We start from the raw sequence: 243,793 nt of genomic DNA, 5'->3' as shown, positions 1-243,793 counted from the left end.
TTTAAAAATTTTTTATTCAATGCTCTACCGTGGTAACACATACATAAAATTTACCATTTTAACCAGTTTCAAGTGTACAGTTCAGGGGCATTAGGTACATCCACATTGTTCTGCGGCCATCACCACCATCCGTCCATCTCCAGAACTTTTTTATCACCCCAAAGTGAGACTCTCAGCTGTTAAACAGTAACCTGGAAGAGAATGGAATTCTCTCCTGCAGCCCATGGCACCTGTACGGTAACAGAATTACCATATGATCAAGCAATTCTACTTCCAGATGTATCCCCAAAATAACTGAAAGCAGAGACTCAGAGAGGTATTGGTCCACCGATGTTCATGGCAGTATTATTCACAATAGCCAAAAGGTAGAAATGTCCACCGTCCTATTTTCTGTCTCTCCAAATTTGACGGTTCTAGGTACCTCATACGAGCGAAATCATAACGATGGTGTCTTTTTTTGTCTGACTTATTTCACGTAGCAAAATATCCTCAAGGTTCATCCCTGTTGTAGCGTGTGTCAGAACTTCATTCTTTTCTAAGGGTGACTAACATTCCATTGTATGGATATGCCACATTTTGCTTATCCACTCACCTGTCGATGGACAGTTCTATCCACGCCTGCTGTGGGGTCTGGGTTTGCATCTTGCATAGAAAGCATTCCCTTTCTGGCCTGAGGGCTGAAAACAGGATTCTTGGATTCTGCCTCAGGCCCCTTCCCCCGCTCCGCTCCCGTGGAGAAGGACCCTCTCCTCCCCTCAAAGGACTAAGAAGTCTTCTTGGAAGCAGTGACCCAAAGGCTTTGAACTTGCAGACCCCAGGCAGTGGGGAGGGGGAGGCCAGGGGCTGAAATCAGGGTTTAATGTGAAAGTCTGCCAACCACAGGTGAGCAAGAAATTCTTAATGAAATACAAGCACATTCTTTCTACATTTTGGGAGTAGGAAAGTCTTGATTTTATAAACTAATTTTGTACTTAGTAATAGACTGTCTTCTCAGCAGCCTTCCAACCACCCTCACCCCTCCTCTTTTTCCAAGCAGAACTGCTAGTTTTCTCTGGAGAAAACCCACAGCCCCAGAGAGGAAACCTCCAGATACTTTGGTAAAGAAAGAGGGCTAGGCATTTTTGTGTGTGTTTATTATTATCTAAGAAGTAGAGCTCCAACGTGATTTCTCAGCACCATCTTTCCCTGTTGATGGAAATGCCTTTACCATATATTAAATCCCTGTATGGACTAATTCAACAAATATTGGGCACCTGTTGTATGCCTGGAACTGTTCCAGGCACTTGTATAGGGGACGGTCAAGTATATAAGTAGACTACGTGGGGTCTAGAAGGTGTTATGTGTTAGGGACGAAAGCTGAGGGGCGGAGAGTGGGGTGCCACTGGAGACGGGGGCGTCAGGCCATACGGAGGTGGCGACGTGAGCAGGTGAGGGATGGCTGTGCATGTCTGGGGAAGGTGTGTGTGCAGGACAGCGCATGCAAAGGCCCTGGGCCCCCGTGGCTGGAACAGGTGGGTGTGTGAAGGGGTCACAGAGAATATTAGGTGGTGAAGTCAGAGAGTAAAAGGGGGCCCATACCGTGTAGGGCCTTGAAAGCCATTTTGAGAGTGTTGAGTTTTACTGAATGAAGACGGGAGTTTTTGTCGTGCTCTGATCAGGGGTGTGGCATGATGGCGCCAGCAAGGGATCGCTGAGATGCTGCAGAGGGGCCAGGGCGGCAGCGGGGAGAGCAGGAAGATGCTGGTGTCTGCGAGGAGGGCAAGGAACGGTCCGATCCAGCGACGTCCTAGTGACTCAGACGTGGGGGTGAGAGAGTGAAAAATAACTACAGAGTTGGGCCTGAGTCCCTGGAGAGACGGGACGGCCCTCGACTGACTTCGGAAGACTGGTTTGGGGTCAGGGGGTGGGTGGCATCAGCTTTGGACCTGTTAGTTTGACATGGTCACCTGACCTCCCAGTGGAGACAGCCACTGGGCTGTAGGTATTCAGGTCTGTGGTCCGGGGAGGGTGCGGCCCCTCTGCACAGAGGTGGCTCGTGGAAAGCCCAGCAGAGTGAGGGTACACGTGGTGGGGGCCCGTGTGCACCCGCCAGGCCGAGGTCAGGGGTTGAGCAGGGCCCAGCCCCCTCAGGCTGAGGGGAAGCCCTGGAATATTCCACCAGCCAGAGGAAGCTGTCAGGGAGGATGGAGACCCAGTGGGTCAGGTACTGCCCAGGCTGGTGCAGGAGGCCTGAGAATGGTTGGCGGGAGCCCCAAGGCGGGCCCTCGTCACAGTGAGTCGAGCTTTAGAATTTGTGCGTGCTCTTCATTATACTCCATCACACTTCACTTTCAGGATTTTCCTGGCTGTTCTTGAACGTTTACTTTTCCACATGAATTTTGGAGTCAGATCATCTAGTTCTCCTATTAGGATTCTATTAAGTCTAATTTATATCTCTAAGACAGTTACTGTTTCTATTCAGGATATCTTTCCAGAAGGAAAGAACCACCAGGTAGAGAGCAGTGGTTCTCAACTTGGCAATGTCTGGACAAAGTTTCGATCGTCGCTCCTAGGCTGGCACCTAGCTCAGAGAGGGTGGGATCAAGCCGCCGCCACAGAGACTTACCCGGTCCCCAGGGTAGTAGCGCCACACTGGAGAAGCCTAGCCTCAAATGCCTGCACGCTGGCTTTCTGCTAAGGGCCCTCGTCTTCCTTTTCTTACTGAGTAGAGTATCGGGCTGCTGCATGGCACTCATCCTTCTGCAGTGCTCGAGAAGAGTAGACAATATGTAGTGTTGTGGACGTTTTTAATTCTCTTCCGCCGCCCAGGCTCTGGCCCCTTCCTGTCTGTGGGAGATGCAGTTGGCGGTGTCCAGTACCGTCACAGAAGCGAAACCAGCTCCACACTTGCTTTCCCAGCTCCCCTTACGGCCTAAGTGCGGGTGGGGGACCTGGGCATCTCTAGTCAGATGCAGCAGCCGGGACTGTGGCCAGCCCTTCAAAGAGCGGGGTGCAGGGGCCTGTCTCGCCACTGAAGGTTGCAGACCTTGCAGGACGAGCTACAAGGGTTGCAGAATTCAGTGACAGCAGCAGCAGAAATTTCCTCACTAGGCCACTCTGAAGCTGGGTTTTGGGCACTGCTGCTGGCTGGCTAGAGCTAAGCCTTGTCTGCCTGACAATTCTGTGGGCTTTTACATACCCTTTGGATTGCTTCCCTTTTGCTTTCAACATCGTGTCTGTTTCTGTTGCTTGCAACCAAGAATCCTGACTGATTCACATGGATTCATCATATTGTGAGAAACACCAGAAGTCGAGATTTTCAACGTTGATTTATGAGGCTTTCTACTTCTACAGAAAAGCTAAGAAGTGTGAAACTTTCAGTATCCAAGCATGCAAGTTTCCTACCCAAAACACCAAGTACAATAAGCTGTATCACAGTTATGTCAGTACTGGGGAAAAAGGGAAGGTCCTACATTATCAACTTCCTTTATTACTGTCAGTCTATATATGAGAGAGATGATTTGGACCCATGCTATAAACAAACTGTGGACTTGAATTTTACAAGAAGGCTTTAAGACACATTTATTTTGCCTTAATTTTGGTTCTTTAAGAGTGAGATGGTTTGGTGATGATTAATAACTTAGGATTGTTTGACGAAATCCACGTCACACCCGGTGTCAGGCAGAGGAAGGATGCCATCACCAGCAGTGCCGGCTGTGGGTGACGTGGTGACGGGCTGGCAGAGGAAGAGGAAGGCAAGGACAGCAACACAGTCAAGTTCATTCTCGTCCTCCTTGGAGAGCACAGTTTGGATTCCTTGTCGAATAAGGAAGAACATTCCTCACGTTTGTTCTCACTGTGCAAACACCAGGCCCCTTTGGGTAACACAGGGACAGGCTCAGTTTAGATTTTCCTCGCATTTCTGCCCACTGCCCAGGTCCGCATCCTCTCCAGGTATCCCTTTCCAGTCCCTGTCCTTGACTCCTCCACTTCGATGGAAAATGTAGCTTTCTGCTGGCCTCTGGAAGAGCTTCCATTTTTGTCTAGTACCCTTGTCCCAGCAAGAATGGGGCCGAGAACGGGGCCGAATGAAGAAGCCGGAGTCCAGGAACACCCGGACCGGGGCTTGTCCCCAGGTGCCCTCTGCTGTCTCAGATGCCTCCTAGACAAGATAAGAGGCCCTCAGCGCCCGGTGTCAGGAAGCAGAGTGATCGTCCAGAAAACCCATGCAGGCTGCTTGCAGTAAAACCGGGAGCGGCCAGGGTCCTGTGGGAGCCCCGGGACGCGTGCTTCAAGGATGAGTGGAGCCGCGAGCCGAGTCCCTCCTTCCTGACACCCAGGGGAGCCCGGGGAGGCCGGAGCGCCAGGGCCATGAGTCTGAAACAGCGGAACGAGCAGGAGGGTGGGCTGTGCTCTGTCAGACGCATCCCCCTTGAGAAATGGGGGGAGACGATGTGTGGGTCAGTCCAGCTTACACTCAGTGGTAGCAGTTAAGTCTGGCTTAAAGGGAAAAAAGGGTATTTATGTATGACGCACTTCATTTGGTTTTAGCAGCTCCTGCTGACTGCCGGCCCTACAGTCACTCTCCTTGGCAGTTTTCAGACATCTGGTGGCAAGATTCCCAGACCTAGAGATAAACCACAATTGGTCTTTTCCAGGGGCAGACCTATCTAGGTTTTGTGAGACCTGAAGCTTCCATAATTGGGGAGTAGACGGAAGCTTTCTCTGAGAAAGATAATACCTAACGAATACAAAATTAGGTGCCATGTGACTTTTTATTTAGAATGACAAACTATAAAACAAATTACAAATTTGAAAAAGCTAACAAATTCTGCAAACATCATGAAGTCCTGATGAATAACATAACCTCTGTATTAATGGGTGGTCATTAATGCCTTTTCTCCCTATAGTTTTGGGCTCTGTCCTCTTTGATCCAAGTCCAAGGCTTAGGAGAACGTTAGACGCTTTGTAAAGGAATTGGGAAATACTACAAACAGACTGAGGTAAGGTCAGGACAGGAAGGGATTTTCCAGAAATGCAGCTTAAACAATCTGAGATAACCGTCTTGTTTTTTTTGGTTTTTTTGTTTTGTTTTGTTTTGCGGTACGAGGGCCTCTCACTGTTGTGGCCTCTCCCGTTGCAGAGCACAGGCTCCGGACGCGCAGGCTCAGCGGCCATGGCTCACGGGCCCAGCCGCTCCGCGGCATGTGGGATCCTCCCGCAACGGGGCACGAACCCGCGTCCCCTGCATCGGCAGGCGGGCTCTCAACCACTGCGCCACCAGGGAAGCCCCCCGTCTTGTTTTTATCGTTTGCTGTGAAATACAGTGTGAATGGATGTCCACGTGGAAGCACACTCCCCACAGGGAGGTCTGGTTCCCAGTGGCCGCTCGGTTTAGGGGTTACTCACTGCCACCAAACTAAGCCCTTTTCTTCATGTCCACAGAGGTTGGTCACAGCTTCCCTGGCAAAAGCCAACGTAGGAGAGGCGTCCTCAACAAGGGAGGCATATGATGATGGCACTTGTGATAAAAGTATTTTAACAATATACCTTTCATACTGTAACATTTCTCTAAAGAAAGGCTCAGGTCAGAAGGTCTTGGAATTTTCCAGACCTTCAGGTGGATCCATATACCAAAACAAGTAACTGCCCTAAAAGCTCAACCTCTAATACATCAAAACTCTACTTATACCTCAAACAGGAACCAAGAATGAGGGAAATTCAGAGATGACTGATGCAGAAATCCAAGTGAGAGAAGTCTGGACTCACTCGACAAACAGATCATACACAAAAGAGCAAAAGAATAAACCTGAAAGGAAAAAAATATCTTCAACTAACGTGAAATAAATATTAATGTTGGCGTTGCCAATTCTTTTTTTCTTTTTTTTAATAAATTTACTTATTTATTTATTTTTGGCTGCGCTGGGTCTTCTTTGCTGCATGCAGGCTTTCTCTAGTTGCGGTGAGCGGGGGCTACCCTTCGTTGCAGTGCGTGGGCTTCTCTTGTTGCGGAGCATGGGCTCTAGGTGCGCGGGCTCAGTAGTTGTGGCTCGCGGGCTCTAGAGCGCAGGCTTAGTAGTTGTGGCGCACCCACTTAGCTGCTCTGCGGCACGTGGGAATCTTCCTGGACCAGGTCTCGAACCCGTGTCCCCTGCATTGGCAGGCAGATTCTTTTTTTTTGCGGTACGCGGGCCTCTCACTGCTGTGGCCTCTCCCGTTGCGGAGCACAGGCTCCGGACGCGCAGGCTCAGCGGCCATGGCTCACAGGCCCGGCCGCTCCGTGGCATGTGGGATCTTCCCGGACCGGGGCACGAACCCGTATCCCCTGCACCGGCAGGCGGACTCTCAACCACTCTGCCACCAGGGAAGCCCGGCAGGCGGATTCGTAACCACTGTGCCACCAGGGAAGCCCCCAATTCTTTATTAGAAGTTTCCAATTCCCATTTTAGTTAGTAGAGAACTGACATAATCTCTTCCAATGTTTCTAGAACACATCCTGTACCCTCCCGTCAGCCACCTTTGAGGTAATATGAGCTCTTTTGGTAACAGCCAGTGCTTAGCCAGTATAAAGCAAAAAGCCCCAAAGCTGGCTTTATTTCATTGCTAAGCAGTGTCGCTACCCCGTCACCACTGCTTGCTACTGGGCTTGGGTGGGCTGTGCTCAGGGGGCACGGGAGGGAAACTTGAGGGATCCTGACTATCCTGGATGAAGAACGTCTTAGGGGAGCAAGAGAGTGTCCCGGTGGATAAGACGAAACACCAGTAACAATTACAGGACTTCTTAAGAAAGAGATCTGTGGGAACAGCTGAGTTACTTTCTAAATTGATCCGTGGTTCATGACCAATTTCTTAGTCCAAAGAGTCTGCAACATCCAAATAATAGTTGTGCATCTTGGTTTGATACGGGGGGGCGGGGAAGGAAATAAAAATCTGTTCTCCCATCCAAGCCTTTTCTTGAGTGATTCTCTAGTCGACATCCGGGCTGAACAGGCACAGGGAATGCTGGACCATAATCCCGTCATTAGTGAGTAAATCTCACTGAATTCAGGCTAAAGCACCTGACTTCTCATTTTGTAAAATATGTACTACCAGATCTTGCCAAGATGTTTATGGCTCATTCTTGCAACTCAAAGAGGGAATGCATTCGACAAACAGAGGCCGTAAGAAGCGGCCCCACCATTTCATCGCGTAGCCCTCCCTGGTTAACTTGCCTGGGCTAGGCTTGCCCACGCAGCTCTGCAAGGAGCTCTCTGGCCAGTTTTCTCGACCTAGGGGCTTCCACACAAAGATGGTCCCACCTGTACAAGGTCTGGTCCAGAAAGCCAATAATCTCGTGCATTATTGCATCAGTCTGAGCCATCTGCAATGAGGACAGAAGAGAAGGCAAATTAAAACACTTTCCAGACAGATTCATCTCTTTGTCCAGCGGACCAGCTGTAACCATCCTGTCCCCCAAAAGCACCTGCACTCCTGTCAGCTCCAAAGGGCTCTTGTTTTGTCTTCAAGGTGATTAGCAAAGGGAATGTGTTCTCAGAGGTGGGCCATCTAGTGAGCAGAGCCATCTCCTAATGCTGGCCCTCTCAGACCCACAACGGCTGCAGACAGATGCCGTTTCTTGGAACACCCACCACAAGCTTTGGGGTTATTTGCCGTGGGGAGCAGAGGCCAATGAGTATGCTGTGACTTGACGTCCCGCAAAAGGCTCACACCACTATGAGAACTGGAAAATGCTGAGAAGGGAGTGCCACCTGCTTTATAAATGGCATTCTTGGGCTAGCGGCAGGCCCACTCGTTTGTTAATAGGCACCTAAGGTTTTAACACTTGATTCTTAAGGGAAGCAGGAAACACAGGAACTGTCAGTTCTGCTAAATACAGCCTTAGCTGTTGGTACCCATAAAGGGAGGATAAGAATCTAACGATTTATCTGCGTGGAGAATGTACTGTGAATTTTTTTAGACACAAGCATATTGAGAACCTCTGTTTTTGAGAGTAGTCCACATATTCATTTCTTTTTTCTTTTAAATATGGAACGCTTCACGAATTTGCATGTCATCCTTGCACAGGGGCCATGCAAATCGTCTCTGTGTCCTTCCAGTTTTAGTCTATGTGCTGCCAAAGTGAGCACCACATGTTCGTTTTTCATGTGTGAATCAAATATTTAAGTAGCCTGAGTAGCCCAAGGTCAGCTCCTCCTCTGTGTCCACACTGTGCCCTTCTGGTAGGGTGACCAGCCGCCCTGGTCCACCCGGGACCCTCCTAGGGCCCAGGACAGCCTTTAATCCCAGGCCACCCCTGGCCACGAGTCAAGGCAGACTCTCACTGCAGCACGGATACTGAGTGGCAGCGGGGGGAGCCCTGGGCCCCCTGGACAGCACTGGTGCTCCCCGGCCATCTACTGGCAGTGGCCCAAGCTGAGAGGGCTCTGCTGGGGTCGGGGGGCAGGCTGCCAGCCTGGGTGGGGTTCACCGTGGCTCTTGGTTTCTACAGAATCCTCTCTTGGTTTTACTCAGAAGTCACAGATGCTGTAGATGACTTTACGGATGAAACAACACGAGCTTCCCTGGGGCACCTTAGAAGAGTTAATTTAGTACCTCAGACCCGAGCTGGGGGAAGATTGCCTCCCGCTCCAGTGCCCAGGGACCATGGGGGCTCCTCGGAGCCGGACGCGGGGCAGCGGTGCCATCACTGACCCTCTTTACAAGCCACCTCAATGCCCATGTTCTACTTTGTCTCCGGTCACGTACAAACCCTGCCTCACTGCCACTGAGGGAGGGGAAGCCGCGTCCTGCAGGGCTCAGCTGAGGGCATCCTTGTGGAGGTCAAATTCATTTTGAGCTCAGCAATTATAGAACTGAACTCTATATTTCAGATTCTGGCTAACTTTTGGCTGTTACTGCTATGGTCCAGCAACAGAAGACAGAAGGAGAGGGAGAGAGAAACGTGAACTCAGGGCAGGACGAGGGGCAGCAGGAATCCGGGCACCAGCCAGGCTGCTAGCGCCTCACCCTCATCATCGAGGCTCAAGGAGGAGAGAGCGGAGCTGGTAAAGCAGGAACAGGGCAGAGAAGCAGAACAAGGGGTGGGAAGGGCGGGGGTTCCGATGACGGGATTCAGTGGAGACTCAGAAGCTGAGCCCTGGGGCCCGTGCGGGAGCCTGAGGAAGTGGGGGAGCGTGCTGTGGCCGAGGTTGGGGTGTGAGGCCAGGAGAGGAGGAAGGAGGAAGGAGGAAGGTGAGCCGATGGCACAAGGGGCAGCTCAGAGGAGGATCGAAGGCCGCAAAGAGACAGGGCTCAGACGCACAGCCTATAGCGAGCACGGCTCTCCAGAGCTGAGGGCAAGACAAGAGGGCCAAGACCAGGACCCGGGCCCAGAAGCTGGCCCTGCTCCCACCTCTCTGAGTTCACATCAAAGCCAGGCCAGGGCTAGGGTCCTGAGGGTGGTGATGCCAAAGCCCCTAAAAGAGAAAGGCCGTCCACCTGCTCCTGGCCAAGCAGACCCGGCCCAGGGCTCTTCCCAGGCTGCTCACAGAGGGAGGCACCGAGGAGCCCACGAGGGGCTGGCACTGGGTGGACCCCTTCCACCTGTCCTGTTGGTAGCTGTTCTTGCCGGGCTGCCTTCAACCGATTGTGTGGCCACTGCAGGAAAGCTTCGAGTTAGGAAGGCCGATATGTTTGTTAGTTGAAACAGTTACTGAACATCTGCAAGGACAGCGCCCAGGAGGCGCTCTCAGCTGTGACGGGCTCCAAGGTGCCCGGGAGGCCAGCACCCACCCCCTAAGGAGCCGGTGCGGGAAGAGAAAACACCGAGCCTCATCCTTTAGTTAATCTTTTTTTGAGATTTGAGCTGACTTGAGATTTGAGCTGAGATTTGAGCTGACTTGAGATTTGAGCTGACTTCTGAACGTGAATGAAGGCGCCGGGTTGCCCCAGGCTCAGGTGTAGACCAGCAGTGCTGATGCGTGGCTGCAGGTGAGCTGTTCTGCGGCGACGGGGCTCCAGCATCGGCGGCAACCCTGAGCTTGGTGACACGACCCAGCTCCTAAGCCCCAGCAGCCAGTCTGTGGGTGAGACCTGAGGGCGGTCCATTGTGAACCTGGACTGTCTCCCCAGAATGGAGGGAAATGTGATTGCAATACAGAAGCAGAGGCCTGCGTGTCTCTGAGGAGCTGTCTCTGGGTTACATTCTCTCACACCCTACGTGCTGGGCCGGCCGTGATCTCCTTGGCCTGCTCTCCACTCCCAGGGTGACAGGACACTAGAGGAGCAGGAGGGTGCAGGCTCAGGGAGGAGGGGCGGCCGGGTCTGAGCAGGCTCCACGGGCTGAGGCCCCTCCCACAGGTGTCCAGGGCCTGGGCAGGAAGTCAGAGGTCAGGCGACAAAAATGCCACCAGCACCTGCATGATTCAGAAGTGTCTGCCTTTGACTTTTAAAATAACTTTCAATTTTAGAACAGTTTTAGATTTATAGTTTGACCCAAAAGAAAATACGGAGAAATCCCATATCCCCTACATTCAGTTTTCCTGTTAACATCTTACATTAGTATAGTACATTTGTCAGAATTAATGAGCCGATATTAATATGTTTTATTAACCTTATCTTTAGGTCAGACTCTTCCTCAGTTTTTCCCTAATGTCCTTCTTCTGTTCCAGGATTCCATCCAAGACACCTCATTACATTTAGTCATCATCCCTCCTTAGGCTCTTCTTGGCTGTGACAGCTTCTCAGACTTTGCTGTTTTTGATGACCTTGACAGTCTTAAGGAGGATGGTCAGGTACTTTTGTCAAATGTCCTTCAACTGGGGTTTCTGTCAGCCTGGGGTAGGAAGGCCACAGAAGTAAAGCGCACGTTCATCGCGTCATATCAACATGACTTATCCGTGCTGCTGACCTTGATCACCTGGCTGAGGTAGTGGCCGAAAAGTGACTAGTATAATTTACACTTGGCCAGAGAAAAAGTTGGTTGATACCAAGTTCTACAGATATGAGGACATTATTTAACTCACCTATGTAGTTCCCCACCTCAAATGGATTTGGAGGTGAGATGTGCACTTTATAAAAGCACACGATAGATCTTTGTGCTGGGGCGGGCCCTGAGGAGATGGCACCCAGCAGGTGACAAGCAAGTCCTCCTCTGCTCTTGGCCACACCCAGGCTCTGGGAGGTCTTCTGTCTGAGCCCGAGAGGGTGGACTGACAGGCTGGCTGCGTGGTCTGCCCACCTCACACATGTTGTTCTCCTAGGAGCAAGGAGACGCTTGTGGGCACTGGTTACTGAGGCTCTTGGCAGTCCCACTGGTCACTGGGACTTTCTTCACGTTCACGTTCAAACAGAGCCTGCCCTGGAGGGGAGCGGGAGGGGGTCTCTGGGTACTGGGAACATTCCTTTCTTGATTTGGTTGCTGGCTGCATGGGTGTTTTTGACTTGCAAAAATTCATCAAGCTATACCTTTCTGTATATACCTTATTTGACAATAAAAAGTAGAAACAGAAACAGAAAAAAACCTAACTCCAAGAACCAGCACATTGTGGTTTTTTGTTTTTTTTTTGAGATGAGCTCGTAACATAAAATTTGCTATTTTAATCATTTTTGTATGTACAATTCAGTGGCATCAAGTACATTCACAATGCTGTACAACCACCACTGCTATCCATTTCCAAAACGTTTTCATTATCCCAAACAGGAACTCTGCACCACTCCCCAGCCCCTAATAACCGCTATTCTACTTTCTGTCTTGTTTTCCATTTTGTTTGGCTTGGTTTATAGTATATGTCCTAGTGGGTATGGAGCGGTACCTCATTGTGGTTTTGATTGCATTTCCCTAAGAGCTAATGATGTTGAACATTTTATTCATATGCTTATTGGCCATTTGTACATCTTCTTTGGAGAGATGTCTGAATTCACTGCCAGTTTTTGAACTGGGTTGTTTTACTGTTGTTGAGCTGTACAAATTCCTTTTATAGTCTAAACACTAAACATTAAACCCCTATCAGATACGTGATTTCCAAATATTTCCAAGTATAAATTCGAAATTTTTCTCCCATTTCAAGATTTGTCTTTTCACCTTCTAGATAGTGTCCTTTGATTTGCAAAGCTTTTTATTTTGATGAAATCCAGTGTATTTTTTCTTTTGTTGCCTGTGCTTTTAGTGTCATTATTCAAGTAATCATTGCTGAGTCCCATGCCATAAGCAGTGCCACGTTTGACTCAGACCATAAAGAACCCCTCAGGTCAGCTGGGCTTCCAGAAGGAGCTCTTTGTAATTAGCAAACTTTTAAAAACATTAACACATGAAATTCTTTGAGCCACTGCAGTGACCATATTCTCACTGAAGGCTTGTTTCTCTTCACGAGGAGGAAGAGTCATGAACTGTAACTGAAAGACGACAGCCTGGGGAGACAGGAGGTGAGCTTTCACGGTGGGCCCTGGCAGTGAGCTGTGTGACCTGGGAGAAGTCCGCTCCCTTGTCTGAGCCCCCCTTCCCTCTCCTGTGCCACGCAGGTGTCGCATAGGGCAGGCTCTGGGTCTGGCCCAGCTGTCCCCTCCCGGCCTGTCCAGCCACGTTTGGACAGCATCTTGGTACCCACACTCTTCAAAGGCTGGGTCCTTGGGTGATAACCCACCTTTTCCCTGGGATGAGAATGAGCACCAGGATGCCAGAAAAGGGGAGACTTACGAGCGTGATGACTTCCCGGGCGATCGCGTGGCCTCCGGGAGCCCAGAGCAGGAAGCTCAGCAGGAGGCGCCTGATCAGCTGCTGACAGGCAGGCGATCTGGGAGCTCCCTCCCCGCCCTCTCCAGCTGCTGCCTGCAGATCCCTGGCCGAGAGGGCTGGACTCCTGAGCAGCTTCGTGAGGCAGCGGAGCACGGCCTTCACCTCCACCTGGGAAGTATAATTTCAAAGGGAAGAGATGAGGGAAGAGTCGGGACACGCAGGTTGTAGGATGACTCAGTTCTTTGAAGCAACCCCCAGAAATGGGAGAGGACTGGCGCCCGAGGGAGGGCAGGTGGGGCGGACCATGTCAGAGTTTACACGCTGCTCCACACAAACCCAAATGCGCGTAATGGAAATTTCTTTGACTTTCTTTCGTCCTGCTCACTAAGCAGCCAGGGCATCATGCCAGGAATCGACCTTTTTTTGTATGAAAGGAAATGGAGAAAAGTCCTCAGCAGAGTGTAGTCAGATTTTTATATTGTGGGAAAAAGAACAAAAGGCTCCTTGAAGACTTGCTCACTATCACAGCCACAGGTCAATTCAAGCCCAGTGCTCGGACCTCCGCTGAGCCAACGTGCTGCTAAGAAGGAGGTTGGCCTTTTTGCCTCCTTCGGCGGGGAGGAAGCGCGTGCGTGCGCACACACGCACACACACACACACACACGTACCACACTGGTTTGGTTTAGACACTGGGACACTGTTCATACATGTTTAAAGCTCAAGCAGAGGTCACAAGTCTGTGGAATCCACATAGTAATAGTGGCTGTTATAGGTCTGTGGGTTGTTTTTGCATAAAAAATATTTATTTCATGCTGAGATTTCTGTTTGCTCTAAGAATGGTACGTCAAGTTGTGACTTGGAAAAGCGTAAAAACTGAAAGCTGTAGATCCAAAATGCCACATGGAACTCATGAAGAGCTATGTTCCCTCATTTTCAGAAGAATACTTGGGCCTACTCTGAAAATTCCCATGACCAATTTTATGGATTTTGTGTGAGTCGTTTTTTTCCCTGAAAGTTTAAGGCTTCATTCAATGAAATCTGTCATAAGCTCTAGTACACTAGCAGTGCTGTGTGAGCGACTCCAATCACAAGGCAAGACCGTGAGAAACTGCACCCCAGGGCCCTTCCATGCAGGAGGGCGGTGTCCCTCACCCCCTCTGCTCTTGCCCGGGACCAGCCTGCCCTCGTCTGACAGCGTCTACGGGGGCCCACGGCTGTCCTGCGTCTAGGTAGGTCTGCAAAAATGTCAGGGCTTAGGAAGCAATGCCTCCGTATCTATTTTCTTCCTGACTGGCATTTGATTTTTCTCCTCTCGTCCAATATTCCCTGAGGCTTGTCTTCTTCCTTTCTCTTTCACTCCAGGCCGTCTTTCCCTTCAAATACCTTCCTCACAGGCCCAAAACTTTAATGCTTTCTAAAAATCTTTTCAGGAGAAAAATATAAGCTTTCTTTTCTAAGAAGTATTAATTTTTATCCTGCATTATGAAAATTTATATATGCTCACTGTAAAGCATTTGAAAAAGTAAAAAGAAAAAGAATCAAAATGACTATAACTCCACTATCCAAAGAGACTCGTTGAAAGTGAGGTTTACATCTTTATCATCTTTTTTCTATGCATTGTGAACACAGCACTCACTGTACATAAGGTATTCTAGTTTTCACAGTTCACTATAAGCATTATCTATAGCACATTTTCTTCGATAACATGATTTCTCATGGTAGAATGCTATTCTGTGGTTGTAATACACCACAATTTATTTAGCCGATATCCTTACTATTGAAATGTAGGCCATTTTCAGTTATTGCAGTTACAAACAATGCTGCAATGATCTCGTACATAAATCTTTATATGGCTCTCTAACTACTTCCTTAGGATAATTCCTAGAAGTAGAATGACAGGGTTAAAGAGTATGAACCCTCACCTAATTCTTAAGAGTATACAAACATAGTTGTTTTTTATCATGATTTAATTCAAAGTCAGCAAAAGGAGATGAACACTGGCTGGCAGAGAACATGGTTTGCAGAGTGGAGCGGTCTCTGAGCCGGCCGTACGCGTCTCAGGCAGAAACGGCTGCTCTTTGCCCCACCCCCTCCCAATCCTGCACCTCAAGGCTGCCCAGCAGAGGTGACGGTTCCAGTCACAGAACGCTGCTGCGTGCAGTCTGGTACCGTGATTTAATTATGCCTTTCAAGGCAAAGGCACAGATGTTGTCGAGCTCAGTCAAATCTTACAATAATCATGCTTTCAAAGACAGTTCACAGTTTGTCAAGTCATCCAACAGACCATCAAAGGTCACGAGAGCGAGAAGTATGCACTACTAGTTGTTAAACTAGGAAACCTGGGCCCCGTTTGCTCCCCGGGATGCCGCACGAACTGGTGCCTCAGGTTGAGCACCGAGAAGGAAGAGGAAGGAAACAGACGTACTGGCACTAAACTACTGAGTGAGCTAATCTGTTTCTATCCAGGCTGCCAAAGCACCCGCTGAGGAAGAACTGGGCATACGTTTTATTAAAAAAAAAAAAAAGGACCAACTTAACTAGTAGAAAGATGATAGGCCAATGCAGAACTCTCTAGAAAATAAACCTTATTGGACAATTTATTTCTCTACACTTCAAAAGTAATCTGTCAGCTTCTATGATCGATTTGGAATTTAACATATAACCTACCAATTTAGCTTGTACAGAATCAAATATAAAGTATATAAAAAGGCTTCAGAAATCATTAGTGCTTCATACATTTTAATTATTATTAAAATTAAGATAATGAAAAATTAGGTTCTCTTCAATTAGTTTAATGTGATATTTTAAAAGGGAAAAAATAGGCTTTCTTTTTAATCAGATAGCAATTCTGAGATACATGTTAATTTCTAAAAAAAAAAAAAGTTCTATTTTTGATCCAAAATCATCACCAAATTTCAGCTTTTTAAAATCCCAACTCTTTTCTTTCTCCTGTCATATAACGTGCTTTTAAACAAGTGAAATATACAGCCATATCTGAACTAGTCTTTGTTTTGTTCAAACAGAAACCATCAAGCAAATAGGAGCACTGCTCTCTACGTAAAGAAACCTGCTCCCTTCAATGATTAAAATCAGCAAAAAGCGCTGGCAGTTGAACTTTTAAAAACCAGCAAATAAATGTTTGTAAGGAAGGCGCAAATGCTTTTAATCAAAACATTGCTCCTGTTAATATTATATTCCACACAAAATAACAACTGTCTTTGCCACAGACAGCTAGCCACTCCTGTACTTTGCTGCTCTGTTATTTAGGAAATGACCAAGTCCTTTTTCAGAAACTAAGTGGTTAATATCATGTGATTACTTTTCTAAGAGTTCTAAACAAAGCCGGTTCTGTGAGGATCTATTGACTGATCCAAGAAAGGAGTTAAGTCAAGACGGAAGCAGACAGTGCCAGGCCACTGATCAGAAGGAGGACGGTGCTCCTCAGAAGAGCCGTCAGACCCTGCATGGCACCCCCTGGAGGGAGCGGCCCCAGGGCCAGGCACGCCTGTGAAGCATGACAGAGTGGCAGTGACCAAGAAGAGATAAAATGACCCAGGGATGGAAGGGCTGCACCTCATCTCCTCGGTGCCTCCCAGGACAGCAGGCGGCGCCTGGCCTCCAGTCCACTCCTGAGGGCAGGAAAACACCTCGACCACAGGCCCAGCTCCCACTCACTCGTCCAGGCGGATGTCTGCATGTACCTGCTGAGGTGCCTGGGGGTCAGTGAAAGCCAAACCCACTGCAGGGCCCCTTCCAGCCCCTGAGAGACTGATCCTGAGGCCGCACACCATAGGCCTGGCCACCCACCATGGTCTGTGCTCTCTGCTGATGCCCAGCTCCTGGACCGCAGCTGAAAGCCAGGAGCCACAGCAGGGCCTCTGGAGCTTCAGCCTCAGCTTCCGACGTCAGTAACTGCTCAGCCGCCATATCAGCCCATCCTCCAAAGTGAACGAACAAAAACCAGCTCTCAAAGGGGCCTCCGTAGGACCTGGAACAGAACCAAAACACATGGCAGCCGGGCAACTTTATTTCTTTTTCCTTTAGGTTCTTAAAGCAACTTACGTTTGTGAATGGTTGGCTTCAATTGTTCTTATCCACTGAAGTACAACTTGCAAGGAATACGAGTTAGCCTCAGAAAAAGAGCTCACAATGCTGCCCTGAACCTGTCACAGGGCTTTCAATGGCGTGCCTCTCAAAACCTCATGTGCCCTGAGGACCTCAGACGCTTAAATCTTTAAATCAAGGTCATCCAGGGACACTGAGTGAAAACAGGCCTTCGAGAAAGGAAGGTTTTGGCCCATGATCATCAAGAACGATGCAAGATGAGAACCTGCAGGCCCACCGCTCTGCCTTCTGCGTGGCCTGCAGAGCTGGGCTGCTGTGGAGAGTGGGGCCCCTCAGCCACCAGGCAGCCACCCAGGTAGCCCCGAGCAAGAGACGAGGGGGCTCCCTGGGGTCCAGACGGAGACCAGAGAAGGGACACAGGCCGAAACGCGTGCCATTCCTTTTCTCACAAGACAAAAGATTCTGGTCAGTATTTTGGCGATTATGAATTTTTAAGGAGCTGTATACTGTACTCTTTCCTGTCATCAAGTATACATCAATGCTGAAAAGTTAAAGCTTTTGTGAAGCTATCCTTTTGTCACACAGGGACCCGGGAGCTGCGATAAAGGGTAGACTCTGCTTAGGGCAAGGACCCCACTAATTTTGCATAGTGACAGTCCTAGCAGTTTAACATCTCCCCTGGGAGAAATGGAGCAGGACTGGCCTGAGATTAACACAGAGCAGAACTTTCCTTCTGAACTGGGGAAGCTCCTAGAACAGGAAAGCTCTGAGCCCCTCTGCAGCGCTCCGTCTTTGCTGGATCTGGGGGCGTGGTCCCCTGCTTGGCCCGTGGAATCCCCAAGCCAGCGCCGTTCCCACCTCTCCTAGTCACTGCTCTCCTCCTGTTCAAGTCTTCCCCGAAAACAAGTGATTAAATGTTCTGAAATCTAACTTGCAAAACAGTGACAGAAAAGGAAGAAGGAGGAGCATTCGTCTTACTACCTTGTCTCCACAAGAGGGAGAGCTGATGCTCCAGGGGCCACACGAGCAGTGGGCTGGGTTATGTCTCAGAAGCAAGGAACCAGCTCCACGGGGTCTCCTTCCGGCAGGCCTCACGGACGAGTGAGCTGAGCAAGGGATTCCCCCATGCTCGCTGCCCCCACATGGCATCCCTCCTGGATCACGGCTCGAGGCCTGGTCGTTCTGCCTCTCTCCCTCTAGCAGCCGAGTGTGCGGTGCAGTCCCATGGGGCTGGCTGAGAAGGCGTCTAAAGCTGCTCACAGAGCCCTCCCCGCAGGTGGCCCTGAAGCCTAGTTGAGGCAGATCTGGGTTAGGCAGGAGCCCTAAGAGGTTTGGGGTCTAGGCCCTGCTCTTCAACAGAGACAACCAGAAGGGGTGTGTATGGGGCTGCCAGGGTATGGCAGGTCGTTAATATGGCCAGTCCTCTGATCCCCACTTGGCTGACAGTTCTGTCTGTCTCCTCTACTGGTAAGAGTTTGGGGGCAGGGTCGGGGAGGGAGGCTGTGTAAGTGAGTAACTGGCACCCAAACCTGCATCAGTGATGATGAACAGAAGAGCACCAGCCATAAGATGTGATGGCTCAGTAATGAGATTATAGAGAATTTCAAGAAGGAAAAGTGGCAACAAATGAAGACAGTATTAGTAGGCTAGTATAGACAATGAATAAAATATGTATACTCTAAAAGCAAAGAAGTTAAGAGGAAGTCGAAGGGTACTATGTTACAAAGAACTTAGCAAAGCCTAAATGTGAATGCTTCTAGGGAAATAACACATATAAGACGGTACCTGATATCATAATGTTAGAAATTACTTTATGTTAGAATGGATTTTCTAATTTTAGACAAATATTTATTACAAGAAGGAGGAGAAGAAACACTTCATCCTACTGTGCAGGAGAAGTTTGGAATTTCCTTCCCTAGAGAGGTAGAGAAGGGCCCAGAGGCGCCCTTCTCCTTCTGCAGGCCAGGGGTTGCAGCATGTGAGCACTGCTTTTTTCCTAAGGTCTATTATTTTTATTGTTATGCTGGTACATTTCAAAGCCTAACACTGGCCATTACTCAGAACAGTTGCTATGCCAGGTGTTGACACCTGCAGCCTATTTATTCTGAGCTGCTCAAAGTGCTTCCTCCACTTCTTACTCAGCAGTGGGCTTACCTGTTTGGGGATGGAAACAGACCGATACAGCTACACCTCATTTTACTTCACTTCACAGGTAATTGTTTTTTTTCCACAGACTGAAGGTCGTGGCAACCCTGCGTCGAGCAAGTCTATTGGCTTCATTTTTCCAACAGCATTTGCTCGCTTCCTGTCTGTGTACAACCTGGTGATTCTCACAATATTTCAAACTTTTCCATTATATTTGTCATGGTGATCTGTGATCAGTGATGTTCCTTGTTACTATTGTAATTGTTCTGGGGTGCCGTGAACTGTGCCAATATACGATGATGAACTTAATGGATAAATGTGTGTGTTCTGACTGCCCCACCAATTGTCCGTTTTCTCTCCTTCTCCTTGGGCCTCTGTAGGAGACACAACAATATTGAAATCAGGCCAGTTAATAACCCTACACTGGCCTCTAACTGTTCAAGTGAAAGGAAGAGTGGCACGTCTCTTACTTTAAATCAGAAGCTAGAAATTATAAAGCTTGGTGAGGAAGGCACGTCTAAAGCTGAGATGCGCTGAAAGCTAAGCTTCTTGCACCAAACAGTTAGCCAAGGTGTGAATGCAAAGGAAATGTTCTTGAAGGGAATTAAAAGTGCTACTACAGTGAACACATGAACGATAAGAAAGCAAAACAGTCACTGCTGATATGAAGAAAGTTGTAGTGGTCTGGATAGTAGATCAAACAAGCCACAACATTCTCTTAAGCCAAAGCCTAGTCCAGATCGAGGCCCTAACTCTCTTCAATTCTATAAGGGCTGAGAGAGGTAAGGAAGCTACAGAAGAAAAGTCTGAAGCGAGCACAGGTTGGCTCATGAGGTTTAAGGAAAGAAACCATCTCCATATGTAAAAGTGAAGGTGAAGCAGCAAGTGCTGGTGTAGAAGCTGCAGCAAGTTATCTGGAAGATCCAGCAAGATAATTAATGAAGGTGGCTACATTAAACAACAGATTTTCAGTGTAGACGAAATAGCTTTATATTGGAAGAAGATGCCATCTAGGACTTTCATAGCTGGAGAGGAGAAGTCAACGCCTGGCTTCAAAGCTTCAAAGGACAGACCAACTCTCTTGTTAGGGACAAATGTAGTTGGTGACTTTAGGTTGAAGTCAATTCTTATTTACCATTCTGAAAATCTTAGGGCCCTTTAAAACATCTACTGTGCCTGTGCTCTATTAATAGAACAACAAAGGCTGGATGACAGCACATCTGTTTACAATACGTTTTACTGAATATTTTATGCCCACCGCTGAGATGTACTGCTCAGAAAAAAAATTCCTTTCAAAATATTACTGCTCATTGACAATGCACCTGTTCACCCAAGAGCTCTGATGGAGATGTACAGTGAGATTAATGTTGTTTTCATGCCTGCTAACACAACAGCCATTCTGCAGCCCATGAATCAAAGAGTCATTGCGACTTTCAGCTCTTACTATTTAAGAAATACATTCCTCTGAGGGATCTGGGCAAAGTAAACTGAAAATCTTCTGGAAAGGATTCACCATTCTAGATGCCATTAAGCACATTTGTGACTCATGGGAAGAGGTCAAAATATCAACATTAACAGGAGTTTGGAAGAAGTTGATTCCAATCCTCATGGACGACTTTGAGGGGTTCAAGACTTCAGTGGAGGAAGTAAATGCAGATGTGGCAGAAACAGCAAGAGAACTAGAGTTAGAAGTGGAGCCTGAAGATGTGACTGAATTGCTGCAATCTCATGATAAAATTTTAATGGACGAGGAGTTGCTTCTTATGGATCAACAAAGAAAGTAGTTTCTTGAGACGAAACCTACTCCTGGTGAAGCTGCTGTGAGACTGTTGAAATGACAACACAGGGTTTAGAGTATTACATAAACTCAGTTGATAAAGCAGTGACAGGGTTTGAAAGGAATGACTCCAATTTTGAAAGTAGTTCTGCTGTGGGTAAAATGCTGTCAAACAGCACTGCATGCTACAGAGAAATCGTTTGTGAAAGGAAGAGTCAACTGATGTGATAAACTTCATATTGTCTTATTTGAAGAAACTTCCACAGCCACCCCAGCCTATAGCAACCACCACCATGATCAGTCAGCAGCATCAACGCTGAGGCAAGATCCTCTACCAGCAAGAAGATTATGACTCACGGAAGGCTCGGACAATGGTTAGCAATTTTTAGTAATAAAGTATTTTTAAATTAAGGTATGTGCATTGTTTTTTTTTAGACATAATGCTATTGAACACTAAATAGACTGCAGAACAGTGTAAACATAACTTCTATATGCACTGGGAAACCAAAAAAGTCGTGTGACTCACTTTATTGCTGTGGTCTGGAATGAAGCCTGCAATATCTCTGAGGTATGCTTGTAATGCCTTCCCCTGTCAGGCCTGCTCAAAGGGAAGATAAGGATCCAGAGCAAACGCGTGTGAAATAGACCTACGAGTCATCAGTGTTTGCTTACCCATGAGTTTGGTCTTCAACTACTTCTTTGAGCATTTCAGAGATATGTTTCAGTGCCTGGTGCCGAAGTCCCTGTGGGATATCTGTGGGTTGAGATAGCCATCAGAGAGGAGCTGAAGAAAAGTCAAACCTATTAGGAGTCATCTACAGCTAAGACCAGAAGAGGCCTTTTGGAGGAAAGGCCTTAATTTTCCTGGTCCACAGAATCGGTACCACTGCTCTCATGCTGATCCCAGCCAGAATCTATGTCTCTGGCCTGGGAAGAAAGATCTGTCAGTGTTACACAGAGCTAAACTCAAAGGCTCTTTAACTCGGGTACATGGGAGTGGACAGAGACTGCACAGGCAGCCCACCGTAGGGTTTACAAAGGCTATGTGGAAGATGCCCCAGGTTTTTTTCTTTTCTACTCACCTACCCCCTCCTCTATATCACTAGTAATCTGTGATTTCAACATACATGGAGTTTATAATAAAATAATCAACAAGGAATTAGGAATGGGCTGCCCAACTGTTTTTCTACGATTGTGATGAATTTAGAATAAGATTTCAGGTGTATAGTTTTTTTAAAAAAAAAAGGTCAGAAAAAAAAATATGGGTATCATACAGACAAATGTCTTTTCTTTAGTTAGTTTTTCTGGTTTCACAATTTTCCCATGGTCTTAAACACTTCTGAACATGTATCTGTAGTTCTAAACAACATCTGAAAAAGGCTACCACATTTCCATGTAGTGATAGGTTCTGTAATTAAATACACGAGAAAGATAATGTAAGTGATACAATAACCACTACTACCCCACAAATGTTAAAGAATCATAAATTATCTCTCTCCCTCTTCTGAACTCCCATAACTCTTGATTTGCAGGCTTTGAAGGCATTTTTGTTTTCTTCTTTTTATTAGTTGTTTAGATATGTATTTTATGTCTTCTTTACTTGTAGCTCCTGGATAGTCAGGGCTCATAAGTGACCCATCTTCTATGCCTACAAGACTTTACAGTGGGCACAAAATCAATTTCTGATGAATAGAAGATTCTACTGTTAAAAAACACTTCAATTTGTGAATGTAACATCATTTTTCCGAATGTAACATGCAGAAAACTGTTCTAGGAACTAGCAGAGGCAGTCTTTTGTTTATAGATTTCCAAATTTAAAAAATAACCCCAATACTTTTTCTGGAGCTCATTCAGTTGCTCACATAGGCTGACCTTAGGCTTTGCTCATCTGACTTAGGCTGTGAGACGTGGCCCTGGAAAGTGAATTACTGACTTTTCTGTCTTGTTATTAAAGTTTTCCCCTTGTGTCCCCACAGGTTAAGTTCCACAAAACAGTTGACTAGAGATCCCACCAGGCCTGTCACCGCCTCCACCTCTAGCATCTGAGAGGACAGCATCAAATGGGTCACTTTGGGTGAGAACCTAATCTTTTAGAACAAGGAAGAGGAACTTTGATTTTGTAAAATGCTCTGAAACCTCGAATCATACTTTTCTCAAGTGAATTTACTTACTCAAGTCTCAGGAAAAAGCCAGGGAAAAAAACGGCATAAAAAGGAAATATTATGGATTCTTTTACTCTTTTCTCTCCTCTTTCCTTCCATGGTCAGATGAATGCCTTTTTCTATGGCACAGAGTCTGTCTTGTGTCAGTGTTGCCTCTGCTTCAGATTTCAGGCTTTAGATGGGAAGGATGTCTATATTCTCTATTTCTGAAATGTTTCCTAAACAGGAGCTCACAGGCATGTTAACAGATCAACATCAGTGGAATCAGGGCAGAATCATCACTTCCCCAACTGGATATGGCCTCTGGAAGGCTGGCAAATGAAATCAGAGAGGGCTGTGGTCTAATACACTTACTGAATTCTTTCAAAAGGCTTCCCTTGGCTTGGTTAGGAGAAATTTCCACTAAACTTCCTTGGCTTCATTCATCATTTTATCTTTTCTTTTGCAACAGGGGGCACAGAGTAGAAAGAATGAGATACAAATAAACATACTGTTTTATTCCAAATCAGCCAAGTCTTAGCCTGTTCCTGGCATCCAGGTAGATCTGGCTGGCACGAGCAGAGGCCTTGTGTTATCCAGAACAGACTATCAGAACTCAACTAGAGGCCATTTTGTTCTTTTTTCTTTCTTTTGGTAAATGATTGTAACTGGGAAGTCAAGCAAATTCTCACATCAAAATCCACAGAATTTGAGACCCTGAGAGCTTAAAGGATGTAAGCAATGACCAATTCCCTTTACAGAGGAGGAACTGGGAGGAAACAGTTATAATTTAATCAGTGTGTCCCAGAAGTTATTTTAATATGGGCAGAATCAACCTTCACATACCTTTCGGGTGTTGGAGTAGCACCATGACAAGAGACGGAGAAGCATAAGGAAAGTAGGTCTTGAATGCAAACTTCAGCTACAATAGAATCAAAAATTCAAAACCATTTGAACATTAGCATTGGAAAGGGTATTAAGAAAATACAAAATCTTGCATCCTCTGCCCCAAAAAGACCCTCTACTTTCTGTGGTCAGAATGTTCCCTTGCATGCTTATCAAAAAAAAAAAAAAATTCTCCTAATAACCTTGTAAATATGTTCCAAAAAAATTAAACCTTTTTAAAGTCACCTTCTAGGACTTAAGAAAAATAAAGTTATACTCCTGATGTCTTCACCTCACATGAACTCAATTATATACATAAATCTTTTATTTAAGTGAGAGTTTCTAAGGCAGTTGTGAGATGGTTTTTTTATAATCAAAAAAGCATAAAACAACAATGGTGCTCACAATACTTGGAGGGCCAAAGTGCTATCCTATCTATGCCCTCAGAAGGCACAGAAGTTTTGAAGTACTTTTGTAAAAAGTTGAGGTAAAATCTATAAGCAGTGAAGTACAAGGGCTTTAAGTGCACAATTTAATGACTTTTGGTAAATGTGTAAATCCAATGTGACCATCACTCCAATCAAGACACAGAACATTTATTTTTTTTTATTCTTTTGCGGTACGTGGGCCTCTCACTGTTGTGGCCTCTCCCGTTGCAGAGCACAGGCTCTGGACGCGCAGGCTCAGCGGCCACGGCTCACGGGCCCAGCTGCTCCGCGGCATGTGGGATCTTCCTGGACCAGGGCACGAACCCGTGTCCCCTGCATTGGCAGGCGGACTCTCAACCACTGCGCCACCGGGGAAGCCCAAGACACAGAACATCTCGATCATCCCAGAAAGTTCCCTTGTGGCTGTTATAGTCAATCCCTCCACCCCATCCCGGCAACCGATATTTTATTTCAACAAGACAGAGTAGTTTTGTATTTTCTTGAATTTCACACAAATAGAATCATAAGAGGATGTATTTTTGTGTGTCTGGCTTCTTTGGCTCAACATGTTCTTTTGCAACTCATCCATGCTATTGTGTATGCGGAGTTCATTTTTGAAAAAATTGCTCTGAAGTAGTCATTGTATGAATACACTATGATCTGTTTATTTATTCTCCCATTGATGGGCACTTGGGTTGTTTCCAGTTTGGGGCTGTTATGAATAAAGCTGCAGTTAACATTCACATTTATGTCTTTTTGTGGATATGTGCTATCATTTCTCTTGGGTAAATACCATAGGAATGGAATTAGTAGGTCATAGAGTAGATGCTTGTTTAACTTTCTAAGAAACTGCCATGTCATTTTTCAAAGTGGTTGTACCACTTCACACTCCCATCACAATTTATGAGAATTTCAGTTGCTCCACATACTTGTCAACTTTTGGTATTGTCAATCTTATTAATTTTAGCAATATTAGTGGGTGTGAAATATTACCTTATTATGAATTTACTATTCATTTTCCTGATGTGTTTACTGCCAACTTATACATATTTTTTGAAGTGTGTATTCAAGTCTTTTGTCCATTTTTAAAACTGAGTTGTTTCTTATGTTCTTGAGTTGTAAGAGATCTTTATATATTCTGGATATAAGTCCCCTGTCAGATACATGTATTGAAAATATTTTTTACCTGCTGGTGGATTGCTTTTTCATTTTCTTAAGGATGTCTACAAACACCAGAAGTTTTAAATTCTGATAAAGTCTAATTTATCCATTTTTCTCATATTGCTAGTGCTTTTCTGCATTCCTTCTAAGAAATCTCAGATTATCCCAATGTCAAAAATGATATTCTTTTCATTTTCTTCTAGGAGCTTTATGGCTTTAGCATTTATTTTGAAGTCTATGATCCATCTCAAATTAATTTTTGTGTTTGTGAGGTAGAGGTTCATTTTTTCCTACCTGCATATCCACTTGTTTCAGTGCTGTTTGTTGAAAACTTTCCTTTCCCCATTGATTTTCCTGGCATCTCTGTCAAAAATCAGTTGACTACATATTAATATATGTATGGATCTATTTCTAGACACTATTCTGTTCCACTGATCTATCCTTTTGCCAATACCTAACTGTCTTGGTCTTGATTACTATAGCTTAAAGTCTTGAAATCAGGTAGTTTGAATCCTCTGATTTTTTTTTTTTTTTTTTTTTTGGCCTTTGAAATCTTTTATCGTCACTTTGGTTAAGGAATAAGTATTGTCTCACAGTGACCTATGATCTTATTTGACCAAGTGTTTTAAAACTTTTTGACAAACTTCCTAAAATATCAAATTTTAATTAAAGTTCTTTTGATTTCCAGCTAACTTTGGGATACCTTAGAGGGCCCCTGAGTTATCTCAAAGAGAAATATTTAATGAGGATTATTTCGTATGTTAAATTAAATATAATCAGATGTTTAACCATGCCTTTTAAGTCTTTTGCCATTTACAGATATTTTTGTACTCTGATGCTGTTACAAAAAGTGCTTCATCATCAAGGAGACTCGTGGAAAGGCTATGGAAACCGTTACAACAGTTCCACATCAAGATGATAGCTATGCGAGGATTCCAGCACATACCAACTTAAAACAAGGAGCTGTCCTACCCCTGGGGCCCCTAGATCAGGCATCCAGAGACTTTTACTTCCTGACAGGCCCCTACTCACCCTTGAAGCAGTTACAGATGATGGACCATTGCCCCTCTGCTTCCCATAAGAATATGGGAGTCTGAATTTTTTTTTCTTTTGTTTATTCAAAATTGTTCTAGCTACTGCAAGTCCTCTGCATTTTCATATAAGTTTTAGAATCAGCCTGTCAGTTTCTGTTTTGAAAACCACGTTGGGATTTTAACTAGGATTACATTGAACGAGGCATCTCAACAATTCATAAATATAGTTTCTTCATATGTTTGTTTTCTTTAGTTTGTCTCACCAATGTTTTATAGTTTTCCAAGTAGAGGTCTTATACACCTTTTTTTTTTTTTTAAATAAATTCATTTATTTATTATTTTTGGCTGCACTGGGTCTTCATTGCTGTGTGCAGGCTTTCTCTAGTTGCGGTGAGTGGGGGCTATTCTTTGTCTCGGTGCGCGGGCTTCTCACTGCGGTGGCTTCTCTTGTTGCAGAGCACGGGCTCTAGGTGTGCAGGCTTCAGTAGTTGTGGCACACGGGCTCAGTAGTTGTGGCTTGTGGGCTCTAGAGCACAGGCTCAGTAGTTGTGGCGCACGGGCTTAGGTGCTCCATGGCATGTGGGATCTTCCCGGACCAGGGATCGAACCCGTGTCCCCTGCATTGGCGGGCGGATTCTTAACCACTGTGCCACCAGGGAAGTTCCAGGAAAACTGATACTTCCAATTTACTTCCAAGTGTTTTATGTGTGACTGTGGATTTGTCTGTTTCTCTTTGTACTTCTGTCAGTTTTTGCTTTGTGTATCTCAGAACTCTGTTACTAGGCGTGTATCTATTTGTAATTGGCACTTCTCCTGATGAACTACTGCAGAATTATAAATGCACCTCTTTTTGTCTGGTCATACTCCTTATCCTGAAACCTAATGCATCGGCTGCTAGTAGAGTGGTACCAGCTTTCTTGTGCTTATTGTTTACATTACGTATCCCTCTCCTTCCTTTTAACCTATCTGTGTCTTTATAATTAGAACCGGTCTCTTGAAAACAACATACAGTGGGTCTTGGTTTTTCATCCAGTCTGACATATTTGCTTACTTGTTTGTTTATTTATTTATTTTTGGCTGCATTGGGTCTTTGTTGCTGTGCACAGGCTTTCACTAGTTGCAGTAAGTGGGGGCTACTCTTCTTTGTGGTGCGCGGGCTTCCCACTGCAGTGGCTTCTCTTGCTGCAGAACACGACTCTAGGCGCACGGGCTTTAGTAGTTGTGGCATGGAGGCTCAGTAGTCGTGGCTCACGGGCTCTAGAACGCAGCTCAGTAGTTGTGGTGCACGGACTTAGCTGCTCCATGGCATGTGGGATCTTCCTGGACCAGGGCTTGAACCCGTGTCTCCTGCATTGGCAGGTGGATTCTTAACAACTGTGCCACCAGCGAAGTCCCATATTTGCTTTTTTACTAGTATATTTAGTTGATTTTCACTTAGTTTTTGTAATTAATGTACTTGTAGATATATTTGGGTTTATCTTTTTATATTAGTTTCTTTTGCCCCATCTATTTTTGGTTCCTCTGGCAGCCCACAGCTCTGTCTTTTGACACCTCAAGTCAATCAGATTGTGCCTTGAGCTCTGGCCACCCCCTCACCCCTCCACCCACTCAACCCCCCCTTCCACCCCTTACATGAGAGCCCTCATGGAAAAGTTAGAAGATTACCCAATGTGGTTTCCTTTTTCAAGGGTTGAATCCCCGCCAGTTTTAATCTGCTTTCTGGGTTGCTCTCCAGTACCTTCAAATAATTTAAAAAAATATTTTCCCCAGAGTTTATAGTTTTTATCTGTGGGAGATTTAGTCTAGTACATTATTAAACTCTGTACTACTGGCACCAGAACCTGAACTGATTTGCTGTTTGTACTGGAGCCATTCGTTATGCAAGCTCAGAAAAGAGGCTTGTCATGATAGCCTGAAGTTTTTGCCTACTAGTCCGACTGGGCACACTGATGGGGCTTCACTGTGCCCTCCAACTAAAACAAGGGTGAGAGGAAAGGATAAAAAGAGAATGAGAAGCACTGAAGATAAACATTTCTGACAATGGGAAAGAATGTGGATTAATGGGATTTCTCATAAACTGCTCGGGGGAGGGACTTCCCTGGCGGTCCGGTGGTTAAGACTTCGCCTTCCAATGCAGGGGGTGCCGGTTTTGATCCCTGTTCGGGGAGCTAAGATGCCACATGCCTCGTGGCCAAAAAACCAAAACATAAAACAGAAGCAATATTGTAAAAATTCAATGAAAGACTTTAAAAATGGTCCGCATCAAAAAAAAAATGTAAGAAAAAAAAAGATATCATTCTAAAAAATAACCAAACTGCTGGGGGGAATGTAAATTGGCACAAGCATGTATGAAAACAATTTGGCAGTATCTGCCAAAGCACTCCTAATAACCAGCACTTCCAGTCCTAAGTATATGCCCCAGGATGTTCAGAGCAACACTGTTTATGAAAGAAAACAAAATCTGGAAATAATCCAAAAGCCCACCACCCGGAAGATAGCTACATTGTGGTACACTTTCCCAACAGAGCTCTATACAGCAATCCCCACCAGGACCACGACCACGCACAGCACACAGCAATCCTGGTAGCATGATGCTGGAAAGAACAAGGCTCAAAAGGCTACATACGGTGTGCTACTCTTATCTGTCGTTTGTTTTATAAAGTGCAAGCACAGTCACAGGTAAAGAAAACACGGTTTAGCAATCATATACACGTGATCAAACTATTTTCAGAAAAAGCAAAGGAATGATAAACGTAAAATCAAAACAGCAGCTACCTGAGGGGAGAAAGTCAAAGTGACAGGATAGAGGAGGAGCACGTGGATACCCGAAAGTTGCTATAGTGGGGCAGGTCTTGTTGGACGTCAGGCTGGTAGATACTCATTTATTAAGAATGAATACATGGATGGATGGGTAAAACACCGAAAGAAAAGAGGGCCATGCATGGACCAAGTAGGACAAAGGATGTCATGCATCAGGGATTATGATTAATCTACAAAGGGGCACTAAGGAAGGCAGGGGATTGATGATGAGAATGGCATCGACTAGAACGGCAGGCGATCAGGAACAGCCCCAGGAAAAGAAATGACATAACAAATGTGGATGAAGGCATTTGCCAAGTTAAGAGGTTATTGCTCTTGTATCCTGAACCCAAGGCGAGGGCACTGAATTCCTGTTTCTTTTTGGATCCCTGCCCTGCCTTCCACCAGAACCCAATCTGTGCCCCTCACACCAGCAGACACATGTAGCCTGGGCAGGGTACTATTTTAAATTAAAAGTGACTGTAAGAACAGTTCAACCAGTCCAAACCTAAAGTGCCAAGGCCAACCCTGCAACTCAGGGGAAAAGCTGGTAAGGAAAACAGACTCAGGCTAACGGTACAGAGCAATACTTCTTTCACCGATGCCCTCCGCCGTAACCTAGGTCTGTTCCAGGAGTCAAAAGCACAGGTTTTCTAGAGGTCAGTTCCTAATTGGAAATACTAAGAATATTCAGGGAAGATAAAAGATATTTATAGTTATGCCTCAAAATAAGTGTGAGGGCCAGCCAGTGCCTTTCAGCAGAGCTCTCCTCCCAAATTCCAGGCTGGATACCATTGATAATGCTGTTTGCTACAGTCTAGCTAACTTCCCTTGGGAAAGAAAAGATGGGAAAAAAGCATCATAAATATTTATCATTGCCTTAAAAAACAGAAACCTCTGCTAAAACCTGAGAGGTTTCTTGGCGTTGGAGTGTATGGGATTTTAGTACAACCAAGCATCACAGCAGTGCTCTCCTAAGTCAAACTGCAGAAAGCATACCAAGGGCCCATGACATATCTCACAGGAAACTGCAGTGGACTTGGGCGCTTGAACAGGCAAAGCACTACCCAGACATTAGGTCCGTGGCCATCAGAAGTACAGGCCAGTTAGAATGCCCAAAGACAAAAGCTCTCTGGTAGAAAAGGTTCCTGTTACAAAGGTCACTCTAATCGATCAGCTGCCTCTGCTGACGGCCCCCCAGTGCAAGTCCTCCTGCAGATCCCTAGATCCAGCTTCTTGCTTACTGAGTCCAACTGACACCTCTTGATCATGGCCATTCCTAGCTCCTCATCTACAATTATTCAAATATTCCTTGTCACTCTATCTCCTTTCTCCCCGGGAACCCAATTCACATTTAGGTCTCTGATATGAATGGAAACTAGTAATTAAGAATGTCCAGTATTGCTTTGTAATAAGTGGCATTTCCTTCTTAGCACATGCCATATAGACTCCAGAATACCTCTCTCTAGCCTGGGAGGGGCAGAGTCCTGCTTGACAAACAGCATACAACACAGGGCCCAGAAAGTTCACCCTCTGGGGTGGCACGTGCTGGCATGGCAGGGTTCTCTGCGCAGCAGTAGATAAATGCTTCTGGGTACCAGGACACAGGACAGACAGGAACCATCTTGATTTACTTTCAATTAAAATGGTTTTACCTTTGCTGGGGTTTTTATTTGGAAGCTTTCTTCTTGAACAAAACAGTCTATCAAAATCACTGAAAATAAAGTGCTCCCTTCTGGTGATTAATCAAATACTCTTAACAGCTTCTTTTTCTTTGGGGGAATGAATAATATCTGCAATATAACAAACCTGCTTGTTTTCTTTTTCCAGAGCTTCTACAAAGCATCGTGTAAACACTTGGATAGTGGCCAGTACTTCTAGGGCTCCATCAGTTTCCAGGAGTGCGTACCTGAGCAATGCAAAGCCAGATCACAACACATTCAGTGATTAACCTGGCAAACACGTGAACCTGGACATGTAAAAGGGAAAAATGGAAACATTTTTTTGTGCCATAAGCTTCAACAGTATCTCAACTCATCAGTTTTCAGTCCTTGCGTGAAATCCCTTTTCTAAAGATTTTCTTTAAAATGGCAAACATGCAGAGCTCCCTTTCTTGTTTTTTAAATTATTAAGCACTTCATATCCCTTCCACATGGGCCTGGAATGCTCTTTACAAATATTTGCACACTGTACGCCCAGAAATGCAACATCCACAGAACTTCTGCTTTTGCCAGTGGAGAAAGAGGTACCCCCGGGGTTAAAATGGCTCGGTCAAATCCACCTAGCAAAGTGGTGGAAGAATCTGCATATTCCTGGTTTGTTTTCTATGCATTTTCACACAACTAACCTTTCTTTATGTTTGTTTAAACAATAACAAAAACATCAACTGAAACTTTGCTAGCTTTAAACTAAAAACAGCATTCTGACTTATTTCTATACTCATTTAGCTTAAAGTTGGTATGTTTCAAGACCAACCCAGGTGCTGGATTACTTGCTATTGTAAAAATTCTTTTCCCCAGTGTCTGCTGTCTGCCATGGAGCCTCTGTTTGCTGAGTGTGAGGTGGATGGGATAAAGAGAGTAGATACCCTGGCTGTACCAGCACCCAGGAAAGAGGCTGGAAACCCTCCCTGGGTGGGCAAGTCCGGCCCCCCACTAACTGGCAACCATAACCCAACCTAATGTCCAGGGGTCTCCTCATCTTTCATCATTGTAAATCCAATGCCTTTAACCAAGAAGTTCTGGTGTTTGCAGAATAAAAATTAGTGTGCTGTAAGATAACATGCATAGTTGATTCTGCCTTTCAGAAGAGCTCTGTTAAGAATGGCATCATTTATTTATTCTTCTTGGTTTTCCTTAGCTTTCAAATCCTTGAAAAAGATTGGTCAGCCCTCATGTGGTGAAGGGAGAACACTACTACGCTTTATTCTGAGTTGAGAAAAATTCTACATGAATATTGAATGATGTAAATCTCATGTAATTTTGCTTTTCTACCATTATTATTAGAATTTTAAAAGGTTAAAAATGATAGTTATCTTAATTTTTAGGCATTGGCTTTTAAATATACGTTGACATTTGGGTTTTACCAAAAAGCTCAGCAGGAGGGGATGGAAGCAGAAACTAATTCCCCTGTGGTACAGCCAGAGACTACCACAGAGTTTTTTATTCACATTTGGAAGCTGAACATATTTAGACCAATTTACTAGCAGAAACAGCACACAATACTGACCTGAACATTTCATCAACAACTCTGAATATGGCAGGGTGGCAGGCAGCTGCAGGCTGTAAGGAAAGGACCATGAGAAAGTAAACTATCAGAAGCATTTCATCAATAATGACTTGCTCTTATCAGGCAAATGAGTTGTCTAGAACTGCTGGTGTCTAGAAAATGGGTACATTCCTGTGAGTTAGAAAAAAACAAGAACCAGTTCATAGCAAAAGCCCTACATACAAATGCAAACAGTAGTTCTCTTGGGGCAAGGGGATTATGTACAACCTTTATTTCTTCTTTATACTCTGTACGTTCCACATTTTCAACAATAAGCCCATATGATACAGAAAAAAGGGTCATTAAGTATCATGGAACATTGAAATATACCTTCTACCGGCATGCTGTAATGAAGACACAGAGCCTACCTGTGTTGCTAGTTTTACATAATGTGCCCTGTGTGTCTGACCTCCTCACATGACTTAAAAGTGCCTCAAGGTCGAATCTGGGCTGGCTATCTTTTCAATCCTGCTTATTAGGAAATGAGTGCATAATTTAGAATTATTATTGAGGAAAGTAGTGGCCACTACCATGCCAGACTAAATAATATTACATCTTAGTGCCCTATGAATTTAGCAGCTTAAATTACTTCAGACGAAAAAAGAATAAAGGTACCATCATCTTGAATGATGAAAGCAAGCTAATTTATTCCACGAGTATTTTTATGACAGGTTTGATTGTATAAATCTGCAGAAGCCGACCTACTGTGGCCTGAGTGGGGCTTCAGTGGGCCTGACCCAGATTCCATATCTTTTTGGCCAGAGCTCAAAGCATGACATTAAGCCAGAGGAAGATGCCATTTGGGTTCTAAGATATTTTACAGTAGCATCCAAAGGTTAGTGAATTGGCTCTATAGGGAATTTCTCTGAGTCACATTGAGTTTGATATGACTAGCTTTGGGAAACATTTTTTCATACCCCCTCAACTAGAAAAACATAAAAAAGGATATGCGTTTTCTCTTAAGTTTTCTAGACCAAGCTGAAGACAGAATGATGCCTATCTCCATAGACTCTCTTCCACCCTGTTCTGCGCTGGCATTTCGAGTTGTAACATTGAACGTGCGCCATCTAGTGTTCATACATGGCCATTACAGGCTGTTACAGAAGGCTCCAGGCAAGAGCATTGTCCCTTGTTAAAATGATGGGATAATTCCTTTTATTTGAAGAGAGATTTGCGATTTGTAAGTTACACATCTTTATTTTCTGAGTAATCCATACTCCCTAATCCTTCATTGATGTCCATTTTTATCTAAAAGAAACCAACTAAAAATTTTCATAGATAAATTCGTTATAAACTCTGATTTCGCAGAATTCAAACTGAAGAGAGGCAGAAGAAAGGCAGGTTCAACAGGAGAGGCAGAATATTTTTTGGCTTTGATTTCAGACAAGTCAGTTAATCTCTCTGCTTTTCAGCCTCACTGTAAATAATAACAGTTATTAAAAGATCACTGGATATACACCCAGAAAATATCATGGAAGTTTCTATGTATTCATAATGGAAAAATCAAACAAGAAGGGAAGAGCAGGGCTTCCCTGGTGGCGCAGTGGTTAAGAATCTGCCTGCCAATGCAGGGGACACGTGTTTGAGCCCTGGTCCGGGAAGATCCCACATGCCATGGAGCAACTAAGCCCATGGGCCACAACTACTGAGCCTGCGCGCTAGAGCTTGCGCACCGCAACTACTGAGCCTGTGCACCACAACTACTGAAGCCCGCGTGCCTAAAGCCCGTGCTCCGCAACAAGAGAAGCCACCACAATGAGAAGCCCGCGCACCGCAACGAAGAGTAGCGCCCGCTCACCGCCAACTAGAGAAAGCCCGTGCACAGCAACGAAGACCCAACGCAGTCAAAAAATAAAATAAATTAAAAAAAAAAAGAAGAAGGGAAAAGCAAACTGCACGTCCTGAAGAAATGTGAGTCATCAAATTTGCCAGAATGATTTTTCAAAGTCTTATATATAGACAATGTGTGTTTAAGACCAAACAACACTGTCATGTGACACACAGAGCCTAAAAAAAAAAATGCATTGATAGAAAATAAGACTAAAATTGAAAATGGTAAAATAGAACCTTTGTTCTAAATGGTTTAACTACTCCAGAACCACTCTATAAATTTGATGCTAGTAGAAAATCATTCAATACTGATTACAGGGATTTCCAAATGGCAAAGAAAAGGCTGATCCAACATGTAGAACAGGGCTACCTTGAAAAGCAAGGGGGAAAGCAAGAAAGCTCTAATTCAGTTTGTTGAAAGAGGACAAGAGCTTGGACATGCTCTTCTTTTATGCAGTGTTTTCTAGCAAAACAGCTCAATCAAATATTTTAAATATCTACAGACTGTGTGGAATCTGCCTGTTCTCTCCATGCCAATGGCCTCTCCTCTTAGATTTCTTTCTGTCCAAATATTTCAGACCTTTGGTTGCTCTCAACCTGCTTCTACAACCTGTTTTAGCTTTTAAAACAGATAAGATGTTAGGAGGCAGGGGAACCTCCTGGAGGTGACCAGGCTTGAAACAGCAATGGCAGAGATTTTGATTTAAAAAACCAGTCTCCCTCGCCACTCCAGAGTTGTGAACAGCTTTCTCATCTGCAGCCTTTACGGATGATTTTAAACATGACACTCTTCACACTTCCCGAGCACATAATTTCAAGGTCGCTGAGTCCCCTCATGAAGCCTGGAGTGCTCACAGGCCAGGCATGTGTCCCAGTGACATCAAATCACAAAAGCAAACGTAAGCCGCTTTTCTTATCAAGGGAATCCTCTAAATAGAATTAAAGTCTTAATTTATGCTCCTCTGGAAGCCATAAATTTCCCCCCTAAATCTTTACAGCATCCATGTGAGGGAAGAGGCAAATATTTAACCCCTCTGTATCCTGTTTTATTTTTAAAACAGGACCCTACATTAACACAACAGGTCACTCTGCAACCCAGAGCTCCACACCCTAGCTCCGAAGCCCCACAATCCAGGCAATTATCTTTCCTGTTAAAATGAAGACAGAAAAGAAAACCTTTCTTGAAAATGAGGACAGAAAAGAAAACCTTTCTTGGGTTCCATCTGTTTGTCTGTTTTTCTCCATCCTACCAAAATCTGTTCCTTCTCAAGCTCTTCTCTTCTCCATATGGTCTAACGATTTCCGTGTACAGATTATTTCAAGTCTAGGGAAACTATGTCACCAGGAGGCCATCAGTAACAGGAGTTATGCCCTTCTTCTCTCCCCTCACGCTGCCCCCAATTCTTTCACTCGACCTCAGAGGATGAATGGAAGATGATGACGGTGAGCTCCAGACTCTGGTTTCCTCTTCTTATGGACCAGATTGTTCTGGGGTGCTCATCCCTTTACCTCTGCCACAGCCACCCAGAACTGCATTGCTCATCTCCTCTCTGCCCAGAAGGACAGCCCATCTCCATCCCTCGAAAAAACAAGGGAAGAGTAAGCAACACGGAGATGTGCACGGTTGCTGCGTTCTCTGGGCCTGCATTGTAGGCAGAGGTGAGGGAGAGGCCAGCTTGTCATTCTGTGCCGTGAACTGTACAAATAACAGCAATCCTTGCTCTCTGCCCTTAGTGTCTAACCTGTTTTCATCCCGATTCATCAGTGATTATTACAAGCCACCTGCCACTTGACAGAGGCCCAAGAAAACGGAAGAACAGAATTCTCAGGAAGAAATCGTTCCTTTTTTCTATCAGTTTTTGATTCTTTGTGTGTGTGAGAAAGAAAGAGTATGGGTAGAGGGGAGCAGAAGAATACAAACCAGAAAGGGAAATTATACTATGATTTGAGGTAATTCACAGAGAAAAGTGAATGCCTCTCATAAAAAACAAAAAGGCAGTGAAGACACAGAAAAAAAAATTCTCAAGCCGTCTACATTTATCACCCTTCATAGATATTTTTCCTAAAAAAATAAAGAGAGAAATTTCAGGTGAGACATAAACTGAAGTTCAGTAAGCCTGGGGTAGCTTCTCTTTCATAATCTATTTTTATGTCGTTTTATATAGTTCACTCCGGAGTGGAGTTTCTTTTTTTTTAATTAATTGCTGATGAGACGCTGTTCCTCCAGTTTACCCGACAGCCGGCAATCACATCCCACTGTGTAGCTGACTCTTCCAGACCCTTGACAGGCAGGAGCCCTTGTCTTAATATATAAGTTAAAAGGTGACTATTCATCAAGAAATAACACTCTTCTTTAAAAAAAAGATTTTTCATAAGTTTCATTTCAAAAACCTCCTTTACTGAGTTCAAAAACAATTTGGTTAAAAAAAAAATCTACTTATATAAAAAATCTTCACCTCTGTCATGTAAAATAAGGGACCTTTATAAACATGTATTTTCTTTTATTATGCCATTTTCTTCATTTCTTTCAAATACCAAACTTAGGCCGGTAAATATCCCTTTTGCATTTTAAGATCTGTTTTGTTTCAAAACATTCACATTTCTTTCAACAAATTTGAGCTTGGAAAAATGATTCTTTCTTTTTAATCTTTACCAGATGTTGTTTATACTACAAGCAATTTTTTTTCAGTACTCCATAATGCAATTATTGTTTAATTAGTGATAAATCTGTCATTTCTGGGCTTAAAAAAAAAATTAACAAGTACCAAATGTACTTTTGTATTTTAAATTTACCCGTGCTCTCTGAGAGGGTTAAGACACAGGGATGCCAGCTCTGGAAGCAGAGCAAAATCCCCCAAATCTGAAGTTCCTCTTCTAGCCTCGCCCAGTGGCCTCTATCCTGTTGGTTTGTGTAGCCTGAGCGGGACAGATAGCTCTTCAGCCCCCTGCTGCTTCCTGGTGCAGCCTCTGAGTGGCAGTGACCTCCCAGGTCAACTACTGCCCTGTTTTGTTTTCTCTTTTTTTTTTGTTTCTCTCCCTTCATCCCTGACTGGCTGCCAAGTCCTGCATCCCCAGCAGTGAAAACAGAACATGAGATCTAGGCCTCTTTCTTTACAGACAATGCTGGGTGATCTGGTGCCCCCCTGAGGTCGATGCTGGAAAGTGCAATTACTGAGATTTTTTTTTTTTTTTACCTCTTAGCTACAAGCAGAAACCACCTCCACACTTTTCTATTCGATCACTGCTAAATTATCTACCTCAGCTTTTGTTAAATTACATGCATCACATTAAAGAGCTCAAAACCGAAATGCTTAAAAGACTGCTAATGAGAAAGCAGGAAAAGAAAACCCTAGAACATTAGTAAGAAGTTATTCAAACAGAGAAAACTGACATCATCCAGGATGTGGAGTTAATTCTTCAGTATAATTTTTTATTAAAGGGGAGCTGTGTTTGGAATTTTGTGTAAAAGAAGTTTCCTTTTCTTTTGGAAGTGGCTATGATTGCTATCTGGAGAATGAAAACAAGAATGCATCTTATCTCATATGAGGGAGGTCAAGCAGGACACTGAGGTATCTGCATGTTTATTATTCTTAAGCTCTTATTAGATCAAGAACTACTTTTTCACCCTATCTTTATTGAGGTATAGTTGACAAGATAAAGAACTAATTTTAAGGGCACTATGAAGAGAATACCAGGAGTGTTTCCTGATTTAAAATCTGAATAAACAAAACCAAACCCCCACCCGCCCCACCCCCGCACTCTTTCGTGGGCAAATCTCTAGATCCCGCTGGAGGGGCCAGCCAGAGAAGGATCAAATGGGAGGGCATGGGAACCAGGGTATATCCCGGCCCTGGCATGCAGCAGGGCAGCCAAGCACAGTGCCACCCAGCCAGCACTCTTCATTCAAATGTGGAATATAAACAATAGCTTTCTGGGCTCCACAAACAGAATTGTAACTGCGAAACATAACATCCTTCTGATTTGGGGCCAGCCTTGGGAAACCAAACAGTGCCAAGAAAGCTGAATAATTAGCAAGTGGCTTTCACTGCTTTTGGTGACATCAGTTTTTAAGGTCAGGTCTGAAGCTGCGGATTAGGTCTTCCATTGCCTGTTCTGTCAAGGGACACACAAGACCATCTGCTTTTGAAAAGTGTCAGTCTGCTCAGTAGATGACAAACTGAGTTTAATACCTTGTTTATTTAGGAGCACCAAATGTGGCAGGTGGGCATGTACTTGGGGGAGGTCCAGCCCACAAGAGCCAAAGGGTGAGTCTCAAAAGTAAACAGGTTTTGAAAACTTACTTTTATTTTATTTTAGAAGTCAAAAACATATACATGCACTTAGAATTCAGGTGATTATTAGGTTAGCGGCTTATTATTCATAGTCTTAATGGAAAATACCAAGCCTTGCATCCTTGAGAGGCCAAAGAACATTTGGGGAGATTATTTCACTTTGTACAACCTGTACTACAATTTTATCTTTTGTTTTTGCAACATCTTGGTAACTATAGAATTTCTAGGGCTAATTCTGGATAGTCCCAAGAGATGGAAACATAATTAACAGTGCTCCATATAAAATACAAGTTATGTAGACCATCACACTTTAATTACTCTCAGAATCCAGCTCTAATGTAATAGGCATCGAGTTTCTTCTGGAGGAAAGTACCGCAGTCCTGTGCTAGCTGAGTCTTCAAGATCTCTCTGATACTTATACACGGTCCTGTCACTGCACCAAGATATTGTGCTATGATAAATGAATCAGATGATGCAATTAGGAAGCAGGTTCTTCAGGTTACCCTTCCAATCACTAGTCATGTCACAGGCTTATTCCAGCCTGCCGGGTTTTTTGGCCCAGTATGCCTGAGGATAGCAGCCCACGCCAATCAAGGACTTGCAGCTCTGTATTATAATTACCTCCTTGAACCATAAGGCACAGAGGGGTTACATCCTGCCAATGCCACAATAAATTAAACCAACAAACACCCTCTGGAATCCCCCCTTTAACCATAATGGAAGCTCTGAATGTCTACACACATGATCCTGATAAATGCTTTTGGTAAATCAACTGACTTCAAAACTGTTTGGGGGAAATCATTTCACACTGTAAACTGGAGACGGAAGGTTATACACTGCGATGTTTAATGGGAGCACCTGCTCTCTCTCTCATACACAGTATCCTGTGTTTACTGAAGTGCTGCTCAGGCCCTAGGGCCACAGGGAAAAGGACGCAAAGAGGCGCAGAGAAGAATCACAAGGTTGCTGAATCAAACCAACTTAGAGAAGTTGATGAAACTGGAATTTCTCTATAGGGAGAAGGCTTAAAGGAAATTTAATGAGAACCCTGAAAGCAAGAAAATAGCTCAGTTACTATATTTTGCCACTGAAAAAGGACCAGAGAAAATTAAATTATAGCACATATATTTAAGTTAGAAATAGATTTACCTGATAATAAAGGTAATGTTTAGAATAGGTTGCCAGGGGTTTCTAAAAGCCTTTGTTTATACTGAATTTTATTATAATTATTTTTATATAAAGTGCCTTCTTATTTTTCACCATAATATGCAACTCTTGTGAATGATGAGGTCAAGGAGAATTTTCCTAAAAGTAACTCTCTTTGGGCTCTCTCAGTCTTTATACCTATCTTCTTTTCTTTTTTTCTATCAGACACTATAAACTTCTAAATCAGTTGGGTTCAATTTGTGCCAGCTAACTTGCAGATGAAAGCATCATGGCTGTTGGAGACTACAACACTATCCATGGTCACCTGGGAGGCCCCAGAATGGGAAGGCAAAGGGGAGCCCAGGAAATAGGGAGAAGGCAAGCACGGCCATGGTCACACACGTGAGCTGGTAGGGACTGATCAGGACCTAAAAAGAGAACTGGGATATTGTAAGAAGGCAGCAGATTCAATTATGAGTCTCTCACACAGCCTCCAATTTAAAAGAGAAAGAAAAAAACCAGGAAGTTCTAAGTGAATTAAACATATAGAAGGTGTCGGAGTGGGGGCTGTGCAAACTCAGCCAACCTCAGTGCACTCTAGGCAGAGACTCACCCCCGCCCAACACACGCCTCAGCTCAGCAGGGAGGCGCGCACTCTCCTCGGCCCAGTTTCCTGAACACCAACATAAGATCTGACGTTCACCATCTCCCTTGGGCTAAGTTTCCCCATCTGTACAAAAGGAAGCAAATCTCTGCCCCATATCTCCCCTGGGTTACAAAAGCTAATGAGAAAACATGTTAGAGCCTACTGAAGTTCCTGTAAGAGGCCCCAGAAGCATGACACCTCCTGTAGTTTTTTAATTGTTTTTTTCAGAGTGCACTGGTCTTTATTCCTGCTCTTACAAAAATGCACATAAATTCCAGAGCTGCCTCCCACAGAGGGAAAGCATCCCCATTGGTCAGTTCCCAGGGCTGCCGGAAGGCTTGGGCCCCTGACACCGGATTAGGCAATGGGGCCCATTTGGCCCACTGAGCCCCCACCTTCCCAGGCCTGAGAAGTGCTGAGTAGAGGGGAGACTGGGCAGCCCCTGAATGGAGGGAGGGGTCAAGGCTGGCAGGCTGACACCAAAAGAAAACTGACATAATTCTCAGTTGTTTTTGTTGTTTTAACCATTTTTCTGGGGTTTTGTTTTGTATCTTTTAAGTATTTTATTTTTCCTTTAGTGAAGGATTAAAAGTTTATTTTTTGAATGCTTTTCTTTGTTAATTGATTCCTCTTATTGTTCATAAGATCCTCACTTTTTAAAACTTAACTTTTCATGTGGAAATGAGAAATACTGTTTTAAAAAATTTGTTGTCCAAATGTCAGGTCAATTCTTGTGAATATGCAATATAAGGTGCAATGATCAAGTAAATCTCGAAGCTTGCCGTTTTTTTTGCCCGTGCCACTCAGCTTGTGGGCTGGTGGGATCTTAGTTCCCCGACCAGGGATTGAACCTGGGGCCACAGCTGTGAAAGCACCAAGTCCTAACCACTGGACCACCAAGGAATTCCCTCACCTTATTTTTAATACATGCTCTAAGTATGCAGAAAAGCCCCCTACATTAGGCATTTCAAAACTAAAATGTAGATAGATGATTATTTTAAAAGGTGCCAATCGCTCTTTAGTTTACATTTTTTTCCGCTTGTGCTGACTAAAAGAAATGATACCCAGCATCGTCTTTAAGGATTTTTCTCCTCATCAAAACCCGGCACATACCAGCAATGAGTCTTTCATAAAGCATTCGATCCTCCTCAGAAAATTTCTCTCACTGGAGATAAGCTTTTCAAAAAGATGCAGCATTGTATTTTCAAGGCTGGGAAGGTGCCGAAGCCAGAGGCAGAGTATAGCTGACGCGGGGAGAGAAATCTTCTTCCTTTCAGTAAGAAATAAACAAAACTTTAATATAAATGAGTCACTGAAAAAAGAAGCAACTGACAAAGGATTAATCTCCAAAATATACAAACAGCTCATGGAGCTCAACATCAAAAAACCAAACAACCCAATTAAAAAATGGGCTGAAGGTCTAACATACAGATGGCCAAGAGGCACATGAAAAGATGCTCAACATCACTAATCATTAGAGAGATGCAAATCAAAACTCCAATGAGGTATCACCTCACACCGGTCAGAATGGCCATCATCAAAAAATCTACAAACAATAAGTGCTGGAGAGGGTGTAGAGAAAAGGGAACCCTCTTGCACTGTTGGTGGGAATGTAGATTGATACAGCCACTATGGAGAACAGTATGGAGGTTCCTCAAAAACCTAAAAATAGAACTACCATTCAACCCAGCAATCCCACTACTGGGCATATACCCTGAGAAAACCATAATTCAAAAGGACACATGTACCCCAATGTTCATTGCAGCACTATTTACAGTAGTCAGGACATGGAAACAACCTAAATGTCCAACGACAGATGAATGGATTAAAGAAGATGTGGCACATATACAGAATGGAATATTACTCAGCCATAAAAAGGAAAGTGGGTTATTTGAAGAGATGTGGATGGACCTAGAGTCAGTCTGTCATACAGAGTGAAGTAAGCCATAAAGAGAAAAACAAATATCGTATATTAACGCATATATGTGGAATCTAGAAAAATGATACAGGTGAACCTATTTGTAGGGCAGGAATAGAGATACAGATGTAGAGAACGGATGGGTGGACACAGTGGGGGAAGGAGAGGGTGGGTCAAATTGGGAGATTGGGTTTGACGTAGATACACTGCCATGTGTAAAATGGATAGCTGGGGGAACCTGCTGTATAGCACAGGGAATTCAGCTCGGTGCTCTGTGACGACCTAGATGGGTGGGATGGTGGGGGTGGGAGGGAGGTCCAAGAGGGAAGGGATATAGCTATACATATAGCTGACTCACTTCACTGTACAGCAGAAACTAACACAACATTGTAAAGCAATTATACTCTTAAAAAAAAAAAAGAAAGTTCAAAATGCAATAACAAATCCAATCTGTGACTTTTTTTCATTATGGTCATGGTAGCAGTTAATATTTATAGTATCGATGAATATGTACCAAGTATCCCTTTGCAAATATGCTTCCACTTCAACTCAAGAAAAAAAAAATGCTTTCAAAAAAGACAAATAAATATATAGTGAAGGAAGAAAGAGAGTGATAAAAAATGTGATGGAAAAAGGCCTTGAGATATCCAGGTAAATGTAGTCCCTAATTTAAGAAACAAGTTATGTTTGAAAGTGCATCATAACGGTTTAAAATGTGGAGTCAGCCCTGGGTTTGAGTCCCGGGGCCACCACCTACTCACTATATGACCTTGGGAAAGTTACTTAACCTCTAAACCTCAGTTTACTCATCTGTAAAACAGGCCTACCTCCCTCCTAGTGTTGTCAGAAGGATCAAATGCAATAATAACACATGTACAGTGAGTGCTTAGGACAGTTCTTGGCACACAGTAAATATTTAATCACTGTATTTGTGAATCTGTTGAAAATCCTCTTTAGTAATAATTTCATAAAAGGTGGTTGGACTGGTTGATCCACAGTTGATCCACAGCATGATACACTGTAGACCCTTTTGTATAGTTACATTTCTATAGGATAATGTATTTGGAGATTCCTCCTATGTCAGGTCAGTGAATCAGGGATTCTACTTCTCCCGGGAGGGAGCTCTAGGGGGACATCTGTCTAACTCTGAGCCACGGGCAGGGGGCCCTCCCTGTGAATGCTGAGCCTCTTCTGGCCTGGTGGAAACTTGGCTTTCTTCTCTCGGCCCTGCTTTTCCAAGGCCTCCTGCCCTTTCACCTGCAGGACCACAGAGAGCAGAGTGCTTTTCCAGGTTCTGCTAAAGATGTTTACTTCTTTTAATAAGAAAAATGAAAGCTGGGGACACAAAGGTTTCCCATTACCCAACAATCCCTTCAGGGTCTTTCCCTTCACCATCACTTCTGGGCCATTTCTCTGCAGGAGCTGGCATGAAGCCCAGGGAATGGGTACAGGGGCAGGAAATGAATAGGCAAAGACACAGGGTAGCAATTTCTAGTAGTTTCTTTTTGTTCTTCTCCCATAGCCTAACTCCTGTAGACCTTGTCCTAGATTAACTCTGGGGCAAGACTGAAAGAGGCTGAAGAATTGTAGGGTCTGTCACAGGAGCAGGCAGAAGGGCAGGAGAAAGGAAGGGAGGCATGGCCCTCATCCGACCCTTTATAACTCCCATCTCACGATGAGCTTCAGCTCTTCTGGGAAGTCTTACAGGACCCCCTTCCCTCTCCATACCTGGCAATGAAGAACTGCCATGGTGCCGCAAACTCATATCACCTGGCACATTCTGGGGCCACACTATGGATGTCCTCTATTGTGGCACCGGTGCTTTGGGCTGCCATTCCCATGCCACCACCCCTGTTATACTCGATGGCAAGGAGCTGGTAGTCACGCATTCAAGGAAGATGACTAAGCACTTCCCATGTGGCACTCAATGTGCTTGGTGCAAGCCAAACAACTGGGAACAAACAGACCTAATCTGTATCCTTAGCGGTTTAGGGCCCAGTGGGAGGTATACATACATATATACATACACACACACACACACACACACACACACACACACACATACACACACACACATCAACTGTGATAAAGGCAATGAAGGAAAAGGACGGGCTGAGGAAAAAGAGAATATGAGGAGGGGCCCAATTTATATCAGGTGGTCAGGGACAGCCTCTCCAGCTGAGTTTAGCTAGAGACTAGCTTGGTGGATAGGCAAGGGAGTACTGGGAAAAGCACCTCAGCAGAGGGAACAGCAGCTGTGTCAGAAGAGAGCAAAGGTGAGGCGGCCTGTGATGAGGCTGTGCAGGACCACAGGCAAGGCAAGGGTCTGGTGTTTTATTCTGGCCCAGAAGGTTTTTGTTTTTGTTTTAAATTTATTAATTAATTTATTTTTGGCTGCGTTGGGTCTTCGTTGCTGCACGCGGGCTTTCTCTAGTTGTGGTGAGTGGGGGCTGCTCTTCATTGCGGTGCACGGGCTTCTCATTGCAGTGGTTTCTTTTGTTGCAGAGCATGGGCTCTAGGTGCGCATGCTTCAGTAGTTGTGGCACGTGGGCTCAGTAGTTGTGGCTCACGGGCTCTAGAGCACAGGCTCAGTAGTTGTGGCACATGGGCCTAGTTGCTTCACAGCATGTGGGATCTTCCCGGACCAGGGCTCGAACCCGTGTCCCCTGTATTGGCCACCGGATTCTTAACCACTGCGCCACCAGGGAAGCCCTGGCCCAGAAGGTTTTAAACAGAGGAGTGCCAGGATCCAATTTACATTTCAAAGATCACTCTGATTGCTGCATGGAGAACTCAGTTCAGAGAAAAGAGTGGGTGCAAATTTCCAGAGGGAGCTGGTGTTAGCTTGGACCTGGGTGGCACTGGAGAAGGAGAGATAGTGTATTCTAGCAGTGATATCAAGAGATACTGGCAATGAATTTGATGAGATTCAAGGCTGAATCAAGGCTGTCACAAGGTAGGAATCAAGGCTGTCACAAGTTTCTTGAGCTGCAAGATGGATGGACATACCATTTACTCAATGGAAAGAAGGGAAGAAAAGATTTGTGAAGGATTTACTGAGAGCTTAGTTTGGGGTGTGTGAATTTAGAATGGCTGAGGCACAATCCAACAGAGGTATGACGTAGGTCCTTGAATATCCAAGTTGGAAGTTCTGGGGAGAGATCTGGGCTGAAGATCTATATTAGGGAGCTGTCAGCTGGCATAGAGCAGCAAGAGAATGGAGGAGAACTCTGAGGGACAGAGGTCTGAGTGGGGAGAGGGCCCAGGTCTGTGCCCCAACTGTTGAAGGAGCTTCAACAGGTAAAGGAAGAGGTGGGGGAGCTGCAGACAGAAGGAGGAGTGCCAGACATTCAGGAGACAGAAGCAGAGAACCATGTCACCAAGGAAGAGAAGGCCAGTCCAGCTGTAACCAAGTCTGCGGAGAGGCTGAGGACGTGCGGAGGGAAGCACGGGCACTGCGTCGGGCAGGCCCTTTGTGACCTCCCCAAGGAAAGCGTTGGATGGGGACGGAGTGATGGAAGCTGAAGGCAGAGTCCATGAGGAGAAGAGTGGAAGTGCAGCCAGCATTGCAGGCTGGTCTTCAGAGGTACGGCTGTGCTAGGAGTGAGTGACAACAGGAAGCCACACAGGGTGGTGGCCTTGTGTGCTCCTGAAAGGTGGTGTTTTGGGCTGACTGCTGATGGGCCGGATGAAGAGGAGCTGGAGAGGCTGAAGGGCCAGTAGCTGCCATGTATTAAGGTCTCACCTGGAACAATGCTAAGCATTTTACTTGTATTTTAACCCGCATAACAACCCCACGAAACAAGTACCATTATTATCCTTATTTTCTGAGGTTGGAGTGGGACGGAGGACTCACAGCCACGATTTGAACCTAGGAGGTCTGCTGCTGGAGCCAGTCCTCAGCCTCAAGTCACACATAGGCCTCTCCACTCTGCAGGCAGGAGAGTGGAGGATGTTGCTCAGAAGCTGGGGCCTGGTACAGGGGTGAAAGCAGACAGTTTCCCCGGGTGAGCCAGATGCCTGGACCCTGTGTTCACTCCCTTCAGTGTCTAGGGAAGTCTTTTCAAAAGTCCAGGCTATCAGCCAATTTTAGCCACATTAACAGACGCCTGGGAAGGGATTTCTGTCCAGCTCTCTTGAGAGAGAAGAACACCCCTTGGGAGTAGGGAGAGGGTGTCTATAGCCTCTGTCTCAGAGCCAGAAAGCCGCTGGGAGGCAGGGAAGCTCTGAGGTGCAGCGGGAAGAACTTGGCCGCACAGTGGCTCTTCCCTTCCCAAATAACACCTGCTCTCATCACACCTTATCTTTTCTGAGGATCTATGTGAAATAAATATGTACCTCATTAGAAAAGTCTCTCACTTCAGTGAGAGTTCCTCAGAGGCAGTTCCTCAGAGGCAGTGTAATTCCTATCATGAGGTCATGGTGGCCGAGCGATGCCCAGTGCAGAGGCAGGAGCTGTTAAGAATGGTGAACAGTAGATAGATATGAACACATGTAAAAGGAAGCTAGTGTAAAATGGTAGTTCCAGCAAATATCTGAATTAAAAGATATTGCTCAGTTACAAACTTACATAAGAGTTGCGTAAGTTCTATACTCAAGTCAGTAAGAACATAATATTTTTGTTCTATTCTCAGACACAGTTTGAAAAATGTATATGTTAACAATCGTCTTTTTATTACCCTTGATTCATAGCACACGCTACTAATTGTTGTAAATGATTAAATCTATGGGCTCATGTTTAGTATTTGAGATATCTATTAACAAAAAAAAAATCTATTTTTCTCTAAAACATCAAAAACTTAACTACAATTAATCTTGGATGAAGAAATTACCAAAGCAACATGATCTTAATATACTGCATAACGGAATTTGGCTGGACTGTAAATGTAAATTATATGTAATTTATATTATATATAAATTATATTTCAATAAAACCAGGAAAAAAGAAGGCAAATTATAAAAGAAGTGCAAATGGCCAATAAAAATAGGCAGATTTTCAACCTTATTAATAGTATAGAAGGGTAAACTAACACATCCAGTATAGAAGGGTAAACTAACACATTCCTGAGTTATAACTTTCATCCGGGTTAACATGTTCACATTAGCAAATGTTTAGATGAATGATAACATCCAGTGCTAAAGCAGGTATAGGATATGGGTATTCTCAGAAGTGGGACAGGGAATGGCTTTGCCCTTTTGGTTAAGTCATGTGATACCACCTAATAAACTGTAAAATACACATATCCCTCGTCATCATAACCATACTTTTGTGAATCTGCCTGGCAGAAATAAAGGCATTAGTTATAAGGTATTTATTGCAGCAATATTTAAAGAAAAAATTAGAAACAACTTGAATGTATCCATTGGCAAATAGCTAAATAAATTAAGGTCCATTCATATCAGGAAATATGTTCATATTTTATAATGAATTGGATCTATATCCCTTGAGGGATACCCAAGCTATGTTGGTTAAAAAACAGGTTCCAGAGTCATGTGTATGATGCAATGCTGTTTTTCTTTTTGCTTTTTTAAAAAACCTTATTAAAAAAAGAGAGAAAATTGTTTCACATAGATTTCTAATGTTTACAAGAGTATAAGGTATGTTTACCAGAAGTACTACAGTGTGATAAGGAGGGGATAATTGACATTTTCTGTATATACTTCTGCACTGTTTGACCTGACCTGATAAAATGTATATATTTCTGTGGAAATGTTAAAGAGCCAATAAAGTAAAAAAAGAAAAACATTTTTGGGGACCCTGAAAAATTTAATTCTATTCAACATGTGTTAGTTACAGAAACTCTAAGGCTGTCCTTTTCCTACTCTGTCTATAGTTATTCCATCCATATAGCCTGGATACTGATCAAAATGACAAATTCAAGAAAAATAGATTAAGATTAAAAACTTGGCTCTCCAAAATTCCTATGTAATAATCACAGGAAGTTTTCTGCATTATAGCTGTTTTATAATTTCTGACACAGAGCAGGAGAGGCCTGGAAAGGACACTCTACCCTGTCCAACATCTCCTGCTATTAGACTCTTCCGGACAGATGCCTCCTGGACATTTAAAAAACTGTACTTTGTTTCCCCAAATACTCAATTTAGTGAGCTAGTTGTGTGCCCCATCCTCTTGAAAAAGATGTAATTAGGTAAAGAAATTGGTCCAGATGCTTATTAAATAATTTTGGCTCCAAATGTTTTTTTATAGCAAAACCAGAATATGGAATTCAATACTTTGCAAGAGAGGTTCCGGAGGGCGGTGATCATCGGTAGAGAATGTGTTCTAACACTGTCTGAGAGGTAGAGGAGAGAAAGGAGCTTCCTTACTCAAGAGGAACGCAGGCAGTGTTCCATCTTTCCAAACCAGAAAGAGATCAAGGGCTGCCTGGGCTGCCGGAAGTAGCCCACAGAAATCAGGACCAACTTTTTTGGAGAACTACTTAATTCCAAGGACCCGGAAAGAATATTCTCTATTACATTTCAAAGGTGTATTTCCATGAACACTTGATCGAAGGAGTATATCAAAGTTGAGGAAACTGTGCCATCATTATCACTTATATGTGCAGAGAGTCACTCCTTAAAGCAAAGAGCAGCAACGCGAATCAAAGGAAATGTACAAATGCAAACATACTGGACAGTCTATTACAAATCAGTATCAGCAGGTTTTCACTTGAAAAGTAAACTTTTTCAATAACTAATGTTGTGATCATATCTTAGTAAGATTAAAAAAAAAAAAGAAAAAAAAGAGGATGCCAGGATAGATAGAAATGGGAGTATTAGTTACTACTACTGCTTTGCTAACTTTCTGTCCTTGGTATTACACTAGCTTTTCTTCGTTTAGACATTCACTTATACTGACAATATTTAAAGCCTGATTTTTCTTTTTTTTTTTCTGGCCGTGCTGCACGTTTTTCGGGATCTTAGTTCCCTGACTAGGGATTGAACCTGGGCCCCAGCAGTGAAAGCGCCGAGTCCTAACCACTGGATTGCCAGATTTAAAGACTTAAAGCCTGATTTTTTTCTTATTGGAGCTGAAAAAACATAAAACTAGAAGCTTGGTTGAAGGCTAGCCTTTTCTTGTAATTTATTTTTTCCTTATTTAGCATCTTTGGAGGCTGTATTAGCTTTTTCAGCAATGGAAATTTAGCTACATCTGGACTTAGTTCAGTGATAATTTCATTAGGAGGAAAAGATATAAGCTTGAGAAAACCTAAATAAAACATTATCAAAAATAATATAATTATTATTAAAGTCAACAACAATAATAACAGCAACAAGCTAACAGTTATTGAGTATTTATTTTGGGTGCCAGGCACCCTGCTAAATATTTTATAGGCACTAGACCCATTTAAATATGTTCCAGTGTGCCTGGGACAGGCTTGTGTCTGTCATCCCACCATAATTATAACAGGTACCTCTTTTAACTCTCAAAAGTGTCACGGTCTACAATTTATAAGTGTATCGTCACCCTATTTGACACTCACAGTTACTGCATGAGGTCAGTTGCTTGGTCAGTCACACACCCACTCTTTCTTTCATTTGTTCATTGGCTCATTCATTCCAGTATGTAGAAAAAATTCTCCAACTAGTTATCAAACTTCTCAGTATTTTTGAAGCAATGGATTTATGTTTACCTTAGAGGCCACGTCATGCAGAATTACTTGTACTCCACAGACTTATGAAAGGATTGCATAAGCCCTCCCAGAAAGGTTTTACACAATGTGCAACCTGCAGGTGGCTATTACGGCAACCCCAGGGATAGACTTAAGGAGTTTGGTTTGACTTTTAAGCCAAGAAATTATACAGTTCCTCTAGGTTACCTAACTGCAGAGAGGAGCAAGCATCTGCTGTTTAAAAGAAGACAGGCTGCCCTTTTCTGAAAATACGTGACTATATTTGGAAGCCAAGGCCAAAGACACCCAGCCAATTGTAAACCAGATGAAATTCCACTGGTGATTGTGGTAAGCAAATCGTTGGAAGGCTAAACACAGGGCAGGGCACCTTGGTCAAAGAAAGTACGCGGTTTCTAAATGACCACGCGGCACACTTGGGGAACTCTTCAAGGGGCTGGGGGAAAGGGGGTACCAGTGAGGAGGTGGCAATGTGAATCAGCCTCCCCGTGTCAACATGTGGCTGGGATGCTCTGTCTACGGGAAAGTGTCCATGGAAAGGCTCCAGCCCTTACGCCACTGCTTGGGGAACTTGCTGAGCTGAAGCCGTAAGAATTGGACAAGTTGAAGACCACCCAGCATTTCTCGACAGTCTGTCCCCTGTGGATTAGCAGACATAATTTTCCAAACCAAATAAATTTTATTAGTTACTGAGGGAGAACATGCTATCACAAGTAAAATAAATAGCAAAGGAGTTCAGGCCTACTCATGGAGCCGCTACCCTCAGCTTTCCATCTGAGCACTACTGGTCGAGAAAGAGTGGCTATTCTCTAAGCAGGCCTCCTTCTCGCCAGTAATTTCTGAAGCAGCTTTGTGGGGTTTCACAGAGGATGCCGAGGGGCATTCTCCTTCTCCTTACCTTTAATTCAGCTCTTGCTGAAAAAGTAAGACTGGAAATACAAGTTGTTAAGACCATATTCTTCAATAAAATGTATTACTAAATAAATCAGAAATAGAGCTACCAAGGTGAAATGCAAAGAGCATTTTACTTAAAAGTAAATACTATGAATAATTGCTTTGGAGGGTAAAAAATGAAATTTGCTGGGGTGAGCCACTAGAACCTGCAGTGTGTACTCAGGTAAATGATGTGACGGACACATGCATGTGGAGCACACTTACCACATTATACAGACTTTCAGATTGATTATTATCCAATATCTTACATAAATAACAAAGATAACTGATCAGACTCCTCAGGAAGTTCAGACTCTTGGATGAATTTTGACATAAGTTTAAGTAGACAGAAAAAAAGACTTCACATTCTTAACCGTGAAAATTACGTTCTGACCTTTTTTTAAAGCATCAAATAATTTAACATTCTATCTCTCTTTCTAAATCTCACCTTAACAAATTCCTGAGTTATAACTTTCATAAAAAATGAAATTAAAATATACATTATAATTTTTAGGAATTACATATGAAAAACAACAAATACCCTATTGGTAACTACTTCTTCTGAAAGAATGATGGCAGCTTTGAGGTTGTTCACTTTCCAAATGTAATAAATCAATTTGAAAATGGGAAGAAGATCCATTTACTACAGCATAAATAAATAAATGAAACCATTAGGAATAAGAAATGTCTAAAACCTATATGTGAAAAATATGTAAAAGACTCCTTAAGATCATAAAAGTAAACCTGAACAAAATGGAAAGACATAAGTGTTCTTGAGTAGGTAGATAGAAACCCTTAACATCATAAAGTTGTCCATTCTTCCTCGGTTAATCTACATATTTAACATGAGCCTCCCTCCAAATAACATGAGCTGACTTTCCTGGAGCTAGACAAATTGGTTTCAAAGTTTACTTGAAAGATAAGACAATCAGGAATTGCCAGAAAAACCCAGAAAAAGAAGAGAAATGAGTGGGAAATAGCCTTACTTTATATTAGAAAGACTCTGTTATTAAAACAAAGTGGTACTGATGTGTAAATATATGATAGGCCAAAGAAACAGAACAGAGAATAATAAAACAGGCCTAAATGCATACAGAAATTAAGTACAACTCAATCCACGGGTAAGGAGGGCTAACTGTACTACCACCTGTACTAGCCATTTTACATAAGGGACTTGAGCATCTGTGGATTTTGGTATCCACGGGCGTGCTGAAACCAATCCCCCATGGATACTGAGAGATGACTGCATATGACTAAGGGAGCATCTTAAGTCAGTGGAGGGCTGACGGGGCGAATGCACCCTTTATCACACTCAAGGTGGTAGGATGCTCTGTAACCTGAAAGTGGGGAAAAGCAACAAAATTACTTCAAGAAATAATTTGCAAAACAAAAGGAACCTATAGATTGAAAGAGATTTGTGAACCCATCAACCAAATGCAATATGTGGACTTTGGACTCTTAATTCCAAAAAACCAAACAGGAGAATTTGTTCTCTGCCTAAATACGTGGTGATGATCGTGAATCAGTGTCAATTTTAAGATATAATAATGGTACCGTAGTTAATGTTTTTAAAAAATGTACCATATAGAGACTTCTGGTTTCCCATTCTGCATGCCAGGAGCTTGTAAGTCACCACTTTGTCCTAACAAAAGTAAAAAGCAGAACAGACTGAAAAATCAACAATTCTTCTTGCATCCTTAAGAGAAGGGAGGACACAGGACAAACCTTGGTCCCCGAGACTGGAGATAACAGGAAAGCGAATACAGAGAATCATAGCTGACTGGAGCAGAGGTCCACAAGTAGAAACCACCACAGGCACGAGTGCTGGGTAGGAAAACCTGAACTGGAATTAGCAAATGGCTGGAGGGTCACTGTGAACAACTCTGAGAGTTAAAAACTCCAGGGAGACTCAGTTCTAGAGGGGCCCCCACAATATTGTGAGATTTACCTCCAGGAGTTCCCACCAGGTTCACATAGTAAACATCAGAGAAAATGTCACCCCTGCTTTAGGCAGAAAGAGGGGAAAGGGAATCACTTTTAAATACAACAGAGCTCTCTGTTTTTCTTAACAAGGCCTGACCTCAGGAGTATTATCAGAGCCTAACTGACCAGGGGGAAAGGAAATAACCACTTCCAGACAGCTCTAGGCATACTATCCCACTTAAGAGGAAGAAAAAACTGAGAAAAACTTATGAAGTTCCCAGTGCAGAGACACAGACTCACTGAAAGACAGACCTAATCATAAGACTATAGAACACTTCCCCTCCCCTCACATCTCATCACCACATTACAAAAAGCCTATTTACAGCAGTTCCTTTTACTTAGTACACATCTTGTCCAGCTATTAAGAAAAAAATTACTTGACATACCAAAAGGGGAAAGAAACACAATTTGAAGAGACAGAGGAAGAATCAGAACCAGACACGGCAGAGATGTTGGAATTATCAGACTGGAAATTAAAAAGAACTATGATTAACATGCTAAGGGCTCTGATGGATAAAGTAGACAGCATGCAAAAACAGATGGGCAATGTAAGCAGAGAGATGGAAATACTAAGAAAGAACCAAAAAAGAAATATGAGAGATAAAAAAATACCGTAAAAGAAATGAAGAATGCCTTTGACGAGCTTATTAGTAGACTTGGTGGGAAAATAAATCTCTGACCTAGAGGATATATGAATGGAAACCTTGCAATCTGAAAAGCAAAGATGACAAAGACTGAAACAAACCAGAACAGAATTTCCAAGGGATGTGGCACAGCTACAAAATACAGCATATGTGTAATGGGTCTAACAGAAGAAGAAAGAGAAAAAGGTACAGAAGAAATATTTAAAATGATAATGACTGAGACTTTTCCCAAATTAATGTCAGACACCAAATCACAATTCCAGGAAGCTCAGAGAACACATGCAAGATTAATGCCAAAATCCTACACCTAGGCATATCATTTTGCAACTACCAAAAAAAAAAAAATTAAAGATAAGAAAAAACCCTGAAAGAAGCCAGAGGAAAAGAAATATCTTACCTATAGAGGAACAGAGATAAGATTACATCCAACTTCTCAGAAACCATGCAAGCAAGCAGAGAGTAAAATAACATACAAAAGTGTTGAGAGAAAAAACCCACCATCTAGAATTCTGTACCCTGTGAAATTATCCTTCAAAAGTGGAGAAGAAATAAAGGCTTTCTCAGACAAATGAAAATTGAGAGGATCTGTTGCCAATACACCTGCTTTGTAAGAAATGTTGAAAGAAGTTCTTTAGAAAGAAGGAAAATAATATAGGTCAGAAACTCAGAACTACATGAAGAGCATTGAAGAAGAAATAACTGAAGACAAAATAAAAACTTTTATTTTTCCTATTCTTAATTGAGGTAACAGGTAATTGTTTGCTCAAAAATAATAATATGAACAATGTACTCAATTATGTATGTTTATGTGTATGTATATGCTTACGTATGCTCATATGTATGTGAAACGAATGACAGCAATGATATAAGGAACGAGAGGGAGGAATTAGGATTATTTTGTTATTATAAGGTATTGGATTTGGATTAGCTGCCAATGTATATTGCAAACTCCAGGGCAAACACTAAAAAAGTTTTAAAAAAAGAAGTGTAACAAATATGCCAAGAAAGGAGATAAAATGAGATCACATAAAATGTTCAGTTAGAACCACCAAAGGCAGAAAAAGGGTAGAAGACAAAAAGAGGAACAAATAGCAAGGACAACAAATATAAAGCAGTAATAAATATAATAGATATTAGTCCAACTATAACAATAATCACTTTGAACCTCAATGGTCTAAATGCATCAATTAAAAGACTGAGACTGACAAAGTGGATCAAAACAAGACCCAACTATACCTTGTCTACAAGAAACCTATGTAAAATATAAAAACACATATAGATTAAAACTAAATGGATGGGACTTTCCTGATGGCACAGTGGTTAAGAATCCACCTGCCAATGCAGGGGACACTGGTACAATACCTGGTCTAGGAAGATCCCACATGCTGTGGAGTAACTAAGCCCGTGTGCCACAACTACTGAGCCTGCTCTCTAGAGCCCGTGAACCACAACTACTGAGGCCCACGTGCCTAGAGCCTGTGCCCTCCAACAAGAGAAGCCACCACAATGAGAAGCATGCGCACTGAGTAGCCCCCACTCACCGCAGCAAGAGGAAGCCTGTGCACAGCAACAAAGACCCAGTGCAGCCAAAAATAAAAAAATTAAAAAAAAAAAAGACAACAACTAAATGGATGGAGAAAAATATACCACGCTAACACTAATCAAAAGAAAGCAGGAGTAGCTATATTAATTTCAAATACAGCAGACTTCAAAGCAAGGAAAGTTATCAGGAATATGTAGCTCATTACATAATGAAAAGGGGTTCATTTTTCCAAGAAGATATAACAATCCTTAACTTGTATGGGCCTAACAGCAGACTGTCAAATTATGTGAGGAAAAAAACTAATAGAAGTGTAAAGAGAAATAGATGAATCTACTATCATAGCTGGAGGCTTCAACATCCCACTATCAAAAATGGACTGATCCAGCAGCCAGAAAATCTATAAGAACACAGCTGAATGCAACAAAACCATCAATCAAGTGAATATGATTGTCATCTATAGACTACTTTATCCAACCACAGCAGAACACACATTCTTCTTAAGCTCACATGGAACATTCACCAAGACAGACCATATTCTGGGCTATAAAACATACCTTAACAAATTTAAAAGAACAAAAGTCATATAATGTCTGTTCTCAGACCACAATGGAATTAAATTAGGAATCAATAACAGAAAGTTAACTTGAAAATCTCAAATTATGTGGAGATTTAATAACATAGTTCTAAGCAACACACAAATCAAAGAAGAAACCTCCAGAGAAATTTAAAATTATTTTAAACTAAATGAAAATGAAAACATAACTTATCAAAATTTGTGGAATACAGTGAAGCAGTTCTTAGAGGGAAATTTATAGCACTGAATATATATTTAGAAAAAAAAAAATTAAGACGAATAATCCAAGTTTCCAACTCAGGTAACTAGAAAAAGAAGAGCAAATTCAATCTAAAGTAAGTAGAAGAAAAAATAGAATTAGAGCTGAAATCAAATGAAAATGCAAACAGGAAATCAATAGAGAAAATAAATGAAACCAAAAGGTCGTTATGGAAAAGACCAATAAAATCAACTAGCCAGGCTAACTAAGAAAAAAGAGAGGGCACAAACTACTAACGCCAGAAATGAAAGAGGAGACATCACTGCAGATCCTAAGGCATCAAAAGGATAATAAATGAGTACTCTGAACAAGTTTATGCCAACGAATTTGATACCCTAAATGAAATGGACCAAATACTTGAAAGACACAATCTGCCAAAACTCACACAAGAAGAAAAAGACTAAATGAGTAGGGCTACATCTCTTAAAAGAAATGGAATGAATAAGTAATAACCTTTCAAAACAGAAAGCACCAGGCTTGGATGAATTCACTGGTGAATTCTACTAAACATTTAAGGACAAAATTATACCAATTCTTTACAATCTCTTTTGGAGGACAGATGCTGAGGGAATACTTCCTAACTCATTCTATGAGGTCAGAATTACACTGATACTGAAAGCAGACAAAGACATTACAAGCAAAGAAAACTCAGAGACCAATATCTCTGATGATCATAGATGCAAAAATTCTCAACAAAATACTAGAATCCAACAATGTATAAAGAATTAAATATCATGCTCAAGTGGAATTTGTCCCAAATATGCATGGCTGGTTCAACTTTTGAAAATCAATCAATTAATATAATTCATTAAATCAATAGGCTAAAAGGAAAAATCACATGATCATATCAGTAAATGCAGAAAAAGCATTTGATAAAATCCAAACCCATTCAATATAAAAACTTTCAGTAAACTAGGACTAGAGAGGCACTCCCTCAAATTGATAAAGAATATCTACAGAAACCCTACAACTAATAATCATAATAATTGTAAGAAACTTGAAGCTTGCCCACTGAGTTCAGGTACAAGTCAAAGATGTTCCCTTGCACCATACTTTTTCAGCTTCATTATAAAGTCTAGCTAATGCAGTAAGAACAGAAAAGGAAATAAAAGCTATACAGATTGGGAAGAAAGAAAGAAAACTGTCGGGACTTCCCTGGTGGTGCAGTGGTTAAGAATCCGTCTGCCAACACAGGGACATGTGTTTGAGCCCTGGTCCGGGAATATCCCACATGCCGTGGAGCAACTAAGCCCGTCTGACACAACTACTGAGCCTGCGCTCTAGAGCCCGCGAGCAACAACTACTGAAGCCCGCGTGCCTAGAGCCTGTGCTCCACAACAAGAAGCCCGCGCACCGCAACAAAGAGTAGCCACCGCTCGCCGCAACTAGAGAAAGCCTGCACAGCAACGAAGACCAAACACAGCCAAAAATTTTTTTTAAATAAAAATAAATAAAACTGTCTTTGTTCACAGATTAACTGATTATCTATGTAGAAAATCCAAAATAATTGATTAAAAAACTGGAACTAATAAGCAATTACAGAAAAGTAGCGGGATACAAGTTAAAATACAAAAGCCAATCACCTTCTTATATACCAGCAGTGAACAAGTGGAGTTTGAAATTAAAAAGAAGATACCAAGTACCTCCCAAATTAAATAATTATGTATAAATTTTACAAAATATGTACAAGGCCTAGATTAGAAAAAATACAAAACTCTGATGAACAAAATCAAAGAAGAACTACATAAATGGAGGATATCCATGGATAGGAAGACTCAATATTGTCAAGATCTCAGTTTTTCCCAATTTGACCTACAGATTCAATAAGATCTCAATCAAAATCCCAACAAGTTATTTTGTGGATATCAACAAACCGATTTTAAAGTTTATATGGAGAGGCAAAAGACCCAGGATAGCCAATACAATATTGAAGGAGAAGAGAAAAGCTGGAGGACTGACACCACCTGACTTCAAGATTTACACAAAGCTACAGTAATCAAGACAGTATGATATTGATAAATAGACCATTGCAACAGAGAGACCAGAAATACCTAAGTATAGTCAATTGATTTTTGATAAAGGAGCAAAGGTAACACAGTAAAGATTGTCTTTTCAACACATGGACATCCACATGCAAAAAATCTGATTCTAGACACAGACCTTATACCCCTCAAAAATTAACTCAAAAATGGGTCCTAAATCTGAATTTAAACTACAAAACTCCTAGAAGATAACATAGGAGAAAACCTAGATGATTGAGTTTGGCGATGGTGATGACCTTTTAGATTAAAAAAAAAAAAATACAATCCATGAAAGAAAGAATTGATAAGCTAAACTAATGAGAGAGAGAGAGAGAGCTCAAATCTCAAATAAATAAAATTATAAATAAAAGAGGAAACATATTACAACTGACACCATACAAATACAAATGATCATAAGAGACTACTATGAAAAATTATACACCAACAAATTGGACAACCTAGAAGAAATGGATAAATTCCTATAAACATACAACCAACCAAGACTGAATTGTGAAGAAATAGAAAATCTGAACAGAATAATTACTAGCAAGGAGATTGAGACAGTAATCAAAACTTGCCAACAAATAAAAGTCCAGCCAGATGGCTTCACTAGTGAATTCTACCAGACACTTAAAGAACTAATATCAATCCTCCTCAGTCTTTCAAAAAAAACAGAAGAGGGAGAACACTTCCAAACTCATTTTATGAGGGCAGCACTACTCAGATACCAAAACCAGACAAGGATACCACAAGGAAGGATAATTACAGGTCAATATCCCTGATGAATATTGATGCAAAAATCTTCAACAAAATATTAGCAAAACAAATTCAACAATACATTAAAAAGATCACGTACCATGAATGATATTGTGATTTATAATAAGATATGTATTTGGCCTTGGACCCCATTCCTGACACAGAGCTCCTAAAACCCTTGGAATTTCCTAAGTGAAGAGAGCTATTAAGGTATCTATTGTTATGTTAATGAGGTGACTTTTAGACTTCACTTAAGGGTAGGGGCTGGTTGCCAAGAGAACCAACCATGTGACTAGAGGATGGGAATTTTCAGTCCCATCCCACTAACCTCCAGGGAGGGGAGAAGGGTCTGGAGACTGAATCACTTGCCAATACCCAATGGTTTAATCAGTCATGCCTATTAATGAAGCCTCCCTTAAAACCCAAAAGGATGGTGTTTGGAGAACTTCCAGGGTGGTAAACATGTGGAGATCAGGGGAGAGTGGCACACCTTGAGAGGGCAAGAAAGCTCTGCACCCTTTCCCCATACCTTGCCCTATGCATTTCTTCCATCTGGCTGTTGCTGAGTTACATCTTTTTATAATAAACCAGTAATCTAGAAAGTAAAATGTTTCCCTGAGTTCTGTGAGCCATTCTAGCAAATTAATCAAAGCCAAGGAGGGAGCTGTGGGAACCCCCAATTTGTAACCAGTTAGTCAGAAGCATAGGCAAAAACCTGGGCTGGCAACTACATCTGAAGTGGAAGGTGGTCTTGTGCAACTGGGCCCTTTACCTGTGCAATCTGATGCTATCTCTGATAATATCAGAATTGAGCTGAATTCTCGAATAGCCTGCTAGTGGCAGAGAACTACTTGTTGGTGTGGGGAAACCTACACACACACACACACACACACACACACACACATTGGAATTGGGTCCAGGGGCCTAATTTGTTGACCAAGTGGGATTTATACCTAGAATACAAGGATGGTTCAACATCCACAAATCAATCAATGTGACATACCACATTAACAAACTGAAGGATAAAAAAAATCTTATCATCATCTCAATAGATGTAGAAAAAGCATTTGGCAAATTTCAATATCCATTTATGATGAAAACTCTCAAAAAAACAGGTATAGAAGGCAAATAGCTCAACATAGTAAAGGCCATATATGACAAGCACACGGCTGACATCATATTCAACATTGAAAAAGTGAAAGCTTTTCCTCTAAGAATGCCCACTCTTGCTGCTTTTATTCAACATAGTACTGGAAGCCCTAGCCAGAGCAATTAGGCAAGAAAGAGAAGTGAAAGGCATTCAAATCTGAAAAGAAGTAAAACTGTCTCTATTTGCACATGACAGGAGATACACACACAAACACACACACACACACACACACACACACACACTAAAGACTTCACAAAAAAACTGTTACAACTAATAAATTCAGTAAAGTTGTAGGACACAAAATCAATACAAAAATCAACTGTGTTTCTAAACATTAACAATAAATTATCTAAAAAAGAAATTAAGAAAACAATCACATTTACAATTGCATCAAGAAGGCTAAAATACCTAGGAATAAATTTAACCAATGAGGTTAATGATCTGTTCACTGAAAACCATAAGATTTTGAGGAAAGAAACTGAAGAAGACACAAATAAATGAAAATATATACTGTGCTCATGGATTGGAAGACAATATTGTTAAAATGTCTATACTACCCAAAGCAATCTACAGATTCAATGCAATCCCTATCAAAATTCTAATGCTATTTTTCACAGAGACAGAAGAAATAATCCTAAAATTTGTATGGAAACACAACCCTGAATAGGCAAAGCAATCTTGAGAAAGAAGAACAGGCTGGAGGTATCATAATTCCTGATTTCAAACTATATTACAAAGCTATAATAATCAAAACAGTATGGCACTGGTATACACACATAGATCAGTATACACACATAGATCAGAACAGAGAGCCCAGAAATTAACTCACACATATATGGATCAACTATGTTACAACAAAGGAGGCAAGAGGGGCTTCCCTGGTGGCGCAGTGGTTGAGAGTCCGCCTGCCGATACAGGGGACACAGGTTTGTGCCCTGGTCCGGGAAGATCCCACATGCCGTGGAGCGGCTAGGCCTGTAAGCCATGGCTGCTGAGCCTGCGCGTCCGGAGCCTGTGCTCCGCAATGGGAGAGGCCACAACAGTGAGAAGCCCGTGTACCACAAAAAAAAAAAGAAAAGAAAGAAAAGAAAAAGGAGGCAAGAATATACAATGTGGAAAGAATAAGTTGCTTCAATAAATGATACTGGGAAAACTGAATAGCCACACGCAAAAAAATGAAACTGGACCCCTATCTTATACCAAACACAAAAATCAACTCAAAATGGATTAAGGAATTGAATGTTAAGACCTAAAACCATAAAACTCCTAAAAGAAAATATAGGGGATAAGAATGACATTAGTCTTGGCAATGACATTTTTGATTTGACATCAAAAGCAAAGGTAACAAAAGCAAAAATAAATAAATGGGACTACATCAAACTAAAAAGCTTCTATACTGCAAAAAACTTCTACACCATCAACAAAGTGAAAAGGCAACCTACAGAAGGGAAGAAAATATTTGCAAATCATATGTCTGATAATGAGTTAATATCTAAAATATATAAAGAACTCATATAACTCAACAGAAAACAAACCCCAAACCATCTGATTAAAAAATAGGCAGAGCATCCAAATAAACATTTTTCCAAAGAAGATATGCAAATGCCCAACAGGTACATGAAAAGGTACTCAACATCACTAATCACCAGGGAAATGCAAATCAAAACCAAAATGAGATACCACCTCACACCTATTAGAATAGCTACCACCAAAAAGATGAGAGATAATAAATGTTGGTGAGAATGTGGAGAAAAGGGAACCCTTGTGCATAGTTGGTGGGAATGCAAATTGGTGCAGCCACTATGGAAAACAGTATTGTGGTTCTTCAAAAAATTAAAACTATAACTACCACATGATCCAGCAATCCCACTTCTGGGTATATATTCAAAAGAACAGGAAAACAGGATATCAAATAGATATCTGCACTCCCACGTTTATTATGGTATATTCATAATAGCCAAGATATGAAAACAACCTAAGTGTCTATCAATAGATGAATAAAGAAGATATGATATATATATATATAGTTATATATATGCTATATATACATAGTGTGTGTGTATATATACACATATACACAAAATTGGCTATTATTTAGCCATGAGAAAGAAGGAAATCCTTGGCTGTGACAACATAGATGGATATTGAGGGCATTATGCTAAGTGAAATAAGTTAGAAAAAGAAACACAAGTATGATATCACTTTATGTGGAATCTAAAAAAGCTGAACTCATAGAAACAGAGACTAGAATGATGGTTATTTGGGACTGGTGGGGTGGGAGAAATGGGAATATGTTGATCAAAAGGTACAAACTTCCAGTTATAAGTTCTGAGGATCTAATAATGTACAGGGCGGTGATTATAGTCAATAATACTGTATTGCATATTTGAAAGTTGCTAAGAGAGTGGATCTTAAATGTTCTCATCACAAAAAATGAAATGGTAATCCTGTGATGTGAGGGAGGTGTTAACTAACACTATGGTAGTAGTCATTTTAATATAAAAGTGTACATCTTAAACATATGCAATGTTATATGTCACTTATATCTCAATAAAGCTAGGAAAAAATAAAATGTAATAAATTAATATAAATTCTGATATTTTCTCTTGTGCCTACATGGAAACATAACAAGAAGCAAGTGCATTTTTGTCTTATTTGGTAATAATATTAAACATTTTTTTAAACTTTCCTAAATTTTATCCAAATTATTGTAGATATAAATACATTTTATGTTTCATATATTTTTACAAATTTTATATAACATATTTTTAGATTTATTTTATAATTTAATATTTTATTCAAAAATAAAATTTATTTATAATATACTTTCTTATATTAAAAATGGACCCCTGGCTTTACAAAGGAGAATTAAGAGATTTCTCTTCTCATCTCACAGGTGTTTCATCAGGAAAAGATGAAATCAAAACGTCAGAGATTTCTCTGACTTGTGAGAGTGGGACATCTACTCCAAAGTAATGCACTGAAGTGTAAATGAAAAACAAATAGGAGGAAAGTTATTTTTCCCTTGGCTTTATAGATGTTAATAATTTACCTTACTGTGTCTTATTCAATAGAATGTTTTCAAATACTATTATACTGCTAATTAATTGCAGCAGCAACTTGAGACCAATCATTCAGAATCTAAACAAAAAGGAATTAAATAGTTCAAATGTGTATGTGATAAGTTAATATTTCATCAACAGAACTGTACTTCTGCCGTAAAATTGAATCTCTAGATATGGCTGGACAAGTTGTGTTGCTTGTATTCATCTGGTATTAGCACCAACTAAGGACAGGAGTTTTTTTAGGTGAACTTGGCAATACACACATGTGGTACAGAAATACTTGAAGTGCTGAATAACTATTTTGAATCCCATGGTTCTCCTAGAACAACTGTGTTGACATATGCATTCATAGTGCAAAAGCAATAGTGAGTAAAACTGCTATGCCTAACACAAATCAAAGAAGGGACAGTAGTTACTGTATTCTTTACTACTACATACTCACAGTAAAAACACTGCCAGTTTCACATAAAAATGCATTTCATGAAAAATATTAATATAAAATATTGATTTCATTCAATTTTACCCTTGAGGATACTTTCAATTAAAAAAATTCTGTGTGGTGAAAAGGTATGCATAAAGCATTTCTGCTACATACCAAAAAACGATGATTGTCTAAAGGAGAAGCACTTGGGCAACTTGCTGAGCTATAAGATCAACCAGCCACTTTTTTCCTTCTTGGAAATTTACTTGAAAAAAATCACTGGCAGACAAACAATCGTTATTCAGACTTGAGTATTTGGCACATACTTTCTCAAAAATTAGAGAAGTGACCCTAGCACACTAAGGAAAACAACTGACAGTATTTATAACCAATGATAAATTTGAGTTTTTAAGCTCAGAAATTAGAATCTTGGAAAATTTGCTTTCACCAATGTGAGCTTTACAGCTTCCCAACACTTATAAGACATTTCTGATGAGACTGGTGGTGAATGAATGTAAATTTTGATAGTATAAAGTGAAATATGTCAATGTTTGGAAGATCTGCCTAACTTAATGAACCAATATTTTCCAAATGAACCATGTATGAAGCTATAAAATAAGATCCATTAAAAATGCAAGACAGACCAATTGGTTTTAATGTAACAGTATGAACAGCTCATTGATATAATTTCAGATTCCACATTGCAACTAACCTTTAAAAAAACCACCATTTTCAATTTTTGGTGAGGTATCCATGTCGAATATCCACAATTACCTGAGATGGCTATTAAAATATGTCTTTAACAAGTACATAACTGTGTGAAGCTGGATTTTCTTCATATACCTCAACCAAAAAAACATATTGCATCAGACTGAATACAGAAATATCTGTGAGAACGTAGCTCTCTTCTTTTAAGTCAAACAATAAAGAGGTTTGCAAAAATGTGAAAACAATGCCACTCTTGTTAGAAAATTTTTTTCTTGGAAAAGGTCACTGTTTTTCATTAAAAATATGCTATTTGTATTAACATGTAATCAATTTATTGTTTTTTAAAATGAAGTGATAAATATTTTTTAAACTTTTGTTTTAATTTCAAATATGGTAAATATTGATAGACAGAACCCACATTTTTTAGAAAGCTCATTGAGATCCTCAATAATTTTTAGGAATGTAAAATGGTACTGAGACCAAAACATTTGAAAATTACATTTCCAACATACTAAAGTATTCTAAGAAAAGGAAAAACAAAATTGAATGATAAGGTAGATGGTCATCACTTACAGCAAAAAAGCCTCATTCACAGCATCACAGAACTCAGGCCAGAGCACTTCCTGAGGTTCATGTCCATGGTAGGTGAGCAGAGCCTCTACCAATGGTTCAAAATCTGGCAGAGTAACAAGTGGGACACAAACTCGTGACAGGGACCTTACTCGTTCAGGAGCCATTCTATGGAATAAATAAAATGAGAAATAAGTACCCAAATCTTACAGCCACATGTACTGATAGTTAAAGGCATATAAAATCTTCATGTTAAAAAGGTTCATGACAGGTCATTTGCTTTGCCCCTCATATAAAAAGGGGTATCCTAACACCATCTATGAACTCTATTCTCTTACATAGTTCTCTAGGAAGAAACCCTTTAGCTGCAGTTCCCATTTTGATCTCTCTCATTGTCAGGACTGTGGCTTAACCCTCTACAGGAACCTCCAGCTTACCATGCCCAAAATAGAACTTGAATTCCTTCCCCAAATGTTCTCTTCCCTCAGTGCTCCCTATCTCATTTGCTCAAGCCCAAACCCTTGAAGTCCATCCTTGATTCCTCCTTTTTCTCTCTTGCCCCTTATCTGATCCAGTGGTTAATACCATTAGTTCATTTCATTACTTCTCTACACATCCATCACTACCGCCTAATTCACCATCACCTCCAGCCTGGGTTACTGTAGGGCCCTCCTAATTTTCTCCCTGCTTCTGCCCTCACCTGTCTTGTCTATCTCTGGAACAGGTCCAGACCCCTTAAAAATTCAGATCACTTCACTTGTCTGCTCAATGGCTTTCCACCTCACACAAAGAACAAGCCAAGTTATATTAGTTGCCAAGGCCTTCCATGGTGGGGCTCCCTCTGTTTCTCTGGCTTCATCTCTTTCCACTCTTACCTTGCCCACTCTGCTCTGGCCTTTCCAGCCTCTGACTACTCCAGACAAGTTCCTGTTGTTCATTCTGCCTGGAACACATGGTTAGCTCCTTCATCTTGTATAGGTCTCAGCTCAAATCTTGCTTTATGTAGGGGAGTTCCCTGACCATCCCATATAAATGCACTGGCTAATATGGTAGCAATCAACCACATATGGCAACTTAAATTAACTGGAATGAAATGAAACTTAAATTCCATTCCTCAGTTGCACTAACACAGATCAAGAGTTCCAACAGCTACATGAGGCTAGTGGTTTACTGTATTAGACAGTGCAAATTCACAAGGCTTGTCCATTACTGCAGAAAGCTCCACTGACAGCAAAGCTAAACATAGTAAGTGTCCTCTTATCTCACTGTGTTCTTCTTCTCTCTCTTACCCTGTTTTACTTTTCTTCACAGTACTTTTCATCACCTGACCTATAATGTATTTGCTTGTTTATTGTTCATGGTCTGTTTCTTCCTGCTAGGACATCCACTCTGTAAGGGCAGGCACTTTTCCTATTTTGCTCACTCCTCTATTCCTAGTATGTAGGGATAACTCCTACTTATAGCTCCAGAAACAGATATTAAATGAATAAATGAACAACTAGAAACCAGGAAGATGAAAGTTTGGGATGTATGCTATTAGATCATTCTCTAGGTATCTTCATATAAAACCATAAATCTACAAATTTAGTCTTTTTTTGTGAAACACAAATGAAACCACAATATAGAACATATAGCTGTCACTCATTTTTTTTTTACTTGTTGCCTATTTTTAAAATATATGTGTTTTGTATTTTAACAATATCTCCATTTATGGGCATTTAGGTTGTTTCTAATTTTTCACTATGAAATACTGCTGCAGGAGTATCCTTGCACATGCCTGTTTGTGCCCCCATGTGAACATCTGCATATTGAACTGCTTTCCAAAAGACTACCAATTTACTTTTCTACCCCTGACAGTGATGTTATTCTGGTTATTTTTATTTCTTCCTAATCTGGGCAAAAATTATCCCATTGTTTTCATCTGCATTTCCCTGATTTTTTGTTTTTCTTTTTGGCGGTACGCGGGCCTCTGACTGTCGTGGCCTCTCCCGTTGCGGAGCACAGGCTCCGGACGCGCAGGCTCAGCGGCCATGGCTCACGGGCCCAGCTGCTCCGCAGCATGCGGGATATTCCCGGACCGGGGCATGAACCCGTGTGCCCTGAATCAGCAGGCAGACTCTCAACCACTGCGCCACCACGTAAGACCCCCTGATATTTTTTGAGATTGAATATTTGTGTGTTCCCCACTTGTATTTCTGCTTCAGTGAATTTGCTTTTAAATTTTTGTATATTTGTCCTATTTATTCATCTAATAAATATTTTTGAACCCTTACTATATTCAAACCTGTTTGCAGTGTAGTGCTACAGAAGCAATGACAAGACAAAGCTTAGTAATGAAAAGCATAAAATGCCAGATGATATCAAGTGCCATAATGAAAGTAAAGTACACTGAGGGGTAAGAGAGGGCAAGAATTTACTGAGGGGAGCATTTGAGCAGAGATCTAAAGGAAGTGTATGAACAAACCATATATGTACATGGGAGAAGAATGTCACAGGCAGATGCAAAGCAAACACGAAGCCCTGGAGTATCTAAGTACAACAGAGTCCAAGATGGCAAGTCCACAGTGAATGTGGCAGTGGAGGTGGGGCCGGGGGGGGGGCGGGGGGGGAGGAAGACAGGTTTTGAAGAGACCAGTGTAAGAACCTGGGATGTTAGTCTTTTTTTTTTAACTTATTTTTTAGTTTCATCAAACTTACAGATACAACTACCTTAAATAGTCAAATAGCTCTTCAAAGCTTATGAAAAAACAGCAGCTTTTGAACAAGCACTCCCACTCCCATTTTCTGATCTCAGAGGCAACCATTTTCAAGTCTAACTCATGCTTTAGATATTTAATATGTTTTTTCCTGTGGGTTTAGTGACTATTATTTGGCTTGCTTGTTTGCTTTTTTCTTGGCACTGATGATTATTTTAATGCTGAACTCCCGCCCAAGTATATAATCTCCTTGCAATACGTTCAAACATATCTGATATTCTGCCATTTTCATCTTCTTAAAAGAAATTTCTCCTAGAACCTTCTGACCTATTCCAATCTGAACAGGTTGCTTTTTACTCCCTTTGTACATTTATCTTGGGACCTCTACCACAGGGATTTCTTTCACTTCTCTCCTGGATCCCATATCTTCTTCTTTCTTGGTTTATTCTTCTTACGTGAGAAAAGGTACAAGAGAGGTAAAGTATTTGAGCCCTTGCATGTTTGAAAATATCAGTACTTTACTCTCATACTTGATTGATACTTTGGCAGATTATAGAATTCTGGTAATTTTTCTACAGAATTGTGAAAGTATGGTTCTACTATCTTTTAAATTTCAGTGTTGTTCTTGAGAAGTCCCATGCTGCCATGAATCCTGACCCTTTATATAAGTCCTGTTTTTACTCCCTGGAGGCTTTTGGATATCCTCTTAGAAATTTCACATTGATGTGTCTTGGTATGCATTTCTTCTATTCATTGTGCTGGACATTCAGTGGACCTTAAATCCGGAAAGATCTTTTGAATTTCTTTGATGATTTCCTACCTATTCTTTTCTCTGTTCTTTCTGGGGACTCTGATTTTTTGGATATTAAACTTCCTAGACAGTTCTCTCTTATCTTTTCTTTCTTATTTTTCATCTCTTGGTCTTTTTGCTCTAGATTTTGAAAGAATTGTTCAACTTTACCTTCCAATCTTTTATTATGTTTTTAATTACCACTCTCTCATTATTAATTTCCAAGAACTATTTTCTTCATTTTCTGGATGTTTCTTTTTTTTAAAAAAAAAAACAGCATTCTGTTCTTTTTTTAAATTTTATTTTTGTCTTAGGACTCCTTTATTGATTTAGTTTTCTTGAAGTATAGCTGCTGTACAATATTATATAAGCTACAGGTGTACAATATAGTGACTCACAATTTTTAAAGGTTATACTCCATTTATAGTTATTATAAAATATTGGCCATATTCTCCAGGTTGTACAATATATCCTTGTAGCTTATTTTATACCTAATAGCTTGTATCTCTTACTCCCCTACTCCTATATATTGCCCCTCTCCCCTTCCATCTCCCCACTGGTAACCACTAGTTTGTTTTCTGTATCTGTGAGTCTAGCATTCTGCTCTTGTTTAGTGGATATATTACCTTTTATTTTAGTAGGGACTTTTTTTTTTGGCTGAGTTGGGTCTTAGTGGCGACACGCAGGCTCTTTTTGTTGTGGTGCGTGGGCTTCTCTGTAGTTGTGGTGTGCGGGTTTTTTTTTTTCTCTCTTTAGTTGTGGCGCAGCAGGCTCCAGAGCATGTGGGCTCTGTAGTTTGGGGCACATGGCTCTCTAGTTGAGGCGGGCAGGGGCTCAGTAGTTGTGGCACACGGGCTTAGTTGCCCCGCGGCATGCGGGATCTTAGTTCCCCGAGCAGGGATTGAAACCACATCCCCTGCATTGGAAGGTGGATTCTTTACCACTGGACCACCAGGAAGTCCCTTAATGGGGACAGTGACATGAATTTATTTTAGATGATCTTTTCTTTAAATAAACTTTTTTTTCTTTATTTTCACTGGTTTCTACTTTCAAGACTATATGCTTAATATATTTCCTTAAATATGTAGTGACCATTGCCCGCCATCTTTTTTTTAAACACCTTCAATATATATATATATAAATATATATAAATTCATTTTATTTTACTTAACACCTTCAATAACCTTTATTGAAACCAACATTCAAATAGTATCTCAAGGGTGAAATTCTGTTTCAGCAAAACCAATTTAACAATTTCAAATATATATAAAAACATTTAAAAAGTAATCTTGTTAAAGGTGATCATTTCTCCTTCCCCCATTTTATCTTCTATACATTACTACACCAAATAAACAGGGAAGACTCTGTTCAATCATCTGCACCAAAAAAAAAAAAAAAGAAGAAAAGAAAAGAAGGGAAAATTGCAGTTTGATAAGTGCCAAATATCAGAAATCACATCAAATCAGAGTGTAGTTATAGGCTTAATGTGTTATAACTAAGGCTTTCGATAGTACAGTCCATAAACCCAATGTGAATTCCCATCATTTTAAGGGCTCCCGTAGCTTGACTTTGCTGGACTAAAACGCACAGGGGCCGTTACCTATGATAAATGAAGTGATGCAATACTTTTGGAAAAGTAGAAACGGGTAGTAATTAAGGGTTTACTCCAGTTATTTCAGCAATAGTCCGGCTTGACCAGCCTGAGAAAGATTACATTTCTGGTTCTTGTTTCTGAGTTGGGCCCAAAGAGGTGAGCTGCTAGTGGAACAGAAGTTATGGCCTGTCATCTTATATTTAACAGTCAGGCACTAAAAACCCAGTAGTGAGTAATATGTGCATGGGTGGGGAAAGCTGACTGTGATCTTCACTATAGGACAGTAGTTTTTAGACTTTTTGAGTTTCAAAAACCCTTAAAAATTACTGAAAGACCAAACAGCTTTTGTTTCTGAGGTTATAACTATTGATACTCATATTTGAAATTAAAACAAAGACACCTAAAAGTATTTATCAATTCACTAAAAGTAACAATAACAAATCCATTAGGTGTTAATATGAATAACATTTTTGTTGAAAAATTACTATATTTTACAAAACAAAAACAGTGAGAAAAGTGGCACTCCTTTTTTTTTTAATTCTTGGTAAAACTGGATCTCTTAGTTACTTGATTCTCAATTGGAAGTTCTTTTATTTTTAAAAATTTATTTATTACATTTATTTGTTTTTGGCTGCGTTGGGTCTTCGTTGCTGCTAGCGTGCTTTCTCTAGTTGCGGTGATTGGGGGCTACTCTTTGTTGCAGTGTGCGGGCTTCTCACTGTGGTGGTTTCTCTTGTCGCAGAGCACGGGCTCTAGGCACATGGGCTTCAGTAGTTGTGGCTTCAGGGCTCTAGAGTGCAGGCTCAGTATTTGTGGAGCACGGGCTTATTTGCTCCGCCGCACGTGGGATCTTCCCGGACAAGGGCTCAAACCCGTGTCCCCTGCATTGGTAGGTGGATTGTTAACCACTGCGCCACCAGGGATGCCCGGCACTCTTTTATATGTTTGCAAACTTCTTTCCTATATAGCTTGAAAGAAGACAGCTGGATTCTTGTATTTACTTCTGCATTTAATTTGTTGCAATACGTTTTTTTTTGGTTGAACCATATGGAGAGTCTAGTCCCACATAGATATGTAGTTTTAAAAGGGAGGAGTATTTTAATAGCTTCTTCACACAATTACACATATTCTCCTTTGATATTACACCAAAATTTATCAAGCGCTGCTCACCCTTTTCCTCCAAGCCTATCTAGGAATGCAGGTAGAGCTGCCTGCCATAGGTCTAGGGGGTTGGTGATGGGTGGTCTCTACCATGAGAAGGGCTGAAATTATCCACAATTTACTGGCCAAGCCTTAGCCTGAAAGCTGAAAGTCCTCAAACAGACTAGAGTACTAAAACAGTTACATCAAACGGATCCTGTCAATGAAAGTTTTGTCTAGGTGAAGAGATGGATTCCTGGCACTTCTTAATCCACCATCTTCCTTGACACCCCTTTTGATCTCTGTATTAAAAGTTAAAAATAAAAAGAAGAAAACACTTGTCTTACTTTCCATTTCTTTGTCCTGTTGTATTATATCCTAGGAGAACTACTCAGCTCAATCTTTGGAGTCATTGTTGGTTAATATTTAGCTTTATCTCCATTCATAAACTCAGTAAACTCCTGTTTATTGAATTTTCTTTTTTTTTCCCCTGTAAGTCTCTTTGGAAAAAACCTCAGCTTATTCCTACTTCAAGGATTTGATAGTTTCTCTTACTATTCTTAAGATAATTAATTATTCATTTTTTATTTAAAAAATCCATTTGCTTGTCCTTGGGAATGCATATAATTGGTACATTTGCATTTTCTGTTTGTTGCATTTGGTTCATTTTTCCCTTATGGTGTCAACTTTCCATGAATGTCTGGTGATTTTCGTTTATTTGCTCTTTCTGGCATTTGGGGTTCCATGTTAGTCTCTCTGTGAGTGCTCTGTTCAGTGCAGCCCGCCTCCAGCACTTGGTCAAGGGTCAGGACGCGGTGCTGGCCGGGGCTGCCAGTAAATTGCATTCTGGGCGTTAGAGCATCCCCACACTGCTGGGAGTTGACAGCCATCTGGTGCCTGTTCTCCTCCAAAGCCTCCTCCCCCATTCTTGTGGGAAACAGGACACCTTTGTTGTCTCTTTTTTGGGGGCAGCGGATGAGTTGGAGGAGTGTATGAGGGACTAGTCAGCTGGCTGCAATTACTGCAGTACTCTAACAGGTATCTTGTTGGCTGCCATGTACCCTACTACTCCTTAAATCCACCCGCGAAGTAACCCTCTTACAAACTTTCTGGGATGTGATTATTGCCTTGAAAAATATCCCACTACCAACAATTTTAAGCCTTTCTCACAGTTTGTGGGTCATCAAAAGCCCCCCTTATTTCACAATATTATATATTTAATTATTAAAATTTCCCTGCAATTCTAGAGGTTGGAAGCATAAAAAGAATGCTAGGACATTCAGGTGCTTAGTTCATCACCTGACTTAATTTTTTAAATTACATTTTCATCTTAATCTCCTGGCTAGATTAAAGTTCCTATTCCTCATAGGTCTTGCACTTAGTCTTTAGGGTCTGTCCAAGTTCTCTATAGCAGAGCTACTCAAAGTATGGTCCTGGGAATCAGCAGTATCAGCATCTTTGGGAGTAAGGCCAAGAAAACTGTTTACATTTTTCCAGGGGAATCTTACACACATTGAAGTTTGAGAAACATTGCTCTACACTTTAATAGCAGTCCCCAGAACCAGATATCAATCTCTAGCAATAATCTGAATATTTTAAGGAGACATGATAGAACTGCATTTCAGGTTTATATTTTTATTAATTCCTACAAATTATTAGTTAAGCTGTATTATTTTCTTGATAATCAAGAGTAAAATTCTCATAATTTTTTTGTCGAACTACACAATGACATCTTCTTTTGTGTGAACAGTTTGTCTTTTCTCTTTAAATATTCACCCTTTCTAAAACTCACTTCTTGTTCTTTACCACTTTCCTAAATGACTAAAGTCTCTACAACAGCATTTATCTTCCACAGTGCTCTATCATCTTTCTCTAACTTACCGTCTAGGTGGTTTCAGACCTAAAATTTAATTCATGTGTTTTTGAGTCTATCATCTAAGTTGTTAACAAAAAGACGTATTTATCTTGAATTGTAAATACCTTAAATTTCTGGAATATATGAGCTTACTGGGTAGGATAAGAGAAGGGAAAGTTGTATTCGTGTGTGATGTAGGATGCTTTTTTGTGTGCATATTTTGCACAGAATCTAGCAGAATATTTTGCATAGAGCAAGGGCGCTATGAATGTTTGAGAAATTGAAAAATATGCCTGAGAATTACATGCACTCATAATAAATCCAGAACTCTGAAATACAGGAGGACAGAGATGGTGATCTTGCCTCCACAGCCTTGACTCATCAGTCCTCCTCTTTAAAAGACCTATAAGTACAACTTTTCTCTCATTATCTTAAAAAAAAGGAAGAGAGTCAGAGACTATCACTGGTAACTGAGTGGGTGGAAAAGAGGACCTCAGCACCAAGGGCATTCATTTATCAAGCACTGAAGCTTATGGGCTGCAGATTGTATCTCTCATTAGACTGAAAAAAATCCAAGATAATTTTCCTGAAAAATTCTAAAGTCTCAGGTAAACTGAGGTAGCTCTTGGTTCTACCAAAATGCAGGCAGGCCAAATGATAATCTTCTGAAGGGCTGCAAATGGCTCACAGCCTTCAAGGCTCCCTCTTTTGTCAGAAGCTTGCCAGAGAGCAGAGATCCAACTTCAACCAGAGTTACGCAATGTTTTCCAGACTGGATTACACTAAGCATTAGGTCTTGACTGATTGCCAGAGCAGCACTTCCAAATGATTTCTGCACAAGAATTCAACTACAGAAGGCTCAATGGTAACCATATACTGCTGGAGACATCCTTCCTATGTGGTTGTACTGAAGTTTCCAAACCATCTGCAGCAAACCATAGAACTACAAGATAAACTGATGATGCTCAGAAAGTCCACAATGTTGCTCCTTCTAGACAGTTTGTAGCAAAGAGCAAGAGAGATTTTAAACATTCTGTCATTGGATTGTTGATTTTACTTGGTGGCAAGTGAAACTCTATTTAAAGCACTATGACAAGATCGTTTATCAGGCGTCTAAAAATAATGCAAAAAGAACCAAACAGATTTTCCTAATTTCTCCTTTTGTTCCACTGACAATTTATGCATTGATATTATTACATTAATTTCTATATTTTCTATGAGGCTTTCAAATCTTTTGAAATGAACTTTAAGCATTCAAGTGGCAAAAAGAAAAAAAGTGTAGAAACCCTCTATAAAAAAACAAACCCCAGAAAAAAAGCAGTATGGTATCATTTATAAGCAATTTAAGTTTGAGAGTCTTTTGGTTGTTTTAACATTTGAAGCCATACAAGTAGAAGGAAAGTAATGATAAAACTCAAGTTTCATAAATAATAGGAATATCTGGATCCAAGTGTATCAGAAAGTAGTTTTGCCCACCATGCTGTATTCAAATTAAACATTTTTATTAAAAATGTACAGATAACTTCAGATATATAGTAGGATGAACACATTGTTATGATACATATTTTAATTATTATAATAACTTATTACAGCAACAACTGTAATGGCTCCAGCGTGTTTGGCAGCTCTTTCAAATATTATCATGATGCCATTCCACTAACTGATTTCACAAGATCAGTTCCTACTCAAGACAAGAGAACACACGTGGTTCAATTTATAATTCACTAGAGAACTGCAGACTTAAGAGTTCTGAGTCTCACACAAGGTTTTACGGACCCGGGTCTTATCTGGAGGTAGAAGAGAACGTCCTGGTTTTAGGTCTTAAAAGTAGGATTTTCAAAGCTCTCTCTCTCTTTATGAGACTCAAAAAGTATGTTGGGTATCAAATTCCTTTTTAAATTCAACCTTCTGGTAAGTATAAATGAACCTAATCCAAGAGATTGAATTTCCCTAAAAACATAACACATTCAGAAAAATATCCACAAGAAGTTCCTCTTGTTGAATTCTAAAATTCTCTCTAAAAAGGAAAAAAAAAAAACTCCATAGAAAACATCACTCAATAGAGCAAATTAGGAATGTATCGATGTGTCAGTGTCTAGAGGACATTCTATTAGCACAGGCATCTCATATTCTTGGTAAATTCAGTTAAGAATTTTACTAATTAAATCACAGATTTGCCTTGACTAAGAATGCTCTAAACCACTAACCAAATTAATCACCATTTTATCCTTGCTGCTACTGCCAGCTGGGGTGCCAACATGGACTCCCTTCAGTGGACTTTGCTCTGCGCCAGGAAATTTGTCCATGTTGTTTTTAAAAAACAAATATCCTTAATGAAGAAACAGTCATGAATTTGGAAATGAACCTGCCCCACAAAATGGCCCAATCTGGTACAAACGGAGCCTCAGCTATAAAGAGAGGATCTGCTAATATCTTCCAGCAGGCTCTCCTGATTGTGGTCAGCAGAGTTTAGACACTTTTCTGAACTGCTGTCTTCTCTTGTCCAAAACTGAGAACAAGAAAAGCACAAATAATTCTGAGAAAAAAGTCTGAAGAGACCAGTATAATTAAATAATGGATAGAGTGCAAAAATATGTAAATAAAGGGGAAAAGTTGCAGAGAGGAAGAATACATACTAAGCTATCTAAGGCTGATTAAAGATGCTTATTTTTTCATGAACTACACCTGCTATTTTGGAAACAAGACCTGGAGGCAGGAAATCATTTCTTTATTTTGAATATTATCATTTTACTAGGTAACACTGCATTTTAGTTTTTAAAACTTTAATTATAAAGTACTTATGATGTATACAAGAACACAGAGAATTATTAAACATCAACTGTATACCCACTGCCCAGATCTTACAATGCTAACATTTTATTAATACTTATATTTGATGTTTTAAGAAATAAAATGTTTCAGTTACAGTTGAAACACCTTTCTTCTCATCCCATTTCCTCTTCCAGGAGTTAGCACTCCCCTAAAATGGTGCAGATCATTTCTGAATAGTTTTTAACACTTTTACTTTATATGTAAGTATTGTTTTGAGTGTTTTGAAATTTTATGTAAGTAATGACATATTACAGATATCTTTTTGCAACTTCACTGCTAGTCTGTTCCATGGGTCTACATGTCTGGCTTTATGCCAGTAGCAAATTATTTTGATGAATGTAGTTTTGAATTATGTTTTGAAATCATGGAGTATGAAGCCTCTGGTTTTGTTTTTCTTTTCAAGATTGTTTTAGTTATTTGGAGTCCTTTGAGATGCTATATGGATTTTAGGATGTTTTTCTATTTCTGCGAAAGAAGAATGCCATTTGGATTTTGACAGAATTGCATCACACCTATAGACTGATTGGGTTGTATGGATATGTTAACAATATGGAGTCTTCTAATACATGAACACAGGATGCCTTACCATTTATTTGTGTCATATTTAATTTCTTCCATTAATGTTTTGTAGTGTGCAAGTCTTTTACTTCCTTCAGTTTATTCCTAAACATTTTTTCTTTTTGACGCTACTGCAAATGGGATTTTTAAAGTTTCCTTTTTGGATTGCTCATTGTTAGTGTATAGAAACAAAAGTGATTTTTGAGTGTTGATTCTGTGTCCTGTAACTTTGCTGAATTCATTTTTTAGTTCTAACCGCTTTCTTGTGGAGTCTTTAGGGTTTTCTGCATATAAGATCATGTCATCTATGAACATAGATCATTTTACTTTTTCCTTTTATACTTGAATGGCTTTTATTTCTTTGTCTTGCCTAATTGCTCTGGCCAAGACTTCAGTACTATGTTGAAAACAAGTGGTGAGACAGGGTACCTTTGCTTCCTGGTTTTCAAAAAAAAGCTTTCAATCTTTCACCAGTGAGTCTGATGTTACCTGTGGGCCCTTAACATATGGTCTTTATTATGGTTGAGGTAGTTCCCTTGTTCCTAGTCTACTGAATGTTCTTATCACAAAAGGGTACTGAATTTTATCAAATAATTTTTCCATATCAGTGGAAATTATTGTTTGGTTTTATACATCATTCCATTAATATGGTGTATTACATTGATTAATTTTTGTATGTTGAACCATCCTTGCATGCTAGGAATAAATCCCACTTGGTCATGCTGCATCAGCTTTTTTATCTTTTTTTTTTTTTTTTGCGGTACGTGGGCCTCTCACTGTTGTGGCCTCTCCCACTGCGGAGCACAGGCTCCGAACGCGCAGGCTCAGCGTCCATGGCTCACGGGCCCAGCCGCTCCACGGCATGTGGGATCTTCCCGGACCGGGGCACGAACCCGTGTCCCCTGCATCGGCAGGCGGACTCTCAACCACTGCGCCACCAAGGAAGCCCTACATCAGCTTTTTAATGTGTTGTTGAATTTCTTTTGCTAGTATTTTGTTGAGGATTTTTGCATCAATATTCATCAGGGATATTGGTCTTGGTTTTCTTTTCTTGTGGTATATTTGTATGATTTTGATATCAGGGCTGGCTCCATAAAATGAATATTGAAGTATTCCCTTCTCTAACTTTTTGAAAGAGCTTTGGGAAGGACTGGTATTAATTCTTCTTTAAATGTTTAGTAGAATTCTCCAGTGAAGTTATCTGGTCCTAGACTTGTCTTTGTTGAGAGGTTTTTGATTACTGATTCTATCTCCTTACTAGTTATAGATCTGTTCAGATTTTTAAATTCATAATTCAGTATTAATAGGTTGTACGTTTATAAAAATTTGCCCATTTCTTCTAGGTTATTCAATTCATTGGTGTATGAAAGTTCATAGTCTCTCTTATGATTCTTACTATTTTTATGGCATCAGTTGTAATGTCTCCTCTTTCATTTCTGGTATTTATTGCTTGAATATTCTGTTTTTGTTAGTCTAGCTAAGGGTTTGTCAATTTTGTTGATCTTTTAAAAAACCAACCTTAGTGTCTTTGAGTTTTTTCTACTGTTTTTTTCTAGTCGCTACTTAGTTTATTTCTGTTGTAATCTTTATTTTTTTCATTCCTGCTGTATCTTTGGGTTTAGCCTGTTCTAGCTCCTTGAGATATAAAATTATGTTGTTGATCTGAGATATCTCTTCTTTTTTATTTTTATTTTATTATTATTATTTTTAAAATATTTATTTATTTGCTGTATCAGGTCTTAGTTGCGGTGCGTGGGCTCTAGAGTACCCAGGCTCATTAGCTGAGGCATGGGCTTAGTTGTCCTGCAGCATGTGGGATCTCAGTTCCCTGACCAGGGTTCGAACTGGCATTCCCTACATTGCAAGACTGATTCTTAACCACTGGACCACCAGGGAAGTCCCCTCTTCTTTTTTAATGAAGGCATTTACCACTAGATATTTCCCTCTTAATAATGCTTTTCCTGCATCCTATAATTTTTGGTATATTCTGGGGATGCATCTTCTCTGGGCCTAGGCACATAATTTCCCAGTTAGAGCTTTGCCAGTTTCTTTTTCAGGAGTTTATAATCTCTTCCTCCCTCTAGTGTTTATCTGTGGTACCACAGGTTCTCTGATGCTGCAACAAGCCACTAAGCTCTTTTGTTCTCTCCAGCCCCCCAGGCATCCAAAGTATGCTGGTTCTGTTACGGCCTCAAGTCAGGGGAGACGGAAACTAATCTCTAGGGTAGCCCCTTTAAAAGTTGTAACATGGTATGCACATTCCACTCTTCTCTCCACCCCCACCCCGAAAGAGAAGTTGTGAGTTGGGTACTTTGTCCTAATCATGCTGACCTGAGCCAACCTGTCTGTGGCACTGCCAGTTTTCTGTTGCTACAAAGACCAGCTGAGCTCTCTTTAACTCTCCATGGTCTCCAGAAATTGAAAGTATGCCGATTCCCTGTCAGTGGTCAGAGTCAGGAAGGACAGATAGCAGTCCCTCAGGTAGCCCCCCAAAAGTTAGAACACTGGACACTTTCCAGTCTTTCCCTCCCAAGGGAGATACTTCCAGCTGGACTTTTCCTCCCAACCCTCCCAAGCCAGGCCAGCTTAAGGGAGGGGCTACTGTGGTTGACATGAAATGGCTTTCTTACCCGTTTTGATATGGCTATGCTTGACTGAGTTTGCCGGGGTATTGTGACTTTGTAATTGATTTCTGAAGTCCCATAAAGTTCTTTGGGTCATACACTAGTTTTAAGTTAGTGTCTCTGTGGAGGAACAGGACTAGGGCTTCCTATTCTACCTTGCTGACATCACTCCTAAAGAATTTTTTAAATGTTTATTATTTATTCAGTTTTCCTCTTTTGGTAATGACCTGCTTATATAGCTTGTCCATTTCCATACTGGAGTCTTTGCCTCTTTATGAGTGATTTCCAGGAGGCATTTCTATAGTTTGCATACTAGTCCTTTGTCTGTTTTACAAGTTGTAAATATCTTCTACGTCTGGCTGCCCTTTTCTATTTGTTAACAGCTTTTTGTTTTTATTTATTTTTAGCTGAATTTTAAGAATCAACTTTACCTATATTGGGAGTTTGGTGTGGGGTGTATGTACACACTGCATCTTATTGATTTTTGAAGTCCCCTTCAGTAATTTTTAATTCTATTATTCAAAAGATCCATTATTCAACATTCACCTCAAGGCTAAATCGAAGTCTTTACCTGACATGTAAATGATGGTAAGTGCTTTCCATGCACCCTACAGGCTCTTATTACTTTTTAAGGTATATTTTATATACCACAAAATGCACCTATTTGAAATGTACAATTCAAAGATTTTTAACAAATTACTGACTTGGACAACCATCACCATCATCACCATCATCATCATCATCATCCACTTTCAGGACATTTCCATCACCTCAAGATCTTTTGTACTCATCTGCAGGAAATCCCTGTATCTACCTCTAGTCCCAGGCAACAACTAATCTACTTTCTGTCTCTATAGTATGATTTGTCTATTCTGGACATTCTATAAGCATGGAATCATACAATATGTGGTCTTTTATGACTGGCTTCTTTCACTAAGCATTATGGTTCTTTTTTCTGCGGTACGCGGGTCTCTCACTGTTGCGGCCTCTCCCGTTGCAGAGCACAGGCTGCGGACGCGCAGGCTCAGCGGCCACGGCTCACGGGCCCAGCCGCTCCGCGGCATGTGGGATCTTCCCGGACCGGGGCACGAACCCGTGTCCCCTGCATCGGCAGGCAGACTCTCAACCACTGTGCCACCAGGGAAGCCCTAAGCATTATGTTTTTGAAGTTCATACATATTATAGCATGAATCAGGAGACTGTTCCTTTATTACTGAGGAATAGTATTCTATTGTATAGACATACTATATTTTGTTTATCCATTCATGAGTTGATGGATATTTGGGTTGCTTCCATTTTTTGTCTACTATGAATAATGCCACTTTGAACATTCATATACAAGCATTTGTGTGCTTATTAACCATTCATATATATTTTTTTGGTGATATGTATTCCAATCTTTCGTGTATTTCATAACAGGATCATTTGTCTTATTACTGGGATCTTTGTATATTCTGGGTATGAGCCCTTTATCAGATGTATGATTTGAAAATACTTTCTCACAGTCTATGACCTGTCTTTTCATTTTTTAAACAGTGGTAAAAGATAATTTTTTATTTGTTTATGAATTCATTTGCAGATGGTCCTTTGGATTGCTTCCGGTTTTGAACTATTACAAATAAAGCAGCTATGAATATATAAAATATTTGCTAATACTTACATTTTCATTTGTCATGACAATACTCAAGAGTGGAATTGGTGGGCTCAGTGGTAAGTGTATGTTTAACTTTATAATAAACCGCCACACTGTTTACCAAAGTAGTCACCCCACTTCACATTCTTAAAAACAGTGTCTGAGAAATCCAGTAGTTCCATATCCTTTCCAACACATGCTAATGTGAGTGCTTTAAATTTTAGTCATTTGAGGGAGTGTATAGTGGTATCACATTTGTTTTTTTTCTTGTTTAATTTTTTTTATTCTGGTAAAACACACATAATAGTTATCATTTTAACCATTTACAAGTGGTAACCATTCCATGGTATTAAATACATTCACCTTCTGTCACCACAGTCTATACCCAGAGTTTTAATCATCCCCAACATTAACTATGTACCTATGAAACAATAATTCCATTTCCTCAAACCCCTGATAACCTCTATTCTGTTTCCTACCTCTATACCTTTGATTATTCTAGGTACCTTATACAAGTGGAATCATATAATATTTGTCCTTCTGTGGCTGGCTTATTTCACAAAGCATGATGTTTCTAAGGTCCACCCACATTCTTGATATGTAAAAGATTTTTTCCTTTTTATGGCTGAATAGTATTCTTTTATATTTATATACCACGTTTTATCTGTTCACCTGTTGATGGGCACTTGGTTGTCTCCACCTTTTGGCTATTGTGAACAATGCTGCTATGAACATTGGTTTACCGGTATCTGTTCAAATCCCTGCTTTCAATTTTTTGGAATATATACCAAAGAGTGGAATGGCTAGGACTTATGGAAATTCTATGCTTAACTTTTTGAGGAACTGCCAAACTGTTTTCCACAAGGGCTGCACCACTTTACACTCTCATCAGCTATGTATAAGGGTTCTACTTACTCCACATCCTTGCCAACATTTGTCATTTTCCATTTTGTTTGTTCGTTTTTTAAATTATAGCCATCCTACTAGGTATGTTGTGGTATACCACTGTGATTTTAATTTGCACTTCCATAATTAGTAATTTTAAGCATTTTTTAATGTGCTTATTGGATAGCTGTACATCTTTGGAGGAGTGTCAATCAAGTCTCTTACCCATTTTTTTTTTTTTTTGCAGTACGTGGGCCTCTCACTGTTGTGGCCTCTCCCACTGCGGAGCACAGGCTCTGGACACACAGGCTCAGCGGCCACGGCTCATGGGCCCAGCCGCTCCGCGGCATGTGGGATCTTCCCGGACCGGGGCACAAACCCGTGTCCCCTGCATCGGCAGGCAGACTCTCAACCACTGCGCCACCAGGGAAGCCCTCTTACCCATTTTTGAACTGAGTTTTTTCTTGTTGTTGAGGTTTAGGAGTTCTTTTTATAGTCTGGATATTAGTCCCTTATCAGATATATCATTCCCAAATGTTTTCACTCACTTACTAAGTGTTGGCTTAATATTAATGAAATCCAATTTATCTACTTTTGCTTTGTTTCTTGTGCTTTTGGTGTCATATTCCAAAAATCCCTGCCAAATCTAATGTCATGAAGATTTTTCTCCCGTGTTTTCATCTAAGAGTTTTATAGTTTATTTTAAGGGGTTAAATGCAAAGGATTCCTAAAGGCTGAGGGCAAAGACCATTTCTGATAGAGCTTTAATTTCCAATAGCTTTACCAAAAAAATGTCACAAATTTCTTTGGCCCCCAGATTCTCTTAATGAGTTGTTAAAAATGAAATGTTCACCAATAAAAACAACTTTGAATTCCTTCATATAGTGAAGAAACATTTTGTAATATGATTAATTGCCTTTAAATCTGTCTGAATCTGTTTGATTTGCTTAGTCTAGATTTTGGAATATTATGTTTCTTAAAATAGGTTATTTGTGTACATCAAATATCTATCGCCTTGTAAATATTCTGGTCGTGTTTGTGTGTGTCTGAACGATACACACTCGCACTGAGCTGCATGCTTCTTCCTCTTGTGTCCCATACTGCATATGTGGGGCTTTTTACTCAATGGGTGCCCAAGAGTCATTGCATGATCTACTTACTGACCTGAGAGTTGAGAGAATAGTAATTAAAAAAAGAAAATTTGTATAACTTACCATTTTGCCATGTATCCCCTGAAAATAACCTCTCCACATAGAATACAACCATAACTATGAACATGCATTTCCTAAGAATTATAAAATTTTTCTCTTATAACCAAACTGATACATTTTGAAACTTAAGAATAGGGATGTTTAGTTTAACACCTACCGCCTTTGAGTGTTAAATCCATTAAGATGATTCTCTCTGAGTTCAGACACTAATGATAAAACCATCTGTAAAACAAAATCAGTTTCAGGTTAACTCACGCTGCAAACAGGATTACATCAGTTCTATTTTTCTTGATGTGAGTGATACTTCCGTTGAGATTCCCTACTCTCTTTCCCCACCAATCCGTTCCTTGTCTTACTTTGTCAAAGCAGTGCCGAGTCACATTTACTAATAACCTGGATTTTATGTTTAATGTCTGTTACTCCATATTCTGATGTAAGCAAATGAATAATAGACAAGTCATTAATTTCCCCCAAATTAAAACCAAGCCTGTTAAAAATAAAACCATGTTAGAGTTAGCTTACTTTTTTCCTTTCTTAACTTAGTTCTTTATTTTTTTTAAATGTTATTCATGTATAAAGCTTCCAAAAGACAGGAATAGTTAATAAACATTAAAAATCTCATAACATTTTTTAGAAGAGCTATGTTAAGACCATAAGTTAAAATTTCTTGAATTTGGTTAAAATTTAAGGTAGACGAAATCACAGCTTTAATACTAAGATGTAAATATATAATACTATTTACAAGATTGTTATTATTGAATATTTTGCTTTAACATAAAATTCCTATCAGGTTATTTTTAAATACGAAATTCATCCAACAGTAAAAGGCTGTGTTTATATTGGTTAAGGAAATCTTTTCTCCCAAAAATCTTTGACAGAATAAATGAGATGTATGTGTTAAGGGACAGAGAGGTTGGTTGATTTAGAATAACCTCTCCTGGTTTCCTTCTTCTTTCTCATAATCTCCCATCTCACATTTTTTCCTTACATGGTCATAAGTCCACCCAAGGTAAGAAGAGATAAACATAGAAAAGTTAAACATCTCTCCTGGAGGACTGAAATATTTCCATTCACCTTTTTTTCAGATGGTACATTAAGCAATGAAAATTTCAATACTAATAAATTAAAAATACTCACATTTTTAAGTAAACCAGGATAGTAATCTGTGGGTGCATACCCAAGAACTTGAGTAAAAAGATCAACTTCTTTTATATTAAATCTGAATGTGGAAAGTATATGAGATAACAACCCCTAAAAAACATAAACAGAAAGAGAAAAAGGTCTTAAAAATGAATGTAAGTCCCCATTATATATAATGCCTAGAATCTGGGTCATTTGCAAATGGGGTGGTCTCTATGAAACGAATAACTTAATTTGTCCAAATAACTCAGGTCACTTTGATTCAGGTATAAAGAAGAAATAAGTTAGTGATAAAATTATTACATTAAGTAAATTTAAACAAATACTAACAGTGAAAAAAATGTATAACTAATGAACAGTGCTTTCACCATATTAAAAATGTGGTCTTTACTGTTTTCAAACTCAGTAAAATATTTTTATCAGAGTAGAGATGATAATTTAATACATAAAAAGGAATGCACCACAAATCACAAAGGAAAGATTATGCAATAAATGGTGCTAGGAAAACTATTTGAAAAAAATTAGATTCTCGCCTTACGTTATTTATTAAAATATACTTGAATTTACTGTAAATTAAAGAGATCAATGTAAAACTGAAATAAAATAATAAACAAGAAGAAAATACAAGTACTTTTCACATGTCTGAATGGGGAAGAACTCTGTAAACTGAAAATCAAGGAAGCAAATCACTGATCATTTTAAATGAAAAAACAAAAAAACTCTTGTGTTTTCCAGCGAATAATATAAGCACAAAACTATGAAGAATATTAACAACAAATAATACAGACAAATGTAATCAAATCAGTGTGCAAAATACCATATGACAAATACTAAGAGCATAAAAAAGGAGTATGAACAGATAATTTCTAAGACAAAACACAAATGCCTAAGAAACACATGGATAAATGTTCAGCCTCATAATCAAAAAGGCAAATTTAAATATCAACATAACGTTTTCCATTAAATGAATTAAAGACTTTTAAAGACATGAATACCTAAAGCTAATCTGGGTTCTCTGAAACAGGTACTCTGTGTGAGGTATTGGAAAAATACAAATGGGATCCACACATCACTGCTATTGTGAACTGCACAAAGGCACCTATAGAGTGTAAGCAAGTATAACACAAACCATACCCACCCCCATGCTTGGACTGCCAGGGCTATGTCTGCCTAGATGTTTGTAACGTGAAGACACCTTATAGGTTGGTAGAGGCCTACTTTATAGAAAACAACTTGAGAGTGTATATTAAAGGTTTTAAAAGCATTCAGAGCTTTTAACATACATTTAAGGAAATAAATCCAAATATCATGATGGGGATTATGCTCAAAGATGTTCACTACAGTGTTATTTCTCATAGTAAAAAACGTCTAACAGCAGGGAATGATTAATTTATAATACCCTCAATACCATGGCTCACTGTAAGCCATTAAAATGCTTATAAAGAATTTATGACAGCATTTTAAATGGTTATAATGTTAAATGAAGAAAGGAAGATGCAAAATTGTATACACAGAAATGATTTTATCAATATAAAAATAATCCAGGGGCTTCCCTGGTGGTGCAGTGGTTGAGAGTCCGCCTGCCGATGCAGGGGACACGGGTTCGTGCCCCGATATGGGAAGATCCCACATGCCGCAGAGTGGCTGGGCCCGTGAGCCATGGCCGCTGTACCTGCACGTCTGGAGCCCATGCTCCGCAATGGGAGAGGCCACAACAATGAGAGGCCCGCGTACCACAAAAAAAATAATAATAATAAAAAGAAAAAAAAGAAAAACAACCCTGTACCTTAATACTCAGCGTTGGCAAAGATGTGGTAAGGGGCACTCCATTGCTGTTGGATACACAATTTTTTTTTAAATAAATAAATTTATTATTTATTTATTTATTTACTTATTTATTTTTGGCTGTGTTGGGTCTTCGTTGCTGCGCATGGGTTTTCTCTAGTTGCGGCGAGTGGGGGCTACTCTTCTGTTGTGGTGGGCTGGCTTCTCATTGAGGTGGCTTCTCTTGTTGCAGTGCACGGGCTCTAGGTGCACAGGCTTCAGTAGTTGTGGCACACAGGCTTAGCTGCTCCACGGCATGTGGGATCTTCCCAGATCAGGGCTCGAACCCGTGTCTCCTTCATTGGTAGGCGGATTCTTAACCACTGCGCCACCAGGGAAGTCCTGGGAGCACAAATTTGTAAAGCCTTCCTGGGAAGTCACTTGATGATATGTAACCGAAGCATTAAAATTCATATCCTTTTATCCAGTAATTTGATTTCCAAAAATATATCCTAAGGAAAGATTTAGGTTCATGACAGTATTACTTATAACAGTGAAAAACTAGAAGCAACCAAAGCACCCAACAACATTGGATTGGTTGAATCCATCTTGGTTTATCCAACAGCATGAATCACATTGTAAAAAAGATATTTAATGACATAGGAAAAGACAATGTAACATTAGTTTGAAAATCAAGGTGTAAAAACTGTATATTCAATGTGATATTAATTTTATATGCAAAAAAATACTAGGAAGAAACATGACAGTTAACATATATTATTTCTGGGAGTGATTTAAAATTTCTTCTTTATACCACCTGTATTTCCAAAGTTTCTACAATTACCATATCTTACTTTTTATCATAAAAAAATGTTTTGTAAAATGCAATTATGTGCTTTAACTTAAGTGTTTTTTCTCATAATTCCCTAATACAAATTGCTATGAAGGGACACAAGAGTTTTATCCCTGGATGAAATAAGCATAAGTCCTAGAAACAACATATTGAGGCCTGGCTATGGTTACATAACTTCAAAACAGACACCTTAAACTTTAGACCTACAAATCTCTCTTTTAAAGTAAACTTAAAAATTGATAAGTACTTCTCATCGCTAAGAATAATATTTCTTACTGCCATCTAGTGGCAAACATTCTGAAGAAAAAACCATTAAAGATTCTGTAGGCACTGGCCCTTGGACAAAAATTAATTCCTACAGTCACACAATAATTGACTCATTTTAAAATGCTGACAAAGAAATCTTGGAAATCTTCTACTCCAACCCCCTCATTTTACTGATGAGGAAGTGAGCTTCTAAATACATAAATCATTATCTACAAAAAGATGTGCATGTATATGAATAGGCTCCGATTTGAAAGGCATAAAGAAAATGTGCAAATGCAACACGCTGACTAGTGATCTAAAATCCTTCAAGCGTGGAAAGTGCAGGAACCAACACAGCTGTGCATAAAACATTTTAAGCCCAATTTTGATTCATGTATGAGTCTGAACTCTGCTAATGTTTGAAAAGCCACTTAAAACTGCTTACACCAGGGGGCTTCCCTGGTGGTGCAGTGGTTGAGAATCTGCCTGCTAATGCAGGCGACACAGGTTTGAGCCCTGGTCTGGGAGGATCCCACATGCCGCGGAGCAACTAGGCCCGTGAGCCACAACTACTGAGCCTGCGCATCTGGAGCCTGTGCTCTGCAACAAGAGAGCAGGTGATAGGGAGAGGCCCGCGCACCGCGATTAAGAGTGGCCCCCGCTTGCCACAACTAGACAAAGCCGTCGCACAGAAACGAAGACCCAACACAGCAAAAATAAATAATTAAGCTCCTACCCCCAACATCTTGTTTAAAAAAACAAACAAAAAAAACCAAAAAAAAAAAAAAAAAAGCTGCTTATACCATGAAAGTGAACTTTTGAGAAGAAAAGTTTTAAATAAATCAGGGGAAAGTCCATTTCCCTTGTTTTCAGGTGTTCTTTCTTGTCCTAGTCTCATTGTATCCACTCCATCTTGTAACAGGCAGCACATTCACAGGCGGGTTAGTAAAGCTGGAGCTATGAGGCTGTGGTTTGGCGCAGGGTATGGGTGTGGAAGAAGGGCTGTGGTTTATACTTAGGCAAAGGGTTAGGAGAGCCAAATTGTGGTCAATACTCTTGAACTGAGACAGAGCACATATTTTATACTTCTCCAAACAATTTCTTCATCTGATCATTAAAGTCCTTTAGAATTTCCACCACTTTGGTCTCTACTACATCTATCTCTTTACACATAATATAAATAAAAACTTTGGTAAACAAGGATCCCTTATTCATTCATTCATTCATCAACAAACATATATTAAGTATGATCTGCATTCAAGCCACTCTACCAGGGCTATTGTGATAAGAAGCCCCCTACAATCTGATGAAGGGAGAGAGATGGAAATATCCGTAATACAAGACAAAACGCACTAAGTGCTATAATGAAGGGGTAAGACAATCACTGTGGAAACAGAGGAAGTAATGATTAATTCTAACTGTAGGGTTTCAGAGTGCTCCCAGAGATGATGACTTCTGAGCTGATTCTGACAGCTAGGGAAGGAGAGAAAGAGAGAGGAGAAGGAGGTATAGGAAAGAGAGGGTGTGTAATGATGGCTGCGCTAGACGGAGAAAAATGACTAGAGGGATTAGAGAAGGGCGGTGGAAAAGCAGCCATGGTGTGTGGGCAAAGACATGGGAAATGTTCCTGTAACCCCTACTACTCCAATCCTTCACTGGATTCCTAAGCATAGCCTCCCCTACAGGGCCTCAGCCTACCTGGTCAAACTTACTTCTCCCGAGGAGGGACCTTCAAGATTGTGGAGGAGTAAGATGTGGAGATCACCTTCCTCCCCACAAATACATCAATAATACATCTATATGTGGAACAACTACTGAGCACCTACTGAACGCTGACAGAAAACCTCAGACTTCCCAAAAGGCAAAAAATTCCCCATGTACCTGGGTAGGGCAAAAAGGAAAACAGAGGCAAAAGAATAGGGATGGGACCTGCACCTCGGGGAGGGAGCTGTGAAGGAGGAAAAGTTTCCACACACTAGGAAGTCCCTTCACTGGCAGAGATGGGGAGTGGGTGGGGGGGGAAGCTTTGGGGCCACGGAGGAGAGCGCAGCAACAGGGGTGCAGAAGGCAAAGCGGAGAGATTCCTGCACAGAGGATCGGTGCCGACCAGCACTCACCAGCCTGAGAGGCTTGTCTGCTCATCCGCCAGGACGGGTGGGGGCTGGGAGCTAAGGCTCCGGCTTCGTGAACACAGCCTGAAGGGGGCTAGTGCGCCACAGCTGGGCGGGAGGGAGTCCGGGAAAAGGTCTGGACGTGCCTAAGAGTCAGGAGACCATTGTTTCAGGGTGCGTGAGGAGAGGGGATTCAGAGCACTGCCTAAACGAGGTCCAGAGATGGGTGTGAGCCACGACTATCAGCGCGGACCCCAGAGACGGGCATGAGACACAAAGGCTGATGCTGCATCCACCAAGGAGCCTGTGTGCGAGCACAGGTCACTATCCACACCTCCCCTCCCGGGACCCTGTGCAGCCCGCCACTGCCAGGGTCCCGTGATCCAGGGACAACTTCCCCAGAAGAACACACGGCGCGCCTCAGGCTGGTGCAACGTCATGCTGGCCTCTGCCGCCGCAGGCTCGCCCCGCATGCCGTACCCCTCCCTCCCCCTGGCCTGAGTGAGCCAGACCCCCCTAATCAGCCGCTACTTTAAGCCCGTCCTGCCTGGGCGGGAACAGACGCTCTCAGGCGACCTACGTGCAGAGGCAGGGCCCAATCCAAAGCTGAACCCCGGGAGCTGTGCGAACAAAGAAGAGAAAGGGAAATCTCTCCCAGCAGCCTCAGGAGCAGCAGATTAAATCTCCACAATCAACTCGATGTACCCTGCATCTGTGGAATACCTGAATAGACAATGAACGATCCCAAAATTAAGGTGGTTGACTTTGGGAGCAACTGTGGACTTGGGGTTGGCTTTCTGCATCTAATTTTGTTTCTGGTGTTATGTTTATTTTAGTTTAGTATTTAGAGCTTATATTATCATTGGTAGATTTGTTTATTGATTTGGTTGCTCTCTTTTTTTTTTTTAATATACATATATATTTTCCTTTTTTTCTTTTTGTGAGTGTGTATCTGTATGCTTCTTTTTGTCATTTTGTCTGTATAGCTTTGCTTTTATCATTTGTCCTAGGGTTCTGTCTGTCAGGTTTCTTTTGTTTTTTTTTAAGTATACAGTGTGCTCTTCTTATTTACTTATTTTTGGCTGCACTGGGTCTTTGTTGCTGCGGGCAGGCCTTCTCCAGTTGCAGTGAGTGGGGGCCGCTCTTTGTTGCAGTGCGCAGGCTTCTTGTTGCAGTGCGTGGGCTTCTCACTGTGGTAGCTTCTCTGGTTGCGGAGCACGGGCTCCAGGGGCAGGGGCTTCAGTAGCTGAGGCAGGCGGGCTCTATAGTTTGGCTCATGGGCTCTAGAGCGCAGGCTCAGTAGTTGTGGAGCACGGGCCTAGCTGCTCCATGGCATGTGTGATCTTCCCAGACGAGGGCTTGGACCCGTGTACCCTGGATTGGCAGGCAGAATGTTAACCACTGCGCCACCAGGGAAGCCGGGCACTCTTTTATACGTTTGCAAATTTCTTTCCTATATGGCTTGAAAGAAGACAGCTGGATTCTTGTATTTACTTCTGCATTTAATTTGTTGCAATATGTTTTTTTTGGTTGAACTATATGGAGAGTCTAGCCCCACAGAGATATGTAGTTTTAAAACGCAGGAGTATTTTAATAGCTTCTTCACACAATTACACATATTCTCCTTTGATATTACACCAAAATTTATCAAGCGCTGCTCACCCTTTTTCCTGCAAGCCTATCTAGGAATGTAGGTAGAGCTGCCTGCCATAGGTCTAGGGGGTGATGGGTGGTTTCTACCATGAGAAGGGCTGAAATTATCCACAATTTACTGGCCAAGCCTTACCCTGAAAGCTGAAAGTCCTCAAAGAAACTTTTACCTTTTGTCCGAGGGTTCTGTCTGTCTGATTTTTTGTGTTTTTTTCTGTTTTTGTATAGTTTTTAGTGCTTGTTATCATTGGTGGATTTGTTTTTTGGTTTGGTTGTTCTTTTTTTTTATTACTTTCTTATTTTTTTATGTTTAATAATATTTAAATTTTTTATTTTAATAACTTTTATTGCTTCCTTTCTTTCTTTCTTTCTTTTTCTCCCTTTTCTTCTGAGCTGAGTGGCTGACAGGGAATTGGTGCTCTGGCCGTCTGTCAGGCCTGAGCCTCTGAAGTGGGAGAGCCAAGTTCAGGCCACTGACACACCAGAGACTTCCTGGCCCCATGTTATATCAAGCGATGAAAGCTCTCCCAGAGATCTCCATCTCAACGGTAAGACCCAGCTCCACTCAACAACAAGCAAGCTACAGTGCTGGACACCCTATGCCAAACAACTAGCAAGACAGGAACACAACTCCACCCATTAGAAGAGAGGCTGCCTAAAATCATACTAAGTTCACAGACACCACAAAACACACCACTGGATGCGGTTCTGCCCACCAGAAGACAAGATCCAGCATCATCCACCAGAACACAGGCAACAGTCCCCTCCACCAGCAAACCTACACAACCCTCTGAAGCAAGCTTAGCCACTGGGGGCAGACACCAAAAATAACGGGAACTACCGAACTGCAGCCTGCAAAAAGGAGACCCCAAACACAGTAAGATAAGTAAAATGAGAAGACAGAAAAACACACAGCAGATGAAGGAGCAAGATAAAAAACCACCAGACCTAACAAATGAAGAGAAAATAGGAAGTCCACCTGAAAAAGAATTCAGAATAATGATAGTAAAGATGATCCAAAATCTTGGAAATAGAATAGACAAAATGCAAGAAACATTTAACAAGGACCTAGTAGAACTACAGATGAAACAAACAACGATGAACAACACAATAAATGAAATTAAAAATACTCTAGATGGGTTCAATAGCAGAATAACTGAGGCAGAAGAACAGATAAGTGACCTGGAAGATAAAGTAGTGGAAATAACTACTGCAGAGCAGAATAAAGAATGAAAAGAACTGAGGACAGTCTCAGAGACCTCTGGGACAACATCAAACACACCAACATTCGAATTACAGGGGTTCCAGAAGAAGAAGACAAAAAGAAAGGGACTGTGAAAATATTTGAAGAGATTATAGTTGAAAACTTCCCTAATATGGGAAAGGAAATAGTCAGTCAAGTCCAGGAACCGCAGAGAGTCCCATACAGGATAAATCCAAGGAGAAACACGCCAAGACACATATTAATCAAACTATCAGAAATTAAATACAAAGAAAAAATATTAAAAGCAGCAAGGGAAAAGCAACAAATAACATACAACAGAATCCCCATAAGGTTAACAGCTGATCTTTCAGCAAAAACTCTGCAAGCCAGAAGGGAGTGGCAGGACATACTTAAAGTGATGAAAGGGCAAAACCTACAACAAAGATTACTCTACCCAGCAAGGATCTCCTTCAGATTTGACAGAGAAATTAAAACCTTTCCAGACAAGCAAAAGCTAAGAGAAATCAGCGCCACCAAACCAGCTTTGCTACAAATGCTAAAGGAACTTCTCTAGGCAGGAAACATAAGAGAAGGAAAAGACCTACAATAACAAATGCAAAACAATTAAGAAAATGGTAAGAGGAACATACATATCAATAACTACCTTAAATGTAAATGGATTAAATGCTCCAACCAAAAGACTGCCTGAATGGATACAAAAACAAGACCCGTATATATGCTGTCTACAAGAGACCCACCTCAGACCTACGGACACGCACAGGCTGAAAGTGAGGGGATGGAAAAAGATATTCCATGCAAATGGAAATCAAAAGAAAGCTGATGTAGCAACTCTCATATCAGACAAAATAGACTTTAAAATAAAAGCTATTACAAGAGACAAAGAAGGACACTACATAATGATCAAGGGATCGACCCAAGAAGATATACAACAATTGTAAATATTTATGTACGCAACACAGGAGCACCTCAACACATAAGGCAAATGCTAACAGCCATAAAAGGGGAAATCGACAGTAACACAATAATAGTAGGGGACTTAAACAACCCATTTTCACCAATGGACAGATCATCCAAAATGAAAATAAATAAGAAAACACAAGCTTTAAATGATACATTAAAAAAGATGGACTTAATTGATATTTATAGGACATTCCATCCAAAAACAACAGAATACACTTTCTTTTCAAGTGCTCATGGAACATCCTCCAGGAGAGATCATAGATTGGGTCACAAATCAAGCCTTGGTAAATTTAAGAAACTTGAAATCATATCAAGTATCTTTTCCGACCACAACGCTATGAGACTAGATATCAATTACAGGAAAAAGTATGTAAAAAATATAAACACATGGAGGCTAAACAATACACTACTAAATAACCAAGAGATCACTGAAGAAGTCAAAGAGGACAACAAAAAATACCTAGAAACAAATGACAAGATGATGACTCAAATCCTATGGGATGCAGCAAAAGCAGTTCTAGGAGGGAAGTTTATAGCAATACAATCCTATCTCAAGAAACAAGAAACATTTCAAATAGACAACCTAATCTTACACCTAAAGCAATTAGGGAAAGAAGAACAAAAAAACGCCAAAGTTAGCAGAAGGAAAGAAATCATAAAGATCAGATCAGAAATAAATGAAAAAGAAACAAAGGAAACAACTGCAAAGATCAATAAAACTAAAAGCTGGTTCTTTGAGAAGATAAACAAAATTGATAAACCATTAGCCAGACTCATCAAGAAAAAAAGGGAGAAGACTGAAATCAATAGAATTAGAAATGAAAAAGGAGAAGTAACAACTGACACTGCAGAAATACAAAGGATCATGAGAGATTACTACAGGCAACTCTATGCCAATAAAATGGACAACCTGGAAGAAATGGCCAAATTCTTAAAAAAGCACAACCTTCCAAGACTGAACCAGGAAGAAATAGAAAATATAAACAGACCAATCACAAGCACTGAAAATGAAACTGATTAAAAATCTTCCAACAAACAAAAGTCCAGGACCAGATGGCTTCACAGGCGAATTCTATTAAACATTTAGAGAAGAGTTAACACCTATCCTTCTCAAACTCTTCCAAAATATAGCAGAGGGAGGAACACTCCTAAACTCATTATACGAGGCACCGTCACCCTGATACCAAAACCAAAGATGTCACAAAAAAAGAAAACTACAGGCCAATATCACTGATGAACATAGATGCATAAATTCCTCAACAAAATACTAGCAAACAGAATCCAAGAGCACATTAAAGGGATCATACACTATGATCAAGTGGGGTTTATCCCAGGAATGCAAGGATTCTTCAATAGATGCAAATCAATCAACGTGATACACCATATTAACAAACTGAAGGAGAAAAACCATATGATCATCTCAACAGATGCAGAAAAAACTTTCAACAAAATTCAACACCCATTTATGATAAAAACCATCCAGAAAGTAGGCACACTCAACATAATAAAGACCATCTGTGACAAATGCACAGCCAGCATCATTCTGAATGGGAAAAACTGAAACCATTTCCACTAAGATCAGGAACAAGACAAGGTTGCCCACTCTCACCACTATCATCCAACATAGTTTTGGAAGTTTTAGCCACAGAAATCAGAGAATAAAAAGAAATAAAAGGAATCCAAATTGGAAAAGGAGAGGTAAAACTGTCACTGTTTGCAGATGACATGATACTATACATAGAGAATCCTAAAAATGCCACCAGAAAAGTACTAGAGCTAATCAATGAATTTGGTAAAGTAGCAGGATAAAAAATTAATGCACAGAAATCTCTTGCATTCCTATAAACTAATGATGAAAAATCTGAAAGAGAAAATAAGGATACACTCCCATTTACCATGGCAACAAAAGGAATAAAATACCTAGGAATAAACCTACCTAAGGAGAGAAAAGACCTGTATGCAGAAAACTATAAGACACTGATGAAAGAAATTAAAGATGATACAAACAGATGGAGAGATATACCATGTCCTTGGATTGGAAGAATCAGCATTGTGAAAATGACTATACTCCCCAAAGCAATCTACAGATTCAATGCAATTCCTATCAAACTACCAATGGCAATTTTTCACAGAACTAGAACAAAAAATTTCACAATTTGCATGGAAACACAGAAGACCCTGAAGAGCCAAAACAATCTTGAGAAAGAAAAACGGAGTTGGAGGAATCAGGCTCCCTGACTTCAGACTATACTACAAAGCTACAGTAATCAAGACAGTATGGTACAGTCACAAAAACAGAAATATAGATCAATGGAACAGGACAGAAAGCCCAGATATAAACCCTCACACATATGGTCACCTTATCTTTGATAAAGGAGGCAAGAACATACAATGGAGAAGAGACAGTCTCTTCAGTAAGTGGTGCTGGGAAAACTGGGCAACTATGTGTGAAAGAATGAAAGTAGAACACTCCCTAACATCATACACAAAAATAAACTGGATTAAACACCTAAATGTAAGGCCAGACACTATCAAACTCTCAGAGGAAAATATAGGCAGAACACTCTAGGACATATATCACAGCAAGATCCTCTCTGACCCGCCTCCTAGAGAAATCGAAATAAAAACAAAAATAAACAAATGGGACCTAATGAAACTCAAAAGCTTACGCACAGCAAAGGAAACGTATAAACAAGACAAGAAGACAACCCTCAGAATGGGAGGAAATATTTGCAAACGGAGCAACTGACAAAGGATTAATCTCCAAAATATATAAACAGCTCATGCAGCTCAATATCAAAACAACAAACAACCCAATCCAAAAATGGGCAGAAGACCTAAATAGACATTTCTCCAAAGAAAATATACAGATGGCCAACAAACACATGAAAAGATGCTCAACAGCACTAATCATTAGAGAAATGCAAATCAAAACTACAATGAGATATCACCTCAGAATGGTCAGAATGGCCATCATCAAAAAATTTACAAACAATAAATCCTGGAGAGGGTGTGGAGAAAAGGGAACCCTCTTGCACTGTTGGATGGGAATGTAAATTGATACAGCCACTATGGAGAACAGTATGGAGGTTCCTTAAAAAACTAAAAATAGAACTACCATATGGCCCAGCAATCCCACTACTGGGCATACACCCTCAGAACACCATAATTCAAAAAGAGTCATGTACCAAAATGTTCACTGCAGCACTATCTGCAGGAGCCAGGACATGGAAGGAACTTAAGTGTCCAATGACAGATGAATGGATAAAGAAGATGTGGCACTGGGCTTCCCTGGTGGTGCAGTGGTTGAGAGTCCGCCTGCCGATGCAGGGGACACGGGTTCGTGCCCCAGTCTGGGAGAATCCCACATGCCGTGGAGCAGCTGGGCCTGTGAGCCATGGCCGCTAAGCCTGCATGTCCGGAGCCTGTGCTCCACAACGGGAGAGGCCACAGCAGTGAGAGGCCCGCATACCGGAAAAAAAATAAATAAAAAAGAAGATGTGGCACATATATACAGTGGAATATTACTCAGCCCTAAAAAGAAACGAAATTGAGTTATTTGCAGTGAGGTGGATGGGCCTAGAGACTGTCATACAGAGTGAAGTGAGTCAGAAAGAGAAAACCGAATACCGTATGCTAACACATAGTTATGGAATCTAAAAAAAAAAAAAAAAGGTTCTAATAAACCTAGGGGCAGGACAGGAATAAAGACGCAGATGTAGAGAATGGACTTGAGGACACGGAGAGGGGGAAGTGTAAGCTGGGGCGAAGTGAGAGAGTGGCATTGACAAATATACACTACCAAATATAAAGTAGATAGCTAGTGGGAAGCAGCTGCATAGCACAGGGAGATCACCTCGGTGCTCTGTGTCCCCCTAGAGGGGTGGCATAGCGAGGGTGGGAGGGAGACACAAGAGGGAGGGGATATGGGGATATATGTATACATATAGCTGATTCACTTTGTTATACAGCAGAAACTAACACACCATTGTAATGCAATTATACTCCAATAATGATGTTTTAAAAAACCCACAAAACTTATTTCTCCCAATCTTTCTCTTTGATCCCTGTGATTTGGTAACATCAGACTCGCTGCTGGTCTCCAGACTCACCCAGCCCTTTCCCACTGCCATACCATTTCTTTCTCCTGAGAAACCCAAGAACCCTCACTCATCTCTAGCTGCCAAAGGTATACCAATCTTTCAAAATCCATCTTTCTCCAAGATTCCTCTTCCAGTTCCCAACAGTATGAGATAGAATTCTCCTGAAATCTCCACGGTATCCTATTCGTATTTCTCTCGCAATGCCTTCCAAGTTCTGCCTTGTAGTTATATTTCCCCATTCTACTCGTTAGCACACAGGCTCTCCAAGGAAAAGACTGTCTTACTAATATTTATATTCTTTAGAGCAACTGTTAATTTGCCCTTGGCATTTCAATAAACCTTAGCTGAATCAAACTCCTTAGAATGAATCGCTCATTTACACTCATTGAACAATAGAATTATTGCAGGATTCCTTTGTGACCTCATTACAGTACAAAATGATAAATCTTTTCACAATTTCCTAAGTTTTAGTCCATGAAATACCCACATAATAATACTGGAAAAAAACATTACATTGCTATGTATTTTTATTTCAAAGAGTATTACTTAATTTCATAACACTGACTGGAACCTGGCACATTGAGGTGGATGTGATTTCATTGAATAAAAAACTGCTTTGGTGCAGCTCTGCCTGTGGCAACCTATGAGTATGCAACAGTATTAGAGCACCCAGAAGGGACAGGAGAATCAGTAAGTAGCAAGGACCATCTTTGCTGAAAGGGGCACTGGAAAATTACAAAATTATCTCAGATATGCTTAAATAAAAATTATACATTTGAAAAACATTTTTTTCCCCAGCAAACCCAAATAAGAAAACAAACCTTTTGTTAGTTCAATCCAATTTATTCAATTATTCTTGGCCCAAAAATTTAATCCTCGAGGTACAGCACAACATGTTTAATCTTCTCTTTTCTCAAGCTTTCACAGAAGTATCTGGTGTATTCAGACCTTGGCCAGCAGAGATGCTGCCATTTTGAATATTTGGCAGGTTCTTTAACCATATGAAATATCTGTGCCCAAACACTGAATTAGTCATTTTCTTTTTCATGTTTCCATGACATTTTATGTAAATATCTAATAAAACATTTATATTCTTATTCTGAAATTGTTTATTTACTTAAGCAATATTAAAATTCCCAAATTAATAAATCACTGCTAAGTGATTTAGATTTTTCTAAATTAGACACCATAGTGAAAATTGTCTAATTTTCTTAATAACACAATCTTAAATTATCATTTCTCCCTGCCAACAAAGGCAATCTAGAAACTAGACCAACATGTAAGCATCAACTAAATATATTACTTCACTGAAAAAAAAGTTGCCCTCTATAAAGTACTAAAATGGCAAGAAATGCTCTGTGCACAGCACTACATAACAAAACAAGAAAGAAGACAAGTGTTATAAAACTTAAAAAAACACATAGTAAAGACCTGCATAAATGCAGAGATAAATCAATACTATGGTCATATCAAGAAAAATTCAATGTCATAAAGATGTCAATTCTCTGTCATATAGACTCAATGCAATACCATCAACAACCCTAAATATGTTTTTTAGTGGAACTTCAGAAGCTTTTCTAAAATTTCCATAGAAAAGCAAGTGGCCAAGCACAGCACATGCTAAGGGAAAGAAGAAAATGATAGAAGTAAACATATAGGGTGACTCCATTTCTATGAAGTTCAAAATCAGGCACACTAAACAAGATGCTGATCAGGGGTACATATACAATGGGCAGAACTACATATTCCTCAAATTACTTCTGGATGCAGGTTCTAAGAGACAAGAAATAAATCAAATGAAATATTTCACACCATCACAACAGCTATTCTGCGCCTGTTAGTCTGAAGCACCCGTAATTCTGAGACTTCTCAGGAAGGAAATATCATTATTATGATGTAGTTTCACTTCTAAGTCTTCTAAAATCTGAAATCCTTAATATCTGAAATTATAAGGAAGACTTCATTATATAAGATATAATGCATACCCATTGCTGATAAAACTAAAAAAAATAAGATAAAAATTGCTTGGAAACTTATTTAGAATTCTGTTAAAATTTTTTTAAGCTTCCATGTATTTGTTATTTCTATAAATTAAGAATTAAAATATAGTTCAACATGTAACTGGTACACCCAATACTAGAATAATCTATAATTAAAATCGAGAAGAAATGAATCCTAAATTAAGGTATCGGTTTATTTCTAATGCATTCTTTCTAAAAATCAGACATGTCTAAATTAATTTAAAATCATTTTGAGGGGGAAAAAATCCTCATTATTTTCATTACAAATATTTGTGATAATGTATTCTTTAGCAAAGTAATAATGGATGGTTAAATTTTTTAAGGAATGAAGACAGGCTAAGCTTAGGATTTGCACATTTCCTTCAAACACAAAATGGCAGTCTGAATAAATTAACCTAAACAATGCCAAAGAAAACAAACAATGCCCATTCCCAATCTGGAACTCAACAACCTGTTTCCTACAGTTAACTGTCTTGCTTATTAGTCTTACTAGGGCATCACAGGTTCAAACTAATAGATCTACAATTACAAGAGTTCCTTTTATTTCAATACAATATTTCCCTGTTAAATGACTTCCAATTTCACAGAGTCTATATCTACTTAAGCACAAGTGGACAAAGTTGAATTCGGTGGACAACTTACTACTGAAGAAAAACTAACCATATAAAACATGTGTTGAGAAACACTTTTCCCTATTACATGGTTGGGAAGCAAAATTCAATGAGTAGTTAGTCATTGATTATTTTGCCTCCTTCATAAACCACACTCTGAGATGTATAAAATTTCAAATGTGATTTCAAATCAGGGAGGAAGCCAGAGTATAACAGTTTTTTTTTTCCCTTAGAAAGCCTGAAAGCCTACCATTTAAAACAAATGGATTTATTACCCAGCACCCTTTTAAGTAAAGGTTAGTGCTGAGAAACTATGTATTGATCAAGCCCCTTCATGGGGCTGCTGAAATACCTTGAGATGAGTAGGTTTTCTCAATCTTGGCATTATTGACATTTTGGGGCCTGATAATTCTTTGCTACAGGGGTGGTGGTGGTGGTGCTGGTGAGGGGGATGCATTTCTGGCCTCTATCCACTAGATACCAATAATAACCCCCCTCCAAGTTGTGATAACCAAAATTGTCTCGAGACTTTGCCATTTATCCCCTCAAAAGCAAAATAGTCCTGGCTAAGAAACTCTGGTTTAAACATATACAATCAGCCCTCCATATCCATGGGCTCTGCCTCTGCAGATTCAACCAACTGTGGGTTGAAAATATTTGGGAAAAAGAGTTTCCAGAAAGTTCCAAAAAGCAAAACTTGAATTTTGGTGTACCGGCAACTAATTACATAGCATTTACAGTGTGTTTACAACTATTTACATCGCATTTACATTATATTAGGTATTATAAGTAATCTAGAGATGATTTAAAATACACAGGAGGATGTATGTATGTTATTAGCAAATATTATGCCACTTCATATAAGGGACTTGAGCATCAGAGGGTTTTGGTATCCTCAGGGAGGGGTGGGGATGGGGTATGTGGTGTTGGGGGTACTGAAACCAACCCCCTAGGATAGGGACAGATAACTGTCTGCTTTTTAAAATCAGTTTGTATTATACTTTTTGAATATTCCTTTGTCTCTGGTATAAAGATGAATACTGGCAATATAAAGGAGACCTTGTGACTGATACAGAAATAACTCCAGGAGTTAGTATTTTATGAAGAAAGTAAGTTGCAGAATAATACATCCAGTATAACTCCATTAATGTGAAAAGAAACATAAAACAAATTAATATATTTTCATATATAAATGCAGAGAAGACTAGAAGGATCTACAGTCAATTGATATATCAGTTACTTCTGTGGAGGGATATAAGGTTGGGGGAAGGCTGCTATGTCTGGATTTATTAGATTTTCTTCTGATACTATTAATGTCTTATTTGTATAATTTAAGAAATAAAGAAAAAGAAAGAAAAAAGGTCACAGGACTTTCAAATTAAACAGACTTTGAGTCCTAGTTACATGACCTTGGAGTAATCTTTTTTTAACAGTGTTATGTCTCCTCAGTTCCTTCTTCTATAAACTGTAGATTACGAAACTGATTTTATAGGTTTGTTATAAAATTAAATGAGACATATACACGGGAAGTAGCTAGCATGGTGTGTCAGCTCACAGCACATGCTTGATCATCAGTGGCTGCTATATCGTAAGTCTCAGTTTGGGTAAAAATGAAACCTATTCCTGGGTTCTGGGTACCTTTAATCTTCTCTCTCTTCATTATCACAGTCAAGGTCTGTGTTCTGCTCTCTGACTCATCATAAACGCCTGGTCTCGCATATACTTACCTAACAGTGAGGGGAGCATCTCTAGGTTTGCCACAATCAAATAAGAAATGTATGAGGAGACTCAAGAGGAGGTGTATGTGAAAACCGGGTTGCCTATCTCAGTGTTTCTCCTGGTGTGATGTGTAAATACCTGGATCTGAATCATCTGTTTTCTTACTACCATACAGACAGTCCACTGAATCAAAACCGCAGGCTGCAGAGCTCTAGAATCTGCTTTTCCAACAGGACCACCACCCATCTCACTGCCCTGTGACCCGAGCACCTGACCACAGCTCAAACACTATGTATCTAAACACTATGTATATTCATGTCCTATGCACTGGGGAGAAAACTGAGAGAACAGAGAGAATCCCAGGTCTGGGGTTCCTGGGAAGGCAGAAATCATTGCCCAGTGAAAGGAAAAACATTAATTTTCTTTGTATTTATTATTTCTGTCCATACTTTTAAGTCTTTATAATCAATAAAACTTATATCCCTATAATTGTTACCAGGAAATCTGAAACAATTAAGTGTTTGAGTTTGTTTTCTCTATAGGTTATCTGTTTCCTACTAATTTCTACTCCTGCAGTTTCCCATTCTCTCATTGTATAAAGTCCACCTCTCATCCCCCAACTAATAATCCTTCCCTGCATGACTTGTGGGCCCCTGTCTCTTCTCTTAACCCTTTTCTCATTTCACTCTGGATACTCAAAATTATGGTATGATATCCCTGTATAATTTTTTAAAATAATATTACAGATGAAAAGTTATGAATGATACCTAAAATCAAATTCAGAATGAGAATTTCTTTTAATTTATAACTTGGTATATGTAATATTTTCACAATGGCATATTGTGCATTCTGGTACGCTATTATTCAAGTCCTTTGGACATCAATTAAATGTACCAATTTCTCTCACTTAAAATATGGAACAAAGTTATTCCCATTCCTTTTGCACTTTTACATCCATAGCCAGAACAAATTACAGCACAGATTTCTGTAGCTTTTCCTTCAAAATCCTGCTTTCAATTTTTTTTTTTTTTAATTTATATGTCCCATTGCAGTTTAAATGAAATGATCTACAATAAAAAACTTAGCTGGCCTGGTATTTTTAGAGCCTGTTTTACTATGAAATAAACACTCAGAAATCTGGAAAACTGCAGTGGTTCGGTTTGTAAGTGTGAAGGAAGGCTGCTCATTCACAGAACCACCTAACACCCATTGTTTACATAGCTTACTCCGTGAGCAGGATGCTGACATGACACAATTCACAGAATTTCTAAACACAGTTCCAATCATAACAAAGTCTGCAGTTTTTACTTTTGCTTACAAAACCTCTTGCTTGCTCGCTCATTAGTTCCGAGGGGCAGGGGAGAGAGGATAGAGTTGGTTTTCCGAAAACCAAAATCAAAAGGCTTTAGAAAATAAGCCTGAACTAAATACAGTATGAATGATTTAAACAATGGCATTAAAACACATCAATAATCATGTAACATAGAAAGACTATAAGTATATAGACACAGAAATGTATACTTTACTAAATACACTTACTATAAGCCACTCACGTGTTTGATAAATACGTTGCCAAGCTTAAATAATCACACCCTCAACTCCCTGCTCTCTGCCCACTCCCTTTCTAAAGTACTATGGTACTTGCCTTGTAAAACCCTGACCCTTGTGAATCCAGTTCTGCACGTTCTCTTTACCAGTCAGTGCCCACACAGCTGAACTGCTAACATCAGACACCTGAGCCAATGACTCTGATTTCATTACCACGATCCTTGCTGGGCTCTGTGCTGCCTGCCTCCCAACCCACCCTCCTATGCTTCCCTAGTCAGTCTGCTTGGCAACTTCCTGAGCAATTATTTCACGTCTTCTCTCTCATCACATCACCCCCGCTTCCCCGCTGAGGACCTTGCCTCATACACAGTTGAAAAAACAGCAATTAGCTTGAACCTCTCATCTCGTCACCAAGCGGCTGACAACCCTACACGCACCTACACACACCCCTTTTCTGTCCTCCCTCCTGTTCTGAAGGAAGAAGTGTCTCTGTTACCATAAAGCGGAGTCGGCCACTTGGTCTCTGACCCCCTCAACTCCCTTCTTGGCCAGGACTCTCTACAGCAGTGATCCCTAGTCCCTCTGGCATCAGCACTGAACTGCTCATGTCAGCTTACAAACGTGCCTTAAGATGTCCCTGCATTAACATCTCCTTCCTTCTAATCACTGCCCATCTCTCTGCTCTCCATTTAACAGTTTCCTGAGAAAGATGTCTAAACTCGCCTTCTCTACTTCCCACCTCACATTCATTCTTCAGTCTTCTCTCCCTACCGATTCACCGATCAGAAATCCATGATGCAAACCAATGGATCCGCTTCTGCCCCATCCTTGCTCACCTCCTCAGCAGTATGCTAGTGTTGACTCTCCTCCCAGGGGACCACCCTGCACACTTCCAGTTCAGAAACAGACTGCACCTCATGGCACTGTGGCACACACCTGTGCGGATACACATGGTGTCCCTAGTTTCTGCTTGCCTGAAATACTTTTGTCTTAGCTGGTAGCACACTACACTATACACGTTTCTTCCCTCATCCTGTCTAACTTGCTGCTACTTTCTCCTCAGCCTGATTTTTAAATGCTGGAGTCCAGTAATCCCCCAGGAGATTTTATCTAGTTCCATGATTTTAGACACCATTTATTGCCAATATCTTCTGTCATAAAGAGTTTAAATCCATTTTTGATGTCTGACTGCTGACAGCTTTCAAGTCCCACTGCTCCCCTTTCCTCTTCTGCCCCACATCTGGGCAAGCTGATAAAGAAGCTGATAAGAAGGCCTGGGTGGAAGTTCAAACCTTGCGAGGCCCAGCTCACACAGGGTAACTCTTGCCCCAAGTGCATCCTCTATTCACCATGAAAGCTAAACTAGTCTCCTTTCCTGCTCTCTCAAGCCACTTTGGAACAGCTGGGGAACCAGCCCTGCTCCCCCATTATGTGAGTAATAAATCTTTTCATACCCTCTTGGTATGGGTGTGGTACCCTCTTGGTTTGGGTGTAAGGCCATCAGTCTCTATATCAGAACCAAATTGGGGGATGGTGTGTTAGGAGGTCCATCCTCTCCTGTAGGGTGACTGGAACACATTCCAAAATTCTAGCTCCAGCTCTGCCCCCTCTCCTATGCTCTAAATTCATATACGTAACTGGCTTACTTGATATCTTTTTTTTTTTTTTTTTTTTTTGCCCCGGATGCGCAGGCTCAGCAGCCATGGCTCACGGGCCCAGCCTCTCCGCGGCATGTGGGATCCTCCCGGACTGGGGCACGAACCCGAGTCCTCTGCATTGCAGGCGGACTCTCAACCACTGAGCCACCAGGGAAGCCCGATATCTTTTAATGTGTAATAGATATCTCAAAAAAAAATTCCTAGTTTCCCAACTTAGCCAGCTTTCTAAATGTTTCTTGACTTTTAGAGCCTCACCTTTTTGGAGTGAAGGTATGATATTTTTCACAGCGGGCTGTTAAATACAATTATGTGTGAATAAACTACAGAGCACCATCCAAATATAAGTTGTTAATATAACTTCCTTTGACATGCCCTTTAGACAAAAAGTACTTTTAATTTGGCTATTTTTTTAAATTTACTAAAATTATAGGAACAACAGATAAAGATCATTATGGAAGTTTAAGAGATATATAAAGCTATACTCGTAAGGTAAAAATTCTCGGATATTACAATAATTATAGAATTCTATTTCTAGCTTGTTTTTCCCCGGATATCAGTCTTTTCCTATACAGTTTTGTTTCCTACCACATTCCTGGCCTCCATTCATCCAAAGGTTACATGTGAGACTGTGAATAGAAACAATTTCATTTAACAAAACAATTTCATAAATTAATATATGTTAAAATCAATGGAAACCAAGATTCTCTTGTCAGAGAGTTGCTTTAATATAAAAACTTTACTGTAAGTATCTATAATTCAAAATAAATTAGAGGATATTTACTGAGCACCTACTTTGTACCTCACAACAGTGAACAAGACTGTTTAGTCACTGCACTCATGTAGTTTTTACTCTAGTAAGGGGAGGGGGAAGAGGAAATGAATAAATAAAGAGGTAAACAACATAATGACAAGTGTTGTAGAGGAAATAATCAGGGTGCTGTGATTAGAAAAGAAAAAGGGAGGGAGAGAATGGGATTTACTTCAGATAAATAAGGAAAGGCAACTCTGAAAACTGAGCATGGGACCAAAAGCTTGTTGAAGGAAGAGCACTGCAGGCCAGAACAAATGTAAGAAAGAAAGTACTGCTGAAGAAAGCCCAAGAAGGCCAGTGGAGCTGGGCCGTGATGAGCAGAGGGAAGAATGGTATGAGATGAGGATGGAGATGAAACGGGATTCAAAACAGTGTCTTACAGGCTGTGGTAATAAGGACTACGGATGTTATATCCAGTGCAACAGAATGACACTAAAGGGTGTATAGTAGGAATGTAACTTGATTTGATATTTTTAAAGGTATTATATTTGAGCTTTATTTTGCGGATAGTGAGGAACAATGAAAATGTTTCTCAGTGACATTAGCTATGCTTATGAAGATTGGGTTGGCAACACTGTTCAAGACAGACTGGAAGAGGAAGATACTGGAGGTTGAGAGACTAATAGCCAGCTATTATGTAAAGTCAAAACGTAGTAAGTGCTTGAATTGCAACGATAGCAAAGAAATGAAAACGAAGGATGAAAGGGACATACACTACACAGGTGGAATGGATAGAATTTGGTTCGACTGGTGCAAAAGAGGAGGAATTAGAATTGTGGAGGGGGTTTTCAACCTAGAGACTAAATAATGCTGCCATAAGGAAGACATACAAAGTACAAAGGCATAGGCCTGCTAAAGGGAAGATAATGCATTCAGTTTTGGCCATGACACTACTTTCTTTTCATTCTGCTACCTCACTACATTATTCTGGTCCAGCATTCCAGTGTGTCTCATCTAAGGCTGGGCATCAGTGTCATTAGGGACCCCAAGCCACAGATCAATCCTACGGAAGAAGGTGGAGAGGTTATTTTCTTTTTAATTCCATTGGTGATTCTGATGTGCAGCTAGAGCTGAAACTTACAGGCTCACACGGAGTACAAGAACAGGATTGATTTCTTGTATTCTTTGCTGGAGGATTATTTTGGTCATTTTCCTTCTGCCTGAAGAAAACTTTTAGTATTTCCTTTAGTGTAGTCTGTTGGTGACAAATTCTCCCACTTTTTGTTTACCTTAAAATGCCTCATTCTTAAATGAAGGAGTCTTTTTCCCCCGCTGGCATTTGAAGATACCATTATCTTGTCTTCCATTACTTCTATTAGAAGTCAACGGTCTGTCTAATTATCAATGCTGGCACTAGAGTAATGCAAGTAAGGTGCTTGCCACGCATGCAAAACTGTATCCACTGTCACATTCCTACCAGAAATGTAAGCGATCCAGTTCCTCCAAATCCTCACCAACATTTAGAAGTCTATATTTCATTTGAGCCACCGGACAGGTGTGTAGTGATATCTCATTGCCATTTTATTTTTTGCATTTCCTGATGGCCAGTGAGGTTGAACATCTTTTCATGTGCTTATTTGCCATCTGTACAGGTTTTCTGATAAAATGTCTGCTCATGTCTTTTGCCCATTTTCTAATTGTGTTGCCTGCGTTTTTACTATTGAGTTTTGAGACTTTATACAGTCTGGACACTAACCCTTCATCAGATATGTGGTTTGCAAATATTTTCCTTCAGTCTGCAGCAAGTCTTTTCATCCTCTTCACATGGGTCTTCACCGAACAAAAGTTTTTAATTCTGATGAGGTCCAGTGATCATTTTCTCTTTGATGTACTATGCTTTTGTTATCAAGTCTAAGAACTCTTTGCCTAGCTCTAAGTTCTAAAGATTTTCTATATTTTCCCCCAAAGTTTATAGTTTTAATTTTACATTTAATTCCCTGATCCATTCCAGTTAAATTCTGTGTCAGTTGTAAGGCTTAGATGGATGTCCAATTGCTTTGGCACCACTTGTTGACATTCCTCCATTGAATTGCTCCTGTACCTTTGTCAAAATCAGTTGAGCATATTTAAGTGGGTCTATTTCTAGGGTCTCTGCTCTGTTCTACTCATCTATGTGTTTATGCCTCTGCCAATATCACGTGATCTAATCTTATAGTAAGCCTTAATATTGAATAGTGATTCCTCCCCTTTATTCTTTTTTGTTAAGATTGTTATAGCTAGTGCCTGTACCTTTCCATGTAAGTTTTAGAATAAGCCTGCCTTTGTCTACAAAAAACCTAGCTGCGACTTTAATAGAAAATGCTTTAAACTTATAGATCAATTTGAGGAGAAGAGACATTTTTACTATGTTGAATCTTTCAATGCACAAACACTATATGTCTCTCCACTTTTAAAATTTAATTCATCAGCCATTTTGTAACTTTTAGCATACAGATCTGTTTTGTTAAGTATATACCGAAGTATTTCATTTCTTAGGAATGACTGTAATATTGTTTTTAATTTTGGTTTCAACATGTTCATTGTTATTATATGGAAATGTAGTTGATTTTTGTGTATTGATCTTATATTTCGTGACTCTGATGAACTCATTTCTAAGAGATGTTTTCTTTCCTTCCCTTTTATTTTTAGGTAGCTTCCTTGGGGTTTTCTACATAAAGAATTATATCATCTGCAAACAGACACAGTTTTATTTCTTCCTTTCCACTATGTAGAGCTTTTAGTTCTTTTTTGTGCCTTATAACAGTAGCTAGAACTTCCAGAGCTGAGATCAGACATCCTTATTTTGTTTCTGATCATAGGGGAAAAACATCCAATCTTTCACCATAAAGTATGATGTTATTAGTGTAGGTAGCTGTAGATGCTCTTTATCAAATTAAGGTAATTCCTCTCTATTCCTAACTCATTGACAGATTTTTGTCATGAATGGATGCTGGATTTCATCAAATGCCTTTTGCTGCATCACCTGATATGATAATATGATTTTTCTTCTTTTGCTTGTTAATATGGTAGAGTATACTGATTGATTTAGAATGGTTATTTTAAAGTCTGAGTTCTATAATAATGCCAGTATCTGGAGCCCTTATGTGTTAGTTTTGTAGCCTGTTGTTTCTACTGATTCAGTTTTGCTGTCTAAACTTTTCATGTGGCTGGTTATTTTTATTTTGTGCCGAACACTGTTATTTGCAAAACTGTTGGTAGAAATAATCTGCATCACCAAGGTGATGCTAGTTTCTTCCAAAGAGGATTCTGCCAGAGCTGAGGCACTAGCAATCCAGGATCACCTTAATACAATTTCAGCAACGGAGAAGATGTGAGGCCAAGCTGCACTCCTCGTGAGGGCCTGTTTACTTCAGTTAACACTTGCTCGTAAGGTATATCCTTTCAGAGTTCCAACCTAAATTGAAGGGTTCACCAGGACATCCTCACTCGGCAGGCCATGAACTCTTAATCCCTATCCTCTTAGCCTGCAATGCTGTAAAAGCACCTTGCTTCTTATAAGGTTGCCCCCTTTGGAATTGGTAGACACACCCCCAGCCCAAACAATGGATTTACTTCGCTTGGCCTCTGTCCTTACATGGATCCTGACTTGGTAAGTCTTTACTAGTTTATCAGCTTTTTCATTCCTTCAAGCATGTTTTTAAAATATTGTTCATCTAGTTGTTCAGTTTTCAATTGCTAGAAAAAGAAGTCCCTCAAAACCTATTCTGAGTATCTGAGAAAAGGAATGAACTTTCTTTCAGGAAAACTATACAGACCTACAAAATTCTAATACAATTTCATGGAGTTTGCTGACCCTCTAAAGCCCATCCATGAACTCCAGGGTCCAAGGTCCTCAAGTTAAAAGCTTAATATAGTAAAAAGAAATGGAGACTGTATGGTTCACATGTACTGACAGCTTTCTCTGCTAGGTATGATGCTAATAGCACAGCCCTATAATCATGCTTGTTTTTGTGCTTACCCCTTACAGTCTCTGCAGGAAGCATAGTTTGTTGGTATTGCAAGTGCTGGGCTGACTCATGAGGAAAACCATCAGTGCTAGGGGCATAACTTTCTACTGCTGCTCCTGCTGAGATGCTACTGAACCCCGAGTCAACATAAAGGAGTTGCTAGGCAGAAGGCCAAGGAACAATGTCTCAGACCTGGCCATGTTTTGAACTGATGGAGCCATCCAGATAGACCTTCCTGGTAGGAGGAGTAAAAAAAACAGAGGTCCCCATAGGATCCAAAAATGGTAGTCCAGAGGACAACAGTGGCCATTTTCCATGAGTCCATAGGGAAGGGGTCAACCTCAGAAGGGGAGATGGCCTACAATCAAGAATATAATCAGAAGCTTGAGACTCAGACCCCTAGAATGGGCACATGGCTTCACGCTAGAGGCAACAGCTGTAGCTAAGTAGGCCTCGATGTATACTAAAGGCACCCAGAGCTAGCACTCAGAGGAGTGAGACATGCATGCTTCATGACCTAGCAGCAGCTAGTGATAATGGAATTTCCAAAATGCTAACACACTTGACTGGTGTTAAAGGCTGTAGATTTGGGCAGAAAAAGTCTATAGTGCAGAACAGTGGTTCTCAATGGGACTAATCAAAATCCACTTTTTTTCTTTAAGTTTGTGGCTCTAGTGGCATTTAATGGTTAAGAAAGCAAAGCCTAGAAATACACCTTACAATGATGAACTGTCACACACAATTTTCAGATGTCCCATGTATGTGTCTTCATGCATCTGAAACCTATTGTTAGAGCCTAAATCTGTTTTACACATAAACACAAAGCATTACTTGCATGTTTTGACATCCTCTGACTTCTCCAAAAATGTAACTACCATGTTGTCAGGGCAGATCTTACGGCGTTTTATATTTATGTATTTATTTTTTTAGATTTTACGGCATTTTAGTCAGAGCTTTATCAGAGTTGCCCATCATTTTAGAAGATCACCTCACAGAAGGCAAGGTCACTCATGGTATTTGCCTCACTGCCACATCACCCTCCTATATCAGCCTTCATTTGTGGTGGTCACACTCTCACAGAACCTATGCATACATCAGGCTGTTTATTATGTCTTCTAGGGTCATAATGTCCAAACACTTACATTTCAAAATGTACATTATTTTATTTAAAATTATTTTCCTTTTATTTTTTTTCTTTACTTTAGTAAAGACAATATAATGATTTTTTTTTAAAGAAAGTATTTATGGATTTTCACAGTAGGAACTCTGGTCTGAAGGGCTGGGTATGAGGCCTGTGTGTGGCCCCCTAAGAGCAAGTGAAACTAGGCTAAGCAGAAAGGAAAAAAAGAATCCATTGCCAGGGACTGGAGACAGATGGCTGAGCATAAGGACTATGAGATCACCTCCTCTCACAAACACACCAAAATCACAACTAACTGCTGAACAACCATTGATAAAAAAGACTGGAACCTACCTAACAAAGATATTCTACATCCAAAGTTGTAAAGAAGAAACCACAAGATAGTAGGAGGGGCATACTTGTGATATAATCAAATCCCATACACCCTAGGTGGTGATCCACAAACCTGAGAACAATTATATTGGAGAAGTTCTCCCACAGGAGTGAGAGTTCTGAGTCCCATGTCAGTCTCCCCAGCCTAAGGGTCGCCATTGGTAGGAGGAACCCCCAGAGTATCTGGTTCTGAAGGCCAGCAGGGCTTGATTGCAAGAGCTCCACAGGACTGGGGGAAACAGAGACTCCACTCTTGGAGGGCACATAGAAGGTCTCTCCTGTACTGGGACCCAGGCCAAAAGCAGAGACTTCACAGGAACCTGGGGCTAATCTACCTGCTGGTCTTGGAGGGCCTCCTAGGGAGGTGGAACAAGGGTGGCAGTGGCTCTCTCTGGGGTCATAAAAGGTGGTGGCGGACATGTTGGGGACTGTTCATCTATGGGAACTCTTGCTGGAGGCACATAGCAAGATGCTTGCTTGGGTCATAAGCACCAAGACCTGGCCTCACCCAACAGCCTGTAGGTTCCAGGGCTGGATGCCTCAGGCCAAACCACCAATGTTTCAAAACACAGGACCACCCATCAGCAGACAGGCTGCCTAAAGAGTTCCTGAGCCCACAGCCACCTCTAGACACACCCTGTGACACACACCTGCCCACCAGAGGGCCAAGACCCAGCTCTATGCACCAGTGGGCAGGCGCTGGCCCCTCCCACCAGGAATCCTGCACAAGCCTCTAGACAAACATCAGCCACCAGGGGGTAGCCACCAGAAGCAAGAAAACTATCATCCCGTAGCCTGTGGAACTGAGTCTGCAAACAGAGGTCAGAACCTACCCCAGAACTAGTTGGTCCCTGGCCCTTGGGTGACGAGAGGGGCGTGTACTGCTGGGACACACAGGACATCCCCTACAGAGGGACATTTCTCCAAGGTCAAAAAACGTAACTAACCTACCACATACATAAAAATACAAATAGAAATTTAAACAAAATGAGATGGCAAAGGAATATATTCCAGATGAAGGAACAAGATAAAAGCCCAGAAGAACAGCTAAGTGATGTGGAGATAGGCAATCTACCTGAGAAAGAGTTCAGAGTAATGATCGTAAAGATGATTCAAGAACTCGAGAAAAGAATGGATGCACAGAGTGAGAAGTTATAAGAGGTTTTTAACAAATAGTTAGAAAATATAAAGAACAACCAAACAGAGTTGAAGAATACAAAAACTGAAATGAAAAATACACTAGAAGGAATCAACAGCAAAATAAATGAGGCAGAAGAAATCTGAAACACAGAGTGGTGGAAATCACTGCCACAGAACAGAATAAAAAAAAAAAAAAGAAATGAGGACAGTTTAAGAGACCTCTGGGACAAAATTAAACACACCAATATTTGCATTATAGAGGTTCCAGAAGGAGAAGAGGGAGAGAAAGGGCTTGAGAAAATATATGAAGAGATAATAGCTGAAAACTTCCCTAACATGGGAAAGGAAACAGTCACCCAAGTCCAGGAAGCACAGAGAGTCCCATACAGGAGAAACCCAAGGAGAAACATGCCGAGACACATAGTAATCAAACTGATTAACAATTAAAGACCAAGAGAAAATATTAAAAGCAACAGAAAAGCAACAAATAACATACAAGGAAATCCCTATAAGACCGTAGCTGATTTTTCAGCAGAAACTCTGCAGGCCAGAAGGGAGTGGCAAAATATATTTAAAGTGATGAAAGGGAAAAACCTACAACCAGGAATACTCTACCCAGCAAGGCTCTCATTCAGATTTAATGGATAAATCAAAAGCTTTACAGACAAGAAAAAGCTAAAACAATTCAGCACCACCAAACCAGTTTTACAACAAATGCTAAAGGAACTTCTCTAAGCAGAAGACAAAAGGTCACAACTAGAAACAAGAAAATTACAAAATGGGAAAGCTCACTGGTAAAGGCAAACATACAGTAAAGGAAGGAGACCTTCTACGCACAAATATGGTATCAAAACTAGTAATTGTGACAGGAGGAGAGTACAAATGCAGGATATTTAAAATGTACTTGAAATTAAGACACCAGCAACCTAAAACAATCATGTATATATATAGACTGCTATACCAATACCTCACGGTAACTGCAAAACAAAAATCTATAATAGATAATACACACAGAAAAGAAAAAGGAATCCAAATACGACAGTAATGGTATTAATCAAATCACAAGAGAAGAAAAGAAGGGGGAAAAAAAAAGACCTACAAAAGCAAGTCCAAAACAATTAACTAAATGGCAAAAAGAACATACATATCGATAATTACCTTAAATGTAAATGGATTAAATGCTCCAACCAAAAGACACAGACTAGCTGAATGGATACAAAAACAAGATCCATATATATGCTGTCTATAAGAGACCCACTTCAGATCTACAGACACATACAGGCTGAAAGTGAGGGGATAGAAAAAGATATTCCATGCAAATGGAAATCAAAAGAAAGCTGGAGCAGCAATATTTATATCAGACAAAATAGACTTTAAAACAGAGAAAGTATTTATGAATTTCACTTCAGGACAGCCAGGGTGGCATTATAAAATATCTGTTCTAAGAAACTGGTGTTGGGTCTGAAAGTGCTGTATTATTTACCATGTCCTTAAAACAATCTGCCCTCAGGTCACACTTTCAAAGTTCCCCCACCCCTTAAAATCCCTTCCATGTCCTCCTGCTGTGGCTCAGATACAAACAAACCCCAGGGTCGACCTCTGCAGCCCCACCTTGCACCCCACAGCCTTTTTGCTTCATTCAGCCCCTTATACTCATCATGTTCCCTCCCACTACATGTTGCCTGTTTCCTGTATCCCCTTCCCTCTACTCTTCACCTACTAAACCCTTAATCCCTCTTTAGGTATTAGCTCCAACCAAGAGCACTTCATGTCCATTTGCCATGATGTTACTGGCCCACGCTTCTCCCAGGTATGGTCCCCTCGTCTGAGTGAGCACTGATTGATGACAGTCTGCCCCCTGGAAAATATGCTCCACAGGGCAGGGCCTGGGTCAGTTTGAGTACCACTGTATGTTCAGTACAGAACAGGTAGGGCCTGGTACAGACAGGCATTCCATCTGGTGAATGACGGAGTGGAAGAACAGAGAGAAAAACACCATTAGAGGCCCCTAGTTTCCATTCCAAGAATGAGTGTTTTACAGCAATGACTTCCTTACAGGGTTCTGAAAGGTGCACATTCACCTTGGTACAATGACTCTCTTGTTTAGATGAGACTCTTCCATACCTCACTCCCCCCTCAAAGTTTTATATTACATTATTAAGAACCTTTTATATAAGAGAAAGGACTTATATTAGGTAAAATTTTTCAAAGCTCATATGAGTCTTCTTTCTCAGCAAACATTGGTCTTACTTTTATACTAGTTAACATCTATCTGCTCCAGGTAGTATATCTACTGACAATAATAGATAATTAACATTTACAAATGTTTTCTCCTTCTTTCTTTTGGTGTAAATCTAAAGAATAAAACCTCTTATTTCTAAATTTTCATGTCAAATCTTTAAGATTACAGGCAAATGCAGAAAGATGCTATTAGAAATACTAGTGAATACTTGGAGTTTGAAAATTAGTGCACATGAACCACTCTTGGGAGCTAATGTAGCATAGCAGTTAGGAATCCTGAATCTTAAGAGCAAAACCTCTGGGGTTCAAACTGGTGCCCACCACTTACTGGCTTTATAACCTTAGGAAAGTTACTTAATCTCTCTTTACCTTAGTTTTCTCATCTACAAAATAGGGAGGCTGTTGAAGGGATTAAATGAGATAAGACATTATCTCAAAGTATGTGGCACTTTGAATGCGGTCAATAAATGTGCATTATAAACAATATTACTACTGCTCTTCGTCCACATGTAAAATACAGAGGAGATCTAACTGGAAGCCAATGTGGCTGTTTCGCTTTCATAGAGGAGCAGCAAGATGTTCAGTGAAGTACCTTCATTTGCCAAATGGGACGTTTCAGGCAAATTCCTTATGGGTCTCATCTCATCTATGACATGGAGATAATTATATCTGCCCTGTCATACCACGAGGTTGTTGTGAGAATTAAGTTAGAAAACATATGGATTTACTTCTAAATCTACCAAACAGAATCAAATCTAAAGTATTAATACAGTTTTATTTTCCTTAGAAATTCACTAGTCCTCGAATAACTGACATGTATAATAAGCAGATCACATATAAATGGCAGATCATTTTTTTCTTAAAAACTATGGCAATATAAACAATAAAAGGCATCTATTTTAACTTCATGATATTTATTTGAATAAGACTTTCCCAATCATGAACACAGTCAAATGTTCTTTTCAGACAATCAAAATATACTCTCTAGAACAAGTCAACGAAGATTATACTTAGTTGTAAACTGAAGTACATCTCCCAACAAGAAAACAAATCCACACAATGCAATCTGGTACTAAGCAGTATAAAAATACAGTTAACAAAAGATCATTTTAAAAATCTTTGAACAATGTAACATTAAGCATTTTTGAATCATTTGATTTGCTTCCTTTTTAAGCAATAGGCAAATGTTAATTCTGCTAAAGCATTCTTTATTACACAAATCAAGAGGGAAAAGGCCAAACCTAACACACACACACACACACACACCCCACACACACCCTTGCACTGTTGGTCTCTCATCAATTCCAGCTCAGTTAACCTCTGTGAAACTAGTACAGGAAAAATAAACTGAGCTGCTACTGTGGCTAAGACCACACAACTTTTTAATGGAACTGATCCAAGATCTGAAGTTCCATTTGAAAGTCACTAACAAAACCCTTGGAAATGTTAAGGAAAAAAAAAAAGCCAAAGACTGAAGTCCTGGCAAGCTCTGAAGCTTATATGCTTATCCACACTCATGAAAAGTAATCACAGGTCCAGTTCAGTTCTCTCCTTCCCTCTGCATTTTCTTCAAAGCAACCCACTAACAAAACTGCTAATTTTTTTTTCAGTGAAAAAAAGGAAAAGGATGAAGGAATGCAGACAGATTCCGCATAAACGAAATGTGGAAAAACCCCATTTATGCCACCACATAACAAAAACTACAATAGCTCTTAACTAATCCACAACGAAATCTGTTGGTTTAGTACCTAGTGATTTAAATTTCTTTATGCATAAGAAACACCACTCTCTCATGCTAACCAAGACACAGAAGGCCACCTACTGAGACAGTATTAGATCCATTTTTAAGTGATAGGTAATAGCTGGTTTAAAAGGTTTCCAAGTTTAAAAAGATTTCCAGAACTGAAGTCCAAAGTCCTTTAATATACTCCAAACCTCAGATTAGGATATTACATTACTTTCTATAATAAGGTACACACCTACATTTTGCTTATTTAAAGAAAGCATTTACAGCCGTACCCATGTAATACAGAAGGCCGATGGTTCTTGACTACTATAATCTCAGAAGAAAACTGAAAATATCAGTTAGGTATGTATTTGGTAGAACTCAACAAATAGCATAATTATCATGCAAATCACCTGCAATGCCAAATATATAGAATTGCTGCATTAAGCTCAGAAGAGGAAAACCTCCTCCCCATCCATGTGACTAGAGACTAAATGGAAGACTTCAGAGGTGCTGCTGGCTGCGAGAAGGGCTGGGGAAACTCGCCCAGCACAGGTGGAAAGGACAGGGTGTAAAGGAAGAAATTCTAGTCTCAAGAAAAAGCCAGCCCTCTTAGCACGAGTCAGAAGTTAGACAACTTCCTACATAGATCCGTGAATCAACCCAGCCCTAAGTTGCCAAGGAGTACTCTCTGTTTCTGGAGACACACAGAAGATAAGCAATCACCTGTTCCAAAGATATAAGAAAGGAACTGGATCAGATCTTATATGACTCCATTTCCAATACAGAAATTTACTCCATAGGGCAGTTAGCCCCTTCTAAGTCAGAAGTAACCACATTCTAAAAGGTTAGTTACAAAGCAAGATAAACTAAAAATGGAAGATTTAAGGTAAGACAGAGACAAATGAAAATGACAATCCAAAACCTACGTGATGCAGCAAAAGCAGTTCTAAGAGGGAAGTTTATCCCTATACAAGCTCACCTCAGGAAACAAGAAAGATCTCAAACAATCTAACCTTACACCTAAAGGAACTAGAGTTGCCACACTGAGTAAAGTAAGTCAGACAGAGAAAGACAAATATCATATGCTTTCAGCTTTTCACCATTAAGAATGTTTGCTGTGGATGTGTCATATATGGCTCTTACTACGTTGAGGTAGGTTCCCTCTATACCCACTTTCTGGAGAGTAAATATATGATATCACTTATATGTGGAATCTAAAATGAGTACAAATGAACTTATTTACGAAACAGAAGTAGAGTCACAGATGTAGAAAACAAACTTATGGTTACCAGGGGGTAAAATGGGGGAGGGATAAATTGGGAGATTGGGATTGACATATACACACTATTATATATGAAACAGATAACTAATAAGGACCTACTATATAGCACATGGAACTCTACTCAATACTCTGTAGTGGCCTATATGGGAAAAGAATCTAAAAAAAGAGTGGATACATGTATAACTGATTCACTTTGCTGTACACCTGAAACTAATACAACATTGTAAATCAACTATACTCCAATATAAATTTTTTAAAATTATAAAAAAAAATAAAGGAACTAGAGAAAGAAGCAAAAGCAAAACCCAAAGTTAGTAAAAGGGAAGAAATCATAAAGATCAGAGCAGAAATAAATGACACAGAGACTGAGAAAACAATAGAAAAGATCAGTGAAACTAAAAGTTGGCTCTTTGAAAAGATAAACAAAATTGATAGCCAGACTCATCAAGAAAAAGAGGGAGAGGGCCCAAACCAATAAAATCAGAAATGAAAAAGGAGAACTTACAACCAACACCACAGAAATACAAAGGATCATAAGAGACTATTATGAGCAACTATATGCCAATAAAATGGACAACCTAGAAGAAACAGACAAATTCTTAGAAAGGTACAATCTCCCAAGACTGTACCAGGAAGAAATAGAAAATATGAACAGACCAATTACCAGTAATGAAATTGAATCAGTAATTTAAAATTTCCCAACAAACAGAAGTCCAGGACCAGATGGCTTCACAGGTGAATTCTACCAAACATTTAGAGAAGACAATCAAAATACACCTATCCTTCTTAAACTATTTCCAAATAACTTCAGAGGAAGTAACATTTCCGAACTCATTCTATGAGACCACCATTACCCTGATACCAAAACCAGATAAAGATATCACAAAAAAAGAAAATTGCAGGCCAATATCACTGATGAAAATAATGAAAATGATGAAAATAAAAATCCTCAACAAAATATTAGCAAACCAAATCCAACAATACATTAAAAGGATCATACACCATGATCAAGTGGGATTTATTCCAGGGATGCAAGGATTTTTCAATATCCACAAATCAACCAATGTGATATATACTACATTAACAAACTGAAGAATAAAACCCATATGATCATCTTAATAGATGCATAAAAAGCTTGTGATAAATTTCAACATCCATTTATGATATAAATTCTCCAGACAGTGGGCATAGAGGGAACATACGTCAAAATAATAAAGGCCATACATGACAAACCCACAGCTAACATCATACTCAACAGTGAAAAGCTGAAAGCATTTCCTCTGAGATCAGCAACAAGACAAGAATGCCCATTCTTGTCACTTTTATAAACATAGTTTTGGAAGTCCTAGCCTCAACAACCAGAGAAGAAAAAGAAATAAAAGAATCCCAAATTGGAAAGGAAGAAGTAAAAGTGTCACTGACTGCAGATACATAGAAAATCCTAAAGATGCTGCCAGAAAACTATTAGAGCTCATCAATGAATCTGGTAAAGTTGCAGGATACAAAGTAATATACAGAAATCTGTTGCATCTCTATACATTAACAATGAACTATCAGAAAAATTAAGGAAACAATCCCATTTACCAGTGCATCAAAAAGAGTATAATACTGGAAATAAACCTACCTAAAGAGACGAAAGACCTGTACTGGGAAAACCATAAGACACTGATGAAAGAAACTGAAGATGACATAAACAGATGGAAAGATAGACTGTGTTCTTAGATTGGAAGAATCAGTGTTATGAAAATGACCATACTATCCAAGGCAATCTACAGATTCACTGCAATCCCTAACAAAATACCAATGGCATTTTTCACAGAACTAGAACAAATCATTTTAAAATTTCTATGGAAACACAAAAGACCCTGCATAGCCAAAACAATCTTGAGAAAGAAAAACAGAGCTGGAAGAATCAGGTTCCCTGACTTTAGACTATACTACAAAGCTACAGTAATCAAAATGTAATGGTATTAGCACAAAAACAGATACATAGATCAATGCAACAGGATAGAGAGCACATATACTTATGGTCATTTAATCTACAACAAAGGGAGCAAGAATATACAATGGAGAAAAGACTCGGCAATAAAAGAAGTCTCTTCGATAAGTGGTGCTTGGAAAACTGGATAGCTACATGTAAAAGAATGAAATTAGAACATTCTTTAATACCATAAACAAAAATAAACTCAAAATGAATTAAAGACCTAAAGGTGAGACCAGATACTATAAAATTCCTAGAGGAAAGCACAGGCAGAACACTCTTTGACATAAACTGCAGCAATATTTTTTGGATCCGTCTCCTAAAGGAAATAAAAGCAAAAATAAATGGGACCTAATTAAACTTAGAAGCTTTTGCAAAGCAAAGGAAACCATCGACAAAATGAAAAGACAACCTACTGAATGGGAGAAAATATTTGGAAATGATATGATCAATAAGAGATTAAAATTCAACATATCTAAACAGCTTGTAAAACTCAACGTCAAAAAAACAAACAACCTGATTAAAAAATGGGCAGAAGAACTGAACAGACATTTTTCCAAAGAGGAAATGGCCAACAGGCACATGAAAAGATGCCCAACATCACTAGTCATCAGGAAAATTCAAATCAAAACCACAGTGAGATACCACCTCATACCTGTCAGAATGGTCATCATCAAAAAGAACACAAATGACAAATGTTGGCAAGGATATGGAGGAAAGGGAACCCTCACACAATGTTGGTGGGAATGTGAACTGTTGCAGCCACTGTGGAAAACAGTATGGAGGTTTCTCAGAAAACCAAAAATAGAACTACCATATGACCCAGCAATTCCACTCCTGGGTATATATTGGAAAAAAAACAAACACTAACTCGAAAAGTTACATGTACTCCAATGTTTACAGCAGCACTACTTACAACTGTCAAGATACAGAAGCAACCTAAGTGTCCATCAAAGAGGAATGGATAAAAAAAGATGTGGATAGGGAGGGTGGGAGGGAGGGAGACACAAGAGGAAAGAGATATGGGAACATATGTATATGTATAACTGATTCATTTTGTTGTAAAGCACAAGCTAGCACACCATTGTAAAGCAATTATACTCCAATAAAGATGTTTAAAAAAAAAAAAAGATGTGGTATATACATGTAATGGAATACTACTCAGCCATAAAAAAGAACAAAATTTTGTCATTTGCAGCAACATGGACGGAGTTGGAGGGCATTATGCTAAGTGAAATAAGTCAGACAAAGAAAGACAAATACTGTATGATATCACTTATATGCGGAATCTAAAAAATAAAACAAACTAGTGAATACAATGAAAAAGAAGCAGATTCACAGATATAGAGAACAAACTAGTGGTTACCAGTGGGGAGATGGAATGGGGGAGGGGCAACATAGGGTTAGGGGAGTAAGAGGTACAAACTCTTAAGTAAAAAATAAGCTACAAGGATGTACTATATAAGATGGGAAATATAGCCAACATTTTATAATAACTATAAATGGAGTATAACTTTTAAAAATTGTGAATCACTATATTTTTACACCTGTAACATATAATTTTGTACGCAACTATACTCCAATTAAAAAGAAAAAGATTTAAGGTAAGAATAAAGGCAAAAGTAATGGTTATTTTGCCAGTTACTTTCTTTTTCTTCTTCATCCCCAAACTAGAAATCAATTGAAAAATAAAAAACATTAGGTAACTGATACAAATGTGGTTAGAAACATCCCAAGTACACATAAGAACAAGGTATTCTATGCTTATTAAAATTGCTGTGGATTCTACGATTGCCATGGAGTCATATATGAAATATGGCCATCTATAGTGTTTGTTAAAAGCCATATATTAAGATGCAGATAGGAGCATATTATGTCAAACTACAAAGAATATCAGTTATATAAGTAAAAGGGATCATAACTCTATAATCTATGTCTCCTTCTTAAATTTACAAGAGGACATTGGCAGCTTGCTTGATATTTCATTTATAAAAAGACACATCATGAAAACATCCTGAAAATGTAAAGGAGACATTTCATTAAAACCTCATGCCTGTGGGCTAATTTTATACATTTTATAGGCTCACTTGGATCAGACTCTCAGAGAAGCCAATGGAAGACTGATTTGAGAACCACAGCAACAGTCTTAATATTTAACGTAACAGTTCTTAAATTTCCTGGTCTTAGGACCCCAAAGAAAAATTTTTATATAGATTTTATATATCAATATTCACTATATTAGTAATTAAATCTCAGAAAATTTTACAATATTATATATTAATTCATTAGAGATAATAAACCCTTTACATGTTAACAGAAATATTATTTATGAAGAAAACTATATTTTCCAAAATAAACAAATTTTGAGTTAGAGTGGCACGGTTTTACATTTTTTTGGCAAATCTCTTTAATGTCTGGCTTAATAGAAGACAACTGTGTTCTCATGTCTGCTGCTGCATTCAATCTGTTGCAATATGTTGCTTTGGTTCAATTTATAAAGGAAATCCATCATCACAAAGATACATAGCTGGAAAAGGAAGGACATGGCAGGCTTCCTGGAAGTGTCTCAGAGACCCCAGTGTCCTTGAACCGCACTTTGAGAGCTGCTAGTCAATGACACAAAACATAATGATGAATATATTTACACTTTGGGTGAAGTGAGGGGAATACAGGACTGTAAATGCCACCAGGAGCATATAAACACCACATTGGTATATGTTAGTGTGTTCTTTATAGACCAAAAGCCAGGAAAGGAAATTAATTTCAAGAACAGTAATCTAAGTTCATGTAATATATTTGTGCTTTAATTTCATTCAAGAAACAAAAAACATAACATACAGAGCATTATCTTCCAGTTTTGTTACTTTTCTCACTTGTATTGCTATGTATCTTTTTTTATGAAAGAAATTCAAGGGGATACATCTGTATAAACCCATGAATCTCCATCATGAGGACATCGGCATAATTACATACTGGTAACCGGGGAAATGTTCTGCAAACAGGTCTGTGAGAGAAGCCTGCTGCACCTCCACTGGTTCTCATGCAGTGAGGAACCACACATGAGCCTGAAATAAGTCATTTAAGACTCTAAGGCACATTTTCTGTGAAGGAGGGTTTACCCTGATGTCTTAGGCAAATTCTGGGAACCATCAGGAAGCTCAGGAAAAGGGAGATGGAACACTCAGTCATAAGTGTATATTAACCAGTACTATTAAAATTAAAAATGTCAACATCCCTGCTTTTGATATTGTTACTAAACTCCAAATGGTAATTTCTAAAACCAAAACCAACCTGCCTTATCCCTACTCCATTTAAAATTAAATGTAATCCTTCAATTTATAGATGAAAGACAGTTCCAAAAGAAAGTTAATTTCAGCATCCTTAACTTATCCCAGTTGCACCCAGACTCTCAAGTTCCAATCCCCTCTGCCAGAGGGTCCCACATCAAACACCCGATGGCTCCCCATAAACAGACTGTAATGTACCATAGAACAAAGGGTGCCCAAAATAGCTTCAAAATACCAAAGGGGATTAGCCAGCAATTTTTTTTCTTAAATTAAGCTGTTGTGATCTAAAGCTTGGCAAGTAGCATTAGAACAGAGAATTAGATTAGCTTTATCATAAACGAAAATGACTAAAGTATTTTTTAAATGCTTTCATGAATAACAATAAAATTCTCCAAAGATCTATGTAGAGTACTGGATTTTTCACAGGTATGACTTTAAAAGGAATTTATTTCTTCCAAAATGTATAATCACTCTACTTTCTCTTTAAGCTGGTTTTGACAATGTCGTTATACATTATAATTGTAGGCAACTTATTTATAATCAGTTTACGGGAAAGGAGTACAATATATGTGACTTTATTAGGGACTATATCTTATATAAAAGTTTGCAAATTATTTTCTTTTTTACATACCTTCTTTATGTTACTTATGTATGCTAACATAAAATATCAACTAAAATGTCATGTTTTATTTAAAAATTTGACAACTAGAAACAGTCTGTTTATAATTTTATATATGTTCTTATATATAGGAACAGCCTGTCTATAATTTTAAGCAATAAGACAGAGGAGTGAGAGGAGGTAAGGGTACACATTTGTAACATTAACTGTTCTTTTATTAACATATTTACATTTTTCCAAGTGTTTCTTTTAAAAATCCCTCTTTCAGAGAGAAAATGTTAAAGCTTCAGATAATACATTACCATTTGTACACATTTATCATTTAAAATAATTCCTCCCTAGAGAAATCGACCAAGAACTGTAATAAATTCCATTAATTCTCATGAATGGACAAAAACCAGTGACTGCATTTCCATCACTTGCTTTTTTCTTTGATATTCATAAACATTAAGGACTAGGACAATACAAGTTTATAAAAAGGGAAAATAGATTACTAAGGAACAAAATAGGGTAGCAAGGACAACATTTTTGAATGGGGAAGAAAAATCTTTGCAAATGATTCAAATTTTCTTTCAGTCAAACAAACATCAAAGGAAACAAGGGACAGAAGTTAGATGTTTTAAAAAATGAAATAAGATAATAAGTTGATTAAATGCAATTTTCCAGGGCTTACTGCAAGAAGTTGCTAACTTGTAATGATCACAACATCCTACTGGTCATTTTCAGCTTTTGTGCTGAAATAGAACTTCAAAGTGTTAAACATACTTTATTTTGTTGCCAAAAAAAAGCTGAACAAAGAAAGCAAAAGCATATGCAATAAGGTTTCATCTGATAAAAGCAAATAATCTAAGCAACAAAAATTTAAAGGAGGAGGTTGGAGGAGGAGAGAAAGTGGAAAAGCAACCTAAAAGAAATGGAAATCCTGAAAAGCTTGTGAAATGCTGTTTACTTGTGCTCTGCTTCACAATCCCTCTCGCAAGGGGGCTGGACTGCCTGAAACGTCTGCGGACTGTGACCACCCACACTATGGGAAGCACTGTGATTAAAGAGAGTGCTGTACTCCAGTATCTGCCAGCACAGTCTATGCCATGTTGTAATTATTAAATTTGCAGTCTTTTTGTAATCTGTTGCATGTGTCATGGCAAGTTCCCTACACTGTGTAACAAGAAAACCACTGAACATGAATAGCAAGTTATTTTTAACGTGCATAAATGCCTAGAAAACTGAATTCTTTTAATATTACGCTTTCAACTTTCACAAAAATGGTTTAACTTACCATACATCTAACACTACAATGAAAACAGATATGCCACTCCAAATTCCCTTCAATCCTCTTAAAGAAGACATATAGCCCAAGTTAAACCCCTTAATAAGTAGCTAAGAGGTAGGTTAAACATATACCAAGGAACAATTCACTCGTTATCTCTCCAGCAATTAAATACATGGGCGAATACCAAGGAATACAGCAGTTGTAAAATTCTGCAGGTCTGTTTACCCCCCAAACTTTTGTTTTCTATAAAAAATTTGCTTTCCATTGTAAATTTTTTTCCCCAACAGTAATGTGGCTTTCAAGACATACGTTTCAAGAAGCATTATCCCAGGTAGTGTGAAAACGTTAGTCAGAACACCCAGAATAAGCATTCAGAAAAGGATGTGAACTACATGAATGGGAATGCTACCAAATCCCGTCTCAACATCTTCCCCCAACCCTACCCTCCCATCCCACTGGAGAAGCTGTCGCCCCAGCATAGCAGGCCTTCTCTGCAGGAGCCAGGATAATATGAAGTTGGGTTTGTTTTTTTTTTTAAGTCTTTTTAGAAAAGACCAAGTCAGCTCAACCAGAAACAGGCAGGCAGGCCTGGCCCAAAGGCAAGTAAGGAAGACCTCCAAACCTCCACCTAAACCTGTCTACTTCAGAGCTCCTGCCTTGGGAGGGGTGCATGAGTGAGCTCGCACAGACAGCTGGCCATGGCTTTTATCACTAAATAGGAGGGAAACCGAAAGAATAAAAGAAAACAAAATAACCATAAGAATTTTTTACAAGATCCTTTATAGGAGCATAAAATCAAAACAACCAAAAAATCATGACCCATCTCTGTAATGCTCCTGCCAAAATGAGCCTTTCATCTGGAGGACAGATGACAGCCTCGTTTTCCTCTTCCCAATGATCAAAGTCCTTAAAGATTATTTGCATAGGTTAAGCAAGGAATGAGGATCCTTCATTCCCAAACATACCTCAGAAAGCCATAAAATCCCCAAAACCACAAGACTAAGACTGAGAAAACCAACTCTGAACTGTGCTGGCCTCCAGGAGACAACAATTCCCATCTCTCCCCTGGATGTATGCTCCCGTGAATTGCAGATGGCTCCACTACTCAGTGATGGGGCAGAGAGAAGAAGGAAGTCTCTCTCTCACAACCTTCCCACGACCCACTCCAACCTAACTCATTATGTATATACTTTACATGTGGCAAAATGCTACATAGACAAAAAATGACACAAAGCTGTGTGAGCCATGAATTGACCTTACAATCATAAAGCAGTTTATGTTTAGAGGCTTAATTTAACTTAAATTTTACTTCGTTTCAAGGAAGGGGAGAACAAAAAAATAGATATATTTAAAGTTTGTAAAGTTATGTATTTGAGTTAAAGGCCTCAGATTGTTTGAGAGTTCCTTTTTGATGTTTATTTTAAAATGTTACTAATACAGATTAGACTTTGTTTATGAGTATGACACGAATGGCTTTGACTGCAATATTTTGGTCTGGCTCTTAATCTCCATCTTCTAATAAACTTTTTAGGGAGGAGGCAAAGGACTGGAAAGTAGTAAACTCTTTAAATGACTTCTGCTAATCCACAAGCCTTTTAAGAGAAAAGTCACCCATATATATCCTTTACTACTTTACTGCTGTTTTATATGAAGGCCATTTTCTTTTTTTTTTATAAATCTAATACAATTTCAAGTTTAAGGAGTTTTCAATAGAGCCAGAGGTCTTGGGCCCATAAAGTTATTTATTTGTCCCTGACCTAGCTAGGAAATGGGGATTAGAGTATGTGTAATACACATTTAAAATATCTCATTTACACACATTATACAGAATACACTAAAATTCATACAAATCTCCTGAATTTTAAAGTGCCTGATTTATGGACACACAGATACAAGCTTAAAGTGGATTATGAGCCTTTAAGGGTCTTCTTGTATTATACACTGACCAGTATAAATTGTAACAAAAATAACACTTGCAACATTTGCAAACTGTTTATTCTTCTAAAGTCTTCCAAAAAACCCCCTCAACTGTTTGTCTAAATCTGGAGGTGGGTGGTGGCATTATTATTGTTATTATTATTAATTTCATACGTAAGAAAGCTGCTCAAGTTGCCCATGTGACTGGTCTATGGACATCAAATTTGTGGTAGGTGTGCATGTGTGCACATAAACATGTCCTGTTCCCTGGAAGTTGTAAATGTGTTACTTTATATAGCAAAAGGGAATTAAGGTTACAGATGGAATTTAAATTGCTAATCAGCTGACATTTAAAATAGGGAGGTTATCCTGGATTATCTACATGGGCTCAGTTTAACCGTAAGGGTCCATAAAGGTAGAAACAGGAGGCAGGAAAGGAAGAACCAGAGAGTTGGCAGTCTGAGAAGGACTTGTTGGTTCTGAAGATGGAGGAAGGGGCCACAAGCCAAGGAATGCGGGGTGGCCTCTAGAAGCTGGAAAAGGCAAGGAAATGGATCCTCCCCTAGAGTCTCTAAAAGGAACGCAGCTCTGTTGACACCTGATTTTAGCCCAGTGAGAACCATTTGGACTTCTGACTTCCAGAGCAGCAAGGTAAAAATGTATTGTTTAAGCCACTAAATCTGTGGTAATTTATTAAAGAAGCACTAGGAAACTAATACACATCTCATCAGTAGCAGGGCCAAGATTCAAACAAAGAGCTTCAGACTTCATCTCATTTGCCATGTCCCTTATTTTCCACTGTCCTTTAACAGATAAGGCATAATCCTTTACCTCCAAATGTCACTGCATTTAAATTACTTAAATATGGATAAAAGACCTTAACAGGATCATACCTAACCTATATGAAACTTAGCCAACTAACAACCTCCACCAACACAGCTCAAAACTGGGTGTAATCAAGAGATATCAAGTTCAAATCTCAGGATATTCCTAAGGGAGCCTCTTGTATCCATATTCAGTGTCATTACATATAATCCCAAACCATTTAGTTCTTATTTATGTTTAAAGCAGATCTAAAGCAGTATATGGGAAACAGAACAGTACAGTTTATAGGCAAGCATACTGACATTACGAATAGTAGCTAATGGGATATTAAAACTTAAAAAAAATACCCATGGATGAAATGAAATGAAATTAAAAAAAATAAAATGTCTTATCTATTGTGATAAGTCCCCATTTCAGTAAATGGCACCTCCATTTAAAATCCTGGGAGTCATCCTTGTTGTAGCCTTTTCTTTTCCATTTAGAGAAGACCCTTTAACACTTCTTGTAAAGTCAGTTTAGTACTGATAAACTGTTAGTTTTTGCCGGTTTGAGAAGTTCTTTCTCTCTCCTTCAATTCTGAATGAAAACCTTGCTGGGTAAAACATCCTAGGTTGTAGGTTTTTTCCTTTCAGCACTTGAAATATGTGTCTCTCCCTTCTGGCCTGCAAAGTTTCTTCTGAAAAATCAGCTAACAGCTTTATGGGGGTTCCCTTGTATGTGACTCTCCGTTTTTCTCTTGCTGCTTTTAAAATTATCTTTTTATCTTTGACTTTGCCATTTTAATTATGATATGTCTTGTTGTGGGTCTCTTTGGGTTCATCTAGTTTGGGACTCTGTGCTTCCTGTACCTGGATATCTGTCTCTTTCTTCAGGTTCAAGAAGTTTTCAGCCATAATTTTATCAAATACATTTTCTATCCTTTTCTCTCTTCTCCTTCTGGGACCCCTATAATGCAAATGTTAATATATTTGATGTTGTCCCAAAGGTCCCTTTAAATTATCCTCTGGCTTCCATGGTGGCGCAGTGGTCGAGAGTCCGCCTGCCGATGCAGGGGACATGGGTTTGTGCCCTGGTCCGGGAAGATCCCGCATGCCGCGGAGCGGCTGGGCCCGTGAGCCATGGCCGTGGGGCCTGCGCGTCCAGAGCCTGTGCTCCGCAATGGGAGAGGCCACAGCAGTGAGAGGCCCGTGTACTGCAAAAACCAAACCAAAACAAACCAAACCAAAACAACAACAACAAAAAAACTACTGCTAAGATTGATGTCAAAGAGCATACTGCCTATGATTTTTCTAGGATTTTTATGGTTTCAGATCTTACATTTAAGTCTTTAATCCATTTTGAGTTTATTTTTATACATGCTGTCAGAAAGTAGTCCAGTTTGATTCTTTTGCATGTAGCTGTCCAGTTTTCCCAACAACATTTAGTGAAGAGGCTGACTTTTCCCCATTGGATATTCTTGCCTCTTCTGTCATAGATTAACTGACCATATAAGTGTGGTTTCATTTCTGGGCTCTCTATTCTGTTCTATTGATCTATCTGTTTGTTTTAGTACAAGGACCATAATGTTTTGATTACTGTAGATTTGTAATATAATGTGAAATCAGGGAGCACAATAACTCCAATTTTGTTCTTGCTTCCCAAGATGGTTTTTGGCTACTCAGGGTCATTTGTGTTTCCATACATATATTAGGATTATTTTTTTAGGTTCTGTGAAAAATTTAATGACAATTTTTACAGGGATTGCATTAAGTCTGTAGATTGCCTTGAGTAATTTGACCATTTTAGCAATATTAACTCTTCCAATTTGTGTATACAACATATCTTTTCATCTCTTTGTATTGTCTTCAATTTCTTTCATGAATGTTTTCTGGTTTTCCATGTAGAAGTCTTTTACCTCCTTGGTTAAATGTATTCATATTTATTTTATTCTTCTTAAAACAATTATAAATGGGATAGTTTTTAAAATTTATTTTTCTGATAGTTTGTTATTAGTCCATGGAAACACAACAGATTTCTGTATATTGATTTTGTATCCTGCAACTTTGCTGATTTCACTTATTAGTTCTAATCATTTTTTTGCTGGCATCTTTAGGATTTTCTACATATAGTATCATGTCATCAGCAAACAGTGACCATTTTATTTTTTCCTTTCCTATTTGGATGCCTTCTCTTTTTCTTGTCTGATTGCTGTAGCTAAGACTTCCAATACTATGTTGAATAAAAGTGAAGAGAGTGGGCATCCATGTTTTGTTCCTGATCTTAGAGAAAGTTTTCAGCTTTTCAATGCTGAGTATAATGCTGGCTATGGTTTGTCATATACAGATTTTATTAGTTTGAGATATGTTCCCTCTATAATCACTTTGTTCAGAGTATCATAAATGGATGCTGTATTTTGTCAAAAGCTTTTTCTGCATCTATTGAGCTAACTATATGGTTTTTATTCTTCAATTTGTTAATGTGGTGTATCACATTTGATTCTTTGCAGATATTGAACCATCCTTGCATTCCCAGGATAAACTCCAGTTGATCATGGTGTACGATCCATTTAATGTTGAATTCAGTTTGCTACTTTTCTGTTGAGGATCTTTTCATCTATGTATATCAATGATACTGGTCTGTAATTTCCTTTTATTGTTGTGTTTTTGTCTGATTTTGGATTCACAGTGATGCTGGCCTTATAGAATAAACTCTGAAGCATTCCTTCCTGCAATTTTTTGGAATAGTTTGAGGGGAAAAAAAAGGGTATTAATTCTTCTTTAAATGTTTGGTAGAGTACACCTGTGAAGCCGTCTGATCCAGGACTTATGTTTCTTGGGGAGTTTTTTGATTACTGAAACAATTTCATTACTGGTGATCAGTCTGTTCATACTTTCTATTTCCTCGTAATTCAATCTTGGGAGATTGTACATTTCTAGGAATTTATCCATTTCTTCTAGAATGTCCATTTTATTGGCATACAATTATTTGTAGTAATCTCTAATGATCCTTTGTATTTATGTGCTGTTACTTGTAACTTATTTTTCATTTCTGATTTTCTTCATTTGGGCCCTCTCTTTTTTTCTTGATTAGTACCACTAAAGGTTTATCAATTTTATCTTTTCAAAGAAACAGCTTAGTTTCACTGATCTTTTCTACTTGTTGTTAGTCTCCATTTACTTCTACTCTGATATTTATGATTTCTTTCCTTCTACTAACTTTGGTTTTTGTTTCTTCTTCTAGTTCCTTTAGGTATAAGGTTAGGTTGTTTATTTGAGATTTTTCTTGTTTCCTGAAGTAGGCTTGTATCACTAAGAACCTCCCGTTTACAACTGCTTTTGCTGCATCCCATAGGTTTCAGAGTGTCATGTTTTTGTTTTCATTTTCGTGTTTCACTGTCTCTAGGTATTTTCTAATTTCCTCTTTGATTTCTTCAATGATCCATTGGTTATTTAGTAGTATATTGTTTAGCTTCCACATCTTTGTTTTTCTTTTTGCAGTTTTTTCTAGTCTCATACCACTGTGGTTGAAAAAGATACTTGATATGATTTCAATCTTAAGTTTATTGAGACTTGTTTTGTGGCCTAGCATGTGATCTATCCTGGAGAATGTTCCATATGCACTTGAGAAAAATGTATATTCTGCTGCTTTTGGATGGAAGTTTTTATATGCATACATATATCCATCTGGTCTAATGTGTTGTTTAAGGCCAGTGTTTCCTTTTTTTCTACCTAGATGATCTCTCCATTAATGTTAGTGGGGTATAAAGTCCCCTACTATTATCATGTTACTGTCACTTCTCTCTATGTTTGTTTATATTTGATTTATGTATTTAGGTGCTCCTATGTTGAGCACATATATTTACAATTGTTATATATTCTTGTTGGATCAATCTCTTTATTATCATGTAATGTCCTTATTTGTCTCTTGCTACAGTCTTTGTTTTAAATTCCATTTTGTCTGATAAAAGTATTGCTACTCCAGCTTTCTTTTCCATTTCCATTGCACAGACTACCTTTTCCATCACCCCTCACTTTCATTCTGTGTATGTCCAGATTTGAAGTGTCTCTTATAGACAGCATATATGGGTCTTGTTTTTGTATCCATTCAGCCACTCTTTGCTTTTTATCGGAGCATTTAATCATTCATGTTTAAGTAATTATTAATAAGTATGTACTTACGGCCATTTTGATTTCAGGTTGATTTTGTATCTCTTTTTTATGCCTTTCTTCTTTTGCTCTTTTCCCTTGTGGTTTGGTGTCTATCTTTAGTGTTATGTTTGGATTCCTTTCTTTTTTGTGTGTGTATCTATTAAAGATTTTTTAGTTTGTTGTTACCATGAGCTTTATATATAGCAAACTCCATATGTATGTGTGTGTGTATGTGTGTGTGTGTGTGTATATGTATGTATACATATATAAAAAATATGTTCCCATATATATATATATACGATTATTTTAAGTTGATGATCTCTTAAATTTGAACACATTCTAACAACTCTGCATTTTTACCCTTTCCCCCCATTTAATGTTTTGACATCATATTTTACATCTTTTTGTTCTGTGTATCCCTTAACTACTTATTCTAGATGTCAATAATTTTATTATTTTGTCTTTTAACTTTCCTGCTAACTTTATAAATGGTTGATCTACTACCTTCACTATATATGAGCCTTTACCAATAGGATTTTTCCTTTCGTATGGAATATTTCACCCAATAATCCCAGAATACACATTTTTCTCAAATGCACATGGAATGTTCTCTGGAACAAACCATAACTTAGTGTGCAAAACAAGTCTTAATAAATTTAAAAAGCCTGAAATCACACAAAGTATTTTTTCCAAGCACAGTGGAGTGACACTAAAAAACAATGATAAAATAAAATATGGAAAATCCACAAATATGTGGAAATTAAGCAACACACTCTTAAACAACCAATAGTTCAGAGAAGAAATCTCAAGGGAAAGTAGGAAATATATAAAGACAAATGAAAATGAAAACAAAATATATGAAAACTTATGGGATGCAGGGAAAGACTGGTAAGAGGAAAATGTACAGTTGTAAATGTTTACATTAAGGAGAAAAACAATCTTAACAACCTAACTTTAAATCTTAAGAAACTAGAAAAACAAAAGAAAACTACATCAGTTACCAGAAAGAGGGAAATAACAAACACTAAAATAGAGAGAAACAAAATAGAGAATACAAAAACTAGACAAAAATCAACAAAACCTGGAACTAGTTCTTTGTGAAGAACAAAGAATAAAAATTGACAAACTTTAACCTTGACTGAATTCGAAAAAAAGAGAAAATTGAGGAGGAGACATTTTACAGAAATAAAAAGGATTGTAAGAGAGTACTCAGAACAACTGTATACCAACACATTGGATTATCTAGATGAAATGGACAAATTCCTAGAAAAAAATAAACTACCAAGACTGAATCATGAAGAAATTAAAAATCTAAACAGACTTATAACAAGTAGGGAGACTGAGTAATCAAAAAACTCCCAATAGTTTTTGGTCCTCCAAAAGCCCAGGACCAGATGGCTTCAGGGGAGAATTCTACCAAACATTTTAAAAAAAATTAACACTACTCCTTCTCAATCACTTCCACAAAATTGAAGAAGAGAGAATACTTACTAAATCATTCTGAGGACCAGTATTAACATGATACCAAATCCAGATAAAGACACTATAAAAAAACTATAAAGCAGCATCTCTGGTGAATACTGATACAAAGAACTTCAACAAAATACTAGCCCACCAAACTCAACAACACATCAAAAAGTTTATACACCATGACTAAGTAGGATTTATTCCTGAAATACATAAATATAAAATATAGATGACTCATTATACAAAAATCAATCGATAAATGAACCATAATAACAAAATGAAAAAAACACATGACCATGTGAATTGATGTAGAAAAAGTATTTCACAAAATCAAAATTCAATACCTGTGTAGGATAAAAACACTCAATTAGGAGTACAAGGAAACTATGTCATATAATAAAGGCCGTATGTGAAAAGCCCACAACTAACATCACACTCGATGAAAAACTGAAAGCTTTCCCTCTAAACATGAGGTACAAAGTAAGGATGTCCTCTCTCACCACTTCTATTCAATATAGTACTGAAAGTTCTAGCCAGGGCAATAAGGTAAGAAAAAGAAATAAAAGATATCCAAACTTGAAAGGAAGAAGCAAAATTATCTCTTTTCATAGATAGCATGGTCTTATATGTAGAAAAATCTAAAGATTCCACCAAAAACAAAAAAATGTTAGAACTAATACATGAATTCTGCAAAGCTGCAGGAGAGAAAGTCAACACACAAACATCAATTATGTTTCTATACATGAATAATGATGACCAAAAAGGAATCTAAAAAAACAGGGCTTCCCTGGTGGCGCAGTGGTTGAGAGTCCGCCTGCCAATGCAGGGGATGCGGGTTCGTGCCCTGGTCCAGGAAGATCCCACATGCCGCGAAGCGGCTGGGCCCGTGAGCCATGGCCGCTGAGCCTGTGTGTCCAGAGCCTGTGCCCCGCAATGGGAGAGGCCACAACAGTGAAAGTCCCGCGTACCGGAAAACAAACAAACAATTTCATTTACAATAGCATCAAAAAGAATGATTTACTTACAAATAAATTTAAGCAAGAAGACAATTTATAAACTGAAAACTACAATACAATGCTGAAAGAAATTAAAGAAGATACCAATAAAGGCATCCAATATTCACAGTCTAGAAGACTTAATATTACTATCAATACTCCCTAAAGCAATCTACAAATTCAATGCAATCCCTATTAACATTCTATAGATGCTTTTTGCAGAAATAGAAAATCTATCCTAAAATTCAAATTAGACTTTCAGGGGTGTCCAAATAGCCAAAACAATCTTGAAAACAAAGAACCAAGTTAGGGTTCTCACTGATTTCAAACTTACTACAACTCTGCAATAATCAAAACATGGTGGTAAATGGCGTAAAGGCGAAAATATAGACCAATGAAACAGAATACAGAACTCAGAAATAAACCCTCATGTATTTGTTTAAATGATTTTCAACAGGTGTGTAAAGTCCCTCTGATGGGGAAAAACAGTCTTTTTGTCAAATGGTGTTAGGAAAACTGTATATCCACACATAAAATAGTAAAATTGGACTTTTACCTTACACCATATACAAAAATTGACTTAGGGTGGATCAAGGTTCCAAATATAAAACCCAAAACTATAAAACTCTTAGGACAAAACATAAGGAAAAAGCTTCATAACATTAGATTTGGCAATGATTTATTGAATAGGACACCAAAAAATCAAAGGCAACCAAAGAAAAAAATAGATAATCTGGACTTCATGAAAATTTAAAACTTTTGTGCATCAAAGGATGCTATCAACATAGTGACAAGGCAGATCTTAATATACTGGATCTCAACCTTTTTCATACATAAGAATTTTCTGTATGGCTTGAGGAGATTGGTTCAAGACGGTGGACTAGAAGGACATGCACTCACTCCCTCTTGAGAGAGCACCAGAATCACAACTAACTGCTAAACAATCATTGACAGGAAGACACTGGAACTCACGAAAACAGATATCCCACATCCAAAGACAAAGGAGAAGCCACAATGAGATGGCAGAAGGGGCGCAATCACAACAAAATAAAATCCAGTAAGCACTAGCTGGGTGATACACAAACTGGAGAACAATTATACCACAGAAGTCCACCCACTGGTGTGAAGGTTCTGAGCCCCATGTCAGGCTTCCCAACCTAGAGGTCTGGCAACAGGAGTAGGAATTCCCAGAGAATCAGACTCTGAAGGCTAGAGGGATTTGACTGCAGTACTTCGACAGCACTGGGGGAAACAGAGACTCCACACTTGGAGGGCACATACGAAGCAGTGTGTGCATCAGGATCCAGGGGGAAGGCGCAGTGACGCCATAGGAGACTGAACCAGACCTACCTGCTAGTGTTGGAGGGTCTCCTGAAGAGGCAGGGGGTGGTGGTGGCTCACTGTGGGGACAAAGACACTGGCAGCAGAAGTTCTGGGAAGTACTCGGTGTGAGCCCTCCCGGAGTCCACCATTAGCCCCACCAAATAGCCTGCAGCCTCCAGTGCTGGGTCACCTCAGGCCAAACAACCAGTACGGATGGAACTCAGCCCCATGCATCAGCAGACAATTGGATTAAAGTTTTACCAAGCTCTGCCCACCAGAGCAACACCCAGCTCTATGCACCACAGTCCCTCCCATCAGGAAGCTTTCACAAGCCTCCTAGATAGTCTCATCCGCCAGAGGGCAGACAACAGAAGCAAGAAGAACTACAATCCTGCAATCTGTGGAATGAAAACCACATTCACAGAAAGACAGACAAAATGAAAAGGCCAAGGACTATGTACCAGATGAAGGAACAAGATAAAACCCCAGAAAAACAACTAAAGTGGAGATAGACAACCTTCCAGAAAAATAATTCAGAATAATGATAGTGAAGATGATCCAGGACCTTGGAAAAAGAATGGAGATAAAGATTGACAAGATGCAAGAAATGTTTAACAAACACCTAGAAGAATTAAAGAAAAGGACCTACAAGAATTAAAGAACAAACAAACAGAGATGAACAATACAATAACTGAAATAAAAAATACATTAGAAAGAATCAATAGCAGAATAACTGAGGCAGAAGAACAGATAGGTGACCTGGAAGACAGAATGGTGGGATTCACTGCCACGGAACAGAATAAAGAAAAAAGAATGAAAAGAAATGAAGACAGCCTAAGACACTTCTGGCACAACATTAAACGCACCAACATTCGCATTATAGGGGTCCCAGAAGGAGAAGAGAGAGAAAAAGGACCCGAGAAAATATCTGAAGAGTTTATAGCTGAAAAATTCCCTAACATGGGAAAGGAAATAGCCACCCAGGTCCAGGAAGCACAGGGTCCCAGGCAGGATAAACCCAAGGAGAAACACACTGAGACACATAGTAAGCAAACTGACAAAAATTAAACACAAAGAAAGACTACTAAAAGCAACAAGGGAAAACCAACAAATAACATACAAGGGAACTCCCATAAGGTTAATAGCTGATTCCTCCGCAGAGACTCTGCAAGCCAGAAGGGAGTGGTACGATATATTTAAAGTGATGAAAGAGAAGAACCTACAACCAAAATTACTCTACCCAGCAAGGATCTCATTCAGATTCGACAGAGAAATCAAAAGCTTTACAGACAAGGGAAAGCTAAGAGAATTCAGCACCAGCAAACCAGCTCTACAACAAATGCAAAAGGAACTTCTCTAAGTGGGAAACACATGAGAAGGACCTAAAAAAAAAAACCCAGAACAATTAAGAAAATAGTATTAGGAACATATATATCGATAATTACCTTAAATGTAAATGGATTAAATGCTCCAACCAAAACATGCAGGCTCACAGAATGGATATAAAAACAAGACTCATATATATGCTGCCTACAAGAGACCCACTTCAGACCTAGGGACACATACAGACTGAAAGTGAGGGGATGGAAAAAGATATTCCATGCAAATGGAAATCAAAAGAAAGCTGGAGTAGCAATACTCATATCAGGTAAAACAGACTTTAAAATAAAGAATGTTACAACAGACAAGGAAGGACCCTACATAATTATCAAGAGATCAATCCAAGAACATATAACAATTATAAATACATATGCACCCAACATAGGAGCAATTCAATACATAAGGCAAATGTCAACAGCTATAAAAGAGGAAATCGACAGTAATACAAAAATAGTGGGGGACTTTAACACCTCACTTATACCAATGGACAGATCATCCAGACAGAAAATTAATAAGGAAACACAAGCTTTAAACGACACAATGGACCAGATAGATTTAATTGATATTTATAGGACACTGCATCCAAAAACAGCAGATTACACTTTGTTCTCAAGTGCACACGGAACATTCTCCAGGATAGATCACATCTTGGGTCACAAATCAAGCCTCGGTAAATTTAAGAAAACTGAAATCATATCAAGCATCTTTTCTGACCACAAAGCTATGAGATTAGAAATCAATTACAGGGAAAAAACCGTAAAAATCACAGACACATGGAGGCTAAACAATACATTACTATATAACCAAGAGATCACTGAAGAAATAAAAGAGGAAACCAAGAAAACCTAGAGACAAATGACAATGAAAACACGACGATCCAAAACCTATGGGATGCAGCAAAAGCAGTTCTAAGAGGGAAGTTTATAGCTATACAAGCCCAACTCAAGAAACAAGAAAAATCTCAAGCAAACAATCTAACCTTACACCTAAAGGAACTAGCGAATGAAGAACAAACAAAATCCAAAGTTAGCAGAAGGAAAGAAATCATAAAGATCAGAGAAGAAATAAATGAAATAGAAACAAAGAAAACAATAGCAAAGATCAATAAAACTAAAAGCTGGTTCTTTGAGAAGATAAACAAAATTGATACACCATTAGCCAGACTCACCAAGAAAAAGAGGGAGAGCACTCAAATCAATAAAATTAGAAATGAAAAAGGAGAAGTTACAACAGACACCGCAGAAATACAACACATCCTAAGAGACTACTACAAGCAACTCTATGCCAATAAAATGGACAACCTGGAAGAAATGGACAAATTCTTAGAAGGGTATAGCCTTCCAAGACTGAACCAGGAAGAAACAAAATATGAACAGACCAATCACAAGTAATGAAATTGAAACTGTGATTAAAAATCTTCCAACAAACAGAAGTCCAGGACCAGATGGCTTCACAGGCAAATTCTATCAAACATTTAGAGAAGAGCTAACACCTATCCTTCTCAAACTCCTCCAAAATATAGCAGAGGGAGGAACACTCCCAAACTCATTCTATGAGGCCACCATCACCCTGATACCAAAACCACACAAAGACAGTACAAAAAAAAAGTACAGAGCAATATCACTGATGAATATAGATGCAAAAATCCTCAACAAAATACTAGCAAACAGAATCCAACAACACATTAAAAGGATCATACACAATGATCAAGTGGGATTTATCCCAGGGATGCAAGGATCCTTCAATATACACAAATCAATCAATGTGATATACCATATTAGCAAATTAAAGAATAAAAACCACATGATCATCTCATTAGATTAAAAAAAAGCTTTTGACAAAATTCAACACCCATTTATGATAAAAGCTCTCTAGAAAGTGGGCATAGAGGGAGCCTTCCTCAACATAATAAAGGCCATATACAACAAACCCACAGCAAACATCATTCTCAATGGTGAAAACCTGAAACCATTTCCTCTAAGATCAGGAAAAAGGCAAGGTTGCCCACTCTCACCACTGTTATTCAACATAGTTTTGGAAGTTTTAGCCATGGCAGTCAGAGAAGAAAAAGAAATAAAAGGAATCCAAATAGGAAAAGAAGAAGTAAACCTGTCACTGTTTGCAGTTGACATGATACTATCCATAGAGAATCCTAAAGATGCCACCAGAAAACTACTAGAGCCAGTCAATGAATTTGGTAAAGTTGCAGGATGCAAAATTAATGCACAGAAATCTCTTGTATTCCTGTACACTAACAATGAAAGATCAGAAAGAGAAATTTAGGAAACAATCCCATTCACCATTGCAACAAAAAGAATAAACTACCTAAAAAAGACCTACCTAAGCAGGTAAAAGACCTGTACTCAGAAAACTATAAGACACTGATGAAAGAAATCAAAGATGACACAAACAGATGGAGAGATATACTATGTTCTTGGATTGGAAGAATCAATATTGTGAGAATGACTATACTACCCAAAGCAATCTATAGATTCAATGCAATCTCTATCAAATCACCAATGGCACTTTTTTACAGAACTAGAACAAAAAATCTTAACATTTGTATGGAGACACAAAAGACCCCGAATAGCCAAAGCAGTCTTGAGGGAAAAAAACGATGTTGGAGGAATCAGACTCCCTGACTTCAGACTATACTACAAAGCTACAATAATCAAGACAATATGGTACTGGCACAAAACAGAAACATAGATCAATGAAAGAGGATAGGAAGCCCAGAGATAAACCCATGCAACTATGGTGAACTAATCTATGACAAAGGATGCAAGGATATACAATGGAGAAAAGACAGTCTCTTCAATAAGTGGTGCTGGGAAAACTGGACAGCTACATGTAAAAGAATGAAATGAGAACACTCCCTAACACCATACACAAAAACAAACTCAAAATGGATTAGAGACCTAAATGTAAGACCAGACACTATAAAACTCTTAGAGGAAAACAGGAAGAACACTCTGACATAAATCACAACAAGATCTTTTCTGATCCACCTCATAGAGTAATGGAAATAAAAACAAAAATAAACAAATGGGACCTAATGAAACTTAAAAGCTTTTGCACAGCAAAGCACACTATAAACAAGATGAAAAGACAACCCTCAGAATGGGAGAAAATATTTACAAATGAATCAACGGACAAAGGATTAATCTCCAAAATATATAAACAGCTCATGCATCTCAATATTAAAAAAATAAACAACCCAATCAAAAAATGGGTAGAAGACCTAAATAGACATTCCTCCAAAGAAGACATACAGATGGCCAAGAGGCACATGAAAAGATGCTCAACATCACTGATTATCAGAGAAATGCAAATCAGAACTACAATGAGGTATCACCTCACACCAGTCAGAATGGGCATCATCAGAAAATCTACAAACAACAAATGCTGGAGAGGGTGTGGAGAAAACAGAACCCTCTTGCACTGCTGGTGGGAAATGTAAATTAATACAGCCACTATGGAGAACAGTATGGAGGTTCCTTAAAAAACTAAAAATAGAATTGCCATTGCTTTGGATTACCAGCAATCCCACTACTGGGCATATACCCAGAGAAAACCATAATTCAAAAAGACACATGCACCTCAATGTTCACTGCAGCACTATTTACAATAGCCAGGTCATGGAAGCAACCTAAATGCCCACTGAGAGACCAATGGATAAAGAAGATGCAGTACATATATACAATGGAATATTACTCAGCCATAAAAAGGAACAAAATTGGGTCATTTATAGAGACATTTATGGACCTAGAGACTGTCACACAGAGTGAAGTAAGTTAAGAAAGAGAAAACCAATATATATTAACGCATACATGTGGAATCTAGAAAAATGGCACAGATGAACTGGTTTGCAAGGCAGAAACAGAGACACAGATATAGAGAACAAACGTATGGACACCAAGGCGGGGAGGGTGGTAGTGTGATGAATTGGGAGATTGGGATTTACAAATATACACTAATATGTATAAAATAGATAACTAATAAGAACCTGCTCTATAAAAAAATAATTAAATAAAATTCAAGAAAAAAAAAAGTGAAAAGGCAACCCACAGAACAGGAGAAAATATTTTCAAGTCTTATATATGATAAGGACTTAATATTCAGAATATATAAAGAATTCCTACAACTCAATAACAATAAAACAAGCTGGTTAAAAAGTGGGTAAAGAACTTGAATAGACATTTCCCTAAAGAAGATTTATAAACGGCCAATAAGCAGGTGAAAAGGTTCTCAATGACACTTATCATTAGGAAAATGGAAATCAAAACCACAATGAGAAACCACTTTACAACCATTAAGATGGTTAATATTAAAAAAACAAACAAAAGATAAAAAGTGTTGGGAAGGTTTTGGAGAAAGTGAAAACCTCATGCACTGCTGATAAGAATATAAAACGCCCCAGCCACTATGGAAAACAATATGGTGGCATCTCAAAAAACAATATTAGATGACACAGCAATTCCACTTTTGAGTACCTGACCAAAAGAACTGAAAGTAGAGATTCACAGACATTCGTACACCCATGTTCTTAGCAGCATTATCCTCAAAAGACAAAAGGTGGAAGCAATCCAAGTATGTTTTGACACATTAGTGGATAAATACGTGTGGTATGTACACACAATGGATTATTACTCAGCCTTAAAAAGGAAGGAAATTCTAACATATGACACAACACGGATGAATTGTGAATACATTATGCTGAGTGAAATAAGCCAGTCACAAAAAGACAAATGCTGTATGAAACCACTAATCTGAGAAACCTGGAGTAGTCAAATTCATAGAGACAGAAAGTAGAATGGTGGTTACCTAGGGCTGTGGGATGTGGAGTTCTTGTTCAGTAGGTACAGGGTTTCAGTTCTTTAAGATGAAAAAACTTCTGAAGACAAATGGTGACGGTGGTTGCACAGCAGTGTGAATGTATTTATGCAACTGAACTGTACACTTAAACAGTTAAAATGATAAATTTTATGTCTGTGTATTTTATCACCATGTTTAAAAATTAAATAAAGTTTTTAAAAATTCAACATTCATTTATCATAAAACTTTCAATAAATTATAAATAGAAGGGAATTTCCACAACTTTATAAAGGACAATCATGAAAAACACAGTTCTGCTTAATGGTGAAAGGCTGAATGCTTTCCTCTTAAGATCAGGAAACAGGCCAGGTGTCTACTCTCACAGCATGTATTCAACACTGTAGTGAAGTTTTAGCCAGTTCAATGAAGCAAGAAAAAAAAGTTAAAGGCATACATATGGGGAAGTAAATATTAAACATGACTATCTATGTACAAAATCCTAAAGAATCTATGTAGAGCTAGTAAGTATAGCAAGGTCCCAGGATACTAAGTCCATTTTAAAAAGTATATTTCTATCAACTGGCCACCAAAGACTAGAAAATGATATAAATTATAAGCATCCCAAAACATGAAATACTTGGTATAAATTTTACATGAGCAAGAAATGTATACTATAAATTATAAAATACCGATAAGAGACATTAAAGACTTAAATGGACAGCTATACTATGCTTATGAATTGGAACACTCAATACTGAATATTCAGTTGTCCCCAAACTGATCTATAGATTCCAATCAAAATCATTTCACACATTTTTGAAGAAACTGATAATAAATATGGCTAATTGAATAACTGTGTATCAATTTAGAAGAAAACAAACCTCTACCCTTACCTCACATCTATGTAAAAAGTTAACTCAAAATAGATCATGTATCTAAATGTGAAGGCTAACACTATAAAACTTTTGGAAGAAAACACAGAAGACCTTTATAAACTTGGTATATGCAAAAATTTCACACACAGAAGTCTGAATCATAAGAGAAAAAATTGACAAACATAAATTTGAGCAAAATTTAAAACTTATGCTCTCTAAAGTACACTATTAAGAAAATGAAAACGCAAGCCACAAATGGAGTGAATACTTTCTCTAAGGAAAGACAAAGGAGCACTATCTGTAATACTTAAAAAAATCACTCTTACACTTTAGTAAGAAAGCAATTTTTTTTTAATGAGGAAAATATTTGAATAGACAATTTACAAATGAAAATATAAGTACATAAAAGTTGCTTTAACATTAAATCATCAGGAAAATTCACATTAAAATCACAAAAAGAGACAGCCATGAGAGTGACTAAAACAAAAAACAAAAATAGACTAAAAATACTAAGCGTTGGTGACTATGTGGAGCTACGAGAACTCTCATACATTGTTGCTGAGAATGAAAACCACTTGGCAGTTTCTTATAACATTAAGCATATACTTATTACACAATCCAACAATTCCAATCCTAAGCATTTATCCAACAGCAATAAAAACATATGAGTACACAAAACCCGTACAGGTATGTTCATAGCAACTTATTCATAGTAGTCAAAAATTAGAAACAATCTAAATCAATATCAACAGATAAATGGATAAACAAATTGGTATATCAATACTAGGGAATATACTCCTTAATAATAAAAAGGAATCAACTACTCAGATAAGCTACAAATGGGTAAATCTCAACAACATTATGCTGAATGAAAGAAACCAGACAAAAGAGAGTATACTATATTACTCTGTTTAAATGAATTACAGAAAAGAAAAAGCTAATCTGTGGTGACAGGAAACAGATCAGAGTTGACTAAGACCAGGATTAAGAGAGTGACTGACTATAAAAGGCAACAGAGAACATTCTGTGATGAAAGAAATGTTTTATTCCTTGATTACAATGGTGGTTATAAGGACATGTACACGTTGAAACTACCCAACTGTACACTTTAAAAGGGTAAATTGTATTCTACATAAAATTTGCCTCAATAAAGTTGATTTTTAAAAAATAATATTGCAACCACAATAATACATTAGCATAATTATATGTAATAAAAGTAACAAATTAAAAGGAAAAACCCACCCAGATCCCACTTTCCTAACAAAGCCTTTTCATTTCTGTGTTCCCTTCTGACCTTAGTGAATGCGTATGTACTTTGCACAGCTGTTATCATTTTGTATAAACAATTTTGCATTCAACTTTTTTACATGTTTACATTACATACATTCTTTCATAGGCTATATAAAATGACAATATAATATTTCATCAAGTAGATATAATTTGGTTATTTACTAATGCCTAGACATTTTGGTTACTTCTCACTCTTCCTGATCATAAAAATTATTATAATGAACATCATGTATTAAGATCCTTTCTTAATTTGAATATTGCTTGGGATAAACTCCCAGGAACTATGGCTAACTTTTTTTTTTCTTCTTCATTTTAGAAGTTATAGTAAAGGGCTAGGGCTGCTGTAAAAAAGTACCACAAACCGAGTAGCTTAAAAATCACAAAAATTGAGACCTCCCTTGTGGCACAGTGGTTAAAAATCCGCCTGCCAATGCAGGGGACACGGGTTCGATCCCTGGTTCGTGAAGATCCCACATGCAGCAGGGCAGCTAGGCCCATACACCACAACTACTGAGCCTGCGCTCTAGAGCCTGCAAGCCACAACTACTGAGCCTGACAGCCACAACTACTGAAGCTTGCGTGCCTAGAGCCCATGCTCTGCAACAAGAGAAGCCACCGCAATGAGAAGCCTGCGCACAGCAACAAAGAGTAGCCCCCGCTCACCACAACTAGAGAAAGCCCGCATGCAGCAACGAAGACCCAACACAGCCAAAAAATAAATAAAATTAAAATAAATAAAGAAACTTAAAAAAAAAAAATCACTCCTTGACTCACAGAGTATCACCTCAATCTCTAACTTCAGCTTCACCTGACCTTCTCCCTGTGTGCCTGTGTCCAAATTTTCCCTCTTTATAAGGATACAAGTCATATTGGATTAGGGGCCCACCCTACTCCAGATGACCTCATCTTAACTAATTACATCTACAATGATCCTACTTGCAAATAAGGTCACATTCTAAGGTACTGGGATTTAGGACTTTAACACATGAATCTGGGGGGAACACAATTCAACCCAAAACAAAATTTATACTTGTTATTAAAAACTCAAAAGGCAGAAAAATATACAATGAAAAGGTGAAGGCCCTTCTCAGTCTCTGAGAACCAAGCCTTTCTAGAGAAGTAATCACTATTAGCACCTTAATTTTTCTAACATTTGAATAACACCTTGGCCTGCCAAAAACAGCAGCTGGAGCTATTGATGTACCACAGACTAAATCTAGTATGGCAATTTTTATTCACTATAAATGGTAGAGGGGTAGTCTCTGAACACCAAACATTGAAACTTTTTTTTCCCCTCACTTGTAAGGTCTCTGCAGGGTCCCTGGGGCATCTCAGAATCATAGAATCACATATTCCAGAGCTAAAAAGACAGGAATAGTATGATTTATGCTTAGCTGGTAGCGCTATATTTTTTGAATGGCTTTAGAGTCACACCTAGATCCAAAATGGTCTGCCACATACTAGCTAGTAAATTACTTCTCTAAGTCTTCTCATCTATAGAACAGGGTAATAAATAATACCTGCCTTCATGGAGCTGTGAATATTTACTGAGATAATGCATCTAAGGTACATACTAAGCACTCAATTAACAATAACACTATTAATTTAAAAAATTAAAACATTTAAAAATTGTGAAAAAAAATAACATAAGATTCACCATCTTAACCATTTTAAGTATACAGTTCAGTAGTGTTAAGTATATTCACATTGCTGTGTAACAGATCTCCAGAACTTTTCTTCTTGCAAAATTGAAACTCTATGCCCTTTAAACAAACCCACATCTCTCTCTCCCCCCGCCCCTGTACTTTGTTTCTATGAATTTGACTACTTTAGATACTTCATGTAAGTGGAATCATATAGTATGTTATCCTTTTTTTAAGACAAGGAAATGAGGGTATGTGATTCATAAAAGGTCTCACTAGCAGAGCCAGAACAGATTTGGATTTTTGATTCTTAAAAGAGTGACTCATCTGAGGTCAGTTTTTAGTTCCAGTTGAACTATGAGAGCCTTCTGATAGCCAGAATTTTTATAAGTACTGCTACGTCTACCATACAGTAAAGGACTATTTTAAACCACAAAGCTTTTAAAAGATCTGGAAATCAAGATTTATGGGTTTAAATATGTCTGGTTCTTTTGCCATGCTGCTAATTTATAGAAACTCCAATGTTGTCAGTATTAAACAGAACCAGATCTGATAGGAACAACAGTAAACTAAGACAAAGTAGACAATCGCTAGGTCAAAAAGAATAAGCCAGTTATAGTTACCAGCTTACAATGCCTGGATGCTGGGAGGGATGTCAGTCCCCTAAAGAAATACACATGTAGTCTGGGAAACAAATGACTTCAAAACAGATGTAGAGATCATGCTGCCACATGATCTACAGATATCCACACAGCCCCTCACCAGTGGCTATTCAAATGCCTCCCACTACAGACACTACTGTTTAAATTTGCTCTTCACAGGGACTTATCCCTAAACAGCCCAAAGAGCACCAGCCAGATAATTTAGATTGAAACACAGTGAGCCCATATCTTAGAAACATATATTTTATCTGTAACCCACAGACCTAAAAATTCCAGTCACTCCAGACTAAGGTTGGGGTACAATAAGAGAATTGGGGGGAGGGGTGTGGAATGAGGAGAGAGCTGAGAGTTAGAGAAGGGGATCTGGTTAATGTTCTATTTACTAAGCCAACTCAATTAAAGTTATAGTTTAATGGAAAAGCCAACATGATCATACAAAAAAAATAAAACAAAATAAACAGAAAACATAAAACAGGTCATCCGGAGAACATCACTAAACATCTCAAACATCCTGTTCCTAATTGGCAATAAATGCCTTGATCTGGCCTATTTGAGCAGTGGCAACTTACTAAAAAACAATCTGATACGATTTAGAGTTAAAATGAGCAGAACTACATCTAAATGAAATCAAAAACAGAAAAACCTAGCCAAAACACAAATGGTATCTCATTTTGCCCCTTTAGAGGAAGCAAATTTTCAATCTGGGAAGTTTAATAGTAAGTTCAGTGTATTTCAACTCCCTCAAAACACGCACATGTAAAGACAAAAAACATTCACAATTAGACTTCATATATGCAATGAACTGCTGGTCACATCAAATGAACTTAAAATACTTGGGAATGAGAATTACAGTGATTTTCCATTTTCCAGAGCCTTGAAAAATCCTAAATATCATATTTATACTGCAAAACTATGAAACATTGAAAAAACTTTATCAGACTAAATAAAAACATGATATTTAGTAAGGCAGATGCCATTTTGTGGATTTACTTAAGTATTTGCTGAATCCAGCCTACTACCAGACTCCACTGCCCAAACACAGTATGACAGACAGCTCTGGTGGTTTCCAAAACCCTAGGGAACACACATTAACAAAATTATAAAGAAGTTTTCCACGCTTTCCCATTCTCAGTGGCCTGTTCCCTGCCAGTTCTACTCAGTAACAGACAGGAAGATAAATGGAAGAGGACTCAATTTGTATTATATTCCCTGCACTCTGGTCCCAAGCATGTATAGGGACAACAAAAAGCAGTGAGGAAGGCAGGAGAGAAGACAGGGTCTCTACATGACACTGTGCTGGAACATGACACAGAAGAGGAATATGGGACACTTGCTGGGATGACCTGATCTCCACCTCCTCACTCTTATATGTTCTTTCTTGGCTTATTTCAGGGATCCTGCCACCTCTGCCCCTTATATTTCTCAGTGAATGGTACTACCATCCGCCATGATGCCCAAGTCAGAAACCTAGGAGTTCTCTCTTAGAGGGAAACATATTGCTCAGTCCTCCTATTTCCAGAGAAGATAGAATATCCACCCCACTCCCCTAGGAGGGAAGCAGAGAAGGAATACTTTTGGTACATGTGATGGATGTTGTGATGTCACATCTATATCATCCTCAGCTGTCTCTACCTTGCCCAAGATCACAGCCCCTTCCCAGAGGTGGCCACACCCCCATGACTGATGGACAGAGAGGTATAAAGGCGCAGTCCTCTTTCCCAAAGCAGAAAAGCTCTGAATGCTCTCCCATCTTTGTCCCTGTAGGCACAGCAGAAGCTTCTGTTGAGACTACATTGCAGCTAATCTTTTCCCTCTGCTCAGTCCTGCCTCCTTCCTTTCCCTTCCACAACTGTCACTCCCCCAAACACTCCCTGCACACTAATCTCCATCTCAGATTTCCAGCGAGCCCAAACTATGAGATCATCTCTCAATTCCCTCACTCTCTCCTCCCCAGCGAAAGAACTGGTCAATTTGCAAGAAGAAACTAAAAATGCCCAGCACCACACACTGCTCTCCCTGTGTCTTTCTGACTTACCTTACTTGAGAAAGCATGTGATCTGATCTACTGTTGCACCATGCTTTGCCAGGAAGGCTTATTCCCTGCCAGGCAGGCCTATGGCGGTTCATCTCAGCTGTGACTGGCTGATTTGTCTACCAGATCCAGAGGAGCCCAGGTGAACCGTAAGTTACATTCTTGAATCTGTTTTAACAGTTAAGGGACAGATGTTTTGATTTCCAACTGTCTACCTCTGCTATCTTATATCTCAACTGGTTCCTGTCTCAGGAGAAGACAGAGGTGTTCTTTATTAGTTCCTCCAACGCTCAACATTATTAACTGCTCTTCTTTCCTTTCCCTAACAACTAATCAGTACCAAGCCCTGTCCTAATATGCTCTCTTGAAAAGTGTATTTTCAACACTAAAGCTACTATCTTATTTATATTTACTGAGGGAATAAATATATTTATTTAGAAAAAATCTATATTTATTTAGGAAATACTCCCTTTTTAGGAGTACTCATATTTTCCTGGCCATGCCCAACCTTCTCTGTGTTCATTCTCTTCTTTCCAAGTGGAAACCGTGTCCACCAATCACCACCACCAGATTTTACCATCTAAAACTGTACTCATTTATTTACTAATTCAGCAATCATCAAATGCTTATGTGCCAGGCGCTGTTCTAGGCTTTAGAACAAAGTCTCTGCTCTTATGGAACTTGAAACCAAGTTGGGAGGTAACAGGGAGACCAAAAAAAAAAAAAAAAAATCAGTATATCATGGCATGATCAGCACTAAGAAGAAAAATAGTTCAAAATAAGAAGAGCAAGTGCTTGAGACAGGATGAGAAGGAAGGCCTCTCAGATAAGATGATATTTGAGCTGTGGCCTGAAAAAGGTGCCAGAAGAACCATGTGGCTCTCTGGGAAAGAGCTGTGGAAACGCTTGCATAAACTCCAGGGACGGGGTTGCTGGGTACACAGGAAGAACAGCAAGGCCAGTATGGCTGGAATGAAGTGAGAAAATGGGAGAGAAGATCAGAGAGGTCACTTGGGGCCAGGTCATGGAGGGACTCGTAACCCAAATAAACATTGCATTTCACTCTGAATAATATAGGAAACTATCAAAAGGTTTTGAGCAGAGGCTCTTTTTTATTTTGCAGTACGCAGGCCTCTCACTGTTGTGGCCTCTCCCGTTGCGGAGCACACGCTCCGGACGCACAGGCTCAGCGGCCATGGCTCATGGGCCCAGCTGCTCCGCGGTATGTGGGATCCTCCCGGACCAGGGCACGAACCCGTGTCCCCTGCATCGGCAGGCGGACTCTCAACCACTGCGCCACCAGGGAAGTCTTGAGCAGAGGCCCTTTTAAAAAGATCATTTGGATTGAGACTATAGGAGAGCAAGGGTGAAAGCAGGAAGACAGACGAGGTATACTGCAGGGGTACTGATGAGAGGTGATGGTGGCTTGGATGGAGGCAGAAGCATTGAAGCTGGTGAGAAGTAGTCAGATCCTGGATATATTTCATAGATAGTATCAACATATTTGTTGACAGACTGAAATGCAAGAGGAAAAGAACAGCCACAGATGATTCCAGAGTTTTTGAGTTGAGAAACAGGAAAGTTGAAGGTTGCTTTTAACTGGATTAGGGAAGCCTGTAGGAGAAACAAGTTTTGGGGAAAAGACAGGAATTCATTTTGGACAGGTTCAGTATAAGATGCTCATGGACATCCAAGTGCAGATATCAGACAGGCAGTTGTGAGTCTGGAGCTCAGAGGAGAGGTTTGACCTAAAGATGTAAGCTTAGGACTTAGTGTGTATGCACACACACATCTCCCCGTGCCCTCCCCCAGTACCACAATTTATCCCTCTTTCATGGGTCCTTCCACATTTTATCTGGAAACAGATTCATCTCAAAATAAAACAAAAAGTCTGATAATCTACAATTTAGGAAAAAGAGAATGAACAAATTCTGAATTAAAATTTACTTAATTTTAATCCATTCAGTAGTTTTACATTTTGTGCCTGTTATAAGCTAGAAATACAATGCTAAACAAAACAGACACAGCTCAATTATATGGAATTTAACATCTGGTAAGCTGACAAATACTGCTTAAACAGTGCTTCCCTAATTTATTTTAGTAATAAAAAAAAATTTTTTTAAGTATTCAATTCAGAAAAAATAGAGACTTTTTCAAGGCCGCATGAAGAAAATTCTGCCCTTTGTCCCCAGCAGTCTGGAGGACAGTGAACGAGCTCTCCTTCACTGGTTACTACCAATGTCCCTCTCCAGAAAATGTAGACACAGTGCAATAACACATACTGAATGAACTTTGGGCCACTGGCCAGAGCAGGCCAGATGTCAGGTAGTACGGAGTCTAAATGCTTTTCACACAAGGGAGTGGTTTTACCAGGTTAAGTCTGTTTTCATGGGTAAGAAGTCTGGAGAAGCACATATCTTGCTTTCTACGTTCCATCTGGCCTATGGATGAATAAAAGACCATCATCTCCAGTGCAAAACTGTTTAACCTTAGTAGGAGAATTTTTTTGTGTAACTTTATACCATTTTAAAAATCTGACTTATTATATTCAATTATAAGCCTGAACCTTTGAATTCTGCAAATTTTAACAAGTCCTGTTTTTAGAACATTAGTTTACCCTTACGCTTTATTTTTCTGAGATGGTCTACGTTGCAGTATTTTCAGAAAGTAAAAACCGAGTCCATAAAATATATAAGTTATGTCAGTTTTCCAAAGGAGGCTGCAAAGAAGCTTTTTAAGAACAATGATTCATCAAATCAAGGTCACACTATATTTGAAAGTTTCAAATGTGGAGAAAGAAAGAGGTATACTGCTCATGATTGACTTGAAGAAGAATTTTTATGGAGATGCAGATCAGAGAAAGGGACATTTTAAAAAGAAATTTATATTGGCCAGTCCTTTATTATATGGTAAGCTGTAACGTGGGATAAAGGTATCACGTGCGGTCTAGTCTCTCTTTCAGCAAGATCTTGTGACACTTTTTTGGTTTATGCCATTTCAGTCTGCTACTATGTAAATGAGTGTGAGGTGACAATTACATTACAATCTCACTTCAGGACTGTGCAAAAAAGTGAAATGAACTGAGGCTGGGAAGGGCCCTAACCGCAACCCAGAGTTTTTCTGCCTATTACCCAATGCACAGGTAGGCAAATATATGGCTGTTAGCATGACTGACACCATTTTGGGCCCTTACAGTTTCTCCTATCCTTTCACTGACCCCACCCAGGACTGTACTGTGCAGTGAATCCCTTCTCTGTTGTCAAGGGCTTTGTAGTTAACAGATATTGTTTAATAATCATTAGACTAGGTGGATTCTAGTCCCCAAACAATGATGAAAACCTTCCCTAACATATTCCCAGAGCCCACAACACTAGTTACTCATTCATAAACCTTGACTTTGGACTGTATATCCTGTTTCCAAGCACCTACCCCCATACCTTAGGCTAACCATAAAATTAGCCCTATGTGCCCTCAGCAGAGTGGAGTGGATCTGTGAATGCTTCCAGATCACTGTCCACCTCATCCAGATCCCACCTGTGAATAACTTACCCTATAATAAACTGATCCATTGATGACATGGAGCTGTCTGCCTCATTTTTCGATCTCAAGATGCATTCTCAGTTCAGTAGGCACTTTCATTCCCTCCATCTTCCAACAGTGAGACTCCTCCCGGGTCCCCTGGTGTACCGTGCTAGATCCCACAACTCCCAGAGAGGCACTTTTGTTCACAGACAGTTGTCAAATTATAGATGCTATGGGGAGACTAAATCGAAGGAAGCCTTATGTCACCATGATGCTGCTGTCGGTCTTTTAAGGATACCTTCTTCAAAACGTATCTTCCACAATGAGTGGTAGTGGTAAAAACAACTATGAATCAAGTATGAATTAAAGCAACTTTTTTTTTTTTTTTTTTTGCGGTACGCGGGCCTCTCATTGTTGTGGCCTCTCCCGTTGCGGAGCACAGGCTCCGGGCGTGCAGGCTCAGCGGCCATGGCTCACGGGCCCAGCCGCTCCGCGGCATGTGGGATCCTCCCAGACCGGGGCACGAACCCGTGTCCCCTGCATCGGCAGGCGGACTCTCAACCACTGCGCCACCAGGGAAGCCCTAAAGCAACTTTTAAGAAACTAAAAGTATTTCATTAAATTCACTGTTTATTTAGAGTATCCTTTGAATAAATAAGACTTTAACCCAGCTTTGTCCCTGAATTTCACCTTGCCTCTACTGTGTTTTACTAATTACCCCCAGGAAAATGGTATTTTCTCTTTTAAACTACCATTCAAATGTGGACAGAAATTCTTTCCCTAAGTTTTGATATCCCAGCTGCACCAGGCTGGCATTTTCAAATCCAAAACAGCACAAAAACAAATCACAATAGAAATTAGCAATAACACAGACATCATCATGTTTCCAAAATATCAGTGTCGGTCCCTTGGCTGACCAATTCCTAGTGCAGTTGGGCTGCACCAAACCTACTGTCTGTTTCTTCTGAGTCCCCTGCCTGTCTTACATCTTGCTGCACATACCACCATTATGTCTAATAATACTGGCTTTCTAAAAATGCAGAATGCTCTCTGTAGAATGCCCTGACAATGATATGTTACACTAAAAGTAACAAAACATACAATTTGGGATTAACTCAAGAATCACTTTTTTTCCCTCTGAGTGCACAACATAATGATTCCGTATTTCTATACACGGTGAAATGATCACCACAGTAAGTCTAGTTACCATCCATCACCATTCGTAGTTACAATTTTTTTTCTCATGATAAGGACTTTTAAGATCTACTCTCTTAGCAACTTTCAAATATGCAATATAGTATTATTAACTATAGTCACCATACTATACATTACATCCCCATGACTTATTTTATAACTGGAGATTTGACCTTTTAACCATCTTCACCCTTTTACCAATTCCCCACAGCCTCTACCCTCCGGCAACCACAAATCTATTCTCTGTACCCATGAGCTTGGGGTTTTTAGATTCCACACATAAGTGAGATCATACAGTATTTGTCTTTCTCTATCTGACTTATTTCCCTTGGCATAATGCCTTCAGGGTCCATCCATGTTTTTTTTTCACAAATGGCAAGATTCCATTCTTTTTATTTACGAATAGTATTCCATTATATATATACACACCACATTTTCCATTCATCCATCAATGGACATTTTGGATGTTTCCATATCTGGGGTATTGTACATAATGCTGCAATAAATATGAGGATGTATATGTATTTTCAAGTTAGTTTCTTCAAATACCCAGAAGGAGAATTGTTGTGTCATATGGTAGTTCTAGTCGTAATTTTTTGAGGAACCTCCGTACTGTTTACCATAGCGGCTGCACAAATTTACATTCCCACTAACAGTGGACAACGGTTCCCTTTTTCCATATCCTCACCGACATTTGTTATTTGTAGACTTTTTGATAATAGCCATTCTGACAGGTGTGAGGTGATATCTCATTATGGTTTTGACTTGAGTTTACCTGACGATTACTGACGTTGAGCATCTTTTCATGTGCCTGTTGGCCATCTGTATGTCTTCTTCAGAATAATGCCTATTCAGGTCCTCTGACCTTTCTTTTTTTTTTTGCTATTGAGTTCTCTGAGTTTTTAAATGCATTTTGGATATTAGCCCCTTATCAGGTATACAGTTTGTAATATTTTCTTCCAGTCAGTAAACTGCCTTTCCATTTTGTTGATGATTTCTTTTGCTGTGCAAAAGCTTTTAGTTTGATGTCATCCCACTTGTTTGGTTTTGCTTTTGTTGCCTTTGCTTTTGAGGTCAGATCCAAAAAATCATCGCCAAGACTGATGTCAAGGAACTTACCACATATACTTTCTTCTAGGAGTTTTATGGATTCATATCTTACCTTGAAGTCTTCAGTCCATTCTGAGTTAATTTTTCTGGCCTAGTTTTATTCTTTTGCATGTGGCTGTCCAGTTCCCCCACCACCATTTTTTAAAATTTAAGTACCATTGATTTACACTATTGTGTTACACTGGTGTACAACAAAGTGATTCATTTATAAATATATATACATATTCTTTTTCATTTTCTTTTCCATTATAGTTTATTATCGGATATTGAATATAGTTCCCTGTGCTATACGGTAGGAACTTGCTGTTTATTTTATATAGAGTAGTTTGTATCTGCTAATCCCAAACTCCTAATTTATCCCCAACCCCCTTTCTCCTTTGGTAACCATATGTTTATTTTCTATGTCTGTGAGTCTGTTTCTGTTGTAAATAAGTTCATTTGTGTCATATTTTAGATCCCACATATAAGTGATATATGGTATTTGTTTTTGTCTGACTTTACTTAGTATGATAATCTCTAGGTCCATCCATATTGCTGCCAATGGCATTATTTCATTCTCTTTTATGGCTGAATAGTATTCCATTGTATATAATACCACATCTTCTTTATCCATTCATCTGTCAATGGACATTTACGTTGCTTCCATGTCTTGGCTATTGTAAATAGTGCTGCTATGAACACTAGGGTGCATGTATTTTTTCAAATTATAGTTTTTTCTGGCCTAATACCATTTATTAAAGGAACTTTCCATTCCCTACTGTATATTCTTGGCTCATTTGTCCTAAATTAATTGACCATATATGTGGTTCTATTTCTGGGCTCTTTATTCTGTTCCATTGATCTATGTGTCTGTTTTTATATCACTATGACACTGTTTGAATTACTATAGCTTTGTAATATAGTTTGAATAAAGGAGTGTGATGCCTCCAGCTTTGTTCTTTCTCAAGATTTCTTTGGCTACCTGGGGCCTTTTGTGGTTCTATACTAATTTGGGGATTGTCTGTTCTATTTCTGTAAAAAATGCCATTGGAAATTTGATATGAATTACACTGAATCTGTAATTTGCTTTGGGTAGTATGGTCATTTTAACAATATGAATTCTTCCAATCCATAAGCACAGTATATCTTTCCATTTATTTGTACCTCCTTCAACTTCTTTCATTGGTGTCTTATCATTTTCAGTACACCTCTTTCACCTCCTTGGTTAAATTCATTCCTAGGTATTTTATTCTTTTTGATGCAACTGTAAATGGGATTATTTCCTTAATTTCTCTTTCTGATAGTCCATTATTAGTGTATAGAGACAATAATATATTATACTGCATACTGGCTTTGTATTCTGTAACTTTACCGAATTTGTTTATTACAACAGTTTTTGGTAGAGTCTTTAGAGTTTTCTCTATGTAGTATCAGGTCATCTGCAAATAGTGACGGCTTTATTTCTTCCTTTCCAATCTGGATCCCTTTTATTTCTCTTTCTTGCCTAATTCCTCTGTCTAGGACTTCCAATATGTTGAATAAAAGTGACGAGAGTGGATATCCTTGTCTTGTTCCTTATCTTAGAGAAAAAGCTTTCAGTTTTTCACCACTGAGTATGATGTTAGCCGTGGGCTTGTCATTATACGGCCTTTATTATGTTGAGGCACATTCCCTCTATACACACTATGTTGAGAGTTTTTATCATAAATGGATGTCAAATTTGACAAATGCTTTTCCTGCATCCGTTGAAAGGATCATATGATTTCTACCTTCATTTTGTTAATGTGGTGTATCCTACTGACTGATGTACAGATATTGAACAATCCTGAAATAAATACCACTTCATCATGGTATACAATCCTTTTAATGTATTCTTGAATTCAGTTTGTTAATATTATGTTGAGGATATTTGTATCTATATTCATCAGGGATACTGACCTGTAATTTTCTTTTCTTTGGTGTCCTTATCTGGTTTTGATATCAGGGTAATGCTGGTCTCATTAAATGAGTTGGAAGGCGTTACCTCCTCTTCTATTTTTTGGTAATTCATTGGTATCAATTCTTCTTTAAATGTTTAGTAGAATTCACCAGTGAAGCCATCTGGTTCTAGACCTTTGCTTGTTGGGAGGATTTTGATTACTGATTCAATCTTCTTACTAGTAATTGGTCTATTCAGATTTTGCATTTCTTCATGATAAAGTGTTGATAGGTGGTATGTTTCTAGGAATGTATCCATTTCTTCTAGGTTGCCCATTTTATTGGTGTATAATTGTTCATAGTGGTCTCTTATCCTTTGCATTTTTTGTGGTTATCAGTTGTAACATCTCCTCTTTCATTTCTCATTTTATTTATTTGAGCTCTGCCCTTTTTTCTTGGTGAGTCTAGCTAAAGGTTTATTTATCTTTTCAAAGAAGCAGCTCTTAGTTTCATTGATCTTTTCTATTGCCTTTTGAGTCTCTATTTCATTTATTTTCTCTCTGATCTTTGTTATTTCCTTCCTTCTACTAACTTTGGGCTTTGTTTTATTCTTTTTCCCGTTACTTGAGGTGTACGTTAGATGGTTTATTTCAGATTTTTCTTGATTCTTGAGCTAGGCAAGAATCACTATGAACTTCCCTCTTGGAACTGTTTTTGCTGTATCCCATACATTTTGGTATGTTGTATTTCCATTTTCATTTTTCTCAAAGTATTTTTTTGATTTCCCTTTTGATTTCTTTGTCAGTCCTTTGGTTGTTCAGTAGCAGGTTGTTTAATCTCCACATTTTTGCAATTTTTCCAGTTTTATTCTTGTAATTAATTTCTAGTTTCATACCATTGTGGTAAAAATAAAAAACTTTACAATCTCCATCTTCCTAAATTTGTTAAGACTTGGTTTTTGGCCTAACATATAATCTATCCTTGAGAAAGTTGTAGGTACAACTGAGGAGCAGATCTTCCGTTTTTGGATGGAATGTTCTATATACATCTATTAAGTCTATCTGATCTAAAGTGTCATTTAAGGTTGATGTTTCCATATTGATTTTCTGTCTAGATGATCTATCCATTGATGTGAGTGGGGTATTAAAGTTATCTACTATTATTGGATTGCTGTCTATTTCTCTCTTTAGGTCTGTTAATGTTTGCTTTATATATTTAGGTGCTCCTATGTTGGCTACATAAATATTTACAAATGTAATATCCTCTTGTTGGATTGATCCCTTTACTGTTATTTAATGCCCTTGTCTTTTATTATAGTGTTTATTTTAAAGTCTATTTTATCTGATATAAGTATAGCTACCCCAGGTTTCTTTTATCTAAAGTGAGTCTCTTGTGGGCAGCATATAGATTATTATTATTATTACTATTTTTGGCTGTGTTGCGTCTTCATTGCTGCACACAGGCTTTCTCTACTTGTGGCCAGTGGTGGCTACTCTTTGTTGGGGTGTGCAGGCTTCTCATCGTGGTGGCTTCTCTTGTTACAGAGCACAGGCTCTAGGCACATGGGCTTCAGTAGTTGCAGCTTGTGGGCTCTAGAGCACAGCCTCAGTAGCTGTGGTGCATGGGCTTAGTTGCTCTGTGGCATGTGGGACCTTCCTGGACCAGGGATCAAACCTGTGTCCCCTGCATTGGCAGGCAGATTCTTAACCATTGTGCTACCAGGGAAGTCCTGGTATTATTTTTTTTAATCCATTCAGCTACTTTGTCTTTTTAGGGAAAGTTTAGTCCATTTAAAGAAATTATTGATAGGTATGTACTTATTGCCATTTTATTAACTGTTTTCTGAGTGTTTTGTAGTTCCTCTGTTCCTTTCTTCTTCTCTTGCTCTCTTCCTTTGTGGTTTGATGACTTTCTTTAGTGGTATGCTTAGATTCCTTTCTCATTAGTTTTTGTGTATATACTATTGGCTTCTGCTTTGGGGTTACCATGAGACTTACATATAACACTTACATTTATAACAGTATACTTTAAGTTGAAAACAACTTAAGTTTGAATGCACTAAAGCTCTACATTTTTACTCTCCCCCTAACACATTTTATATATTTATGTCATTTTACATCTTTTTATCTTGTGTATCACTTTAAAGATTCTCCTTTTATCTTTAACTTTAGACATTTTAATCATAATGTGTCTTGGTGTGGATCTCTTTGGGTTCATCTTTTTTGGAATTCTCTGGGTTTCCTGAATCTGGATGTCTTTCCTTTCCCAGGTTAGGGAAGTTTGCAGCCATACTTCTTCAAATAAGTTTTCTCTCCCTTTCTCTCCCTCTTCTCCTTCTGGGACCTCTATAATGTGAGTGTATTCTGCCTGATGTTGTCCCATAATTCCTTAACCTATCTTCACTTTTTAAAATCCTTTTTTGTTTTGCTGCTCTGCTTGGGTAAGTTCCACTGCCCTGATTTCAAGATCACTGATCCTTCCATCTGCTTCATCTAGTCTCCTGTTGAACCCCTCTACTGTATTTTTCAGTTGAGATTATTGTATTCTTTGGCTCTGTAATTTTAGTTTGGTACTTTCTTTAATTTTCTACCTTTTTGTTGAAGTTCTCACTGTGTTCATCCATGCTTCCCCCAAGTTTGTTGATCAACCTTATGACCATTATTTTGAACTCTCTATCAGGAGTTACTGATAATTACTTATCTATGTTTCACTAAGGTTTTTCTTTTTTTTTCCCCTGAGGTTTTATTTGGTTCTTTCATTTAGAACGTATTCCTCTGTTTTCCTCATTTTGCATGACTCTCTATGTTTCTTTGTATTAGATGAAACAGCTACCTTCCCAGTGAAGGAGTGGCCTTATTAGGAGGTTCACCTTCATTCAACCTTGCCCTAGCAATGGTTGTGTCTTGGACCTTTGTGATTGTCCAAGCAGCCTATTTTATTTTTAACAGCTTCTAGAGCTTAAGCATGTGCCAAGACCTGTCAGTGTCCCAACAGGAGGGATCTCAGCCAGCACCTAGTTTAAAGCTAGAGGCCAGACCTACAAGCAACAGCTTTTAAAGTATGCAAATATATACAATTGTATGGGACCACAATCGTAAACTCTGGTGGTCCCTAGACTAGGCAATCTGGAAACGTCCAATTGTTAAAGTCTGTGAGACTCAGGAACACAAGCTCCAATGGCCACCAGAGCCAGGCAATCAACGAGTGTCCCCCATGTGGCAGCTGCAAAAACTGGGGAACCAAAGGGCAGGAAGATAGAGCCCACCTTCTGAGGTCCCTAGAAAGGTTAACAGTCATCAATGAGACGTATGTTTAATTAGAAGCCTGCTTGTCAGGCTGCAGCTATGATGATGAGCTTATAGGCCTCTTTCACAGGAAGACTGATCTCCTGGGTCTGTTGCCTCTTCCTGGTGGAGGACGGTAGCTGTTTAAGAAGTCTTTCTCTGTTGGTTACAGTCCTGTGGGATCTGTGAGTATAAGCCATGATGACCTCCAGAGCCAAATGATATACAGGTGTCCCCTGGCAACAGCTACAAAAAAATTAGGGCACCAGACTAGGGAATTAGCTCCTTTCTGGGAGATACCATCAAGCTGTAGCAAGGCAGAGGGGGAGCTCAATGACTCATCCACCAGCCTCTGTTTCCTGAGTATTCCACAAGCCTCGAGCAGTATGCCAAACTAGAAGCCTTCCCCTCAAGCCAAAGCTTCTGGGCATGCAAATAGGCTTCTTTACCAGAAAGATGGGAGCTGTGTTTCAGTCTGCTATCTGTGCAGTGCCCTTGGGGTGGCAGACTACCAAGAATTCTCTCTCCAATTGTTACAGTTCCATCGGACCCAGGATGGAGCCCCACTATCCTTCAGAGCCAGGCACTCAAGGGGTGTCCCTCAGCTATGGTTGCAAAAACTGGGGCACCAGGTATATAAAAACCTGGGCACGAGACATGTGTAAAAGCTCCCCTCCAGGAGATACTGGCGCTGTGGAACATGGCAGAGGGAGAGCACAAAAGATGGCCTGCACTGAGAAAAAGAGAAAAAAGGAAAAAACTAAGCAAAACTGAAAAACCACTGTTTATTAGATTCCAACAGAGAGAAAACTTAGGGGAAAAGCAAAAAAAAGAAAAAGAAATTATACCTCTATATTTATTTTTCTTTGCCTGAATATTGAGATCAGACCATCATATTCATTTAGAGGCAAAGCCTTTGTTAAGATTAGGGACAGCAAAGTTTCACACATGATGTTATAATATAATATATAATTATTATAATATAATATAACCAAAAATAAGAATATATATCTATCAGACAAAATGTTTAAAATTATAACTTTTCCCCAAAACCTAGGCCATTCAGTTCTATACCTTTGCACCAACATGATAAATGGTCTTAGGGACTTGAGCTTCAAAGTCACACAGATCTGGGTTTGAATTGCAGCCCCATCACTTACTCACTCTGTACTTTTGAACAAGCTACTTAATCTCTCTGTGTCTTCGTTTCCTCATCTATTAAAATAGGGCCAATAATACCTCCCTGACAGAGTTGCTGTGAGGCTTACATGAGATCATCTATGAGAAGTACCTAGTACAAGGCCTTTCCCATAGGAGATGCCCACTCCTTCACCTCACTGGACACTGTTTATGTACAGCAGTGACAGACACATAAAAGATATACTAAAAATCCCAGAAAGTATTTATGAAAAAAAAAGTATCATAAAAACTGAAAAAGAATTAATGAGATAGATACAAAAGTAAAATATTTAGTATTTAATAGGACACATATCCACCAAAGGGCATAAAGGGCAAAGAAAAATCAAGAGGTCAGTGTATAAAACAGATAAAGAGAAGGAGGAAAAATGTTCTGATGGAGAAAACAAGTGACAAGGTAAAGAGTGTCTTCAGTGGATGGAAGTGCATAAAGTTGACATTAAGAAGGAGAAGCAAACACAAGGACAGATGTTCAGGTCCCAGGTACTGCACACCAAAATATATTGAAAAAAACAAAAACTACATAAATGATAAGTTCTACTACCATTAAAAGGAGTGACATAGAGCCAGGGTAATGGAAGACCCTCGCAATGTCCCCCAGAGACCTCTCAGTGCAGTGGCCCTGGGTCTACTCCTCGGCAGGGCAGGAAATGTAAGAAGCAGCACACTCAACACAGTGAGGCTTCTCACACACTGACCCATGCTGGCAAAACTTATAGGAAATGATATATAGTTCAGACCAACAATTTACAGATTATAACAAGAAATATATTTTTCTATTTGAAGAGAATACTTAATGGTTTACTCTTCAGGATATGAGGAATACCAATTTTAAAAACTAGTAAAAACTAAGATTGGTAAAAATCAAAGTATCATTGGTCATTCAACAACAATCATATATCCAGCAAATATTTATTGAGCACTGACAGTATATGGTAGACACAAAGCTACATAAGCTTCAGCTACAAGGATTACTATGACATTGCCCTGCCCTTGACCATGGTAAAAGATACCTATAATACAATTACTTTCAGTATGAAAGACTAAGAAATATAGATACCATGCAAACAGAGCAATCCTACTTCAGGAGAACTAGGGAAAGGAAAAGGACAAATAAGCTGGATATTTTAAATTATCTTTCAAATACGAGCTTTCTAGACAAACAAGGGTTGAAAACCATTCCAAGAAGAGGAAAAGGAATATGCAAAGTACAAATCTGTGAAAATGTTTGCCATATACGGAAGCAATGTGGTAAGATCCTAGGATGTAGAAGATCCTGAGATGGCCTTCCTGGTGTGTGGGGTGCAGACAATGGGAAATGGCAGGATATGAGGATTGAGAAAAGGTTGAGAAAAGCTGCATATACCAGGGTAGCATGTGGATTTTATCAATTAGACTAGTAGTCACTAAACTTGTGGATGTGCAAGCCAACTTGTGTACAAGATAATCCACTGAGTTGTGGAAAAAAGTTAGAATTTTTATATAAAAGAAAAAATTAAGCTTTAGTAAGATTTCATAAATGGATCAACACTGCAGCCTCATTCAATCTTAACATAAGGTGGTCATGTGTCACAAACTGTCCAAGTGGTATCTTGAAAAAAGAGTAGGGGTTCTATCACACGCAGGGAACCGTCAGCCTTTCATTCACTTTCAGGATATACATTCCAGTTTCTACAGGACCAGCAAGATGTACTGAGTATACTATTTAACTAAAGTAACCATCAAATGGACACACTGCTTAAAAAGATTCTTGCAAAGAAGTCAGAGATTAAAGATAATACTATCAAGCCAACAAAAGCTGGAAACTAGGAAATGATAGAGCTGACACTTCTATACCCACTGTGAGCTATTCATCAGCCTCATTAAGAGAATAAGCTAATAAGAGGTCAGAAAATATTTTCAAAATTATCAGGAAGACCATTTGAAATAATGAATTTATAGACCTTAATAAGAATTCATTCACTCTTTCAAAATTTTACTATGCAGGTATTGTTCAATTTGCTAACAGTTAAAAAGCTGATAACAATCAATTTTGCCCTAAGGGTACAGTGTTCACTGAGAGTCTCACCAATTGATTGATTATAATGTCAGTCAAAATCCCAACAAGTTATTTTGTTTTGGGGTGAAACCTGACAAACAGATTCTAAAATCTATATAATGGTAATGCAAAGTTCAATCATCAGTCAAGATGATTTGATGATTTTTTTGATTAAAAAAAACCCACCAAGCTGCAAGGACTGCCTCCTGGATAGTAAGACACTTAGAAGGCCACATTAATGAAGACAATGTGGCATTGGCATAAAGATAGTGTTTTAGTGGGGAATCTCCAGAGAAAAGAACAGGAGATTATATAGATACATATAGAGAGACCTATTATAAGGAATTGGCTCACTTAATTATGAAGGCAAGCTGGAGACCCAAGAAAGCTGATAGTTTAGTTCTAGTCCAAATTTGAGGGCCTGAAACAAGAAAAGCCAATGGTTTCTGAAGACTGGCCGACTCAATACCTAGGAAGATCCAATGTTTTAGTTTGAATCTGAAGGCAGGGAAAAAACTCAGGTCCCAGTGCAAGCCCTGTCAAGCAGAAGGAATTCTCTTACTCATGGAAGTGTTCAGCCTTTTTGTTCTACTCAGCCCTTCAACTAACTGGATGAGGCCCACGCACATGAGAGAGGGTAACTGCTTTATTCAGTCTGTTGATTTATATGTTAATCTCATCTAAAAATACTCTCGCAGAAACATCCAGAATAATGTTTGACCAAATATCTGGGCACCCTATGGCCCATTCAAGTTGACACATAAAATTAAGCATCGCACATAGAAAATGAGAACATTGGAGACATTTAGGATCAAACCTGCACATAAAAAGACATTTGATTTATGGTATTTCCCTCGTGGTCCAGTGGGTAAGACTCCGCGCTCCCAATGTAGGGGACCCAGCTTTGATCCCTGGTCAGGTAACTAGATCTCACATGCATGTCACAACTAAGAAGTCCCCATGAAGCAACTAAGACCAGGTGCTGCATAAATAAATAAATACTTAAAAAAATTATTTTAAAAAGACATTTAATTTATTACGAAGATAGCACCATAGCTCAGTGAGGTAAAAAGACTTTTCAATGATGGTGTTGGGACAATGGGGTATCCATGTGGAAGCAAAGTGAAAATGAACTCCTACCTTAGACCACACAATGAAACAGTTACAGGTAGGTCATTGACCTAAATGGGAAAGGCAAACCAATACACTTTTAGAAGATAATGTGAAAGGTCTTCATGACCCTGAAGTGGGGATACATTTTCTTAAATAAGATACAAAGTTATTAACCAAAAAGGAGAAGACTGATAAATCTGACAACAATAAAATTTTAAATGTCTTTCTTAAAAGAAGGTAAGACAGGTACTTCAGAGGCCAGCCCAAGCCCATGTTGTTACCTGTGCTTCTGACTGACTGGCTACATTGCGACTGGAGGTCCCAATGACCCCCTCCAACTCAGGATGCTAATCCCAAACCCAGATTATTACCTGTACTTCTGACCGACTGGCTAAATCAGAGGTTCCCACAACCCCCTCACTGGGTTCAACTAATTTGTTAGAGTGGCTCACAGAATTCAAGAAACGCACTTATATACTAGATTACTGATTTCTTATAAAAGGATATTAAAGGATACAAGTCAACAGTCAGATGAAGAGATGCATAGGGCAAGGTTCCAAACAGAGAAGCTTCTGTCCTTATACAGCTTGGGGCCTGTCAAGGTGGCATGCAGAAATATTCTGCTTCCCCCATGTGGAAGCTCTCTGAAAAGAGGCCAAAAAGTGGTCCTTTGGGTTTTTATGGAGGCTTCGTTATATAGTCATGATTGACTAAATCACTGGCTAATGGCAACTGCTTCAACCTCAAGCCCCTCTCCCCTCGCAGGAAACCAGATGGTGGGACAGAAAGTTCCAACTCTCTAGTCACAAGGTTGGTTCTCCTGCCAAGCAGCCCTCATCCTCAGGTGCCCTACAAAAGTCACCTTATTAACATAACACAAGACACCTTTTATCACTCTCAACACTTAGGCGATTCCAAGAGTTTTGGCAGCTGTGAGCCAGGAACTGCAGACGAAGACCAAATATAAATAAAAAATATATTTTGGTCATCTGAATGACCAGACATATATTTCTTATAAATCACAATATCTCGAATACATACTGCATTATTCCATTTTTACCAAGATAAAATAACAGGCCAAACTGCATAACTAAGTGGTAAAACCATAAAGCAAGGTAAGTAAAAGTCAGGCTAGTAGTAACTGCTAGCAAGGCACATAAGGGCATATAAATAGGAAGGGGCACTTGGGAGCTTCTAGGAGGGAGACAATGTTCCATTCTATTTCCTGACCTGGGTGGTAGTTGAAAGGGTATTTATTTGCAACAATTCGTTAAGCTTGGCATTTATGCTTCATGCACGTTTCTGCATGTTGGTTAGATTTTGTACTTTAAAAGGGTTTTGTTTTTTTTTAATTCTAAAGAATGAAGTAGAGGACTGAAGCAATACAGGAACATCTGGATATTGCTTACTACTGCATTTAAAGGGAATAAAGATTGAATAAAACCCTTTTGACTGATCTCCACTCCTGGTATTCTGCCATTTTCTTCTCATCAGAATAAAATACAATACTGGTATGGTCTTGCCCAAAGAACATAAGTAGTTCCTAAATTTGGCAGACCCAGAGGCCTTCCCTTTCGATTATAAACTCTGAGAACAGACTGTCTTTAGATCCACTACTGTATCCTCAACTTCTTTAATAGTGCCAGGCAAACAGTAGGTTCTCAAAAAGCATCTGTTCAATGGATTCACTGGTAAAACTAAATTTTTCAAGAACCAAATATTCCAAAAAGATGTGAAAGAGTCCTGTGACTTCAACCAGTCTCTAAGAGCTGTAAGAAGAGCCATAGAGACAGTGTTATTTAACAGTACATTTGAGGTTACTAGTAAGACTCCAAAAAAATTAATGTATTTCCAACATAACATATTAACAAAGGCTAACATATGGCAAGCATCAAACAATTTCTAGGACAGGTGCAGAATTTGCCTCTGCGCCATCTTCCATTGGATGCTGTTTGTGCCGTCACTGGAGGGCTGGCAAGATGACTGAGTTGAAGGATGTGAGCTCACCCTTTCCTACAAAAACACCAAAATCACAACTAACTGCTGAAAAACCACTAACAAAAAAAACACTGAAACCTGACAATAAAGATACCCTACATCCAAAGACAAAAAAGAAGCCACAACAAGATGGTAGGAGGGGCACAATCAACGATAAAATCAAATCCCATATCCACCTGGTGGGCAACCCACAAACTGGAAAGTAATTACACCACAGAAGTTCTCCCACAGGAATGAAAGTCCTGAGCCCCACGTCAGGCTTCCAAGCCTGCGGGTCTGGCAACAGGAGGAGGAACCCCCAGACAATCGGTTTTGAAGGCCAGTGGGGTTTGACTGCAGGATTCCACAGGACTGGGGGAAAAAGAAACTCCACTCTTGGGGGGCTCACACAAGGTCCCATGCTCACCAGGACCCAGGGAAAAAAGTAGTGACCTCATAAGAGACTGGGCCAAACCTGCCTGCTAGTATTGGATGGTCTCCTGCAGAGGCAAGGGACGGATGTGGCTCACTGAGGAGGAAAAAAACACTGGCAGCAGAGTTCTGGTGAGTACTCATTCACGTGAGCCTTTCTGGAGGTCACCATTTCCTCCCCAAGGCCTAGCCCTACCCAACAGCCTGTAGGCTCCAGTGCTGGGCACCTCAGGCCAAACAACAAACAGGGCGGGAACACAGCCCCACCCATCAGCAGTTAGGCTGCCTGAAGTCTTCCCGAGCATGGCCCTGCTCACCAGAGGGACAAGACCCAGATCTACCCACCAGTGGGCAGTAATCAGACCCTCCCATCAAGAATCCGGCACAAGCCTCTTAGATAGCCTCATCCACCAGACGGCAGACAGCAGAAGCAAGAAGAACTACAATTCTGCAGCCTGTGGAACAGAAACCGCAATCACAGAAAGTTAGACAAATTAAGAGGGCAGAGGATCATGTCCTACATGAAGGAACAAGATAAAACCCCAGAAGAACAACTAAGTGAAGTGGAGATAGGCTATCTTCCAGAAGAAGAATTCAGAGTAATGATAGTGAAGATGATATAAGATCTCAGAAAAACAAAGGAGGCAGAGTTTGAGAAGATGCAAGAAATGTTTAACAGAGACCTAGAAGAACTAAAGCACAAACAAACAGAGATGAACAACACAATAACTGAAATGAAAAATACACTAGAAAGAATCAATAGCAGAGTAACTGAGGCAGAAGAACAGATAAGTGAGCTGGAAGACAGAATGGTGGAAATCACTACTGCAGAACAGTATAACAAGAATGAAAAGAAATGAAGACAGTCTAAGAGACCTCTGGGACAACATTAAATGAACCAACATTTGCATTACAGGGTTCCCAGAAGGAGAAGAGGGAGAGAAAGGGCCTGAGAAAATATTTGAAGAGATAATAACAGAAAACTTCCCTAACATGGGAAAGGAAACAGTCACCCAAGTCCAGGAAGTGCAGAGAGCCTCAGGCAGGATAAACCCAAGGAGGAACATGCCAAGGCACATAGTAATCAAATTGACAAAAGTTAAACAAAGAAAAAATATTAAAAGCAACAAAAAACATACAAGGGCACTCCCATAAGGTTATCAGCTGATTTCTCAGCAGAAACTCTGCAGGCCAGAAGGGAGTGGCACGATATATTTAAAGTGATGAAAGGGAAGAAAGTGCAACCAAGAACACTCTATCCAGCAAGGCTCTCATTCAGATTCGACAGAGAAATCAAAACCTTTACAGACAAACAAAAGCTAAGAGAATTCAGCACCACCAGACCAGCTTTGCAACAAATGCTAAAAAACTTCTCTAAGCGGAAAAGAAAAGGCCACTACTAGAAAGAAGGAAATTATGAATGGAAAAGCTCACTGGTAAAGGCAAGCATAAAGTAAAGGTAGGAAGTCATCTGCACAGAAATATGATATCAAACCAGCAATTGTCAGAAGAAGACAGCACAAATGTTGGATATTGGAAATGCATTTGAAATTAAAAGACCAGCAACTTAAAACAATCTTTTTTATATATAGACTGCTATATCAAAACCTCATGGTAAAAGCAAACTGAAAATCTACAATAGATATGCATTTCTTTAAATGTAAATGGATCAAATGCTCCAACCAACAGACACATACTGGCTGAATGGATACAAAAACAAGACCAATAATATATATGCTGTCTACTAGAGACCCACTTCAGATCTAGGGACACATACAAACTGAAAGTGAGGGAATGGAAAAAGGTATTCCAGGCAAATGAAAATCAAAAGAAAGCTGGAATAGCAATACAGACAAAATAGACTTTAAAATAAAAACTGTTACAAGAAACAAAGAAGGACACTACATTATGATCACAGGATCAATCCAAGAAGATATAACAATTGTAAATATATATGCACCCCAACATAGCAACATCCCAATATATAAGGGAACAGCCATAAAAGGAGGAATCTACAGTAACACAATAATAGTGGGAGGCTTTATTTATTTATTTATTTTTATTGGAGTAGAGTTGCTTTACACTGCTGTGTCAGTTTCTGCTGTACAACAAAGTGAATCAGCCATACGTATACACATATCCCCTCTTTTTTGGATTTCCTTCTCGTTAAGGTCACCACTGAGCACCGAGTGGAATTCCCTGTGTTATACAGTGAGATCTCATTAGTTTTCTATTTTATACACAGTAGTGTATGTATGTCAATCCCAATCTCCCAATTCATCCCACCCCCTCTTTCCCCCTTTGTATCCATAAGTTTGTTCTCTACGTCTGTGTCTCTATTTCTGCTTTGCAAATAAGATCATCTATACCATTTTTCTAGATTCCAGTAGTGGGGAACTTTAACACCCCACTTTAATCAATGGACAGGTCATCCAGACAGATGACCAACAAGGAGACACAGGCCTTAAATGTCACATTAGACCAGATGGACTTTATCGATATTTATACAGCATTCTATCCAAAAGTAGCAGAATACACATTCTTCTCAAGTGCACATGAAGCATTCTCCAGGAATGATCACATGCTGGGACACAAAGCAAGCCTTAGTAAATTTAAGAAAACTGACATCATATCAAGCATCTTTTCTGACCACAGTGCTCAGAAATTAGAAATCAACTACAAGAAAAAAATTGTAAAAACACAAACACATGGAGGCTAAACAATATGCTACTAAACAACCAATGGATCACTGAAGAAATCAAAGAGGAAATCAAAAACTACCAAGAGACAAATGCAAACGAAAACACAATGATCTAAAACCTATGGGATACAGCAAAAGCAGTTCTAAAAGGGAAGTGTATAGCAATACAATCTTACCTCAGGAAACAAGAAAAGTCACAAACAACCTAACCTTACACCTAAAGCAATTAGAGAAAGAAGAACAAACAAAACCCAAAGTTAGTAGAAGGAAAGAAAACATAAAGATCAGAGCAGAAATAAATGAAATAGAAATGAAGAAAACAATAGCAAAGGTGCATGAATAAAAGCCGGTTCTTTGAAAAGATAAATTAGCGAGACTCATCAAGAAAAAAAGGGAGAGGGCCCAAATCAATAAAATTAGAAATGAAAAACAAGAAGTTACAATGGACCCCACAGAAATACAAAGGATCATAACAGACTACTACAAGCAACGATATGCCAATAAAACTGACAACCTGGAAGAAATGGATAAATTCTTAGAAAGGTACAACCTCCCAAAACTGAACCAAGAAGAAACAGAAAATATGAACAGACCAATCACAAGTACTGAAATTGAAACTGTGATTTAGAAACTCCCAAAAAACAAAAGTCCAGGACCAGATAGCTTCAGAGGCAAATTCTATCAAACATTTAGAAAAGAGCTAACACCTACCCTTCTGAAACTATTCCAAAAATTACAGAGGAAGGAGTACTCCCAAACTCATTCTATGAGGATACCATCACCCTGATACCAAAACCAGACAAAGATACTACAAAAAAAGAAAATTACAGGCCAATATCACTGATGAACAGATGCAAAAATCTTCAACAAAATACTAGCAATCTGAATCCAACAATACATTAAAAGAATCATACACAGGGCTTCCCTGGTGGCACAGTGGTTGAGAGTCCACCTGCCGATGCAGGGGACACAGGTTCGTGCCCTGGTCCGAGAAGATCCCACATGCCATGGAGCAGCTGGGCCCGTGAGCCATGGCCACTGAGCCTGTGCGTCCGGAGCCTGTGCTCCGTAACGGGCGAGGCCACAGCAGTGAGAGGCCCGTGTACCGCAAAAAAAAAAAAAAAGAATCATACACAATAATGATCAAGTGGGATTTATCCCAGGGATGCAAGGATTTTTCATTATCTGCAAATCAATCAGTGTGATACACCACATCAACAAGCTGAAGAATAAAAACCATATGATCATCTCAATAGATGCAGAAAAAGGCTGTGACAAAATTCAACACCGATTTATGATAAAAACTCTCCGGAAAGTGGGCATAGAGGGAACATACCTCAACATAATAATGGCCACATATGACAAACCCACAGCTAACATCATACTCAACAGTGAAAAGCTGAAAGCACTTCCTCTAAGATCGGGAACAAGACAAGGATGTCCACTCTCACCACTTTTATTCAATATAGCTTTGGAAATCCTAGCCATGGCAATCAGAGAAGAAAAAGAAATAAAAGGAATCCAAATGGGAAAAGAAGTAAAACTGTCACTGTTTGCAGATGACATGATACTATACACAGATAATCCTAAAGATGCCACCAGAAAACTACTAGAACTCATCAATGAATTCAGTAAAGTTGCAGAATACAAAATTAATACACAGAAATCTGTTCTATACACTAACAACGAAAGATCAGAAAGAGAAATTAAAGAAACAATCCCATTTACCAACACATCAAAAAGAACAAAATACCTAGGAATAAACCTACCTAATGAGACAAAAGACCTGTACTCCAAAAACTGTAAGATGCTGATGAAAGAAATCAAAGATGACACAAACAGATGGAAAGATATACGATGTTCTTGGATTGCAAGAATCAATATTGTCAAAATGACTATACCACCCAAGGCAATCTACAGATTCAATACAATCCCTATCAAAGTATCAATGGCATTTTTCAGAGAACTAGAACAAAAAAAATCTCAAAATTTGTATGGAGACACAAAAGTCCCCAAATAGTCAAAACAGTCTTGAAAAAGAAAAATGGAGCTGGAGGAATTAGGCTCCCTGACTTCAGACTATACTATAAAGCTACAGTCATGAAAACAGTATGGTACTCGCATAAAAACAAAACTATAGATCAATGGAACAGGATAGAAAGCCCAGAAATAAATCCATGCACCTATGGTCAATTAATCTATGAAAAAGGAGGCAAGACTAGACAATGGAGGAAAGACAGCCTCTTCAATAAATGATGCTGGGAAAACTGGAGAGGTACATGGAAAAAAGTGAAATTAGAACACTCTTTATCACCACAGACAAAAATAAACTCAAAATGGATTAAAGACCTAAATGTAAGACTGGGTACTACAAAACTCTTAGAGGAAAACATAGGCAGAACACTCTTTGACATAAACCACAGCAATGTCTTTTCCAAGCTGTCTCCTAGAGTAATGGAAATAAAAACAAAAATAAACAAATGGGACCTAATTAACTCAAAAGCTGTTGCACATCAATGGAAACCATAAACAAAATGAAAAGACAACGCACACAATGGAAGAAAATATTTGCAAACGATGTGACCAACAAGGGATTATTCTCCAAAATTTACAAACAGCTCATGCAGCTCAGTATCAAAATAACAAACAACCCAATCAAAAAATGGGCAGAAGATCTAAATAAACATTTTCCCAAAGAAGAAATACAGATGGTCAAAAAGCACATGAAAAGATGCTCAACATCACTAATTATCAGAGAAATGCAAATCAAAACTACAATGAGGTATCACCTCACACCAGTGAGAATGGCCATCATCAAAAAATCTACAAACAATAAATGCTGGAGAGGGTGTGGAGAAAAGGGAACTCTCCTACACTGTTGGCGGGAATGTAAATTGGTACAGCTACTATGGAGAACAGTTATGGAGGTTCCTTAAGAAACTAAAAATAGAGCTATCATATTATCAAGCAATCCCACTCCTGGGCATATATCCAGAGAAAAATACAGTTCAAAAGAATACATGCACCCCAATGTCAACTGCAGTGCTGTTTACAATAAGCAAGACATGGAAGCAGCCTAAATGGCCATCAACAGAGGAGTTGATGAAGAAGATGTGGTACATATATACTATGGAATATTACTCAGCCATTAAAAAGAATGAAATTATGCCATTTGAAGCAACATGGATGGGCCTGGAGATCATCATAATAAGTGAATTAAGTCAGACAGAGAAAGACAAATGTCACATGATATCGCTTATATGTGAAATCTTTAATACAAATGATAGAAATGAACTTATTTACAAAACAGAAGTTGACTCACAGACTTAGAGGACGAGGAGGAGGGACTGATTTGGAGTTTGGCATTGACATTTACACACTGCTATATTTAAAACATAACCAACAAGGACCTACCATATAGCACAGGGAATGCTGCTCAATATTCTGTAATAACCGAAATGGGAAAAGAATTTGGAAAAGAATAGATACATGTATATGTATAACTGAATCACTCTGCTGTACACCTGAAACTAACACAACATTGTTAATCAACTATGCTCCAATATAAAATTTTTTTAAATGACAAGTATAAGAAAATTCAGAGGAATAAAGTTAACTAGGCATTCAGCAAAATCAAAACACACAAAAAACCCAGAATTTCTATTATATCTCTGTCCTAAAAATACAACTGATCAATTCAGTCTAACATATTCAAATTTAATAATTAACATGAATTTTTACTGCATTTTAGAATTTATAGAAGAAATTCTTTGTTTTTGACTCAGGGTGTTTCAATCACATTTGTGATGCTCCAGAAACACAGAATGACCAAAGATTTTATTACCACAATTAAAACAGGCTAGCATATATCAGGTAGTAAGTAAATGCTCACTGAATGAAACTAACAAATATTATTAAAATATGGCTTGTTATATAGTTTTAGAAGGATACTTTATGACAATTACACATTTTTAAAGTGTAATATGTCACTCTTTAACTTTTATGGAGAAAATATCACTTTTAGGATAAAAGAAAGTATACCCAAGATATGTACAATTGATTCATAAACTAGCAACCATCTTCTGTCTCGCTGCATTTACAGGCAACATTATACAATTATGAAGGTACTGATTTGTGATAGGTATATGTAATTAGCTTTAGACTGCTAAAAGTTAAATAATTAATATTATTCCTACACATCATTTTTTTTATCAGTTAATATTACAGGTTTGCCTAGTACAACGATGAGGGAAACTGTTTTCCTAGTCTCTTAAGTGCTCAACTCCTCTCTAGTGGCACCATCTTCTCAGAGTAAAGCAGATTCAGAACCATCTCTATTTCAATCAACTTTCTCTCCTTCCTTCACTGCCAAGTTTCTTCAAAGGGTAATCAAAGTTTATTACCTCTGCTTCCTCACCTCCCCATCATTCCTCAGTATCTATAGCAGCCTGGCTACTTCCCTCAACCTCCCACTAAACCTGTTCTCACCAAAGTCATTCCTCCTTAGTGGCTAAATCCAAGTAGTGCTTTTCAGTCCTTATCTTGCTCTTTCAATTCTTTATGCTCTACAATTGCTGTGTCTAATACAGTGACAACTAGCCACATGAGGCTACTCATCACTTTCAAATGTAACAGGTACAATGAAGAAAAATGAATTTTTAACTTTTAAAATTTTAATTAAATTTAAATTTGAAAACAGACACATGATTCAGCTTTAAGTTTCTTTGAAACAATTTGGGTATGTGAACCTACTTTTTCAACTGTATATTTTATAAAACAAATCAAGAATTTCCAATGAAAATTTAGCCTCTGAATTAAGATGTAACATATACACTGAATTAAGTATAACATATATACTGGATCTCAATGACTCAGTATAAAAAAGATTATAAAATGATCACATTAATAATTTTTATATTGATTACATATTTTAATAATGGTATTTCGGATATACTGGGTTAAATAAAATAATCATTAAAATTAGTCTCAACTTTTTCTTTTTACATTTCTTAAAGCAGGTACTAGAAAACTGAAAATTATCTATGTAGAATATACTTTGTTTCTATTGGACAGTGGCGTGCTATAGCATTAGATATAAATGACCACTCATTCCTTCTTAAAATGCTGCTGCTTTTCTCCTTCTTCTTGGACTCCCCCTTTCTAGAGTGCAGTGTAACTTATTCTTCCACTCACTCCTTAAATGCCAGTGTCTCCCAAGGTTGTCCCTAGGCCCTTTCCCCTCCTCACACTAGGCACTTTCCTTGGGTGATCTCACCCTCACGCATGGCTCCCACTGTTCCTGTACCCTGAGGACTGTCAACCCTCTATGTGCAAATCAGCCCCTCTCCTGAAAACATTAAGTTCAACTCGGCCTACACCTAAGTACACCTGCACTTAATTTGCCGTTACATCCTTACATATTTACCTTATTAATATCATAAATCTGGTCCCTCTTTTCCATTTCATTCAGGCCTTCATGATTTCTCACTTTTACCACTACAATTGCTTTGAAAGTGCTATCCCTGGCACCTTCCAAAGCAACTTCCTTTTGCTGGTAAGTTTCTAAAATTCACACCTAGCCATATGATTTCTCTATTTAAAATACTTCGGTGGTTTCCCCACTGCCTTCAAGTTAAAATAAAAACTTCTTCTAATCATACATAAGGCTATATGCTTCATCATCAACCCTATAAAATCCCAAGCTCAGGGATATCTAAGCACCTGCAGTTTCCTGAATACAGCATTTGCTTCCTCACCACCATTCTTTGCACATGCTCTTTTTGCTGGCAGGAATACCGCTCCTAAAACTCTATCCTGTTCTCTTAGTCATCCTTCAAAACTCAGCTGATATATCATCTCTCCCAGGAAACATCTCCAAACCACCAAGTCTGAACAAGTGTCCCTCCTCTGTGTCACCATCACCCCTATACACAGCTCTACCAATAACCCAATGACACTGCCCTAGAATGACCTGGTTACTAGTCTGTAAACTCCCTGAAGGTAGGAATTAAGTGTTTTAACTTTACCTCCCTGTGCTACACTTAATGAGCACCTATTTATTAAATGGACACAATATTAAATAAGGGAAACCCACAGAATAAACTGCAAGGCTAGAAACTTAAAACTAGGCTAATATAAGTCACGAGTTAAATGAAGAAAGTTAACCTAATCACTCTAAAAACACTTTATAAGATGGCCTATTTCTGGACTTAATGAGCTAGCCAATAAAAATATATATCCTAAATAACACTAAAATAGCAAATACTCAACAAAAGCAATTAATTTAAAAAACTGAAAACTAAGTATGTTATTCTATTTCTATAGCCTTGTTTTTCATACCTTTTCTTCCCTAATTCTACTTATCAGTTCCTTCCTTCAGCTCTTTAATTTTCCTTCCAGTTAAATGTTGCATTTTTTCCTTCCCTTGCCCAATCCTTTTCACTTCTACTGTTCCTCCAATTCTTCTTTTAATCTAACAAAAATGCAAATACTGTCTTTGTCATCTCTGTCAGCAATTCTGTATAAAACAAAGGAATGGTAAAAAGCAGTGAACGGAATGATATCACCAGTCAGATTGGTAGACAAAACCATATGCATTAATCTGGGTGGTTGGTTTCATAATACTAAGCAGCTAATCTAGACCATATGCATAGTAAGTGGAGTCTGACAGGCATCAGCAAGTCCTTGAGGTTATTGCAGCGGGGCAGTGGAGGGTAAGAGAAAAGACCAGCCAACTTGCTGGTGGTGAGGGCAGCTACAGCACAGCCTTACAACATTCTCCTACTTGTGCCCACCATTCAAGAGGAAGCAGAAACAGGGAATTCAGGCAGCTGTCAGCTATCTGGACTAGCACGGTCAGGTAACCGATTTAACGGTGTTTGCAGCATTAGCCAACCAGCCCTAGACGCTAGTCTGAGCACACTGGCCAGGGCACCAACTTCAGGACACAAAATAAAGACTGCTGCTCCCAGGGCACTTCTGAATTTTAGTTTTACTACAGAATAGATTCTGAGAGAGGCAGAGAAGTACCTGAAGAGAAATTATATAAGTATATAAAGTAGGTTGGTAGGAAGAAACAATTGTTAGAAGGAAGGAGAGTACATTCTTTTAAGTTACCTGAGAGTAACTTTCTAAAACCACTCAACATTAGTTCTTGAAGGCATGAGGAAGTTCACCCTGAGGACCTATCTCTTAAGGAATTCGCAATCAAACAAAAATGAAATCTCTTGAAAAGCTTTACAAGTTTAACAGTGAAGGATGTGTCTGAAAAAGTTTCTGGACTGTCAAAGCAGCACCTTTATTGAATTCAAAGCAGTATAGTGCAAGATTTATTTTTACCCGTGTCCAGGAGTTAAGCTTTGATTCTCCAGAATTCTGTGGATCTTTCTTAATCAGACAACACAAGCACCATATTAGAATTTTTTGGCTTTCATCTGCAAAAAGGAAAACTAAAATGAGTAGGTTTTATCAAATAGAAAGAAAAGATAATCAATATAAAATTTGTAACATTATATACTAAAGGAAATATATTTATTATATTTTAGGAAAGTCACAAACTACTAAGTTCATAGAACAAGCATCCAGGACCATGTATGAAACTTTGTGGGTTTTTTCCTTCTTGTGGGTTCAGGATCACTTATGCTTAGCCCTTGTGAGGTCAATTCTCTTTCTGTCACAGCAGCAATTTTTAAAGCCAAAAGAGAATGATGGAAAGAACTAAAAGAACTAGCTTTTTTCAAGATCAGTTCTTTATTTTATATTCAAACCATTAGTAATTTCAACCTTTTTAAGGCAATATCACTGCCATAAGCAGTAGTCAATATTTCTGATTTAATCAAATTGGCCAAAATACCCCCACTTGTTAAAAATAAATTTAACAAAAAGAATTGTTTTAAAATACATTCTTTTTAGTACCAAATGGTTTGGATAAAATAGAAGCCTTTTTACATGCTCCTAATTCTTTACTCTAAAATGTAAAACTTTACTAAATATGTGATAACAATGCTGACCTTTGAAATCTATTTGGCTAGAACATCAACTTGGTAAGCCATTTTCTCTTTCCTCCTTTGGTAACTAAGTCCATTCAAGTTGGAGATTCTATAACACAACTGAGAAGCAAAAATGAGACCTAAAAACGGAAGATGTTAGTACCTGAACTAGAGCCAAGATACTATGGACTTTACCACAAGGCCATGGAGGTGATGCTGAGGAAACCCAGCACCCGGAATCACTCCTCTGCATCACCTGATGCTCTTTACTTTGTTATCTACTGCAATTTCATAAACACAGCATTTCTAAGGGCTTCATTAACAAGAAATAAGGAGAATACAAACTACAGTAAGCTATCTCGGCATTTTCAACCACAAACCAAAGGACCCTGATAGAAATTTTAAATCCATTTTCCCCCCATAAACTTAGGCTCTCCTAATAACTAACAACAAACTTTATCAGGGGTTATCCTGAGGGATATTCCTATTTTTCCTAGCTTTTATGAGCTCAATTACATCACTGGCTTGCCTGAAATCAGTTCATTGCAAGAATCACATAATTTAACCGCTGGAGATCTAGGGTTCTTCAGGTTGAACCAATGCCACTGATTAAAAATCTGACTGTTGTACTTTCTATGTTTTAAATATCAGAAGAAATTATAACTATCTGTATGTCACAAGTGTGACAAACACATCTAATGATATGCTTATGTAAGCAGTTTCCCATGCTATACAGAATGGAACTTGATGGGGAGCATTTCCAAAAATCAGACACTCAGCACTAAAGAGAAAAAAGACAGAAAATGCTAATTATGGAGTATAAATCTAAAAGAATCCAAAAGATAGGAGTTTTCCCCAGGTGTTGAGTGACTGCACATTTAGTTCAACAAGCATATTATTTTTTACTTTTCTCTCAAAAAGAAAAAGAAGAGCAAGAGTAACTTGCCCCAGCCTTTATTTCTTTGCCCAGAGTCAATGCACTGAAATGCACTGCTAATGAGCTTACTTTGCTTTAGGGATTTAAAGATGCAAGCCATCACCTATTATTCATGAATGCCACCAGCACTGTCTACAGGGGATGGCATCTGTCAGGCTCCTCCCTAGAGGCTCAGACATTGGAGCTGGAGCATTGGGGATCGAAAACTGCCTGGGATTCATCATGCAGACAGTCATTAGTGCAAAGCTCCCATCTAAAAATGAGTGTAAGGGAAAGGAATATACCACCATATATTTGCCACCTAATATTTTATTTTTTGATATCTTGAACTGAAAGCTCAAATGAAAGCTGAATTAATTCTATAGTTTAAAAGTGTGATGGCAGCATTTTTTTAGACAATAAATATTTGTTTTAAGCTGCCAAGTTTGGGGGCAAACTCTCACACAGTAATAAAAAGCATGAGGAAAACAGGTTATAGCTATAATATGTTAATCATGAGCTCAGACCTAGAACCTACCAGCCAGAACTCCAAGGAGGTGAAGGCAGTCATTTTATGGAGAGAACACCACTGAATAAAAGGTGTTTTTTCCCTTTCTATTAACTATTTTTTCTCTTCCCTTTGTGGAGTCTTTTAATTTGCAAATCCTTCCTCCTTCCTTATTATCCTTATTTCTGATCCTAGTCTCACTTACTTACTTCTTTCCTTGATGGAAACTGTTTACTCTTACTGTACTTAAAAAATAATTTTGATATTACAAAACCATAAGAAAATATCCCTTCCTGGAAGAAAGTGCCCAACTAGTGAAACAACAGTGGCAACACAGGCAAGATTTGATTACTCATGAGTTCTGTGCCTGTCAGTCTCCTCTACTAGCTCAAAACCAAATGCATACCTCAAACAGGAAACTGAAATTTAATGGGCAGTTCAAATGGTAACACAGGCATTTAAACAGAAAGAGATGGAGAATTTGTTTCTGGTTCACAGAGGGGGCTAAAGTAATAGAGATTAGGTGCTAAGGAAAGATCACAGACAGATGCAAGTCTAAGTCCACAGGGAAAAATCAGCCCAGTCTCTCACTTTTACAAATAAAGAATCGGAGACCCAGTGAGTTCTTGCCTTAGTTCTTGCCTTAGAAAATCCTATCTCATCTATTTTCCTCCAGGAGTCAGACCCCGCAAAACCTCCCCTGTGAAACTCTCCTTCCCCTCAGCAACTTAGTCAAAGCTCCACAGTACCAACCATCATCCTGACTCTGGCTGATCTCCTTAGGTTTCTTTTTTCCCTGACTGGAAGCTCCTAGAGGGCAGAAATTGTGAGCCATGTTTTCCTAGGGCTTGACATTAAAAAACAAAAAAAAAAATAGTGACTATATACATTCACATGAAGCTGGCTGGTGGTAAAGCCAGGACTGGAACATTTCAACCACAGTGGTACAATCCATGGGGGCAGGTCATTACAACAACATGGGCTTTAGAGGAGTAGGATCCTGGATTTTATTAGTTCTATATTCTGAGAAAAGTGACATATTTAGGCTAATCCATAAATACCTATCCTGCAAGCCTATCAAGAACTCAGTTAGACCCACGATGCAATCCATAGAGAACAGTGCTCAGCACAAAGTGAGCAATGCGTTCTACTTCAATTCTACAACCCAAACTTTCCCACATTTTAACATTTCTGAATTAAGGATGTGTCCCACATCCACTAGGTACAATTGAAGGGCATATTATTTCTTTTTTCTAAAAAGTGGTCATTCAATCCATGAAGTATCTAACTATAAGTGATGCCTTTAAATGGAGGAAATTCAACAGTTTCTTTTCCTTTCTCCTGCCATCAACAGCATTGGCCTAGCTCAATGTTTTTCACATTTTTTGTCACGACCTATAGGTGGATTGTAAAATCAGTTTGGGGTCATGAAAACCATTTTAAAAATGGTATAGTGAATATGAATTGCACATAATAAAAGCAAGCATTTTTTCATGAAACGTGTGGGTGTATGCATATAAGTGTATGTATGCATATATACACATGTATAGAAAATGTATTTCTGGTCAAAGGTTTTTTGAGAAACACTGGCCTAGTTGAAATATATAAATTTGGGGCAGGTAAGCATGGCCCTGGTAGGCAAATACAGTGATGGCTTCGCCATTTTAGATCAAGAACTTGAACAAGCTAAGTGGGTAAAGGAGGAAGCGTCAACTTAAGGGGGAAGAGGAAGCAAGAGGCATTATGTGAAGAGGAAAAGGAACAGAATGAAGTTGGGGGTGGGGCCAGTAAGTTTGAGTATATGCAGTGCACCCATGCATGTATGCTCATGGAACCAAATGCAAATGTTGTCCCTTCCCCACCTAGTTCAAGCTCCTTCTAATGACTTAGAACAGGCTAGGAAAGAGATACTGTATAATTCTCTAAACATCAAAGGGGAATATTCTTATTATTTTTGATTCTACTATCATTATATTATGCAACTAGTCTCTGACTTTAAAAATATGAAAAGTAGGGGGCTTCTCTGGTGGCACAGTGGTTGACAGTCCGCCTGCCGATGCAGGGGACATGGGTTCGTGTCCCGGTCTGGGAGGATCCCACATGCCGCGGAGCGGTTGGGCCCGTGAGCCATGGCCGCTGAGCCTGCGTGTCCGGAGCCTGTGCTCCGCAACGGGAGAGGCCACAACAGTGAGAGGCCCGCGTACCGCAAAAAAAAAAAGAAAAGTATATATTACATTAGCTAACAATATAGTCAAATCAAGGCAATAAACCTCCACTATATACCTTCAGATGTGCCTATTCACCCTAAGCTAAGCTCTGGGACAACAAAGAGAACTAAAACCACAGTTCCTGCTGTTGAGAGGCATTCAGTCTTCCAGGGCATCAGACAGGCAAACCAATAATTATAAAGCAGTGTAGTAAGTGTTATAATTAAGGGAGATACTGGCAGCTATGCACACACTAAGAAAGGTTCCTAACTCAGCCCTAGCAAGGCTATTTCGAAGAAGATTTGAGGACATGAGATGAGAACAGAGTTCCAGGCAAAAAGAACTGCATGTCACAGGCCCAGACATCAAGCACTGTTAGTAATTTAAACTGTCTACAATGCATGTGGTATAGCTGTGGAGGATTAAATAGGAAATGAGGCTAGACAGGTAGGCAGGAGGTCAGTGAAGGAACACCTCCCCCAAAGTATCCCCAAATTCCTCTTAACCTTGAGTAAAACCAAACTGTCACCCCTAAATAATGGCAGAGCCATAGCAGAATTCAAACACTGAAGAATTTTACACATGGAAAATGGTGTGTGAGTTAATATGAAATTGCAAAACAAAGAAATTATTTCATTATTATAACCATTTTACACTGAATTAAAAATGAAGTTATAACAATCATCTGGGAGTTTGTGCCCTCTAATTCAAGGAGTTCTGTTCTCCTACACATCTGCATGTATGTGTTTGTTTGTGTGTACTTATCTATATACACATACACAAACATATATGGACAACAATAAAGGGTGCCTTCTTTGTAATGGAACAAGGAATACATTTGATAAGTTGTTTCATGAAAAATAAGAGAAAGGCTTATAATTTAAAGTTCTGTGTTTTGTTAAACAATGCAAAGATTAAAATTATCATTAGAAGTCTGTATTTTGAGAGGACATGCTTTGGATTCTTACCATATGCTAAGATAAAAGGATTCCAGCAAGTTTTTGCCAACAGTTGACCAACTGTGGGGAATCTTTCAATAATTGCACTTGAATCCTATAAAAGAAAATTATGTTTTGGTAAGTAAAAGGACACTACACAACTCAGAAAAGCCTGAACTGCCATTATAGGTTGAGGGAGCTTGAATGTTTCTTGTTTAGCATATATTTTAGAAAAGTAGGGGGAGAAGAAGGTTAGAGAAGATCTTTAGGTAAGTAATTCTAATAAAGTTTAACAAGCAATCACCATACTTCATCCTTAAACCAGGCCACCCAAACTAAGAAGTACAACAAGTTTAGGTAAAATCAATATTATTGCAGCATTAACTTTCTTTTACTCATATTTAAGTCAAGAAAGTCCACTTTATCTAAAAAATAACAAAGACTGCATAATAGTGAAAAGAAAGTATAGGTGACTAATATCTATATAACACCTTATGTTCATCCTGGGTTTTTTTTCTAACCTAATAAGAGAAGTTCCTGAGGCAGCTCCAGTAGCACTATCTCAAAGAAGGTCTAGCAGGACAAGAACTCTGGAACTTGTAAAATGAAATAAAAGCAGCCAAAGCATATAGATACATATCTCTGTTTATTACTATTTGGATTACTATAGGCTAAATGACATCATACTTGTCTGCAACGACCCAAAACCTGACACAAAAAACAATCAACCAAATAGAAAACAGCTTAAGATTAAAAAATACACTTGCTGTTGTACACTTGGCCCTTTCCCACTTCTTTACCTTTCAAGAAAGTTAAAAAATAAGACCAAACTGGGCTAACATGCACGTAAGCTGAAATGATAAGCATTTCCTACTGCTGAAGCAATAAATTCCTCACATTTGTCTGAGCATCAAGGTCAGTCCTGGACTTTCTGGAATCACTTTAAGGTCAAGTTACTAAAGTCTCATTGCCAAAAAACAATTTTAAAAGTTAGCATTAGTTGTTCATACAGACAGTATCTTTTCTTCTTCTTTCTAAAGACATGTGAACTCATATCATCACCATTAATTGTTCTTCAAATTTCCTACTTGCTTCTTTGATTAAGGAAAGAAAAGTATAACACAAGAACACCTACATTAAGTGACAATTTTGCTTTTCATTTTGAAATTAGAAAATAAGTATAAACAAATAATATTTTGATATTATGAAAATACATTAATTCACAAAAACACCTATTGCAATGAAAGTAAGAAATCTTATGTCAAAATGAAAAAATACAAAATTTTGAACACAATAACGTACACAACAATAGTGAAGACACTCATAATCTTAATATTCACAAGAAAAGCCCACTTAAAATATTTATAAAGAAGAGATCTTAACATTTATCATCTCTTAGTAGAGCCCACTTTAGAATAGGGTTGAGAAAAGAGTAAGCATTTCAGCAAACCCTTCAATATTTAAGAGATACAAAGGCCTTTAAAAGAAACCCAATTATTTCCTGACAACAAGTGTCGAAGTCTTGTTTATTTAAAAACAACTTGATTGGACGGGAAGTCTCATGTGACAATATAACTAATCAAGAAAGAAAAGACTGAAGTCATAATGAATCAGACACTAGGAAACCACATCCTGTCTGCAATATTTACAGGTAATTTGTCTGTCTAATCTTTCGTTAGGTCAATACCACAGTCCCTGGACTGCATTCAGGCTTAATAAAATCTGGTAAAGAGCTCCTGATGTCACAAAATAACCTTATTATTTTGGTCCACTACTCACCATCTCTTTCAAGGCTTCATACAACTGCCTCAGGAACTCCTGGAACTGAGGCAGGTGAAGACAGGTGTCTTGTTGGGTTTCCAAAGTGGATGCCCGGTCCCATACAGAAAGCTTGTGCATCCAAAACTGAAAATCAGAAGGAAGGCCTACTGAATCTTGAGCCATCTCAGAAAAAGGGGAAAGGTGATGTACCTTCACAGTGGTTTGTCACACACTGAAGGAAACAGTGAACATACATCAAATCTATAAGAAAGGGGGAAAGAAATGAAACATTTAAAAAAGGATCTTTTATCAATGCCTTCATACCACTGATGAGTGAAAGGAGGATTACAAGGGACCAAAATAGCATGCTTTCTGTGAAGTCATCTTTGAGTTATTTTAAAATGTGTCACCCAGCTGTATCTCCAATTTTTACCATCTGAACTTTTTATCATGAGTAATATCATTACACTAAAAGTCATTATACCTCCACAGGCACATGCTAATTATGTACAAAAAGCACAGCTGATAATACTTTATATCTTCTTTTTAAGATTGAGCTATTTTTAAATGCTCTGAATATGAAGTTCATTTGAGTATTTTAATGTAATGGGAAATCAAAAACATCCAGGGGAGTTTCATAATAGTCTGTGCCTAAGAAATGTTTTTGAAGTTCTTATGTTTTATATGCACTTCTGGCTTCTCATTTAGGTGTAAAAAAAATCTCTATGCATTACTGTCTAATGAATTTTCTTCCTAGTTTCTCAATTCTGAGAAAAAAGTAAAATAATTCATTCCACATGCACCAATTTGAACAATCTGCTTAATTTAATTAATGACTGCTGTATATGCTTGGTCTCCATTCACAAGAAGAAATCATATTTTGGTAAAATAAGATAAACTCCAATTGCTGAGGAGGTATGCCAGTCCTAAGTGACAGAAAATAAAAACTCATAAACCTGACTTACGACATCTGAAGTACATGTTAAAAAGAATAGTGGAGTTACATGCAGAGTGAGCGAGTACCTCAGGCAGAGATAGGTAAATAAACTCCAGGTGCCTCACCACCATCCCAGCTCCTTGCCATCCACACGCATGGGAAGCATACTGGGCAAAGAAGGGAAGGCTGCTTCTCAACAGGTGCAGGCTTTTACAGACTCATAGTTTCCTGGGGCAGGGATAATACTCAGCTATCTAATTTCAAAAGATTACTCTGCAAGTAGTAAGTGAGTTTAAATCTTCAACAGCGATAATTAACAGATAAAGTGCTCCCAATTAAATGCCAATAACATCAACAATGGAGGTTTTCATTACTAAACAGGAAAATAAGAAAAAAAATAGGAAGACTGTACAATTTTGCTGCAGTGCAAAAAAAATCTAGACCAGGAAGATGAATGTTTTAAAATAGTACTAAAAATTTAGTTTTGAAAAGTACCATAAAATTTTTTAAAAGCTTAATTATAGAGGGAAATATGCATACTGTCAAATGGCACATACATAGCCAAAAATCTAGATGTCTGATTCCTCTTTCTCTATCTTCTTCGTCCAAGCCACCACCAATACCTGTCAATTCTACCTCTAAAATAAATATATGTGATTTCATTTGACCTCATTCACTTCTTTCCTTTTCCACTACTGCCATCCCATCCTATTCCTGTCCATTTCTTCCCTAGAGTCTTCTATCTGGTCCCACCTATTCATCTCCAGTTCATTTTCTACACTGTCAACAAAAACAACTTACCCAAATGTAAATCAGACCTAGTATACTCCTGCTCAAAACCCCCTTCAATACGTCCCTTGGGAGGAAATCTCAACCCCCTGCAGAAAAGATACCGGCTCCTTACCAGAGTCTCCAAGGCCTTGTAAAACATAGCTCCAGCACACCCTCCCATGTCCTATGTTGCCTCTCCCCAGCTGACCAGAGTCCACTCCAGGCCTTTCATCTGTTTACCAACACACCAAACCCTCCTTCCAGGCCTTTCTGCTGATGCCTCCATAGCTCTGAGCACACCGGTTAACTACCCTGGGCATTTATTTGTTCACTCAGTTATTATTGCCTCTACTGGTACATGCATTCTCTGTCTTCCCTGAATTTAGCCCAGGCCTGGGAAATGCTCAATAAATGTTGAATGAGGAAATATTTTTCAAAGTATAGTTCTAAGCTAAATGTTACAACAAAATGCTTTTCCAGGTAGAGCAATTTAATTTTTAAAAGGTAACTCCCCCCAAAAAGAAATTTTAAAGGTATTTTTATGTTATCTATGTAAAACTTAATTATTAATATCCCATTTTATAAATATAGTAATAGCTTACATATTCATATAATTACTATGCTCTTGGCAATATATTAAATACCTTATGCATACTAGCTAATTTGATCCTCACAACAACCCTATGAAATGGGTATGTACTACTATCCTCATTTTACAGAAGCACAGAGAGATTATGCAATTGCCCAAAGAAAGATTATGTAAAAGCCAAAGGAAGTAACTGTTAGTAAGTAGCAAAGCTATGGTTGTGGAATTTGAATTCAAAGACTTAAGCTCTAAAGTCCGTGCCCTTAAACAAAGAAATAAACTGAAGAAACTGATGAATTTCTAACATGTTTCATATGGCTCTATATGTAAGTCAGTTTAGATATTTGGGAACATCAAATTGAAGAACTTTTTGATAGAAGAGACAAGAAACTATTTTATTTTAACAAAATTACAAACAACCTCTAGTGTAGCAATGGAAATGCATCTGATTGTTTTAAATGGAAAAAGCTTTAGGGATCATGCAGTACAGTGGTCCTGGACGCTCTATTTCACAGCCTATCTGGGGAGTGGGGTCAGTGGGAGTAGGGAGATGATAGTGGTTGTGAAACAGGTGGTACCCTGGTTGTGATGGTAGCAGTGGAGGTGCTGCTGGCATTTACTGTCCAAGAGTCAAGGATGCTGAACACACTGCAATGCACTGGGACAGCAGCTCAAAAAGGAAAATGGTCTTCCCCCAAAGGCCAACGATGCCCCTACTGAGAAATGCTGACCTAATCTGCACAATCTGGAATGGGCATCTGTTGGTTTGGCCTGTTTACCATTCCTCCTCCATTTTTAGTTATAACACCTTACTTTTCCTTTAGGAAAGTATCTCCCCTATATTCCCCAAGTCTTGGCAGGTCCATTAATCAAGGTACCTATGCCATCAGTCAAGGGGTGAGATGATGATTCAAAATAGGCAAACTAGACTCTCTACTGGGAATCCGAATCTTGAGCAGACTGCCATAAATGTGGAACTAAGTCATTCAAAGATTCTCTTAGTCTAGATCCCTATGCCATCTCCTTAACAAGGTATGAATTTTCAGCTTTCTCTTTAATTCTGTCAGCTACCCAGGGGCCGTCTAATAATTTTTTTTTTTTTTTGCTTAAATTAACCACTATTGGTTTCTGTGATTTTCGATAAAAGAACACAAACTGATATAGTCTGATGTTATACAGTATTGGATACAAACTGATACCAGATAGTGGGCTGCAGACAACAGACCTTTGGAGAAAGGAGGGGAATTTAGAACTGCTACTGGGCCAAGTCAGGTAAAATGACAGTGAAACTTCTGTTCCTATTAGGGAACTGGAAACCAGAAGTCCATGGAAGAAGGTAATACAGATCAATGAGGCATCACCCTCACACAGGGGTCCTGAATCATTACACTCTACTAGTAGGAATGGCCAAGTGAAACCACTTGACTATCAAAAAAAATAAAAAAGTCACACATCTGATGACTTGCAGAGAACCTCACTCCTCAGCTGAGGGGCCAATGGGTCTTAGCCAGTGATATTAGGCTGTCATAAACGTAATCAAATGGTGACTCCAACTCAAGGTGTACTTTTAGATATGAATCCTAACTGGGGCAAATTAATACTACCCTTTGCACCTAGAATACAGTTAGGAAGCTGGTAAATGCATTTCTCCATGGGGATAAACTGAGGACATGAGAAAGCAGTTGACTTTCACCTGAATCAAAGATATAAATTCTGGATATAGCACATTACACTGGTCTACCATATTGAAGATATCAGGCTGATCAAAGTAGGAAGATACGGGTGCCTTGTTTGTATTCCATATGGTGGGATATAAATCCCATGAACATACAGGGCCTGCCACTTCAGGAAGTTTCTTGTAATCCAATGGTCTGTGGTCCGGTCAGGACATGCCCTTTAAAATGAAGATACACAAGAATCTAGTACCAGTGGTGGCCTCCGTTGTGGAGACCTAAGCAGATGGATGATAAGTGCAGGAAAGGAAATGTCCTTTCCTGTACTTTTACTGTACACCTTTTTGCAACTTTTCAATTTAATGCCATGTGTACTAGTTACTGACTCAAAATTAATAATAATAAACAAACAAAAAAGAAAGTGAATGATAAGTGCTATACCTTACACCCGCTAAGAAGCAAAATGCTTGGCTGATACCTCTGGGATTCTGAAGGTAACATATACTACATGGGTTTTAGACCATTTATCTGCTTCTACCCACTTGCCTGGCAAGGAGGAAATACGGGTAGGCCCAGAGGAATAATCACTATACAGCTTATCTGTCCATACTGAAGTGCTCTGCCACTCAGCTACGACCCAGCAGATCCTACACTCTTTAAAGCCTGTGTGGAAGATCTGGATTCTGGAAAAACCTTATGGCAGGCCTCAGTAACTGGACGGATCTTCCAAGCCACAAAGCTGGGTGTACCCAGCAGCACTCTATCATCATGTGCCAATTATGCCTGCTTGGTCAAAATGCATGAATGAGGTTTTTGGATGCTATCTGTATATGTCTTGCTTGCTATGTCACATAATTTTTTTAAATTCCCTTCTCTTTCATTTTCCCCTCTCCTACTACTGCATATATGAAGTATATTATTAGTAGATAAATTTGCTAAAATCTATAATTTACAGATAATAACAAAGATGGGAAAAGGAACTGACATTATCCAGAACCTCTGGACTTGAAGCTAGATGCATTAACCAGGCATTACTTTGAATTACCTCCCTTTTTGGAAGGAAGAGAAAGCTAAATTATGTTAGTGGAAAGTGTTTTTAAAATTCTTTGTATGGAAAGCAATAGGTTTGAATGTCTTCAGTAACCAAGAAGAGACAGTGGGCATATCTGTTGTTTTTGCCCGCCTAACACCCTTTTCCTGTTCTTCTAATATACAGTCAGCGCTCTCTATCCACAGGTTCTGCATCTGTGGATGGAAATTTTTTTTAATTTCAGAAGGTTCCAAAAAATTTGCCATGCACCCGCTACTATTTACAAAGCATTTACCTTGTATTTACAACTATTTACACAGCATTTACATTGTATTAGGTATTCTAAGTAATCTAGAAATGATGTAAACTATATGGGAGAATGTGGGTAGGTTATATGCAAATACTATGCCACTTTATATAAGGGAATTGAGCATCTGTGGATTTCGGTATCTGCAGGGTCCTGGAATAACCCCCCTGCAGATATCAAGGGACAACTGTATACACACCCCACTTATGCTCTGAAGAACTGCCCTTCCTTTCCGTATAGTTTTAATGAGACTGGTTTGCCTCCTCAGAAGTGGAAGAGTTACACAAGTCTAACAGATAAAACTAACAGCTAAGGAATACACTATACAAAATAAAATGAGTTTATGTCCTTTTTATCTGACATAAACCGTAGACTTTCACCCATTAAGGAGTACTTTATGATGATCTCACTTAAAACACAAATTGTGTGGCACAAGTGAAATTCTGTTTATGATGTTTTCTTTCTTTCTTTCTTTCTTTCTTTTTTTTGGTACTGTTCAGTGAGTATTTTTTAGTATTCAAAAAAGAAGTAAACAGCCAAATGAATCCTATGTACCCTTTAAACAGTTCAAACAATTATCAAGATTTTCCATTTTTAAAGCAAATCACAGATACCATATCACTTTACTCAAAGTATCTTGATTTGTGTCTTTTTTTTTTTTTTTTTTTTGCGGTACGCGGGCCTCTCACTGTTGTGGCCTCTCCCGTTGCGGAGCACAGGCTCCAGACGTGCAGGCACAGCGGCCGTGGCTCACAGGCCCAGCCGCTCCGCGGCATGTGGGATCTTACCGGACCGGGGCACGAACCCGTGTCCCCTGCATCGGCAGGCGGACTCTCAACCACTGCGCCACCAGGGAAGCCCTGTGTCTCTTTTTCATAAAGACTTAGAAGAAACTTAACTACAACATCTCTTTCATATCCAATAAAGCCAACAATGCTATCATCTAATAGCCCTTCTATGTTCATATTTCTTAAAAACTTCCCTTTATATTTGGATCGTTTATATTCGGATCCAAACAAGATCCACACATTGAATGTAGTCAATATTGATATTTCTCCTTTAATCTGTAACAAAATGATGTAAAAACAAGGCTTCTCTAATCTGTAACAAGTACCCCTCTTTTATTTTTTTTTAACCTCTTCATATCATTTATCCCCGGGAAAAACCAACACATTTGACCTATAGAATCTTTCACACTTGTGCATTTAGCATTTCTTGTGGTGGTCTTTAACATGTTTTGCTCTCTCTTCTATATTGCTTGCAAATGGATAGCTAGACCTAGAGGTTTCATTCGATTCAGGGTTAGTTCTTTTGCAAGAATACCTTCATTTGTGGTGTTGTGTTCTTTGAATCAAATCAGAAGTCACATATAATATCTGGTTGTCTCATGTATCATAATGTTGAAACTGATCAGTGGTTTCAGGTATTGTCAAACAAATCCATCCATTATAAAGTTCACCACCACCTTTTCTCTAATGGTTTTAGGATCTTGTGATGATCATTTTAGGTCCATTAGAGGTTGAAAAATAGTGATTTTTCTAATTTTATCCATTCTCCTGCTTTTATGATGTTTCCTGATGTATAGAAGTTTTACATTTTTAGGTAGTCAGGTTAACAATCTTACCTTTGGAACTCCAATGTATGTCTCTCCAATCCTGTGAAATTGCCAAAAGTTCTGCTAACTTCTCTCACTTTTAGTAGTACAGGCCCTCTTCTAGGTTCTTGGTCTCTCCCAGCTTCTCAAGAAATGACAAATGCCCTGAGGTTGAAAAGCTGCTGTAAAATGTCTGCTCAGAACTTTGCACCTCCCTTCATCCCAAGATCTTAACCCCTTGAGTCATGAGTACCTTCATAGTTCTCCAGTATCTTCCAAATACATTTTATCTGGCTTTTCTAGCCACTCTAAAATAGCTGGAGGTAAAGTCTATAATAAGTTCTCTTGATTAACCAGGATAGGTGAGGTAGAAAAACGTATGATACAGACTATATTTAATGCAAACATACTTCCTTTAAAATTGCACCCAGGGCGTCCCTGGTGGCGCAGTGGTTGAGACTCCGCCTGCCGATGCAGGGGACGCGGGATCGTGCCCCAGTCGGGGAGGATCCCACATGCCGTGGAGCAGCTGGGCCCATGAGCCATGGCCGCTGGGTCTGTGCATCCGGATCCTGTGCTCCGCAATGGAAGAGGCCACAACAGTCAGAGGCCCACGTACCGCAAAAAAAAAAAAAAAATTGCACCCAATTTCAGTTCTATTTCAGACTATATAGCTGAGACCAACCTTCCTGCTGAAAGTTATTCTATAAAGCTACATGAAATATAAAAACGTAATTGAAAAATCACCAAAGAAACAGCAAGATAGTGTGGAATTTTCAGAGAAAGATCTTGGCACATAAGGTGGCACAGGCCTAGGGAGGCTTTTCTGATCCTGAAGAGGTAGTTTAAAGACAAAGCAGCAATTTTGACAGCCTTGCTAGAGAGTAAAAGTAGGAGGCCAGGCCTGTCAAAGTGAGGTCCTCGTAAACCACCCCACATTGAGGACTGCACCCACAGAGGTCCACCCTGAGAGTATGGGTGACCCAGAAGCAAACCAGCCTGCATACAGACTACAGCCTAACTATGAAACTGAAACTGAATTAAGGTGGTCCCAGGTTGCTAGTGCTGCTAGGTACCTGCAAGATGCAAACAAAATTCCTCTCTGGAGAAAAATAATATCATCATACCTTTCTAGTTATTTCTGAAAATAATTTTTCAAATCCAACAAAATTAAATAATTAAAGACAGGCACACAGGAAGAAAAGAACACATGAACAAGAATCCAAAAACAATGGACAAGAACAACAAAAAACCCCAAAACAGAGAGGTACTCAAGATAGTTCAAAAACTAGACAAATCCCTGGTGGCACAGTGGTTGAGAGTCCACCTGCCGATGCAGGGGACACGGGTTCGTGCCCAGGTCCGGGAAGATCCCTCATGCCGCGCAGCAGCTGGGCCCGTGAGCCATGGCTGCTGAGCCTGCGCGTCCGGAGCCTGTGCTCCGCAACGGGATAGGTCACAACAGTGAGAGGCCCGCGTACCGCGAAAAAAAAAAAAAACAAAAAAAAACTAGACAAAAACTATAAAGTAACTAAGAGGGTCCCTTGTGAAGATGAAAGCCAAAATTTCATCAAGGAACTGAAAACTATAAAAAAAAAATGACCCTGTAGATGAGAAACAAACAAACAAAAAAAGCAGGAATTCTAGAACTAAAAAAAAACTGAAATTAAGAATTCAACAGATGGGTTTAACAGCTAATTAAACACAGTTGAAAAGGGATTTGATAAACTTGGAAGATATATTAGAAGAAACTATCCAGAATTCAACATGGAAAGTAAAAACAATGGAAAAATACAGAAGAATAGATAAGATACACAGAAATACAGTGAGAAAAAGCTAGAAAACCTATCTTCAATGCAATGAAAGGAAGAAAGGACCAACCTAGAATACTACACCAAGCTAAAATACTCTTCAGGAATAAAGGTAAAATAAAGCCCTTTTGACACACTGAAAGAATCTGTCACCGGTAAACCTGCTCTAAAGGACGCTCTTCAGGCAGATGGAAAATGATTCCAGGTGGAAGTCTAGAGATGTCAGAAGAAATAAAAAAACAATAAAAAATGATAAATACATGTGAAATTTTAAATTAACACTTATGATATAAAATAAGAATAGTATTATTGGGGTTTTATACATATATATACTGAAATTAAAATATAAAAAACAATACTACATATGCCAGGAGAATGACAGACTTAAAGAGTTCTAAAGTCCTTGCGTTTTCCAGGAAAAGGAGGATAAAAATGTTAACATTCGACTTTAATAACTCAAAAAGGCATACCATAATTTCTAGGCCATCCACTAATGGAAGAATAAAAGACAGTATAGAATCTCCAAGTTATCAGAGGAGAAAAATTCATAGTAAAAAACACTTAACCCCCAAAAGGGCAAGACTGGAGAGAAAAGGAATATAGAATAGACAAAATAAATAAAAAGCACACAATAAGATGGTAGATTTAAACTCAAATATATCAGTAATTATATAATATGCAAATACATTAAATTCTACAAGTAAAAACCAAAGATTATCAGTTTTGAATTTTTTAGAAAGCTAAATGTTGTTACAAAAGACACATCTAAAACACAAGGATATAGGGATAACAGAGAGGCTAAAAGAAGAATAAGGAAAAAAAATGCCATGTTAACCTAACCAAAAGAATCAAATAGAGAGGGTGGGAGGGAGGCGCAAGCAGGAGGGGATATGGGGATATATGTATACATATAACTGATTCACTTTGTTATACAGCAGAAACTAACACAACATTGAAAAGCAATTATACTCCAATAAAGACGTTAAAAAAAGAAAATCAAATAGCTTCAATTTAAATACACTTTAGCGCAAAAAGCATTAGTAGAGGTAAAGAGAATCATTTCATAATGATAAAATGTTTAATTTACCAGGAATACGTTACAATTTAAATTTACATGTACACAATAACATGGGAATGTAGAACAACATATAAAGCTTAAAATATAACACAGAAATTAACATAACTACAATGAAAAGTAATAAATTCCAATCATAGCAGGAAATTTTCACACACTTCTCTCGGTAAATCATAGGATAATCAGACAAAAATCCATGAATTACAAGTTTTCCCTCAAAGCACACTCTAAGCTTATGTATTTATGTACACTAGTAGAATGCTCGTAGCAGTATTATTCATAATAGACCTAAATTGAAAACAACCTATATGCCAATCAAGAGTAGAGAATAAATAAAATATTCATACAAGGGAATACTATGGAGCAATAAAAATGAAGAAACTACTACTACAGTCATAGAGATGAACTGACAATCACTGGCTGAGAGAAAGAAACCAACCCATAAAAATATATAAGGTATGATTCATTTATATAATGTTCAAAAACAGGTAAAACTAAACTGTAGTGATTACCCCCAAAAAAGCCAGGAAACCTGCTACATTTAGAGGAAAGGAAGCAGTATTATTGGGAGGGTATGTGAGAAAGGCTTTCAGGATGCTGGCAATATTCTATTTATTGACCTGGATGGCAGTTACATATGTATTAACGTTTTAATAATTTATTAAAGTGTAAATCATGTTTATGTACTTTTCTACATGTATTATTTCCACAACTAAAGAAAAATTGTTTTAACTTCTAGCTACATATTTGCCATACAGATATCACCCCAAAGGTAAGGAAAAAAAAGAAAACATAGTATAGTTTGTAAATGCGAATCAAGACGTAAAGTACTTGATGAACATAATAAAAGGTTTTAAATTGCTGAAATAGTCTGCATTTTCTATTTTTTAGTTGAGTTCTCTGTTTGAAAATATTAAAAACACCAGAATTGGCCAGGGATACAGTTCCAGTGCTTGCTTCCTCTTCTTCATTCCTGTCCTCAAAATGTCCCCATTATCCCAATCCTGGCTCTGAGGAAGAGAAAATCCACAGCCTTCTCCCTCCATCTGCCTTCCCTTAGCTATATGGCTACTGCTTTGCCCCGTGAGGGCCATTGCCACAGGAAGGGAGAGACATCCAATCTACCACGCAGGGGAGGATAACTGGTGAGAGCATGAGATGGTCTGTGCTCATGTATGAGGCAGTGTCCATGTATCAAAAAAAAAGACAGAAAGGTATGCCTTGTAAAATGGGGGTGATTCTTCAGATTCATAGTGATTTCAACTTTTTTCACAAATGCACTGATTTTTTTATACCAGTTAATCTGCACACTTACTACACAACTGAGAACTAACTATACTTTTGATTGATACCACATCTTTTGATTGGTACCAAAATCCTTGATACTGCCCTGAATGTAAATCCTTGGCTTTCTTATGATCCTGCTGAGTGTATATGCCCTCACATGGACGTCTATGCCTATATTCATTTCATACAAACGACTAAAGAAATATTGTTTAGCATCTTTTATTTAAGAGCATAAAAGAAAGGTGGATGTTCAATGACATATTTCCTCAAAACTCAAGATTTTAACAAGTATTTTGTGCACACACACACACACACACACACACACATATACTAATGTATACTAACGTAGCAAAAGCAAAGGGCATGGGAAGTTAGAAGGAAATCCCCTTTTTCATTTCTTGAATATTTCTCTTTTAGTACATTTACACAGGTTCCTAAGGAATCAAACAACGATTTCACCTTCTCTACATTGAGACTAAAAATAACAGAATTGCTAGTCTCCTCAGTATATATATCCAAAAGAAAATAAAATGACCTTCAGAAATTCTTATGAAGAGTGAACTAAAGGGAAAGTCCTATGAGCAGAGAGACCTAGACACCTGAATGGAAATGACTGTCCTGTGAAAGATTCCCATGTGCTTGTTCATGTCCCTGTTTCCTGCTGATCAGAGGAAAGCAGGAGGTGGGAGGGGGAGGAGTAAAGTGGCAAGGGAAACCAGCTCTGGGGTCCAGCAAACACCTGAGATACCCAAAAGAGACAGGGTCAAAATGGTGTCAGGTTGGGATCACTGCATTTGCCCTTTCCCTCTCATCTATAAATTGGTCAAAAGTTACTTTGTTGCTTGCCAAGTACTATTCTATGAACTCAAATCACATGGCACAAAGATACACTATTGCATACCCTCAATACCCTCAATGTCTATGAGGGTTCATACTCAGACTCAAAGTACAGCAGGTGAGAGAGAAGTAATACTTCAGGGCTAAAAGATTCCCCCATTTTGGTTGACTTCTATTCTTTAGAAAAAGGATATATTCAAAAGCTTCAGAGACATGTCGACACAAGGTATATGGATTTCACCAGGCACAATTCATTAGAGTAGAAGAAGGAAATAAAAGCATCAAAACACTTAACGTACTGTCTGAAGAAAGATGACAAAAAGTGAAGAAACAATTGGGAGACAGGCTGGAACAAAGCGTCCTAATTCATTAAAAACAAAAACATTTCCCTTAATTTAGAAATCAAGAGGTTTAAGAACCTGGCATGGGACAGCCCTAGGCCAGTGGTTCTCAAATTATCTTTCAGAAAGCAAACTGGGTTCCTAAAGTTCTATGTTAACACCTGAGCATTTCAGCAGCCCCGACTTAAAGAGCCACAAGCAGGGCTGCACAGTATGTCCAGTCTACCACAGTGCTAGGACCAGTGACCAGTAATGACATGAGCAATTTCAGCCTCTTGCTTAACATTATATGACATTATTTCCCCTCCTAAGTTACCAGATTTCAGGATGGAAAAATAAACATTCTATAATTTAACCTGTGATATTCTGGTCCTCCATTTGCATTACTGTTGGTTGAATGACACTTTCACATCTCAAATGGTGGTTCCATCTAGAAACATCTTAGAACTCAACCTTTTAAAGATTTTCTGAAAAGTCTAAAAAGAATCCCTACTCAGCTGATATGATGAAGAATCTGGTACCTTTAAAGTTCTTTCAAAGTATACAACTGCCATGGATGAAAGAAAAAATATTTAGAAAATCATTTAGCCTTAATCATCGTTTTCTTTCATGGCAAATATGAGGTAATCTATAAAGCCACGTGTGCAAATAAGAGTAGCCAGTGCCACATTTTGAATAGTGTGAGAAATTCTAAAACAGTTATTGTAAATTAATCATGAGCACTGAAGTAATTACCAAGGTCCTACCATCTATACCTTCTAAACCAGTGCAGTGTGTAACACCTAGGATGACAAACGTGAAAATAACAAGAGTGATATAGAGCTTTAAAGCTCTTTTAAAAATCATTTAGCAAAATGAAATCTTGTGTAAAAGTTCTACATACAAAATGGACAGACCAATGAAAATCATATATCTGATAAGGGATTAATATCCAGAATATACAAAGAACTATAACTCAATGACAAAAAAACAAATGACCCAGTTTTTAAAAAATGGGAAAAGGGCTTGAACAGACATCTCTCCAAAGATATACAAATGGCCAACAAATACATAAAAAGAAGTTCAACATCACTAATCATTAGGGAAATGCAAATCAAACCACAATGAGAGGGCTTCCCTGGTGGCGCAGTGGTTGAGAGTCCGCCTGCCGATGCAGGGGACCCGGGTTCGTGCCCTGGTCTGGGAACATCCCACGTGCCGCGGAGCGGCTGGGCCCGTGAGCCATGGCCGCTGAGTCTGCGTGTCCGGAGCCTGTGCTCCGCAACGGGAGAGGCCACAACAGTGAGAGGCCCGCATACCGCAAAAAAAAAAAACCACAATGAGATACTACTTTATACCCATTAGGCTGGCTATCATCAAAAAACACAAAAAATAGCAAGTGTTGGTGAGGATGTGGAGAAACTGGAACCTCAACTGCTGGTGGGCATGCAAAAGAGTATAGCTACTGTGGAAAATGGTATGGTGGTTCCTTTAAAATAATTAAACATTGAATTATCATATGATACACTTCTATGTACATACCCCAAATAATTGAAAGTTGGGCTTCCCTAGTGGCACAGTGATTAAGAATCCACCTGCCAATGCAAGGGACATGGGTTTGAGCCCTGGTCCAGGAAGATCCCACATGCTGTGGAGCAACTAAGCCTGTGTGCCACAACTACTGAGACTGCGCTCTAGGGCCCACAAGCCACAACTATTGAAGCCCGTGTGCCCTAGAGCCCGTGCTCTGCAACAAGAAAGGCCACCACAATGAGAAGCCTGCACGCCATAACGAAGAGTAGCACCCGCTCACCGCAACTAGAGAAAACACGTACACAGCAACAAAGAGCCAACGCAGCCAAAAATAAATAAATTAATTAAAAAAAAAAAGAAAGTAGGGACTCAAACAGATAATTTGTTTCCCCATATTCATAGCAGCATTCACAGTAGCCAAAAGGTAGAAACAACCCAAATGTTCATCAACGGATGGATAAACACAATGAATATATGCAGACAGTGGACTATTACTCAGTCATAAAAAGGAAGGAAATTCTGATACATGGATGAACCTTGAAAACGTTATGCTAAGAGGAATAAGCCAGACACAAAAGGACAAATACTGTATGACTCCACTGATAGGAGATACCTAGAATGGTCAAACTCAGAGGCAGAAAATACAATGGTGGTTGTCAGGGGCTGGGAGAAGTGGAGGAGGTGGGGATATATTGTTTAACGGGTAAAAAGTTTCCGTTGGGAAAATGAAAAAGTTCTGGAGATGAATGGTGGTGATGGTTGCACAAGAATGTGAATGTAATAATGCCACTTAACTGCATACTTTTAAATAATGGTTAAAATAGTAAATTTTATGGTATGTATATTTTACCACAATTAAAAAAGAAAGGATGGACCTGGGTGGGGTGGCTCCAGTCAAACCAGAGGCAGGACCTGGAGCACACCCTGGGTCTGAGCCATGCCCTCCCTGCCAAAGCCCCCTCCTCATAATGGTTCTATAAACACTGCTGGTTGCCCATCCAACAGCCTAACTCCTCTACTGCTTCTTTGTTAACAGAATCAGTTTTGTCCAGGAATCTCACAGCCACTGAGTCTTGGGGGAGGCTGGGATATTCCCAAATGCCAGGGGTGAATCTTGATTAATGAAGACCAGTGGATCTCAAACATTTTGTTCTCAGGCCCCCTTTATACTCATACACGTTATTGAGGACATTACTGACAGCTTTTGTTTAAGTGAGTTATATTTATCAATATTTGCCACGTTAGAAATTAAAACTGAGAAAATTTAAAACCCAAGAATATATTCTATTAGTTGCCAGAGCAATGACGTCATCATATATCATGTAACCTCTTAACAACTCCACTGTAGACTAGTGAGAAAATTAGACTAGTAAAAAACACAAACGATGTTTTAGCATTATTATGAAAATAGTTTTGCTCTTGTGAATCTCCTGAAAGAGTCTCAGAGATACCCAATGCCACATTTTGAGAATGGCTGGCGCAGACCAGTCATGGTATTTCCATTTGTCTTCCAACTAACTGTAGGAATGGGCAATGTTATGCAACTCTGGACAATAAGAACTTCAGCTGGAGGATTATTGAGAGAGTTTTTCTCAATCTTAAATAAATTCACTTTTTTCCATATTAGACACTGTAGTCTTCATGTGACACAAAATAACAGCAGTAGTTACCTTGGGAATCAAGCAAGTAAGCCTGAGGGGACTGGCCAACATGCTGCAAATAGCAAAGCAGAAAGATGGACCAGGCTCTTCTCACTAGCACAGCTGAGGGAATGAAGGAGCCAATCTTGAAATTTTCCTTTTGGCTTAAGTCACCTTTCATTGGGTTTTCTTACAGTCAAATGTGTCCTAGCTGGCACATCTCCTCAGAACCTAGTTTGCTGAACACATTCTGAAAAACACCATTGTGTACGTAGCTGGCACACAGTAGAAGCTCAATAAATATTTGTGGAACAAATGTGTGAATAAATAAGTAAACAAACAAATCCACTAAGGCTGTTGTAAAGGAGAGACTAAGATAAAATTTTGACTGATTTTGTGTTGAAAGAACGCTGTGTAGCTCCCAGATTGTCAACATTTAAAACAACACTCATTATAAACCTCATAGTATCAAAAATGGCTGCATACTGTACCTGTCAGGGGGGCCAAGAGAGTTAGAAATTGCTTCCTTTTAGTCTGCACAATCTCCAAGCCAGAGGTATGAGAGGTAAGTCTACACATGCCAAATACAGACCATAACCTACTCAAAGTGGCAACCTGATAAAAAGCACTGGTTTTTATTTTTCCTCATTTCCCCTGAGCATGAGTCAACTGAAGTCACTTCTCCCATGAAATAAGCACCAAACAGAGATTTATGGGACAGAATGCTAGAAAACACACTGTTTATGGAAGAAAGAAAAGAGACAAATCAAACACCTAGCCTCCAATCAATGTCACTAACTAGGGGCACAACCGTCTTGTCTGAAACTACTTAAAACCTCCATAAATATAATCAAATATAAAGTTAAGAAATTTATGCTCAACTATGCCTAAACTTGACAATATTCCTCCTCTTCCTTACTGAAAACCTGATACCAGTATTTTTAATTTACTTTAATGTTTCTTTGCTTCATTACTTTAAGTAGAAGTGATCAATCTGTCTTTTTGTTTGTAGCGTTCTAAAAAAATTCACAATAAAATATTCTTGTTCCCATAAAGCACTTATGAGAGAAACAAGTGATATTTTTTTTCCCCTAAAAACAATGAGGTTTTAAGAAAAGGTCCACTAGGAGGAGCTGGCTTTTCCTCTGTTGAGTCAGGAGTGTCTGGCCTCTGAGCTACTCTAACCAAAAGCACAGACCTGAAATTTGCAGATAATTTCAAACAAACCCCAATCATAAACAAAATCTGGGCCTAAGGAATCAGAGGAGGCAACTGCAATCCAGGTGCAGAGTATACACATTCTTCACTCAACTTCGCCAAGAATTAGGCAAGTTTAATCTAGCAGATAACTTTCTGGGAATTTACTGAGCTCCATTCTCCCACCCATGTCCCTAGCCACGTGGTGGGAAGTAGAGCTGCACCCTGGATCTGGCTTCCAAGTAGAAGCATCCCTTCATGAGTGGTTTACCTTTGAAGCTGCTCAGATAGAAACCCCTGACCTTGTTCTCCATCAGAGAACCAAAGACCTAGTATTGGGACTTGAAAAATACCAGTCTTCCCACATACATTCTGTTAGAAATAGTGGTTACTTACTTTCCTTGCATTCCTGTCCTCAATTCACTTAACTGACAGTAAGACTGTGAGCTTTCGGTGAGACCAGATAACAAAAATGGGCTGAGGAGCACAATAGATATAAAAATATTAGAAATCTTTTTGCCTACTTGGCTGCAAGTTATTTCTGCCTCTTTCCACCCTTAGTTCTACTCATAATTTATTACTAAATAAACAAAAACAAACAAAAAAATCCCACACATTTATTGGAAAACTACCATACGACAGGAACTCTAAAAACACTGCAAATAAAAGGATGGCAGGGGCTTCCCTGGTTGCGCAGTGCTTGAGAGTCTGCCTGCCAATTTAGGGGACACGGGTTCGTGCCCCGGTCTGGGAAGATCCCACATGCCGCGGAGTGGCTGGGTCCGTGAGCCATGGCCGCTGAGCCTGAGCGTCCAGGGCCTGTGCTCCACAACGGGAGAGGCCACAGCAGTGACAGGCCCGCGTACCGCAAAAAAATAAAAATTAAAAAAGATGGCAGTGTTACCTGCTCTCAAGCAACCCATGGCTAATGAGGAAATCAGGAACTGCAAACAGATAAAACATAATCCCTTCTGAGAAGGACTGGGAGAGATGGAAACACGGGGTGCTGCAGGGAGCATCAAGAAGGGGCACCTCGCCCAGGAAGAAACAGCAATCTCTCACTCTCCCATTCAAACACATTGTTTACGTTTTCACCTCTGTTCGGTTTTCAGCATCTAAAAGAAGTGCCACTTGGTGCCAAGACAAGCCCAACTGCAGGCACTGACATCTTAAGACACTATTCAGTTAGAACTGTGGGCAGTTAGGTGTTTGGAAACAACTGAATTCTTAAAATTACCATGAAAATGAAAAATAAGGGACTTCCCTGGTGGCGCAGTGGTTAAGACTCTTCCGTCTGCCAATGCAGGGGTTCGAGCCCTGATCTGGGAAGATCCCACATGCCGCAGAGCAACTAAGCCCATATGCCACAACTACTGAGCCTGTGCTCTAGAGCTTGCGAGCCACAACTACTGAGCCTGCGTGCCACAACTACTGAAGCCCCTGCGCCTAGGGCCCGTGCTCCGCAACGAGAGAAGCCACCGCAATGAAAAGCCCATGCAGTGCAACGAAGAGTAGCCCCTGCTTGCCGCAACTAGAGAAAGCCCGCGCACAGTGACGGAAACCCAACGCAGCCAAAAATAAATACATAAATTTATATATGTATAAAAAAATAAAAGGTGAAATCCTTGTAGAGAACTATGGCATCATGCTTAATCCCACGGATCTTTTTGGGGCTGCAAGCCTCTGAAGGAGGAGTTTAAATAAATGTATGCTAATGGTCACTGAAGTCACACAGAAAAGCATTTTTGTGGTTAGCTTTTAGTACTATGTAAAACCAAATATCTGACTTTGTTTCCTTTAAACCCTCAGCCCACGTGACCTCCAGTTAAGATGGCAAGTAAATTCACTCTTTGATGGATCCCCTCTACTCCAAACACAGCAACGAGAGAGGAAACAAGAAGAGAAAACCAAGAGGATGCAGGCAAGCTCAAAAACAATATAAACATTTCTGTGAAATTGATATAGGGCAGAAACACAGTGAGGTAAATCCTCAAAGTTAAAGCCTTTAGCCCGCTAAGCTCAGGATCCAAAAACAGGCACTGAAACTGGAAGCATGAGACCTACACAATTTGGTGGCTAACCATAACCCACAAAGGACAGACTCAGACCTAGCATCATACTTGAAGGCAGGGTCAGAGGTGAAACTGGAGGAGGGTTCCTCCATTCCTGAAAGAAAGTTGGTTATCTCATATGGAGCTGTGGCCTAGGGAGGAGGGAGAACATAGACCGACCAGGAACTCAATGAAGCAGCCTGTGATTGCCCAAGTAACTGAAACACCACTGCAGTTCTAGACTGGGGCTCTGTGGAAGCCAGTCAGAGACAACTATAAACTGCTGAACAAGAAAAGACTGAGCAGAGAGGGAGAAAGATAGGTGGAAAATGAATGAATGAAAGCAATTAAAAAATATATCTCATTCAAAATAGGCCATTCAACCAAAATTCTAAAGTACATGAAGAAATCTAATGCCAATAAAGGCAACTAAAAGTCAGCCATCAAACCACTAATTCATTTCAGATGAAATGAATATTATAAAATAGTCCAACAAAATAAGTATATTTAACTGAATTAAAGACTTAAATTTAATACCTGAAACCATAAAACTCCTAGAAGAAAACAAGCAATGAGCTCTTTGACATCAGTCTTTAGGAATTTTTTTTGATATGTCTCCTCAGGCAAGGGCAACAAAAGCAAAAATAAACAAAGGAGACCACATCAAACTAAAAACCTTTTGTACAGCAAAGGAAACTACCAATGAAACAAAAAGGCAACCTACTGAATGGAAGAAAACATTTGCAAATGATATATCCAGTAAGGGATTAATATCCAAAACATATAAGAAACTCATACAACTCAATATGTTAAAAAAAAAAAAAAAAAATCCAATTAAAAAATGAGCAAAAATGAGCAGAGGACCTGAATAGACATTTTTCCAGAGAAGACATACAGACAGGCATCAGGCACATGAAAAGATAGTCAGCATCACTAATCATCAGGGAAATGCAAATCAAAACCTGTCAAATGGCTATCGTCAAAAAAATAACAAAGAATAAACGTTAGCAAAGATGTGCAGAAAAAGGAACCCTAGTATGCTGTTGGTGGGAATGTAAATTGGTACAGCCACTACGGAAAACAGTATGGAGGTTCCTCAAAAAATTAAAAATAAAACTATCATATGGTCCAGAAATTCCACTTCTGGGTATTTATCCCAAGAAAAGAAAAACACTAATTCAACAAGATATATGCAAACCAGTGTTCACTGCAGTTTTATTTCCAATAGTCAAGATATGGAAGCAACCCAGAAGTCCACTAATAGATAAATGGATAAAGATGTCACACACACACACATAAACACACACACACAATGGAATATTGCTTAGCCATATAAAAGTATGAAATCTTGCCATTTGCGACAACGTAGGTGGATCTAGAAGGTGTTATGCTAAATGAAATAAGTCAGACAGAAAAAGACAAATAACATGATTTCACTTACATGTGGAATCTTAAAAACAAATGAACAAACATAACAAAACAGAAAAAGACTCATAGATACATAGAAAAAAACAGTGGTTGCCAGAGAAGTGAAATGGGCAATACAGGTGAAAGGGACTAAGAGGTACTACCAACTTCCATTTATAAAATAAATAAGTCATGGGGATGTAATATACAGCACAGTGAATACAGTCAGTAATATTGTTATAACTCTGTATGGTGACAGATGGTAACTGGACTTACTGTGGTGATCATTTTGTAATGTACAAAAATATCAAATCACTATGTTGTACACCTGAAACTAATATAACATTGTAAGTAAATTATACTTCAATTATAAAAAAACAAAACAAAAAGAAAAAGAAAAAACAAACCCACACAAACTAGAATATTAATTGTAAAAAGAAAATCTCAAAAGCTACCAGAAAGCACCCGGCACATCACTGGATCTGCTGGGTCACAAGGCTTAAGAAGAAAGCTGCTGGAGCTCCGGGTGAGCTCACCGAGACCGGACAGCCTGCCGAGACAATGGGGAATTAAGCAGCTCAGATCAGCACACCCAAGCTGATTCAGAAGTCCCACAAGAATTTTGCCTCTTCCCTTAACTGTTGGTGGATACAAAGTGAAGTGACCGTCTTTCATTTTAGAGACAACCCCAAGAAACTCCCTGAAAAAGCAGAACCTTAAATGTTTCCAGCAACTTCTAGCAACAAGAGATTTGTCCTCCCTGGAATGATAGTCTGGATTTAAATTTCTCTTCCTTGCCCACCACGCTTCTGCCAGCAGCATCAAACATGGACTTCCTTGGATGCCTTGTTCACCATCATGGTATCACAACCAACTTCAGACCAAGACTCATTATACAGCAAAAGAAGTGAGGCAAGGAGCTGATGCCAGCAGGGTTCACTGTCAGCTCTAGTTATTACTAGCTGCTATCTGAACTTGATGTTGTTTCATCATTTTTGCTTTAATAACCACAGTAAAATGAGTCTTGCTACTGTCAATATCCTCTTTCTCTCCTATCCAGCTTCAGCTATCTCAGTGAATACCACTATTTCTAGAACTCTTCCCCTACCTGTTTTACAAGAAGCAGAGAAAACTCAAGGGGAGAACCTATAGTAGTTCTAATGGGCCTGGAAAGGATAATATGTCAAGTTATTCAGTCAAATTTTAAACCATACAAGGCACAATACTAAGATTAGGGAATTGTGCTTTGTTTTCCAAACTCATTTAAAGATGATTACAATAGTCTCCCCCTCCCCTCAAGGAGCTTAAAATGAACACAGAAGGGGCTTCCCTGGTGGCGCAGTGGTTGAGAGTCTGCCTGCCGATGCGGGGGACGCGGGTTCCTGCCCCGGTCCGGGAAGATCCTACATGCCGCAAAGCAGCTAGGCCCATGAGCCATGCCGCTGAGCCTTCGCCTCCGGAGCCTGTGCTCCACAACGGGAGAGGCCACAACTGTGAGAGGCCCGCGTAACGCAAAAAAAAAAAAAAAAAAATGAACACAGAAGTTCTAGACCAGCAAAGCTGGAGGCCAAATGAGATACTAGTAGAATAAAGAAGAAAATACATAGGGAAAGACAATTTATGGGATATTATTATCCAATATCAAAGTATGACATTGTTTCTGCTATGCTGCATACATACAGAATAAAACTAAAGCCATGGCAAAAACAGGGTTCTTTCTGTAGCCCTTCAGGCTTTCATGAAGCTCTTAGTTATTGCCAATTACAAAAACCCTGACCCAGGCTCACTTGAACAATTCACATAAATTCTAGCTTGTAAGTCATTTAGTTTTGTTACATTTTATTGGTCTGATGGGGGTACTCTATTTATGAGCCATTGTATGTGTAACCTCTACTACGCCTTAGATGTAATGAAATTCTAAGATAAAGAGCAACTGACTAGTTGATGTAAGTAAAGCAGAAAAAACCCCAACAAGTGATTCACAGGCCCATAGAATTAAAAAAAAAAAAAAAGGCATAATATTGGGTTTTATTTGTCCAATATAAAAGACCATAATGTTAGACTATACCAACAAGGGCCTAAAAAAAAATTTAGTAGGTCTGCTATATTTGACCCAATTTTGGTCCTCATTAGAATTTCAGGTATAGTGAAAATTTGCAGTTACCTCTCCAACACCCATTTTCTACATTCCTCCTTCCTAACAAGACCCGAAATTTCCCACCCAGTAGATTTTGGTGAGATAAGAATAGCTCTGATTGGTTCTCAATCAGAGGCAATCTTGATTCACAGGGGACCTTTGACAATGTTTGAAGATATTTTTGGTTGTCATAACTGGAGGAGTGTGCTGCTGAAACCCAGTGAGTACAAGCCAGCGATGATGTTAAACATCCTATAATGCACAGGACAGTCCCCCAAGACCAATAATTATCTGGCCCAAAATGTCACTCCCTCACCCATGCTAGAACACTCTTCTCTCACTCAGGAGCTACTGAAAAAAGACTCTCTCTTTGTCAGATGTAAAGGAAATAAGAATTCTAGTTGCTGCTGGGAGCCATCTCACAACCACACGGAAGCCAGCTTTAGGGTGAAGTGTGGTAGGCAAACACAGATTTCAGGTGATGACTTCCTGCCATTAGGGCTCTTAAAAAGATATACCACTTTTTGGACAATGACTCCTTTTTTTCCCCCCTCATTATATGACCTTTTCACCCCATAGCACACTACATAAATCATCAAAGGTAATATATCAACATTACGATTTCAGAGAAAGAACACTCACTAATTTATACAACACAGCAGTTTTTTGTCAAGAATATCACAGTACAAAAAGATTTTAAAAATCATTCAAATATGCCACCTCATCTGTAGTAGGCTAAATGACAGCCCTCTCAAATGTAAGGTCCCCCTGGGACCTGTAATTATTACTTTGAAGGAGTGAATTCATATTCACCTTGTAAGGCAAAAGATGTGATAGTTAAGGATCTTGAAAGGAAGTATCAATACTTATAACGGATTATCAAGGTAAGCCATAAAAGTAATCAGATGTATCCTTATGAGAGAGGGAGAGGGCACACAGAGACAGACACACAGAGGAGGAGGCAACGTAAAGACAGGCAGAGATTGGAGTGATGTAGCCACAAGCTCAGGAATGCCAAGCTGGCAACACCGGAAGCCAGGACCAGATTCTCCTCTAGTGTCCCCAGCAGGAGAGCGGCCCTGCCAGATTGCAGACTTCTGGCCTCCAGAACTATACACGAATAATACATTTCTGTTGCTTTCAGCCACTAAATTTGCAGTCATTTGTTACAGCAGCCTCAGGTAACTAACAGCGTCCTACAAAGAGGTATAAGAATTGCAGACTACAAGAACGGAAGCAAACTTATATCTTGCTATTTTTTTGTTCCCCAAGATACTTCTTCTTTGATGCCAACGGTTTTCACAATCAGAAGTTTCTTCTGTCAAAGTCCGAAAGAAAAAAAATTATCACTAAGCACTCCTGATATTGAATACATGCCTGAAAACCCAGCACCTGACTCTACCATCTTCCAAAGAATGGCTCCTTCCCTCTTCACAGGGGGATGAAAGGTCATATAATGAGGGGGGGAAAAAAGACGTCATTGTCCAAAAAGTGGACACAGCCTGTCAAGATGCCCTTCTTATTTATTGAGGCAAGAAAGCAACATTTTATTTATATTTTATGTATAAACTGTAGTTGTTTTCAAATTATTGTTTACTTCTTACATAAAAATGTTTTCATTGCTCAATGATATATTTGTCTATTTGTGGAAAATGTTTGGGTATCTTAGGTTAGGTTGAAACACCTCATAAATTTTCCCATTAAAATTAACAGAAGTAGTTTTTTCTTCACTAGCTTTTCACTTAGTGACTGAGTTTACAGAAATGAATTAAAGTCATTAAGGTATATCTATTTCATCTATAGTAAATGCCTGGTAAGTAGATTGATTTCTTAACCCTCTTCATTAATGCCTTATCAAGAATATGGAACAAAAAGTTTTTTAAATAGTTCAAACATGCCATCTCATCTATTGTAAATTAAATGGTACTCTCCCATTCCAAAATATTGAATATATGTCCACATCCTAATCCCTGGAACCTGTTAATATTACCTTTAAGGAATGTAAGAGCTATAAGTTGGAAATCAGTGATCCAGCCCAACCCTTTCACTTCACTGAAGAGATAACAGGGGAAGGAGGAATGAAGTACCTTCCTTAGACCATCCATCTGGTTGGAGTCCCAGCAAGAACAGAATCCAGGTCTCCTAGCACCCAGTCCAGTATGCTACCTAAGGTTGTATGAAGGAACTGAAGAAAAATGCGATGAATAAAGAGTCAGAAAACAACAAAACTTTTTTCTTTTTTGAGAAAAGATGAAATGATACAGACATTCTTTAGCCTAGAAAAGGGAAGGGTAGTGAGTAAGTTAATAAATGCCTAGAAGTGAAGAAAACACTGACTGACTAAAGGCTACCTGACATACACTTATTTTGCACTGATAACAAGACCTTGACTTTATTTTTTTGAGTCTTAGAACCCAAAGAGTCTTCAAGACTTTAATTATACAAGACTCTCTTATATTAGATTCTACTAGCACTATCTCAGTTGCAAAACAAAAACTCACACAACTAGCCCAAGTCAAATGGGGGGTGGTTACAAAAAGGCTACAAAAGATATCATGGATACACAAGGAAAGAAAACAAAGATTAGGTGGACCAAATGAGAACTGGAACTAGAAGCTCCCACCACCGTCTCTCATGGGTCTCTATACATCTGCTCCACTCTACAGCTTCTCACTATAGACTAGCTTCTTCTGCTTTTTTTGTTGCCTCTGATTTGCACATGGCTTTTATGGTGTAGTTCAAAACCTGGCCACAACTCTATATGATCCTTCAGCTCAAGGATTCATCATCAACCAATTAACTCAGAATCTCAAGGTCCCCATTCTCAGGAGGAAAATTTAATTGGCTCAATCCATCCAATGGAGTCTCTAAATTGTTTTCTATTGGGTCAGCTGCTCATCCCACAAAGATAGGTGTTCGACAGGTACTAAAGTCTGTGCAGATTCTTCAAAGGCGAGCATAGCAAAGAGTAAATGATCAGCATGTGCATTAAGGTACTCAAGAGTTATACAGCTCTTTTATTGGGTTGGCCAAAAAGTTCGTTCACGTTTTTATGAACATCTTAATGGAAAAACCTGAATGAACTTTTTGGCCAACCCAATGGTTAAGCCTACCCAGGAAGACTATGTCATTTCTGTATTTGAGATCTGTGGAAGAGATGACCACAGTCTGTAAACAGAGTAAGAGTCATTTAAAAGTTTCCTTCTAGCTCTATGGGTCTAGAGCAAAACCTTACTACTTAGTATTATCAGATTGTATCATTTATCCAGAAGTATCTCCAATTAGCAGACCATCAAGGAAATCTCAGGAAATGAAAGAACGTCTCTGTTATATAATATGGTCACTGACTTGCCATTATTGGGGGAAAGGAAGGGAGGAGAGGAATAAAGGGAAGATATCAGTAGTGCTTACAGAAGTAAAAATCCTCTGAACTAGCTATGGTCAAAGTACAGTGCAACAGTTCAACAGAGCACTGGAATTGTAACAGAACTGGTCCTTGGGTAATTAAAAAAAAAAAAAAAAGCCTGACAGGGGTTGAGGAGAGGGGAGGATGAATAGGCAGGACACAGATAATTCTTAGGACAGTGAAACCACTCTGTATGATACTCTAATAGTGAATACATGTCATTATATACTTTTCCAAACCCATAGAATGTACCACACCAAGAGTGAACCCTAAAGTAAATGATGGACTTTGGATGATCATGATATGTCAATATAGGTTCATCAACTGTACTACTGTGGTACAGGATGCTGAGAATGGGGGAGATTGTGCATATACAGGGGAAAAGAAATATATGGGAAGTCTGCACTTCCCACTCAATTTTGCTGTGAACCTAAAACTCCTCTATTAAAAAAGAAAAGTCCTTTTAAAAAGGCCATGGTGACAGGAGCAATTTTGGCACAACAAACCCAAACCTACCCTAGACACTCTGAGCATAAGGGTCAGAAATAGCAGGAGCAGAGTGAAAAAGACAAGAACAGCTCTCAACTTTTATCTGGCAGCAGCTGCAGCCCTCATACCCTATATAATAAAAGTAATCAGTTCCCTGAGTTACAATTTCATAAATTCAGACAGCCAGATGCTTGCTTCCTCCAGACACAGAGGATAATTCCTGTTGGTTATACTATGAGGTATTATCTGCTTCAAAGTCTACTATGTGAACTCCTCAACCACCAGGAAATTAAAATACAGAAGTTTTTTATTGGGTCCTCCCCTAACTCTACCCTCAAGATATTAAGCATTTCCAATGTCAACTAAGAATTTCACAGGGGAAATCTCCTCTCACATTTAAGATATGAAGGGTTTTTTGTTGCTGGGTTTGTTTGTTCTTAAAGAAGTTTTCATCCCGACTTAGACTGCAGGATATTCTAACAGTACCATATGGCCTCTGGCATTAATTCCATGGACCAACTTTTCTTTAATCCCTTCTTCTAACAGATGTTCCTCTCCCTGTCACAAGGAACCTAGTCTTTTTCTTACCCTCCTCTACCTCATCTTCATTTAGGGGCAAGGTAATCTCAAGTAACAGCTTAGTTATGTATGTATGTACCCAGCCTAAGTATTAATAAAGTGCTACTGATCATTCCTTGTCACACCCCAAGACTTGTATTTGGTCTGGCAATCCTCAAAAGGTTTAACGACATTTATTTGGCTAAGATCTTAAAAAAAAAAAAATGAAAAAAAAAACAAAACAAAGAAAGAGTATGAGTCCATTTGCTTAATAACTGTGGGTAAAGATCTTGAAATTTTCCACTAGCTTAAGAAGCATAAATGTAACCTTTGGCTAATTAAAGTTAAGACTTGAAAATAAACTAGCTCATACATAATTACTTTTGTCTACCTTGTCTTCTGTTTCTATGCCTCCTTCCTAATAGTACAAATTTCTTCCTTTAAACATTTGGGAAGGAAGATCCTATGAAAGTACAAAATGTTTACATGGTATATCCTGGGTCTTACCCATCATTTTCATTGGAAAAAGAAATTTACAAGCCATACTTTTATTCATTAAAAAAAAAAAATTTCCCAAGCACTAGTCCTGAGATACTTGTAGGGACTCCACAATCAAAGGGTTCAGGAGTCAGGTAAGGTTTCTAACTGTATGCTATAACCTCTCTTAGGGTATCTCAGTGCACAGTAACTTGTTAAAGACTGGGAAGTCTGGCATTCACACGATCATTCAACAAACATTCATTAAATGGCTACTGTGTACCAGGCACTGTGCCAGAAATTAGTGACAAAATGTAAGTCCCAGGAACAGTCCCTTGCCTCAAGGAGCCTCAGTCTAAAGAGTGATTTTCAAATTGCAAGTTGTGAAATCAATTAGGTAAATAGCAAGCAAGGATTTTTTTAAATGAAGTAAGATATAGTAGAAAATATCATAGTGTACCATACACAGCAAGAGTAGGTGCTATTTGGTGAAACCTTTAAAAAAATTATGTGTGTGTGTGTGTTCTAAATAGGATATAAAGTGTATTTCTTATTGTGGAACACAGTGAAAACGTTTTCGAAAACCCTGCTCTAGCAGAAGAAATACATTACAATAGAAATTATAATAAAATATAATGGGTGATATAAGAGAGTAAACAGAGGATCCTATGGGAAGAGCAAAGAGCATTCCCAAAACTTTTTTTGAGCCTAAACCCATTATCACTTCACACTTGTTAAAAACCTAGAGAAGAATGGATCAACTTCCAGCAAGACAATGTGAGGAGCTCTGCTGACCTGCTCCCCAGTGAAACTGGTGAAAATTATTAAAACAACAACAATGTAAAGCCTCTGGAAATGGTCCTACGGGCAAACAGCAAATGAAAAAAATTCAAGAAAATGTATGAAAATTTGGTAAGAGTGAGTCTGTGGTATTTAAACCAGACCACTATCTACTTCCTTCCTCTCAACTCAGTGTGGCCCACTCCACACTGCTTCATCCAGAACAGCTCATGCTCCCTCCAGCTACTAGCCAAAGGGCTTTCTTTCTAGAAGGAGTAGGACTTCAGCTTTTCTCATCTTGCCTCCAGCCACCTGTTGCTAAGTCCCAGAGGAGTAAGACTAAACGATGGGAGCTCCTTTCTTCCACCCAGCCCCCACTTGCAGAATGGCAGCTCTACCTTGTGTGTGGCACACAGAGAATAATGGGGCCCTGAACACTCCTGCCCCAGTGGTTCCACACCAGATATGGCCAGCTGAGAAGACCTCAGGCTACTGCACTCCCACCAAGTGCTCACCTCCTGGAGCAAGAATGTCACTCAAAGAAGCTTGTCATTGTCACCAACCCAAGCTCCAGAGCCCCAACTCAGAGATTTTACCTGAAAGGGGAAGCCGGCCGTAACAGACAGCTTCTAATATTTACCCAAAGGAACTGATTTCATTTGCAACACAGTATGAAGAAGTTCAAGCCTAAGTGTGCTCCCCAAAACACTGGAAAATGTGGGGAAAGGCAACTGGGAGGAGATTCAAGATACAGGCTTCAGTGCAGGCTAGCTAGTTTGCAGGAGAGAACTGTGGATAAGTCAGGAGAAGCCCTTCTGGGCCTGGAACAAATATCAAACTCTGATCTCAAAAACTATACCTTCAAAGGAGTCACAATTTGATTGGATTAGTTTGTAGAGCAATTTGTGTCCCAGGGCACTGTTAAAAACGTAGAGTAATTAGCCAGCAATCAGTGGAAATCATCAGCTGGGTGTGGTCAGAGAAAGAGTTGAACAGAGCCCTACCACTATCACTGTCATCCCAGGGTGACAACTGGCATACCAAAGCTGCTGAGGAGCAACATCAGAGGTTTAACATTGTAAAGGAAAATACACTAACCAGTTGCTAAAAAATAAACAAGTAAATAGCATAACAGGCCCTGGAAGGGGGTAGGGGAAGACAACCAGTGTCCAGGTTTGCTACAATATATTATCTAAAATGTCCAGTTTCCAACAACAACAAAAAAACCCTATGAGGAATGAAAACAAACAGGAAAGTATAACCCATGCTCCTGAAAAAAGCAGGCAACAAAAACTGCCTGTGAGAGCAATCAGATGTTGCATTTATCAGAAAAAGATTTCAAAGTAACCACTATAAACATGTTCTCAGAACTAAAGAAAACCATGATTAAAGAAATAAAGGAAGGTATGATGACAATGCTGCATCAAACAGAGGATATCAATAAACAAATAGAAATTATAAAGAAAGGACCAAATGGAAATTCTGGAGTTGAAAAGTACAGTAACAAACAATTAAGAAAACACCTCACTAGAATGGCTCAATAGCAGATTTGAGCTGACAGAAGAAAGAATACGCAAACTTGAAGATAAACTGACACAGATCAACTCAAAGAAGAAAAATAATGAAAAAAATGAAAAGAGCCTCAGAGAAATGTGGGATCCATTAAGTGCACCAACATCCTCATAACAGGAGCACCAGAAGAAAAGAATAGAGGGAAGGGAGCACACAAATGCGCGCATGCGCGCGCGCACACACACACACAACTAAAAATAATGGTTAAATTTTCCCAAATTTAATGAAAAAAATGCAGGAAGACCAACAAAGCCCACGTAGAATAAAAGCAAAGAGATCTACAAATAGAAACATAGTAAAAAAACTGCTGAAAGTCAAGGACAAGGAAAAAATCTTAAAAGCAGCAAAAGAAAAATAACCTATTACTTACAAGGAAACCCCGGTAAGATTAAAAGCTTGAGTTCTCAGCAAAAACAACAGGTAACAGAAGAGACTAGGGTAACATATCAAAGTGCTCAAAGCAAAAAACTGTCAACCAAAAATTTCATATCCAGCAAAACTATCTTTCAAAAATGAAGATGAAATAGAAACTTTCCCACATCAAAAAAATAAAAAGCAGAAAATTTCTTTCTTAGAAGAAAGTCAGTTCTTCATATTGAAAGCAAGTAACCAGAGTCCACACAATAAAACAAAGAACACTAGTAAAGATAATTATGTAATTGTAAATGCATATTTTTCTTTCTTCTCATAACTGTATAAAAATCAATTAAAACATTATGTATATAATGTACTGTTGGCCCTATAGCATAAAGAAAGGTAAGATATGTGTGATATATTTGCCAATACCACTGCAAATGAAATGTGGGGGAGCAAAGCCCAGTAAGGCTAAGGAAATAACTAGATATGGTAAAATAATATCTATAACAACATATGGTTGGGTTTGAAACATTAAATGATGTAATCTGTATAACACAAAAAGGTGGGGGGAGAAGGGAATAAAGATATATAGGATTAACATTACTATATACCAATGAAATTAAACTAGTATAACCTGAAAATTATTAAAATAAGTTAAAATATATATGGTTAGCTTTCAAGGAACCACTAAAACAAAAAGAAATCTCAAGCTGGTGTGGCCAAGATGGCAGAGTAGGAAGACCCTGAGCTCACCTCTCCCATGGGCACATCAAAATTACAACTATTTACAAAGCAACTATCTATGAGAACAACCTGAAGATTAGCAGACAAGATTTTCCACAATTAAAGTTACAAAGAAAGAACCAGGTGAGATGGGTAGGAGGGATGGAGATGTGGTACAGTCAAGACCCACACCACTGGGTAGGTGACCCACAAACAGGAGTGTAATCAGAATTGCAGAGGATCTCCCCAAGTAGCAAGGAGTCTGAGCCCCATACTGGGCTCCTCAGACTGGGATGCACTGGGATGATGAGCCTCCAGAACAGCTGGCTTAGAAGACCAGTGAGGCGTGGGTACAGGATAGCTGGAGGGCTGTAGGAACCTGAGACTCCATTCTTAAAGGGTGGATGCAAAATATCACAAGTTCTAAGTCCCAGCACAGAGGCAGTAATTTTGAAGGAGCCTTGGCCAGACCCACTTGCTGATCTTGGAGAGCCTCCTGGAGAGTCAGGATGCAATGGGGACTCACCCTGGAGACACAGACGCTGGAAGCAGCCATTTGAGCGAGTTCATTTTACCACCAGGACAGTAATGCTGACAGTGCCATTTTGGAGTCCTCACCCTAGCCTCTTAACACTAGAGGCTTACCCATCCACCAGCTGATTGACATCAGTTCCAGGGACCCCCAACCCCCGCAGCCAGCCACCCCGGAATCATGCCCAGTAGGCAGGCACCAGCCCTGGCCATACCCACCAATGGCCAGCAGCCTCACCACAAAGCAGAATCTGGGGGCCAACTGGCTGAGAAGCCAGCCCCACCTACCAGCATGCTCACAGCACGTGGCCTCATGACAACAGAAGGGCCCATAAAACCCACCTAGGGGACACCGCTAGAGCAGCAGTCCCCAACCTTTGTGGCACCAGGTACTGATTTTGTGAAAGACAATTTTTCCACAGATGGCAGGCGCTGGCGGGGGGGGGGGGGGGGGGGGTGGTTCAGGCAGTAATGCAAGTGATGGGGAGCAATGGGGAGCAACAGATGAAGCTTCACTCACTCGCCTGCCGCCCACCTCCTGCTGTGCAGCCCAATTCCTAACAGGCCATGGACTGGTACCAGTCTGCAGCCTGGGGGTTGGGGACCCCTGCCTCCTAGAGTATGTTGCTCTGATGACCAGAGGAGAGTGTGTTGCTGGGCCCCATAGAATGTCTCCTACATAAGACCACTTTGCCAAGATCAGGGACATAACCATCTACCTAATATATAGGAATAAAAACAAAGAATTAGGCAAAATGAAGTGACAGAAGAATATTTTCCAAACAAATGAACAAGGTAAAACCCCAGAGGAACTTAACAAAGTGGAAATAAGCAATCTATCTGATAAAGAGTTCAAGGTAATGATCATAAAGTTGCTCAACAAACTTAAGAGAAGAATGAATGAGCAAAGTGAGAAGCTGAACAAAGAGTTAGAAAACATAACAAGAACCAAACAAAGGTAAATAATACAGTAACTGAAAAAAAAATACACTAGAAGGAATAAATCGTAGATGAGAGGATACAGAAAAACTAATCAGTGAACTAGAAGACTAGTGGAAATCACCCAAGCTGAACAAAAAAAAAAAAAAGATTTTTTTTTAAAAATGAGGATTGTTTAAGAGACCTCTGGGACAACATCAAGCATACTAAAATTTGTGTTCTAGAAGTCTCAGAAAAAGAGACAGAGAAAAAGGGGCAGATAACTTATTCGAAAGGATAATAGCTGAAAACTTTCCTACTCTGGGGAAGGAAATAGACATTCAGGTCCAGGAAGTACAGAGATTCCAAACAAGATGAAACCAAAGAGGTCCATACCAAGACAAAAATAGCAAAAACTAAAGACAGAGAATCTTAAAAGCAGCAAGAGAAAAGCAACTAGTTAAGTACAAGGGAACTCCACTAAGACTATAAGTTGACACTTCAGTGGCAACTTTGCAGGCCAGTAGGGAGTGGCACTATTAATTCAAAATGATGAAAGAAAAAAAAACTTAAAACCAAGAACACTCTACCCAGCAAGGCTATCATTAAGAGTTGAAGAAGAGAGAGAATTTTACAGACAAGCAAATCTAAAAGAGCTCAGCACCACTAAGAAATGTCAAAGGAACTTCTATATGTGAAAAAGAAAAGATCACAACTAGAAATATGAAAATTACAAAAGGAAAAATCTCATTAGTTAAGGCACACATCATACAGCAAAGGCAGTAGATCAACCACTTATAATCAGATACGAAGGTTAAAGACAAAAGTAGTAAAATCATCTATATCCACAATAAGTAGTTGAGAGATACACAAAATATAAACATGTAAAACAGAATGTCAAAAATAGAATGTCAAAACCATAAAAAGTGGTGGAAGGGGAAGTAAAAATGCAGGGTTGTTAGTGTTTGAACTTAAGAGATCACCAACTCAAAATAATCACTCATATTCATATTCATATTTATATATGTTGTTATATATGAATCTCATGGTAACCACAAACCAAAACCTATGATAGAAACATTAAAAAAAAAGAAAAAAAAAAAAAGAAAAGAATCCAACCATAATACTAAGATAATCATCAAATCACAAGGGAAGAAAGCAAAAAATGAGGGAGGAAAAGAAACTAGAGAAACAAGCAGGAAACAATGAACAAAATGGTAATTAGTACATACTTATAAATAACTACTTTAAGTGTAAATGGAACAAATGCTCTAATCAAGAGACTCAGAGTAGCTCAATGGATTAAAAAACAAGACCCATATATATGGTGCCTACAAGACACTCACTTCAGATCTAAAGACACACACAGACTCAAAGTGAGGGGATGGAAAAAGATATTCCATGCAAATGGAAATGAACAGAAAGCAGGAGTAACAATACTTATATCACACAAAATAGACTTCAAAATAAAGACTTTAACAAGAGACAAAAGGACATTACATGATGATAAAGGGATCAATCCAACAAGAAGATATAACAATTATAAACATAGATGTACCAAATGAAGAAGCACCTAAATACATATAGCAAATATTAATGGACATAAAGGGAGAAATTGACAGTAACACAATGATAGTAGGGGGCTTTAACACTCACATCAACAAACACATCAACCAGACCAAAAAAAATCAATAATAAAACACCGGCCTTAAATGATCCATTAATCAGATGAACTTAATAGATATATACAGAACATTCCATCCAAAAGTAGCAGAATACATTCTTTTCAAGGGCACATGAAACATTCTCCAGGACAGATCACATGCTAGGCCACAAAACAAGTAATAAACTTAAAAAGATTGAAATTATATCAAGCATCTTTTCTGGCCACAATGGTATGAGCATAGAGGTAAACTACAAGGGAAAAAACTGCAAAAACACAAACATGTGGAGTCTAAACAATATGCTACTAAAGAACCAATAGGTCACTGAAGAAATCAAAGAGGAAATCAAAAAAAATACTTGGAGACAAATTAAAACAGAAACATAATGATCCACAATCTATGGGACCCAGCAAAAGCAATTTTAAGAGGTAAGCTTATAGCAAGCCTACATCAGGAAACAAGAAAAATCTCAAATAAACAATCTAACCTTATACCAAAAGGAATGCAGAAAGAACAAACAAAACCCAAAGTTAGTAGAAAAAAGAAATCATAAAGATCAGAGCAGAAATAAATGAACTGTTTCTTTGAAAAGATAAACAAAATTGATAAACCTTTATTTAGCCAGGTTCATCAAGAAAAAAAGAGAGAAGGCCCCAATAAATAAAATCAGAAAGGAAAGAGGAGAAGTTACAACTGTCACCAGAGAAATACAAAGAATCAAGAGACTACTATGAACAATTATATATATGCCAATCAAACGGACAACCTAGAAGCAACAGATTAATTCCTAGAAATGTACAATCTCCCAAGACTGAATCAGGAAGAAACAGAAAATATGAACAGACCAATTACCAGTAATGAAATTGAATCAGTAATACCAAAACTCTCAACAAACAAAAGTCCAGAACCAGATGGTTTCTTGGATAAATTCTACCAAACGTTTAAAGAAAAATTAACACTCGCCCTCCTCAAACTACTCCAAAAGATTTAAGAGGAAGGAACACTTCCAAACTCATCCTATGAGCTCAGCATAACCCTGATAGCAAAAACAAAGACACCACACACGTGTGCGTGCACACACACACACACACACACACACACAATTACAGGACAATATCATTGATGAACATAGGTAAAAAATCCTCAATAAATATTACAAACCAAACTCAACGATACATTAAAAGGATCTTACACCATGATCAAGTAGGATTTAGCCCAGAGATGCAAGGATGGTTCAATATCCACAAATCAATCACTGTGATACACCATATTAAAAACCTAAAGAATGAAAATCATATAATCATCTCAGTGCAGAAAAGGCTTTTAACAAAATTCAACGTTCATTTATGATTAAAAACTCTCAGTGAAGGGAGTATAGAAGGAACATATCTAAACGTAATAAAGGCAATATATGACAAACCTACAGCCAACATCATACTCAAGAATGAAAAACTGAAAGCATTTCTCCTAAGATCAGGAACAAGATAAGGAGAGAGAGAGAGACACTCTCTTGCCATTTTCATTCAACATAGTATTGGAAGTCCTAGCTACAGTAATCAGAAAAGAAAATGAAATAAAAGGCATCCAAATGGGAAAGGAAGTAAAACCACCACTGTTTGCAGATGACTTGATATCATATATAGAAAATCCTAAAGATGCCACCAGAAAAATATTAAAACTAATAAACGAATTCAGTAAAGCTGCACAATACAAAATTAACATACAGAAATTTGTTGCATTTCTATACATGAACAATGATCTTTCAGAAAGAGAAATTAAGAAAACAGTCCCATTTACAATTGCATCAAAAAGAATAAAATATCTAGGACTAAAATAACCAAGGAGTAAAAGACCTGTACCCAAAAAATTATATGACATCGTTGAAAGAAACTGAAAATGGTGCAAAGAAATGAAAGATACACCGTGTTCATGGATTAAAGAATTAATATTGTTAAAATGACCATACTACAAAAGGAATGCAGATTCAATGCAATCCGTATCAAAACACCAATGGCATCTTTCACAGACATGGAACAAATAATTCCAAAATTTGTGTAGAAACATAAAAGACCTTAAATAGCCAAAACAATCTTGAGAAAAAAGAATAAAGCTGAAGGTATCACATGCCCTGATTTCAAACTATACTACAAATCTACAGTACAGTAATCAAAACAGTATGGTACTGCAGTGTGGTACTGGCACAAAAACAGACATATACATCAATGGAACAGAAGAGCCCAGAAATGAACCCACATTTATATGGTCAATTAACCTACGACAAAGGAGGCAAGACTATACAATGGGGAAAAGACACACTCTTCAATAGGTGTTGGGAAAACTGAACAGCTACATGCAAAAGAATCAAACTGGAATACTTTCTCACACTTTACACAAAAATCAACTCAAAATGAATTAAAGACTTAAATGTAAGACCTGAAACAATAAAACTCCTAGAAAAAAACACAGACAGTATGCTCTTTGACACTGGTCTAAAGGAATATTTTTTTGGATATATCTCCTCAGGCAAGGGAAAGAAAACCAAAAATAGACAATTGGGACTCCATCAAATTAGAAAACTTTTGCACAGCAAAACTTTTGCACAGCAAAACAAAGGGACCATTCAAAAGATGAGCACTGATAACATTTTTGAAGGCACCCACCAAAAATATCACCACCACACCATACTCTCCTTAACAGCTGCAATTCACATGACATTTTACTTTTATCTTTAACAGATTATTTTCAAAATGTATAAAATGTTTACATCATTCTAATCAACTGTGTACTAGGAATAATTTAAAAGATAACTAAATTCAGGAAAAAAGTTAAATGCATCATCTTAAATTATATACATTTTATTGCAGAATTTTAACTCTATTACATAACATACCTATATTCTTGTTTCACTGTATTCTACTCAGTCAGAAGTTTCTTCATCTTTGAACTATCTATCCTGAATATCCTCAACTTCCCATACTTGCCTCGTTTCCAAATGAAGATTCATCCTTTCCTACTTCCCTGAGTTCCCTCACTTCTCCCTCCCATGATCCCTCACTCTTCCCACCCATGATCTACTCATATCTCTTCCCATCCCATTTAAGACTTTTTCCATCTACTGTTCTCTCTGCCCATCACCTCTTCTTGAGGTCTAGACTTGACAGCAAAACAGAGAGACTGCTGGAAGAGAAATGAGGATGAGAAGGAGAAATCTCCTGAGCCGCATGAAGAAGAGAGGCAAATAGTGAAAGTAATTCTGTACCCTGGCCTTTGATTTTTTTATTAAATGCAAATTCCCTGAGAAGATGAACCATAATCTTAAACATTAATATGAATATCTTAGGAGGGACTTGTTGACAGTGAGTAAAGGTGGTTAGGTACCCCATCCCACCTAGTAATGGGGAAAGGCAGAAGAGACCGAGGTGCCAATGACAGGTAAAATAAGAAGGTGTCAAAGACAAATTCTGCCTACAGCCAGCCTGGGCAATTCCAAACTATTTAGTCTGCCATTTCTAGAACATTCAGTTATAAAGGATGGAGTACAGGACCAATAATGCATGGTCTATTTATTACAGAGCATTAACAAGATCACTTGATCATTCTGTGACTATCACTTTGATTCTGAACCCACTCTTCATATTTTGTTTTAAACACTGTCTTTCTAGGAGACCATTTTATTTATTAGAAATGCAAGCTTATCTAAATTTTTATAAACACATAAGAATATGCTTTACCCACTGTTTCCACCATAATATTAGGTACAAGACAATTCATTTTAAGAGTTAAGAATTTAGGGCTTCCCTGGTGGTGCAGTGGTTGAGAGTCCACCTGCTGATGCAGAGGACACGGGTTCGTGCCCCGGTCCGGGAAGATCCCACATGCTGCGGAGCGGCTGGGCCTGTGAGCCATGGCCGCTAAGCCTGCGCGTCCGGAGCCTGTGCTCCACAACGGGAGAGGCCACAACAGTGAGAGGCCCGCGTACCAACCCCCCCCCAAAAAAAAAAGAGTTAAGAATTTAATGAATGGCAATAGCTTAACTATTTTGAGCTGCCACTATACATAAAAGTAAACCTTTTCCAAAAACAAGAACAGCTACTTAGGAGTCATCTATCCCCCTCTCTCTTTTCATCTAATAAACGTCAGTATAACAGAGTAATTAAGGAGACTACCTCTGGAGGCAGACTGCCAAGGTTTGAATCCCCACTCTGCCCTGTGACCTTGGGAAATTATTTAACCTCTCCATGCCTCAGTTTTTGCATCCGTAAAATGGGGACAACCTAGGAGGGTTACTGTGAATAATAAAATATATTACTATCTAGAAAGCACTTAGACTTGTGCCTGACACATTGTAAGCACTCAAAAAATGTTAGCTACTATCATTAGTTATGGCATTTCTAATAAAAAGACTATGATGGCTTTCTCCAAGATTTCTCCACTAGGTAGAGATAATCTCTCTTGGCGAATCTAAATGCCTGTCAGCAAAAGTGCTCATGGAAGCAAGGGAGTCAACAGTGAGAATAAGCATCAATGCCTTGGACAGGCTGCACCACACAAACCTGAAAGCCACAAAGTTGTTTGTTTTACTATACCACAAATATTAGAGTCAGAAGTTTCAAGATTTTGCTAAGCCAGTTTTCCTGCTACATTCAAAATATGGTAATATAAGATGGTTTGGTCTGCTGTCAAGTCATGGGTTGTATAAACACTAGTTTACAGCAAAAATGACTGTAAAAGTGGTATGGTTCCTAATGGTTATATTAAATTATATTTGAGGCTTTTTATTTTTCTAGCTGAAAATAACAGCGAGAAGAGTCTACCTGAAAGCAAGAAACAAATTTAAATAAACTGTAAATTTCTCAACATAACTTGGAAACTTCAGTTCAGTCTCTTTTATGTGTAAGACCAAACACAGTACAGTTTATAAGGTGAAATCCAAACACATCACTAGCAAACTAGGTTCCAATCTAGCTCTACCACTATTAGCTGTGTGCCTTAAAATATTTCACCTCTCTCTAAAAGAAAGGGGTAGTGATACCAATCTCCTAGAACCAAAAAGTAGATTAAATGAGATAAATGTTAACAATAAGTAGAGTTGTAACTATTAATAAATAACACAGGAAAATATCATTTACTTGAGCTCTGAGATTAAACACACACACACACACACACACACACACACACACTCATACAATTTAAAAAAAGAAAAGGAAAAAAGAATCTCATCTAAGAAGTGAGAAGGAAAGCTTAGAAAGAACATAATTTAAGATTCCTCCTATATAAAAAGGTTTTTATACCTGGGAGAAAGTGAAGATAAATAAAATGCTATGTTGTCAAAGCAAAGAAATGTAAATATGTAAATATCTGTAGTCACAGATATTTACTAAATAACATAAAAGAATCTGAAAAGAAACGATTTATTTTTCAGTCAGTATCAAAGATGAAATTTATAAGTAATTAGGAGCACCAGAAAGGATGGAATAACTCACCCAATCAGAGCTGGCTCTGAGAAACTATAATATTATGTTCTTTATGTATATCATAATAAAGTAAAAATAATGATGCCATGTAAAGGAGATCACATCAAGAAACACACATTTATTCTTTCATTCAACTGATATCTGGATTGCTTGACTAAATGAAAAAGTATTCCATAAGACTGGTAATCCAAAAACAAAAACCAGAGTAAAACAAAAGAATACCACTTTTTGCCTATAAAATTAACAATTAAAAAATAATTCCAAGTGTTGGCAAGAATACAGTTAAATAGTCACTCATATACAGGTTTATGGGAGTATAACTGACACAAGTTTTCTGGACTTCTAGGAACTGAGCCTAAGGAAATAACCAGAGGCATAAGCAATGACTGATATAAAATGATGTTCACTGCATATTTACAACAGTAAAAAACCACTATCTAAATTTCCAACAACAAGCAATTAATTAATTTGTAATATAGCCATATGAAGGAACCAATGAACTCCTCCTGTCTCATTTTAGATGAACAAGAGCTCTGAAATTTAATTTCTAAATTCATGTCCTCACAGTTGTAGAAAATTCATGTCCCCAGTTCCTGATAATCTATGTACGTATTAGAACAGGGTATGTGACAGAAGTAAAGTGTTTGGCATTTAACATTAATGACTGGGATTAAAAATTGTTTCTTTTTTATCTAAAAACATTCGTGCTTTCTCTACAACAAAGGCTAATCTTTCAGCAAGGAAGAACAATTTTCAAAGTAGGGTTTTATTTACAATTTCATTGTCCAAGTGATCGTGTCTTTATGTAAGATGACGTGTCTTTACTAAGACCATAATAAAGGAAAATTAAACTTGGTATGAAACTATTTTCTCCAACAGATCTTTTTTTTTTTTTTAACATCTTTATTGGAGCATAATTGCTTTACAATGGTGATTTAGTGGCATGGAAAAACGCTTGTGTTAAGACTGCTAAATTTAAGTGTCTAAAACACTATATACAATATGATTGCAATTTTCTTTTATACACACAAAATATATCCATATACAACCAAAAAGTGAAAAGCGAACACTGCAGTGTTAACAACAGTTATCTTTGTGTGGTGTTTTTATTTTCTTAATTATACTTTTCATTATTTTCCAAATTTCCTATGATAACTGTGTATTATTTTTATAATCAGTACAGTCATTTTTGTAGTTTACCCAAAACACTTATTCCACCTAAGTCTATCAGGGTAATCCCACTCCCCTGTCATGACTATATCCTGGCCAAGGAGATACAAGGAGACATCTGGGATGGAGGCTTCCAGGAAAGGTTTCCTTGCTTCTGAGAAGAAAAGTGGGAGAGGTAATGCTTTCTTCTGAAAACGGTCAGAAGATGTGATTCATTTATTTATCATTCAATACACATTTACCTGAACATCTACTGTGCAGTTCTTGACCCATCTCTAAATAGAGAGATTATGTTTGCTATTACTTCTAAGAGTCCTAAATTAATAGCTTTAGTAGTTAAATACAAAAATCTTAATTATCATCCATCTTCCACTTTATTTGCCACAGGTAAGAGAATTTGTTGACTCCATGGCAGTATTGTACAAGAAAACAAAACAAACTTAACACAACAACAAAAACCTGACGAACTGCATAGGTTAAGCAAAACCAAACAAAAATAAAGACAAGACAGCTTCAAGCCATCATTACCCTATTACACATTATGGACAGACAATATTACAAAAGACAAGAGGAGTATGAAAGTCTGGAAGGAAGATTAAGGGCTTTGTTTCTCTCATGCTAACTTTAGAACTGTGAAAAAAATACATGAATCTTTCATTTCAATGCACCTAAGAATACACTAAACCTGACTGAGGTTGCTAAAATTACAGAGGAATTTTAAGTGCCAAAACTTGCTATATGTATTCATGATGGAGATCTTTTTCAAAAGCAGATATACAATTCCATTTCTTTTTAAAGCACACCTGAAAATCTGGATGCCTTTGGGGCTGGCCACCATTAAGAATTGCTGTGTAGCTCCGTAATATAATAATGCCCTTAGGGCGCACTGGGGTGTGTAGTTTTTTTGCCCCTATACTAAATGGCTTCACGTGGCTGTATTTTTTTTATGTGACATTTACTGGCTCATGTTTTAATTAGGAAAAATGCTAAGAAAATACTACATTTTTCAAAAGTTAATTTTTCAAAGGTAACATGGACATATTACAAATCACCTTAAACAATGAACAATTAATTCATTCCTAATTCATTCCTATAAAAATACATCAAATATACTTAGGTTATTAGAAGAAGTAACTTTCTCTTCAAGAGACTTTCTTAATCTATTGACATAAAAATGATGATAATTATTATAGCAGCTAACACTTAAACAGTGCTTATTTTATGCCCACAACTATCAGCTCTTTTGACATACCTCAATTAATCTCCACAATCCCATTCTACAGATGAGGAAACTGAGGCAAAGAGAGATGAAATTTCTTGCCCAAGGTCATGTATCTTGTGAGATAGAACCATTCACTGAGGAACAGATCAAGTACTCATCCACGTCACAATCACTGATGCCATGTCACAAAAGGAAAGAAGGCTGAATATAAAAAGTAACTTTTGTTTGCTTTTATCTATAACAAAAGCAAAATTTTTCAGGGACCTCGACCTAAAATTTTTGGCTTATTTCTTAAGGAGAAATTACCATTTTATTCTGAGCATTTGCATTCCTCATTTACATTCAAATTACATAATTCTTCTCTCAAATCTCTCTAACAACCCCGTCCCATCCCACATCATCAGGGTCAACTGTCTCATTCTAAATTCTCAGTGTGTCCTTCCAACTGTCAGAGGCAATCTCTCTGTCTGCTGTTTCTATTTACACATCCCATTTCTACCCACCCAAACTTCTGTGGGGAAACCACAGACAGACAATGTCTGCCTTCTGCCAAAGGATAAAGGGAGCAAAATGTTTTCCACACAGTTAAAAGAACTCCTTTTGTCAAATCATTCTGATGATGCTGAATAAACTGAACACTTCCCTCTGACCACCTCATCACCATTAAACTGCATAATTTCCAAGATGGAAATTATTCAAATTGCCCTCAAAAAGTTAAAATAGAAAATCTTTTCTGTCTATAAGAAAAAGGCAGGCATTTGTAAACAGAAGCTGTTACCTGCAATATGCTCTTTCCTGAATAAAAATGTGCTTCTATTCTCTTATATAAAAATTCAAAACACATATCCAAGATAAGGGATTTGGTATAGATGTTTTTACCATGGCTATACAGTAGTAAAATCAGTTTTTCTAGCTGATAAGGTTTCCCTATCTTCCCAAGTCCAATTCACAATTTCTCTCAAGAGCTCTGAAATTTAATTTCTAAATTCATGTCCTCACAGTTGTAGAAAATTCATATCCCCGGTTCCTGATAATCTATGTACGTATTAGAACAGGGTATGTGACAGAAGTAAAGTGTTTGGCATTTAACATTAATGACTGGGATTAAAAATTGTTTCTTTTTTGTCTAAAAACATTCGTGCTTTCTCTACAACAAAGGCTAATGTTTCAGCAAGGAAGAACAATTTTCAAAGTAGGGTTTTATTTACAATTTCATTGTCCAAGTGATCGTGTCTTTATGTAAGATGACGTGTCTTTACTAAGACCATAATAAAGGAAAATTAAACTTGGTATGAAACTATTTTCTCCAACAGATCTTTTTTTTTTTTAACATCTTTATTGGAGTATAATTGCTTTACAATGGTGTGTTAGTTTCTGCTTTATAACAAAGTGAATCTGTTATACATATACATATATTCCCATCCAACGGTAGTTATAAATAAGACATTGATGTATTTTATTTATCTGACCATGTACTTGAAAACCACTGGACCATTTCAAGGTCGTTGCTTAATCTTAGCACGCCCTGATACAACCTCCCCTGGCAAACTGCACTCTCATACAGGTGTCCATGTTTTTGTGTTTTATGTAAATGTCTTTTTAAATGTTCTCATAATAGGTAGTAGTTATAACATGTAGCACATGGATTCAGTGTTCAATGCTGGTGCTGCATTAATATCTGGCATTATCAAGCTCTTGCCAGGACACAAATTTCCTATGCTCGTCCACCTTGATTAGTTTGTTGAGTATTTGCATCCAGTGCTTCTACTTGATTAGCATCATAGCACTTTACTCTTTCTCTTATTTCCAATCACATTTCTCTTTCTTCACTGTTTTCTGTTCTTCTAAGAGTTTCATTTCAATCTATAGTTTCTCCTTTTATATTTCACTAATGTGTCTTTTACAGTTTGTCAAAGGTACTACATGGGATTCAGCCTTTCTTTTTTAAATTTTCTGAACCTTTAAAAAGTCTGGTGCGGTAAATGCTCAGAAGCATATATAATTCCTATAAATAGTACTACCTATCTCCTGCCACTGAGGTACACATAAATTAATGGGTATGGTTTTCACACAGTCACTGAGTGTTTGCATTTCCATTGGTTGGAGTAGGAACCTAAAAACTATATAACTGAACCTTGACAAAATATACATAAGTATATTATAAACAGAGCACACCATAAAAGGACAGTTGTCTTTTATACCTGTATTTCACAGGGTAGTAATAATTTCATGCGTTAATATCTATAGTTAAAGCTTCTGATCATGCTAAACTTCATAAATCATTCTTCTCCACAGAATTCATACAAATCCCAATATTCATAAATTCTCTATTGTTCTCAAATTTTTTTAAAATTTAATTTTAACCTTAACTGTAGCACACAGATTTCAGAACATGCTTGGACATGTCTTAAGGTTAGGCCTGCTGAGAGAATGCTCCCAGAAAACTGGTCTTCAGGTCCATCCAATCTTGCAGTAAACTGAAGAATGTGTGGGGATTGCTGTGTATCTATTACTTCTACCTATTGAGTGGGTAGGCATGTCACTGGGTTCCAGAATAATAACATTCAAGCATGAGGGGTGCTAAATGACCAAAAATGTAAAAAAACTCATGAGAACTACTACGGGGGCTTGATCCACAGATTTCCAAATCTATTACCATTAAGGAAACTGACCATCTTCCAACTGTATCTTTCCATCACCAATATGCACATTAATCCACAGACCTTAGAACTCTAATTAATGCCAAGAACGATAAATGCCTTATTTTGGGTTCCCTAGAAGTAGTTTATTTGGAAGGTAAACTCTTAGGGAAGTGGAGAAAGGATACAGGGAAGAGAATTTTGAGGATAACCATTAAAATAACAGACACAGGGCTTCCCTGGTGGCGCAGTGGTTGGGGGTCCGCCTGCTGATGCTGGGGACGCAGGTTTGTGTCCCGGTCCAGGAGGATCCCACATGCCGCGGAGGGGCTGGGCCCGAGAACCAAGGCCGCTGAGCCTGCGCATCCGGAGCCTGTGCTCCGCAATGGGAGAGGCCGCAGCGGTGAAAGGCCCGCGTACCGCAAAAAAAAAAAAAAAAAAAAAAAAAAGAACAGACATAGAGTATGTAATTTTGAAACTAACAGAAATAAACTATGGAATGATTTTTTAAATTATCAATCAAAAATTGATAAAATTGCAAAAATTGCAAGAAAGGAGAGAAAATGGAATGCAGAATAGTTGGAGTTCAAAGAAGGAAGGAAATAAAAGACTGATTTATCATTGGTCACACCAAATGTAAATATACGAAAATGATCTAGTTTGAAAAAGAGGATCAAATTGGATTATCCAAACATACAATGTTTATCAGCGTGACAGGTAAAACATAAGGATAAAGAAAGGCTGAGTATGGATACAAACATTGACAAAAATAAGGTTGGTGTAGCGATTTCTATTAAACAAAATAGGCTTTAGAGCAAAAATCATTACTAGAGACAGAGGTTCACTTCACAATGACAAAATTCAATTCACCAGTATGTTATAATAATTTTAAATTTGTATTCATCAAACAATATAGTATCAAACTATATTTGATACTATAAAGTGAAACATAAAGCAGAAACTGGCAAAACTCCAAGAAGAAATGGAATAGTTCCACAAACAAGTGGGACATAATTAAAGCATTTATAGCTGTAACTGTGTACATTTTTTAAAGGCTTAAAAATTAATGTACTCTAACCTTATACCATATACAAAATTAACTCAAAATGGAACAAAGATCTTAATATAAGTGCTAAAACTATACAACTCTTAGAAGAAAACATAGGGGGAAAGCTTCATGACACTGGACTTGGTAATGTCTTCTTAGATATGACATCAAAAATACAGGTATCAAAAGAAAAACAGATTGAACTTCATAAAAATTTTAAACTTTTATGCATTAAAGGACACTATGAAGAGAGTGAAAAGAACACACAGAATGAGAAAAAAAATTTGGAAATCATATTTCTGATGAGTTAATATGGAGAATATATAAAGAAGTCCTATGACTCAACAACAAAAAACATAAACAACTTCATTAAAAAATGGGCAAAGGTCTTGAATAGACATAACCCCAACAAGATATACAAATGGCCAATAAGCACATGAAAAGATAGTCAACATCACTAATCATTAGGGAAATGTAAATCAAAACCACCATAACCACCATGAGATATCTCTACACACCCATTAGGATGGCTATCATCAAAACAAACAAACAAAACAGAAAATAAGTGCTAGTGAAACTGCAGAGAAATTGGAACCCTTGGGCATTGCTGGAATGAATGTATCATGATGCAAACACCGTGGAAAACAGTATAAGACTGTTCCTTTAAAAATTAAACAGAATTACCATATATGATCCAGCAATTCCACCTCTGGGTATATATACAAAAGAATTGAAAGCAGAGACCGGAACATGTACACCCATGTTCACATCAGCATTGTTCACAATGCCAAAAGGTAGAAACAACCCAAATGTCCAACAACAGATGAACAGACACATAAATTGTGATATATACATACAATGAAACTTTCATGTTGTGTGTATTTTATATGTTATATAACTTTTATGTTAGGTATATTTTACCACAATGAAAAAAATTTTAATTAATCAGTTAGGTATCTCAAGAAGTTAGGAAAAAAAAAAGAATACAAATAAGAGCAGAAAGGAAGAAGTACTAGATTATTACTCAGAAGAAACTGTTCAAGAAAAGTTTATAACCCAGTTATGAATCTCTGTTATAAATTAAATTTCCTAACTATAAAAGACCTTATATAAGAAATATGTTCTTGAGACCTCTGTCAATACCAATAAAGTATATTATAGAGCAAAACATAACTAAAAGTTTTAAATGACTCTTTCAGACTTTAATCGTTGTATCAATCAAAACCATCTATAGTCAGAGAGAGAAAGACAAATATGATATCACTTATATGAAATCTAAAAGAATAATACAAGTCAACTTATTTACAAAACAGAAACAGACCACAGACATAGAAAACAAACTTACGGTTACCCAAAGGGAAAAGGGAGGGGGAGGGATAAATTGGGAGTACGGGATTAACAGATACACACCACTATATATAAAACAGATAAAACAACAAGGATTTACTATAGCACATGGAACTATATTCAGTATCTTGTGATAACCTATAATGAAGAAGAATCTGAAGCTGTACACTGAAAACTAACACAGTATTTTAAATCAATTGTAAATAGTTAAATTAAAAAATAATCATGTGTAAACTAGTGATACACAATAACAAGTGCTGATGGGTTGTGGAGAAACTGGAATCCTCATACACTGCTGGTGAGAATGTAAAATGGTGCAGCAAATTGTGGAAAACAGTTTGGCAGCTCCTCAAAAAGTTAAACATAGAAATACCATATGACCCAGAAATTCTACTCCTGGGTATAGCCCTAAGAAAATAAAAAACAGGTATTCAAACAAAAATTTGTATACATATATTCATATCAGCATTATTCATAACAGTCAAAAAGTGGAAGCAACCCAAATATCCATCAACTGATGAATGGATAAAATATGGTATATCTATATGATAGAATATCATTTAACCATAAAATGGAATGAAATATTGATACATACTACAATGGGGAACCCTGAAAACATTATACTGAGTGAAAGAAAGAAGACACAAAAAGCCACATACTGTAAGAATCCATTTATACAAAATGCCCAGAATAGGCAAATCCATAGGGACAGCATATTAGCAGTTGCCAGGGATGGGTGGGGGTCAAGGGTTCAAGGGGTGTTGGGAGGATAACAGGGATTTTCTTCGTGTAATGCACAGTTAATGTGAAGCATAAACCAATCATAGTGTTAGGGACAAGTTTCCTCTTGAGTTCCAGAAGGTGAAGATGTTATTGACCAGAAATGTACTCCGTAAGATGACAGAGACAAAAACAAGTGGTAAGGAATAAGCAGTGTGTGATGTTCAGAACCCTGGAGAAGTACTCTAATATTAGAAGTTGCTAACTGCCATATTCAATCATTTGTGACATACTGTAAGTCCCCTACATATGAACCTGCAAGTTGCAAACTCTGAAGGATACAAACGTATGTTCCATTAGCGTCAGGCATGAGTGAAACTGCAGCTTGCCCTCTGTCTCCTATTGCTGATGATCCTTGAGCTCTACCATCTCCCACCTCCTCTCCCTCCTCCAGTCAGTAACTCTTCTTGCCTGTTCACTCAATACCAGTCCCTGTATGCCGGCTGTTGTACTGTACTACTGTACTTTTCAAGATACTGTACTGTGAGATTAAAAATGTTTTCATTATTTTTTGTGTTTGTTTTTTATGTATTTGTGTGAAAAGTATTATAAACCTATTACAGTACAGTACTATATAGCTGATTGCGTTAGTTGGGTACCTAGGCTAACTTTGTTGGACTTACAAATTGGACTTAAAATGCGCTCTCGGAATGGAACTCGTTCGTATGTAGGGGACTTACTGTATTGATGAACTGAAGAATGCCTGAGCAGTAAATTTCTCATTAGCCCCATGTAAAATAAATTTATAAAAAGGTAGAAAGGAAAAAAATAGTTATTAAATATTCTTTAAGGGGCAGTAATAGGGTAGTGGATTAAGAGGTAAAACTGCAATGTATAAAATAAAAAAGCTAGAAGAGATATATTATACAGCATGGGAATATAGCCAATATTTTATAATTACTATAAATGGAGTATAACCTTCAAAATTTTACCTCGTGTCTTAAAATTATGGACCTTTAAAAGGAAAAAAGGATCATCTAATTTCACCCTCTACATATTAATTATAAATAGTTTGGTGACTATTCATTTAGCCTTTGTTTTCTATGTATAGTATAACAAAAATATAATTTTTTATTCTGCCCCCCCCAAAAAAAAATTATGGACCTTTACTCTCATTAAAGTTTTTTTTTTTTTTTTATTTTAGAAATTAACTAGTGCCTTCAATACTTGATGTTTCATATTTTATATCCATGACCCTGGTTTTCTACAGAATATTTCCACAAAGAATAACAGACTTCTTCCTATCTTCAGAGCACAAACTAATTACCTATCCAACTTCTACAATTTCTCATTCACTTCAGCAACTTTCACACTGGCTGCAGTGTGAAACCTGCAACAGGTTCACTAACTTGATGACTACCATGGACTCATTCACATTTCAGTTCAGAATTACAATTTAATTAGACATCCTAATCTTTAATTTATACAAAACTTTACTATTCACACCTAGAATCAACATGTTCTTAGCTCTTAATATTTTCTCTTCTTGTTCTTCAACAGGACTAGCAGTTGGCTTTCTTTATAAAATCATTTTTAAAATGTTTTATTAGTACTTCATAAGAACTATTGTGTAAGCTCTTATGATGAGCAAAGTCACTCTGAAAGGCAGACTCTGAGGCATGAGTTAAGCTTACTCACTAAGTCAGTGCCTCATGCCCACAAACTTGCCTCACAGTATCGATTACTCAAATATGAGTCTCAGCAAAACTACAACTTACTGCATCTCATAGATTTTTGAAATCAATTGCAAATAGTCAAAACTGCACATGTTAAACCTGAGACTATCTAAAGTCTACTGTAAAAAAAAAAAAAAAAAAAAAAAAAAAAAAAAATAAAGTCTACTGTATATTATACTGAAAACCCTCTATATCACACTCCAATTTAAAATGAAATAAGGATCATGATATAGACACACTGATCTAATATATCAGGAGGCTTCATTGCCTAGAAAATAGAAAAGAGACAGAGGCCCCAAATGTCATGTCTTTTAGATGACAGAGAAGACTGTGATAAAGTGAAAACAACATATTTGAAAAGAAATGTACTCTTTTTTTCATTGTTCCTTTAGATTCCACATCAAGCCCATATATCTTTGTTAAGTACTTTTTTCTTATTCAAAGGTAATCTATTTGGATTTTCCAATAGGGTTCCAGTAAAGCATAAATTAGGAGATTACATATCCTTATTGGATTACAGTATGTCAAGCATATTAAACTCCTCTGAGCACAGAAATAAAAGTGCTCTCAGAAATAACAGTTCTAGACAACACCACCTGAGGAAAAACACCTGGTTAATAAAAGTAAATATCCATTCTAACAGGAGGGGATTTAGGGGCTAAGTGCTAAAGAGGGCAAAGAAAACTTTTAGGCTGAAAGTGGAGAAAATGCAGGTAGGGTATATCGAGTTAGCCAAACAAGCACAGGTCATGTATTGGGACAAGACTGGGCTGGCTTTAAAGTGGAGTATATACCAAAATAAAGAACATTAAACATGAACACCAGCATTCCATTCAAGTCATTCACAGCTAGACTGGGGCAGGCTAGCTCTCCTCCACAGAATACCTTATGGTATGCTCTACCTACATTTTTCAAAGTTGTAATTAGGTTCAAAGGCAACTCGTGGCTTTACTGGTTTCAGGAGTGGAGAAATGCCTCATGACTCTAGTCAATTCTCTTTTAAAAACCTCCTAAAATCCCTTTCATTTTAAATGGTAAAATTAGTCATAGTCAATGGACTTAAACTAAAGCTGCAGTATGAGAAGTGTTCTGTGGAATGGGAGACTCAGCAGAACACTTAATCCAGACTTGGGGTGTCAAGGAAGGTTTCCAGAGAAAGAGAGCTGAACAACATGTAAGGGTTCATCAAGTGAACAGTAGGCAGAATGTTACAGGTAGAGGGAACAGCATGTGCGAAGACTGAGGCAAGAAGACCTGTCAGTAGACAAAGCACAGACTAACAAGAGAGCTGTTTTAGGATCTTGCCAAATCAGGAAATACTCCTTTCTCTGGGAGAGGCCAACACTGACTTCTTTTTTAATCATGAAAACAAACATTTTAGGGCATCTAGAGATAGAGACCAGCCAAAGGATTACTCTACTGGTGCTTCTGTATTCTGACCTCATCATTTATATCCCTCCACCAGAGACCTTCCTTCCTTCCTTCCCTCCTTCCTTCCTTCCTTCCTTCCTTCCTCCCTTCCTCCCTTCCTCCCTTCCTCCCTTCCTTCCTTAGATTTTCAGGAACCCCAGTGTCTTAGAGGGAGACTTACCTACAGCCAACCTCTGTTGGCATGTTTGGGCAACTGCTTCAATGGGAGCTGCTGTTAAATCTTTTATTACCTTGTCTGGAGAAAAATGACAGGCTGCGGTGACATCTAATCACCTCCATTACTTTATTTGAGTCAGGCTCAATAAAGTAGATACCCTCTCTATAGTATGCAATAAAAACATTAAAATAACATCAAGCATAACTTCTAGAGATTTCTCAATGGAATTTGCCAACTAGTACAACTATTTGCTACGATATGTATAATGTATCTTTAGGAAGAAGGGCACACAGCTCTGACTGGGGTTTACTAATGGGCAATAGACCACAATAAAATTTCTGGCTTCTCATAAGAAAAGCATCATGAATGATAAGTGTTAGGGGGACTTCAGGCTAAAACAGTAAATTTGACCAAGGCTGTCACCTTGTTTAGGCAAGCAGTAGATGGATGTGAAAGAACCTTATAAGATTGTTAAGGACTCCGGACTATATTCTAAGAGCAATGGGAAGCCATTGAAGAATTTTTAGCACAAAAGTGATATAATTAGGTTTGTATTTTAGAAAGATCACTAAGAAGCAGTGTAGAAAATGAGTAGAAAACAGGAAGACTACACTGTAGGATAGAAGATCATCTTTTAGTAATCGAGGCCTAATCTAAATGCATGAAAGAATGTAGAAAAGTGTGTAGATATGAGAGATACTTAAGACGTAGAGTATATAATATTTAGTGTCTGATTGAACATGGCAAAAAAGGAATAGGGAGGAACTAAAGATGGTGTTCAGGTTTCTGACTAGGGAACTAGATGCATGGTACCACTATGTACTAAAAGAGGGAACAGAAGAACAAGGACATACTTAGATAGAAAGATGAGTTCAGTTTACGGCATGTTGAGTGTAAGATACTTGGGGCATCCAAGTGAAAATGTCCAATGAGCAATGGGCTATATGAGTATAGAGGCTAGGAGACAGATATGAGCTGAAGACGTAGATGTGGGAACCATCGAAAGACAGAAGGTATTTAAAGCCATGGAAATGGATGAGCTAACCTAGGGAGGATGGAAAAAAAAGGAGGATTGGGCCAAGGACATAGGGATGTGAGAGCTATGGAGGATTTCGTTGACTTGCAGATATCTAAACGAGGAGGGGAGGGAAGTTAATCGCAACAATAGTCATGTTAAGAGAGCAAGATCTTGCATTCAGGAAGAAACTGCACTGATTCTCCTGGGACAAATTAGCAGACCTGTAGTAGGGAACAGGAAGAATGTCCACCCATTCTGTTCTTTGCTCTAGTTTCTAGGTTAAGTCTGCCACCTTCACAAGGACTACAGTCAACCAAAATAAATAATCAGTAAAAACTGGCAAAATCATTGTTGTTCTAGTTTTCTTTTACTTAGTAATTCAAAACTGATACCATCTGTGCAGTGAAGCAATGTATCTTACTTAAATATAAGAATCATTCTTGTATCACTAATGCAATCCAAAAGCCATATCAGGGCAGCACAAAATACAAGTAATATCAGATATAGTTTCAGCTGCTATAAAACACAGTGATTCTACATTTTGGTTCCAGGCTTTAAAAATACTATAGTATAGGTGGTTTTGAATAAGATTCTACATTGTAGTCGGATTCTTAGACTAGTTTTTTTCTATTCAAGTGTTGACAGGAAAAAATATAGTTTTAGTCTGACCTTACAGGCACACACCATTTACCCTACTTTTAACTTGATTTGAACCTTAAAGGTATCCTTGCAAAGCAACAAGAATGTGCAAAACTAAGGTCAATTAATAACTAGTTTCTAAAATCTACTGAATTTTTGACTGAACAATATCAAATCCCTATAATTTGTAATGAGCAATAATAAAATTAAAAATTTTCCAGTTTCAACTAGGATTTCCCAAAAAATGATGAACAGTTTCTTTTAAGAAATTCTATCTGATTCATCTATATGTCCCTCTAATTGCTTCATTAACAATTATTCTATTGCTAGATATAAGGTTAGATATAATAACCACATTCAGACATTTTAGTAAAAAGGTGTCCAATTCAATACTGAAATTATTATTCAAATTTAACTGTCTTCTAGGAACAAAACCTTGTTTTCTGAGGCCCAGAATAGGTTCTATCCCTTAGTACTTAACATTTCCTCAAATAAGAGTAACTAACAGTATAGCCCTGTTTATTACCAACATAAAATATCTCTGTATACTTAAAACTCAGCTCCTTCTGAAAGTCTTTCCATTTTTATCTATCATCCATTCACAATGTATGTGTCACTGATACCATAGTTTCTTACTGCCATGTTGGTTTATCTTTGCTGGCATATTTTTCTTGCACCTTCTACACAGGTAGGTACCTTTTCCCACAATGCACCATGAACTCATGGGAAATGGGGACTTATCATTATCTCTTTGTAAGGCTTTGCACACAAAAGCCACTTGATATTAGTGTCCAACTGATTCTACAGTTTCCCAAACACGACGAATCAAAAAGAAATTAGGTTCTTTAATGTCTTGTTTAATATTATATGAAACAATTAGCAGGTGGTATATTTACCCCCACCTCCCTATCCCACCCTCCTGTCCCCACCCAATGAAAAACTAGATCATTAGATGCAAGCAGAATGAAAATCTGATTAGCATAGGGCTGATTAAGAAAAAGGAAAAAGTCTGAGGAATCAGAAATAGGGAAAATGTCAGAAAAAATGAGCAAAGTAAAATGACTAAAGGGAAATTTAAGCCAAAAAAATTAAAAAGGAATAAGATAGATAATAATAAGGCAATAATGTCAGATGATGACCAAGAAAAAGAAGCCTGTAGGAAATAAATTTAATCTCTTGCTTAAACTGATCACTAAACCACAGCTCACAGGACAACTAACAACTTTCAAATCCCAGTCCACCGACCTGTGGTTATCCCACCGTGGTGCTTGTTATGCCAAATATTACTGCTGACTTGGGGTGCTCTTGAGTCAATTGAGAGGACCACCATCATTTCCATTCCCTGCCAAGAGACACATCAGTGACTGGGGGCTGGAACAAGAGCCAGTGGCAAATATACCACAGCAACAGGCTAAGGACTGCACAAAAGAAGTCTGGTATTGAGGTTAAAATTAAATGAAATGGAAGAGAAATAAAGACAAGGGAGGATGAGAAGAACAAACACGGCACCAGTGTGGGTTCTTTGTACACGCAGGGAAAAGCAAACATCTGGAATTATTTGGTGCTGAGTACCACCAAATTTAAGACTTTGTTACTCTCTTGCAATTATTTCTTAGTAACCATACAAAGAAAAAATAGACCTGAAGGCTAAAATGAAGGAGAGTGGTTAAAGTGGGTATAACAATAACCATTAAACACACACACACACACACACACACACACACAATTTTTAAAGTAACAGAGCAGTGAACTGCACAAAGAATATTCCTGACTGACTTGGAGAGATGTTCATCCTAAATTCTGAAGTTCAACGAGGAAGCTGCAGACAAATACATATAATAACATGATAACATTTTTGTAAAAATATGCCTGTACAAACACAGGAAACATCTTTAAATGATTCCAAAATAAGTGCCGGTATTAGGAGTGGTTTTTACTTCTTTTTCATTTTTCCTGCATTTTTTAATGTAATTATTGATAAAATAACAACAATCCCCTAAAATAAAAGAAAAAATATCCCCTTGCAGGTCATTCAGTCTTTACCTTGAACTAAATGGGTATTCAATCTACAAAAACCCCTTTTACATAGAGCACAGCTTTCAGAGACCTGCTCCCACCCAGTGGAGAGGAGGGGCCCCAGGCCAAGTCCAGTTGCATTATGGTGGAAAAAACACAAGCTTGTGAAGACTGATGAAAAGACTTGAATCCAGCATCTCTATTCACTAGTTCAGTGACCCAGGGCAAATTACACGAAATTTCTGAGTGCTACCTTCACCTGGCTTCAGGAGTGGAATAATACATACCTCACAGGGTTGTTTTGAGGATTATCAAGACCAGCTCCCACATATGACAACAGACTGGTGGGCTAGGTACCAGGGAGATTTTGACCCTTCTGAACAATGTTACACTGTTTATCATCTCATGAAACAATCTGCTCTGAATCATGCCACACTGTTTGCCACTTTTACTAACCTCCCCTCAGTCTATGATTCCTCAGACTAATTAGTGTTCAGCAGAGCAACCTGGTTACTGATGCTTGCTTCTACAGCATCTGTATCTACTACCTCCAGGAGAGAGCAAACATCCAGCAGAGAAAAACAGGGAAGCAGGCATCAGATAACAAAGGCATGTTTATCCAGGTTCTTTGTCCTACAAATATATAAGCAAGCCCAGAAGGAGTAGAAAACAGTTCTTCTAGGGGCACATACTGCAGAAGCAAGACCAAATAAATAGCTTGATAATTGCAGATATTGTTACAGACTCAGCTTGACATATTATACTTTAACAGAGTTTGCACCGTAATTGGTGTCCATTTCTTACTGTTATTATTTTAAAAACTTTAAGGATGCCCACCAAAAACTTTAGCACTCATAAGTATGCCTTGAACCTGCAGAAGTTTGGAACCACTGAGACAGAAAATAAATAGTGAGAGGTCTGAGGCAACTATCTAGAAAAGTGCTGCTAAGAAAGACTTTCCTCAATGATGGAAAATTTTTCTCTATATTTATGTCATCCAATACCATAGCCACTAGCCACATGGGGCTACTGAACACATGAAATGTGGCTAGTACAACTGAGGAACGTAATTTTTAATTTTATTTAATTTTAATTAATTTAAATTAATTTGTTTCATGAAATATGGCTATTGACTATGGTATTGGATGGCACAAATTTAGAACACTGGTTTAATGACTTGTGCTAACTCAAAAAAGGTGGTATGTGGATGAATTAGCGAAGTTTAAAAGCTAACAGACAAGAAGAGAAACAAACAAAACACACAACAACAACAAAAACCCAGCACCATGTTAATATTTCTCTTGCTTCACACAGGATTCACCTTGATAAAGCTGAGGTCCTACTCTGATCTCAACCTGTCATAGCCAGCTCAGGCTGCCATAACAAAAAACCATAAACTGGGTGGCTTCAACAACACAAATTTATCTTCTAACAGTTTTGGAAACTAAAAAGCCAAAGATTAAGGTTCTGGACAAACCGGCTCCTGGTGAGATCCTCTTCCTACCTTGTAGATGGCCGCCATCTCTCTGTATGCTCACATGACCTCTTCTTTGGTGGGTGCAGGGAAATAGATCTCTTATCCTCTTTTTATAAGGCCACCAAACCTATTAGATTAGGACTCTACCCTTACTTCATTAAACCTTAATTACCTCTCTAAAGGCCCTATCTCCAAATATAGTCACACTGGGGGATAGGGCTTCAATGTGTGAATCTGGGGGTGGCAAAATTCAGACTTTGCACAAGCTTCCACTCTCCTATAACTAGCTTTTTATCATGAGTTCCAATATTCCATAAGCCATATTTCTTGCCCGTAATTCATAATCTCCTAGAGGCTTAGTTTTCTGCCTTCTCTTACGACACCACCAGTTTACACCTGAGTAAGGCTTTAACCCTGTCATCAGACAACTCTGAAATTCACTGAGATTAAAACTTATCTTTGGGGGCTTCCCTGGTGGCGCAAGTGGTTGAGAGTCCACCTGCCGATGCAGGGGACACGGGTTCGTGTCCCGGTCCGGGAAGATCCCACGTGCCGCGGAGCGGCTGGGCCTGTGAGCCATGGCCACTGACCCTGTGCGTCCGGAGCCTGTGCTCCACAACGGGAGAGGCCACAACAGTGAGAGGCCCGCGTACCACAAAAAAAAAAAACTTATCTTTGGCCCTCAAAAATGACTTCTTACCTCTTAAACTGATTATGCAGAAAAGAGTTATTTAACATAGCAGGCCTGATACTGCTCTCCTTAGAAAAAACTGTAAGGTTGGCCCCTGGATAGGGTCTGGGAACTTGGATACTGGAAGAGTTCCCACCTCCCTAACTACTAAGAGGGACTCTCTCTGCCCAAACTGTTTGTACAAACAATGTGATTGATGCTGAACATCTGCTTTCCTTTTGAGGGTCTGGAATTTTGGTACTTGCTAGACATACGATAACTACAGGACCAGCCCCCAAAATAAACCTTAGGCATTGAATCTCTAATGAGCTTCCTTGATGGATGACATTGCACATGTGTTGTCACAGCTCTGCTAGGGGAATTATGTGAGTCTTGTGTGACTCCACAAGGAAAAGACTCTTAGAAGCTTGTGTCTGGTTTCCTCCAGACTTCGTCCCGTGCACCTTTTCCCTTTGTTGATTTTACTTTGTGTTCTTTCCCTGTAATAAATTATAACCATGAGGATAACTACATGCTGAATTCTGTGAGTTTTCCTAGTAAATCATCAAACCTGGGGGTTATCATGAGCACCCCCAACATATCAAACCACAAACATTTTTATATAAAAAAAAAACTTGCCCCCCTATCTCTTAGAGAACATTCACCCCAGTTACAGAAGCATTAATCCTGGAGGTCGAACTCCAAATACAGGAGGGCCAAAGAAAACAAAGGGAAGGATATAATCAACAAAACTTTTTTTCTAGAACTAAAAGACAAGCATTTCCAGATTGGAAGGGCTGAACAAGTGCCCAGCACAATGGATGAAAAGATGTACCACAGTATGTCATCATGAAATCATAAAAGCACTGGAAAGCAGAAGGAAATGGAACAATGCCTCCACAATTCTGAAAGAAAATTATTTCTAACCTGGAATTCTATATCCAGACAAACTATCAATCAAGTATGACTAGTACAATGACACATTCAACAGTCAGTGACCAAAAATAATTTACCTCCCACACACCATTTTAAGAAGAAACTAGAGGATGTGCTCCACCAAAAGCAGGGAGTAAACCAAGAGAGAAGATATAGTAAAGAAAAGATATAATATCAGCGAAAGGATAGAAGAATGGATGATAATGAAGGAAAGTCCGAGGATGGTTGCAAAGAAGTTTTTAAACAAGAAAGGAAGGGCCTATTTATATCTGCCCAGATTGCCATCTCAAAATACAGAAGTTTATGTAAATACCAAAAGAGATAAAAGAAACCTCCACAAGCTCTTAAATTAAAAGAAGGGGGGGCTTCCCTGGTGGCACAGTGGTTGAGAGTCCGCCTGCCGATGCAGGGGACACGGGTTCGTGCCCCGGCCCGGGAAGATCCCACATGTCGCGGAGCGGCTGGGCCCGTGAGCCATGGCCACTGAGCCTGCACATCCGGAGCCTGTGCTCCGCAACGGGAGAGGCCACAACAGTGAGAGGCCCGCGTACCGCAAAAAAAAAAAAAAAGAAGGGGGAAGGAGGCAAGAAAGAAGAGGGAGGCAAAAACAACAGCAGCAGTCATAGTGGTATACCAATCTTTTATGTTGATAGAAATATCCAAAGCTCTTTTAAATAAGAGATTACCAAATCAGCTCTGCGCTTTCAAAATTACCAACTTTAGGTTACAACATGGTACTTGACAATGGTTGGCAATTCTCCTGATCTAAAAAATATGTTCTACAGAAGTTAAAGAACAAATGTAAATGAGAGATTCCACTGGCCTCTTTTGATAAATGTTGCCTCTTTTTATTCAGGGACTAGGGATAGCTTATCAACAGACACATAACCACTCTATTACCCAATTTAAAGGCTCCCTCAAAATTCTAGTTAAGAAATTTAGTAAAGGCAAATGAATTTTAAAATCTAGTCAACAATAAACAAGCGAACAAAACCAAAACAAGCACCTGCCTCCTTCCCACCACCCCTGCCCCCCGCCAGAACTATTTGGCCCAATTCATTCAAAAAGGCTCCAGTGGACCTTTGTAGACCCTTAAATTTGACCTTTATATACTCAAAATTCATACAAGATTTCATAGGAAATCAGAGCACAGAATGTAACTCTAGAAAATATATTGCTGAATTGATACCTAACCAGTCATATCACTAAGTGGAAAATGAGGAGAAAAACAAATTAGAGTGGTGCAGATTTTGGATGCTTGTCCCACCCTGGTCTAGCTGAAAGACAAAACCACAAGAAACAGGCTCAGAATCATTTAAATAAAATTCTTTCCTTAAATATAGCACTCTAAAATGTCAAACTACAAAAGACCCCGAATAGCCAAAGCAATCTTGAGAAAGAAAAACGGAGCTGGAGGAATCAGGCTCCTGGACTTCAGACTAGACTACAAAGCTACAGTAATCAAGACAGTATGGTACTGGCACAAAAACAGAAATATAGATCAATGGAACAGGATAGAAAGCCCAGAGATAAACCCTTGCACATATGGTCACCTTATCTTTGATAAAGGAGGCAAGAATATACAATGGAGAAGAGACAGCCTCTTCAATAAGTGGTACTAGGAAAACTGGACAGCTACATGTAAAAGAATGAAATTAGAACACTCCCTAACACCATGCACAAAAACAAACTCAAAATGGATTAAAGACCTAAATGTAAGGCCAGACACTATCAAACTCTTAAAGGGAAACAGGCAGAACACTCTATGACACAAAACACAGCAAGATCCTTTTTTGACCCACCTCCTAGAGAAATGGAAATAAAAACAAAAATAAACAAATGGGACCTAATGAAACTTAAAAATTTTTGCACAGCAAAGGAAACCATAAACAAGGCGAAAAGACAGCCCTCAGAATGGGAGAAAATATTTGCAGATGAAGCAACTGACAAAGGATTAATGTCCAAAATATACAAGCCGCTCATGCAGCTCAATATCCAAAAAACAAACAATCCAATCCAAAAATGGGCAGAAGACCTAAATAGACATTTCTCCAAAGAAGATATACAGATTGACAACAAACACATGAAAGGACGCTCAACACCACTAATCATTAGAGAAATGTAAATAAAAACTACAATGAGGTATCACTTCATACCAGTCAAAATGGCCATCATCAAAAAATCTATAAACAATAAATGCTGGAGACGGTGTAGAGAAAAGGGAACCCTCCTGCACTGCTGGTGGAAATGTAAATTGATACAGCCACTATGGAGAACAGTATAGAGGTTCCTTAAAAAACTACAAGTAGAACTACCATATGACCCAGCAATCCCACTACTGGGCATATACCCTGAGAAAACCATAATTCAAAAAGAGTCATGTACCAGAGTGTTCACTGCAGGACTATTTACAATAGCCAGGACATGGAAGCAACCTAAGTGTCCATTGACAGATGAATGGATAAAGAAGAGGTGGCACATATATACAATGGAATATTACTCAGCCATAAAAAGAAATGAAATAGAGTTATTTGTAGTGAGGTGGATGGACCTAGAGTCTGTCATACAGAGTGAAGTAAGTCAGAAAAACAAATACTGTATGCTAACAAATGTATATGGAATCTAAAACAAACAAAAAAAAATGGTTCTGAAGAACCTAGGGGCAGGACAGGAATAAAGATGCAGACGTAGAGAATGGACTTGAGGACATGGGGAGGGGGAAGGGTAAGCTGGGACGAAGTGAGAGAGTGGCATGGACATATATACACTATCAAATGTAAAATAGATAGCTAGTGGGAAGCAGCCGTATAGCACAGGGAGATCAGCTCGGTGCTTTGTGACCACCTAGAGGAGTGGGATAGGGAGGGTGGGAGGGAGACGCAAGAGGGAGGGGATATGGGGATATATGTATATGAATAGCTGATTCACTTTGTTATACAGCAGAAACTAACACACCATTGTAAAACAATTATACTCCAATAAAGACGTTAAAAAATAATAAAATAAAATGTCAAACTAATACCATCCTAAAGTATCGACTATTTTTAGTGTCTTTTTATATTTTAATTGACCAATGCAATTGGATTCCATTAATAGCTAATTTTTGCCTAATTTAATTCTAACAAACTCACTTAAGTTAAAAGACCATAATGAAAGAATAAAAATACTTATACCATATTTTTGCATTCCTACAATTCAAAAGCAACAGTATCAAATTTTTTCAGGCTGTGAATAAACATGCCATACTTTAGGCTAAAAGCATATTTTATCCCAAAATTAGAAGTGAAAATGAAGCTCAAAAGAAATGACCTCCCAGTCTTGAATTCAGTGGCATTAATATTAATGACAATCCCACTCATTTCAAAGGCATGTCCCAGAGTGTTTATATTATGAAAAATGGGTCTGGAATGTCATCTTCAGTAAATTTTAAACTGTTTAATCTGAGGTTTTGCTAGATTTGTAACAGCTGCACTTGTGTTTACAACTATAATTTACAGCACGGCACTCTTTTACACATTTTTTTTTTTGGATATGGTTGGTACAAACATGCTGTACTGATCAATGGAAATGAGTTTGGTATCTCTCTATAGCTACAAGTTTAGTCAGAATATAGTTTTGTTTTGGATTAACACTGTAAAACAAATGCATCATGGACCTTCAGAAGTCTTATGGTATTGGTTAAAGAAGGAAAAGACAAAAACTTCCATTCATATACAAACATTTGGAAAATGACTCAATTTGTGTTTGTTGAATTCAAATTTTGTTTGGGGAAAAGATATGCATATCAAACACACTGTGGGTCTAATCTGTTCGCTGGCATTCATTGAGGGTCTCGTGGCACATTACCAAGCAGAAACTGGTTGGGCAGTATTCAAAAATTACATTTCTTCTAATGCCTCTATTTACACATAGAAAGATGCAACAAAAAAGCCTGCCAAAGACTTTCTTAAGAATGCTTCAGGGGCTTCCCTGGTGGCGCAGTGGTTAAGAATCCGCCTGCCAATGCAGGGGACATGGGTTCGATCCCTGGTCCAGGAAGATCCCACATACCGTGGAGCAACTAAGCAACTAAGACATGGGTTCGATCCCTGGTCCAGGAAGATCCCACATACCGTGGAGCAACTAAACTTCTAAGTTTGTTAGAATTAAATTAGGCAAAAATTAGCCTGTGTCAAAACTCCTGAGCCTGCGCTCTAGAGTCCACGAGCCACAACTACTGAGCCCACGTGCCACAACTACTGAAGCCCATGCCTAGAACCCGTGCTCCACAACAAGCCACCGCAATGAGAAGCCTGCACACCTCAACAAAGAGTAGCCCCTGCTCGCCGCAACTACAGAAAACCTGCACACAGCAACAAAGACCCAACACAGCCAAAAATAATAAATAAAATAAATAAAGTTATTTAAAAGAATGCTTCAATAGGAAGCATCAGCAACCCTTGATGTGGAGTTGCTGGTGCAATGAAAAGAGCACCGAAAAGAGTTAGTTTCTCAGGGTAACACTCAACAGCTTTGTCACTAACCTCATCTTCCTCCTCTGCAAACATTTCCTCCTCACAAAC

At 38.9% G+C, this 243,793-nt stretch overlaps 1 protein-coding gene and 1 non-coding gene across 2 annotated transcripts; both read right to left on the bottom strand.

Moving 5' to 3' along the window:
- Positions 1-7,195: 7,195 nt before the first annotated feature.
- FANCC (FA complementation group C) lies at positions 7,196-182,046 on the bottom strand. Its single transcript, XM_065879434.1, has 14 exons — positions 181,882-182,046; positions 180,133-180,217; positions 174,884-174,978; positions 83,439-83,552; positions 82,459-82,523; positions 64,487-64,651; positions 41,421-41,577; positions 32,355-32,407; positions 30,936-31,035; positions 23,666-23,741; positions 21,351-21,432; positions 16,499-16,679; positions 12,653-12,859; positions 7,196-7,339 (listed from the first exon to the last, which is right to left on the bottom strand). Exons 1-14 carry the CDS (start codon positions 182,044-182,046, stop codon positions 7,196-7,198), a joined length of 1,689 nt encoding a protein of 562 aa, XP_065735506.1.
- On the bottom strand, positions 7,999-8,105 carry LOC136125257 (U6 spliceosomal RNA). The gene has a single exon (XR_010656024.1). It is a non-coding gene; the product is annotated as a U6 spliceosomal RNA (small nuclear RNA).
- Positions 182,047-243,793: the final 61,747 nt, after the last annotated feature.

The sequence above is a fragment of the Phocoena phocoena genome, chromosome 6 (genome assembly GCF_963924675.1).
Source record: "Phocoena phocoena chromosome 6, mPhoPho1.1, whole genome shotgun sequence".
Lineage (NCBI taxonomy): Eukaryota > Metazoa > Chordata > Mammalia > Artiodactyla > Phocoenidae > Phocoena > Phocoena phocoena.
The sequence above is the reverse complement of the archived record's forward strand: the minus strand, read 5'-3'. Positions and strand labels throughout refer to the sequence as shown.

What these genes read in the sequence shown, in the direction of transcription:
- FANCC (XM_065879434.1), bottom strand. Translation starts at nt 182,046, where the DNA reads ATGGCTCAAGATTCAGTAGGCCTTCCTTCTGATTTTCAGTTTTGGATG. An exon ending in TCCTTTTATCTTAGCATATG is followed by an intron (nt 174,979 to 180,132) that starts GTAAGAATCCAA and finishes TCCTTTTTGCAG; the next exon opens with ATGAAAGCCAAAAAATTCTA. An exon ending in GTTGTTGATGAAATGTTCAG is followed by an intron (nt 31,036 to 32,354) that starts GTCAGTATTGTG and finishes TGCATTGCTCAG; the next exon opens with GTACGCACTCCTGGAAACTG.